Source organism: Xenopus tropicalis, chromosome 2 (genome assembly GCF_000004195.4).
Source record: "Xenopus tropicalis strain Nigerian chromosome 2, UCB_Xtro_10.0, whole genome shotgun sequence".
NCBI classification, from domain to species: Eukaryota; Metazoa; Chordata; class Amphibia; order Anura; family Pipidae; genus Xenopus; species Xenopus tropicalis.
In genome coordinates this window covers 139,587,029-139,875,386 of record NC_030678.2, presented here as the reverse complement: position 1 = coordinate 139,875,386, position 288,358 = coordinate 139,587,029, and the positions used below count along the sequence as shown (strand labels likewise).

Genomic DNA, 288,358 nt, shown 5'->3' with positions numbered 1-288,358 from the left:
GATTCCCCACTCCCAGCAGCAAAGGAACAAGTCTGGATAGAATGGAGAGACTCTTTAGGAGCATTGTCTAGCATTCAAATTCCAAGGCAATACACTTGTACTCCTGCTGCAGGAATAAAAGAAAGGAAGCTTTGTATATTTTCCGATGCTTCAACCAAAGCAATAGCTGCTGTTGCCTACCTTAAGACTGTAGATTGCAAAGGACAGTGCCACATTGGATTCATTATGGGTAAAGCAAAACTAACTCCACAACCTGAGCACACTATACCCAGATTAGAGCTATGTGCAGCTGTGTTAGCAGTGGAAATGGCTGAACTCATCACTTCAGAAATTGATCTTCAACTAAGTGAGGCTGAATTCTACACAGATAGCAAGGTAGTGTTGGGCTACATCTGCAATGAGACCAGACGATTCTATGTCTATGTAAGCAACAGAATTCTGCGCATACGGAGATCAACACACCTAAAACAATGGCACTATGTACCTTCTGAGAAAAATCCAGCAGATCATGCAACAAGAGCTGTACCCGCAGCTTGTTTAAAACAAACCTCCTGGTTTACAGGGCCTTCTTTCCTGTATTCATCTGAACAGAATGACCCTGCTGATGGGTATGAACTAATTGATACAACATCTGATCCAGAGATTCGTCCACAAGTATCTACACTCTGCACTGATACTTCAAGTATGCACCTTGGGTCTCATCGCTTCAAGAGGTTCTCCACTTGGAAGTCTCTAGTCAGATCTATTACCTGTCTGCTTCATATAGTGAAGTTCTTCAAGAAGGGTTTCCCTTCAACATCCAACTGCAAAGGCTGGCACTACTGTCAAAGGGCACATACCGTTGATGAACTTGAGCAAGCCAGAAACATCAGTCTTCTAAGTGTACAGCAGGAAACATATGCTAAAGAGCTTGAGTGTATCAAAAGCAAAAAGGCTATTTCCAAAGGACAGTGTGTTAAAGAAACTTGACCCATTTATTGATGAAAATGGCTTACTGAGAGTTGGTGGTCGCATCATGAAAGCTACACTTGAACAAGAAGAGAAAAACCCACTGATAATTCCCAGCAATCATCACATTGCATCTTTACTTGTTCTACATTATCACCAACAGACAAGACACCAAGGACGTCTGTTTACAGAAGGTGCCCTGCGTGCAGCAGGATTCTGGATAGTTGGAGCAAAGAAACTTGTAAGTAGTGTTATCTTCAAATGTGTCACTTGCAGGAAACTTCGTGGCATGTTTCAGACTCAGAAAATGGCTAATCTGCCAGCAGACAGACTTAGTACTGAACCTCCATTTACAAATGTTGGCCTTGATGTATTTGGCCCCTGGTCTGTGACTTCACGCCATACTAGAGGGGGTCACGCTAATAGCAAACGCTGGGCAGTAATGTTTACTTGTTTGAGTATCCGGGCAGTACACATAGAGGTTATTGAATCCATGGATACTTCCAGTTTTGTCAATGCTCTCAGGAGATTCATATCAATTCGAGGGCCAGTGAAAAACATTTACTCTGATAGAGGGACTAATTTTGTGGGAGCCTGTAAAGAGCTAAACATTCCTTCAAACATTGACAAAAATCTTGTTGAAAAATACTTGTCTGACCAAGGTTGTGCATGGGCATTCAACCCTCCTCATTCTTCCCACATGGGAGGTGCTTGGGAAAGGATGATAGGAATAGCACGCAGAATTCTTGATTCTATGTTCTTACAGGAAGGGTCAACAAGGCTTACTCATGAGACTCTCACTACTTTCATGGCAGAAGTAGCAGCCATTATGAATGCCAGACCTTTGTCCTCTGTATCCAATGACCCTGAGGATCCCTTCATACTTACTCCATCCACCTTGCTTACTCAAAAGGTCAGTACCATCAAAGCTCCTCCTGGTGAGTTTGATACCAAAGACTTATATAAGCGCCAGTGGAGACAAGTTCAAAGTCTTGCTAATACCTTTTGGGACAAATGGAAGAAGCAGTACATCTTCACCTTACAGTCTAGGAATAAGTGGCAGTCTGACAAACAGAACATTGAACCTGGCAACATTGTTCTCATGAAAGACTCTCAGATCAAGAGAAATGAGTGGCCTCTAGGACTTATCACCAGAGTTTTCCCAAGTGAGGATGGAAAAGTCCGGAAAGTGGAGGTCAAGGTTGTAAGGCAGAATGAGACTAAACTTTTCCTTAGACCTATATCTGAACTAATCCTATTGCTTTCTTCCACAGAACTTTCAAATGGGTGATATCTTACAGTATCAGACGGGGAGTGTTATGCCTCCAGCACTGTTTTATTGTTTTATTGCACCACTTTGTGGTTTCTTGAGGTATATGTTTTGATTGTTTAAAGAAATGTCCTTTTCAGCCTACCGTACTTTACCATGTGACCATGGGTAATACAGGAAAAGGTTCAGTATAGCTGCCATCTTAGCAGCATTAACAGTGCAATAGCAATCCTGCATAATCCTACCCAATCCAGCCCCGTGGAAGCATCGTTGGTAGGTATCATCCATCCCCAACCCCTAGGTTAATAATACAAACATATATCTTCCATGTTTATACCTTAATGTGGTTTATAATTGTTTATGTGCAGTCACTTCAGGGCACATCTGTTCTTACCCAGGTATCTAGGCCTTAACCCCCACTCAGATGCCTCTCATCTTTTATGTGTTTGTACATGTATAAACCATAATGTTTGTTTACTGTACTTATCATGCTGTATAGTAAATGCTGTCATATTTCTGTTTCCCCAGTTTCACACCTTCCCCTTTGTTAATAAAATGAAGCCTACCAACCTGTCTCATTGACTTGATGAAGGGAGGAGTTTAACTGTATGTCGAACTACACACTGCCCCAGGGTAATACGTAGGGAGGACAGAACACACGCGCTAATACTATGGTGAATCGTGCGCAAATTATTTTGCGTTTTTAATGCAAAAAAGCGTGCGATAATTTTTATCGCACTTTAGTGAATCAGGCCCTACTTGGATAAACTAAGAAAATCACATTCAGATAGAAAGTCATTCGAGATATGAATTGCTTGCTTGACAGCTAGAGCTCAACATTTATATTTTCACAAATTCCACAATAGAGCAATCAGTCACACAATTCCCTTAGACTTTAGGCATCTCCATAATGAACTGAAGTTCATTAAAATTGTCTGTAACTCATAGCCCACATACTGTAAATATTTCAGCAGCAAACTGAATGTAACACCCATGTTTCCTTATGTGCTATGCCATATTTTACTCAAGAACTAATGCCAGCATAAATATTGGCAAGTTAGCAGTTTGTTTTTTTTAAGATCGGCAGCAATTTAGGGCAACTCCTAGTGAGGAGTGAATCTGACCTGTTCATTTCACAGGAAATTCACAAAATGGCAACAAAAATCACCAATTGGGAATTGAGAATTTTGCCATGAAAAATGTTGCTCATCCAACTCCCATTTCTGCTATATATTTTTGCCAAAATGTAACTATTGCTGAAGACAATGCTAATGGATAGTTTATATTAATTGTTAATTGTATTAGTAAAGTAAATTAAATACTTCATCAGTTATGTTCATGTAACATTTATAATCAGCTAATTCATGGATAATTTATACGTACAGCTATAGGATCTATCTAGAATGCTTAGAACCTGCGGTTTTCCAGATAAGGGGTCTTTTCATCAAGTACAAGCTACTGGTTTAATACTGTTAAGTGAAACAGGGAATCATTTTTAAAAATTCAAATTATTTCCTTGTACAGTAATATGGGAGATGGGCTTCCTTAATCCTGAGCTTTCTGAATACTGAGTTTCAAGATTTTCCCAGCTATTTGTACTGGTCATGACATCATATTTTATTTACTAAACAAGTTTTCAGTGTTATTTTAATAAAAGTTGTCAATTATGGCATGGTTTAGTGACAATTTTGGGTTAGTCTTTGGGAAACCTTGCAACGCAGCTTACATAGTTTGGATTTGATAACATATGTTTGAACACAATGGTATTAATTATCTCATCATCAAAAACACCTTTTTTCCAGAGTCCTCATAATAAATTATATTTGCCTACTTGTTACATATAACAAAAGTTGAAGTGAAGAAGCTGCTTGGATGAGTAGTGAAAGTCAACAAGTCCAGTTGCTTTAGATTTATTTATACTAGATATACTAGATATACCATGACCTGGATGAATGAAAATCTTTATAGTCATATAACAACAGCTTTAAGCAAATCATAATGTTACCCATCACACTGGCTGCATTGCCCTGCTCCTGTTTAAGGCTAATGGCACGCATAACCCCTCTGCTGGCTGAAATATGCCCAGTACCCTTCTATGCCACCTGTTATTGGCTTGAATGGAAATTTTTGCTCCCAAAATGTACATTTAACTGTTTTTGGCCTGTCACCACCTGTCAGTGGCAGGTCTGCATGATAAGTGTGGGCTGTATCAGGTGTTCTTCCACCGGCTAAAATACAATGGCAGTGAAATAAAACCAAACTGCCTATTCCAAATACCAACATGGGGCTTACCTATCAAAAATGTTCCGGTTGCTGCTAAATTGTATAATGGCATACACAGTATTATGTATAATATTTTAAAGGCTCATCACCCCCCATATCTTCCTACTATATAAATACTAATGCATAACCAAGAGATTTTTCTTGCCATATCTCCTACCTGGCATTACCATTGCTTTACCTAACAAGATAAAAAATGTTGTCAGTGTAATTTTTACACAAATACAATCACAATACCTAGTTATGATTGATCCTGGAATTATATTGTTTGTGTTCCACATAACACATTAGGTTTTTGAAGAATTATGCATAGACAGTAAAACTGTAAGTAAGTGTTTATTTCATCCACTGTTTCAATGTGCAATACAAACAAATGAAGGGTAACCGGTTCTTTGCAGCCCCCCCACCCCGGCAGAGAAGGGATTAAGATGCAGTTAGAGCCTTGGCAATATCTGATTGACACCTGGCTGGAGGGTTAAAATCACATATGGCAAGTTTGCTCTGGGGGCCCCCTCAGCACTGTTTAAATAAGTATCATATCTGTGTTGGGGGCAAGCTATAATAAATCACCCTTTGGCATATATCTCTAAACAACTTTTTTAACCCTGAATGGGTTGTTGGAAATATAAAGCTGAAGCTGTTCTAAAACATTAATACGCACAGGCTTAATTAATAGCAAAATCAGATGATTCCAAAGGAGAAAACTATTGTCCGTCTATTGTTTTTCTTTCTGAATTGCACTTGTTTTAGGGATTTTTTTTCCTTTCTTTATGATCAAATATTTGGATGGGAAATATGGTCAAGGCCTTTAAGCTACAGACACTGGTTCCAGGAGTATCTAGAACAGGAAATGAGTATGCAACACAAATGTCAACCCCAGATTTGAGCCATATGTGACCACTATAAAGGATTTGTTTTTTTTTTAATTTAAAAGTAAAATGAATTTTGACTCTTATAATAAAAAAGACATCGCTGTTGTGTCAAGTCTTCATTTGCATTGGTATATGTGTGAAGTGGATTAAGGCATTGTCAAAAGGGTATGGACCCTGCTTACTGACTGGGGACAATGGGTCCTAATGTTCCTCTTTATTTTTGTCTTTCTACAGAGAGGGTGTGGAAAGGAAAGGCCAAGGCCAATTTGCAATTCTCATGGGGTTGAAAGCCACATAGTTAAGACTCTACAACCCAACCCACAACTGAAATGCATCACAAACAGCTACAGGTGAGACCCCGAAAGTCTTAGGGCTCTGGTACACGGGGAGATTAGTCGCCCGCGGCAAAACTCCCTGCTCGCGGGCGACTAATCTCCCCGAGTTGCCTTCCCTCTGCCATCCCACCGGCGAACATGTAAGTCGCCGGTGGGATGGCAGACGCGGCGGCGCGATTTCGGGAAATCGCCGAAAAAGACTCGCGAGTCTTTTTCGGCGATTTGCGCGAAATCGCGCCGCCGCGTCTGCCATCCCGCCGGCGACTTACATGTTCGCCGGTGGGATGGCAGAGGGAAGGCAACTCGGGGAGATTAGTCGCCCGCGAGCAGGGAGTTTTGCCGCGGGCGACTAATCTCCCCGTGTACCAGAGCCCTTAGCCTTGTATAGATGATGGCATGCCTTATCTCAAACTAAATGACACCCCTTTAATACCTTTGTGTACTCTGTGGTTACAACTGTGCAACAGCAAAGTGCATGTGTGGGCTTAGCTAGTCAGCACTATCATGTCAGGTCCTTGTGGTTTTGTAAGATGGCATATTGAACTTGTATTTTATACTTTACATATATAGCATATTTATATACTTTTACCTCCTACCTCATCTACCTTGGGTTGTCTTTATAGAGGGGACACTGAAGGATTAAATGTGTCCCTTTTAATGTGTCCAGGGTACAAGTGGATTGCCCGCTTGGTCAGGGAATCGGGGACTTTCTGCTGGGATTCTGAGGATACCTGACCCAATGCAGGCCTCTACCACATACATTTGCTTAATACTGAGATCACAAATGGTGTCGGGGGGTTACAGGGGCCGCTGCACAGTTGGGTGAAAGGTTCCAGAACTGGTGGTAGGGGACAGAAGAGGTACCTGCCTGGCGCACCCCCACCATTGCGCCCTAGGCAGGTGTCTCGTCTGCCTACCCCTAGTTCTGGCCCTGACTGTGATATGTACACTGGATGTTCTTGATTTAGCCCACCACATGTTGGTAACATTAGGTGAAGATCCTTTTGACAACCACACATTTAAGCCAATGTCTCCCAAAACAGCAATCCAAACCCAAAAAATGATTTGATGCAAACTTAATTACAAAGTGTTTTTGCAATTTACATTCATTTTCTATTATTTTGTTTTAGATATTAGCATTTCTAAACTGCCAATACCAGGCTTTTGGCTCAACTGGGAGTCAGCAACCTAAGGGATTTCAGAAAGTTCATGGGCAGTTAGGGTCACTGACACTCTGGGCCTTTAAAGAGAGCTGTTAAACCAAGCCTACTGTATATATACCTAGCAGTATAAAGCTGTCTAAAGCTTTTAATATCTTAGAAACCACTTCAAACCAGAAATGAATGTAAATTGCAAAATGCTCAGAAACGGCTCTGAATAGGTTTTTACCAATTCATTTTTAGGGTTTCATTCCCCCTTCAGACAGTTTATATAGCTCAACAAATACAATAAAAATAGAATAATATCGATTTTTTTTTTTTTATTGTTTCCTATTTATTGAGCAACGGTATATACGTGTATATAAGTGTATACTGGCAATTTAAGCACTTGTGTAATGTATGTAGAATACAATGATTTTAGTAGAAAGCTAAACAGGAGTCAAATGCCATTAAAGGCTCTCTGTAGAAGTACAGAATGAAAAGCTTGTACAAAATAGGACATCTGGTGCTAAGAAATAGTTTATTTGCATGGATTGGATAAACAGGTTTTCATTTTATAGTGTTACTGACTCTTTAAGCTGACTATTCATGCTAAGATCCACTCATTTTGCAAGGTTGCTAAATAAACAGACTTTTATCCAATTTGGCCACCAATGTCTTAGCCCAAATTGTGCTCATTGCTTGGCCATCGGGCCAGCAGTCATGTCACATCAGGAGTCAAAGCAGTTCCCTTGGTAGAGGAATAAACCCACAGACCCATGCAGTCTTTGCAGTCTATAGGGAACATCGGAAGTAAAGTCAGACAGGGACATTTGATATGTCTATTTTTATTGAGGAGTGAGACTTATACAAAGAAAACCACGAGGCTCAGTTTATCATATTAAATGTGCAAAATTAATACACAGCAGCACATCATAGATATCCGTGTTCTCTGAGAATTCCCCCTTCCTGCCCTTGATATTTGTCAGTTTGACAGGCTTGAATAATAACCCATTTAGTGATCCCTCCTTGCCACCCTTCCTCCCCAAGAGTGTACAGAATTCATCTTTATTCATTTCCTTCACTCCTGCTTTGACCTCTGTGTTCCTTCGAGCAACATATATTTCCCAGGAGGTAGAAAGGGGGCATTTAAAAATGGGAACAGCTCTCCCTCTTCATGGAATTGATTGGTACAATCAAATATAACAGACTCATTGTGAGACAGGATAATGAAGCATCACAACTGCATGTTACTTAACCCTGCAATGCATGTCTTCCATTGTATAATTACTGCAAGTTAAGGGGTGAGTGAACCTGTTCTATTACTTCCATAGGCACTAAACCAACTAGTGTCACACTCTTCCTTCATTCTGTGCAACAATGTCCAGGTTTCCTTTCTTTTATGCTCTTTTTATGGACTCCTCTAAGGTGTTACCTTACAAGTTTCAAACTTTTTCTCCTCTACTGAGGCCTCCCTGCAGCACATCTAGCCCTTCTTTTTAATATTGAGTCCAAGGAAAAAAAAACAATGGTTTCCCTTCTCTTTAATAATAATACATTTGTTGTTTCTGTTTAAGTACCACAGGTGCCCATTGATTCTAACATTTCTACTGGAATGGCACGTGAGACTGACAGATGAGCCACAATACCTTTTCCTCCATCACTCCTGTGAGGAGACCGATTGAGAAAAAGGATTTAGAAGTGTTTTACCTGGGATTTAAATAAATAAAAGCAAATCTGTTCCAAAAATGTTTTGACATGAGCAACTTTTTTTGCTTCAACCATGACTTATAGTTGTTTATAACATATGACATACCAGTGGATAATATAACAATTCTGTATATACAACTATATATATATATATATATATATATATATAAAATATATATACATTATACCAGTGATGCCCAACCAGTGGCTCGGGGGCAACATGTTGCTCACCAACCCCTTGGCTGTTGCTCTCAGTGCCCCCAAACCAGGGAGTTATTTTTTAATTCCTCACTTGGGGGCAAGTTTTGGTTAAATAAAAACAAGATTTACTACCAAATAAAGCCTCCTCTAAGCTGATAGTGTGCATAGAGGCTGCCTAATAGCCAATCTTAGCCTGTATTTGGCACCTCCATGAACTTTTATGATGCTTGTGTTGCTCCCCAAGTCTTTTTACATTTGATTGTGGCTCACGAGTAACAAAGGTTGGGGATCCCAGCATTATACTATGTTGAATAGGGACAGGAAACCTGTATCTGTCATGTTCTTGTCAATACTTGCCATACAAATAATGGCGAAAGGATACAGTACAATTTATTTCTGTTATAGCTCAGACAAGATAACAGATTTCACAATCCTTCTACCCCAACACTCTGAGCATCATTCGGACAGGGACATTTTTTACTTGTTCGTATCTTTGCCTTCTGACCATCGATTTTCTTATTCAGACGGATGAACGATAACCGCCATCAACACCAGATGAATAGTTACAAATAAAAACACATTACGGCTCTCTAGTTTTTTTTAAGTGCACCCATCATGATATAGACAGGTTCTGAGCAGTATATTGATGCTGTAAGGTACTAAGAAGTGATTAGCTAGAGCTGTGTATCAGATACTATCGGGTATTTTTTTATTTAATTTCAGAATATATTTTTCAACAATCTTTTATGCTGATATCAGGTCATATATATGTTAAAATGGCACTTAATTGTGGGTTATTTAGGTACAATTAAATAGTACAGGTTAGTCCAGGGCAACAAGGGTCCCTGGTCAATGGCAGGTGGAAAAGTAGAGCAGTTGGCATTTTGTTTTTACTTTATTTCAGAATATATTTTTCAACAATCTTTTATGCTGATATAAAATGATATGTTGTACCATTTACATTGGAAAAGATCTGCGAATAATGTTATTTGTGTATGTGTATGGTAATAATGCGTGTTATTGTAAAACTCTCCAGTGAGTTCCATGACTATATAAAGCATATTGCTGCATGTTGTTGAGCCTTTTGATACATATCATGAAACACCAAGATAACTTTATCATTATATCACTCTACTAATGGAAAAGGCATGCATTAAATACCCAAATGCTGAAACAAATATCTCTCTATGCCTCCAGTCTACATCTGACCTCTTTGCTTACTGATCTCTGAGCAAGGTGTCACCTACAATGGAATATCATATTCTATGCTTTTTGGGGTGGTCCTTAAGGTTCTGTCCTCTACTCTTCATTGTTCTCATTGTATAGTTTCTGCCTCGGCAGACTAGTTAGGTCACATGCACATTTTCTTCTAATTCTCAAATGTCTCTTTCCTCTTCTCTTAACCCAGGTCTACCTTGAATTAAATGTGGCTAAGACAGTTGTCTTCTAGAAATGTCTATTGACTATTGCAACACTCCCCTGCAGGCCACAATAAAAGCAGCTACCAGTCACACCTTATAAACTTTCATTCCCCGCCATGCTACTGAGAATCTCTACACTGGTTTCCACTATCATGCTAGTAAAACATATTAAAGGCAAAGGCATGCACGTATAAGAGTATCACTAGAGCTGCTACCCTGTAATGACCTTCCAAGCTCTTTTTTCTTTTAAAACACACATTTCCTTAGACATGCTTACCCCTGTCTAGATTAGCATACCTTCATGAGACACTATAATCCACTGCCATCTGTTAACTAATGATCTTGTCCAGTCCTACATAATAATTGTCCAGTCCCACAATTACATATAATAATAATAATAATAATAATAATAATAATAATAATAATAATAAGAAGAAGAAGAAGAAGAACAAGATTAAGAACAAGAAGAAGAAGAAGAAGAAGAATTACAAAGCACTACACACAAAATGTGGTTTATTTAGGCGCAAAGATTTTGCATCATTAAGCTATATATATGTTAAAATGGCTCTTAATTGTGGGTTATTTTTGAAGTACAATTAAATAGTACAGGTTAGTCCAGGGCAACAAGGGTTCCTGGTCAATGGCAGGTGGAAAGTAGAGCAGTCAGCATTCTGTACCTTGTATCTACTTTATCATTCCCATTAATATTCACAACTATCTTTAATAAGTATCCTTAATAGGTTTCCACACAATAGTAAGTAAAGAATAGTGTTATTCTTTCCCTTTTCTTTCTTTTTTGTGACCAATAGTTTTCCAAGTGATAGCACTAATGCTGTTAGTACATGATGGATGAACAAGGTTTCTGTTATTTTGACCACCCTTCTGGGACCTCAACTTCTGTCAGTTTTCTGTGCCACTATCCTTGTATTTCTAGTCAATACATCGTGCAAAGACTTTTACCTGCATTTGTTTTATGAGGCTGTCCTAACTAATCACCTCACCGGAGCAGAGTCAGGAGACCTCAGCCTGTTCTGAATACTCCCTTGCAGCCGATTTATCCAGCTGCTTAAGGCAAGAGGAGCTTGTATTTTCTTCTCCTATAAAAATGAAATACTTCTCTGAGACTCCTCTTTACAGCCAAGATCTCATGTTACTCGTATAAAGCAAATGTGCTTTTCTTTCATCTCTATCACACTCTGACAATTTTCCATCTCCTTTCTCCCCTCCCTTTAACACATTTTCCATCTTCTTTTTAATGCATTATACAGTGTAAGTCTTGTAGCCTCCCTATGGTTGCAATGAGGCTAACAGAGATCACTCTCAAAATGGACATGGAGAATTATTAGCTTGGGATGGGTACATTTTTTTTGCCTTTTCAAATTTTGTGGTTTTAAGAGTGGCAACATTTTTTGCTTTTTGTTTTGCAGGTAAACAAAAAATTATTGTTTATTTTTGGGGAAAAAATTGCCGTCAATGAACTTTGAGTGAGAAAATCCTAGAGAAAAAAAGTCTTTTGACATTTGCAGTGAGAGAAAAAACAGAACAGCCATTGATTCCAATGCATTTGGCAAGAAAAAAGACACCTATTGACTTGGTGAAAGAAAAAATAAGGCGAAAAAACCCATTCACTACAATGGTTTTGGTGAAATTATGCAATTTCGTAATTTTTTTTGACAAAGCAAAACACAGTTTCGCTCATAACTAGTATTAGTTAAGGTATGTGGTACATACAATTACAATATTTCCCTGTTCGAATGTATGGAATGATGCTTGCATTGTAGGCAGCAGTTTCATGAATATAATCTTTTCCATTTGTTTTTGGGGCTTTACAAGTTCAGCTATATGTCCAACGGCTTGGTTACAACAATAATAATACAACAATAAGCTAATTAGAACATTTATATCCCATATGAACTACGTAACACACCCGAAATTCTATTTCACCATGAGTAATGAACTTAGACTATTTTAGTTACTATACAAAGTTTTCATAGGTGTAATAAAGTTAACTGCACATCCTGGGGTCTTCTTCATGCCAGACAAGGTATTCTCAAGGTTGGGGAGAACATATTGTCCTTCACAATTAGAAAGGAGTATAGAACTGAAACATGGGAGAGAAAGGGAAGTAAAGGAATGACCCTCAAGGATGGCTTGAACCATGATACTAGGCATGAAGTACTATAACAATTAATACACAGTAAATTATTATATTATTATTAGATTATCATATTTTGTCTTATATAATGTAACAGACATTTTATGAATTATGATAAGATTTGCATCCTACCACAAGCACAGCCTAAGAGGTCCGCTAAATTCCTGTATGTTGTTCATAATACATCCTTACATAATCCATGGCTAACTTTAATTTCCACTACTTCTTTCCTTTATCCTCTCTATCCCTTTCTTATACTTGCCTTTCCAGTTACAGTGTTTAATTTGTATCTAAATATTGGCACTTCAGCTGGCATTTATATGCTGAGAGGTTAATCCTATTTTTCTATTAATATTACAAAGTAAATAAAACTTTTGAAAAAAGGTAAAGTGTAAATATCACATACATTGCATAGGTATAGGATATACTGTATTATGCAGAATGCTTAGTACCTGGTATTTTTCCAGATCACTATACCTTCTAAAAAAACATTTAAACTGTAAATAAGCCTAAAGGATTGTTTTTCCACCAATATGTATTCATGCAGCTTAGTACAAGGCACTGTTGTTTTATTAAAACAGAGAAAAGGGAAATCTTTTTTTGCTTAAATTGGAGATGGCCCTCCTGTAATTAAAAGCTTTCTGGATAAAAGGTTTTTAGATGAGAGATCCCATACACGTACTAAAGTATTGTATCAAAACATAATACAAAATTGCGATTAATAAATGTATTTTAAGGTTCACACACATTTCAAAATATCCATATTATCCATAAATAAAGACTTACAGAAGAAGATGCTATCGATAAAAGCATAATCAAAAAAAGTATACTGTTTCCAAATAGGAACTGTAATATTACATTAATACTTCATTAGATACTTTATACAGAGACTATTGATGTGAAATGGTTACATTCGATTTCTGCTATGTTCAAATGTTCAAGATTATTTTAGTTCAGTAATGTATGCCTATTCCATATTACTGCTATTGTGTAATTATAATAACTGAGATATGAATTTTAACTATCTGTATAAATATAACACTTGAGCTCTCGTTCTGGAAAATGCCTGGGGAAACTACATAAGTGATCTCCAAAGCTCACATTAAACTGTTACATTTGCATCACATATTCTCCTTATTATATAACTGTAAAATCTCCATTTTATCTGTGCAATATATTATATCTGCCTGTATAATGGCACATGTAGGAGAAACTTCAGTTATATAGTAAATACTGTAACCCCTATTGTAAATTATAAGGATATTATAAGTCACTTAAATCCCATAATGGCCTTGTGCATTTATACAGGTCATGGAACTCCAGGGTGGCTTTTAATATCCTCATGTGTTACAACAGGGGATACATTATTTATTATACTACACAAGTTTCAGTGAGTCATGTGACAAAAATAACATCAATGAGCACTGATTAGAACTAATGACATCACTAAGTTTATAATCTATATCACACAAGGAGTACAGATAAGGGAGGGATCTGTAAATCTTTCAATATAATATGAATAATTGGTGGCCATTAAAAAAACAGGCTGTGATGTCTTTGTTGTGTTATTGTGATGCCATGTCAATAGTTATAATAGTGTGAGGATCCTTTCATCACTCTAACAGAACTGTAAAATATTAATATCAAAAGCAATGAAAATAAAGTAAATATTTGTGGCCAGGAAAAAAAATCAAGAAATCCTATTACTGAATCTTCTTGACTCAGGATTAAAAGTAAATATAGAAAGCATCAAGGGCACTCTGTTATCAATAGCTGATAAGTAATTACACAGATAAAAAAATACATCTGGCAAATATAAAACCCTTTCCTGACGCTGCAGCATTACATAGCATGCACAGGCCCCTACCTACTGCTGGCCAGGCAAACCTAGGATCCCCTTGGCACTATCTACACCTAATGGGTATCATAAGGATATACCTCATAGATGCCCAGTAGGAATATTAAATATTAAAACATGTATACATAACAACACTTACCTTTATATTAGGAAAACATAGGCATCTAATAACCCAGAGCAATACCTCCCCTCAAGTTCCTTTCTTTTGAGGAATGAGGCAGCAGTGTCACTTTAGCAGGTACAGGTATAGGACCTGTTATCTGGAAATCGATTATCCTGAAAGTTCCGAATTACAGGAAGGCCATCTTCCATAGACTTATAATGATAAGCAAATAATTCCATCTTTTTATGTAGATCCAAATAATGGAAGGACCCCTTATCTGGAAAACCCCAGGTCCCGAGCATAGTGATGAGCGAATCTGTCCCATTTTGCTTTGCCGAAAAATTAGCCAATCTTTGACATGGGAGCCACCAGGCCCGGATTTGTGGCGAGGCCACAAAGGCCCGGGCCTAGGGCGGCATAAACATTGCGCCCCGCCGCATGCAAATTTTAAAATTTTGCTCCCATACGGAGCAATGGGGACCTCTCCCCACTGCTCCGTATGGGAGGTTTAACTTTGGCGCATGTGCATGCGCGTTAGCGCGGCAGCGGGGGGGGGAAGGAGGAGGAGGTGGATTGCGCATGCGCGCGCACACGGCGGGTAGGGTGGGTAGGGGGCGCCGAATGGGGGCGGCCTCGGGGCGCGTCATTTAGAAATCCGGCATTGGGAGCCACAGGGGCATTTACAAGGACTGAGGAGGAGGAAGTTGTCTGCTTCTTTTCAGTAATGGCGGAAACTTGTTTTTTAGAAGATAATAAAATGATTGATAAAACCTTTACAGGGTGTTTTTCACATTACATTATCAACATTTATTATTATTAACATTTATTTATAGAGCACCAACATATTCCGCAGCGCTGTACAATAAGAGGGTTACGTACATTGGACATACAGAGTAACATATAAAGCAATCAATAACCGATACAAGAGGTGAAGACAGCCCTGCCCAAAAGAGCTTACAATCTACAGGGACATGTAAATATACACTATAAAGTTTCTCGTTTTAAATGCAGTTCTTAACAGGGTAGTACAGGTATAGGACCCATTATCCAGAATACTCGGGACCAAGGGTATTCCGGATAAGGGGTCTTTCCATAATTTGGATCTCCATACCTTAAGTCTATTAAAAAATTAATAAAACATTAATTAAACCCAATAGGATTGTTTTGCATCCAATAAGGATTCTTTATATCTTAGTTGGAATCAATTACAAGGTTTTGTTTTATGTCTACATAAAAAAAGGAAATCAGTTTTAAAATTCTGAATTATTTGCTTTTAATGGAGTCTATGGGAGACGGGCTTTCTGTAATTCTGAGCTTTCTGGATAACGGGTTTCCGGATAAGGGGTCCGATACCTGTACCTTTGTTTATAAAAAAAAATGCTGTCCCTTTGATGGATTAGAAGATAAGAAAGCTTTATATATACTGTGTATATAGAGAGGGAAGAACATGTGGAATTGCAGTCCTACCGACTAGATATTGTCAGTGCTGCAGTAATTACAGAGGTATAATAGGGGCAAATCCATGTCTGGAGCAGAGCGTTCATGCTTATTCACATAGGGTTCACTGTGAATAAAGATGGATAGCTCATATTTATTACTGTTTAAGCCTTAAATGATATTCATTTGTAGTCCCCTTATCTTTGTCTTGTTCTAATCTTCTTTCCCTGGCCTTCCTTTTAACCTTTCACCCGTTCTCAGTGTTGCTGATTTTGGGTTGCTAAGCAACTCATTGCCTGCAAGAATTATATCTCCATGCCAACATATTAACTACAGTACTGATCAGTCGTGGCCATGGACTGCAGCGGGAGCATCCCAGGGGACTGAAGTACTTTTACCGAAATATTTACTTCTAAGCCTCATGTAAAGTATATCCCATTTATATAAAATATGTAGCTTTTGCTGAAAGTCCCATTCATGTAGCCGGATGCATTAGTATCAGTATAGTGTTGTCCATGGCAAAGCAAGTTCATAGGAGTGGATAATATTTTAGCAGGATAAAATAAAAAAGTTGAACACATTAAAACAAAGCTCCAAGCCACAAAGGCTTATCTCATAGATAGAATAGAAACATACTGTATATTGAAAACTCCCTTTCAGCCTTTTTTCTGACTACAAATAAAATGAAGAAGATCAAGATAAAAAACTAAAAGTCATCTTGATATTCAGGCCCAACCATGGAAGTTAAAATAGTAGAATGCTACAGTATATTGGCTAATTATCATAAACTAACATAACGTGTTACATTGTTAATTTCAGATATCTGTCCTTCTCAGGCTTTAAACTCAGAACCTTGTTGTGTTGTAGCTGTCAGACCTTACATTAACAGGGTTCTTCACCTTTATGTCAACTTTTAGTATGATGTAGATGGCGGCATTCTGAGATAATTTGCTATTGGTTTTCTTTTTTTTTTTTATTATTATTTAGCTTCTTGTTCAGCAGTTCTTCAGGATTCAATTTGCCCTAGCAACCAGGCAGTAGCTTGAATAAGAGGCAGGAATATGAATAAACAGAAAGAGTAGTAATAAATAGTAATAATAACAATAAAATTGTAGCCTCACAGAGGCTTCCAGGGTGAGTGACTCCCATTTGAGAGCTGGAAATAGGAAGAAGAAGGAGACAAATAATCCAGAACATGTAAAATATTGCATATGCATTTAAAGCCCTCAGAGCACAATCATATATATATACTACACTGAGCATTGTATATGTGCTAAAACTCATGAGTGAGCACAGTATACATAATAATCACCCCCAGTAAGCATAACAATGCAAAATACAAATAATAACAACACATAACATTGACACAACACTATACATTTAATACCCACACAGAGCATTTTGTATTCTCTAAGACATATTATTGAGCCTAATCAGGTATGGCACATATAATTAATGGTACAATGGTAAAATGCATTTATAGCATGAGACTTGTTACACAGTATATACAAATAAGTATACAGTACAATAACTTGTTGTTTCATATTTATATTTTTGCCCAAACCATTTTTTACGTTATATGTCTTCCAAAAAGTTCTTCTGTATGTTCTATCCCTAAAAGCCCCATGAGTTCACCTGGCCTCCTCTCAGGGTCGGACTGGGGGGTGCAGGGCCCACCGGGGCTCCCGCCCCACGGGCCCTGTAGGGCCCCCACCCGACGTCCTCCCTGAGCGCGTATAAATTAAACGCGTCATGGGAGGAACAGTCAGAAGGAGGAGCGCCGGCCAAGGTAGGACTGGGCCGCCAGGGCCCACTAGGATTTTTCCCGGTGTCCCAGTGGCCTAGTCCGACCCTGCCTCCTCTATTTCATACCTCCTTAAGCCCTTTTGCTTCTTTATGTTATCTCTGCATCTCCCTGTTACCTCCTGGTAGAGATTACAAAGTTGCAGCACAGGATTGTTAAAGGATTGTTAAACCCCCTGGTGACTCAGTGCCTGAGGAAACATTAAGCATCTTGTCATACTTAGTAGGTAGTCAGGGCTAGTGAGCAAGAGCAGTTCTTTGCTCCACCAAGGAGTAGTGTTGTTGTTTGTGATGCTACAGACCATAGTAGGGACTTCAGTGTTGTAGGACCAGGGTATAGTCCCATGGATTACCACTGAATATCTAGTACACTGTAGCTATACCTGTAGTGAGATTAACTATTGATGTCTGTTGTATGTGTATTGCTGATTTCAATTATCAAATATATAATGGAAGTACCCTTCTGTTTCATAAACTGCTGTTTTAAAAGAACCACTGACCATCAATCTTTACTGTGACAATATCTAGTTTGTAGGTTAACTACATCTCCCTTCCTTTGGACACTTCCAGCATAGGCACAACTTGAAGTAAGAGGGATAAAATACAACAATGCTGTACTGTCCAGCGGCTGTGGTTAAGAAGAGATTTCATGTGACCCCCCCCACCTGTTACAGAAGTGTCTCTGATTTTTTCAGTGATCTGGTAACCTTATTATTTAAGTAATAAAGTGAGCAAGAGGAATAGCAGCCATCATTCATTGCAGGTCTGAACAATTTTGATGTTGCTTGGGATTTTCCAGTATTTTATTTTATATACCTTTGATTTAGTTGGAGCAGAAAACAAGATGAAGTAACTGTACTGTACTTCAGCAGATGTTGTAGATTTCAATTTTGCTCAGGCTTTGGTGTGTAAATGAAGGACTATAAGATTAGGAGAAACACTTGGGATTGGATATAAAACTGATTGATGGATCAATTCCACAGAAAGATTGTTAATGGAAGGTACTTAGAGTATACAAGGGCTGAAAGTGGAGTGTCAGAGGATTTACTTCTGGTTCCAGTTATTTTAATGTGTTTATTAATGATATTGAACTTGAAAGTTAGAAAGAATAGCAACATGCCAGGTGCACAAAGTGGAGCTAGCACTTTCCATCTCTTTGCACTCTAATATAGTCCTATATTGTGAAACCATTATTTCTGCACTCTTCCTTGTGTAAATAGTGACCAGAAAAAAATGGCCTTGTGCTTATAAATAAAGCAAGACAATCTACAGTCTAGTGTACTGGTTATTAAACTCATTTAATTAAACCCCTTTGAACATCCAACTTTTGATCAGGCTCCTCCTTAAAGGTCCCACCTTTGGTCAGACTTCCCTTGAAGCTCCAACCTTTAGTTTAGGGCCCAATCATCTATAGTTGGGAACAACTAGTCTAGTGGTGAATGTGAACATTACAGCAATGGTAACAATAAAGTTTGAAATAAAATGGCTTGTAGCACTAAAACCAATTTTGGAGCTCTAAGGGTCACATTTATTTATGAACCGATTAATGTATTTAAATATAGAGCAAAAGAAGCATGTGATTCATTGTGAAGGAATATCTTCTGAAACAGAAGGACAGTATATTTATTGTGATTTATGAATCTTCTTTTCTTTCACAAGAAAATTGCAAAAGCAGCCAACAAACCTGCCCAGTTATTCCGCACAGTTGACAGGCTATGCAAGCCATCCTGCCTGAAACCCAACATCACATCCTCTAAGGACCTTTGTGAGAAATTTGCCCTCTTCTTCACAGACAAAGTCTCATCTATTCGGTCTGCTATCAAATCCACAACACCGAAAACCTATGCAGAGCCTCAAAATGGATGCCACAACAACCTACCATCATGGTCTGACTTTAAGGTAATTACCGAAGAAGTCATCTCACATATCCTTCTAAACCTTCGCCAGACTACCTGCGACCTGGACCCTGGCCCAACACAGTTCATGCTGAAATGCCCTAATCTGTTCAGGCCAGCATTTCACAAGATAGTCAACTATTCCTTGCAAGCAGGGAAGTTTCCTACCTGCCTGAAAGAAGCAATCATCAGGCCTTTACTCAAGAAACCATCCCTAGATCCAGATATTCTGAGCAACTACAGACCTGTCTCCAACCTCCCCTTTCTGGGAAAAGTTATCGAGAAGGCTGCATACCTCCAACTTGAAGCCAGGCTCTCAACGAACAACATCTTTGACCCCCTACAATCTGGCTTCAAGAAGTACCACAGCTGTGAAACAGCCCTTGTCCAGATTTGCAATGACCTGCTCATGGCCAAAGACAGGGGCGAGTGCTCCATCCTGATATTGCTTGATCTCTCAGCGGCTTTTGATACAGTCGACCATGAAATCTTGCTTAACAGACTGCAAGAGTACTGTGGCATCGATGACGTAGTCCTCCAATGGTTCTCTTCCTTCCTAGCTGGCAGAACACAACGGGTAGCCTTGGGGCCTTTCCAGTCCAACCCTGTACCACTAAAATATTGAGTGCCCCAGGGCTCAATACTATCCCCTTTGCTGTTTACCATATACATGCTGCCACTTGGGAATGTCATTCAAAAACACGGTCTGACATACCACTGCAATGCTGATGACACCCAGCTATATATGTCATTTAAACCCGACACGACAGATCCTATCCCAAAAATAAACACATGCCTAGCTGAACTTCAGGAGTGGATGAATGAAAACTGGCTCAAATTAAATGCTGACAAGACTGAAGTTCTTGTCATCGGTGGCCAGCGCCTAACAGCAAAGCAGCTCCAGACACAGTCAACGCCACTGAGGTTAGGGAACTCACATCTTGCTAGCTCCAACACTGTGCGCAGCTTGGGTTTACTAATTGATGGGGAATTAAACTTCAGGAGCCAAATTTCAGCTGTGGTGAAACATTCCTTCTTTCACCTAAGGAATATTGCAAAAATTAAACACCTCATTCCTTCTGAGGTTCTTCCAAACCTAGTTCACGTCTTCATCACATCACGACTGGACTATTGCAAACCCCGCCATTGCCACATAACACCAATCCTTTGCTCACTACACTGGCTACCTATAAAATGGAGAATCCTTTTCAAAATTGGCATGCTAACATTCAAATCCCTACATGGCCTAGGCCCCGGATACCTGAAGGACTTGTTGCAACTACGTCACACCTCCCACAATCTTAGATCAAATGCATCCAATAATCTGACCACCCCCAGAGTTCAACTTAAAACCTTTGGATCCAGAGCTTTCTGTCATGCTGCCCCTACTCTGTGGAATGCCTTGCCAAACGGGATCAAGACAGCTCCAACCCTGGATACGTTTAAATCAAAACTGAAAAGCCACCTGTTTAGTCTGGCATTTATGTCCACATAACTTTTCCTCTGCACACATAGATATGTACCGATCTGAGACAAGCTTATGCACTTTGGGTCCCACGGGAGAAAAGCGCTTTACAAATGTTTTGTTGTTGTTGTTGTTGTACTTTTGGGGGGTTGTTGCTAAGGTTATAATAGTTGACTGTTCAGCATATTAGGAGTCAGGAAGGGATGCTTTTTTCTACTGAAAGCAAAGCTGTATGTTTGCATATTTTCTATACCTATATTACTAGTAAGTTCAATATTGCTCTCTACATTTGGTAAACCAACATTATCATTATGGTCAGTCTTTTCCTCTACGTTAACATGAATTAATTTGACAGCTATTTATTTACTCAATATATTTAGTTATTCTCTTTATAATACTATAGTTTTGAGAGTTACTCTTTTGATCACACAATTGGTCATTGTCACACCATCTGCCTATGACTGGTCTTTAACTCAATTGCTGTTACTAATGTTCCATATAATACTAAACAGCTGGTTCAAGCCCAAGATAACTGAGCAGCTTTATAGGTCACTACTCATTAAACAAGATATTTGGCTGCTTAGGATGAGCTCTAGGCTAAAAGCTACCTTATGCAAAAATTACCCTGAAAATAAATATTTATTTTATGAAATATAGCTCTTCACAATGTAAATGAAATGTAAATTTGCTATAAATCTCAGCATAATTTGTAAAGCATGAGTAAACTCCCTACAATCCCATGTTGATTTGCATCTTGATTCATCCTGAACTGAATGAATATTTGCAATGTCTGGAGGTTAAGGGGTTAATGTCTGAACCATTACTAGGGTGATTTTCAAGGCTGGTATGTGTTCTATATCTCAAAAAGGGAATGCTGAACTGTTTACAATTGTAAGTAAGTAAGAACTTTGATATGGGATTATTTTCCTCTCTGAGCCAAAAGCTACATTTCACAACCAAATAGTGGTCTATAGCCTTAACTTCTTCTGTCAAGAAGCTAAAGAGGTTATGAAATAAAAGGCATGAAGTTTGCCCACTGTCACCCACATCAACCAATCAGAAGGTATCATTTACTGACATCTGATATATTGCTATGGATCACTGTACCTGTGCAAACCTTTATTACATATGGGGGTAAAGGTGTTACAGGTATGGTATCTGTTATCCGGAAACCCATTATCCTAAAAGCTCCTATTACAGGAAGAACATCTCCCATAGACTCCATTTTAATCAAATAATTCAGATTTTTAAAATTGACTCCCTTTTTTTCTGTAAAAATAAAACAGTACCTTGTACTTGATTCCAACTAAGATATAATTAATCCTTGTTGGAAGCTAAACAATTCTACTGGGTTTAATTAACATTTTAATGATTTTTTTAGACTTAAACCCATTATCTGGAAAACCCCAGGTCCTAAACATTCTGAATAATGGGCCTACACCAGTATTTACCTATCCAGCCATATGAGCCATAAAGGGCTTAATGTTTGTCTAAATAACATATTGAAAATACCAATGTAAGGAAAATATATAGTTACAGTTTTATATACATCTCTGGCACTAGTACCTTGCCTTTTGTAAATGAACTTTAAGTCTTGTAGTCCAGGGAAACAATATTCAGGGAAAACATGTAGCACCACCATATAGGACCCCTATGTATTATATAGTGATGGATATCCAATGCACCTATAAAAATATTTTTGTTTTTAAGATCCTATCTTTTTTTTATTGTTGTTATTTTTATGGGATTTCATGAAGTAGTAAGGTAGAATCTCATAAACCTTCTGAAACAAAATGTGTTCAAATGAGAACACAATCATAAAATATAGGCGCCAGGAGAAAAATCGCATGTATGTGCAGTCTATGGAATTATTTAATAACTTTGGCCCAGTGGATAGCTCTTTGACAAAATCATGGAGCTGCTATGTACTATGTCATAAACCAATACAATTACAAAGAAGCAGATCACATTTATGATGTAGACAATGTTATCCTAAAATTTAGCAATTTGTCATTATTTTTTATTCTTTGTAAAACAAGCCCTAGAACTCAGGAAGGGGTCTGAATAGAGGCTTCATAAAATACATAATTCTTGGCTGAATAAAACTTTGCCCTAACCAACATGGGGGAAATACCAATTGATTTCAGGGGTAGAAAAAGGCAGCAAGAACAATCTCCAACTGAACTGATGATCAATCCAGGCCCAAGTGGAGCCACCTTAAAGTGCACAGATTGCTAGGCAAGTCAATAAAAATGAAGATACCTGTATGTTAAGTAAAAATAAAATCTGGCGATAACAGTAGGTTGTATATCAAAGGAAAAATTTACATTTTTACGTGTATGGTCAGAAATTGATTATGGATTATGGAACAACCTTGATAAGTCTTTGAAACAAGACTATCACAAAACTCAAAACAATATGATGACCAAAGTCCTTTGGATAAGGGTTGCCAGACTTAAAAAGCCCTTCTCTGCTTCTTTTTTTTTTAGCATCACAAGAAGTAGATCCTTGATGGACAATGAAAACTCCATCTGCTGACTGGTACAAAAGGTAAAAAAAACTGGTAAATCAGTAGGAAAATGGGAAAATCTGGAAGCACACAGATAATAGGAAACTACTCGCGTTGCTTCTTTCAAAACTTTTCAGTGGATGCTATTTTGCTCTATGATAGGATCTGTGTTTGACCTAAATACGCAAAAGCTGTGAGGCAATTAAAAATAAGTTTCAGTAGCAATAGTGGCCAGTTATTTAACAGCAGCATTTAGATATATTGGCAGGCAAAATCCATTCTCTAAAATATAGGGCAGAGAGCACTCACTATCAACATAATATGGTATCTTGCTGTTCTTGTTTTGTACCACTTTGACTCGAGGCAATAATTGCTAGAGAGCTTTTACAATTTCATTACTGAAATAATCAGATCACTAATCTTGGTGCTGTCTCTTTATTTAATCTAATTCCCATTCTAATCTCTCTAAAACGAATGCAGTTAATATCAGTCACAAGTGATAGAAAAGTAAAAATAAATAAATAAATAAATATATATATATATAGAGAGAGAGAGAGTGCAAAAGTTTTATAACAAACAGGGGAAAATGAATAATTAAACAGTAGTATTTGCGGCCCCTTCAATAATATATGTTTGAATATTTTATATATGGTTTGAGGAAGGATATATAAGGACTCGTATACCGATGCTGTGGCCTCAAGTCCTGGCGTGCTATGGGGCACAAAATTGTATCTCCCTACAGAGTCCATATAGAGAGCACTTGCATCCGTGGCATCAGTTGATACTTACTGTACTCTGCACCTTGCATCGGCCTCAAAATCTGCCATATGTTTCAGAGCACTGGGCAGAAGGGTGGCCTGTACTGCCTACCATAGGCAAGTGTTAAATACAGGGTTCCGCAGTGCCTTGCCTAATAAATGCAGAGTGAGATGCAACACTTTGCACTTCATTGCAAACAACATAAGGGCTCATTTACATCTACAAGTGCAGTGAGAAAAGTTCAGTTTCGAAGAGAAGGGAACCTTGGATCTTTGGATGGTGAACCTTGGATGGTGGTGGTGGAAGCTCCGGGTTCCCTTGTGTTAATAGGAGCAGCAGTGCTCGATAAGGAACAGAGGGCAGGAAGGACTGAACGGCACTGAGTGTAACTACTGTATATGGAAGTGCAAGGAGCCCATTTTGAAGCAACTAACTTTAAAGGACATGTAAAGCCTACATTTGCCTACAATATATATCAGTTGGGCATGTCTCCCCCACCCAAATGGCATCATTTGTACTGCATATATCCCCTCTGCTTGCCAGCACCATCACATTTTCCTAAAGCAAATAGAAGCTTTATGTATCCTTTGATACATAATCAGATAATTTAAATTTACAAACAGCAAACACATACACAGACCCTTATTCAGCATACATTTCATCAAGAATACAGGCTCACACAGGCACAACTGTCTTTGATAAAAGTTCTGCTTTGTTTGAGCTGAGCTCAGGAGAGTTGGTTAGGAGAAAAAAAATTGAAGCAGAGAGCTAGAGATGAGTTTCTATGGGAACCAGCAATGCCATCTCTGGCTGTTAGACTGGGGGGCGTGTTTAGTAATCTGAGCTTAGAACAACGGAGCATGCCCACAAGCCAGAAGTCAAAGCCAATTCCTGAGGGAGGAGGCCGAGTGGGTTACAGGAGGAGAAGGAAATCTAAGTGATAAAGGGGATTTTGTACCCTTACTATTAACCTCTGGACAACCAGTGTGGCAGGTATTAAAATAATTCAAAGAGGCTGTTCACTCATTAAATTTTTGTGTGTGGGGTTTACACACAAATGAAAGTAGTTTTACAAACAATTAAGTGCAGACATACATGAGTTCTATAGTGTTGTAAACCATATTTTACACTGAGAATGACAACTGAGCCCTGAAATATGTCCAAAACATCAAGTTAATAAAACATTCCTGCATATTTATACAGTATATATATATATATATACAGGTATATGTTTGTGTGAGTACACCCATCTCTCTATATACATATTTATATCCATGAATGTGTATACATCATTCCAGCAAGTCACATGCCTATTTGAATTATTTTTGAGCTAAGACTGTGGTGTTCCCTGATGGTGAATGCTGGGGCGATGCTATGGTAAAACTGCTGCAGACATGTGGATTTGTACATGACAGAAAGCAGCACTGATGTTTTTTAAGTCTTTTTTTAAGTTTTTTAAGTTTTTTAAGTCTTTTTTAAAGAACAGTAACACCAAAAAATGAAAGAGCTTTAAAGTAATAAAAATATAATGCACTGTTGCCCTGCACTGGTAAAACTGGTGTGTTTGCTACAGTAACACTACTATAATTTATATAATAAGCTGCTGTGTAGCCACGGGGGCAGCCATTCAAGCTGGAAAAAAGGAGAAAGGGCACAGGTTACATAGCAGATAACAGATAAGTTCTGTAGAATACAATAGTATTTTATCTGTTATCTGCTATGTGCCTGTGCCTTTTCTCCTTTGAATGGCTGCCCCCATGGCTACATAGCAGCTTATTTATATAAATTATAGTAGACTTTCTAAAGTAAACACACAATTTTTACCAGTGCAGGGCAGCAGCACATTATATTTTAGTTACTTTTATACACTTTCATTTTTTGGTGTTACTGTTCCTTTAATACAAGCGGGGTTAGCCCCTGCGTGTTTATTCAAAAAATAGCAGCAACATTTTGGGGGCGTACCCCTTCGTCAGGCATACAAACCAGTGCAGCGAACATGATTAAATAGTCGCACACTTCATTTGCATATACAATTGTGCAATTAGCTATTTAACCGTTAAACAATCTGTAAAAACCATTTAAAAGTGTATAATTCATAATAACACTTCTCAATAAATCAGAGCAATGTCCATAAGTGAAACCTTCATGAAAAGACCATTCCAATAATATTAATCTATAAAAAAAAATATGTACATCCCAGTTACACAAACATTATCCCACCCAGAAATTCTCTGTGCACTTGCCACCTATTATTGTCCCTTAGTAAGTATTCAATATTGCCAATAATAGGAGTCACTAAAGTTTCAAGGTAACACAATGTTATCAATGAACTAACCCTGAAACAGGGGATAATTAACCCAGAAACAGGAAAATGACCTGTCCCTGAAGCACTGCATAATTCATCAGTCATATTTTATATCTGCAGAAAAAAATATATACTTATATACTATAATTAACCATTTTCATGATCCTACCATGCGATCATAAAAAGCATGACATAATACACTCTTCGTTTAGACACCCAGGGTGTTTAGTTTTTAAACCCAATAACAGTTTCTAGTTCTTGCCATTTATCAGTTTGTTATATGTCACTGACAGCTGGCTATGCCACTGAAGAGCCCACTTTGCAGCTATACTGTACTGGATCTATCTTCTCTAGGATAGGTACAAATAGGCTGAGACAAACTCTCATAATACTGTACCTTCAGGGTCGGACTGGGCCGCCGGGACACCGGGAAAAATCCCGGTGGGCCCCGGCCCTAGTGGGCCCCGGCGGCCCAGTCCGACCTTTGCCGGTGCTCCCCCTACTGACTGTTCCTCCCCTGACGTGTCCAATTTATACGCGCTCGGGGAGGACGTCGGGTGGGGGCCCTGCGGCGGGGTTAGGGGGGCCCCTGGGGGGGTAGGGGACACGGCTGGCTGGGGCACCTGCAGGGCCCCTGGGACGGGAGCCCCGGTGGGCCCTGCACCCCCCAGTCCGACCCTGTGTACCTTGCAACTATTTGTCTCTAGAATAAGGATCCTCCAAATTGGCACCTTGTTTTTACTTTTAATTATGTAACATCCTGTTTTCTTGGTCTAATCTTATTTATCACACATCCCCATATCCCAACTAACTATAGAGCTGCACACATCAGCACATTTTCTGTCAGAAAACAATCATTTTTCAGTTCTGCTATCTTTGTAGCTCCTGCCTCTGTGCAGTTTATTAGCCACTAGAGAAGCTTTCTCAGAATGACTGCCTTTGCCAGCAAGCTGTAACATGAGCAGCAAGAACACAAGGAGCAGGAAAATAAGTGAGGGAAGGTAAGCGCTATTACACGGGACACAGGTGACATCACATGTATTCAGTTTCCTATAGATGCAGGCACAGTGTCAAAGCAGTTTAATCCTGTTACCCATAGCTTGCCAGCCCTTATTAGTCAACAGACAAACAATAAAGGAACCCTGGGACAGAACACGTTTTTTTTTCATATATTAACCAATTCACTGCTAAGGGTTTTTACACCTGTGAAACTGCTAAAAAATGAATGAAATGCAAAAAATTTATGGAAAACACATTGAAGTCAATATGTGTTTTTTAATTGCAGCAATTTTTCTTACTCCAAATGAATTAAAGTCGATGGCCCTTTTTTTTGTGGCTACTTTTTTGTCTTAGCAATATTTTCGTGGCAAATGTTTCCCGCAGCTTTTCGACAAAAATTTGCTGATGGCAATATACGGAATTATTATCAAGTACAATGTACTGTGCTATTATTACAGAGAAAATAAATTTTTTTTAAAAAAAATTTGAATTACTTGATTATAATAGAGTATATGAGAGATAGCCATTTCATAATTCAAAGTTTTTTGAAAGATGGGTTTCCGAATAACAGATCCTATACCTGTACTTTCTTTAGCTGTCTGCTGTTTCTCTATGGCTGGCCTTAGGCCAGCTGAACCTCTAGGGTTGCTACCTCCAGATCTGAAAAATAAACAGTACCCACAAAAGATGTTGGAGGTGGGGGAGGAAGGCAGAATGTAAAGGACAGGGATCCCCAACCTTTTAGACCCATGAGCCACATTCAAATGGAAAAAGAGTTAGGGAGCAACACAAGCATGGAAAAGGTTCCTGGGGGTGCAAGTAAGCTATAATTGGCTATTTGGTAGCCCCTATGTGGACTGGCAGCCTATATAAGACTTGGTTTGGCTTTACACTGGCTTTGTATGCAACCAAAACTTGCCTCCTAACCAGAAATTCAAAAATAAGCACCTACTTTGAGGCCCCTGGGAGCAACATCCAAAGGGTTTGTGAGCAACATGTTGCTCATGAACCACTGGTTGGGGATCACTGGTATAGGACACAGAAATATAGCTATGTAAGCAGAATCAGTACTATGTGCCAACAAAAACAATGTAGGTTAAAGAGCACTGAGGGCATTGCGATGACAATATCAAAGATTGCCCCTTCCCAAAACCATTTGATGACCCACATAAGGTACCACAAGGACAAGGTGGCCCCAGCAAAATGGGCAAAATTGAACCCCACAGATGCTACTGCCAGCCCTGAGTATCTCAACTACTTTACTAGACAGAAATTCCTCAGATAAGAGCACATCGCAAATGACAGAAAAGAAATAGGCAGGGCTAAGGTAGCATTCTGAAATTTACAGAGATTTACAATATCATCATATAGAACTGTTAAAAATGTACATATATGTAAACCAATGTCCACAGACCAGTAATACCACTAGACCAAACAGAGAGAGCAGCAGTTTATATTGAATTTATCAGCACTAGTTTGTAAAAATCAGTATGCACAAACACATGCAATGCAGTACAGGTATAGGATCCCTTAGCCGGAAACCCATTATCCAGAAAGTTCCGAATTACAGAAAGGCCATCTCCCATAGACTCCATTTTAAGCAAATAATTCTAAAAATGATTTCCTTTTTCTCTGTAATAAAAAAACCGAACCTTGTTCTTGATCCCAAGATTCAGTTAATCCCTATTGAAGGCAAAACAGCCCTACTGGGTTTAAATGATGTTTAAATTATTTTTTAGTAGACTTAAGGTATAGAGATCCAAATTATGGAAAGATCCATTATCTGGAAAGCCCCAGGTCCAGAGCATTCTGGGTCCTATACCTGTACATTTATCCTACAGCAGCCAATGATATATTTTATATTGTTCTCCCACCTATTGTCCCTGCAAATCAATTATGTATGGCAGAAAGTTACTCCATTAGGTCTGTTCTTATGTAGATGCTCCCCTGAAATGTTCTTTAAATGCACTAATGCTTAAAATCCATCATTTAACAAGAAACAGTATTTATATAATTTAAAAAAATCTAATCTAAAAAAACTAACAATAAGACTGCAGACTCACAGGACAATAGTTTTTTGACTCCCGGGGTCAGTGACCCCCATTAGTTAGCTGGAAGAGTCAAAAGATGAAGGCAAATAATTCAGAAACTAGAAAAAATGAAGACCATTTAAAAAGTTAATAAAAACTGTCCATTCCATAAAATAAGTTATCCTAAAAGTGAACCACCCCTTGTCACAATGGCCATTTTCTAGTAAGAATTTGTTTTCCAAGAGACTGCGTTTCCCTACAATTTCTCATTTTTAAAGTGAAAAGGGGTTAATAGAAACCGCTCCATTATTTCCAGTCACATCTTTTTGCCAAAACGTTATATTTTCATCAAGTTATTTTTCATTTCTAGTGTAGCGAGCTTGCTCAGATCAGCATTTTAGTAACTAGATTACTGCCGTGTCTCCCTGGAGAAAACACAGTGCTTGTTCTGTATTGACCAGGGAATATTACTGCCGGCTCATTTCACAAACATTGTTTTCTGCTAATACCAATTACAGCAAAACTGATCAATATGATTTAAAAAACCCACAAATATATATTACACTTCTTGCATGTCCTAAAAGCCTCCCTTAAATATTAGGTGGGGGGTTCTATTGAGGCACACACATTATGGAAAGGGTTGAAAAACAGACCTTAAAGCCATGCCTGATGGTATAGCGGCTACATTTGTTTCTGTCTTTTCTTGGGTAAAGACATTATGCCCTTCCATAGGCATTACTTTACAATAAAAATATTGTAGCCTTGGTTTGGGTTAAATTCCTTCAAAAAGTTACTTCCAAAATATGGGTAATTTACAAACGTAAATGCGGTGTGCAAAGTGCGAATGAGGGACATAAATACCAATATTTTTTACCCATATAGAAGTGTGTTTCCCCATTATTCCAATGTAATGAAGGGCTCGCTCTGTCAATAAAGATGTAATTACTCTTATTTAGTAGATTTAAGTCAAAAACAACTGGACTTTTCTCAGAAAAGAAAAGTCCAGTTGTTTTTAGACTTAATTCTGCAAGATACTGTATATCATGACCTGGATGAATGAGAATCTTCATAGACGTAATTACTCATTTTGCATTTTGGTGCAAATTGGGTGCAACTAACATTTTCATAGTATAGGTTGCAAAACCAGAGTTTACATTCAAAACAGAGTTTGCATCTGATTCATTGGGTGCAAGTCTAGTATGTGTTGCTACAACACACTTTGGGAACATGGACCCCAGCATGAATAGGTGCACTTGCACAGCAGTTTCTAGAAAAGGTGACCACATTAGCAATCAAAGGCAAGAGTATGTTGGGCACAAAGACCATAATGAATTGCATCAGTATGCACTTTCCATTGCATCCATTTTAGAGCACCCACCTTTGTTGACCCCTTAGGCATGCACAATAAAGTTTTGTGAAAGCATTAACTTTTATTGCAGTGTAAACAGGTACAATATTTGTTCCAGATAAAGTAACCCAAACAGGCTACCCAATGTGAATAAAGGTTCATTTACCCAACTCTAACCACAAGTAATCATTACATTTTCAGACTTTTACATATCTCTTCCAAACACCAAAATAAAATGGCAGGGTGCAATTAGGATCATTTTTTTTTTAAGTTCTGTCTCAGCCAGGATTTGTGTAATACGGCAGAGATTAGTGCTACTATGGATGGTAGAGATGATAACTGATTGCACCACAGATATTGCTGAATCAAATTGGGTTTTTCAGAAGACATGGTGCCCATCAGACTTCATAAAATTATATATGGTGTGGGCAAAATAATGGAAGCACAATATAATGCTTTGTATCTAATAGGTTTATGACCACCCTTTGTCATAAGAACATCTTCAGCCCTTTTTGGAATGTTGTACAAGTTCTGGGATACTGAACCAGTTTGCAATTAGAATTATGGAAATCTTCTTTGCTATAGAACTTCAGTAATGGAAGGCCATATGCATTTTACTTCATCCTGGTGTTTATAAAAATCCCATTTGTTTGCCAGTGTGCATGGGACAATATAATATCTGAATATTGGAACATCATTGGAACATTATCTGGCAGACCATAGTAATTACTAATATGGATCAACTAACTTATCATTTTACAAGATATATTGTTAGTTGAAGGCACCCTTTGACTTTAGCCATACATTACGTATGACCTTATAATTTTGTTTCCCTTTCTAAAAGTTCTAGGTTAGCCTTTGATATCAGTGGTATAAAATGTAAATTCTAGCATTCTAAACTTCACAATGTCCAACTAAAGGTGCCCATACACCTTCAGATGCCGTCGCTTGGCGATGTCGCCAAGCGAGCGGATCTTCTCCCAATATCCCCACCTACTGGTGGCGATATCGGGAGAATCCAGGCTAATTTGATCAAATTATAACGTCACGTATAGGCAAAGTCGGTCCGGGGGCCGCATCAACGAGCCTATGCGGTCACCAATCCGACTAGATTTTTTAAGCTGCCCGATCGATATCTGCCTGATTTCAGGCCAGATATCGGTCGGGCAGGCCCGTCGGTAGTCCCCATACACGGGACGATTAGCTGCCGAATCAGTCTAAGGGACCGATATCGGCAGTTAGAATTGGCCCATGTATGGGGACCTTTAGGCTGAGACTGTGCCACAGAGGTAATAATTTACTTCTTTACTTCTTTGGTTTAGTTACTTCCCAACTAATCTTTCTTTCCATGTTGTGTTCCATTTATTTTAACCACCACATTTCTGCACTTAATACTTTTATTCTTGCCCTCAAGCATTGCTTTGTAGCACACCTATAATATTAATAGGGTCCACACGGAAAATTTTATTCTGCTCATTAAACTTTAGAAAAGCTGCATAATTCCAAGATCTGATTGGATTTGGTGGCTGGGGAATTTAAGTTTAAGGTGTGCCGGCTATAATGGCAGTTATTGATCTCAGGGTCCTTAGCATGTGCTGTGTGCCCTTTATCAGCATCTGACTAGTAGAGATCTCTTGTTCTTGTGAATAAATAGAGTGGAGATATTTTATTTATATATATATATATACACAAACACACACACAGTACAAGTGGCACATTCCAAGTGATTGACTGGGTGTTCAAACCAACACAAGACAACTACAAAATAATAATAAAAACACTTATTACAATAATAGGGTTATCTATCATCAATCTTACTATATATTTTGGCGCTAAAAATCATTAAAAAAATTGAAGGAAAAACTTTGGCATTTAAAAGCTTGGCAAGGCTAACTAATTAGTCAATTCGAGTTTTTCAAGTTTTTTGAATACGAATTTGAGGTTTTTGGATTTTTTTTTCATGGTTTTATTCAAACTCTTTTATTTTTTGGATTTTTAAATGAATATGGTAATATTTGCATTTTATTACATTTCGGGGTTATTTGAAGCAGAAAAATGACACAAATACAGATGTTGATAAAGAATCTCCTAGGTGCAGATTTAGTAACAGTCAGGATATCGAAACCACAACTAAACTCATTAGGGTTGATTCACTAAAGGTCGATAAGTTTTATTGCACACTTTTCTGCGCTAAAATTGACGCAAAAAAAACCGCACGATTCGCTAAAGTATAAGTCGCCTATCGCGTGCGTTAAATTTCGCGCTACCTGATGCGTTAATTTGCACGCCGAAATAATACTAACGCATGATTCACAAACACTTAGACGCGCTAAATATCACATTTGTCTGTGCGAAAATTAACCCCTACTTGGGGCAGGCGGTAATTATAGAAAAGTACAGTTAATGAGCTGTTGGCAACACAATATGGACTTTGCAGTGGGATTTATTCAAGTCTGTGTTGGCCCTAGAGTGATGCAGCCGCCAGTTTGCAGGGAAATGGTCATTTTCATAAAAGTAGTTTTACGAAAGTAATGCCATGTATGGCTAATATGGCGTGTGTTTTTTCGCACATGGCGACTATTTGTGCACAATGCGTTAATTAGCGCACGTTCGATCAAATACCGCACGAAAATAGTCTTCGCGACTTAGATAACGCAAACAGCATCGCGTCTAAATTAACGCAAATATACTTTTAGTAAATCGTGCGTTAAAACGCGAAAAATTAGACGTGATAAGAATTTTAACGCATGCTATAAATAGCGCACGTTTTAACGCACTTTAGTGAATCAACCCTATTTTCTCTAAAACTACGAATGCCAAGTGATTTATTAAAACAGCCTTTTAAAAAAAATCTGCTGTTTCTCTGGATTTAAATTTGTTTAAGGGAAATACAGGAGTTTGTTACTAGTAGTCATTTATTAACACTGGGCAAAGTTACCTGTGGGCAGTAAACCATGGCAACCAATCAGATTGAATCAGAATTAGCCACAATGTGTTTTCTATAGATTTTTTTGAAGACATACCTTTTCTGTAAGGCCACAACTTTCCTCTTGTAGGTTGCTTATAACCTACAAACAGATGCAACTCTTCCAGTAGGTACTAAGCTAAGCTCAGTAGGAAAATGTTGATATCATGTGACCCTTTGTAGAACATATAGGGGGTTATTTGTGAGCACTAGTGATGAGCGAATCTGTTCCGTTTCGCTTCGCCGAAAAATTCGCGAATCTTTCAAAAGATCCGCGAAACGGCAAAAAATTCGCGAAACGGCGAAAATGTCGTGCGACAAAAAAAATTGTCGCTCGCGGCTATTGTTTCGTCGCACGCGGCTATTGTTTTGTTGCACGGCTATTGTTTCGTTGCACGCGGCTATTGTTTTGTCGCACGGCTATTGTTTCGTCGCACGCGGCTATTGTTTCGTCGCCCGCGGCTATTGTTTTGTCGCGCGGCTATTGTTGCGTCGCACGCGGCTATTATTTTGTCGCGCGGCTATTGTTTCGTCGCCCGCGGCTATTATTTTGTCGCCCGCGACTATTCTTTTTTGACGCCGGCGAATTTTCCTGCGGCAAAATTTTTCATCCGCTTCGCGAATCAATCCGCCAATGGGGAAATGCGGAAATTCGCCGCGAATCCATGCCTGGCGAAACTTTTCGCCCATCACTAGTGAGCACCATAGCAATGTGCTAAGTGCACAAAAAAGGCTGCAAAAAGGCATTTATTTTGCACTTTGCAAACTACGGGGTATATTTTTCATGCTGTGTAAAAAATGGAGTAAAACATTACCAGTGATGTTGCTCATAGCAGCCAATCAGATGCAATTATTTGGTTTTCTAACTGTTGTAATCTAATTGCTGATTGGTTTCCCTGGGTAACATCACCGGTAATGCTTCGCTCCACTTTTTACACAGCATGATAAATAAGCCCCTATGGGTATATTTATCAAACTGTGTAAAAAGTGGAGTGAAGCATTAACGGGGCAACCAATCAGCAACTAGATTTGAGCAGTTAGAAAACCAAAGCAAAACATCTGATTGGCTACTACGAGTGATAATAAACACGAATAATGTTTCACTCCACTTTTTACACAGCATAATATATAAACCCCCATGAGTGTGTACAAATAGCCTTGTGGCCTCTGAACTCTGTTTCGGAATGCAAAGACCTGTGGTTCCCTTCACTAATACAGCACCGACTGCTTTAGGTAGCATTCCAGTAAGTCATTCAGACGCACAAGGTATGGAGTGGCAGAAGGCACTCTGTTCTTACTGCCTTCCCTAAGAGCAAGTACTCCTAGAATGAACACTATGGGATGCACGCTTGCACCCTGTGGTCAAGAATGACCCCTATACTCTTTATTACAGGATGATTATCAAGAATGACCCCCTATACTCTTTATTACAGGATGATTATCAAGAATGACCCCCTATACTCTTTATTACAGGATCATTATCAAGAATGACCCCTATACTCTTTATTACAGGATCATTATCAAGAATGACCCCTATACTCTTTATTACAGGATCATTTTCAAGAATGACCCCCTATACTCTTTATTACAGGATCATTATCAAGAATGACCCCTATACTCTTTATTACAGGATCATTATCAAGAATGACCCCTATACTCTTTATTACACAATCAATATTGAAACAATGGAACATAGTTTGACATCATCTTTCTTTAATAGAATTATTTCCTAAAAAAAGAGACTTTCCTCATCTTGATTTATAAACATGTTAAAAAGGAGATATAATTAAAGTATCCTAGCATTAAGAATATCATTTAACATATGAACAATATTACTTGCTGTCATATTTTTTTATTACAGCGATTTTTCGTACTCAGAGCTGCTTCTTAATGTACAACATTTCCTTTCTACCTGTTTAGGTAACTTCTTTCACAAATTTTTGATTTATATATCAAAAACTGTGATCATGCTGTGTTCACAATATATATATATATATCAATCCAAATGGTGTCCGCACTCCAAGGCTCAATGTTCTGCGGGGTGCTAGCCAAAATTATGTCTGTATAGAAAATAATATTTGTAAAGCGCTGTAGAAATATGTCAGTACTATATGAATAAAAAATAGAGGGTTTTTTAAATATTTACCTCAAAGGAATACTGTCATAGGAAAACGTTTGTTTTTTTTAACACATCAGTTTTTCCAGCAGAATCCTGCATTAACATCCCTTTTTCAAAAACTCAGAAAAAGTTTTAATTTTTAATTTTAGAATTTCACATGGGGCTAGCCATATTCTTTATTTCCCGGGGTGCTACAGCCATGTGACCTGTTCTTCAGCCACACTTTACTGCTGTGCTGCAAGTTGGAGTGATACTACCCCCCTCCCAAAATACTGATTTTGACAGAAATAACTATCTGACAGACAATCTTTTTAAAAGAATATTACATTTATACAAAAGATTGCAAAACCCCTTGGTGGTAGGTTAGCCTTAGGCATAAAGCTAATAAATATCATGCTTGCCAAAGGGCTTCACTGGCAGATGGAGATCATTTGTCCATGTCATGTGATACTATATGAAAGCATATTCCCATGACCTGAAGCGCTGTGCCTTGAGCAGACATAGGGATCTCAATCATCCATCCTATTATAGATATACCTCAAGGCATCCACCATCTGATGATTGCAGTGGGATAGTGGTTGTGGCCTAACTAAGGACTACGTGACAATTACAACTCACAGATGTTTGACATTTCTGTCATAGTGCTTTATCATTAAACTCTATGTGCATCATTTCCTCCAAAAAAATATGCCTTAATAAATATGGTCTTGACCATGTCACATACTCTATGTGGGAATTTCCACTGTTTTTCTAAACAGCTGCAGAGGATTCAAGAGAGCGACAGTCTGCCAAGACATCACAAACAAATTATAATGGAAAATTCATTATGGAAATATCATGTGCTTCTCCGGTACCTTTGCCCGATCTTGTCAAGTTATTGCACTCATCTAAGGTCAGTACATTTGTTTACAGACCCCATTATTCTTTAAAGGCAGACCATGAAATACTGCAATGTAACAGTGTTATTGAGGGTAGTTCTTTTATATTTATATTAGCCAAGACACCTCATGTTTCTTCATAAGAAATCCACACACTTTACAGCTGTATAAATCTATAAAAGTGAAGCATACATGTGACAGTGGTATAGCTTCCCAGCCTTACCCTAACTCAGATGGACAGTCGGACAGTCTGCCACTAAGAATCCACCACTAGGTGGCATTCTTGAAGCGCTTCCAACAAATGGGACCTACAGTATAAACACTACTTCCCATGACTGTGTATCTTAGATGCTTGGTGATTACCTGCACCTTATTGATCCAGCCCATCCTTGTATATGCTGCCTTTCTGCTACCTCATCCATCCGCCAGTCAGCAACTGCTTTGCTGCTGCTATTTCTGCTAAGGATTAAGAAAACCCAGTATATCTAAAAGCAAATGACACATAAGACAGTCCTCTTCAACATAAAGATAGTTAATATAATGGTACCTGGTAAGAATGAGCTGATAGTGGATCGAAATACAGTCTTTGAATGACAGACAATCATTCATTACTAACCCATTAGATCCCATTACTGTGGATACAACACTGTTTATCTCTTAATATGTCTATTTTCCCTCTCTCTTAGTACATTTACAAAGATAGGAATCAAAATACACTGTAACCTTTTTCTGCAATGTTCTTCTTATTATTATATGTAAAAAAAATAAAAGAAGACCCAGTATGTGTAAGTGAAGATGTACCTCCAGCTGGGGGAGGGTGGCTTTGTTTCTATTTTTTGGTGGAGGTTGCCAGTCTGTGCAAATCTGAGTACAGAGCTAATTAAAATGAGTATGGTGTTACACTAAGGACCCGGTGGTGCTGTGTTGCTGATGGCTGCTTATCGCCACATAAGATGACTTTTGCATTACACGTACACTGACAGTTGATAAAAAAGCCCTGAAGTGAATGGGCGTTTTTTACCATGTTTTGCATGAAGTCAGTAGGCATTTTTTCCAGTGTCAAGTGCAATACAGTCAATGGAACTGTTTTTTGCATCAAATGCATTAGAGTCAATAGTTTCTTTCTCACACCAATTGCATTAGAGTCAATATTTTTTTCTCACACCAATTGCATTAGAGTCAATAGGTTTTTTCATGTGCCAAATGCATTGGAGTCAATGTTTTTTTCTTTCTTCATTTTTTTTCCAGCAAAATACAATGCATGGTGAGATTCTAGCACAGATTCATGAAAACCTATGAGCAGAGATGCTATATTAGAAACATAGTATATAAGGGAATATACACTCACAGATGTGGAAGGGGTAATAAGGGATAGGGTACTTGAATACATTGCAGTTCACAATACTATTAGTTTGTGCCAGCATGGTTTTATGCGTAACAGATCTTGCCAGACTAATTTAGTCGCCTTTTATGAGGAGGTGAGCAGGAACCTCAATGCTGGAATGGCAGTTGATGTAATCTACTTGGACTTTGCTAAAGTGTTTGATACAGTACCTCACAGAAGGTTAATGATCAAATTAAGGAATATTGGCCTAGAACATAATATTTGTAATTGGATAGAGAACTGGCTGAAGGATAGAGTACAAAGAGTGGTTGTAAATGGAACATTTTCTAATTGGACCAGTGTGGTTAGTGGAGTACCGCAGGGGTCAGTCCTTGGGCCTTTGCTTTTTAACTTGTTTATTAATGACCTGGAGGTGGGCATAGACAGTACTGTTTCTATTTTTGCTGATGACACTAAATTGTGCAAAACTATAAGTTCCATGCAGGATGCTGCCGCTTTGCAGAGCGATTTGACAAAATTAGATAACTGGGCAGCAAACTGGAAAATGAGGTTCAATGTTGATAAGTGCAAAGTTATGCACTTTGGTAGAAATAATATAAACGCAAACTATCTACTGAATGGTAGTGTGTTGGGGGTTTCCTTAATGGAGAAGGATCTAGGGGTTTTTGTTGATAACAAGTTGTCTAATTCCAGGCAGTGTCATTCTGTGGCTACTAAAGCAAATAAAGTGCTGTCTTGTATAAAAAAGGGCATTGACTCAAGGGATGAGAACATAATTTTGCCCCTTTATAGGTCCCTGGTAAGGCCTCACCTTGAGTATGCGGTGCAGTTTTGGGCTCCAGTCCTTAAGAAGGATATTAATGAGCTGGAGAAAGTGCAAAGACGTGCAACTAAACTGGTTAAGGGGATGGAAGATTTAAGCTATGAGGTGAGACTGTCGAGGTTGGGGTTGTTTTCTCTGGAAAAGAGGCGCTTGCGAGGGGACATGATTACTCTGTACAAGTACATTAGAGGGGATTATAGGCAGTTGGGGGATGTTCTTTTTTCCCATAAAAACAATCAACGCACCAGAGGTCACCCCTTTAGATTAGAGGAAAGGAGCTTCCATTTGAAGCAGCGTAGGTGGTTTTTCACGGTGAGGGCAGTGAGGTTGGGGAATGCCCTTCCTAGTGATGTGGTAATGGCAGATTCTGTTAATGCCTTTAAGAGGGGCCTGGATGAGTTCTTGATCAATCAGAATATCCAAGGCTATTGTGATACTAATATCTACAGTTAGTATTAGTGGTTGTATTTATAGTTTATGTATGTGAGTGTATAGATTGGTAGGTGTGGGTTGTGGGTGCTGGGTTTACTTGGATGGGTTGAACTTGATGGACACTGGTCTTTTTTCAACCCTATGTAACTATGTAACTATGTAACTATGTAAATGCAGCCCTCCCACATGTCAATAATTTGGAATCATCTAGAAGTATCTCCAATGTTTCACATAAACATTTTTAGAATTTTCCTCATTTCCTCACTTAACCTAACTTAACCATTGGTGGGGTACCCAAATATATCATTAGTGATGACAGGGTTAAAGCAACAGCAATCTCCCCCAAATTTTCAAGTTGGACTAAGACCTCTACTCATTTTTACACAAGTACTAAAGGCATTTAATTTTTTCATATATTAAATTATCAAGCAATGTTGCTTGGCTTTTGAGCTGGCTTAATGTAGCCTTATATGACTGGTGTTGGCCTCTGTATTTGGGTTCAGCCAATTAAATTACCATTTTTTTGTTAGTTGAATCAATAATCCATTTTAAGCCTAATCTAAATCTTTTCTAAATTCAGTCATCGTCTCAGATCGTCTTTTTTTTAAACAACAACATTTCAATTCCTCTATGCGTTTACTTGCAATGTGACCATAATTTGAACTTCATTCTCATTCAGTCATTGGCCCAAGTCATAAGTAATGCTCAACTGCAAATAATAGCTCAGAGGGTAAAGAGGCTGGTGTTTGATTATTCTGGAGATTCAGGAGATGCCTACTGACATCAGAGAAGGTAGAGGGAAAACCTGGACTTTAGCTTCAAAGTATTACAGGACAGAAATACAATAAATAGTGCGTCATTTAATAATTTTATTTTCTGGTTCACTTACATGCATTGTCTGGTGAGGCTCTGTTTTGTTGGCTGTGACAGAAGTGATTAGTAATTCAAACCCTGTGCTTCAATGCCATAGCATAAAGAGCATATCAGTAGCAACACAAACAACCTCACAAGGTAGGGTTTACACTTGTAGCTCTATATTAAAACACTGCAATAATCAGAAAATTGATCTACGCACTTAAGTTCTGTTCATGCTTTCATAAACATCAGGCAACCCCCAACCTATCCTTTTGATAGGCCCAGAGATTTTCAGGCATTTTGTGTGCAAAACTCTTTTTGTCTCTTTGAGTCTCCACATCCACCACTTTGGAGGTATTTTGTTAGTTGAAGCTGTGCAATACAGCCCTTGAGCAATTGCTTTTAAACAGTTAAAGTCTAATGTAAAACAAATCCTAATATGAAACCTGTCTACAGAAGAGAAAATAATTGCAGTTTAGATAGGCGTGACATCTGTGTATATATAGGCCCTAAACAATACTAATTTCTATTTAGAATCTGAACAGCACTGGACCATCAGGCAATTTTGTCAGCCAATGATCACGTTAGCAAGTGTATGACATCACTGACCGATGGGATCCCACCAATCCCTTCATAATTTGACATGTGCCTAAAGACCAGATCTGGACCCTTGCTGGCCATTTTGGCATACAATGTGTGCTACCAGTCTGGCCCTGCTCCATTCATTATGGCATTGAGTAGAATACATGGATCTAACCATTTTTGTCTGGCTTAAAAATAAATATTTTTAGCAAGTGTGCTACTAGACTATGAGAAGAAGAGACAGAAGCTTTGTAATGCTGAGGGACTGAGGCAAACAGGAAATGCAGATAAAGAGCAGTTAAGACAAACATAACAAAACAAAGAACCCACAGTGCTTCACTATTGTTTGTTGTCTGATACTTAGCACTGGGCAGTGAAAGCTCCAGTCTCTCAAGGTTCCCACGCTGTTTTGAACTGTTGAACAGAAGTTAACCGAGAATGTCTGATACTGGCCTTACATGTTATTAGCCATGTTATAAAATATCATTTTCAATTAGTATTTTAACAGTACTCAAGGAGTATTTTAAATAGTAAATGTGTTGTCATGTATGTTTGTGTGTGTGTTTAAACTACACCAATGTCTGTAAAGGACCAGAACCAAGACAGTAATATACCGCTGAATCATAAAGGGTACGTTTATTAATTAAGGCAGTGCAAAAAAGCAATGCCTCCCAGTGTCCAACATAATATACAATAATTGTGTAAATTCTGGCATATTTTGGTACACTGGTACATATTGAATGTATATGCAGTACGTAGCTGTATTTTACATGCTGCAGTTTTATAAATATGCAAATTATTAAAAGCCATTTTTTAAAAATGTTTTTGGTATAAAATAATATAGATTTAAATATATAGCGGAAACACAACCATGCAGTGCCCATAGCAACAAATCCAATGTTTGCTTCTATTATTCTGCACTTGACAAATAAATGCTAACTGCCCGTTTGGTTACTTTGCCCCAGCGCCTATTCAGACCCCTTACAGGTGAATAACCTTCTTTTTGTTCTCTTTACCATACACGTGCGAGTGAAGGATTAAAACAGTTTTAAGTAACATAGAGGTTAAGCAAATATGTTCTCTCTTGGCTCTCCAAGCACTGGGAATACATAGGCAACAAAACCATATAACATGCAGAGAGTGTTTCACAGCTTGGGGAAGAAGGAATTCAGACATCTGGAGAGTGGAAGTGGCAGCTGGCAAGAGAGCGCTGTGTATGTGACCCCCAGTCGTCACTGAGAAATGATGTTCTCTATTTCTGACAGCAAGGATTTCTTTAGTTACATCACTGTGCAATCATCACAAATAAAAATAAATACTTTAAAATAAAGAAGGAAAAGGGAAACAGCTATGGTGCCACTAAATAGGTGTCATCAACTGAAATACAGAAACCATAAAAATCATCATGCGATAAGGGTTCATATACTGTATGTTTCAGGCAGTATATCTTAGCACAATCCCAAGGATATTTTTGCATTAATGTTACAAATTGTTGCACGTTGCACAGCCACTGTGTGATGAAAGCAGACTAAACTGCTCCTTTTTATAGAGAGAAATGTACAATTTGATGGAGGAGAAGGAAATATCTGAATAAATGAAACAAGGCACCACACTATATACATGCTGAAAGCAGGATGATGAGATAAAGGGTGAGAGTTCTGGTAAGTGTAAAGTGGAACTTATCCAACCACAATCTCATTGTATACTAGCTTGCTATTTGCTTTCTGGTTAAGAAACATAGATATTACTTTACAGTTTTGCTGATTTGGGCCCAGTTTGTCTTCCTATAATTTGATGTTCAGAAACCAATGGCATAGTGTGCTGTTCTGTATAGCATCTCATTTATGATATGGGGCAGTCTTTAAGGCAGTTGATGTGATAAAGTGCAGCTGTCCAGATAAAAGCCTCTGCAACTCAAGAACCTGCTGTGTGAGATAAAAGGCATTGGAAACATACAGATTATATATTGGAAAGTACAGGGCTGGCCAGGCTACTTGAGCACAGTTAAAAATATGTTAGGTTGTTGTGGGTTTGGCTTTGCTCCGTGAGGGACTGAATATGTTTCCTATTGTGTTGGTTCCAGATTGGGAAATGGAGCCATGGAGCCTTAACACCAAGCAACATTAGCTAGGATTAAGATTCTGTAGTGCATGGAGCCCTAACGCCAAGTGACCGTAGTCAAGTCCTTTCCCTCCAAGGATTACTAACAAAATAAGATTTGGTGCAATGACCAGCCCACCTTTGCAACTTCCCCTGCACATAGGACACATATATTTATAAAAACCTGGTAGGCTTTAGGGTTCAGGCCTGCACCAGCAGGAACCTCATTTTAAGAACAAAAACATTTTCTGGTCAATTGCAGAGCACACTACTTAACAGGCACCTATAATAACACTGGTATTTTGGGGAAAAAACCCTCTTTGCATTGTGGGTAAAATACTGTAATCCCCTTTTGGCTAGAATAGCATTTGTCCAGCTAGTAAGGATAAAGCATGGGGTACATTGGACTCTTTCAAGCAATGGGCAATATCAAAGTGGAACATCAAGCACTCCGGACTCAGAGAATCTGCTAAAAAACTTTCTTCATGTTAAAACCAAAAAATGCCTGACGCGTTTCATGCGTTCATGCACTTAATCATAGGCCTTCTTGATGTGGAAGAGTTTTGTATGGATGGTGTGTTGAACTACACCTTCCACTGTCAGATGTAAAATAGTGATGGAAAACAAGGATGCCAAGTGTTCTTTATTGTCCAAGATAATAGCAATGCAGAGTAATCAATACTTACTACACAGATAGAATGTTAGGTATGCAGATATACAAGAATACAGCAATATCCCTTTACTAAGGCAGCAGATCCTTTTAGGGGACTACTCAACGCTGTCTCTTCTGGTTGGAGCACAAAAGAGCTACTCTTACTATATAAAACTAACTTTCTCACTTTCCTAGAAAGTGCTATTAAAGAGTTAACCTGCTCTTACTATTCCTGATTCTCCTTCTCTAGAGATAAAGGTCCCTCTAGGGCAGAACATTTCTGGGCCTTGTTGATCCCAGGCTCTCTGTAGTATTTATGTGGTTCAACAGATATTAAACACTATATTAACATGTAGCAGGAAGTGTTCATAAGCCTTATTGGTCAATAACACATAATATGCTCATAACAAAATAGATACATGGACATCCGCCCAGTAACAATGGCAATAAGGAAGGTAGGGTTTAAAGCTATAGGGAATGTTAACCCAATAGGTCCTTACAATACCTTGAAATTTGCATGTGTTGTTTTCAATAAGTGTATTGTGTAATAGTTCTTTAATGAACCCTGTGACAGTATATGTGCAGGAGGAATATATTTTTTGCACTTCTTATTTTCTGCTCAAGAAGTCATAGCTCTAAGTTTTCATAAATATGGAAACTTTTATCATTAGTTTCTGTCATATGATACACGATACAAATAAAGAAATAGAGATGAAGAATTGATTAGAAGGAAGGCAGGCATGGGTTACAAACTAAATACAGTCTACATGTAATCGAATTAAGTCCCCTGCAGCCTTATTACACAAATGATGTTAATAGTTAAATGGAAAAGAGGTTTTTAAGGCTGGCTTAAATATGCTGTTTACACCCACCCCCTGCTCCCTTACCCCCTCCTCCTTGGGTCACTGGCTATTAAGTAGGAGCAAAAACAGAAACCTGTTGCATCCAGCAGAAAAGCCAACGGGACAGAAAGTCCTCAGGGAAAAGATGTGGTGGATACTGTCATCAATATCAAGGCAGGCAAAGAAACATCCTGGAGTAAGTACCACTTCTGTCATAACCCATCAATAATAGCAGGGAAGAAAATAGCTACTTTTAAGTTTCTCACACCAGCAGAATGTGTTTTTAATAGCAGCCTACTGTAGGAGGGAGAGTATCTGTCAAACTATGGATCAGCTCCACAGAGCAGGTAACATGGCATAGAAGCCTTCAGAACAAGGAACGGCAGCTGAAACTGTATATACAAGAGTGTGTCAGAACTGGCAGAACATCCCATTCAGAAGCTAATGAAATAAGCTGAATCTACTGTACATGCTATGTGCACTAACACATTTATTGATATAAAACATTACACAAGAAGACCCTGGTCAGCACAGCTAGCATATTTCTATAGAATGAATCCCCCCTAGATTCATACATCATATTACAAGATAACTACATTGAAGCTTTAATTTTACAAACCCTGATTTTTCCTTCATTTTTCACACTTTTCTTGTTGTCTTGCAAATTTATAATTCATATTGTATTTTCCTGATTTTACATTTTCATGGTGTTTACATCATTTGATCTGATCTGAAAAAAGTAGAATGCGGCTTTTAACATAAATATAACATAACATGTTGTGTTGATCTGGGGTAACAGAGTTACAGATAGTATATACAAGAAAAGTCTTTGCAGACAAGTATAAAATGAAATAAACTTTCTATGGACTGTATCAGTAACAAGCTCACTAGTAACATTTAGTATGGGGCTTCTTACAGTAAGTTGTGGCAGTAAGGGAATACAGATAGAATCCTAACTGATTGGCTGAGTAGGAAGAGTCTGTAGCTGGGTGAGAAATCTATCAGCAATTGTACATTTGAATGCAGTTTTATGAGCCACACATGTATTCCATCTAACAGTCCTTATTATAGAGTGTACGTCATTCAGCTCTTCTAACAATGACACTTTCTCCGCACACAAGGAGCCCTGTAGAGAGTAGAGCAACCGATATGTTTCACTTGCAGCTGTGCATCCCCGCTAAGGTACCATAGCCTTGCCTCAGCAACATCCTAGGTGCGATATAGAGAAAAATATTCTCTCAAGGATCTTGGAAAAACCTACTGAATGATGATGAAAAGCACATAATAACTCTCATGGTAGCAAATTAGCTAAAGCATGTTAAAGGGGAAGTTTCTTGCTCCATAATGAAAGAAAATATCATGCTGAGTAATGTTTCAATACACAGTAACTACATATTTTCAGCAATTTTAACATTATTTGTAAGTAGTAGTATTCATGCCTCTTCATTCATGCCTGAGTTGCTGTTTTTCAGTCTTAAATAATGTGGCAGAATTTAGCTTGCATGCAAGGGATCATGGGATTTAGAGTCCTGGCTAGATGAGCGTTGTACAATACTAGTTTGTATAATATTGCTGGTTGGGCCTGCGACCACCTGAATGAAGCCCAATTAGCTGACAAACAGGAGGTGCTAATGCAACTCCCCTCTGTACCTCTTGAATACAGTGCTGCCAAGCACAGGCAGCTCTGTATTCATCGGGGGCACACAGGTGCCCACAAATTTTGATAACTCTGAACCCTAAATTATAGAAATGATTCTATATACAGGGATTAGGTGCAGATTGCACCTGCTTTTTGCACTGTCCTGCACATAGTAAATGACCCCATTTAATTTTATAACATCGGTTACATGCTTGGTACTTTGTGTGAACAGAATAAAAACTTTATTATATTGCTTTCTGAGTACTTATTTAGTTTATACACTATAGTCCATAAAGTCCATAAGTAGCTGGACTCTTATTTATAAATAATGGCAGGGTGCAAGAAGCAAAAAATTGTAATTTATAACAAAAAAAAGCATTTACACACTGGTCTTATGTGAAAAGAAAAAACAAAGCTTTTCATTTACTAATGTTTTTCACAACAGACCAGTGAGCGCAGTGCTTTTTGTTTTTGGTATAAAACAATATATATAGTGTTTTTGTGTGTCAATGGATTTAACAGAAGAAATTATATATATATATATATATATATATATATATTATATATAATATTTTAAGCATTGCCCAAACCCTACTATTGGATTTCATGCCTCAGACTAGCCATTCTTTTGGGGGTCTCAGATACTGAATCTCTTTAAAACCTGGATAATGTTAAATATAAATGTTGATTGACTCAATCAAAGCAATAGGCTAATTTAATACATTCAATCAAAATTCCATTAAAGATGAAATGGCTATCAATTGCTGGATTCCATTCAATCTTTGATAAATCCAGCCACAACTGTTTGTAGCATCCCCCACTCTCTCCTTATGAATAGCACTTTGTATCAGTACTGACAATCCAATTTAAAAGGAATGGTCATTACACATTTGAAAAAAAAAATAATCTTATGCCTTGTTACTTTCAGTATAAATGCTTTCCCTAAATAATTCCTTTCTTCATTCCTTTCCTCCCTTCCCTGTAATAGATCCACTATTTGTGCTTCTACGTGCTGCTAAAGTATCATGATGTTTGTGTTGCTGTTATTGTTTTTTCGATACATATTTACATTATATCAGAACACCACAACTATGATGTTTTTCTAAATGAAAACAAGTTATTAATATGGAAATGTACTCTATAGCTGTATGCAAACATCTGGTTGCTTGCGCTGAGTTAGTGTAACATTTTATACCTGTGCAAACTGTGCAATGTTGCACCACTAGTGAGGGTTAAACACCTTAGAGACAAAGAGGCTTCCAAGGGGTTCCAAGGCAATTTCCTTCATATATTTTAAACAAGCCCTCCACTCTCCCTTCTATTCTGGTAATTTTTGAATAAAGTACCAAACAATCTTTGATCCACATGTTTCCTCCAGCTTGAGAATGCTTACGTCTAACGCCAAGGGTTCAAAGGTCTGAAATCTGGAGCCCATCCATTAGACAAAAAAAATCTATCTTCCCAGGCCCTTTCTCCCCACTGGACGTGTCCTTCTCTAGCTCTGCTGCGGTTTGTTTTCCACTGAGACCATTTAAATTCCCTGAACACATTGCACAGCAAACTTATTTGGCCTTTTTATTGAAACCCAATGGCCTTCTACTCAGCACAAAATATTTCATCTAAATGCACCATAAGAAGTACAAGTCAGCTGTGGCTGAAGCGTTTCAATACAAGTTTAGCTCCTTGAAGCAGTATGGCATTTTATTACTGTACAGCAGGGTCATTGTTTGCTTGATCCAGTGTCAGTGTTTCAGAAGTAAATGCTTTAATAGTAGTGGATGTATGGATAAAACAGACACAATTTAACTTTCATATTCACTATCATCCCAACTTTCCTATAAAGGATGCTCACACAAGTGAGTATGCTATCTTCTTACAATACACTTTCTGACTCTTTTAATCTAAATGACACATAAGAACAGTTTTTTTTCTTCACAGTATGTCTCCATAATGTCTCACATGCAAAATCAATATTCAGAAAGGCCAGAATAAACATTTATTATAGATACATAGCCTGCACAGCAACCAATACAGTCTGCAGCCTACATCTATATTACCATTCACCCAATCAGAATGTCCTGGTTTAAAGGGGGCATGTTGCAGAGCTACTTGCCAATTCTGTCTACACTTTTCTCTAGATTTCCCTAAAGGCTCCAGATTACTATTACAACCAGTTACTGAACTGTCCCTCTCTGCAGGTTCTGTGCATCTGTATGCTGCTGAAGCTGTGTACTTTTAAAAGTTGAACTTGGAAAATGACTTACAACTCCGCCAATTCGGAGCTCCCAAACACCCTGCCTATTTATTGTTATTATTTCCAGAGCGATTGTGAATGTGTGTGAGGGGGGCTTTACTGAGTGCAATTGGTCCATTATAAATGAGGCAATCAGTAGCCGTACAAAGTCTGCCAGGGACTTTAGCTTACTTAAGGTCAAGTGTTTGTGTACAATATCCGATTGAGGGCAAAGCTCTTTCCCCTGGGATAAGTCCAGGCAAAGCAGTTCTGGTGACAGCAACAAAAGCCATTATTCTGAGAGATGGGGAAACAAAACTCTTATTAGCAAGGAAAGAAAGCAGAAGGTTGACCCATTCAGTACTGGAATAGCCTGTGGTGCCACTGAGGTAGATTGGTAGATATTCAAAAAATGGAAATTTGTTATTTTTATTAGTTATTTACAATGAAAGGAAGCTTATATGTATATACAGTATATTTCATATACTCCATTCTGTTACATATAACACCTATAGTGATACTATAGGTTAACAAGGGAGGTCCTACATTTCCTGTTTGGTAACTCATGATTGGTGCAGCCTGTTTTCTGCCTCACGGAGAGGCACCTCTGTCCTCATGAATGATCATTAGCCTCATGATAAACCATTAGCCTCAGCTCAGCAGCACTGCTATTACCTATATGGAAGGCAAGCCAGATCAAAGCTTCAGGGGCTCAGTAACTAGATTAAGGAAGGCAGTCATTTTAAGAAGGGCAAGAACAAAAGCTGGCCCGCCCACCCTCCCCAATAATTATTCTGTCAGGGGACACAAGTGTGGCCTTTGGGGATCCAAGTTAGGTGACTATATAAGTAGCATTTGCAAGACTTGTCACAAAAAGGGGTGGCAAGTCCCTGGAAATAGACTTGAGGTGTTAAAGTTGTAAGACTGATAATTGTTGTTTTGGTAAGGCCAATGGGTACCTTTTGGTAAGACCTCTCTAAGGGGTAGGCAGTCCTTGGAAGGTAATTGCTCTCGATTTAATGAAAGCAGGCATCTCAGCAGATCCACCAAGCTGCATCATTGGGCAGTTGGTGGACCTGGCAAGGTTTTACAGCAATTTAGATTCCTTGTGGTTACTGCTAGTAACCAGATCTCTCTTACATATTCTATATTGTTACTTCTAAGTTATTGAATGCTATTAAAATGTATGTTGTAAACAAATCTGTGGCCAACAATCAGATATTGTGGTATGGTGAAAATTATAAGAGATAATAATAATACTAATAATAATAAAAGCATATTCACACATAGTTTTTCTTTAACATTTACTTTTAAAATCCCATATGTTTTTGTTTAGTCAGTGGATCTTAGTATATTATTCTGTAAATGTAGTAGGGTATGTTGAAGGGGGAATAGCACCAGAAGTATACAGCACATTCAGCTTTAACCTTGTTATGTCTGTCTATGAAGAATGCCTGTGCCAAGGCAAGCAACATGACATATACACACATATGCATATAAATGCAACTATGCCAAAAACAAATGTTCCATGTGTACAACAAGCCATGCATACCAATGAGAAATACAGTTCATTTAAGGGAAGAATAGTACAACTTAAATAGAGTACTCGTGCTTTAAGAGTAGTCAGCAGTTTTCATTGTGGCACCTGCAATAATAATACCCCAAAACACACAACAAGATAAATATGGTGCCAACTTCATACATTCCTGAATAAACAGCAGAATAAATACAGTGATAATTTAATGTATAATACCCAGAACACATGAAAGGATAAAGGCAATGCCAACTTCATGTACATTAAATCCATCTGGTTTGTTACAGGGAAATCAATGGTATTGGGTTGGAGAGGTTTGGCCTTTCCAAGCCTTCATTAAAATCCCCCCTGGCAGGCTGGGTAACAGACATGCATCTTTGTTAAATAAAAAAGATTGTATTGCACAAATGTGTGGATTTTGCACTACTATTAGAGGCGCATTACCTTAGGAAATGAATCCCAGCATAAGTAATACCATTCTGTTTTGATATTGTTCTACTTTAAATCAAGAAAAGCAATCAAGCTTTGTGTAACGGCCAGGCAAATCCTTTGAAGAGTATGGTATTGTAACATTTCATATAGCTTAAAAGAACACACAAGATAGGGACAATGGGATTACAGTATATAAAGAGAAATAATAAATTTGCAAATGGATAAGCAAAGCTTTGTTATTTGTGTGAAAAGAATTATGTTTAAGGGGTAGGAAAATGTGCAAGTCACTCAGTCACTAAATAAATACCCAGTAACAGAAAAACAGTGATGGAATAATGCACAAATATATACCATGCGTTTAGTTTTGCATCTGTGTTCTTAAAATCTACCTGCTATGTGTATGCCAAAATATGCCAGGTTTAATATCAGGGAAACATTATGAAAACAGAACAAGTTATTCCCTGCTGATGAACTGTTACAGCTTTCCTTGTACCATTAACACTGAGTCCTGTAGATAAGATGAAGGGAAATAGCCATGACAGTATAACCAGGCTGTAAAATGTGCATATTGCAGAACCATGTCAAGTATAAGCACCCTGGACAGCGCGAGTTTCAGTGGCACCATCCCAAAGCCCCAGCAGCCAGCTGTCATGTTAACCCATGGCTGCAATATCAGCACACATTACAGCAATGAATGAGCCATTCTGTGCACCGTGTCTATTATTCTACATCCCTGTCCTTCCCTATAGGACTCTGCATCTTCACAGATGTTTAGATATAGCAAGTAAATTACGTAGTAGATATCTATGTGATTTCTTCCACATAGAGTAAGCAATGCTTTTTATTATTTCCATAATCCCCTGTTTGCCTACTATTTCTTCTTTCAGTCCTTCAATCTACATCAATTTATTTTCCCATTCATTTCCCCTCAGGGTGAAATATATAATTATTTATACACACTCTCACAGTCAAAAATTTTCTTTATTGTTTATTTATAGCCAATATTTATATATGCATTAACTTCTGTATCTCTTTTCTCTAACCCTACTGCAGTTACTAATGTGCATTGCAGACAACCATGTTTTCCCATAATTCAGATTTATTCTCTATCCCAACATAAATGCACATTGTACCAGCACCAAAATGTCCTGCAGAAGGGACCTGGAGTAATTAATTGTGTGTCACCATCTGACAAACTGATGTTCTGGTCTTGGTTTGTCGGATGCCTGATGGTGCAATGCTGTTAACTTTGTAGCAGCCTGCCCCCCCTCAGGTTTTTATTTACACCTATAGAGAAAAATAATTGGATAATAAACACTCTTCCTGGGCCTTGCTGGGCCCCTTTCTCCCAGGGCTTCCTTGCAGTTGCAGGATATGCAATTAGCTTACATCTATCTACACTTCCCCATACGTGCAGTTTTATAAAAACAGAATATGTTTTATTCAAGAACAGAAAAGTGCAAATAAAAAAAGTTGAATGAAACTGTTTGTCCAATAGAGGTAGAAGAAGTCTGATGCCTTAGAGAGCAGAAAAAAAGCATTAAAAAATTTAGACCAATAGAAAACTTTATTTTTTATACTCCAGGATTTTCTATAACTGAATTTCTGAGGTGCTCCCACCCGATGGCAAGCAACAGGCTAATAATAATAGATCACAATCTATACACCTATAGCACCCTTTTTTGCAAGTTTATTTTGGCTAGTTTCTGTGAATTGCATTCTAATAGCTCATTCTGCAGGGGTGATCCCCAGATAAAGCTACAGGGCACCCTGGATACAGGAGGCAGAAACGAATCCAGCTTAGGAGAAATACCATACATATATTTGTCACTTGTTACTTTCAGATGAATGGATTCTGTCATACCGACTAGGTGATATGATGACAGAGAGACATGGCTATTTATTTACAGGTATTGCATTCCTGCCCTTGATATCGTGTACACCGTTCCTTTATTTAGAATATTCTCAGAAGTGAGACTTGTGTTTAGATGCCGGAGAGTTGCTTGGAAACTGTTGACATACGAGGATAGCAATGGAATATTTTTATTAAGAAAATATAATTTATTCCAACCTAAGCCAGGAAAATGCATAACATCTGGTTGTTGTTATACAAATTCTGTGCGAATATAAAAAGAAAGGAAAAAGTCAGAAAATAATAGTTGTCATCCTTTATTGCAAGCCACACATTTCTATAACTAGCTCTATGTGCATCCTATTGGACACAGCTTATTCTGCTACTTTTAGCTCTCTATTGCTAGCAATGAATACAGCAGGGGTAGATAAATGCAATGGCATGCCATGGACCCTCAGAAATGAGCATCTCCCCTTTTACAGTAAATCATAGGATTTTGCATCCTGATTTGTAGAATGAATAGCACAGACCTGCCCCTTCTCATGAATACAGATGCCTGCTTTTGGTAGTTTTGTACTCATTTAGCTGGCTGGGGGTGAGGCACCTCCTAGCTTCTGTAGTATTCAGACATGCAGTTTACAGAGTTGCCAGAGACCCACACGTACTGTCTGCTGTACAGGGCTGTTGTTTTTTTTTCCAATGCAAGAGAGCAGAGAGCAGACTGCAGAATCCATTGCCCCCAAGTGCAGCAGGTATGTGCTGTTCTGAGCCAAATAATAATAAGCCATAAAATGTATTCTTACAAAGAGTGCTTACTGATGTCATCAGGTATTATTGGAACTTGGTAATGTTACTTAGCAATGACTCATTTTTTATGCCAGGCATGGATTTGCAGCAAAATTCTAATTTTTATTTATTTTTTTGCCAAAAATATCCAACACAAAAAAATCACCAAAATAAAGTGTGAAGAACACTGCAACAAATGCCCATTCATTTCAATGCATCTGGAGTGAGAAAAAATGCTCACTGACTAATGTATTTGTAGTGAGAAAAAACTTGAGGAAAAAAAGATTAATGCAAAAAAAGATTAATGCAAAAAAAGTTGCACATGTTAAAAAAAAATTGTCGCTCAGCAGGAGTGAGAAAAAACGCCCACAGTCATTCGGAGTGAGAAAAAAATTTAAGAAAAAAGACTATTGACTTTAACACACTTTACAAATTATTCGCCATTTCACAAACTTTTCAGCCGTTTCACAATCTTTTCGGTGAAGCGAAATGGGCCAGATTTGCACATCACTAATGTCACTTGTATGACTTGACGCATTGAACTGCTTGTATTATACAATGTAATGTATCCACTGTGCCCTTTACATGGGCATGCCCTCTAAGATCCTTATAATATTGCAGCAGGGAACACTGTAGCAATCTCTCTTCATAAACGTTTCAGGCAATGATGATATAATAAGCACTTCCCAGTTTCCTATGTAGGAGCAGTTTTGGTTCATTTGGCACTGCACCATGGTCTGCCTACAAATGGGGCACCCCACTCCGCATTATCTATATGCCAAGGATATAAAGAGATTTTGTGCATTAAACTACCAAACTGAATGTGCTAATATCCTAATGAACGGGTTAATAGAAAGTGAACATTTTTAAATGGCAAGATCCAGTTTTCAGCCCAAAAGAGAACTGAATGTATATGAAATCTGCTCCTGATCCTGCTTTGTATTTCTGGGAGACATGCTTTTCTTTGGCATTCTTCAACTTTCTCCGTCTGCTCAAACAGGAGCCAGCCAGGGCTTCAACATAAAGGAATAAACTGTTTTACAAAGCTTTTTGTGAGGCTCACAAATGTCTCTTTCATTTAGGAGGAACTTCAGCTTTAATAGCGGTTCCATTTAAACTAAACTGAATTTTTAGTGGAACAGAATTTTTGAGTGCTTTTCCCTTCATCTGTATAAATCCTGCCCTGATAAGACTGAGAATATGAAGCATTAAATCCTTCCCAAAAGGATACAGACTGTACAGACTCCTGCATTATAGGAAAGCAAACCAGGGTGCCCACATACCCACTGCTTTTGTTTAACTGCTGCTGCTGCAACAGCCCCGAGCCAGTAAGTTTCACGATGGCACTGAGTTATGTAACTATAAAGTGAGGTCCTTTTGCCCACAGTGGCACTTCACTTGATACATGCTGCTCTCACATATTATTGTTGTTTAAATAGCATCTTTTATTTGCCTGAATCTAGCGACCAATCATACAGTGCTATTGTATCAGACCATTATTTATTTAGTCACTGAACACTAAGGTTATCTCTTCTTTGAATTATGGCTTTTAACATTCATAAGAAATTAACATTAACTAAGCCTACAGTGTTTTAAAGGCCGTGTTTTTAAGACTGGGTTTTGAGCTCCCCCCTTCACTTATGGGTTACGATATGGTCAGGGCTCCCCTTACCTTATATTATTGATTGCTGATATAGGAGAATATTGTTAAACCAGTCACCCAGTCTACCAAGAGACTTTAGGGAAAAGACTGAATTCCTCTAACTGATCTTCATGCTGGACTTCCAGAGAGCTCACACCAACAATAGAGTTTGCTCTATTTTCACCCTTAGAGAGCTTTATAACCTGTACAGGTATGGGACGTGCTATCCAGAATGCTTGGGACCTGGAGTTTTCTGTATAAGGAATCTTTCCGTAATTAGGATCTCTATACTAAAAAATAATCTAAACATTAATTAAACCCAATTTTTGCCACCAATAAGGATTAATTTTGTCTTATTTACAAGCCAAGTTCGAGTACAAGGCCTTGTTTTATTATTACAGAGAAAAGGGAAATCATTTTTAAAAATCAAAATTATTTGACTTTAATGGAGTCTATGGGAAATGGCCTTCCCCTAATTCAGAATTTTCTGGATAACAGGTTTCCCAGATAAGGGATCCCATACCTCTACAAATGAACAGAGAGCTATGGAATTTCCCTTCTGGTGAACTGTAGTGAGCTCTGTTTTCCTGTTTAGTGAGTAAACCCTTGAGTGAGTAGACCCTTGAAGTCTATATGGTATTATTTAAAAACAGGATCCACAAAACATTTACTGTTTATTTCCTTATATATTGTATTCAAATGACCTCTAGAACTCTTAGGGAGAAGACACACAGAGCTACTAGTAGCAGTTACTTGTCACGGCTAATAAATGCCAGAAAATACCCTGCCATAGACAATACTGAGAATTGCCTCTGCTTAAACACACAGAGACAATTATCAGTAAATGATCAGCATTGTCTATTTTAGTAGCCGTGACAAGTAGCTGCTACTAGTAGCTCTGTGTGTCTTTACCCTTACTCTATGCAGGCTCGGTTAGGTCATACTTAACAAAATTGAATGAAAATGCAAACTGTACTTTTCTAAATACAGGCTCACCTTAGGTAAAAGCAAACAATATATGTGATTTAGCACTGAAGCAATGTTAGGGTATGGAGACAATGTCATGTGTATGCACCACTTAAAGTATGTTTTAATCCACAATTACACCGATCATTGAAAATAAATTTTTAACTCTGCAGTTGATTCCATTAATTGGATTTACTGGACTGGGAATTACCAACGCAGCTCTCTACCTGGTAAAGCTTACCCTATTCAACCCAGATATAAGGTAAGAAAACACCTTTATTGTCCTTGCACTGAATACGTCGTGACCAGCAATACCAGGTTCCATTGTTTCCTATGAAACATATTGTACAACTTACTGTTGTCCATGTAGTTGTAGTTGAACCATATGAAACAATAGGAGCCATGTCCAGGAGGTATTTATAACTGGCCATTCCAGATTTAGCTATTTCTTATTGCTTTTCTTTCTGCTTTTTTCTCCAGTTGGGTGAAGAAGAAGGAACCAGAGCCTTGGTATAAATTAGATTGAGAGCTCTGGAGAGGAGGCAAAGGCCGTAAGATGTTTCAATAATGGAACAGGTAAAGCAACGTGAAATGTAAATGTTAATATCCGGATACACTGCAGGTATAGATTACTCCGCAGGTCACAGGAGGAATACAAGCTACCATTTTCACAGCTGAGCAGCTGCCAAATAGATTATGAAAGTTTTATATTTAGTACATGCTGACTCAGGCGAGCAACGAGAAAGGCTCAGTAATACAAACTGGCAGCTTGCACAAGTCTCAGGTCCGGACATCTGACTTCCAGGCAGAGGTCCCCAAACTGTGGGGTAACTAAATGAGGGCTAATTTGGGTGAAACCTGAGGAGAATGCCAATGGGCAGTATTTACTGATAGATTTCAGTTTATATTTTAGTCTCTTTTTGTTTATCATGTCCTTGCTCTATTAATTTCACTTTGTGTTCACCCAATCTAATTGGTAGAATCTTGCCATTGTGAAAAATGGTTTCAATTGTTTGCATTAACTATAAGGAATGAGGGGCAACCAAGACCTTGGATAGAAGTTTTGTGCATGTAGACAAGAGTGCTATTCCTTGCACTGATTTGCCTGTTCTTAGTAAATTCTTTGCACCAGGGTTATGCACCAATGATTTCTTTATAAATCACTGCAATCAAGCTGTGATGTTGGGAGTCCCTTGCATATTGTCTAAAGATGTATCTCAATTATTGTCTGTTTTTTCTTAGGATCTGAAACCACCCCTCTAGGAAGTCATTGGATCCTGCCTGACATAACTACAGGAACATATTACTTCATGTTACGCAAACATATTTGAAGATAAAGTTCCTGCCTTTTTAACACTCTTTTCTGCCATAGTGACAGTTTATTTAAATGACAGGAGGATGCTGGGAATTAGCTCTGTGGCAGCTTGAGCTCTATAGATTGCTTACCCTTGTATTAAACTACAATTGGCAGCATGCTATAGAATAAAGGTATTACTGAACTTTTGCTCTGAATGTACCCAGACACTCATTGTAAGCATTTTAAGCAGTTAGCAGGTTGTGTAGGAAAGTAAATGTTTAGCTTAACTATAGTGATTAGGTATTTTACAGATTCGTAGTAGAACAATTGATCAATGATGTAAAATAGCCAAGTGCCAAGTGTACCGCTCCAGATGTAGTTGTACTACCCCCTGCACATCCTTGGGATCTCAGTGTGGGTCACTGACATCTAGGGGCCACAGGATGATGTTCTAGATGTTAAGTGTGGTTTTGCATCTGGTTAATATAAAGGAAACATATGTTTTGAAGAAAATAATGTGTGCTGTGTAGGTACTGTATATAAATGAAAGGAAAAATATTACCAAAATATTAGGCTTAATGATGCTTATTATATCAACACTGAGTCAGCACTAACATGAGATGTTTGTTAGTTCACCTGGAAATAAAGGAATATATACCAAAGTACAGTATAAATCATAGATAAATAATAATTTACCCTCTAAAAAAGGTATTCTAAATATTTCTAGTCATAGCTAATTATATTCAAAGCTTAGACCTGAAGATGGCTAAAGCTGCCCATACACATAACAACAAAGTACAGGTATAGAACCTGTTATCCGCAAATGCATTATCCAGGAAGTTCAGAATTACGTGAAGGCCATCTCCTAATTCAAATGAAAAATGATTTCCTATTTTTCTGTAATAATAAAACAGTGCCTGGGACTTGATCCGAACCAAGCTATAAGTATTCATTATTAGAGGGAAAACAATCCTATTTGGTTTATTTAATGTTTAAATGATTTTTTCGTACTTAAGATCCAAATTACACAATTATCCTATATCCCTTAACCCCAGGCCCCCAAGCATTCTGGATAACAGGTCCCATACTTGTAATAGAAAACAAAGTTGTGCCAAAGATAATATTTGGTTGGTTAACTGGGCAGGTAAATCTGTCAGTTAACCATGTTGGCCAGTGTATGGTGTATCTCCAGATGAGGAGGTTAGATAGCGATAGCTCACCTGCTGTTCCTACCATTCAGACTGCTGGGAACAATTAACAAAACAATAGAAAAGTTGCCATATGGTATCCTTCCATTTGACCTTCAAGCTGATTGGTCTGATTCCATACAGGACCAGCCAGTGTATTGCTACTTAGTCTCACCCTCCTTTAAAACAAAATACCTACATAATGCTGAATGTAACCCCCCTAATCTGCTCTAAACACCACATTCACTTCTATAACTTTGTTAATGACACAGTTTTGCTGCACGGCACTAAACAAGCCTGTAATTAGCAGTAGCAAACAACACAATTTAACCAAAGAAAAAGCAACACACGCACCCACCCTATCCCCTGCCAAAGTGAGATTGCAACTGTTCGCATCAGAAAGAATGGTGAGAAGAAAAGCCAGATATTTAGGTAATTAAGCCTAACAGTTGTTCATTTTCCTTTTGTAGAGTATTTGAACTGATATTTTTAGCCACAATGTTCATGTTTAACTGAATATAATACTCGGCGGAGAAAAATAATAAATCATTTGTCTATGTGCTTAGTTTCTTGTGCTTGTTTTCCTTTATTCTCAACACCCAAGGCAAAATAATACAACATTCTCAGATCTTAGAGCTCAGAGGATTAATTTACAAATGGGCTGCACAGAGCGGAGGTTTTTCCATAACTCAGTTAATACCTTCCCACAGAGGTCATTTCTTCCCCCTTCCCATGAGCTGGAGACCCAACTTGGCCGCCACTTCAGAGCTGGAATGAACATGTTATGTCCCCTGCTTTGCCTGATAACATGTGAATATACTTTGTGGTTTTCTGTATCTGACCAACACAAAGAAGCCGTGCAGGATATCTGATCCGCTTCATAAGGGTTGCTGGGACATGTTTAGAAAACAAAGCTTTCAGGAAATACAAACATACTATGGATATAAGGGCGGCTCAAGGCAAGGAAGAAAATAATATGAAATCAAAGTGAGAGTTCTAATGAAAAGTATGGGAATCAAAAATATATATATATATACAGTAATATAAATAAAAGGAATAATGAAAATGTCCCTAAGCATATAATTTTTTTTTTTTTTAAAGACGATAGATAGATGATAGATAGATAGATAGATAGATGATAGATAGATAGATACATAGATAGATGATAGATGATAGATGATAGATAGATAGATAGATAGATGATAGATAGATAGATAGATAGATAGATGATAGATAGATAGATACATAGATAGATGATAGATGATAGATAGATAGATAGATAGATAGATAGATAGATAGATAGATAGATAGATAGATAGATAGATGAGGTACACTGACCCACCTAGAATGTTTAGTCAATTCTTGTTAAACATGAATACATTTCTGTGATTGGACTCTAGAATAAAGATTGTTAACACTTAAAACATACCCACTTGTTCAACATGAGTTCAGTGAATGTAGTTGGTGGGGAACATACTTTTTGCATATTGTTTCAATAAAAAAAATCATGTTTTTTGTTTTTTCAAGCTAAATGGAAATTAAAAGTACTCCAGATTTGGTTGTTGCAAGGTGAATAGTTACATAGTTACATAGTTACGTTGGGTTGAAAAAAGACCAAAGTCCATCAAGTTCAACCATTCCAAGCGAATCCCAGCACACACACAGACCCATAATGACCTATCTTTATACTCACATATACAAACTATATATTCCAACATCAATACTAATTGTAGGTTTCTATAAATAGATTACCAGTATACAACCCTTCCCCCTTTATTTTGTTAGCAGGAGCCCTTTATGCAAGGGGCAGGGCCATATATATATATATATATAGGTACCAAGGGACTGTGCCTAGGGCAGCAGCTATAGGGGGGTGGCCCTCGGGTACCTATATAACCAATAAAATTATAAAATAATAATAAAAAACCTCCCCAACTGCCACCAGATTATACCGGTGCAAAGAGCTGGGGGTGATGGTACAGAGGGTACTGGAGGGTGAACGTGATGTCACTTCCACAAACCGGGGGGGGGGGGGTCGAGTTTAGGTCTGGTGCCTAAACCCCTGGAACTAACTACAGCCCTGGCAAGCGGAATTATCTGTGCACTGGGAATCTAATTACCTATGGTGTGGGGACAGAACATGGAGTTAGTTCTACAATATTACACCATCATAGCTCTGCATCAAGCAAGACCACACAAGCAGGAGAATAGGATACAGATATTCCTTTAAAAAATGACAACTGCAAGAGCAGAGAAAATTCCACCAAAGCAGCCCAAGGACACTGACTGGGCCTGCTAAATGTATTAGTTCTTGGGATACTGTCAGCTGCTCCCACCAGTACCAGCAGCCCAATAATGCTTTCTGTTGCTTTGAAAAGATGCCTATTTTTACCCTGCTTTTTCTGCCTTTAGTGTTTAATCATAAGGTGGTTCTCCCTGCATTTAATTTTGTCTGCTCTGCTGTAGATAATGAGGTTTAGATTATGTTTTCCCTGAGAGTGTGTAAACTGGGAGGAATTATTCTCCTCGGCCATATTAGTGCAGCTAGTCTAAGGCAACTGGATGCTTTTTCCACTGGCGCCTTTCCACTTCCTATTGAATGTAATGTGAAACTGCTAGTACAGGTAAGGGATCCATTATCTAGAAACCTGTTATCCAGAAAGCTCCAAATTATGAGGCCATCTTCTGTAGACTTTAATGAAATCATTTTAATTTTTTAAATGATTTCCCCTTTTCTCTGTAATAATAAAACAGTACCTTGTACTTGATCCCAACTAAGATATAATTAATGCTTATTGGAGTCAGAGCATTCCAACTGGGTTTTTTTTAATGTTTACATGATTTTTTTTAGTAGACCAGATACGGAGATCCAAATGACAGAAAGATCCCTTATCTAGAAAATCCCAGGTCCCAAGAATTCTGGATAACAGGTCCCATACCTGTACAAGCATTTGTTAGCCTCCAGAAAACTCATTAATATGCATTTTTTAAACCAAAATTATTTTCATTAAAGTCAAAGGGAAGTGTTAAGATGGTTTTTAACCTTATAAAAGGAGCAACATCTTTGTCTCCCTACCATGAAGGACAGAGGGAGTAAATCAGAGACTCCAGAGAAGGGAGGCTTCAGTGGGGTCCAAGTCAGAATGCAAGATTCCATAACTAAGGAATTGTCAGAACGAGTGATATATTGTAAGGTGAGGTGCTGTAGCAGTACTGGTATGGAACCTGTTACCCAGAATGCTCAGGACCTGGGGGGATCTGGATAAGGGGTTTTTCTGTAATTTATATATCAATACCTTAAGTCTGGTAACAATCATTTAAACATTAAATAAACCCAATAGGATTGTTCTGCCTCCAATGAGGATCGATTATATCTTAGTTGGGATAAAGTACAAGGTACCGTTTTATAAATATAGAAACAGAATATGATTTTCAATAGTTTGAATTACTTAATTTTAATGGAGTCTATGGTAGATGGCCTTTCCGAAAAATCAGAACTTTCTGGATAACGGGTTTCTGGATAACAAATCCCATACCTTTTCTATAATGCTAAGCAGTCTAAGATATAATGGGCTTAGTACCTCAGTGTAAATCTGTTTTAATAGGATATGTTTTTAGTTTCTTTAAGAAATCATTGATGCTTTATGTTGCTTTACAGTGATTAAATGGGTTAGAGCAGCTTCCTTCATTTGGATATAAGTGCTGTCACTTACACATGTCTGCTGCTTCCCTAATATGCCAACATGGAGTCCCTGTGTGGGACAGGAGCAGTCAGCCTCAGGCAACATATGGCCATTACTATCTCAGCAGCAGGGTGTGCATACTGCATAAATACGCTTTACATACTAAGTGCCATAGTGCAGAACACACTCTATTCCTCTGTGATTAAAAAAGGAAACTGGAGCACAATCTGTACTTCCCAGGACAAATAAAAACAGTTTGCAGCCAATCAAGAAAGCAGATTGTTTATTTCATTTTTCTTTGGTTAATAAAAAAAAAAAAAAACATCACAGAAGCTCCCATTGAGCCTGGGAACCAGCATCTCCAGCACAAGTCGTCTTGTCTGTTACAAATCCCACAAGCAACGTGCAATTAATAAAAGGTACGGCGACCTTCCTCATAAATCACATTATGCTTGCATTCTATTAACAGCAATTTGACAGTTTTCTTTGATAACTTTTCCTCTGTCATTTATTATCTTCTGCCTGATGTCCAATTAGTATTATTAACATCTGAAGTTATAGTGGGGGCTCAAAGCCTTGGGTACAGTTGCGTACAGTCTAAACCACATTTCCTTCCAATAAGAAAGACCTGATATAGTTGTAAACAAACACTCAACAGATTTTAGAATCCCATTAAGAGACTTATTGAGAAGCTGAAGAAGGAGAGAAGAACAAAGGCATTTTATCTACGTGTGACTCACAAAAATAGATTGCAAGCTCTGTCAGACAAGAGCTGACTTGTGTGAGAACTAACCAAGCAGGCAGACAATGCACTTATAGGGCTAATTATATCCATAACAGATTGCATTAAGATTTAAAAATTGCTTTCTATCAGGAGTAACCTGAAAGACCTTTTGTTGAAGTCCCAGCATCTGCCAGTGTCAGAACACGGTGCTCAGGGCTGGAGGGTCTCTAGAAGCAGCACAAGAGGCTTGCCAGGGAGAGCAGATGGCGCAGATCCTTGAAACGTGACTTTCTGCTGACTAGCAGCTCAGTTGGAAGTGTCTCTGCACTCACCTGTACTGAACGGAACGCCTTAGTCCTTTCACACTCAAGATAAAGCATCAGTATCTCTTTCAGAAAGTTTATAGAAAAAAATGGAAAATGTTTTGTTCATGGTGCATGGCATGCGCACAGGCACATGGGGCATCGCACATTATTCACACTAGCAAATCAGAAGCAGTAGATTTAGTTTAGCCACTATCATCTTCAGAACCAATCGTACAAGGCCTACTCATCCTAATACCATGGGAAATTTGCACCTCCCTGTCCTTGAACCACTAAAATGGGGCATTGCCTGTCTTTGTGCCTCCTCTCCATGTGTTAATCATTAATATACAAGTCTTGTTGTGGTTCTCTGCATTGTAATGCTGTTACTGACATTTGACTTAGCTGCACATTTTGAACTTCAGCACCAGCCGGAGGCCATCAGTTCTCTAATAAATAATATTGTTTTAGAAATAAGGGTAAATGTAATGGTAAATATTTAGATATCTTTAGCAAAAAAGGGGAATTTGTGCTCAACACTAAGGGGCTGATTTACTAACCCACGAATTCGAATCCGAATTGGAAAAATTCCGATTGGAAAACAAACATTTTGCAACTTTTTCGTATTTTTTGCGATTTTTTCGGCGCCTTTACGACTTTTCGGAAATTATCGCGACTTTTTCGTTACCAATACGATTTGTGCGAAAAAAACGCGAGTTTTTCGTAGCCATTCCGAAAGTTGCGATTTTTTCGTAGCCTTACAACTTGCGCGAAAAGTTGCGCTTTTTTCGTAGCGTTAAAACTTAAAAGGCGCGACGTTTTGTGCAAGTTTTAACACTACGAAAAAATCGCAACTTTTTGCGCAAGTTTTAACGCTACGAAAAAAATCGCAATTTTCGGAATGGCAACGAAAAACTCTCGTTTTTCCGCAAAAATCGTATTGGTAACGAAAAAGTCGCGATAATTTTCCGAAAAAATCGCAAAATACCGATCATTACGAAAAAAACGCAATCGGACGCATTCGGCCCGTTCGTGAGTAAGTAAATGGGCCCCTTAGTTTTAAACCACTAGGCGGGGATGCAATGAGGCTGTGAACACAAAATTCATATGAACAACAAGAGATCCTCTGCACCCATTATCAATATATATAGATCATTAAGACATTCTTTGCACAAAGCTACTAAGAAATGCCCTCCCCTTTAAACAAAACAGGAATTCTTTGTCCATATATTGCAATATATTCAAGCTGGCCAACTATGTCAAAATAAAAATGCAAGACTTTGCATTATCTCGCGTTTTCATGCGTATATCGGCTACAAATATCTGCCCTACGCCTTGTCTGGCATTAGCCTTAAACCCACCAAATGGTTGCCCTTTTATTGGCTTCACTGGGATACAAGATCGTTCTAGCTTGACCTGAAGTGAAAAATGTGTTTATAAAAACCTACCTCTCAGACGCTACTTATTTCCCAATAACTGCACTTTAATGAGAGATCACTTGTTAGTCTTTAAATGGGAAAGAGACCTGAATACATTCTTCTGTTTTTAAATGGATTAGATCATTCAGCTATAGAATCCCATTCAAATATAAAATGCATTTAGAAAACCATGAAAAATGACTTTATGGCTAGTATATGCCCCAGACAGATTGTCCTGAATTTATTCCAGTCCATTGCTGGGGGACATGTAAAGTACTTCAATACTTACTGTATGGCTTCTACTTTATAACTGTGAATATACACCAAAAAATTCCCTTTTTTTCTCTCCCTCTCCCGTTTTTGTGAAATGTAAAGTACTAGCAACTCTAATGCATTTATGCTGGACATTTCCTAACAGCATGGCACTATAGAAGCAAAGCGTTTGGTTCATCTCTATGTTGACTGACAAGCCTATATCCCCACACCAGTACTCAATACCCAGCTACAAGTTCTACAACAAACCAGAAGCCATCATCGATGTATTGGATTTCAAAACAATAACATATAATTATATACAGTAACCTGTCATAACAGGATTCTGGGAAGAAATTCCTTAAGGCTCCTAGAAAAGTCCATTTACATGGGCTTTGTCCCATTTACATGGGTTTATCCTATAGGCTAAAGCTCACCCACTGGGTTTAAAGCAGAAGCCAGGATAATAGCTGATCAGATTCCCAACTACAGACCGGTTTCGCCCTTTTTGGGGCTCATCAGTGTAGCGCAGGGTTTTCTGATCAGCTTAGGTAGAGCCAGGACTGAAAGTCATCTCTCGCAAGGACGGTGAAATGTTTATATAATAAATCCCCTTTATTCCCCCACAGACTAGGGCAATAGTTACCTATTTGTGTGACCCCCTGGCTTGGGTGGGGGCAGTCTGAAAGCCAGTTAGAGTAAAAGTGTGGAACTTTTCACTGGTAAATGCCTCTTTGCTCTCCTAGATACTACTGGAAAGCCAACTTTGAGGTCAGTCGGTATACAATTTGGAGTACGTTTTGATCTATTGTCATTGATATGCCTAGGACTATGGCTGATAAAGCAATATTTTCATATAGATGTTAGTTGAGGGAACCCTGACCAAATGTTGAAACTCAAATAGGGACTTAAACTTAAAACCACTGCACTAAGGGCAATACTTACAGGGAAAATAAGATACGGTAAGATCCAGGGAGGTAACTGGTGAACTGCAACAAACTGACACATTTAAATTGAGAGACCATACATATCAAAGGACACGGCGACTGATAAAGAATGTGCCAAAATCCCTTGCCCCCACTAGAGAAAACCATGATATGAGCAAAAAAACATGCGCTTACACTAAGATTTTACATATTAAAGTCTTCCTTTAGAAATCCATTCCTCATCCACATGCTGCATGGCATTGCTTAATAGAAAACAGCATAAGCATATACTGCACTTGTTTGTATAAAGCCGTGCTGTGTGTATCTAAATGAATTACCAATCTGACAAGCCACTTGTTGCATGCCCGACTCTGAAGGAATGGACTGGCAAGTAGGTGCCACTATTTATATGCCGCAAATCACACATTCACTCTCTCTACCCCTTGCATAATCCTTTATTCCTGCCCATTTCTAATTACTTACTTTAATGGTGTTATTGAAATTGATAGAACGAGCTACAGATCAAAAGTGTTTGTCCCAAGGGAGATCAATACAAGGTAGGATATTGCTGGGATTAATCTTAGAAGGAGAGCGAGAGACAAGCAGCAATTACCTGATCAGATTAAATTAACTCTTTAGGTTTGCACTTGTTTTTCCTGACCTGAATATAAAAAGAGCAAAGCTGGCGCTTTCATTTTTCGTGACATACAAATGCTGAGAGACAGCTCACTGAAATAAAAATAGTGAAAATACTGGCATCATGTTTGTACTACAATGCAACATTCAACAGCATTGGTTTGAAAAGGACTAAAACAATAAAGGAGTAATAGGTAATAATTAAATATGTTGAGCGCTCGTGGGGCTATGTCACAAACAAACATATATGTTAGAGTGAGAAGGGCTAAAAGGACATGCACAGATGCACATAATATATACAGGTATGGGATCTGTTATCCATAAACTTGAAAGCTCTGAATTACAGAAAGGCCATCTCTCATAGACTGCATATATAATTTTTCTCTGTAATAACGAAATGGTATCCATACCTGTACTTGATCTCTACTAAGATATAATTAAGCCTTATTAGAGGCAAAACAGTACTAGTTCTCTCAATAGTGCCCTTAAGTCTCCCCATATTTCACCTGTTCAGATGATCAGAAGCCAAACAGGAAGAAAAAATGCTGAGCTGTGTAAAGAAAGTTCCCATAATGCCTTACATGCTCAGTTAGTAAGACTATGGGGGAGATTTACTAATCCACGAACGGTCCGAAGGTGTCCGAATGTGTTTTTTCGTAATGATCAGTATTTTTGCGACTTTTTTGTCGCTGTCACAGCTTTTTCGTATGTCCCGCTATCTTTTCGTCACCGTTGCGACTTTTTCGTATATTTTCCGCTACTTTTTTGTCGCCGTCGCGAAAAAATTGGATTGGTTTTTCCGCCGTTTACTATCGCTCAATATGAAAACAAGCGCGACAGCGTAGAAAAATTGCGACGCTGACGAAAAAGTCGCAAAATTTTCATTTCCAATATGATTTTTTCCCTTTCGGGATCGGGATTCGGATTCGTGGATTAGTAAATCTGCCCCTATGCGTCAGCTTCCTGCTGATTGACTCAAATCCACATTCCTAAGGGGGGGGGGTGAGTTCTTGGCATTCTTGAGGGAGGTGGGAGCTGCATGTCTCTGGCAGAGGAAAACAGACACAACAAATCTTTTGACAGAGAAGTCAGTGCAGCGGTTCTGTGAGTGTTTATGGCTGTATTTACATAGACCTTTCTGATAAAGCTTACTTAGTTTTTACCTTTCTTTCTCCTTTAATGTTCTAATTATTTTTTAGTAGACTTAAGGCATGGAGATCCAAATTATGGAAATACCCCTTATCCAACAACCCCAGGACCAAGCATTCTAGATAATAGATCCCATATTTGTATATTGAATAACTTACCCCCTATTGTAAAATATAAGGATATTATAAGTCATGAGGAATTCCATGACCATATAAAAGCACAAGGCATGGAGGGTGGGGAGGGGGAACTAGAATTTAGGATAGGGCTATAATTTCTCAGTCTGAAATCTTTTAGGTATAGCAGTAGAAACAAAACAGAAGCTTGCATCAGATTTGGGATTCACGCTTTTATGCACAACTGACGAGGGAGCTCTAAACCCTCACAGAAAAGAGAGTGATACCTGGATAAAGCAATACATAGCGCTGGCAGCCCGTGGATTATCTTCAAGGAGAAGAAACAAAAAGAAAAATAATTCCATTTCTATTTTGCTCATCTTCTCTATGCATTGGTATCTTTGTGTTGCTTTCATTCCAATATGCAATTTAATATAAATCTCATTCTGGTCCCCCAACCCAAGTGAATAATAGTATTGTAGGTCACAAAACTACTTAACATGCCCTCCCTGTATTGGCTATAACATGTTGCTTTGTTATTGCTTGTGTTCTGAAACTGTTAAATAAAGGTGTTATTTTTTTAAAGTCTCCCGTGCCCTGAGGTCTCTGAAGTTTTAGGATAGCTTCATTTTAAAACCATTTTTTGTTTAAAAAAAAAGCTACACATATACATACATACATACAAACATACATACATATTGCATTTATGTTATAGTTACAAATTTAATTACAATTATAACGATTAAATGAAAGATACTTTATATTATATGGTGGGTAGCCCAGTGCCACACACACACATGCTAGCAGCTGTAATGACTTCTATTACGGTTTAAATGAAGCCATCGAGGGACATCTGGGCTGCTGACTAAAAAGAAAAAAAGGGTTGCAAAAGCTTTTCAGGTGAAAAAGTAATTACTAACACATACTACTATACAGGAAGGCCTAACATGTTGGCACCCCCGAGTAATACCAGCTTGTAAGGGGGTGGAAAAGGGTGTTAGTTTAATTTTAGGGTAATTTCTAGCTGTGGCCACAAGGTAGAGCTAGTGGGTCATGTAAAAAGGTTCTAGTTGTAATTACAATATAGGGGGGAGTGGCAGAGCAAGGGGAATGCGTCATGGGAAACAGGCACATGCAGGAAGTCATCTGATCGGCAGAAGGGACTGAAACAGGAAGAGGTAGGCAAACTAGCTAGTGAGGCCTAGCTTGTGTTATAGCACACTGTAATGGTGTGAAGAAGCCCAGGTTAGTGAGAATGGGCAGTTAAAATGCCCCACCTAAGAGTGAGTGGGAGTAGCTTCCCAGCAGGTACCCCACCAGTCAGGGTTGAAGTGGATAGTGAGGGTGTAGGAAGGCCTTTTGGGATTCGGCAAGTAGTGGCGAACAGTGTTGGACTTCCACTGCAGAGCACCTGGCGAGGCTGGTGTTTTGGGCTAAGCCCTATAAAGGGGGGAGTGCTGACTGGACCCCTAGGAAGGCACTGGAGGCTGATGGTGAGAGTGGAAGGAAACACTGGAGGGAACAGGAAGTGAACTTGCCTGGGGAAAAGATTTTTCAACCTGACTTACACTAATCTGGCATGGGTAACTGTAAACTGTATCCTGTTGTGTTATGGTCTGTGTGCCTGTGGTTGAAGAACAAGGGCTCTATTGGTGTGAACTTTGGTGAAGAAAGAAATAAAGTGTTGATTGCCACAACTTCCAGCACTCCTAGTGTAGGTGAGACATGATTAAAGGTTATATAACTGCTTACAAGCTTTCCTTCTCCTTTAAAGGACAAGTCAACCCAGAATATAATTTTTTGCCTATTAAAAGAAAACAAAATTATAAGCAACTTTATAATTGTTTAAAAAGTAGGAGTTCAGCAAATGCTGCTTTCAATAGCAATTATGTTTACAAATAACATTTATAGCACTGAAAATTTTTAATAAATTTATATTGTTTTGGGGTTGATATGTCCTTTTTAAGTTTCCTTATAGTAAATGAGATACTATACTCAAAATACAAACCATTTTGGCTTGAAAACAATTTTTTGTTTGTGTGTTTGAAATAGGAATTATAAACAAATATGTCCCCAAGGAGGGGATTGTAATAAAAATCCCAAACGGTGCGTAAAATGGCATTTTTGCAAATGTCTACAGTATAATACTGTTTACTAAACATTTATTACATTGCGAATGTTTAATAACCGCTTGAAGATGGCGTAAATCTAAATGCAATAATAAGTTAAGAAGTTTTATTACATGCACTGCGCACTTGCACAAACATAAACATTAGCAATCTCAAACCTACTGTCACAAGGCATGCAAAGGGTTCGCAAACGGTATTTTTCAGTTGTGCAAAAATTGTTGCAAAACTAAAATTGTGCCCCATTGCGACAGTTTCCGATTTTTCTGTTAGCCCATAAGTGGCCTTTAGGCTGGGCTCCCTAACCAAGGCTCTGAGCCCCACTAGGCAAACAGTGGAAACAACCCATGCCACCTCCCATTGATTTGAATAAAACTACATAACACAGAAGGAATTTATGTCCTGAAAAGACCAAGCATGTCAGGCAAATACGCACCTGTACCCTGCTGTGCAATAGAGTGCTATAATACTTACAGGCAATTGTTGTACAATTATTTGCTGTGATGACAATATGCTTGGAAACCATCCTGTGTGTAGTTGACTTTAAGCAACTAAGTACAGCAATTTTATTTATATCCAGCAATTTATGTATATAACCCTATGTTATTCTTGCTAAAACCAACTATTTCAACCACTGAAAAGACAAGAAAAAAGAAAATGGATTTTTTTTTCTTGGAAAGGCAACCATTCCGTGAATTTTTACAATGGCAGAGTTTGCAGCAACCGTTAGAAGGCGGCTTTCTGTCCGATGCTTTTTCCCAAATAGATAGCCCACAGGGGCCTACAGAGCATTATATTCCTGGTCCCCCTTCAGCAAAAGGGGTTAATAACACAGAACTGTGTATGTCACCCCAGGCAGCAAGCAGATGGGAACATTAAGCCAATACACAGTCTCATTTCATTACATTTACTCCGTTTGTTTGTTAATCGATTTTAATTTGACCGCCGGGATCGTTTAAAAAACAAAAACGAGAGGAGTCTACTTCCCAAGCTGTTGCTTTCTCTTTCCACGGACGCAACACAGCCACAGCCTGGGGGCAAATACAATTTCATCTAACAAATTGAATTTGCTTGGCGATAATAGTGCTCTGGCTGTGATGGGAAGTTATGGCTGTAAGCCCTGCATGGGGGGGGGAGCAAAGTCACGTGAAGGGACACCAAGCAGGGTGGACGCTTGAATAAGGCAGTCTCACAGAGAGAAGAATCCCTCCAAGAAATCTTATAGCTGGGCAATATTTTCCATATAAGTAACTGATGGTAATTTAGTACTGGAGAAAAATGTATTAGAAAGTGCACAAGGGAGGCTGGGTGGCCACAGTGTGTTCACAGGAGTCATCTTATAGAAGAGACCCACTTGTGACCAATAACTTTTAGACCTTTCTAAAAATAAAGAGACAGATATCTCTGAAAACTAATGATAAAAAATCAACAGCAACTACTACATCAAACCACTTAGTGGCATTATCCAAAAGCAAGGTATTACTAGCCGATTCATCAGTGTATTCACCCACTCTGCATTTGTGCCACAAACCCTCCTCATACAGTTATTCATGATTCTGGTCTTGACTATATCTACCACATGGTTGTGTGTAATGTCTTTCTAATGTTATAAAATTAGTCTTTTTTTAAGTTTTCTTTTTTTAAAATATGTAATGTTTTATGTCTGAAATGCTATATTTTTTCTGCTGCCAAAAACTCCATTATGTGTGTCAGAAACCAATTTACCAGGTCTATTGGGCTAATCCCAGCATGACTGAGCTGTGTGCAGCAGGAAAAAAAGTTAGGTTAAAAGCACGAATGAACCATCGATACATAATAACAAGAAAAATAAAAATCCATTGACTTTGAAAGTTGCCCCTTTAAGTTAGGGGTGAATAAGACATTTATGTACTATATTTTATACAAATTCTATCCAGTTCCAAAAGCAATTCTTTTACATAGTTATCTAGCTTTATGTGGTTCATTGAAATCACGAGTAAAGTAAAAATATGAGGTAGGAGCCAAAAATGGGCTGCGCAAAATAAAAAATACTTCTACTTCTAGTTAGGCAAAAATGTAACTAGTCTGTGACTTTGGGGGGAGGAGCACATGGAACATAATTCCGTTATTTTGCTTTTTTTTTTTTTTACTTATTGGTCATCTGTCTTGTGATTGCCTTACTGATACACCACCCACTGCCACTTTCAGTTATTTGCAACTGTGGAGGACTGTATTAATGTTGAATGTTATATTCATGGCAAGAATAAAGATGGGGGGGGGGGGGGGGGGGCAAGCAGTAGCAAAGGACATTTTTTGGGGCAAGCCTTATTTTGGCATGGCTATGGCATTATTATTATTATTTGTTGCAGGAAAAGGCAGCATTTTTTAATTTAGCTGGCTTCTAAAAATGGACGATTTAATAGGCTGCACACTGTCAATGACAGCTGAATTTTAACTTTGCCCGTATCCGACACATCATGTGGGTGCAGACACATGGAGCGGATTTCAGCACAAAAATGCATACCCTAGTGATTTGGTGCCAGGTGTTTGCACCTGGGCCAACTTAGTGCCTCTGGGTACAGACACAGAAGAAAGCAGAAGGAGGAGCATGTTTCTTGCCCTTCACTAATATGCGAGTTGAGAAACAGTAGAAACAGTGTAGCATTAGCCTTTTAGCCATAGACAGAAAATATGCATATTGCAACTAGTATGTACTACTATACTGGCATGGGATCTGTTATGTAGAATGCTTAGGACCTGGGAATTTCCAGATAAGGGATCTTTTCATAATCTGAATTGCCATACTTAAACCATTTATTAACATTCTAATTTTTTTTTTTCAACAATTCAGAATTTTTAGAGCTAAAATTTGAAAAAGATGTGGGAAAAAAAATCACAACTTTTCCAAGAATTATGGACATAATTGGACATTATGACATAACTGCAACAATTCTGAATCCGAAAATACCATCTAAAAACTTGTTAGGACCACGTAGAAGTCAATGACAGATGTCCCTTTCCTTCCCTGGAAGATCTTTCTTTGCTTCGAATCTTTAGAGGTTTTAGATTTTTGACACTTTTGTGCAACAACACAAAAAAATTAGTTATCATTCAACAAGTTGACAAAGTTGCATTTTTTGCGACTTTTCCTTGCATCTGCTTTTTTAGTTTATATCTTTTTGATGCATTTCTGACATTCATGGAAATTAGATTATTCGTAGTTTAAAAAAAAAAAAGTCAGAAAAATTAGAGTTTTAGTAAATCTGCCTCCAAGTCTGCTAAAAATAATTTTAAACATTAAATAAACCCAATAGGATTGTTTTGCCTCCAATAAGGATTAATTATATCTTAGTTGGGATCAAGTACAAGGCACAGGTATGGGATCCATTATCCAGAAAGCTCCAAATTACAAGAAGGCAATCTCCCATAGACTCTATTTTAAACAAACTATTACAATTTAAAAAAAATATATATCATTTCCTTTTTCCTTGTAATGAAACAGTACCTTGTACATGATCCCAACTAAGATATAATTACCCCTTATTGGAGGCAAAACAATCCTATTGGGTTTATTTAATATTAAAATTATTTTTAGTAGACCTAAGGTATGGAGATCCAAAGGACTTATCTGGAAACCCCAAGCATTCTGAATAACAGGTCCCATACCTGTACTGTTTTATTATTAAAGAGAAAAAAAATATTTTACAAATTTGAAGTCTTTGATTAAAATGGTGTCTACGGGAAATGGCCTTCCCATAATTCCAGATAATGGATCCCATACCAGTATAATTTTCCATGTGCATGCAACCATTTTAAAACATATTGGCAATGTGACTAGAAATATTACTACACGCCAATCGTCATTTTTCCTTTGGTGCCCACCTGGTTACTAAGTAGTTCTAAAACAAAGCTTTGTGACATGTAGGATGGGTAGGCATGGTTTATGGAGCAACAAGGTGTAACAGATATCCCTCCATGCTTATTAAAAATACAGACGAAGAGAAGCAAGGATCACTGTACCATGATGTTTTTGTTTATTGCTCTAACAGTCTCTGGAGTCTACCTGAATATGCTCTGCTGCAGCATGAATCCCCTTACCCCACACTGAAATGTCAGATTTGGAGTTTTGAGATTTCATTATGGAAGTCCAATGCACCACGGAAATGACAATGAAACAAATCTAGCTGCCTAGTTCTTCATGCAGTGATGCTGCTGGAGAGAAGGTTTGCCAAGTAGAAAAGGGTCCTGGGTCACTCCGTTATAAGAAAAGATAAGAGACAACTAAATATATGATGCAGGAATAGAATGCAATAAGAAATTGGCTGGATTAACAGAAAATGCAATGAGGCAACAGGAAGCGCAGGAAGAAATAGGGTGGAATGGTTTGTTGTTCTTAACACCATCAATCATCTTTTTATTTTATTCAACGCTCATCAAATCCAGGCATGGGAAAAGAACGGGCAAACTGCTCCACTTGCTTACGCAGGTCTGCTATCCGATTAACTGTTTCGTGGTCCTCAAGAAGAAAGTTCTTAAAGTCTTGAAGTTTGTCTAAAAAGAACAAAAAATATGATGAGACTCATAGTACATACTACTGCAGATTATAGCTAAGGTGGAAATAAACATTTTTATGAACTAGATATTAAAAACACTTAGTAAACAAATGTCATGGAATTTTGGCTCATTTAAAATAAAACAAAAGAAATTGTTGAGTTCCATTCAGCTCTGAGCCTCTAGTGAAACAGACAGGAACATATATAGGAATAATGAGGGAACACAGAGCATTAACTGTAGAGACCTGCAAGGTGCAGCCCTCTCTGAACAGGAATTCACTTAATGGATAACATTAAAACTCAAGGCACATAGTCCTGTTATGCTTTTAGGGTGAAGACACACTGAGCTACTAGTAGCAGCTACTTTTTCACAGCTACTAAACGCCAGAAAATACCCTGCCATACTGAGAATTGCCTCTGCTAAAACACACGTAGAGACAATTATCAGTAAATGATCAGCATTGTCTATTTTAGCAGCCATGACAAGTAGCTGCTACTAGTAGCTCTGTGTGTCTTCACCCTGAGAGACCTGTGGTGATCAAAAAGCTGCAATGTAAACAAGGGGTTGCCACAGACCAGCTGACCACAAATATAAAATGCTTGGCACTACTGCCCACGACTGGTCCCGCCACACTGTGAAGAGTGCAGTCCTGGGTGTAAGGGAGCCTTATATAAAATGTGATGTGTTTTATTGAATGAGAAGTGCTAGCACTATTATGTCATTATGTCATCAAGAGAAGCAAAGGAAGAATGGCATATAGGCTGGGCCCCCTGAAAAGACAGAACCGTTTAAATAGACAAAGTCTAAGCAAATAACAGGTACAGTATGAGCAACAGGGAACAGTCAGACACAACTTACAGCATCTGTACCAACTATACACATCAATAAACTCACTTGTTTTGCGCTTAACATCAAGTCCGATGCGGATACCTTCATCAATGAAATGAACCACTTTTTCAAAGTCGGCTTCCTTGAAATTCCGAGATGTCAGCGCAGGGGCACCTGAGAGAGGCAAACCAGTTAGCACCAACAGCATATTATAATCCACCACAATGTCAAAAAGGTGATCACACCCGCGTCATTGGTTTTACATAACAGCCATTTAGCAGGAAACAATTACATTTCTAGAGATTCTTGATGGGTAACAGTTCTCCATGCCTTTGCCCTTAATATGCCTAATAATATGTAAGTGTAGAAGACACTATTTTTAAATTGCAGAAACACTGCAAGGTCTTCTTAGATAAGCTTAGTCTTTTTTAAGCTCAATATATTTAATTATGTAACATATCAACTACATAGGCTGTAAGAGAATAATTCAGGGCTAAGCAAATATTTGGCAGCTGAAGTGAGACAACATTCAGCTTGACAGATGGAAGGACATAGTTCTGTTCTTACCTAGCCGTAACCCTCCTGGGGTAAGTGCGCTCTTGTCCCCCGGGCATGTGTTCTTGTTTGCGGTTATTGACACAAGCTCCAGCACCCTCTCTGCTCTTGCGCCATCAATGCCCTTGGGTCTCAGGTCTACTAAAACCAGGTGATTATCTGTCCCTCCTGGAGAAAGAAAGTAACTTACTGATAACTGATGTTCTTAACATTAAAATGCAGGAGATCGGTTACAGTCACAAACATCTAGGCAGGTCTGAAAAACAGTTCCAGAACGTTAGAACTGAAAGTGCAATGCAACCTTTAAAAGATACAAACACTACATCAGTATGCATTGTCATCCAATTCCAGAAAAACAGCTAACAATTTGTTTTTGTAACTCCCAGCATCTTTACATATACTATTTCTGCACACTGTTATTTACTTGCATCCTGTTAGAGAAAATAACAAGTAACAAATATCAGCAAGCAGAATTGTATAGATAAGATGCAAAGAGTAAGGGCTCTGGCACACGGGGAGATTAGTCGCCCGCGAACAGGGAGTTTTGCTGCGGGCGACTAATCTCCCCGTGTGCCAGAGCCCTTACACAGAAAAAGTTGCAGCTGCTGTTCTGGAATTGGATAACGTCATAGGGATGTGCAGCAATGGTACATTATGAGATGCAGGAAGGTAAAGAGAAACCAAAGCAGCAGCTTTTATTCTGGAGCAGGCGGAGACACAGGCAGGAAGATGGGAGGGGTCAGTGCTATGACCACTTCCTGTGGGTGAATATAAAGACACTCTTGTCCCACATTTCATTCTAGCCTCTGAAGGGAAAGGATCTCTCTGCAGCTCGGATATTATCACTTTTGAAGGAGGTAAAATACATTCAAAACATTTTTTTTTTTTTTGCATCATTATATAGGGATAAATCATATAACTGAATTTAAATATTACAGAAAATGTCTCCTTTAATAATGCGGCAATTCAATACACAGCTGACAGTCTTGATTTCTGCATTATTAACCCTTATGGCTTCATTCGCTATCATAATTAAGACAGTTAGGGGTATATTTATCATGCTGTGTAAAAAGCGGAGTAAAACATTACTGGTGATGTTGATTATCGCAGCCAATCAGATGCTTTGGTTTTCTAATTGCTGATTGGTTGCCCTGGGCAACATCACCGGTAATGCTTTACTCCACTTTTTACACAGCATGATAAATATACCCCAAGTGTTGTTCTGTACAGTTTTTCAGTAGGTGTCCAGCACCCAGCCAGGTATGGCACATAATTGTGTTATGCTGGGTAATAACTCTTCACAATATACTTGACTAATGTTTTTCTTTCCACTGCAGTTAATGACAAGAGATAAAAAAAAAATGTGGCATTAAAGTTCTGTGCTACACGAATGGATAAGGAAATGGTGAGCAATAACTTCAGCATTCTACCTCGATCTTCTTGGAAATGTAGAAAATACTGTGGCTTTAATACATAGTGAGTTTCACTAGCACAAAAAGCTGACTTTTCTTTGGTTCCACATATATTCATAGATTTGAACCCTTGCATTGTTAAACTCACAGTAAAGTCTGATCCTTGAAAATAACATTCCTTTCTAAACATTTACAAATTGCAGGACAGCAGCCATAATGATGGTTTGAATTAGACATTGTTATCATTTTGCTTCTCACTGTAATCACCAGGTAACCGGTGCAACTACCTTATAACAAAAAAAAAAAAAATTAAAAAATAGATTACGATAAAAGCCAGTGTTTCTAGAAACCGAGCATTTCTTCTCTTGTTCTCTTATAGGGGGTTCGGCAACATGACTGTTAAACACAGAGAGTGTTATCCATCTCGACATAAACCAAAGAAATGGTTAATTCATTTGGGGAGAAGAATTTTAAAAACACAGGAGCTTATTTACTAATACTGGGCCTTGACAGTAACCCCTGACAACAAATCAGCGATTTTCCATTTTCACAATACACAATGCTATTGGTTACTGCTCAGATGCAAATTTTAGCGGTATTAATAAATGATATCCCGGTTACCTTATAATAAAAGCCCTAGTTCTGTTGATAGACACTTAACCCCTGATGATAGTTAAAACACAATTTGGTTTTTATGACTGATTTCCCTTATATAAAATCAGTACCTGACACCAGTGTGTAACCCTTGCTTAGCAGAGCGGCGGCCATGGATTTGGCGTTCTTCAGGACTTGCACTGCATATTCACGGAACATAGGAGAACTGGCCTGGAAACAAAATGCAAACAGTTAAAAGAGATGTACTTCAAAGCCCCCAGTCTCAGCACACTGCACATCAAATAAATAACTAAGTGTGCTAAAACCAAAATACCCTTCCATCTGTGGTTTATACACAATGCATGGCCTTTAATCTGTGTTGAATGCGCTGATCTTGTTAGGTGACCATATGGTAGCCAGACAGGATGCAGTGGCTCTGAAAATAAGGGAATTTATCAGGTGTGTGAAAAAAAATATTAAAAGAAAATAGGATTTTCCAGAAGCTTCATGTATCATTCTTTATTTGGAAGAGAAGGGAATATTAAGAATAAAAGAAGGTGATAGCAGTAGGAGCATACGTGGCATGTCAGGAAATTGCTTTTTATTCTTTTATTCTTATTTAGAGAATATTATGGAAAGTGACAAGCAAATCTTGCCCCGTGTGTGTGTGTAGGAGCTCTTGGGATTTCTAGATTTTGCACAGGAAAGGAAGAGCAAAGGACCACAGTGCTTTTCTTCTATGTCAGTCCATTACATATGATTTCGTACTGGAGTCATCCTGAATGTTGCTGTCAGCCAGCAGGTGTTTAACAAATAAAAATGGTAATCCAGTTTAACAACAATGAAGACTATAGAAGCACAACTCTGGCTACAATGCAAATCACCCCATGGGGTAATTGTGTGCCAGAAGACTTATATTACAAAATCAGTGTCAAATTAAAATACGCCTCTATCAAGTATGAAAAACCTGGGGACTCCCTGCACTCTGCATGTACCGTATTTATAATTTACTGCCTGCTGGGACCAGATCGCCAAGTCTGAACAGCAGGGATAAACAATGAAAGTCACTGACAACATAATGCTCAATGAAACACCGTTCTGAAATGCTGACGGTATTACCCATTTAAAATCATATGCACAGGCACAACATGGAGAATGTACTTGGACACACAGAAACAATGAGAAGCAAATAATATGTTCTACTGGGATTTAGATAATAGGTCTTGAGAGACTACAGGACCAGTGGACAAGTGGATTAAGTGCATACACTCTATAACAGGACTGAAGCTCAAACAGAGAGCATGATCTGTACATGCAAGACTAAGCCAAATCTACAGTTTGCCATTTATCAACCAAAATACACAACAGAGAAGCAATTGCAAGTATTCTGCTGCCTGCTACAACACCAGCAATGCCGTTAGTGATTTTCTTCCAGGTAGCTTGGGTATACAGAAGACAGGAAATAAATAAGTAAAAAAGCTCTCATAAAAACTCCTCACTTGTAGGGGAAACTAAATTTGGAGACCCCACATTGTTTAGCAACTTCACTGCAAGGAACATAGCATTTCAATGTGTTATGAACATTTCCAGTATTTGGTGAAGAGATGCTAAAAGGTGGTTGCTAATTGTAAACAATCAGTTCTTGCAGTAATATGATCAAACTGATAATGGGTTGCTATTTATCACCTATGCTATTGAATATTCCCAGTGCTGCGGTTTGTTTTAGGACTGGGAAGAAATCTTGGATAAAAAGTATAGTGTCCCTTTATGCTGGTTACCATTTCCCACAATGAGGCAGTAAATATGAATACCAAAGTGATGACCGCAGCCAAGCCTATTAAAGGACATGTAAACACTATTTTTCTACCAAGCTGGGCACATCTTCCCCACCCAAACTAAACCATTTGTATTGAATATATCCCCTCCATTCACTAGAACCATTACATAAACAAACAGCAGATTTCACTCTGTGGCTATTTCTCACACATCTTTAGTGACATTTAAATCTGCAAACAGAACAGCGCCGTAAAGTTCATACAAGAAGAATGCAGGCTTACACAGACAGAACTTATTTTGATAAAAAGTTCTGCTTGGATTGTGCCCTGTAATGGTTTAAGTGAGCTCAGGACAGGAGGTAAGAAAAAAAAACATGTTTCTCCAGCACAGTGCACAGCTAGAGGGGAGTTTTTATGGAAACCAGCAGCGCCATCTCTTGTTTGGCTGCTAGACTGGAGGGCGTGTTTGGTAACCTGCGCTGAAAAGAACTGAGCATGCATAGTTAGCCAAGAGCCAAAGTCAGTTCCTAAGGGAGGGGCAAGTGGGTTACAGGAAGAGAAGGAATCCCAAGTGATTAAGGGGATGCTGCAGCCTTACTATTAACCTTTAAACAACAGGAGTGGCAGGTATTTAAAGATTTCAAAGAGGCTGTTCGCAGATTTTTTGTGGGGGGGGGGGGGTTTAGGGGGTTTACACATCCTTTAAAGTAGATTTTAGGAGACTATATGAGTTTAAATGAATACAGAGGCAATATAGTATGGATTAAGGGCAAAAAACATTTTTATAAAGAAGAATTGCCATTTAACTATGCAGCTACATTATAAATAATCCTTTGTGCATATTCATAGGAAAATAAATAATTGTGCAACCCCACCCACCCATAATAATAATAATAATAGCGTTACCTGTTTTAAAGCCACGGCAACAGCTGCAATTGCATGATTGTGAGGCCCCCCTTGGATCGAAGGAAACACTGAAAAGTTGACTTTGTCTTCCAAGTTATAAAGTACATCTTTTCCAGTTTTCTTATCCACAGATTTTACACCTTTTCGGTAGAATATTAACCCAGACCTGAAAAAAAAAAAAATTAGTAAAAAAAAATTAGTAAAATAGGAGGTTATTATACTACCACCATCTGTCTGCAAAAATAATTATTAAACCACCCCATGATACCCCCAATATACCATAGCAGAATGTGGCAGTAAAACAGTAGCATGTTTAGCACAATCCTTGACCAATCAGAAATAAAAATACTTTTTTAAATATTAAAGTTTATTTATGGGCTTTCTTCATAAGGATCCTAAAGTGCTGCTTAGTTCAACTCAAATCATACATAAAACAGGTAAATATGTATAAAACAGGTAGCTCTTGGAGCCTAAATGTCTGCTATTTGCAGAACACTGCAGTAAAGCTCATTTTTCCTTCTGTAGGAATTTACATTTTCTGACAGCCTTCTGTACCAGAGGAGAGGTAAATGAAGCTCAGCGGGAGACCTGCAATGCCCTGCTGCTCAGATTCACACAGTTTCCCGCTTCGCTCCAGGGTGTGAAGTCGACGGAAGCACAAAAAGGTGCAAAAAAAAAAAAAAAAAAAAAGGAGATCAAGAAAAACCAGGGGAGGCGAGTGCACAGGCAAAGGGTGCTGAGGCCTGTTTGTTAATTGGTTTGATTGGATAGTGCTGAGTGTAGTGCAGAAATGCTGGCTGCGTTGTCACTGTACAGTAAATCACATGTACAGTATTTGTGGTTTGGATATCACACAGCTATGGGAAAATGCCTAGTATGCATTTAGAAATTCAGAATGGCTACTAATTTACTGCTGCTACCACTGAACAAAGATATGAGAACCACGCAGTGCTTGATTTAAAAGCATCAGTTCCAATTCCTCGTAGAAACCATAAGGATGCTGCAGGCGACCTAAGGTCCAAAGCACCCAAATTATATAGAAGCCTTGCCAAACCCCTGGCACTGAATACTCTTTAATAAGATAAGACTGACTACCAACCTATAAAATTAAAGTGATACTTACACGTTTCTAAAAAAAAAAAAAAAAAAAAAAAAATCCATAGGATTGTGTCAGTATTACTGGAGGAGTTAAGTGATCAACTTTTTTTCATTCACAAATGGCCCCAATCCTCGCCCTCAGGCGACACTCCAACACAGTTCAGGTTTCTATTCGGTCGCTGTGTCAAAGGTGGTGCGATCCTTTGATAGGCTCCCGCAGTGTTTTTATTTGTAATCAGCCTATGGAACATGCCGCCTACAGCCCAGCGTGTCTGAAGAAAATAGTGTGGCGTCTGCTCCTCTCTTTCCCATTAGCAAACTGCAGGTACCACTGGGCTGGCATGGGGGCATTTTTAAAGAGGAAAGAAGTCGATGCCTAAACTCCCCCAGTAATATGGACACACTCCTATGTATTAATGTAGGAACATGTAACTCTTTAAAGGAGAAGGAAAGGCTAATAAAGACTTAAGGGCACTATGGAGACAACTGAAGGTATGCCTGCAGCTTGAGATTAAGTCTCCCCATATTTCTCAGGTTAAGAAGATCAGAAGCCAAACAAGAAGAAAAAAACGCTGAGCTGTGTAAAAGTTCCCATAATGCCTTTCTCCTGCACAGACACCCAGACCAAGTGAACATGCTCAGTAAGTTAGACTTAGTCAGCTTCCTGCTGATTGGGTCAGATCCACATTCCTAAGGGGGGGTGAGTCCTTAACATTCTTGAGGGAGGGGGGAGCAGGAGAGAGCAGGAAGCAGAAAGCTGCGTGTCTCTGGCAGAGGAATTACAGACACAACAAATCTTTGACAGAGAAGTCAGTGCAGCATTTCTGTAAGTGCTTATGGCTGTATATACATAGACCTTTCTGATAAAGCTTACTTAGTTTTTACCTTTCTTTCGTCCCGGGCGAAGACACCCGGGATTAGTCGCCGCAATTTTTTTAAAAAGTTGCAGTGACTTATGGGTGTGCAGCAAATATTGTGCTATTAGTAGCAGACACTTTTGTTAATCTATTGAAGTTACTGTATATCGCCACAGTTAGTCGATGCGACGGAGTTATTTAAAACTCTTGATGACTAATCACCCCATGTGTCTTTGCCCTAATATGTTGATTAGTTTCTTCTATTAAAGGGTCTAATTGAATACGCTGGACTGTCTCAGACATCAAATCAGCGGTGAGCATACATGGCATCTAAGCATGACATCATACAAACAGATGGCATGTATACTCCATTCTGATTGGCTTTGGATATGCTGACTAGACAGAAGCTGCCTAGATTTGTTATGTAACATGGACTTGGCTGTGGAGTGAACCAGACTCTTTATAATGTTAAGAAAAAAAAGAATGTATATTAAAAAAGTGTAACATTTCTGAAACATATTAGGCTAGAAAATATAGGCATTAGTGTTTAAGGCTTCTCTACTAGCCTAATGTGACCACGGTCCTTTAGCAATAAAGCTGCCCCAGTAGCTCCCCATGTTTTTTTTCCACATGCTCTATGCTGCCGTCACTTTCCTAAGCTTAGGCACCCACTCACAATATACTGTATATATGCATATTTATCTCAGTATAACTAGTAATGCTTCAGATTCACATTATGTAACAGCATAGAAACCACCTCAATTCTGCTTGATGATATCCAAAACTGCACACTTAGGGGCACATTTATCAATGTATGAATTAGTACGATTACAAAAAAGTTTTAGAACTGTGCGTATTTTCTGCGTTTTTTTTGTTAATTTACGTAACTTTTCCATACTACTTTGAATGCCTACATAAACACTTAAAGTATATAAAATAAAGCATTTCTAGCCATGTTTGGTTAAATGATTGACTACAGTTGTGGCTGTTTGTGGAAGATATTGCTTTTATATGATGTGACAAATAATTTGGTGCTTTAAATACCCAATTGGAATTACAGCTTTACTATGTCCACTTGGCTTGCCCCAGTATTGAGCTTGCATGTTCAAGGTTCAAGGTACCCAAATGTTATGACTGGCAGCATGTATAAATAAATTATGTTTTGCTGTTTAGAATCAGGTGTAAGAGAGGATAACCCCTCAACAATATAATAGGTTTAAAAGTTGTTAAACAAATTAGACACAGTAAAGTAGAACTGCCCTATCTCAAAAAACAATTTTGCTACTTTCATATATAAACAAGGGCCTTAATTCTAATCAGTACCTGCCCTGTGCTGGTGCCACTGGCTATACATTGAAAATAATGGAGTCTTCTTTCATGTAAAACACAAATGGGAAATGTAATAAGGTGCAAAGTTCTCGACTGGTACACTCACCTGTAAGAACCAATAAGCAGGAAGCGTTTACTGATCAAACATCTTATTGGTTGCTATGGGTTACTACACATGGGCAAAATTAGTGCCTTTAAATTACATATGGGGGTAAATCTAACAAATATAATTTCAGTAATCATACAAATGGAGAAAACTCTCTAGAGATTTAGCTTAGATGCTTGCTCATCAGTTTTAAAGAGTAGTTTAGGTTGTACATTTTATATCCTGTCAAGTCACAATAAGACCTTTTTATTAATAGTTATATAGATATCTGCTCACAAACTTGGGTAACAATGGCATTGTTTCTCAAAAGCCAATGTATTTTAAACAAATGGAAATCTAAACTTTACTTTGTGTGTGGGTTTTCCTGCAGTTTACTAAAGTATTTTTTGAACTTTCCTCTGTTTTTTTTCCCTAGAAATTTTTGCTGCTATATCTGAGTGGACAAAGCATTATAATTTAAGGCAAAACTGCTGCAAGTCTGCCAGAACTCTACAAAAATATTGATTTCAATAAAATATTGATATCAATAAAACTGGATATTCAGAATTTGAATACTTGCAAATAGCCCCCTTTACAGTGCACATTTTGTGGCAAACTTCACAACAGACCCATCCATACACTGTGGCTCCTGCATTGCTCTGTGAATATCCACTAAAACAGGCATATTTCCAGCTTGCAGAATAATGGGAGCAATCCATAGAACGGGGGTAAGGATAATGGTTATCCATACAACAAATTTAGGTTTGGCTTATCCGAGAACCTAAGGCTTAGACAAAAAAATGATATTACCTTGCCCCTCGCAAAGTCTTGTGTGTTGTTGAGGTGACAATATCAGCATGTTCAAAGGGAGATGGGATCACGCCAGCTGCTACAAGTCCACTGATATGAGCCATATCAGCCAGAAGGTAGGCTTTCATTTCATCACATACCTAAATCAAGAACATCATAAGAGATCTGGGGTTGCCCTATAGCAAACATAAGCTATTAGTGGCAATATACAAACGTGCCATTGCTGCAATGCATGCTAACCTTCATAGTCTTAGGCTTATGGCACATGGATGTATTCACTGGGAATTCTTGTACAGTACCATATAGATTTGCAGAAAACAAACAGGTTACTACAAGACATACCTTTCTCATCCTGGCATAGTCAATTAGCCGTGCATAGGCACTGGTTCCAGCAATGATAAGCTTTGGTCGGAAGAGGCGAGCAGTCATCTCCAGCTGATCATAATCAATTAACCCTGTTGCTGGCTTTAACACATAAAAGGGCAGACATAAGTCCTTAGTCATTGTAATGAATTGCTTAACGATAGGTCTATATTATTATGTGTATGCACTGGGAGTTATTTTAAGGGGTTCATTTTAGCCTATTGTCTTTAACACAAATTAACTATGTAACTCGACACTCCTTTAACTGAATCATTGGGAATATGTAGTTCCAAATCTGGAGAGATAGAAATTGAACATTAATGTTCCAGATTGAACAACACACATAAAAGAAAAAGTCAACCAAATGAGCTAATGTTTACTAGCCCTAGTAAATTAACCAAGTACATGGAATGGAGAATTGAATAACAGTATCCGGAATAAAACAAGTTGCTACTAAATAACAAAAGAACAATAATAAATTGACTGCTTCTAAGTATTTGGTGTAAAACATGACCATATCACTGTTGAGGAAGGGAGAAACAAGGAGGGGATATGAATGCAGGGCAGGCAAGGCCACACTAGTTCCAAAGCATCATGGTGCAAACAGCAGGCTACTTATAAGTGGAGGACTATGCTCATTAAAGACCTTGAAGCTGGCATTAAAAGTGGTGCTTGTGTTTGCTGACAGAACAAAATGATGAGCTGCAATAATCTCAGAGCATGAACTTTTTACTCCACATTGGGACTGAGACAAAGTGGGGCTAACTGGCAGATGTTTAACAAGGTCACACATTGAACAATATAATAAAGCTACCTGGGACTAAGTTAGGAGAATCCGTAACATATTTGCAGCAGTGCTTAAGGTCGGCAATAATTCATATATAACTCTCTTAAAGGAGGAAAATGTAAAAACTAAGTAAGCTTTATTAGAGAGGTCTATGTAAATACAGCCATAAGCACTTACAGTAATGCTGCACTGAGTCATCTATCAAAAGAAACACAGGATATCTTGTCTCCTTTTTTCTAAACATGTTCTTAGAGTATCTGAGTATCTCAGTCCTTCATTCCCTGGGTCAGAGTCTGCATAACTCTTTCCCTCTCCTGCTCCCCCCTCCCATAAGAATCCCCACTCTTAGGAATGCGTAATCTTAGCTATAAAGGCTAGAGCTGCAGCAGGAAGCTACTTAAAATGGCAGCTGCTATATTAAACAAATGGAAATAGCTTCTAGGATGCTTTACTCGGGTATGATAATGATTTTTACAGAATATAGTGTTTTAAATTAGACTAATGAGGTTAATCTACTGGCAGTAAAATGCAAAAATGACTTTCCTTCTCCTTTAATATAAAACTCAGAAAATAAAGACAAAGAGAAAATGCAAAGATCTGTGAATAATCTTTATGGCTACATCCCAGATATGCAGTCAGTACCAATTTCAACTGTAGCACAAAATAAAAGGGAGCTGGCACCCAACAAAAATTGATATAGGGGATCTAAACTCAAGAAATGAATTGCTGTAAGTTTACTCAGTGTGCTTTTCAAAACACTTTAGCAATTTACATCCATTTTATATTTTTAGTGTTTTTTGTACTACAACCGGAAGTGCTTAAAGCCCAAAAGGCGCAGAATCATGTACGCAGCTCTACCAACTGTAACACTATATAAGAGTATTAATGTAGCAATATGTCAGCACTATGTCTATATAAAACTTTATTCAAAGCACAGCCTCAATCTTACTTGGCTAAAATGTAGTGCAATCTCTACTGTGTAGATGTCACACCTTGGAAAGGTTCCTGACCTGTAGATGGATGGCATAGCCATGACTATATAATTGAGAGCACCTATTTACTTTGTTTCTAACTTTCTTGCCTTGTGTCTGCAATGAAAATAATATTTTTTTTTCTATTCAGTTTTTATGACTCACCTTTGTTATTTACTTTACTGTTTCATCTATATACTTTATTGCTTACTCCTTGTTCCTACTATCCCTTCTCATCTCTCTACTTTGTCTTAATGCCATTTTTGTTATCCGGCAATACAATGTACCAAATAAAAAGCACTGACACAATCAAAGGAAAGTCCTAGTAAGAATAATTTTAAGCACAAAAAAAAGAAAGTTCAGGTGTTGTAGGTCTGTGTGGGTACGGATATGACAATAAGCAAAAAAAAAAAAAAAAAAAAAAGAGATGTTTCCGACAAGCTTGAGGTGGTAGTTCATATTAACATTTACTTTTAGTATGATATAGACAGTGATATTTCAACCCAGTTTGCAATTGGTTTTCAGGTTTCATTTTTTATGGTTCATATTATAGATAGCAGATATTTAGCAGATTCAGCAGCTATCAAGTTTGGAATTTCAACTATCTAGTTGTTAGGGTCCCATATAACCTAGCAACATGGCAGTGGTTTGCATGACAGACTGTAAGAATAGGAGAGGGCCTGAATAAATAAAACATTTCAACTTCCCTATGGACTGCAATAAGCCTTTTCAAAAGTCTTACCAATGCAAGGGATCACCCCTTTCTCAATCTTTCTAAGTGAGTCTTTTGCCAGACGACAGTGTGGGCACGGCTTGCGTCACATGTGATGTGCATGTCCCCATGCCTCGTCAGTCACATTTCTATTCACTGGGTTCCATCACCGCTTGAAGAAGGCCTTGCCCAAACTGTGTGCAAAAGATATGCCTAGGAAGATTGAGAAAGGGTGCCGTTGATCCCCTTCATCAGATGATCTTTGAAAGGGTTTATTCTGGGCCCATAGGGAAGTTGAAATGTTTTATTTATTCAGGCCCTCTCCTATTCTTACAGTCCATCATGCAAACCACTGCCATGTTGCTAGGTTAAATGGGAAGTTGATATCTCTCAAGCCATTTATTTTTGTTAATTCATATATATTGGAAACATGCTTGCTTAGTGGAGAGGAGAGAGCGATACAAGTTACAATTACAGTATACAAATTTTATTATGAAGCTGAACCACACCTTTAAGCTCATCATTCATAATATGCTAGAAAGGTATAATTATTAGGCTTACATTGAGTTTGTAAACACCCATTTTCCTGCTGTTGAAAACAACAGTTTTGGGAACAATAAAACATATACAACAGTGTGTCATTTGTAAAAAAAAACAAAAGTATAGAGCAAAACAGATGTATACTTTTTCTAAACGATTACTCAGAAAAGACCATCCATTTCATTGGAAGAGGCTTAATTACTGCACATACACTTTTAAGGCATAGAGCTGCTGTGTTACTTCCCAGAGCCAGCAGCCTTGTGCCAAATGAGACAGAACCCTCTAAACAGCTTAGCTTATCTTCTGGGTTTCAGAAGCATGGGACTCCCTCTCCAGGGTTGGACGCTTTAGTTCTTCTTTAACGCACATTTTATGTTCTGCATAGGACACCCCTAAGCAATATATATATAAAAAAATATATACTTCCCTGGAAAACTAGGGAAAGGCTTTCAGAAGCACAAACAAATGATTCTGAATTGTAAATGTACAGTATTGCCAGAGTGTCTGGGTTGTAATAAAGCAAACTGAAGCCAAACCAAGAATTTAACCAGTGAAAAATGCATAAACAGATTATTCCTATTCAATGCATGTAAGGGCAAAATGCTATTGTTGTATTGTATTGCTGTATTGTTAGGACAGAAAGCAGAGCCTTCTGGTTACCCAAATAAAGCCCTGCGTGGATCAATATATAGAAAAAGAGCTTTAGAAGCTGTACTTTGAATTTGGATATGCCAAAAAATAAAAAAGAGCTTAGAACCAGAATAATGCATTATGCTTGATATATTTCTATATCAGTGACAAAAAGTCTTAAAATAGCTTTTTTTTACCATAAACAATTCCAGCAGCAATAAACTCCAACTCCAAAAAGCTCCAGCACAGAAGTGCTAGGAGTTATGGCTCACAATAGCTGGGGGCTTCAATTATTAAGATCAGATTATTAATTATTAAGATTCAGACAACATTATAGTGCTTTTGGTTAGCATTCAGGGCACACTCTATTCAACATGTATGAGCCTTAAAGATATACACAACCATGTTTATCATACAATCCCGATTCCAAAACAGTTTGGACACAAGGTAAAATATAAGTAAATGAGAATGGGAATTTTTGCAAATCATTTAACTACAAATAGTACAAGAAAACATATCAACTGTTGCAATCAAAAAATTGTGTATTTACTAATTCTGAGCGGCCAAGGCTTGGCCCCCCTGGGAAAGAGACCCTTCAACGATGAAACAATGACTAATGTTTTTGATGCATTGCCGCTTGATCAGGATCAATATTTCTATAAACCTTGCATAATCAGATTTATCACTATTGTTAATACTGAATACATATGTATGTGCTGTTGTGGCCTGTTTAAACTTTATATACTAATAAAAACCAAAATTTAAAAAAAAAAAAAAAAAAATTGTGTATTTAAAAATCTTTTAAATCTAAAAAAATATAAGCTCATTTTGAATTAGATGCCAGTAACACGTTTAAAAAAAAATTGGAAAAGAAGCAACAAAACACTGGAAAAGTTGTGCATCTAGAGTTACTTGCATGATTAGAGGATGCAGTGATGAATGGTGTTCAGACAATGGCTTTGGAAGTATCCCTGAGCCCATGCAGCGATTTCCACTACAGAAATGGGACTGGTTTTAATTCCGTGCCATCTGAGGGCTCAAAGCTCACAGCCATTCAATATTGCTTTTGCCATGTCCGTCGTTCTTCAATGATATTCTATACTTCTGAAAGACCCTGCCTCTCTAGGATCTGCTCTTTTTAGCATTGTACATGATACAGAAACACCACCTCCTGCTCTGCCCAAACTCATTTAGGATGGACCAGGCAAAGTGAAAAACTGTTCCGTTGTCTGACAGGCCAAAATCTGATATTCTTTTGGAAAATTAAGGATGATGTCCGTGTTAAAGAGATAATACACCCCTTTTCAACACAAGCTCAGGGAACAGGGCTTGCGCTGAACACACTTCACTATTTTCTTTTTAAATTATGAAATTTCTATGGTTTCTGTTATTTCTGGCACTGAACAAGAATATGAAGCAATTTAATCTTAAGCACTTTCTTTCACTTCCTGATCCCTTAAAACCTTAAAGAAGCAGATTAAACTAATAACCTGTTCACTGAGAAGCCCCTGATAATAAGCTGTTCAAATGCTGCTATTTGAAGAAGGGGGGGGGGTTGTTTATTTAAAGGTAGATAGGGAGTTTTGAACAAATTGCCCTGTTTATATAGGAGAGGTTAACGTCAGTAAAAATATTATTTGTGTAAGGTGTATTAGTGCACATGGCAAGCAAAACCTGCACATCTGTGAAGGCACCATTAATGCTGAATGATATATACAGAGTTTGGAGCAACATATGCTGCCATCCAGATGATGCCTTTTTTAGGGAAGGCAAGACAATGCCAAACCACATTCTGCTTGTATTACAACATCATGGCACTATAAGTGAGAGAGCATGGGAGCTAAACTGATTCCCTGCAGCCCAAAACTGCCACCCATTGAAAACATATGGTGCATTATGAAAGAAAAAATACAAAGGAGACCCTGAGTGTTGACCATCTGAAATCCCATATCAGGCAAGAATGGGACAACGTTTCACTTTCAATACTACAGCAGTTGGTCTCCTCAGTTCCCAAATGGTTACACAGAGGGGCACATTTACTAATCCACGAATCCAAATGGAAAAAATTTGGATCGGAAACGAACATTTTGCGACTTTTTCGTTGCCGTTACGACTTATTCGTAAATTGTCGCGACTTTTTTGTAGCCGTTACGACTTGCGCGAATTGTCGCGACTTTTTCGTAGCCGTTACGATTTGCTCGTATATTGTCGCGACTTTTTCGTATTGAGCGCTCGTAAACGGCGGCCAAAACTTTCAGTCTTTGCATGATTTTGGAAGCCTCCCATAGGACTCAATGGCACTCTGCAGCTCCAACCTGGCCCAAGGAAAGTCACGATACTGAAGCTCGAATGAGTCCGAAACTTTCTTACTCGGCGCGATGGCTACCAAAAAATCGCGACAATTCGCGCAAGTAGTAACGCTATGAAAAAGTCGTAACGGCTACGAAAAAGTCGCAACAATTTACGAAAAAATCGCAAAATACCGATCATTACGAAAAAAACGCATTCAGACGTTCGTGGATTAGTAAATGTGCCCCAGAGTGTTGTTAAAAGAAGACGTGATGTAACACAGTGGGAAACATGCTCCTTTCCCAACTTTTTTGAAACATGCGGTCATGAAATTCAAAATGAGCATATACTCTTCAGAAAACAATTACATATCTGTTTCAACACTATTTGCAAGTTTAATTGATTTGCGAATCATCCCATTGTTTTTTTTATATATTTTACACAGTGTCCCAACTTATTTGGAAATGGGTTTGTGAGATATGCATATCTGCAGATGCTACCTAACTATACCCCTATGCATTAAATCACTGTCCACATACAATATGGTCACATGTACATCACTGTCCTCTGACCTCTGTCCTACAAGTTCTCCCCCCCCCATTGGTGCATTAATCTGCCTCTTCTGTGATTTTATCATTTAGCTGAATCTGTTGGCTGTCTAAGGCTGAAATCAGCCATTTAGAAAGTAACTCAAAAATGAAGGTCATAAGTAAATAAAGGCACAGCAAAAATTATAAGGTACAGTGGCTTGCAAAAGTATTCGGCCCCCTTGAACTTTTCCATATTTTGTCACATTACAGCCACAAACATGAATCAATTTTATTGGAATTCCACGTGAAAGACCAATACAAAGTGGTGTACACGTGAGAAGTGGAAGGAAAATCATACATGATTCCAAACATTTTTTACAAATAAATAACTGCAAAGTGGGGTGTGCGTAATTATTCAGCCCCCTTTGGTCTGAGTGCAGTCAGTTGCCCATAGACATTGCCTGATGAGTGCTAATGACTAAATAGAGTGCACCTGTGTGTAATCTAATGTCAGTACAAATACAGCTGCTCTGTGACGGCCTCAGAGGTTGTCTAAGAGAATATTGGGAGCAACAACACCATGAAGTCCAAAGAACACACCAGACAGGTCAGGGATAAAGTTATTGAGAAATTTAAAGCAGGCTTAGGCTACAAAAAGATTTCCAAAGCCTTGAACATCCCATAGAGCACTGTTCCACCGATCATTCAGAAATGGAAGGAGTATGGCACAACTGTAACCCTACCAAGACAAGGCCGTCCACCTAAACTCACAGGCCAAACAAGGAGAGCGCTGATCAGAAATGCAGCCAAGAGGCCCATGGTGACTCTGGACGAGCTGCAGAGATCTACAGCTCAGGTGGGGGAATCTGTCCATAGGACAACTATTAGTCGTGCACTGCACAAAGTTGGCCTTTATGGAAGAGTGGCAAGAAGAAAGCCATTGTTAACAGAAAACCATAAGAAGTCCCGTTTGCAGTTTGCCACAAGCCATGTGGGGGACACAGCAAACATGTGGAAGAAGGTGCTCTGGTCAGATGAGACCAAAATGGAACTTTTTGGCCAAAATGCAAAACGCTATGTGTGGCGGAAAACTAACACTGCACATCACTCTGAACACACCATCCCCACTGTCAAATATGGCGGTGGCAGCATCATGCTCTGGGGGTGCTTCTCTTCAGCAGGGACAGGGAAGCTGGTCAGAGTTGATGGGAAGATGGATGGAGCCAAATACAGGGGAATCTTGGAAGAAAACCTCTTGGAGTCTGCAAAAGACTTGAGACTGGGGCGAAGGTTCACCTTCCAGCAGGACAACGACCCTAAACATAAAGCCAGGGCAACAATGGAATGGTTCAAAACAAAACATATCCATGTGTTAGAATGGCCCAGTCACAGTCCAGATCTAAATCCAATCGAGAATCTGTGCAAGATCTGAAAACTGCTGTTCACAAACGCTGTCTATCTAATCTGACTGAGCTGGAGCTGTTTTGCAAAGAAGAATGGGCAAGGATTTCAGTCTGTAGATGTGCAAAGCTGGTAGAGACATACCCTAAAAGACTGGCAGCTGTAATTGCAGCAAAAGGGGGTTCTACAAAGTATTGACTCAGGGGGCTGAATAATTACGCACACCCCACTTTGCAGTTATTTATTTGTAAAAAATGTTTGGAATCATGTATGATTTTCCTTCCACTTCTCACGTGTACACCACTTTGTATTGGTCTTTCACGTGGAATTCCAATAAAATTGATTCATGTTTGTGGCTGTAATGTGACAAAATGCGGAAAAGTTCAAGGGGGCCGAATACTTTTGCAAGCCACTGTATATTCATCTTTCCCCCCCCTCCCAAAAAAAGTCCAGTTCTGGTACAAATAAATTATACTTACATTTAACTTATAAGGCATAGATTCAAAGTATATAGATGTAGCAGAAATGCGCTTCACATCAGACATGTACCCGTGGGTCAGACTGGGGAGAAGAAGAAAGAAAATAGAAATAGTGCATCATCAGTCACACCCTATAGTAGGGTATAACCCCAACGGGAAATCTACCGTATAACTAGAAACATCTCCAAGTGAAATGTTTTGGAATTTTTAGATATAGAGGTAACAGCAGCAGTCATTTAAGGGACACAAGATACCCTTGTTGGGCCTAACCACAAAGGATCGACAGTTTGAGGAATATTCTATTAGACTTGTAGCAGTTAGTGAACACAGCTCCAAACCTGAAGGGCAGTCAAAGTAGAGGCACCACTATGCACTTAAAAAGCTCATGTAGAGGTCAGAAAGAAAACACTTGCAGCTGCAAGGGCAGGTTTATTTTTACTGCAAGTGAAGATTAAGATCCTTGTAAGTAAAATTAAGAACTTGACTTAACAGCCCTTGAGCATCACCAGCTTTGCTCAATAACAGCTCTGAATTTAGAGCACATAAAACATACTTAAAGATGTGCCCATAAGGAAGCCTGCAATACAATTCTGGAGGCCCCCTTATTCAGGCCCAAACAGGTGCTGTGATAGGTGGTTGCTGTAACATAGTATAAGGAATGGGGGTGAGGGGGTCGGCTGATTGGCTGACTAACTACTATAGCATGTAAGTAGTTCATAACAAATTGAGGTTTTGGCCAGCTTCCTATAAAAAAAATTTGTACACTACACTCCCTGTCTGCCAATTCCTGCAATCTATGCTGCCTTTGCTTAGGGTATTTTTAGGTATTTATGTTCCTCTCTATGGATACAAGTCTCTTTTTGCACTGTTCACCTTTGTATCAATAACCCTACCAGATGCATAAGACAAAAAATGAATAGTTTCTACTACTTATATACTTACTGTCCTCCATCAGGAAGGTCTAGCCCCATGATGCGATCGTGTGGCTGTAGAACAGCTGTGTATGCTGCAAAGTTGGCTGGAGAGCCTGAATATGGCTGTACATTAACTCCCCATTTTTCTGGATTCAAGTCAAAGGCATCCAAAGCCCGCTGCTGGCACAGTAATTCAATCTTGTCCACAACCTCTGCACCCCCATAATATCTAAAATAAACCAATATAGATTCCATTGTAGTTTAATAACCTCGTTTTACAACATACAGTACTATGCTTTTTATGTAGTATGATCTGCGTCCATTAACTAAGTTTAATTTGCACCCAGCAAACAAAATCCAAACAGTCCAGCGAAAGACAGAAAGCAGCCTATAAAGCTGGCCATACATTTGGCGATCTGACGATGTTTGAAACATCGTCAGATCCGCCATACACCATTCAGGGCTGAATCGCAGGTAAGGAGGTAGAAACAATAGGATTTCTACCTCCTTCTGCCGATTCAGCGCTGAAGGGAGATTTTGGTCAGGCGCCTTCTATGGCGCCCGATCAATATTTTCAAACTGGTCCGATCGGCGAGTCGGCCGATATCAGCAGCTTCATGCGATATCGGTCGACTCGCCGACATACCATACACGCACTGAATATCGTACAAAACGAGGTTTCGTACATTATTATTGGTGTGTGTATGGCCACCTTTAGTCAGTTTAAAGGAGAAGGAAAGGTAAAAACTAATTAAGCTTTATCAGAAAGGTCTATGTAAACACAGCCATAAACACTCACAGACAAACTGCACTTGCAGGTTTATTTCTGCAGAATAAATAGATGTTTTAGGTGGCTCTAATGTGGGTAAACTATTAGCAGTAAAATGCCAAATGTTTTTGCCCTACAAAAACAGAAAGAAATATATGGGTGTGCCAAGTATCTCACCTCTTCCCTGGGTAGCCCTCAGAATACTTGTTGTTGAGGCAGGAACCAAGGGCTTCCAAGGCTGCCCGGCTACAGAAATTCTACCAGTTAAAAGAAGAAAAAAACAAAAGAACAATTGAATAATTCTATGAATGTAGAGACCATGCACTATAGGCAGAAATCAGATTTCATGTGATGGTAGAACTACTATAGTTAGAGACTCTCCAGCTTCCATTGAACTACAGATTGCTCTAATAGCATATTGGGATGTTTTGGTCACCACTATAGTAGCAGTAAACTAAATGCCTGTGGGCCACCATAGACAGCTTCCCACTGACTTCCATACAAAGGGCCATTAACCATGAGTTTCACTAACTAAAACCACACACTAGGACACTTAAGTGTTAACTGTGTCTTCAGGGTGAATCAGGCCACTTCTCATTGATGACTAAGTCCATTGCAGACTAAACGCGTTGTATAATTGTATAATGTGGCATAGTTTCCTAGGTCCTGGGATATTTCTCCCCACCTAAGAACAGTGATCCTGATTGGTGGAAGCATACATACCTCTGAGGCAATCATCTCCAGCCCTCGGCATTGCCTATCCTTCTCTTTCTGTACAAGGTCCCACATCTCAGGGTCACCCTCTGCCAGACTTTCCTGTCCAGTCCAGACTTGGTTTCCAGCCTGTGTCCAAGCTTGGCTGTGCTGACTGCGAACATGGCAGCAACTCCGCAGGGGCTAATAAAGAAATGATTGCACATTGTCACAGCATGTGGCAGTAAGGTAAAACCTTTCCAACAACAAGTCAGTCTGAAATGATTACAGGTCTAATGAAAGGTCTCTGGGCAATAGACAACAATGCAGCAAAGATCTTGGGTCAAATGAGATTCATGTCATTATTGTAATTTTGATATTTCGTAATCAATTTTTTCTTTATTTTTAGCATTTAAAGAAGTAATACACCTTTAAGATAAAACATTTAGTTAGGTTGTTAAAGATTCTGTTCTTAGCAACTCTTCAATTGGCCATCATCATTTTTATATAGTTTTGTGTTCCTCCTCCTTTCCAGCTTACAATTTAAAAAGGGAATTCACCTTAAAATAACTTGCAGCGTGACATTCAGAGACAATTTGCACTTGTGATGCTACAAATGTACTATTCCTTTTTATATCTTACTGTATATATCTCCTACTCATAATCCACTGTTATTTAAAAAAAAGCTAAACTGCAAGTTGTTTCACAATATACCTGATACATTATAAGTTATATACCCCTTTAAGAGGCTGTCTACATTCCAAATGTATGTACATATTATACATGTATGCACATAGTTCTATGTTTTGGCTAATGCTCAATGGGCATCCTCAATGTGTGACGACTCCAGGCATACCGCAGTTTTGCAAAAAGTACATTGGAAATACATCAGCTTGCACAGGACTTTTAGTACTGTATTAAATTGTATTTATTAGCAAAAGTGTGCACTGGAAATTTTCAGATTCTTGCAAAATCAATCATGTATTACTATTAAGGTGATTTTGACTACATAAGAAACACTTAAAAAGACCATTTATTACTAAAATGGAAAAAAGCTTAAATTGCAGTTTGCTGGATACTGATCGGTGACAGTGCTTCTAGCTGCACCATATAGCTATTAACCATCTCTCTCAGATACACATGGCCACAGAATCAAAGTTCACTAACCTTTATGACTTTCCCTTAGTCAGCTCAAATAATATATGAGTGTACAGTGAATTTTAGCCTCTGCTTATCTGTACTTTAGCTTCAGGCTACTGAAGTTGCTAAACTTATGCCAAATACATACTGTACAAACTCTCTGCAGGCTTCGCTCCGGTACAAAGCTTTCCCATGGTCAAATTATTTCGTTTTTCACAGGTTTATAACTTTTCAGTTTCCATTTTTGACAATTTGGTTGCGGTTTCATTTACAGGTTCGGGATCTATTATCCGGAAACCCACTATTAGAGAGCTCTGAACTACAGGAAGGCTACTTTCCATAAAATCCGCTTTAAACTAATTATTATAATAATAATAAATAGTACTGTGCCCTGTGTTTAATAGTAACTAAGCTGCATGAATCCATATTGGTGGAAAAACAACTCTTTTTTGTCAAATGTTTTTTGGTATTAGTCTTAAGGTTTAAAGTTATTATGAGGAAAATCACGGAAAGAACCCTAATCTGGAAAACCCCAGGTCCCAAGCAATCCCACACATGTAATAGGGACCATGATGGGCTGCACAAGAACTATCCAGGAAGCATAACTGGTGCACAGAAAGGGCATCAGATATGATTTACACAATCAAGCAAATTTAATGGAAATCTGATTAGAAAACTAGTAAATAATTACCAAGTACAGGTATGGGAGCTGTTATCCAGAATACTCAGGACCTGGGGTTTTCTGCAAAAGGGATCTTTCCTTAATTTGAATCTCTATACTTTAAGTCTACTAAAAAATAATTTCAACATTAAACAAACCCAATAGGATTGTATTATCTCCAATAAGGAATAATTATATCTAAGTTGGGACCAAGTACAAGATACCATTATAAATACAAAGAAAAAAGGTAACATTTTTTCATATTTTTAACTATTTGATTAAAATGAAGTTGATGGGAGATGACCTTTCCCTAATTCATCACTTTCTGGATAACAGATCCCATACCTGTACTGTAAGCTCATTTATCTATGATGTTTTAGATTTCAAATTATAGCTGCCCAATGCAGTCCTAAATAAAATCCTCAGCCACCCTTTGTAAGGATGAAATTTTAAGGGTCTGGTTATACTGCCATGCCCTAAGGCAGTGATCCCCAACCAGTGGCTTGCAGTCACCATGTTGGTCCCCAACCCCTTGGATGTTGCTCCCAGCGGCCTTAAAGCTCATGTTTAAATTCCTGGATTGGAGGCAAGTTTTGGTTGCATAAAAACCCAGAGTACTGCAAAACAGAACCACTTGTAGGCTGCCAGCCCACATAGAAGCTACCAAATAGCCAATCACAGCCCTTATTTGGCACCCCCATGAACATTTTCCATGCTTGTGTTGCTCCTCAACTCTTTTTATATTTGACTGTGGCTCACAGTTAAAAAGGTTGGGGATCCCTGCCCTAACATATGATGGCCTAAAAGTGCTTAGTAATGGTCATTCGGTCTTCAGCTTACATGGAAAATAAGGAAATATCCCCTTCATCAAAAGAGTGGGTGAATGTCAAATTTGCTTTCACTAGCATGGGATAGCCAATGATCCGCTGTTAGGGATTCCTCAGTACAGCACATGGATACAAAACATGAAATCATATGTGCTAGGAGTGACACACGTAAAGTACAAAAGTAAAGTCCATTCCAGGTATGGTTAGAAATGCCATCTAACACTCACCATTATGAATCAGTGAGAACACTTCGGGGGTTAAGGTGTTCTGCCAGGAGCAGTAACTCATAGCATCCAATCAGTAGAATTTATTGGGCACCTGTGTAAAACCAAACATCTTATTAGTTGCTATGGGTTACTGCTCCTGGGCAAACTTGGTGCCTTTTATTACATATGGGGGTTAAAGGAAAAATCTCCTTTTAAACTTGCACACATAGTTGAGACAAGCATGCCAACCTCTACTCAGAAACATGGATAGTGTGTACTGATCACTGTTTGCAACCTACTGTGAGTGAAAATCTGCCAAAAATGCCTTGCCCTGGCTAATATTAAAATCACTGCAAATAAAACATATTATTTGTGGTGATCATGGGAAATGTGAAGGGAGCCAATTTCCTGCAATTAAGCCAGATTTCTTTAAGTAATATGTTTTAACTGTGGTGATTGCAGTGTTAGGCAAGGCATTTTACAGAGACTTGTAGCGCAGATTTAACCACAGGCAGCAAATCTTACTGTGTGCCATTGCCCTAAATGTTAATTACAGCGATATGACTTAAAGACCCCTAATGAAGCAATTTTTTGCTGCATGCTATATACTTAATTTTTAACGTATTTTCATTGATATTTTTTTTCCAGATACAGAATAACTGAGAATTATTAGCTACATGATTGATGATTAAAAAAAAAGTTTTATTCAGAAGAGAAAGGCATACTTTTACTAAAGTCATATATAGGCTTCAAGAAAAAAAAAAACTCCACAGTGGTTTTACTGTAATGATTTCTGTAACTGCAATTTTTTTTTGGCACACATCTATGTTTTCACCTGTTCTCAGATCCTTCATACATAAGCTGTTTTGCTTGCTAAAGTTGAGTTCCAGTACAGATATCATCTAGCCATGCCAAAATATGACATTATTTCCCCCTCTAACTGGGAAACTGGTACTGTGTAATAACACCGCTAAACTGCATAGTGGGAGAGATGGTCATTTTTTTTTTTTTTAAACTAAACCAGTGTCAATAAGAGAGTCCAATTGGGAAAAGAATGATACAATGATAAAATTAAAATTTATAGCAGCAACTATAGCGCTGTGCTAACTGTACAACAAAAAACTCGCAAGTCTCCAGAAATAATGGTGAAATTAGCCGTTATGAATGCGTAAATACTGTAATGTCAGATATTGCAGTGCACAAAGTCTGCAGCATTAATATAATGGATGATAAGTTATAGAGTTTTAACAAACTTCAGTAACTGGACACAAACGTTAACCAAGTAGCTTTATTGTTTAGTGTAAATAATATGATGTAGGAAGTAGCTGAACGCTTATGTAAAAAGTAACAAATAGGCAATAGAACTGCTATTAGATTCACCTCTCTAGTTTTGGAAACACAGTAGGGTCATTATGCAGATTCAGCGATTCCTACAGCGGACGTTGTGGCAGAAGAAGCTACAGATCTGCTGAAACCTGCCCGCCTAGTTGCATCAGATCCCAGTAGCAATCTCTGCAGCACACATGGTTTCCCCATGTAATGTCTCTGCATACAGCTATGGTGTGATCAGGATGCCCAGATGTTTCTATTAGGAGATGAACCAAAGGAAAGCCAGTCTGAATAGCATGAAAATGTAAGGACAAGGGGGGCTAGAAAAACACACAGGCCAGGGCTGCAGGAAGTCAAAAGAAACAAGTCAGAATATAAAATAATTAAAAGTGAGACCTGGATGATCCAGGAATGGCCTTGGGATACAGAATCGTTCCTGCAGTTTCCAACCACTGCAGAAGCCAAAGGGGATAAGCCAGGTGAATAGCTATACCTGACAAGAGTAGAAAAGGGGATACAAGTGAAAGGGCAGTCACATGTGGTATACGGTTTGCTTCTCTCTGCATCTTGTAGCCAGGTAGAGAGAAGCAAATGCACCTCTATATGCTCCACTGACAGGCACATGGTACAGTAGGTATGAGTGCAGCAAGACAAAGCAGAGGTGGGCCTGAAAATATATAGTCAATATATATACCGAGCCCTGGTCCATGTAGCTGCACTCAGGCCGAAACTGTGGCTGGCAGTGAGGCAACATACAGGAGCGTATAGGATCAGATCCACTTCTCTACTCCTGCCTACAGGCAAAGAGAAATGGGTTGTATGCCATTTGTGACTGCGCAAACCAGGAAGACCAGAAGAAAGAAGGGAGAGCAGAAGTGAAAAGGGAAGGCTTTCAGAAGGGAGAAAGAAACAAATGGAAACATAAAAAATCTGTTTAGAGAATGATAGAAAGAACAACACTGCTTTCTGTCTAAACCAGTGGCTTAAATTGGGCTGATCATTTGCCTCCATAGGCCAGATGTGGGGAGTATTCACAGCCAGTGCATCTGCTGCCCAAACCCGCCGCATAATTCCACTAATGACGGAGCGGTGTTTGTTTATAAACTTTATAAAATTATATATTTGTAAAATAACAAATGGGCATTTTCCCAAAATGTGACTTTTTGCCACCTAGTCTGCCACCCCAGGAGGAGAACACACATGACTTGAGAACTGCTGCTTTAATCGTCTGACTACAAAGAAAGACGAAACCAATTTAGTATTCATTTGCTTTATTTAATTAATGTTGAGTAAGCGGATTGAGCCACATAGAGGGAATAAGATTTGTCACATTTCAGTGTAGGCATAGCCCTGGGGGCTTCAACGCAGCCCCTACGTATCCCCCATAGGGCAAGCACTGGCGGATTAATCAGTCCATCAGTCATTTTAACAGATGCACTGAAGCTCAAGCAGGGATATCAGTACCGGTGGCGCTTAGGGCTCACGATAAGGAAAATGCCCCGTGGGACTCGCTAGATCTACAACTGTATGTAATTGTGAGACACAACGAACACCCTCTCAGATTAATGTGTGTTATCAATCGCAACACGCTGCTGCCCTTCAGGGAGCAAAGCAATTTGTGGAAAGTTGGGCTACTATTTTGCATATTTATCAAGTCAAACTTTTTTTTTTATATCAGAAGTCTGAGCTCAGGCAAACTCCCAGCAACATGCTCTGTGCTGATTACACAAATAGCTGGCATGGGCAGGAAATTACCTGCGCAAAAACGTGTTTTCTGTTCAAGCCCACCCTGCCCAATTGCTATCTCCCTATGTATCAGCAGCAGTAATATTTCTCTAGCCTTTTTGATGGGTATTTATTGACAGAACTGTTCCAGGGAGTGAAAGAAAAAAAAAGGAAAGTTTACAGTCAACAAATCCTCTCAGTTGATCCGTAACAGGGTTCAAGTCCAAAGAACAATAGCAAAGCTTCTGTGGTTACTGCTTCAGCTCAGTGGGTTGGTGCAATATCTGCTTCTTTATCTCCCCCTCCCAACGCGACTTCGCAAACTTACAATCAAGGTCCAGTGCTTCAAGATAATAGGAAAAACACATGCAATCCAGTTACTCTGCGGCTACCCAGCTGTGGCCGCTGCAAAATGACATTTATGCAAGAGATGTGCAGACACATCCACAGCTGCAAGGTAGAAAGGCTACAAAATTGGGCTATAAAGCCAGCGGAGCGTGCCATGTCTCTGAAGAGATAATAATAGGCCTATTTCCAACTGCTTCCCTTCACACATAATGCTCCACTCATTCAGGTGGGGATGCCAGTCATGATGATTATTAACTCTTATGCGCCAGTAGAGTCCGTAGGCTGGATGCTAGGGCTGTGCCCTTACAAACTACTCTTGATAGCATTCTAAATTACATCCTTATCAGAGATCTTAAACCTGCAGCCCTCCAGCCGTTTTTAAATCACAGATCCCAGCATGCTCAGCGATAGCTTTGGGTTTAGAGCTGTATATAAACTGCCTAGTGTGCTGCCACTAATGTTTGGCTTATGGTTAGTCTCATATCAAGTAGGCACCGTCTGGCAAAACTTGGGAGCGACGGGGCAACAGACAATACCCTGTTTACTCATCAAGGTCAGAATGCTTCAATGCTACACATTGAGTTTTATATTTTTCAATATAATTCATAATGGGTCACATGGCAAAACTGCATCTCTTAGCCCTTTGGGGTGTAGTGCTGATCTTTATAGCTTGGCGGTAAACTTTGTTCTAGAGCCAGGTTTCAGACTCTATTCCATTGTATATTGAACAGACAGCTAACACACTAATTCATTTGTAACAACAATACATCTCGCATTTGTATCAGTTGAAATATTTGTAACGATTCTTGAACATGTCTCGATCAACGAGGAAGATACAGAAAAATAACTAAGTGTCATTTCAGGACATCTAGCAACATATGGAAGCCATGCCCTCAAAAACACTGGCTTTTCCAGTATTATGCTGGCCTGACCAATCACATTGCAGTTAATCTATAGCCTCCCTAAAATCCAATCTGTTCTTTGGGGATCACTCAGGGTCCATGCACACCAATCAGTGTTGCAGAGTTGTTCTACACAGCTACAGTCTGATCAGCCCTACAGTGAGTGTGTCTCCATGTGCACCCCAGTTAGAAAAGAGTTTGGGTGCATATTCAGAAAGTTTTAATTATTTATCTGTAACCACTTGATACAACTATCTATGCACCTGTATTTTTTAAATGAATATTACATTTACAACCACAAATGCAACGGTGAAGGTGCAACTTTGAGAACAGCCAGCATGTGTGTCCCCACTATGCAGTATTTTTTCTCCACCATCATGGCAGTCACAAAGGGGCATTGCGCCAGATGTAAATGCATTGAGTCTGTCACATCTGCATCTGATTCTCCAAAATTAAGGCAACAGTTCAGGAGTTATGTTGCAAATTAGACACAATTGTGCAGAAGTCCATCTGGTGTCATTTTCAGTGTTTACTGAGCCCCATAAATAGGCACAGAAACGCTTGTCTCGGAAGGCAGGAAGGACTGAGTGGCAGAGTGCAACCATACTTAAATGCAAGAGAGCACATTTTGATGCAAGTACCTTTACGGCAGTGGTCCACGGGGAGATTGGTTGCCCCGTGACAAAACTTCGTTGTTGCGACTAATCTCCCCGCAATGCCATCCCACCAGCTAGAATGTAAATTGCTGGTAGGATGGCATACGCGTCGCAGCGATGTCCCACAGTCGCCCAAAGTTTCCTCCAAAGACAACTTCAGGCGACTGTGGGACATCACAGTGACACATATGCCATCCCACCGGTGATTTACATTCTAGCCAGTGGGATGGCATTGTCGTGAGGCGACTAATCTCCCCGTGTACCACTGCCCTTCATGAATTAGGTTTAACGCACAACTCACTGCAGAGAAAAGTGGAGAAGTGCAACTGCACCTGAATCTGTAAATGACCTTTATAGTCTCCCAGTGGAGTCCAGTCGGTGGTGGACAAGAGAGCTTTTTACTGTGCCGTGGGTTCTTTACTTAGGGGTTATAGAAAACTGGCCATGCATAGTTATACAGCAGAAGATACACAGTAGGATTTTAACATACATGTCAGGATCTGTAGTTACATTCAAAGAGTAATGAGCATTCAGAAGGAATTCTGGGAACAGGCTGAACAGTTGAAGAACCAAAGATTTTATTACTAAGCTGCACCTACAGTTTGACTAGTTATTCGTCTACAATATAAACCCAAAGTGTTTTACATAACTGGAAGAACATGCATTTACATGTGCATATACCCAGGGGGAATAATGATCCCATTTTTTCTGAACCATTAGCAACTGAATGATAAAAGAAACCAATCACAAGTGAACTATCAGCTCTATTACTTTCCCCACGCAGTACAGCCACTACCATAGTGCTGAGAAACAAAAAGCTTTATCATACGCAGTTAGTTACAGGACTATTTCAATATATATATCCCTGCAATATTACTGTATAAGGAACATTATCTATTGAATCTTTCTCCCTTCAAAAGTTAAATAACATCTCCTGACAAAGGGAAGTTTACCAGCTGCATGATCATGCTTCCCTGTGGTTTGGAACGGTACCCCTGCCTGCCGCCTGACCTGGCACTAAATCGACTTTGTTAGTAAAATGATTGCATGACTGTACTTGCAGCAACTGCTGACATGCAACAAGTTGCACCAAACCACAAAGGCTATGTCCTGTGAGGATGTATTTTTCATCATACTGGAGAATGAACTGCACAAGCAAGTTCTATGCAAAAATTAACAGAGCAATAAAAGAGCAGTAAACAAGCTGGAATGTTCCATATGGCACAAACAGTCACAACTTATTATTAACAGCACAGCAGTAAATGAGAATGCTATATGGCTTAATAAAAGGTAATGCCAGGAAAATAAGCCAATGTAAAGGACTGGCATAGCCACTACTGGCAAGCATCAATCTACATAGAAATCTAAGTAAGCTCCTGTTAGGGGATAGCAGCAATTGAATGCCATTTCAAAGTAAATGCCACGTCAGTACTTATCCTTTACTGTTAAGCTGCACACAGACGTGCTAAAACTAGATACAGAGTACAAAAACAACTATTTAACTTTCATCTTTGCCAAAAGCCTTTTAGTGGTGTAATTAAGACCACAGCAGTTATGCCACTTAATTCCCAGCCTTCACCCCTCACATCATTGGCACTCTATCCATTCATATCCCTTACCATGTGCTTTAAATTGTGGATTATCCTCATAATACTGCATGTTTGTTAAACTTCTAAAGAGGAAAAGCAATTTTTGTGCCCATAGGCTCCCCAGTAGTCACATTCCCTGTAGTTATGCCCTGGGAGCCTTTATCTTTGAATAGAACTGCTGCTTTAGCAACTGCTGGAAGGTTAATGACTAGACAAAACCTAGATATCTAGGTGTTATACCCTGCACCAATCAGAAGCAACTCTTTTTTGGTACCTGAGCAATGACTTGGGGGTAAATGACATATACTATTGATTACACAAGGCAGCTTGGCAAGATATTGATTCAGGATGGACCAATCAACCCTGCCAAATGAGGTGATGCAAGCTGCCCTTGGTACAGTTAAGCTTTAGCTTCATCTGGGTTCAAAACGTAGCCTAGCAACCCCTGCTATGCTATACTATGCTATGCTAGGGATCCCTCACTTGTTGCTCCTCAGTTAAAACTCTCAGCAACTCAAGAACACATGTTGGAAGCTGTAGGAACATAGGGAAAAAAAGCTGAATTTCTAGGTAAGCTACTGACTAAGCAAGGGTTAAGTGTTGTACTTACAATGTATGCCTGAGGTCCCCTAGCCCATGCCAGGATAGCGCATCCCATATGAGTTATATTACATCACCCACATGACAGTTCAGGCTTACCCTAACCTGTGCAGCTCAGTACATGACAGTCACCAGGACAGCACTGTTCTAGCAGCCGGTGCCTGAGTTCTATGCCACGTACCTGTGCCAAGCGCCGTAAAGAAAACGTAAGCATGTCTACTAGTCCCCGGGCTAGCACTGCAGCCCCACTCCGGCCTCTTGCCCCTTATGGATCACTGAACACGTGTGATCATGCGCACTTACACCTGCCACGCTGCCGCATGGGGGCAGCACAAAAAACGCGCATGTATGGCATCACGATGGCATGCTGGGAATTGTAGTTTTTATGAGACGATATCCTCTGTGTCTCACGTTTATTGAAACTACAACTCCCGATTTTTCTGGGCGGCTTATATTTCACCAATAATTTGGCAAGCGTCGGTTTTCATCGGCGTCACATTCTGAGCATCTTTTGAGTGGACGTGCAGCTTATATTTTAAATGCGTTTAAATATGACCCTGTGTAAAATCTGTTATCCTGTATTAGCAGAAGAGGTGATGGTTTCGTGCTGTGTATATACCTTGCCTAGTGTTCACCACACTTTACAGCCTTCATGTTTAAAGAATGTTCTAGCAGTACTTTTTCAGTGGGGTAGAGCAGGATCCCCAACCACTAGCTCAGGGGCAACATGTTGCTCATCACCCCTGTTGATGTTGCTCCCACTGGCCTCAGAGGGTGCCCATATTTACATTTGTGGCTTGGCTGCAAGTTTTGAAAGCACAGAGACTACATTTTACTCCCAAGCAGAACCTCCTGCAGGCCAGCAACCCACATGGGGCTACCAAGTAGCCAATCACAGCCCTTACTTGGCATCACCCAAAGAACTTTTTTCATGCTTGTGTGGCTCCCCTACACTTCTAACATCTGAGTGTGGTTCACAAGTAAAACAGGTTGGGGATCCATTGCACAGAGTTATTATAATACAGCAGTGTCGGGGAGTGAAATATGCATTACTAAAGTATTTGGGGGCCCAATAATTGGGTTGTTGTGGAGCAAATTACATTTAGTTATGCCACTGCTTCCCGCTAAGCCATTTACCCACCCAGCATGACAGGCTGCCATATCCAACAATTTGTAGAAAATGCAGTGAATTTTACTGATGCAGACACACTCATCTCTGTGCACACAACTTTTTAAAAAAAAGCACTAAAGATCATTTTTACTTGTGTGAAATAAAATTGCACAAATATAGAGTGTGCTAAAGTGCACAGGTGGAGAAGGCTGGCCAGAGCTGTCACTTTTCCCTGACATACAAAAAGACTCATTCACAAGCACAGTGAGCAATAGGCAATTTTGAGCGCAGTCGCCATGTTTTTTATTCAACAATGTATTTTCCCAGAATTCCAGCATCATTGTATTCAAGGGGTCAATATGCTATGATGCAATTGTGTATGACTATTGCCTATTGACACAGGAACCGTGACACTACCACAACTTCCAGACCAGGTGGTAGCCCAACGATTTTGGTTGTGCTCAGAGTCAATAGGCGCATCACACTTGTGCCTAAAAAATATGGCACATAAGTCACTTGCACACTGAACAGCATAAACTGTGGCAGATGGACATGCACAAGATTGTGTCCACAATTGTCCATCTGCCGTAGTTTATGGTGTTTAGTGTGCAAGTAGCATTGTTCGTTTAGTCGGTCGGACATGTAAGAAACTTTAGGTCGGATAACGATAAAATCTGTGAATGTATTGTGTATCTGGCATTATCCTTGGGGGACCTGCAATGCATTTTGAGAAAGCCACTTTCGTACAAGTACGAAGTCTGAATGTTAGTTTTAGATTGTTGCATTTAAACATACGATCGATATCCAAACGTCGGAAGAAGACTAAGATCTAAATGTTTATGGCCACCTTTAAACTGAAACTATCTCAAAGAAATGAGATGGCATTAAAAGTAGCACCCTTTTAGGACCCTATGGTCAGGCTTCTGTTTTTTCTCATGATTCTGTTTCTCAGGAACAAACAGAATAACAACCATACCATGTGGGACCCTTTTTCCAGAGAAAACAACCCCAACCTCGACAGTCTAACCTCATAGTTTAAATCTTTCATCCCCTTTACCAGTTTAATTGCACGTCTCTGCACTCTCTCCTGCTCATTAATATAGTTTTTAAGGACTGAAGCCCAAACTGCACTGCATACTCAAGGTGAGGCCTATAAAGAGGCAAAATAATGTTTTCTTCCCTTGAATCAATGCATTTTTTTATGTAAGACGGCACTTTATTTGCTTTAGTAGCCACCAAATGACATTGCCTGGAATTGGACAACTTGTTATCTTCAAAAATCCCCAGATCCTTCTCAATTAAGGATACCCCCAACACACATTATTCTTTATTCATATAACACTGACATATTCCTTAGTTCTTTAAAGAGATTATACATCATTCACATCAGTCCCTGCCCCAGTGGAACTTACAAACTAAGTCCCTATTGACACAATGGTCAGTTTTATCAGGAGCCAATTAACCTACCTGTATGTTGTTGGAGTGTGGGAGGAAAGCAGATTACCCATGAGGAAACCGAAGCAAGCATGGGATGAATATACAAACGCCTTGAAGACAGAACTCTGGCTGGAATCGAATATAAAACTTTGGTGCTGCAAGGAAGAAATATACGAAAACCTAAGCTACCGTAGTTGTAACTTGCTAAACATTTACATAACAGATGAGCCCTGCAAAATACAATCATTTAGTTCTTACACAGAAAGATAAGCAGAGTTCACATGTAATTCATGTCTCTTTACAGAACTATAGAATAAAAATCTTTATCATATTAGATAGGATGTTTGTGCCAAGAAATAGTTTATTTGTAAGTGCTGGATCCAAGAATGCAACCTTCAATGTAAAATAAAATATTTTCACTTTATGATGTTATTGGTCCTTTATGTCTTTTTTGTCTAAATTCAAGGGAATTCACTAATTAGAAACCATTGCGCCCCTGTTATTGTTTTGTTTTTATTTTTCTCAGTCCCTCTCTCTACTAGTCCACTTTTGTCACAGATGCTATGCAGAGCTGTCTGTGATCTCTAGATAACCTAAGTGAGGAGTATATATTACTTATATTATCCATCTATTATGGCCCCCATAGTAACTGTTTTAACTCCTCTTTCCACCTTATTATTTGGTGAAAAATTTAAAACACCAAGGGGCAGATTTATGAAAATGTGAGTTTAGAGTTTAGTACATAAAAACTCATGTTCAGTTCATTCCTATGTGATTTTTAGAACTGTATTTATCAATTGGTGAAAGTTCATAAGAATGAACAGAACATGGGTAAGTTTTTATGTATTAAACTCTAAACTCACATTTTGATAAATCTGCCCCCAAGCCCAATATTAAAATCTTTAACACAGCTCTATTTCCAATCTGTGTTATTTTTAATTGATGTGGACCTCCTGTTTTCCCTTCTCAGAGCAATTTACTAACCTTTTCCTTTTTATAATGTCAATGTTATAAGACATCTGTGCTTTTCACTGCCATTATATGGTTCAAGTTATATTTTATTTTTACATCCATAGATTTAATCTCCAACCTGTAATCCAGAGGGATAAGGCACATTAGTTTGAATTGTGCTATTCATACTGATAAAGCATGCCAACATTTCACACTATGCCCAAGGTAAATCGTAGCAGTTGCAGATACAGTACACAAGTCATTATCAGTAGAAATGCGCCAAATCAACTATTTTGGGATTCGGCCGAACTCCAAATCCTTCCTGATGATTCGGCCAAATACTGAACCGAATCCAAATCTTAATTTGTATAAGCAAATTATGATAAGAAAGGGTTAAAGAGAACCACACGCACTTCTGAGCTTATGTGACAAAAAGTCACATGATTTTAAGGACTCAGATTCGGTTCGGCTAGAGGCATAGATTTGCAGAATCCCGCTGAAAAAGGCAGAATCCCAAACCAAATTCGGTGCAGTTTTGTTGATAGTCCTGAAAAGGGCACTAGACAGCAAACATACAGTACATGATTATTTTACAATAAGCAGAGGTTAAGTTGCATGGGTAAAAGCCCTGCCAATTGTTTTAATATAATAGAATCTCAAATTGAGGCATGAAGAGCCTTAAGTGTTAAAAGAAGGTTATGATCAAGGAAGAACTTGCTGTAGGGTGGCAGCGAAATACATGGCTGGCATTACTCTTTGAAAGTGAAATTGCAGGAAAATGACTGGGTAATTCAAGTCATTTCCCTGGCAGCTATGTGCAGAGGTTTATAGCTGACACAGTGAGATTACATATGCACAAGAATGCATGGCAGCTGTGATTTTGTTCATTTATCAACGCATTTTCCGTCTCCTCACACTAACATTGCACCAGAAAGCATTTGCCAGGTAAAACAAATTAAATTGTTTTCTATGGCAGAAATGTATCAGGGATCCTATTAGTAATATGGTGAAAAAACAAACATGATTATAGGTATGGAATATATCAGTGCATTGATTACTTCCTTTGGCATCCTAACAGGTATAGTGATTTGGCGTTAACATATGGGAATTGGCAACAACTCACATATGGCCTAATAGCATCAGTTATGCACGCATGATTGAGCATGGTGACGCCTGCGCACAGTCTTTAGTGCTCCAACTGGAGAATATTAAAATAGAGTCCAAACAAGAGAAATAAGCTGGTAAATGGTTTGGAAGGTCTCAGTTATGAAGAAAGATTTACCAGGTTGGGGTTGTTTATGCAACAGACAAAAGGGCATCCATTCAGATTCGAAGTAAGGAAGTTCCATCTAAACATTCGGAAAATGGTTTTTTTTTTACAGTGAGAGGTGTGAAGTTGTGGAATTCTCTCCCTGAATCAGTCGTACTGGCAGATCCATTGGATAGCTTTAATAAGGGGTTGGATGGCTTTTCAGCAAGTGATAAAATACCTTTTAGTACAAGTTGATCCAGGGACTGGTCCGATTGCCATCTTTGAGTCAGAATGGATTATTTCACGCTTTCTTCTGGATCAGCTAGCAGTTGGGCAGGTTTCATATAGACATAAAAATTTGAACTTGATGGACATGTGTCTCTTTTTAAACTAACTTACGATGTTACTATGAACGTGCCACAATATACCCAGCACGGTACGGAGGAACTGTGCAATTCTAGATGCATTGTGCAGTTGCGGCCTGTGTACTTCGCTGGTATCCCAGTTGTGGAATTCTCTCCCTGAATCAGTCGTACTGGCAGATACATTAGATAGCTTTAATAAGGGGTTGGATGGCTTTTCAGCAAGTGATAAAATACCTTTTAGTACAAGTTGATCCAGGGACTGGCCCGATTGCCATCTTTGAGTCAGGATGGATTATTTCACGCTTTCTTCTGGATCAGCTAGCAGTTGGGCAGGTTTCATATATACATAAAAATTTGAACTTGATGGACATGTGTCTCTTTTTAACCTAACTTACGATGTTACTATGAACGTGCCACAATATACCCAGCACGGCACAGAGGAACTGTACAATTCTAGGTGCATTGTGCAGTTGCGGCCTGTGTACTTCACTGGTATCCCAGGGCTATGTTGAAGGCAATAAATATTTTGAGAAAAGTATTTGAAAACATCATGTTTTAGGGTTTTTTCTTTTTTCCTTTTTTAATACACTTTGCTTGATAGAGCACATAGATGAAAAATTGCTTTTTCCTGGAATGAGACAATGATGGAAATCAACGAGTCATACAAGCATGCCAAATATAGAGCAGTGACTGTAAGTGGAAGTTATAGTGCCTTTCTCATCAATGGATTGATGGCCTGATTGTGCTTCAAAGGAGCTGATTGAATTTGGAGAATCAATTTGTCAATACCCTGCCTGGTTTAAGTCTCTAGATGGATGGTATAAGTTTCAGGCGTCTGATCAAAAGCTGTTTCATTTATGTGGACAGGAGGGAATGGGAAACATGACTTCCAGGGTTTGTACTGCAGAAATCCACTAGCAACAGCATGTGGCTGCAGGGCTTAGCTGCTTTGATTTCACTAATCTCTTATGACATACATTGTTTTTCTGCTGAACTCATAATAACAGCAAGAAAGAATCATTACCTGTAGAACTGGTACATTTTACCTCAAAATTAACATTTATTTGACAGACTGAGATTTCTAGGAGGCTATTTATCTAGTTTAGAGTCTTTGGAATCAGTAACAAAAACAGCACCAGGGACACAGTTGAGGAGGTGCCTTACCTCAAACTATTTTCTTAAATATAATGCTCATAAAGAGCTGTTGCTTCACTTTAAGTTAAAGAAATATTATACCCATAACACCTCACAGGTGTATACTCTGGATGTTGGCTTGTCATAAATATCCATATGCACCATACATTTACACTTGTTTTAGCAATGCTCCTTATACAAACACTGCAGGCCACTTGTACATAATTCTCATTATCAGCATTGTCATTTCTTCTCCTATTGGCTTTTAAAGACATAAAGCTTTAAGATTTCAAGCATTTAAGACTGCAAGTAAAATGTTCAAATTGTACAAATCAATACAAAATTGTGCTTGCAACGATATTATTCATAAATGTTCGTGCATAAATATCAACATGTGGTGAGCACCAGTGCGCCCCTTCAGGCACTGTAATGAAGTGCACACACTGATGTAAGGGAACTCTGCAACTGCTACTGTCAGCTGGAACCTCCAAGATTTCCCTTCACTGGCTGCACCAGTAGCCGCTACTGATACCCTGTCAGGTGAATCAGACTATATTTCTTTATTAATGAGTTATCCTAGAGTTATCCTTGTATTGCAAGCAAGTTGTGGTGGATGTGACTTGCCATGTTCTGACAATTATCTGAGGATAAATGCTGAAATTTACGTAATAAAACATGTCAATTTGCATCCAAAATTTACACTTTGCACTGTGTTTGTAATTGGGGCTTTTAGCACAATCGCTACAAGTATTCAGCACCTACAGATCAATAGGATTTTGTGTATACTTTAACCGCTGAATGATTAATAATCCAAGGGATCTGTCATCTAACAAAAAATTACACGGGCCTGTCATTATATAACATGGTGAATGGAGAAGTGGTGCAGTTTGATCCTTGCTGATACACAGGGCAAGGGCTTAGTGCCCTGTAGCTAATAGTATACAGAATAACAATGCAAATTGATCTTCAATATGAGAATAGCAGTGGTTTGGTTCATTTTAATGGTATTTTAGTTTTTATTCTTAAAGGAATGATATATTGTACTGGTGATGTGCTTTTTACTGCATTAGCATGGAGCTGAAATGTATTATGATTCTGTGTTTTTAAGGCCTTTTATTATCTTATTTTTAGAAAATAAGAATGTCTATTTTCTTCTACCACCTCAAAATGCCACAATTATTCAGAATTTTAATCACCACACTCCCATCAACTATGTTTTTGGTTAAAGTTTGTAAATAAGGTTTATCATTGTTTTCCTGATCTTTTGTATTTGACTTTTTTTATTGGTCTACTGCTTGCCTAAAACTGGCTATAAACAAGCCATTACTGACATTGACTTTGCCTTTCCAGACCATCAGTAACCTATTGGTTATTGTCCAGTGCTTAGAGCAAGTCAGAAAAATATCTATTAGCTAGGTTTAAAAACCCCATTGGATAAGGACTGTATTGGCATGTTGATGCAGTCTTCTCCCAATGGACTGCATAGATCCCTGTTGTTATCCAATCATTGGCCCAAGGATCAAATAATTCAATTTGGCCAACCAAATGTGCTGCACTTGTCATTCGGTTTAGTATTTTTGTATGCAAATACCAAGCTCATGACAACTTTTTTATCATGCTTTGATGCAACTACAGCTACTTGATCTCTTTTTACAATAGTATTGATATGATATAATTACATAATAATAATTACAGTAGTACTCATAGTAATAATATGCACCCATCTGGTGCAGGTGCAAAAGAAACATCAAATAAACATTGTCACAATGTAATGCGTGTAATAACCTGTACAATATAACTGTCTTGTTAAACAGAAAGATAAAGTTAGGAAAGAAAAGTAGGGCACAAAAATACAGGAGAGAGAAGAAAGAATTGGGTAAAGATGGTCTCCTAAGAGCTTTCTGGACTAAAGGATATTTGGCCATTTTTAGCTTTTCTTTTGACTATTCCAAAAAATATTTTCCATTGGTCTCTATACAACACCTCCCCTCTGAAAAGTTTAATCATGAACTATGATTGCTGTAAACCAGTGGGAGATGACAACAGGTCGACCAAGAGAACCTAAAAATTGGAAACAAATTATAATTAGGGGTGCACCAAATCCAGGATTCAGTTTGGGATTTGGCCAAGATTCTGCCTTTTTAAATAAATAGACTGCACAAAATAAAAATATATTTGCAATATAGTTAGGCAAAAATGTAATCTATAAAGGCTGGAATGGGCAGATGTCTAACCTAATAGACACTTCTTCCTGCTTTCAGCTCTCTAACCTCTTTGTTAGTCAGTGACTTTAGGGGGGCAGGGCACATGGGACATAACTGTTCAGTTAGTTTGTGAGCACACAGGTCAGATTCAAATGCAAACTAACTGAACAACAATGTCCCATATGCCCCCCCCCCTCAAGTCACTGATTGGTTAACATCTTAGAGAGCTGTAAAGGAAGAATTAGTGTTCTGGCTATTATGTTAGACATCTGCCCACTCCAGCCCTTATAGATTACATTTTTGGCTAGCTAACTATATTGAAAATATTTTTTATTTTGCGCAGTCTATCTATTTTACCCAGTTTAAATTTTACACTGAATTGGTCCTTTAAAATCACGTGACTTCTTGTCACATAAATACGGAAGTTGACATGTTTTTACTGAGCACTGTGAGCGTGGTTCTCTTTAACCCTTCCTTATCCGATTTGGTTAGCTATTCGACCGAATATTTCACAAAGGATTCGGGGGTTCAGCCAAATCCCAAAATAGTGGATTCATTGCATTCCTAATTATTATGTTAAAGGTATTGTGCACATAAGTTTAGCTGGTATCAGAAGCAGTTCTTCTGCCATCTTTTGATACGACAGTTATGAAATACTCAAACCTAACATGAATCCTTGCCAAAGAGCAAGCAGCATCAGGGAGATCCATTGCTCTTCCCCAACTGCTATCTCGTTGTCACTATGATTTATTTTTGGCTGGCAGAAAATATTTTTTTTTCAGAACCAGGAATGAGCCTAATGATTCGTAAATACTGAAGTTGTAAAGCAGCGTGACTGAGCGTGAAGGACAGTAGTCCAATTTCTGACATTGTGAGAACACCATCTCAGTCCTTGTCAAAGCATCTTGTCTAACACATAAAGATAATGTTTTGGGATTCTGGCCAGAAACTATGACAATTATAACTAGAGATAAGCAACTGCAAGTAAAAAAGAACTGACTTTTTCATAATAGACTAGAATACAAACTAAATTAAAGCTAAAAATGTATTCATTTCTAGACTAGCCCCTCCCCCACCTTTTTGCCCAGTTGGCAATTTCAATATATGCATAAATATGCCAAAATAATTTGTTTTTTTATTGTAAGTGCCTATATAGGAATAATACAATACACAATTCTGACAACAAAAACATGTTCATTGCATTGTTTCAGTATTCTCTTTGTATTTTAATTTCAATTCTCCTCAATAAACTCTGTAAATTTTTATGATTACAACTGAAATAATAATCTACCAAGCAATAATTCTACCAAGTATTCACCCTTTTTGCCATGAATAGCCTTTGAGTTTATGTCAAAAATCAGTAACTCGGTGGCTTATGAATGCACCACTTCAGCTAAATGCATTGGTGTCATCTGTCCTTTTGATAAAATATCCTATTCAATGGTAAATGTCCTTCTTGTTCTCTCTACACTTCCATCTTCACTTCCATCCAAGTCCAGAAATCAAAAAATGTGTGAGTTCTGATTCTTTATACATCTCATGTGTGTCAACCTTATGCTTTAGCAAAGGAATGAAAATATAATTACAAAATACAATAAAATATAAGTTGGAAATTCAATTTATAAACAGATTTATTAACATTTGGAAAAAATACCTTAATCTTTTTCATTTGTACTTGTCAGGAGTACAATAGTGCATATTCACTATTAGAGGTAAGAAGTTTTTCCCTAAGTGAAATGGTATAAAATCTTCTAAAGTGAGAAAAACTTTTCCATAGATGTTCTTTATAAAAAAAAATCAGCAGTTGTGGGAAACATATTAGCAATCTTTACAATAAAGATAGTGATAGAATTCTAGAAAGCAAAATGTTGGCCTATGGCTAAAAATGCTTTTTCGCCTCCCCAGAACAGAAAACAGAAAAGCATGAAAAATATGTATATTTTCAAAAACTGAGTGGGAAAAATGGAAATAAATTTGAATTAAACTAGATTTTCATAAATAGGAAAAAGTATTTGCCCGTAGGGAAAAGCGCCATTTATGCACAGCAGGTAAAATTTAACCTTTAGTAAATCTGTCCATAGTTCTTTGAAGGAAGATGTGATGTTTGCAGAGTCAAAGTACAACTGACTGAAAAAGGTCATCGAAAAACAGCAACAAACAGAAATAAATAGCAAAAGAAACAGATACAAGAGAGAACACTGAATTACATTATTTAATCCTACTATACAATATTCAGCATTAATTATTATTGCCATTAAAATGATAGGGCTCAAATTATAACTTGTTGAAAGTTTAGCAACCCATAGCAACCAATAATAAACTTTTGTTCACCAGTGACAATAGGGAATCTACATTTCTACATGCTCACACAAGCTTTTAGGCATTGAAGTTTTACATTTGAGCTTTTCAATCTTTTTGTGCTTAATAATTATCAAACGTTCAAGTTTAGAAACCATAATTCGAATCTGGAAGTTTTTGGTGCAAAAAGTTTAAATCGTGGAAAGAATTTTAATTTGAATGTTGATAAATCAGCCCCTCACTGTATGAATCATAGGAAAACATTGACCACTATAAATTGCAAGACAGTCAAAGTTTCTGACTAATATTCATGATAATCTTACCTTGTGCTGAACTTTGGGTTTAATATCCATGAGATTTTAGATGGCATAGATGTTCCTTCTCTACAATTTCTTTAGTATGATTAATACCCTGGTTTTCTGGTATCTTATGCACGCTTACGTGTTGCAACTCTTAGCACTTGAAATATTGTTTGTATCTTTATTGCTTTTGTGTGGCGCTATTTACTTGATTTACTATTCATTTTTTGGGGGGAGAAAATAATGAATTCACATAAGAATTGATACTGTCTTGCGAAGATTGTGTTAATGCAGCAGCTCGGTGAATAATTCTATTCAAAATGTACTCTCGGCTGCTACCGAAATGATGAAATATTATGTTTGCGCTTCTCAGAACCTTGTACAATCAAGGAAATATCAGCAAGAAGGTTGATAAATGTTGAAAATCATCAAAATAATAAATTCTGTTGAAAGTTTTTTTGCTAATAAAGGGTTGAAATGCTACTGATTGTTACACAGCAATACTGAGTTTGGCGTATAATTTATGAAGCTGGCCAATGAACCACTTCAGGGAGAGTGGGACACTGAGAACACTGCTCAGCCTGTTTATTATTAAATATAAATTTTAGATATATCTATACTCATACACACCAACACATCAAATATAAATCAAAACCAAACCCAAAGATTACTGCAACAAATCAACTAATAGATTAAAGCCAAAGTTAAAGAAGAGCACAGGTAGATATTCTTCATTTTTGGAGAAATCCACAGTACAAAGAGGAAAAATTGCTTACATTGTTAAATTAATTTTAACCATTAAACTTTTATAACAGATTGGCTTTCTGTATGTATTTAATATATACTGTATAGCTAAATTGTCCCTATAGTCTCCAGAGGGACTACAGAGAATGCCCAACATGATCCTCAATATTTCCCCTAGGCAAATACTAATGGAGATCTGTCCAGGGTTAGGGATTAATGTAACCTAGCTTCTTTTATATTTAATACATTTAGTTCAATTGTTTTAACATTATATAAATTCACTTACACTCATATCATTTCATTATATCATTCTTGCTTGGATTATTTTTGCATTTTTTGTCTCCCAGTCAATAAAACTCCGCTGCCTTTAGCCTGCTTTGTTCTGAAAAGTCTTGCATACCACCCTGGAGATTATGATGGAGAGGCATGTTCAAAATAAAAAATGTAATAACTTTTGAAAAAAAAACACATACCATTTGAAAAAGAGCATTTAGAAAAGCAGTATGTAGGCAAAATACTTTATATGGATTCATAAAATACCTTTTTTAAAGTTTTGCTTTGACATTAGATTGTTGACCTTTTGACTCTTTTCAGTTCCAAGTAGATATTGGGTGATTCCTACTGCTTATATGCCTGCATCCATGTTGGTTTCAGTATGCAAGACTAAACTGATCCACTTGTGTTACCTGATTTGGTAGCTTAGAGTCTTCAAAAACTCAGGCACCATTTCATTGTCCACTAGATGTGCCAATGTACTACATGCATATATATAGGGCAACATTTATAAAAAATTGGACAGAGTACAACAACTGCACACAAAGCACCATGCTTTTTGCAATTTTCCTCATTCAGATTTGCTGCTTGAGGCACTACACTTTGCACTGTTAGAACAGAATGCAGAGTTGTCCCTTAATTCTAGGTTCAGCAGTGCTGTAGCATTGGTAGTTTAGAAAGTTGGGTCTCAAAGGCACAGAACTTATTGTACAGCGCTGCGGAATATGTTGGCGCTTTATAAAAAAATGTTAATAATAATAATAATAAAAAACTTACTGCCATATAATGTGCTGTTATAGTACTTAAAGACAGTTATTTAAGCCAGAGGTGCTACAAGAAGCATGGATTCTAAGTAGAAGGTCCTCTTAAGGGAGAAGGAAAGACATTTTGGCATTTTACTGCCAATAGATTAGTGCCACCTAGAACTCTATACTTATTCTGCAGATAGCTTTACCATACCTGAGAAAACAGCCCTCCCTCTGTTTGTTTAAGGTAGCAGCTGCCATTTTAGGTTGGTCTTAGTAGCTTTCATGCTGCAGCTCTGGCTGCTGGTAGCTCAGATCAAACATTCTGATGGGAGGGGGAGTGAGTTCTTATGAATTCTTATGGGAGGGTAGAGGGAGAAAAAGGAGAGAGCTGCGCAGACACGTGCCCCAAACCTGAAGAAGCCCTAAAGGAGAGGAAGTCTGATACCTAAGAACATGTTTACACAAAACAAGACAAGAAATCCTGTGTTTCTTTTGATAGAGAACTCAGTGCAGCTTTTTTGTGAGTGCTTGTGGCTGTATTTACATAGACCTTTCTGATAAAGCTTACTTCGTATTTACTGTACCTTTCCTTCTCCTTTAACAAGACTTAAAGGGCTAAAACAATGTTGCTGTCTGGCCTTTTTAGTTCTAAAGAAAAAATTGGAAAATGTATAAACTATATCTTAGTATACTGCAATCTGTGAATTTGGTCTAGTAATTTGTAAATATAAACTTGCTCTATTAAAAATGAGTTATTATAAATCAAGGGCTACTTTCTTCTTGGTATAATTAAGTTTGTACACACTTGACACACTTGACTCTACTGTTCATCTTATATAAATTATAAATATATTGCACACACTACTATACCAAAAGGAGGCTCCCAACCTTAGGTTAAAACAGCCTATATATATGGAGACAAGCTCACCAGATTAAATAGAGGGCTCTGGTGCCCATGCCCCAAGCCTTTCACTAGAAATGTTTACTCTTCAATTAGCCATATAACTCAGAAAACCTTTAAAAATGTTTTTAAAAGAGTTAGGTCACTCACTGCTCCTTATTGGTGGTCCGGGTGCAATGCCCCAGACCCGCAGCACAGGGAGAAACACCGAATCAAAGCACCATTTGGCACGCACTCAATCGGACACCAGGGCAGCAGTGAAGGTTAAACAGCTTTATTCATAAATATAACTATGAATAAAGCTGTTTAACCTTCACTGCTGCCCTGGTGTCCAATTGAGTGTGTGCCACATGGTGCTTTGATTCGGTATAAATATATTGCCCCAACTTTCAGAGCACAGAATGCACACATGGCAGCACATAAATATGGACAAACCATTGTTTTACAACACATAACAATGTTATGGCATATTTGTTTCTCCCACATAGGGGATCTGATTTATTGTAAGGCATGCAATTGGGTTGCAGTATAATTGTAAGAGGATTGCAGGAATTCCAGACATTTTTTTTATAACTAAGCTTTATCCAAATACCAAATATATTGGCAAAGATCAAAATAGCCATGTGAGCCATTGCCTTAACTAGCAGAATTAATACATCAATCTGTTTATTTTGGAGTATCTTACAAGTATTTTGTGCTATTGAGGACTGAATTGCACAAGACCAGTCAGATAGAATTGCAATGCAACACCACAAGAGATGCCAACAATTAGCCATTCTATAACATACCGAAAGTTAACTTAAAGGAGAACTGAACCCACCCACCCAAAGTACAAAAGCCCCCTTAACTGCCCTCCATCGACCCCCCCTCACCTCTGCCTTCTCACATAGCCTATTACACTGATAAGTGGCCCTATTTAAAAACCTGACCTAAAAAAGCAGAGCAGCACAACAGAGTACCTAGGTGCCATCTTCTGTCCATTAGAAAATGCTTTGGGTCTCACCTCCGACACGGACCCTGCGCGAGCATGCGCAGTTGAAGCTGATTCTCGATTAAGGGGGGGGGGGGTTAGTTCTCTTTAAAAGTGAACTACCCCTTTCTTGTAAACTCAAAATCAAACTCAACTTGAAAGTCTATCCTATTTCATTTTGTATGAATATGCAGCATGCAACTTTGCCTTCAAGCAGTTGTGTTGTTTGTAGTTAAACTTCTGGGGACGGTATATTCTAAATCATTTTCTAAAGGGGTTGATTTTATCACTGTGCTGGAATGCATTTCCCTGGGGTTATGAGTTTCTGATACTGCAATTGCTCCCTTAGTTGACATTCTTGAAGAGCTAAAGATGTTGTCCAGAATGCTAAATAACCTGTGGTATTTAAATTGGTTTAGAGTTTAATAGGTCCCAGCAACAGTTGAATATAAAGCAGTGGTGTACCTGTAGTTAGGGTGACAGATGGCAGAAAGTCTATACTGAGTGAACTGTAAATCTGCTTTTGGGTGTTAATGCAATATGAACTTTTCTTTTTTGGATGAACCTTTCTTAAAGGAAAACGATACCCCCCAAACAATGTGGGTCTCTATAAAAATATGTTGTATAAACAAGCTCATATGTAAAACCCTGCTTCATCTAAATAAACCATTTTTATGAAAATACACTTTTTTAGTAGTATGTGCTGTTGGTAACTAGAAAAGTGCCATTTTAAGAATTAAGGGCCACCTTAATTCTACATGCTAGGCCCCATCAGCCAATTAATGGACAGAGTTCTGCCTTTTGCTCCCATACTACTTCCTGTTACAGTTAGAGCTGCATTATTTCCTGTCAGGTGATCTCTGAGGGAGCACACAGCCCATCACTAAATGGTGGCTCAAGGGAAAGGATGTAATAGGGCAATATTTACTGATATATATATTCCAGTTTGGAGAGATTCTTTAATAGATCACTTAACATAATTTAAACTATCTGTTGGTTAAGTATTCACTCTGGGGGTGTAGTTTTCCTTTAACATCTTCTCCACTCGTAAAAGGAAATTACATCCCTGTACATTGCAGGTCTTACAAAAATATATCTTGTGAGGCCATATGTAAAACACACTTTCATTTAAGAAAATACTTTATGAAATCACCTTGCCTATTAGTATGTGTCATTAGATAATCCTATATTGAACACTTACCTTTTAAGTACTTACGGTAAATCCCCCCTATGGCTAGTATGAGGCACTGTGCATACACACGACCAAGGGCACACACATGCTCATGCTAAGTTACATCAGCCAATGAAAATGCTGAACTGTGTTTTTTTCCCCACACTTCTTCCTGTTACAGGTAGAGCTGCATTATTTTCCTGTCATCTCTGATGGAGCCACTGACCATCACTAAATGGTGGCTCAAGGTCAAAAATATATCAGAGCAATATTTATAGATATATATGCCAATATGATAAGTGAACTGCTGGTTAAGTATTTATTCTGAAGATATGATTTTTTCTTTTCTAAACAAGGTCATATATGTTTCTGTTGATTGATTGTATGTTCTTCAACAGGTGAGCTGGATTCTTGTAGCTCATTAAGGAGCAGCCCAGGAACAGGACTTATTGTGAGACATCTGTATTTGCAGAAGAACAGTACTTATTACCATGTTAACTGCAAGGACTCTATGAGAGACTCAGAGAACATAGCTATAGCGTGAAAATTATTGCTAAGATTTTTTGGGGATTTCACATCTTATACAGGATGAAGTGCTCTATGAGACAAAGACATGAATAAAAGACCACTGTTTAAGAACTTTGAACCACCTGGAATAGGGTTTGACAGGCAACACAACACACGACATATGTTGGTACAGTCAACTTTTTGTCCATTGCAAACTTTGCCAAATGTTGGGTGTTACAAATGCCCTACTTGCATGACCTGTCACAGTATGCTTATGGGTCCCTCATTCCCATCTCTGCACAAGGCAACAGATATAATAACAATACATGACATCTCTTGACTTTTGCTATAGGTTTTATTTAATTTATTGTATGTCTATTTGGCCTTTATTATGTTTGCAAGACCACTACCTCATTTAGATAATAAATGGCTGATCACCGTAGCTCTCAGGGCAAGGGTGACACCTAGAAAAAAGAGATTGGATAAACCTGCCTTTTGGACACTCTCTCTCTTATCTCTCAGTTGTGCGAATATTGATCATTGCTGATTTTTACTTGTAGTACAAATAGGGCAAAACTTCTACTACAGAGCGAATTCAGATGGATCTTTAGATTGTACAGTATTAAGGGGGCCATACACTTAGCAATATCGATCTTTCATGCGACCATTGGTCCTAGGAAAGATCGTTCCCACCCTCCATTGGCATTCGGGCTGAATCGTCAGATATGGAGGTAGAAACAATAGAAATTCTACCTTCACCTGCCGATTCAGCCCTAAATGTAGATTTTGCACCAAAATCTTTTAAACTGACGATCAATGAAACAACCAATATCTGCAGACTTTTGATATCAGTTGTCTCATCAAGCCACCATACACGTGTCTGGCCAGATTTAGTCCCAGTGGAGTGAAATAAACTACCGCTGCTTTTTTTTTTAGAAAGCAATGTCTTTGATACTACATTGTTAGTTGTGTAGCTGCTTGTATAATATATATATCATTTTGTATTACTTCATATTCTATACATGACCTATCTATTGTGTGTCATTTAAAATGTGTTATTGTATTTTCATGGTCAGTTGTTGTGTTAACTGTTCTTCTTTTACTTTCCTATTGTTTCTGTTTTTAGTCTCCTTTTTTCTCCCATCTATACCCATTATGCCTGTTTATTGATGACACCTCATTCCTCTATCTGGGATTACCCTATTTGCCTGCATTGCATCTAAATGCATGACTGACTATACCATGAGCTAATGTACCTCATGACTACTGTTGATATGTGCAGCTATAACTCTCTGCCTTCATTTTAGTACATCTATGGATCCACTGGGAACATATTGTGGACTAGCTTTTGAGTTAATGCATTGCTCTGTTACTCATTACCGGACATTGGTGTAGGAACAGCTTGTGTGCTTGCCCCTGCAATGTTCCAGCAAGGTCCCTGGGGTATGATCTGTGTATGATGCTGGGGCTCAGCATCTGTCTGAACCAGGAGCAACTTATTTAATATACAAGTGCCGTATGTGTTACTCCTCCTTCTGCCGCATTAGGGAGATGTGACTTGATGGCACTATATTATATTTATTTATGTACAGCTAATCCCAATGCCTTACTTCAGCTTCTTTGTTTTTTACTTTACTGCACTAACGGTGCTAACGGTGTGCTAACGGTGTAAAGAAAGAAGGAGGAGGATCACTCGCTTGAATGTACCCCAGCCTGGTGCAGTTTTCTGCTAAAAGGAGCACCACCCGGGGTAAGTGATTACAATCACTGGGGGGGGGGGGGGTTTGGGCTTGCCTAACATTTGGCACAAACCAGGGATTGTACCTTTCCTTTTCCTTTAAATATTGCTATATGTTACTATACAGCAATATGCCTTAGAAGAAACACTGCTGTCTCAAATAATAAATTTGGGGGGGGGGGAGAAAGTAATATATCTAATACCTAAGGACATCCTAATTCTAGCAATTCAATTTATAGAACTTACTTCAAATGTTTTCATAGTCTGGAAAGTGTTTGACAAATACACATATATGTGTGCTCTTCTGCTTCAAGCTGTTTAGCAATTCTTTTCCAGTGCAAAAGCCAGGGTGCTTTTATGCAGGTTATGGTGACTTCAAATATCCTTATTATATATATATGTATATATTTATTTACAGCAAGGTACATTTCTTATTATAACACCAATGTTCCTGTGAGTCATGTGACAAATAAAATCACTAAGCACCGACTGTAGCTGATGATAAGCATGGTATATTTTACAGGATATTCATGGCTTTTGTTAATTATATGGTATCTTCCCTTTGACATGGGTTTCCTTCAGGTATTCTGGTTTATTCACACAATCTAAAAACATACAGGACTGGGTCCTGATAATAATGGCAATACTGTGTTTGAATATGAATATGATAGGGACCTTAGATTCTAAACTCCCCTGGGGCAGGGACTGAATAATGACGAATAATCTCTGAAAAGCTCTAAAGTAAAGTGTCAGCACTATATAAGTACCAGGAAATACAATAAATGAAAAACGTATCATAATTAGGTTCTGGAAAGATCAGTCTTTTAAAAGACACTCTACTACAGCTTATTCCTTAAGCGATTTACTTGTACAGGGATGGATATAGTTGCTGTTTCAACTCATAAGCAGCATTTTTATTTTTGCATTTGGACATGATGCCGTACCACAGATTTCTTATAGCCTGAATTGTAAATTACCAATGATTGTTTGCTGTATACTGTTAACTGAGTCTGAGTTGGCACCAGCTGGATATATTACAGGAATAATGGATAAGGGTGACCTTATATTGCTGAGATATATAACGGCATGCACTGTGTTGCTATTGCTCTGTATCTGGTTATGTGCATATGGAAATCTGAGGGGCCCATTCACTAAAGCACAAATTTTGATTTTGAGAAAAAAAATCAAATTTTTTCAAATTTATAGAGCTTCTCATAATGACCACAATAATATTGTTAAAATTGCACAACTTTTTCGTGGTTTTCGTTAACGTCCAAGAAAAGTCGACTTTTTTGCAAAGACTATGACCATTTCGGAATTCATTCTAGAGATCCAAGTTGGATCTCTAGAGTGCCATTGAGTCCTATGGAAGGCTTCCAAAATCATACATTGAAGTTTCAAAGCCAGAAAGGTTTGTGCGGCATTTACGATTGCTCAGGTCCGAAAATTTTGTGACTTTTGGATCGCAGCCACGATATTTTCGTACGACCGAGAAAAGAATTTCCGTGACATTTTCACATATCAGCATATCGTGGTTCATCCAAATTTTTTCCAATTGTGCTTTTAACCACACAAAATCCGTGCTTTCATGAATGGGCCCCTAAGTGTTGTTCTTTGGCAAATATAAATCTTCTCGCCCAGGGACTGGGGTGTTACTGCTAAATTTACTAAAGACAATAAGGCTCATTTATGCAAGCAAGTGCAAAATAAGAAGGGAATGTCATGTTTTTAAACACACAATGCTTGGTGTTAAGGAGCATATATATGCACAAGTTAACACTTAGGGGCACATTTACTAATCCATGAATCCAAATCCCGAATGGGAAAAAATTGGATTGGAAACGGAAATTTTGCGACTTTTTTTTTGCTGTCGCGTTTTTTTCGTATTTTGCGCAATTTTTTCGTCGCTGTCTCGACTTTATCGTATTTTGCGCGACTTTTTCGTTGCTGTCGTCATTTTTTCATATTGAGCAATTGTAAACGGCGGAAAAACCAATCCGATTTTTTCGCGGCGGCGCCGAAAAAGTCGCAGAAAATATACTATAAAGTCGTAACGGCGACGAAAAAATCCCGGGACATACGAAAAAGTCGCGACGGCGACAAACAAGTTGCAAAAATACCGATCATTACGAAAAACCGCGTTCGGACGCTTTCGGTCCGTTCGTGCATTAGTAAATCTGCCCCTTAGCATTTGTGTTTGTGTGCCATAATGAGCCTTAATGTCTTTTAGTACATGCATGGCTAATGTAAAACTCTTTTGTTTCAGACTGATAAAATGGTGTGCTGACATGTCAGGATCAGGCTGTAAATAAACCACTCTCTGATTAACTCAGTGTATCATCTGTGAAGAAATATACAGAAGGCAATTAGCCTCATAAGAAGTACATCATAAATGTAGATGTCAGCGCAATGATGGAATCACAATTGCCTACACAGATTGTTATATATGTATATATATTACACAGAAGAAGACAGACAGGAGAGTCAATTAAACTTCTGTTATTTTATTATATTTGGCTTCTCATAAAAAAATAGGACAAGGTGTATAACACAGTCTGTACAAGGAGGAACAGACAAACTATACAGCTTTATTATTATCAGTATTGATTTGACTCACTTAAATAGTACACAAGATTTTGAACCAAGTGCTGGCAAAGTCTTACTCCTTACACTTTTTTTCTAGTCACATTCTGTAATAAAGGGAACTGGGCAAAAGAGGAAAATTGCTCAGTTCATTTTTTATTTATTCGTTTAGGCAAACATTTTTTAAAAGCATGCAGTACTTACCAAAAACATATAGAAAACATGTATTTTTGAGTCATGTTCCAGTGTATTTTCTCTGAAATTGTAGCATTACAAATAGATCTAACCTGTTGCACACAACTCATTTATTAACACTGGGCAAATGTGTATTAGTGCAGTAACCCATAGCAACCATTCAAATTTTGCTTTAATTTCTGCAGCTGACTGAAAAAGCTTAATATTGGTTAATATGCTTTACTACAAATTTTACCAGTGTTAGTAAATTGACCCATTATTTCTCACTCCCTTTTCACATTTCAAAGATACTAGTAGACCTACCTTGTATGGGCAACAGGCAAGTTTATTTTATAGTCTTCATTGAAAGAGTATAAATATATATAGGCAAGTGTAAAGAGAAATTGTCCATGCCCAGCTAAGAAATAGATCACTTAATTTCAGCTCAGTATTTGTCTTGGACAGATTCATTTCCCCTTATGATGATTGAAAAAAATATACACTTGATTTGGTATGATATATTTAATGGTTATGCTTCTCCTTAAAAGACTCATAGGGGTAAATGTATATAAAGGTGCAAAATTTGCTCCAGGCCTTTTAATCAACAACCTATCAGTTGTTTGCTTTCAGACAGGTGACCAGCAAATGCTAACTGATGTTTGTTAAATCTACAAGAACTGCTGCACGCTTTGCTCCTGCTGTTATATAATCTGTTATTATTGTTATAAAGACACTGTAAGAATGAATATGAATTATATTATTTTGTGATTTGGGGGAGATTTTGTGCTCTGTTGTGCTCTGTTTAGAAGTACTAGTTTTTCTACTGGAGGCCACTGAAAGTCCGTCAACTAAATTTTGCCTTTACAAAGACATTATATTACCCAGAGAATTAAGTTTAACAAAAAATAACTGAAAAAGTGATTTGACCCCTTCAGTTACCAGTTCTGTTAATCCTTTGCAACAAAGGAAAGTGAAATATATATATATATATCTTTATTATTAAATGTTGCTATTGTTCCAAAACTAAAAAAGTTAAATACTAGAAAGAAATTCCCATTGAGAATAAAATGTTTTATGCGTTTAACAAGTCTCTTGTGATGTGTATTTGGTAATTACAAATTCTTATTATTTGTATAGGTATCTTAAAATCTTAAATCAAGCCTGAGGTTTTCCAGAACAAGGTATTTCTGTAGATGGAAGCAACATGCCTTAAGGCTGCTAAAAACCTTTTAAAATACAAATTAATAAACTGTTTCACCATCAACATGGATTTATACTAATTTAGCTAGAGTCAAGGGCAAAGTATTGTTTCGTTATTTGAGAGAAAACATATTTTGTCAAAACTGAAGAATAAATATTACCTTATGAGAAATGCATTGCCATACTTCAGGGCATTCTAGTTAAAGGGTTTCTGGATAGTAGGACCCATACCAGTAGTACTGCCATGATTACCTTTGTCAACTAATGGTCTAGGAAAAAAATATATTTGTGAATCTTTGCTAAAACATTTACTCTCTTGCTCCCAGGAATGTGTATTTTTCTGTTAAAATAACACATTAGAAAATGCATTGATTGAAATATACAACTTTTTCACATTTTAGATTTCTTAGTTAAATATGCACCACCTTGAGTTTAATATGAGAGTCGCGGACTTGTGGAGGTAGATAACCAAAACAGCAATTGCTCGAAGTTGCTTTAGAAAGCTGAGTATGATCTGCATGGTGACAACTTCATTTTCATTTTGTTTTCCGTTAGAAATGATTTTTAAATACAAAACATGATAGGTTAATAATCCCATGAAGTGTTACCATATAGACAATCGCTTTTATGTTTCCTAAAAACAAAGAAATTTCTCCCAGGTTTTCATCCAGCGCTGATGTTGTTCATTATCTTTGTACCACTCAGTAAGTGTAAAGCTATTATTATGTATTTTGGGTTAACTGAAGTTCCAGTTTGCTAAAACATATGTAAGAGTTTCGAGACTCGGATTTCCTATTAGATGGGGAGTAAGGGTAAATCTGGAAAAATGATCACTTTATAGTAGTAAGACCTTTGTGCCTAATAGATAAAATCCTCCAATCCACTTCTGTACAAAGCTGCTTGCTGACCTCCTTGTCAGTTTGTGAATCAACCAAAGTAGGGATTCTCATTCTGGAAGTTGTAATCCGGGCACACCTTCTGCACCAGCTTGTAGTCAATGCTGTAGAAGGAGATAAAGATGCAGATAACCTTGAAGGGTTTGGCACACAGCCAAGCAGCATGACTTTGAGTGTGTTCCATATAGCAGGATTTTGCAGGGTCATAAAGGCATGGTTTGTTCTTCAAGGCTCTGTTGGTTTTTTCATATTCCACCCTACAATTGAAAGTCTTGGTTTCTCTGGTATCTAAGGTAGATTGTTGAAGAAGGTCAAACTCTACCACCTTTGTAGGAGGTACAATGCTTACAGACACATTGCCAAGGCTAGAGGAATTATGACGGAAGTAAACACTAAACGTCCCATTAATGTGGTCCACAATCTTCCCTGTCACAAGCAGACTAAACTTGACAGTCTTTATATTAAAATAGAAGTCCCCCCAGCCAAATATCTTCTTGGTCCTTCCGGTCTTCAGTGAAGGCTTACGTTTAGCTCTCTGGCCCATTCCCCCACTCAAAAGTGTTTGGTTCTTATTCCATTCCCATGGATTAACAGGAGACTGGATGGGAGGCTTTGCTTTGAATGGGTCTGTAGAAAAGACTCTGGATGGGTAAAGGGAATGAGGCTTGGTTGTTCCATATGGCCCATTCTTCACCATTCCCGTTGCCCCGAAATCAAGATATCCCAAGGTTTTTGACATGTGACCTTCTAAGCATAGTGCCTACAAAGAAAATAAAAATTGTTAACTATATTTCAGTTAAACATATATATAGTAATCAAAAAATACACACAACACACTACTGTACAACTATAAAACATTTTTGCATTTCGCCTTACTTTAAGATGTACAGAATTGGGAATTCACTTGACAAACAGAAGATGTAATATAGGTATTAGCAATATAACAAGAAATGAAAGGAAACCCCTTTAAGAAGCTCTCTATTCAGATTTTAGAACATATAAGAGATTTTTAATCAAGGTGAAAAGAGGTGTATGTATGTATGTATAACTTTATTTTTTAAAGCGCCACAAGGGTACGCAGCGCTGTACAATCTTACAAAATACAAAATTACACACAGGGAGGACAAGTGTTATAATAAATAAATAAAATAAATATATATAAATGCACAGGGAATAAGTGCCATGTGGTATGAGACACAGTAGGAAGGAGGTCCCTGCCCCGTAGAGCTTATAGTCTAGGTGTGTGGCAAAACACCTCAAACTGTATCATGGTAGCTCAGTCATACATTTAAGTCTATAAGGTATACAAAAAGTGTTGTTAGGCCTAAAAGAAGTTGATTTATAAAGACTATGGTTGATGCATGAGCTATGTTACCAGTGCACATAAGCAGGGGGCCATAATGCAGTGAGATTATCTCTGAACTGCCTCACAAAGACCAAGTTACTTAGCTTTAATTTCTCTGTTGTTCCTCTTAACTCGAATAATAAAAAAAAAATACATTTTTCAACAATAGACAAAAAGTGCATTCAGTACAAGGCTTATTCTTGAACTTATTAAACAAGAGGTTATACTGCCTCTACTCCCCCTTTAATAATAAGATAATGTAAAGTCATGTGGAGACCATTAAATGAAGTGAGCCCAGAAGAGAGCACTGGCTCTTGTCTTGCCAACTCATTAAGATTACTGTATGAACACATATGATTTGTAGATTGTAAGCTCTTTTGGGCAGGGCCCTCTTCACCCCTTGTATCGGTTATTGGTTGCTTTATATGTTACTCTGTATGTCCAATGTATGCAACCCACTTATTGCACAGCGCTGCGGAATATGTTGGCGCTTTATAAATAAATGTTAATGTAATGTAAAGTGATAGCTAGTGATGGGGGAAGTCTGTAAGATATCACATTTTGGGACATTGTTGGATAAGCAGTAGTTGGTGTGCATGGCTTCTGTATACACCCCAAGAACGCCTTAGATGGAACACCTTACTACAATTGCCTGGAGAACTTGTGAGTAAAACATAACACCAAATTCCAAGTCTATGGTAGGGTGGTAAGGAAATGTGCCATTACAAGCAGAAGATACTCAGATATATATTATTATATCACAGCCACCTCTTAGACTTTCCTCATAGTCTTTAATTCTCTGGACACTTTGGAACTCTATCACCATTTAGACATTAGCAAATGCTTCTGGCAAATGTTGTTGCATGTGACAAAATACAAGTACCATTGTTGCAGCTGGTGCCAAATGCACTTCAATGGGCCTTATTTTCTCGCTTTTTTCCCAGCATGAAAATAGACAATTTTGTTTCTGGCTAAACACAGTGTATGCTGAATCTCAAACATAAGTGAGCCAACCAGGATTATGGGATATATTTGACATAGGTATTTCCAGAGAGCAGAAATCTGCAAACATACTTAGTCCCATCAAAGACTGTTCCAGCAAATAGTGTTTCACACATATGTTCTAAGGTGCAAATCATCTGCAGTAATATATTTTTATTTCTAAAGATCCACTGAAAATGTTGAAACTGAATTTCATCCTGTATAATGGATGAAATATGGCATATTTCTTCAGAAGGATGAAATGCTATTGTCTATAAAAAAAACTTTTATATGGAAAGAACTACATGATTCAGTATGTGAACTGGGTGCCGAAATTGACTGCTGTGCACAGCATTTTTATTTTTTTTAAATACCATAACACAGCATGGTGACAGGTCCCTTAATTTAGAATAATAGTCTTTCTGATTTCTCATCTCTAGCTGTGCTTTAAGCAAATTCCCATATGTCTTCACCAAAACTGAAAGTGCCTCATTCACATAATTAAGGTTACTTGTCACCGCCAACTGGGAAAATGACAGAAAAGAAATGTTATTTGTCCTTTGTAATCATACCACATATTGTTATATTCAAGGATGTAAAAAAAACACACCCACAACCAGCACTGAATTTCCTGAGGAAAATTAAAAATATGTACTTATATACTGCCGGTAGTATATTAGATTATAATATATGGGATTCTATTCTTTCCATTATTTTGGGGTAATGTTATTATTATTATAATCAGAATGTCACAAATATAGAAATATTCTCGTATGGATAATGTAAATATCAGAGCTTTGAAACTTGCTGTACTATAATTTCCTTCTGACAGCTGAATTCATGGCTGTGGCTCCATGTATGAGACAAAATAATTTTCCTCTCAACTAAAAAGTTTAAGAACATTTAACCAGGACAATAAGTCCTAGCAATGGTGGCGGTCAGAGTAACTGTCAACACTGATTTATTTTGATTATATTTTCCTTTTACATTGCCTGAAACCTTTACTCCTGAAAATGACAAACATTACAGAGGTCCACGCAAAGTTTTATGGCCTTAGTCTCATGCCATAATACAGTCAAAGAAGTTTGATTACCCTTATAATTTACAGACTTAAGATGGGTATACGCTGAAAGAACCAGTCGTTGATTGATCCAATCATTTGGCCAAAGTGCCAAATGACCAAATCACATTTGACGAGATGTAGGCTGTCAGGATGAGGACTGCATCAAGAAGCCAATGTGCACGTCGGCCTGATGGGCTTTTTAAACCTGCACAATTGATGATTTACAGCCATATATTGGTTGTGTAGGTCCATCTGAAAGCCCCATAATGGGCTGATAAGCTGCTGACTTGACTAGTAAACTATAGAGTAATGCTGTAGATTGCTTTGCAGATACAGGGCCAGAGGGCCAAAAATATTATCAATAAGGTTTATCACGAGACAGTCTAATTAAGGTGTGGAAATTTTGATTTAATTCAAATCTGGACCATAGTTGGGCAAAATATGGGTTTCACAACCATTGGCCCTTCCATTGTTACCAGAATACAACTCTGTAGCCAGTCTGTTAGTGGTATAGGATTATATTATATTATTATATTGTTAAAGTACAGTGTAAGAGCCACAGCTTGAACAGTAATGCTTTATATATGTAATGGGGCTATCGAAATTGGGTCAGGAATTTTTTTTATTGGTTTGTAATAATTGTAAACTGCATGACATGGCCCTGTAGCTACTTAACAAAATAAATAATTGGCCAATATATTTTACAAGCATGTTTTATAGAACTGAGAATTCACGTTCACCCTCTTGTCCATGAGACAATATCAGTTTTTGCCCTTTGAGAATTTTGCGTCATAATTTGTTTACCAGTTATTCAAATTTTGGGCTGAAAGATACAATTACAATGACACAATGACAAATAGCATTGAATGTGTAGCGTATGGAGCTTTCCACAGGCATAAGCGAGAGTGAGAACAATAATTATTCTCACCCAATGCTCTTATAAAAATGCCTGGAGAATGTTCCTAACAGTAGTCATATTAAATAAACTCAGAAATTCTGCGTTTGAAAGAGGCAGCATCTGGGGATTTGGGAGAAAGTTTAAATATACAAACAACGTGAATGCATTATAAAGGTTTTATTGATTTTTTCTGGAAATCTGCATTAAACCCCAGACTTTATCTTCCAGCATAAAAACTTTCCTAGTTGGCACAAAGGTATGTCCCAGATATCTAAAGTAGGAAAAATAAGAAAACTTTACAGTGCATTAACACACATTTATATAAAGGAGCTTTAAAGCCATACCTTTGTATTATTTGCTTCATGGGGTGTCTGTGCCTCTATTCTTTTACCACAGTAGTTAGTTGGCTGGCCATACCCAAGCCAATAAAAGCTGATGACTTGGCCCCTGCCTACTGCCGATAAGTCTGTCCAACAAATATCTGGCCTAATATGAGCCAGATAGCTATTGGACAAGTTTAAATTTTTGTTCAAGTCAGGACTACAATGGCACATATTGGCAATCCTCTCCCGATGAGTTTCAATAATACTGAGGGCCAAATAACCAAATTTGACCCACCACATGGGTCACCAGATTATGCAAAGCTTCAGCAAGGCTTGCATGTAAATATGGTCCTCTTGGGATGGATTTCCCCCCCACATGATCCAATCATGGCCCAGGGTCCGAACAGTTTTATCAGCCCAATTTGATCCACCACGTGAATGGAAAATATCTGCTCATTTGGCAGCATGCTGGCTTTCCAAGAATACAAGAGTATTTTGGCTTTCCAAGGCCAGAATACACTTGTGGAATGATGACCCACACCTGAATGGCCTCCACTCTTCCTATGGTCCAGAGGTTTTACCCATACTATGATGTCATAGCACATGATCTGAGAACACACATGCTCAAAGCATGCACACTGGTCACCAAAGTCAGATCTACATGCACTGAGATCTAGCATGCAAGAGCTCACTGCTAACAATTATACTATATATGTTCTAGGGTACACATTCAGAGGCGCTGATATTATATTTCATAGGGCTGCTGTGCTTCTGTGGTACCACAGCCCTAGCCCTGGGGTCTTTTGATCAATCCAGAGCAGACATTGGATATTATAGAAACAAAGATGTGCAGACAGATGTGATAGGCATGTAGAGAGATGGATTGTTTTATGTATTTGTAAATTGATGGGTAATGGATGCATAGATAGATGGGTGGACCAATGTTCAGATTAAGGCTTGATGGATGCAAGAATGCATGGGTAGATAAATGTCTGTGTAAATGGATTAATGAATATGTGGCCATTTAAAACTGTATAAAACCTTTGCTTAGGGCATTATATATAAAATTTTCTATTTTATAGCTCTCAAAAATAGGACTAAAAATAAAACTGTAGGAAAATGTAAGTGCCATTAACTCTGCTTAGCCTGTAATAATAACCAAGTCCATAGAAAATATAAAGGCCACAAGGTATTCTTGCCCACCCTTTCCAAAAAGACACTAAATCATTTGTATCAATGTCCCTTAGCAATGGGTGCTTGCACTTTTCTTTTGTTCCTTTAAAGTACTATAAGTTAGTATAAGTAGCCTGCAATATTCCACTGACAAAACAAATGGTAAAAAGGTAGAAAGGGAATTATTGTGAGATGATTAAATGGTCTTGCAAATCCAAGGTGCATTGCAGATTGAATCCACACCTTTAAATACCAAATCAGCTTCTTTCTTCTCTGCTTGTGCCTCTGATCATCTCCCTCACACACACTGCCAGCACTGCGAAATCGAAATGACAAGGAAGAGAAATAGACGACAAAAGGAAAAAGGTTACAGGCTTGCCTGTCTGATCTGCCTGGGAGACGGCGGGATGTAACGAGGAGACCTGAACGATGGGTCAGCCGCTCATGAATTTCATGATTCTTGCGCATGGCTCATTATGAGGGATTGATCTAAAACCTCTTAAACAGTCTCCAGAGAACATTAATGCAACTTGGCTCAGGCTTTCGCTAACCCGTTCTCTGCTGGGAGGGGATTTGACTGCCAGTGTGCATTCCCCATGTGTTGGAAGCAACTCAGTCGCTGATTATTTCTGTCTGTCAAGCCCTCTCCTGTCCTAGCCAAGGCCTTTCCATATTTATCATTCTCCTTGATTAGAATTTCATCAATTAAAACAAAACCTCGTTACCTTTTAAACAGCTTTTTAAACCAACATTCCTCATTAAGGTTTAATATCTGCACAATGGGAAAACGCTCTCTCTCTCTGTATGGAGGATACAGCCCTGTCTCTAGGCTAGTTCTGGGATTTTACATAGTAATGTTTAGCTTACTGTTCTCTTATTCTGCACATGTATCAGGGCTGGAACTAGGGATAGGCAGAAGAGGCACCTACCTAGGGTGCAACGATTGGGGGGCACCAGACAGGAGCTTCTCCTGCCTACCCCTAGTCTGTGCGATGCGCAGGTGCAGGGACAAGGTGGCCGACTCGGCCCGCCCCTGACATGTATCCTTGATAGAAACCCAGAAATCTGGGGGGCTTGCCAAATGGGCTACTGAGGACACCTGCCTTCATGAGCCAGTGTAACAGACACTTATGAACTTAAACAACTTTCCTCAGAGCAACTCACTTGCAGCATTCATCTATAGGCCTACTGTCCTTGCACAACACAGTTGTAACTAATAATTTACTAACACTGGCCAAATTTGCACCTATGAAATAACTCCAGTGACTGATTACTGATAATAACCAGTGACAGATTAGCTTTGATAAGCCATGAAGGGGTGAAACAGTGATAGTAAAATTGCTATTGTTTGTCTTAGGTTACTGTCAAGGTACCAATTTGCCTAGTATTGGGAATCAGCCCAGGTGAGGCTTATTTACTAGCAATGGGTAATTCCACACCAATACAAAACCCCAGCAACTATTCAGTAATAATCTTTAATCACTCTACTGGCAGGTACAATCAAGCAAGCAAGTGTTTTAATTGGTTGCTATGTTTTAGCAAAAGTAAAAAGATCATAACTTATTGCTTTGGAAGAAACTGGCGAGCAATGCTTTTCCCATGTACAAACTGATTTACCAGGGCAGGGACTGCCTCACCAAATTAAATAAAATCTGGGTTATATGGACTTCTTGCCAGAAAACCACTACTGATTAGGAACCACCACTCAACATGGACTTTAACACGCTACCGAGTTCATAACTGGTAGCTTACCCCCTATACCCCAGTCCCCACCCCTGATTTCTTCTTGTTTTATTACTTTTTGAAAATGCAAAAATAAACCCTTCAAAAAATTTTGATTAGCAGCTTGATGTCATTTGTCATAGCTAATAGCCAAAGGAGAAGGAAAGGCAAAATCACTTGGGGGTGCCAAAATGTTAGGCACCCCCCAAGTGACTTTAATTGCCTAACTTGTACCCCGGGCTGGTGCCCCTGTTAGGAGAAAACTGCACCAGCCCAGGGTAGCTGTAGCGAACGCTTCCTCCTTCTTTTTCCGGCAAATGCCAGCGGTTGGCGCATGCGCAGTAGAGTGAAAAGCAGACTTTTCTGTTAGAGTTCGGCTTTTCACTCTACTGTGCGCGCGAGCGAAGCAGGAAGAAGGAAGCGCTCGATACAGGTACCCTGGGCTGGTGCGGTTTTCTCCTAACAGGGGCACCAGCCCGGGGTAAAGGTAGGCGATTTTAGTCACTTGGGCACTTGTCATTTTTGCACCCCCAAGTAACTTTGTCTTTCCTTCTCCTTTAATACCATGGGTAATGTAATTTTATGCTGGGTGTTGTAATAACGTCTGAAAAACAGACAATGTTGATCATTTGTTCCCAAAACAAAAGTGTTAGATTTTGTCAACACAAACATGATATGTTCACACCCACAGCATAAAATACTTTTTTTGGTGGTTCTGCATAAAGTTTGATTAAGGGAAAAAATCCTTATACTGTACTAATATGTCTGCCTCATTAGCACAGGGCTTAGGCAGCTTTAACTGTCCAGGTATCTTGTAGGACAAAACTTGATCCTTGCTTGGGATACATCCACAAGTCTTGTAGCACATTCAACTCCCACAGTTGCCATTTTAGTGATCAACTTAATATTTTCCTGTAATTTGGCAAATACTGAAATAATCTATTGCAACCTAAGTTTCTAACTGTCCAGTCATACATTGTTGTGCTTGAATGTGTCACACTATCTGACTAGATTAGTACTGTGCTTTTCCAACACGGCACCCTGAAGCAGAACATTTTAAAGGTGTATAGGTCTCTTGTTACTAATTGTTGCCTCTTTTTATTCTCTGTGTACTGTATTTCCCACCTACACATTTCCTATCTTCTTCTGCTTAAGTTCTTAAAGGGATACTGTCATGATTTTTATGGTATACTTTTTATTTCACTGTTTACATAGCAAATAATTCACTCTACCATTTAAAATTGTATTCTTCAACCAACAAATATATTTTTTAGCTGTAATATTGGTGTGTAGGCGCCATCTCAGTGGACTTTGCCTTGAGTTTGAGCTTTCAGAAGGAGCCAGCTCTACACATATCTATAGTAACCTTTAGTTTTTCCAGGTCGGACTTGGATTTCTTACTATTGAGTGCTATTCTGATACCTACTGGGAGCTGCTATCTTGCTACCTTCTCATTGTTCTGCTGATCGGCTGCTGGGAGAGGGGGGATATCACTCCAACTTGCAGCTCAGCAGTAAAGTGTGACCGAAGTTTATCAGACCACAGGTCACATGGCTGTGGCACCCTGGGAAATGAAGAATATTGGTAGCCCCATGTGAAATTTCAAAATTAAATATAAAAAAAAATCTGTGTTTTTGAAAAAGGGATTTCAATGCAGGATTCTGCTGGAGAAGCTCTGTTAACTGATGTGTTTTGGAATCAGCTAGCTGCTAGCATATAACTCATTATCATTTGTAGCAGAGAACTTTATCCAAAGTGCAAGTGCAAAATTTAATGAACCTGGCTTTAATAGGGTTTATCAGATGTTTGTAATTGTTGGAGTACTATAAACTTTTCAGTTGTGTAGATTGCATATCTGATGCTACACTAAAGAATTGTAACCGAAGTCCAGTGTAGTAAAATGTAAGTACACCTCAGGGAATGCTATGATGTTCCATAAGGAAGTTTTCTCAGTACAGATTTACAGTGCGCTGTGATTCCATAACTAATTATTTCTTTGGGCTTGTGTTGAACTAAATCCCAAGCTGGCGACCTTTTCCAGAAACCATTCATCACTGTAACGACTTCACTTTTCATCAATAATTCTAACAGATTATAGGGTATCAGAATCACCAACCATGCAGCTCGAATAGTATATAAAGGTGTAGCATGTTAAAGCAAGTTATACCGGTATGTTTGTATTGTTTTATTATTATTTACATGTATTTAAAAGGCTCTAACATATTCTGAAGCTAAGTACCATAGAAACATGAAACACACCAATAACATAAAAAGGTACAATTATTAACTAGTACAAGGTAAAGAGCCCTAATCAACTGAGAATAATAAGTTTACTATATTTCACATTTTCTTTATAAAGAGATTGTTCTATAAACTGCTACCCCACAAGAATGTGAGTTTGATTTTTTTTGCCCTAATACAAGAAAGTCACAGAAAAAATGCAATAGCACTTATCAACTGCAAATTTTCTAAATTTATGTGTTTGAGAAATATGGAAAATAAAAATCCCAGCTGCCTAAGTTGATCATTTTTAAATCCAGATCATGGAAAGAATTTGATTTGTAATTAACCCATTCAGGAACACAAACCCATTTGTGAAAAATGGAAAACACAATCGCAGTAAAGGGTGCAATCATGTTTTGTCATGATTATGCAAGTTTTTTCCTCCAAAAATGTGAGTTTTTAATATATGTGCCCATGCTTGTCATAGCAAACAGTTACATTAGTAGTACAGGTATGGGATCCCTTATCTGGAAACCAATTATCCAGAAAGCCCGTCTCCCATAGACTCCATTTTAATCAAATAATACTGAATTTTAAAACTGATTTCCTTTTTCTCTGTAGTAATAAAACTAAGATTTATATCTTAGTTGATCCCAACTAAGATATAAATAATCCTTATTGGATGCAAAACAATCCTATTGGGTTTAGTTAATGTTTCATTGATTTTTTTGTAGACTTAAGGTATGGATATCCAAATTACAGAAAGACCCCTTATCCGGAATACCCTTGGTCCCGAGCATTCTGGATAACAGGTCCTATACCTGTATACATTAATCTTAGGCTTGAACTCAATCAAGAACTGATTTCTGATTCAGACAAATACCAATATCCTTAGCCAAGTAAAATCCAACCCCTAAAAGTGAGTTTTGTTCAGAAAAAAGTTTTATTCAGTTGGGTATTCAGCAGAATCTTTGATTTTTAGTTGAATGCAAAAATGATGTGTTTGGTGCATCTAAACATGCTGAGGCTTGACTTTTCATTTCCTTTCTTATATATTAAACTGCACCTTAATCTTGCTTTGTTTTCACTTATTGTTTAACAATGAGCATCAAAAATAGCTGTATCCACAAGTAAAGTGCACTCTTGAGCACAATGGCTTTTCCCAATGCAGCTTTTTCCCCTTTGGTTGGGGGCACATTTGAAAGGACTAAGTGAAAATAAGAACTGAGTGGTGCTGAGTGCGACTATAGAGAAGTGCAAGGAGCGCATTGAATGAAAGTGGTTTTACAGGCAACTGATTGAAGAAAATGCAGGGACCACAACTGCACTTGCGGACGTACATGAGTCCTTTTATATTTAATCTAAGGATGCCGACCTCACCTCTGATCTACTAGCCAAAGCTAATACACTACACAAGTTTATATATATTAAATTAAAGTGTACATCTAGTTCCTCAAGGATTCTTTGTGTAAAATCAATCACGCTGTGCAAACACAAATTTATCAGTGTTAATCAGAAAGTTATTCTCATCAGAAAGTAATTTTTCTGTATTTCAAAGTAATATTTCATTTCCTTCATTGTACGGGAATATAACTATTTCTCATATAATGATGCTCCTAGTCAACAAATTCTTTCTTTGATTTACTGTATGTAATTAAAAATCAACAAAATGCTATGTTTTGTCACTGCAAAAAAAAAAAAAACAATGATACATATCTGCCTGTGCCGCTCTGCTGTGTCTTCTTACTAAACGAAAATGTTGCATCCAAAAATAATTCCGCAGAACTTTTCCAGAATTGTTAGAAGTTGTGTTGTGCTTTCATCAAAGCAAAAGTGACAAAGATTTCTAGCTGATTAAAAAGGTCCCTTTGTGATGAAATCCAGCATCAACAGATAGTGACTTCTGTTTTCCAGCACACGCTTGTCTACTTGTTTCTTTCTAAAAGTACAGCAGGGAATGTTGATGGATAACTGTTGTTGAGCAGTTTGGCAGTCTCCCCTGTCCATTCATTTTCTGCCTACTTTTAGGGTTTTGTATGCAATGGTGCTAGTGCTGACTTTGCCACGGAGGCAGAGACCCAGATACTTCATCAATCAAAGCTTTAGCCAACCCTAGTTCCAACTGGAGCTTTATGTGCATATTTGAATGTTTGAAAAATATAATGCCGTGGGGCCCATTAATTTTCAGTTATAAGCAGCTGTCAGCTATTTTAGACCTTAATACAAGCCCTTTCCTTTCCATGATTCATGTTAACTCTCTGTGCAGCGTCTATAGGCAGTATTACTATTTATTTTTTAATTTTTTTGTCTGTATTTTTTTTGTCTAATCTAAGCTTAATGGGTTTAATAATTATTTTAAAACATCTTAAAACACTTGTTGTTCTGAAATCACATATCGCCCTGATTTGGCATTTGCAATTAAATGTCAGAGTGTCCATATCTCAGTTCAAATGATGATTTATGTTTTCAGCAGGATTTTGTTCTCCTCAGCATTATTGCAGCAGATTTTGGAACTGGAGCCAAGAAGCAAGAGCATTACAGAATATTTTAGCTTTTCTCTACCCTCGTAATAAAAACAGCAGTTGCAATTCAGCTTTCTGAAGGGTAACAGAAAATATATCTGTGAATGTTGCAAAGCACATTTTCTGGTATCAAAAGCTAATTTTAGCACTTGAGGTAAGGGTTACCCAAAGTGACATTGGGAAGTCACCCAGCATGTTATGAAGTGTGTGCAAATCACAATTCTTATGAACAAAGCTAAACAGAGATACCCAATCTTTGGTATTTAGAATGCTTCAAAAGTAAAGGTTTGGGGAATGGTTACAATTGTAATTTAGCAGTATATGGATTAAAGAAGGAAAGGTAAAAGTAAGCTTTATCAGAAAGGTCTAAGTAAAAACAGCCATAAACACTTACAATACTGCTGCTCTGAGTCCTTAGTGAAAAGAAACACCACTTTTCTTTCCTTTTATTTTGTATACATGATTTTCTGTGTCAGACTTCCAGCTCTCAGAAAAATCCTTCAGGGCATGGCACAAGTCTGCTCAGTTTGCTCCTCTCTCCCCCTCCCTTGTCCTCCCCCCTTTCCATCTCCCCTCTACCCCACACCCCTCTCTGCTGTGTAATCTGAGCTTAGCACTGTTCCAGGAGCAGTGTGCAGGCAGACACATGAAGTCAGACCAAGCTAAAATGGCAGCTGCTATCTCTAACAAACAGAGGGAGCTTCTATGGCTGTTTAGCAATCTGCAGAATAAATACAGCATTCTAGCTTGCACTATTGTAACTAATCTATTGGCAATAAAATGCTAAAATGCCTTTCCTGCTCCATTTAGAAAGGATATGAGCTAACTATACATACCATGAAATTATATTTCAGAACTGATTTTATGAACATTTTTTACCGATTTTTAGAACCACATTGATTATTGGGAAGAAGATTATTTATACTGTTACAGTGAGTCTTTCTAGATCAGCCAGGTCTGCATGCTCATTATTACTGGCTGTCTGTGCCTGAATATGATGACAATTTTAACATGTCAGCAGCTGAGATGCCCTGAGTGACAGACTATAATCTACTTGTACTGCACACTTTATTTTTGCTTACAAGATTATTTCTTATTCTGGGTAGAATAAAAAATGTATTGTTCAGTAAGTCATGATGCTAGTATTGACTTGAGCTCCAAAAAACATCACTGACACTGGGGTACGTACTCTACCAATTTAGAAGCACTAAAATGACTTGATTTTTGGAAGAAGTCTGCTGCCTTACAGTCCACAGTTTTTATATCTTTATTTGCTTGTAAAGTTGGTACCCAGGGCTTTCATGTTGTCAACTGGATGCCAAGGTAGATCTTTACTGTGAGAGGTAGTCATGACTCAAATGCTTTGTTGAACCACACCAGATAAAAGTTACATAATTGTCTCAGCTAGGAATATTCTTTCTCTCACACAGTCTTCCTCTCTTGAAGCCTCCAGGACCCCTATCATGTAGGGATGCACACGCAGAGTGCTATTAGCTATTCCAGGGGGCTCTCTACTCTATAAATCTCCACCCCCTTTCTCTCCGGTGTCCTCATATACCAGTGCCCAAGTTTCACCCCTATGCTCCCAACTCACCTACACCTGAAAGCTGTCAGATTCCTACCTGGGGCACACTTGCCATGGGGCTCTACCACAAACTCTTACTTCTCTCTGGAACTTAGGCTGTCCTTGCTGTCCACCTTAACTATCACTCCTAGGGTGAGCTGTTAACATGTATCTCCCCTGTCTAGTAATCCTGACAAGGCCCTCCTCCCTGCTGGTCTGGCTCAGTATGTCTGGGCTCACTGTAGATGGTAATAGGCCAAGGAGGAGGTGCTCTGTTGGTAGACCTCCTTAAACAGGCTTCTGAAGGGGACTCCCCCTACAGCAGGGGTCCCCAATCACTGGGCCGTGGGCTGTGCTGAACCGGGCCCCCTCTGGTTCCAATTACCTGTGATCCAAACTCCCTGATGTATTACACAGCCATGACAACAGCTATGGGAAGGGCATGAAGCTTTCTACTGATTGCGACAAGTACTTAAAGCTCTATACTAAGCAGCAAGGGATGTCACTACTTAGTTGGGAGTAAGAAGAACAAGGGGGCTGGGCGTGTCTAGTTGCAGGGAAACAAGCTCAGGGCTCCTACTGATTTTGTATTATGATGAGCTGTATCATATCTTACAATGTAATAATAATACAAATAAAGTGCATAATATAAAATGTAATAATTACATTTACATTATATATATAATAATTAAATTATATACTATGTGCTATTTGCGCCACCCCTGGTCCTTGGAAAAATTGTCTTGCTTGAAACCGGTCCGTGGTGCAAAAAAGTTTAGGGACCACTGCCCTACAGGCCAAACCTAGTGGTTAGTGGCATCTAGTGGACAGCCCTGGTAATGCTTAACTACATACATACTAAAACGGATTGTATTTCACCTCCTTACATGCTCTTTGAGAAGTCCACCTGAGCCCATAAAATGTACCATTACCTATTTTAACACTGTTATCCAGAGCAAGTAAAGCTAGCTATCCACTACATTTTTGTAGCTCCCAGTCCAGGGCTCATTCTTTTCCTTGAACAATTCTGCCACCTCAGAAGCCCTTCTTGTGGCAAAAGGGCAAAAAAAAATATTCCAGTTATTTTTTAAAGGGGCAGTAAATGTTCCTTTTCAACATCAGTTCAGTGCATGGGGCTTCTGCTGACCACAGCTTTTGTTTATTGTTTTAATGAAGAAATATCTATGGTTTCTTGCACTAAACAGGTCAAAATCTGAAAATAAGTACAGCCAAGACAAACCACAAGCCCTCTGTATACACAACCCCTCTCTTCCCCAGCTGCATACTGCATGCCCTAAGTATATCAAATATAGCTAAACCTGATCCAAGCTGTGATATTAAGCACCGCAAAACTGAGATCATTGAAAGGAAGAGAAGGACTTAGGCCTGTGGGTGGCTTATTACACCGTTGAAGCCTATTAGGGCAAATTGTCCCTGATAGCATTTGTACTGTGTTGATCTTTTCAAAGCTTTATGTGTATAACCATGCTAATGCCTGGATCCAAATAAAAGAAGAGCAACATTAAAAAAACAAATGCCATGCTGGTTTGTAATTAATTCAACCAAAAATGATATGTCTTTGCAGAATCCAACTCAGTTCACAGCACCTGTGTTTTACTAAAGTTTTCTTTACAGGGACATGGGGTGATACCTGCAACCCCCAAAAAGTAGATAATGAAGGAAATCTATTCTTCACATGCATTAATGTATATAAAGGAAAAAAGTGGCACATTTTGTCATGACAATTGAATAAAGAAGGCGTGGGCACCACTTTTTCCTCCCTAAGAGAGAAGCTGCATTCCTCCTATTATACGTATTATACGCCCTGGCTAACATATCATCTTTTTTTCTGCAGTTTAGAGATATTATACTTTCTGTTCTATTACCTGTACAACCCACAGTCAGACATAATATGTGCTGTCCTAGATACATCAAGCACTGCCAATGATTACTACTTACGAGTGGCATGTGTCATAAAAATAGCAATCTTCAATAACTTATGTATTCAGACTGTGCCTTTTTATTGCAGAAAGCTACCAACTATGAATTTAATGTGCCTCAAATACTACATTGCCCCTGAAACTGGAATGTACTGAGGTTCTGTACATGCCACATTGGCAGGGGTACATTTAATATCAGGTGCAGAACTGTCTGTTAAGCCTACTCTCCTAGGAGATTATTCTATTACAGTATACAACACTACAATGGATCAGTGCTCTCTCTGGATTATTTCTCCAACACTCTGATTGAAACTCTTTACCCATGAACAATTGTAGACCCAACACATAGAAACTTATTTTGTAGGATAGTAGAAATAACAAAATCCTTTCATTAACCTAAGCAAAAGAAATACAATCTATGGTATCTACCACTTACTATGCTATACCAGTTGCTTCTATCCCAGCCGCTAGGTAGTGTGAATATTGACAATAAATCTAACCAGCCTTTGTATGGCGTTTCAATTCACCAGCTAAAAAAATCAAATACAAAGACTTTAGCATCTAAATTTTTTTCAAAGTCATGTAAAAGTCAATGGGAGCTGTCGTAGGCAAAATTTTAACTATTTAGTCAACTTGAGCTTTTTGATTTTTTTTTTTGAGCTTGTCGACTCCTTAAAGATGATGAGTAAACCACAAGTTCAAGGTATTTGAGTTCTTCAAGGAAGGAAAGCAACAGAAGGGAAGCACAAAGTAGTTTCTGCTCGCTTTCCTTCTTTAGTAAGAGTGTTCTTGTGTTTCCCATTTAATCCCAATGATGGCACTTTCTATATCCCAGTGTTACTGTATGGAACGCATCTCCTTCACTCCCTTATATAGCAAGCACCTGAACTATCATATGCATGGGCAAATATGTAGTCATATCTGTCTGCTGCTGAGACATATTATGATTCCTGTTCTATTACCTGTAAAATCCACAGTCAATCATAATATGCACTGAACTAGATACATCCGAATCTGCAAATGAATACTTTGTACTGAGTGGCATGTGTCATGGAAATAGCAATTTCTGTTATTCTGAAACCTGCCAACGTATTAATTATATCGTGCCTCAAAAAATATATTGCCCATCAATGGATGCATTTCATGTTCCACTTGGGAACAAGAATTCTCCCCTCAAATATTCGCTTAAGGCTTATTTACTAAGGGAGGGTTTGCCTTGGGATATTTCCAGGAGATAATTCTATCCTAAAATGTAACACATCAGCCTGTTAATAGTCTCAGTACATTGTTTCATCGGGTTACGCCGGTGACAGAGAAAATCGCTGAGTAAATCGTTTCTGTTCATCTTGACTGGCCATGAAGCACCCAGTGAAATGGGGAATGCACACAGGTGCAGGGTCCCTTCATAAATATGCTGAAAAGATATTATGATATTCGCTAAAAAAGAATATCATGTACTGTAAGTGGTGTGGAGGCTATTTACAGAGAACATATGGATATTTATACAGAATAAGTATTTGCAATAAAGTGCTTCTTGCCTTTGGCAAAACAAACTGTGGCTAAATCAAAAATTAAGCAAAGTTGCTTTTCCTCCTTTTACAAAAATACAGTCATTCTATTTTTGGTAGTGAATGTGAGGACCTGGTTGTCCCTTACATGTATTATCACAAATGATCATTCATTTTTTTTCCAACGAGAGCTTCCTCATATTTAAATACAAAAAAAGAAAAGAAAAGAAAAATTAGATTATGAGCCAGACATTAAAATGTATGAGGAAGGTTGCATAATCTCTTATTCCTGTGGCAGGAGGGAGGACTTTATGAGCAAGCACCAGCCTGCTGGTAGGGACTAATTGTATTCTACTGCTGGTGAGCGCCAGATGAGAAGCGAGAGGAAAGGCTGATGCTGAGAGAGAGAGCTTGTTCCAGGCAGAATGGCAGAACCACCCTTTTATTGCTAGGTTTAACCCTTAATCTGTACTCTAATCCCTACTGAGATCCTTGTGTATAGATATACAATCAGTACACAGACACACATGTATACAGGTATCAGACCCCTTATTTGGAAACCCATTATCCAGAAAATTCAGAATTACGGAAAGGCCATCTCCCATAGATTCCATTTTAATCAAATAATTCACATTTTTTAAAATGGTTTTCTTTTTCTCTGTAATAATAAAACGGTACCTCATACTTGATCCCAACTAAGATATAATCAGTCCTTATTGGAGCCAAAACAACCCTATTGGGTTTAAAAACTCTTTAAATCATTTTTTTGGCAGACTTAAGGTAGGAGATCTGAATTATGGAAGGACCCCTTATCCGGAAAACCCCAGGTCCCGAGCATTCTGGAAAATGGGTCCCATACCTATATATATATTATCATTAGGAGGGAGATACTCATCCTCAAACACGTGTCCACTTATGTTTTATTCTGCTATAATATCTGCCTTTTTTTCACGATGCAATAATCAGAAATTCTCACACCATTCTCAGTTAATATTACGTATGGTTTACTTCCCCTAAATGTCCACATAGTCCCAGTTTAACCAGACTTTATGGAAATTCCCTATAGTATCATGCTTAAGAGCAGTAAGGGAATCCATTCTACTTATATATCTAATGCTGTGCAGAAAGTCTAATTCTGTAGGGAGTGTATTGCTCTTGCTATTGCCCCTCTAGCTGGATAGGATACTATTTATTAAGCACTAGGTCACGTCATGCACATTGGGTACTTCATCTCCCAGTATGCAGATAAGTGGGCCCCAAAGAACATCTATAAAGGTTACTCTTCTCAACCAATTATGAACTGTGTCCCAGAATTGAGTCAATATAATATGCCGGCTCTTTATAAATATAATAAAAATATGATGTAACCTTATGTTAAACTGCCTTGGACATTTACAAATGACTAAATCGAAGGTAAATACATTATTTATAAATCAGTGAAAGCCCCCCCCCCTGTTGTATATGGCACAGAAACACTTGCCTTTATGTATTCTTCTGTTCGTGTGGCCTTCCCTATTCATTTTCTTTAATTCCAGTGGGGGATGCTAATCCTGGGCCACAATCTCAGATAAATGTGTTGTGAGGCGTTAGCCAATGTCATGGGACACAGGGCCTGTTTGTTAAACAGTGGTAATGCTGTCTGGTTTGATGTATGAGCAACTCACTAGATACTTCTACTCACGGAGTCTGCCAATAAATCAGGCATAATGCCTTTGCGCTGCATCCCTCTTTCTTAGTAATCTCATCTTCCCCATCTGGTTTATATCTTACTTCCATTTAGTGCCATTGCTAGATCTTCTTAAAAATATCCTCATCTTGCCGGCTCACAATTAGGCACATAAAGTAGTTTGGTTCAAAATGTTAACATTAAACAAATGTGTACATTCTATTCATATTCACAGCGTAGCATTTTAGTACCTGGTGCCAGTTGAATAACGAATATTTAGCGGGATCTTTTAAACTCAACAAAAGTAGCACTATTAACACATCCTGAAGGCTCATTTACTTATACATGGATTACATTTTACCCAGTGCACCCCTTGCAACCAATTAGATATTTTCTTTAGTGCTTTAAGTTTTAGCAAAAGAATTAAAGCTTATTGCTAATTGGGTGCAAAGGGTTACTGCATTTTAGGCATTTTAGCACTTGTGTTAGTTACTGTCCTCATTGTACAACAAATTCATTGTTCTAATATTCACTCTTTAACATTATGGCCAAAAAGGCATTGAATCCGGTGTTCTGAAACCCTTATGTACAGTACTTGCATTTTATCACTACATTTACCCTCCAGATTCCAGATACCCCACAATTCTTTGGATTAGCCATGTTTCCTTATTGCTTTCTACACACCGTGACTGCTCCATTCTTTCTTTCATCTGTAAAACGCCTTATGTATTATTTCTAATGATTTCCCAAGCTTAACTCTACTGCCACCTTTCTTTCTTTCTTTTTTGTGCAAACATATTTTTCCTCTTCAATTGTCATTTATTAATGCTGATATTTCTCTACTCTGGGTGATAGGCACTGCTCTTCAGTGTTGCACTCTGATTCCAATTCCTTTTGGTCTCTATTTCCTATATCATTTCTTTTGTCAAAGAGCACATTATGTCCAGTCATTTGCCCCTATCTTATCCAAGGAGATAATTTGTTGGGTTGAGATATTTATGACCTGGGACAGAGGGGAAGCTGGAGGGAGAGAAAAAAGAGTTGAAGGCTACCAAGGGCTCCATGCGTTTGATCTACAGTAAGCATCTTAGGAATCCTGACAGTCAGACATGTAAGAAAGCCAAATACATATACTTAACTATTTGTATACTGGAGAGTGTACTTAACCAAGTATAAATTGATTTCACGTCAGTGCTTTTTAGACAGACCCAAGTTGCTTCTGTGATAATACAGGTATGGGATCCCAAAACCCAGTATGCATAGAGTTAATAATTTTAAAAGTGATTTACTTTTTCTCTGTAATAATAAAACAGTACCTTGTACTTGATCCCAACTAAGCAGCATGAATCCATGTTGGTGGAAAAACAATCCTATTGGGTTTCCTTAATGTTTAAATAATTTTTAGCAGACTAAAGGTATGGTGATCTATATTACAGAAAGACCCCTTATCAGGAAAACTTCAGGTCTTGAGCACTCTCGAAAATAGATCCTATATCTGTAGCTCCAAATTGGGAATCTTTTTGTTTCTATGGGTTACGTTACTTGGATTGAGGGTTCCTGAGCTTGTATTAATCTATGCTTTGTTTAAATATTCTCCACCTGGGGGTAATATGGTTTAGAGCAGTGCTGTCCAACTTCTACGGTGCCGAGGGCCGGAATTTCTCTAGCATACATGGTGGAGGGCCGCTAATGGAAGCCAGTTTTGACCACTACCCTTTTTGAAACCACACCCACTTCAAACCACACCTATTTTATCACAATGGTGGTAGCACAGCAAAATCCCAAATGCTTGGTCCTTACTGTGGGGATATCAACCATCATTCATATGTGAAAGAATTATGTCAAGATATACCCTTAAATTCCATATGCCTCCTCCTCCCCTGTGGATAGCAGAGCAACCCCCAGTACATAATTACACACCTTAGGGACCATTTAATGGCTATTTCCAACTGCTAACAAACTCCCACAACAAACCCCTGCCAGGTTCACCCCACACAAGCAGCATAGGGCAAGCAGAGTATGGCACACACAGGCAGCACTCTGCCTGTCCTATGCTGTCTGTGTGTGCCATACTCTGCCTGTCCTACCCTGCCTGTGTGTGCCATAATCTGCCTTACCTATGCTGCCTCTGTGTGCCATACTCTGCCTGCACTACCCTGCCTGTGTGTGCCATACTCTGCCTGCCCTACCCTGACTGTGTGTGCCATACTCTGCCTGCCCTACCCTTCCTGTGTGTGCCATACCCTCCCTGACCTATGCTGCCTGTGTGTGCCATACTCTACCTGCCCTATGCTGGCTGTATGTACCATACTCTGCCTACAGTACCTATGTCTGAGGTGTGAAGAAGTGAACAATGGGAGTGATTACAGTCTGAGCCTGAGGTGTGAACACTGCAGGGGGTGAACAATGCAGGTATTAAAAGGTGTGAAAAATACAGGGGATTACATTTTTAAACAATACAGGGGGATTACAGCCTGAATCTGAGGTGAGAACCATGCAGGGGGGCAGTTAATCTCAGTACTGATACCATTTAATGCTTACTCAAAGGTAAACCATCAAAGCAGCCAGACAGGTGGGGGGCCACACAGAGGGGGGCCCGCGGGCCGCCAGTTGGACAGCACTGGTTTAGAGTAATCTAAAAGTAAGAACCCATGGAGCAAGTTAGTCGCCCGCAATCTCTGCTATCGTGGGTGACTTAACCTCTCAGAAAAGGCTTTTGACTGGCAACAATAGAAGCCGCAGGTGTAATGCCCTTCACATCGATACGTTAATCTGAAGTTGTGCAAAGTTCACTACTGCAGGCAACTTTGCGCGACATCGGAAAACAGAGCAATGTGAAGGGCTTTCCAAGGGCGACTCCTTTTGTTGCCAGAGAAAAGCCTTTTCGGAGAGGTTAGTCGCCTGCAATAGCAGAGATCTATCATATGCGTTTTTTCCATAATGTTCGGTATTTTGGCGACTTTTTCGTTACCGGCGCGACTTTTTCGTATATTTTCCGTGACTTTCTCGTCGCCGTCTCGAAAAAATCGGATTGGTTTTTCCGCCGTTTACAACCACTCAATACGAAAAAATTCCGACAGCGATTAAATAGCCACGCTAAATACGATAAAGTTGCGACGGGGACGAAAAAGTCGAGACAAATACGAAAAATCATGACGGCGACGAAAAAGTTGCAAAATTTTCGTTTCAAATAGGATTTTTTCCCTTTCGGGATTCGGATTCGTGGATTAGTAAATCTCCCCCTAAGGCTGTTCATTTTATTTCAACCACATCAAAACAACAGGACAGTGTTCATGAATAGGTTGAAGTATTTGCAAACAATTAAATTCATAATGATAAAGAGTGGGCCTCCCCGTGCATTATTTTTCTGTTTTACATTCTTTTTCCCATTTTTATAATCTTTCCTGTGTGGCAAGAAGAGGTCATATATATGATGAGCAATAGTTTGGTTGTGGGGCTTCACAAACAAAAAGCACCAGGCTTTTGAAATCTTAATGGGCGAGCACACAAAAAGTTGCTTTGAATGATAATGTAGCAATAAGGCATAAAAAGGTTCCAAGTTCTGACATTTCACTATGCTTTATCAGCGGGGTAAAACTTTGGTTCAGAAAAGTAATTCCCTGCTGATAAAGCAGATTGGAATATGCACAAAACATGTCCAAAGCTTGGAACCGTTTTATTTATTTATGCATAATAGCACACACTGGACATTAGAATTTAACGAACTGCATCACAAACATAACAGGCAGTGTAACATCTCAAAGGAGAACTAAACTCTAAAAGTGCATATGGCAAAAAATGCCATTTTTCATGTACCGAACTTACTTCACCAGCCTAAAGATTCAGCATTTCTATAGTAGTAATGATCCAGGCCTTAAAATTTGTCACAGGAGCTCCCATCTTGGATATTGTTAGAAGTGTCTGTGACACTGCACATGCTCAGTGGACTCTGGGCAACTGTTCAGCAGCCAAGCTTAGGGGTTGTCATAAATTATCAAGCAGAAAATGAGACTGGCCTGATTATTAAATTCTGATACTAACTGCACTGGTTTCAGAGTTTTCATTTATTAATCAGCCTTATATTGTGACATTTATGTTCTATATATACAGTATATTGTGTGACGGTCATTAAGCTCAGTAAGTGCAGTGAATCAGCAGAAAAGAAGATGGGTATTTACTGGGCTAGAGCTACTAAAGGGCTGGGGCAGCCTTAGGTTGGTGTAGAACCCCAATACATAGGGACACATTTGCTAAAGTTGTATAAACTACATGGTATAAATTGGTATTAAACTCGATCATTGAATCCTATTTATTTTTCCCAAACAGGAATTGCTCCAGCAGCCATTTTAGGAGCATTGGCATTCTAGGAAAACAATAATGTGTTTAAGTTTCACTTGAAACTGGGTGAAACTGAAAACAATGATGGGATTAATGATGGTCTTAAATTCCCCTTCAAAATGTGTGAAATAGAAAACAATGAGGGTGTTAAATTCCCTTTGAAACTGGGTGAAACTGAAAAAATAAGGGGGATTAAGTTCCCCTTGAAGCTGGGTGAAACGGAAAACAATGAGGGGATTAATTTCAGACTCTAAGGGGCACATTTACTAACCCACGAACGGGCCGAATGCGTCCGACTGCGTTTTTTTCGTAATGATCGGTAATTTTGCGATTTTTTCGACGTCTTTACGATTTTTGCGTAAAAACGCGAGTTTTTCGGCGTCTTTACGATTTTTGCGTAAAAACGCGAGTTTTTCGTAGCCATTACGAAAGTTGCGCAAAGTCGCGATTTTTTCGTAGCGTTAAAACTTGCGCGAAACGTCGCACCTTTTAAGTTTTAACGCTACGAAAAAGGCGCGACTTTGCGCGGCAGTGTTAACGCTACGAAAAAATCGCGACTTTGCGCAACTTTCGTAATGGCTAAGAAAAACTCGCGTTTTTACGCAAAAATCGTAAAGACGCCGAAAAACTCGCGTTTTTACGCAAAAATCGTAAAGACGCCGAAAAAATCGCAAAAAATACGAAAAAATCGCAAAATGTTCGTTTCCAATCGGAATTTTTCCAATTCGGATTTGAAATCGTGTCTTAGTAAATCAGCCCCTAAGACTCAATGGTACTCGATGGATCAAACCTGGCAAATTTTTTTCTTACAGAAAAGTTAACTAAACATTAATAAATCACAAATTATGGGAGTTAATAACGAAAAACTCGAATACTATTGGGAATAACAACAAAAAAATCATGTTCTGGTGAAGACCCATTTGTAAATATCAATTTTATCTGACTTTATCTCATAATTGCTTTGTAAATGTGCCCCCTGGTGGTTAAACATTTCTGCTCTACTTCTTTAGTTAAACTTTAGTTCTCCCTTAAGCTGGAATATATGGGCCATAAATTGCTGCTGATTTGCTCCTTCCAGACTGAACATTGGTCAGATATTTATCAGCCAAATAAAAAAAATCCATTGTGTAAGGATCACATTAGCCAATTGACATGGTCCTCTCCTAAAAGGATCTGCATAGGCCCATGTTATCATCCTATTTGCTTGCCCAGCTTTCAGATAACCAGATCATCCCAATATGGCTCACAACATGGGTTTTGCCAAGCGAAACTATTTGTGTATGACCAGCATTTAAGCTTTTAGCACCACCAGTGTTTGCCACTGCAGTGCCATTTTTGTCCTGTACATATCTTCTTTGTCAGTAGCTGTTATGATACCTTTACTTGTTTATTGTGGGTAAAAAACATGGCTATTTGCATCCAAATACTTGTGAGTGTCATATTTAGGGCAGTGTGGCAATCACCATTTCAAAATATATACAGTGGCTTGCAAAAGTATTCGGCCCCCTTGAACTTTTCCACATTTTGTCACATTACAGCCACAAACATGAATCAATTTTATTGGAATTCCACGTGAAAGACCAATACAAAGTGGTGCACACGTGAGAAGTGGAACGAAAATCATACATGATTCCAAACATTTTTTACAAATAAATAACTGCAAAGTGGGGTGTGCATAATTATTCAGCCCCCTTTGGTCTGAGTGCAGTCAGTTACCCATAGACATTGCCTGATGAGTGCTAATGACTAAATAGAGTGCACCTGTGTGTAATCTAATGTCTTAAGAGAATATTTTGTTCCACTTCTCACGTGTACACCACTTTGTATTGGTCTTTCACGTGGAATTCCAATAAAACTGATTCATGTTTGTGGCTGTAATGTGACAAAATGTGGAAAAGTGCAAGGGGGCCAAATACAGTGCAAGCCACTGTACATGGCACACAAGCTAAAAGCAAGACCTTTCTTTATATGCGTGTATATATTCCTATTTGTATAAAAGGGATTCTCACCAGCACTTCTCCTTCTTCAGTTCTCATGTTCCCTGGATGTTTGGCTTAACGTCACCTTGGCTTGAAATAAAGGGGAAGGAGCCTAAAAGTTATATGTGAGTGCCATCCTATTTTTTCATGTTCATATATTCCTAACTGTCTCATTACTATGTATGGATTTATAATTATATGTATCTAAACATAAGTAGTCTGCTAATTAGCCATCTGCCTTATAGCAGGTGGCATACATTAGGAAGTCAGTAACAGAAGAGTCAGAAGGAGGCAATCAGAAATGGATGGGGATTTTAAGCCAACTCATAATAATACTCTCCACTACCCCATTCAAACACCATCCTGGGTAACAACATTCAGTCCCCTTTCAGAAAAAAATTCCATTGCCCACCATTCAATGAAAAACAAGAACCATAATTTATACGTCAGACTGCGTGAGTAACAGTGCTCATATTTCCCCATGTTTCTGCATGTTCTATAGTTTCTTATAAAGTATGGATGCAGCCCTGAAGTCATCTTGCTTGCAAATGCTGACATTTCCTACTGGGTACTGAGTAATAAAGAGGCAGTTAGTTAGAAGGCTAGAGTGCCAGAGCAGTTCCTCATCTCTTTCTAGTAGGGCTCTTAATCTAAAGACCAATGTTACAGCCTACACAATATTACTTTAAAATAACCTTTCTCTTTGTATCTTTAAACTGAATATAGTCTTGCTGTGGGTAAAGCAATGGATTGGCTTATGATTATTGTCCTGTTTGTGGGTTTTCACTTGCAGAATTGCCTTGCACAAAAACCATTGCTTTGCCATATTCACTAATAAATCTCACATTCTCCCATAGTGCTCTGGTCTATAGGAGCATGTCTTTATGAACCCCGGGCAGTGCAGTTAATGGTTTGGGGCATCACTCAGCTAGCAAGTTCAGGCCTAATGTCAAAGGAGGATAGAAGAATTAATGCAAACAAAAATGGCAATAAACAGGCATGAAAAATACCTCAATCCCTTTAGGTTTGCATCTTCTACATACAGGGATGCACAAGAAGAAACTATACTGTTATGTATAAAGCAAAATACAAGTGCTTTCCTTAGTCCCAGTACTTTGCTAAGGTTTTAACTGCACATATTATTTTTTATACAGTAACCTTAGTCTGAATTTTTGGGAGAACATCACCCGAAGCACTTTCTGATCCAGTCCCAAGTAACTCTTAGCTACTCAATTATCCTGTGCAGCAAGCAGCACCTAATCTGCTCCACATCTATTTCACTCTGTTTTACCTGTCACATTTTCTTTACCCTATGCCAAACCATCTGCCCTCTAGTTCTACAATCCTCTGTAGACCACTGGCTACTCAAGAGCTAAGCCTGCCAGAATTTCATTCTGTTCTGCTCTTTTTAATGGGGGAAAAGCCAGCAGGGCAGCGCAAGACCAGATGTCTATGTACACAGCTTGTAATTTACTGAGTGCTACATGCTAGGGACAAAAGTAGTCTAAATGGGTTAAAACAAACTGGCTCCCTGCTGAAAGGCAAAGGCTACAGGGGGAGGGCAAAAGGAATTGCTCTCCACCACAACCCACACACTCAAGTGTCCCTGGGACAGGACAGTCTAAAAGGAGTATGGCTAGAAATGCCATATTTTATATATTGTACGTATTGCACCAGCCTAAGGGTTCAGCATCTCTATAGTGGTACTGTACTGTCACAGGAGCTCCCCATCTTGAATTTTGTTAAGAGTGCCACTGACACTGCACATGCTCATGTGAGCTAAGCTTAGGGGTTGTCGCAAATTGTCACACAGAAACTGAGGTTTGCCTGTAATATAAACTGATGCCACAGGGCTGATATTCATTTCTGATGCTAATTGCATTGGTTTCAGAACTATTATGCACTAATAAGAGTTTTCATTTATTAATCAGCCTTATATTGTTACATTTACATTCTATACAGTATATACAGTATATTGTGAGTGTATCCCTAAACTCAGAAAGTGACAGCAGCACAGATCATGTGCAGGGAAGATGGGGGTTACTGATGGCATCTTTGGAGGCACAGATCTTCCCTGCTAAAGGGCTGTAGTTGCTAGGGGCTGGTACAGAAGCACAAACAACATTTTTGTCCTACTTTTTTTATTTAAGATTTAGTTCCCCTTTAAATATTATGAAAGTTGCTAGTGTCCATAAACAGATTATATTTTCTCTGCGTTCTTTGGTAATGAGTGGATATTAATATTAGTGAGCAAATTAAACATTAAGTTAACATTGAAATAATCAACCGCAAACTTTCCATTCTCATTCATCACTGCATATAGACACAGACTGCAGCATGCATCTTAATTAGGACCATATACCATGGAAGATTAATAGAGGAATATGTAATCAAAGTCTAAACATTTGCACCAGGTATAAATCTAGTATCCCAACCCAACCAATCAGATGTTTGGTTTCAAACGCAGTGGCATAACTATAAAGGAGGGCATAGGAGCACAGGGGGGCCCAGACTCTATAGCTGCTCTTCTTGCTGAAGTTATGCACGCATACAAGAGCAGGCAGGGAGGGGGTACCTGGGGCTAGGTAGCTGTGCACACCAGGTCCCTCCAAAGACTTGTTTGCTGGGGGGCCCGGCGCATTCTCAGTATGCCGCAGTTTAAACAGGTAACCAGTAAATGCTACCTGCAGCCAGTTTTACAGAGGCAACTTCTAATCTCTGGTCTTAAAATTCTAATGTATAGCACAGCAGGATGGGCATAGACCTTTTCCTAATGACTGGCCAGAGTGTTGCCTTCATCACTTTGGCGATGTTAAAAAGAGCTGAGTTGGATACAGGGGGTTGATTAACTCAATAGGTTGACTGAAATCTATAGCAAAATAACGTGATTTGTACATGTTGCTAACTTAACACTTTGCTTTAATATGAAGGAATTCCTCTTTAACAATGTTTCTCTCTCTTTGCCATAAGGTAAATATTTTAAATAAATAAATACATTAGAATTTTATCTAGTAAGTAGCAGAGGTAGCAAGCTGTAGCATAGAAGGTATTGTGCAGCAGCACAGGTAAAGGTTCTTCATAGTGAGGGCAGTGATGTGATGGCAGATTCTATTAATGGAGAGGCTCAGATGAACAAGCATCATATCTAAGGCTATTCTTAAGATCAACAGTTAGTTAGTACAGGTAAAGAATTTATTATACGAAATGCTTGGGATCTGAGCTTTACAGAGAAGGGATCTTTCTTTAATTTAAAACCCATACCTCTGGGTATTATGTAAACATTAAATAAACATTATATAGGGTTAAATAGGATTGTTTTGCCCCTAGTATGGATTAATGCAGCTTAGTTACCATCAAGTACAAGTGAATGATGTTTTTATTACATTTTTAAATTAGAATTGTTTGCTTCAAATGTAGTCTATGGGAGATAGCCTTCCTGTGATTCGAAGCTTTTTGTATAATGGATCCCATACCTGTATAGGTACTGGAATTTATAGTTTATACATATGAGAATATAGATAGGTCAGTATGAGTTTGTGTATATATGTGCACTGGGGTACATTTGGAGGGGTTGAATTTGATGGAATTTGGTCTTTTTTCAACCCAAATAAAAAAGAAACTAAAAATGAATTAATAAACTATGTATTTTGACTAGTGCAGTAGTTTCTGATCAGATACAATACAGACAAGAGGGCCTATGTACAATCCCTTTAGAAAGGCTTTCTGTGCTGAAACATTGGGGTAATTCTCATTGTTGGCAAGTGTATCTGCTTACCTGTGTGTCTCTTTTTGCCTGTCTATTTTTGTGGTAAGTAATATTTTACAATATCGCGTGTTATTGACTGTATTTTTGTTAAACCTTCTGCATACTATATAAAGGATAACTACTTTTTAACTACCACTATGCCTGTGATTATTTGTATGCAAGCCCTTACTTTATTAAAATTTACTATATGGGGGTACAATTTTCAGGGTTTTTTTGCACCAAATTCCAATATTGTATTTTTTGTGATTGTGAAGTGAGTGCCCTCCATTTATCTATATTTATCATGAGGTTAAATGTTTTACCATTCTTACCAAGTTTCTGATGGATCCCAAGGATGGTAAAAATAAACCTTTCCAATCTTATTTTCAAAATGGCCTTTTCCTGGATCACCATTTGTATACAAGCAAAATAAGTAAAAATACAAGTAATAAATATAAATGTGTTAAATTGGTCAGGATAATCCACAGTAAGGATAAAAGCATGATCCCCTTTCTGTTGCTTACAATATATATTTGATTCATGAAACATATGCAGATACTCAACCGCGTTTCATTCAAAAAGCTTTATAAAAACAGAGGGTTTTGTCTTAAACCAAAAGAAGTTAATGGAGAATTGACAAGACTTGCTATAAATCTAGTTTGGAGACTAAGCCCTGCAAGACACTGAAAGGTATACTTCTGTGGCAGCCTTGGGAGCTGAAAGTTTGCATGGGTATTTTATGATCTCATAAACTTCAATGTGGTTTTTTCAGCTCTGTAAGGATTACAGAAATAAAAATAACAATGGTGGTAAAGAAAATAAAAAGTTGGGGCTACTCTGGAACTTTCTATTCTAGCACTGCCAAGGGGGCTTCATAGACATTGTTATGCAGAGCTGTACATAGAGATGGCGGTTGTCTGGACACAGAGACAGACACATCCTTTCATTGCCTATATGGTACCAAAGAAACAACAAAAACAGTAAATGCCCTTCTCTACTGCAGACAAAATGTCTCCATTACATAGCACATGGACTTTTAGGCACCACAAGCATTTTATCTGGTTGGTAGGGAACTTTCTCCTCATTTACAACATTTATAAACACAAAAGGAAAAGTAGAAGGAAAAGTAGACAAGACACATTCCATTAGAATATTCAGACTTCAAGTGTATATTTCACATTCATTTTACAGTGTTTACACCAACATAATTGGCATCATTTATTGTGGATTTATGGCTTTTATTTGATGTTGCAACTGAAGAGTTCACATTATCCATTAAAGACAAATATAATATGGTAAGAGGTATTGAGAACCCCTTGTCTGTGTGGATTTTGTGGTCACAGCCTCATTGCACCCCCGCCTAATGGTTTAAAATTTAGTGGTGAGCACAACTGCCTTTTTTTGCTATAGTTTAAACAGGAGTAGTGACCAGCAGCTTGATGTAGCTCCCCCAACTATGGTCAGGTGGCCAATAAAATGGGCAACCATTTGGGAGTTTTATCCTTAGACAGCAAGTTGCAGGTGAAACCTAAGGGGGCCATACACAGGTTGATAAAAGCTGCCTCCAAACTGAGTTGGTGGGCCTACCAGACTGATACCTGACCAAAAATCAGCCAGATGTCAGACAGGTTTAAAAATTTTGGAGAGGAGCATGTCGGCTTACCCCCCGGCTCACATCCTTTCAACGTAATATAATTGTTTGGCCCTCGTTTGCTCTTTAGTCCTTGTGAAAAATGTGTAATGAAGGAGTAGAATTCCTAATGAATCAAATAAAAATGAGAGTAGGACTGGCCAGGCCGGGGATGGATTTGAGGTAGTTGGCCAGGTTGGATATACTTCAGTATATGGACAAACAATCCCAGTTTTGTTTAAAGGGGAGGACATTTATTAGTAGCTTAATGCACAAACCCCCATATGTAATAAAAGGTGCTAAGTAACCCATAGCAACCAATACGATATTTGGTTTTAGCAAATTTTACCTGCTTATTGGTTGCTATGGGTTACTCCTGGACAAACTCAGTGCCTTTTATTAGATATGTCTTAATGTGTGAATGTGGAGGACCCCTTTGTCTGTATGAATTTTGTGGTCACAGCCTCCTTGCACCCCTGACTAATGGTTTAAAATTTAGTGTTGAGCACAACTTTCCTTTTTTGCTATAGAATATGCTAAATATGTGACCTTACTGTCAGACATGACTTGTTCAGCCAGATATTCATTTGTTTTTAGATTTGGATAATACAAGTTATTTTTTTGGGGTCCTCCAACTATTTCTGAACTGCAGCCATCAAACACTTGCCTCTCTGCCATTTGTACAATATGTATAAATTTGGTTTGTACGTTAGCGTTCTCATCAAAATATGAAAAGAATGTATAAATCAATATTGTTGCAGAAACAGTTTTAGGTTCCATCTTTGTGCCTTCTATCAACCTTGGTCATGCATTATAGTTACCTGAAAAGAGGGCATGCAACCAGGGCCTGGCTTCATGATATTACGGTAATGGTCAATTCAGCACACAATAACCAATACTGACCTATCTATATTCTCACATACATAAACTATATATAGAAACATAAATACTAACTGTAGATATTAGAATCACAATAGCCTTGGATATTCTGCTTGTTCAAGAACTCATCCAGGCCCCTCTTAAAGGCATTAACAGAATCTGCCATTACCACATCACTAGGAAGGGCATTCCCCAACCTCACTGCCCTCACCATGAAAACCCACCTACGCTGCTTCAAATTGAAGCTCCTTTCCTCTAATCTAAAGGGGTGCGCTGATTGATTTAATGGGAACAAAAGCACCCGTATCTGCCTATAAAGCAGTACTGTATAAAATGCTTTAGCAAAGTCCAAGTAGATGACATCCACTGCCATTCCAGCATCGAGGTTCCTGCTCACCACCTCATAAAAGGCAATTAAACTAGTCTGGCAAGATCTGTTATGCATAAAACCATGCTGGCACAAACTTCTAAAAAGCTTTACTACCACTGATGTCAGTTCATCATCTAAAATAAACCTGCAGAAATATCAAGATGCCGTTGAGCTGTGAAAGAACTTAGAGGAAAATATACTTTAGTAAAGTTATTCTGCTGGAAACAGCTTGAAAACCTGTTGCCTGGGGTTTTTGATTTAACAATTTCCTGTGCTGGGAAAATGGCAAAGCTGTTCTGATCCACCACCCTATAGATCAGAAAGGCTCAAAGCAGTCGAACACATTCTGATGAACTGACAGGTATCAGTTTTGATAAATGTTCCTGACAGTCATGAAAATTTTAATACATGGGGAAAATATCAAACTGCTTGGAATCCTTTAGGACTGGATGGGATAAATCAATCCCAGCATCTCGATCTCACTTGCATTCTTTTCAATACCCATCACTCTGTTCTTTTTATTCTCTATAATATCTATAACATAACATTTAACTCATTTTGGCACCCCTGGCCTGACTTACACAACCCCTAACACTTCTCCTTATTCCTTATTTTCACATTATTTCTTACTTTCTAAGTGCATTCAATGCATTCCTACAATTCTCTCCCCTGCTATTTAACCACACCTCCAGCATCACCTCATCATTAAATGGGTTGTTCACCTTTGCGTTAACTTTTAATATGATGTAGAGAGTAACAATATAAGACAGTTGGTCTTCATTTTTTAATATTTGTAGTTTTTAATTATTTCACTTTTTGTTAATCAATGCTTTAGTTTGGAATTTCAGCAATCTGGTTGTTAGGGTTCAAATTACCTTAGCAACTGGGGAGTGGTTTGAATGAGAGACTGGCATATAAATAGCAGAGGACCTGAATAAAAAAAAATAAGTAATAAAAAGTAGCAATAACAATAAAACTGTAGTTTCACAAAGCAATAGTTTTTTGGCTGCTGGGGTCAGTGATCCCCATTTTAAAGTTGGAAAGAGTCAGAAGAAGAAGGCAAATACTTAAAAAACTATAAAAAATATCTAACAACGACCAACTGAAAAGCTCTGTAGAACTGGGCATGCGATAACATACTGAAAGTTAATGTAAAGGTGGACCTCCCCTTTAAATCTTTCACGTTAACAGAAAAGAGCACATTGGTTCCAGTATAGGCTCATTCTGCACTGAAGGAGGATTTTTTTTTGTTTAATAAATGAAGGATTGTGACAATTATCTCATTGACTTTGCCCAGCAATGTGTCATCCCAACGCCACATACAGCACCTGCAGGAAAAGGTCATCCTGTCATCTTGGTTGATATATGGGCAGAGAATAATGCCTTCACCTCTTGTGCACACTTACTGCAGGCCTTTATTAAAAGCACCACAATCCACTGTTAAATATGAAGTTACTGCTGAATAAAGAAGAGAAAATACCTGCATTGCAAACTCTTCCATCCCCAGATGCTTCATGCCGTACAAAACATTCAATGAGTTCACTGCCAGAAATAGAAATGTCATGTTCTTCCTCTGCTGCATCACCCTCATCTGTTAAGAATTTAAATATCTGCATTTTTGTCCAGTTTCCATGCATCTGTGCTGGGAGACTAAGATGGGGCAGTAGCGGATGGACATGACATTTAGTAGCTGACACATTTAGCTTAATAATAACCAGCGCTGGAGGAAAGGATTCAGTGCCTGGAACATTACTGTGCAATCATCCTGCTCTTGGCATCTATGCAACATTTCAAATAAAAGCTAATACACCGTTCTTTTGGATCATTAACCTTTCTTTTGCCAGAATAACCATGCATTATAAGCACCTCAGCTGACCAAGGGTTGATCTTCTTTAAAATATTTAGCACCATCCTTGCTGTAGATTACATATTCCATATGCCCTAAATCTAAACATAAAGGGGATATTTACTTAAAGTGGAAAGACCTCATTTGTGGTGAATGCCAAAATAAAATCTAAAGGACAGATTTATCAAAATGTGAGTTTAGAGCATAATACATAACAACTCACCCATGTTCTGTTCATTCCTATGGGATTTTAAGAAGCATATTTATCGATTATCACTTTAGAGTGATAAATACACTTTTTTCACAAAAATCCCATAGGAATGAATAGAACGTGGGTGAGTTTTTGGGTATTAAGCTCTAAACTCACATTTTGATAAATCTGCCCCCAAGCCTAAAAAAGTTAAATAAATTATTTCATTAAAATGTAATCAATGTGGGGTGGCCTACTGGCCTTCCTAAAACTCTGAGCTTTCTGGATATAACAGGTTTCTGGCTAACGGATCTCAAACCTGTACCAGGAACTCCAGGATAAAACATTTACATATAATGTTCAGATTTATGGAGTGGTCAAACTTTCCCACTCAGGGAAAAATACTTCATCTTTTTCCCCAAAACCCTGTGTGAGTTCCTTAACTCGAGTTCCTTAATAGGTTTTCAGATAAGGGATCCCATACCTGTACTTAGAAAAACCTAAATAAAGTTATCTTCAAAAATCAACAAAACAGAACAAAAAAGATTTGCTGCCAGAAAGTATTTTATCCTGCACCCTGGTGTCATTTTTGCTATTCTGCTCCTGATTCTTTAGGTGCCAGAGAACTGTGTCTATCTATGATGGGCATGAAGAAAAACCTGGAGCTACCACTTGGTCAGGCGTTGGCGGTAGCACCAGGATTTCCTTACAAAAGGGGGGGGCAGCGCTATATTTACATCTTTTTGCCAAATTTTGTGCATCAGATTCATCCATCACTGATTATATGTGTAACTGATTGGGGATCAACAGCTACAATTGTAGTTATAAATAACCCTCTTAAGTTCCAGTATTAACATTGAAGTCCAACTTTTTCTTTTTTGATATAGTACGTTGTTACCTAAACAGGATCCGACTGTGCCCCCACTGACTCAGGCCTGATGGGGCTCTTGTGCGCCCTGCCAACACAATCTTGCTCCCCAATCTATCCCCACCTCCAATCGCAGTAGCAAGAAAGATGTAAAAGGTACGTTGAGGGGGAGAGGTGTTGTAGGCTGGTGGTGGGTTTGACACATAGAGGTAGGAGTTTGCAACTGGGCTGGGGGGCCCTTGAAATGACAGCCCCAGTGAGCCCCAGGACAAATACTGTAAGTACTGTAAGTTTATCAAATGTTATGATTACTAAAGTCTCTATAAAAGTTTCAATAATACAAAATAACCTTAGTGGCAAACTTGGGCAAACAAAAAAAATTAAAATAATATGAAGGGAAAGAATCAGTTAAAAAAAATGAAGCAAGTGAATAAATCCTCTGATTAATTTCCATCTCCTCTTTCGTCTCTCTTTTAACCTCTGCAGCCTCCAGAGAGGTGCTAATTAACTTCCCACAGTACAAATGCGCTTGGGCTGCCCACTGCAGTGGTAACACGGACCTGATGTGCCTGTGCAATTAGATTTTCTCATAGTGACCTGGAACATTTCTGCACAAGACAACCAGTTCCAGACTTCCCCGAGTCACCGCCACCGCTACTCTGATTTTCTGCTATTTCTTGCAGTGCAAAGCTCAGTGCCGCATCCCGCTCAGAATGCGATTGTGGATTTTGTTATTGCTATGGCAGTATATTAAAATAGACGTTTGTTACAATGAATATTCTTACAGCATGTTGCAGGGGCAAAAATACATTTCTGTTAAATGTCACTTTTCCTTTGTAACATTAGAAATGAACATAGCTGCAGGTATATGATCAGTTATGTGGACACCCGTTATCCAGAAAGCTTAGAGTTATGGGAAAGCCATTTCCCATAAACTCTATTATAATTGAATAATTGAAATTTTTTTAAAAATATTTCCCTTTTCTCTGTAACAGTACTTTGTACTTGATCCCACAACTAAGAAATTAATCCTTATTGGAGGCAAAACAATCCTAATTGGGTTTAGTTAATATTTCAATGATTTTTTAGTAGACTAGGTATGGAGATCTCTTATCCAGAAAGCCCCAGGTCCTGAGTGTTCTGGATACTAGATCCCATACCTGTACTTAAGGCTCTTTTATGACCTCAAGTGCAGTGTGCAAAATGCAATTTTGATCCCAAGTCAACATGTTTTTTAGACACTATGCACAGTTTTCTCTCATAATTCCAGTGGTTGCCAGCTGGAGATATTCCTGAAGCAAATACAGCTGATGTGTTAAAACCTAGAGCTACTGCCATGTTCAGAGGTAACGGTTGTACTCAGTTTGGTACTGGAGATGGGACGGATACAGCGTAACTGTAAAGGAGTGCAAAGAATGCCTCTTGACGCAAGTAATGTTTATCAATGGAATCTTTTTTTGCGTGATTTAGGGCAAATGTGCATGTCTGCAAATGAACTTGTGACTGTAATTGCCCCCCCTGCATGTATTAGTTTGCACTGTGAAATGCAATAAGCACATTTTACTGCAACAAAATGAACAGAACCAATTATTTTGGAAGCCAGCAGAACAGCAGGGATGTGCAATACAGGTACAGGACCTTTTATCCAGAATGCTCGGGACCTGGGGGTTTTTGGATAAGGTCTTTCTGTAATTTTTATCTCCATATCTATGAAAAAATAATTTAAACATAAATAATAGGATTGTTTTGCCCCCATTAAGAATCAATTATAGTTAGTTGGGAACAAATACAAGGTACTGTTTTATTTAAATAGTGTGATTAAAATGGAGTCTATGGATAACGGATCCAATACCTGTATTTCATAAGAGCTTATTTACTAAAATAAAGACACAAATAGCCATGCAATTTTTTTGGTGAGTTTTTTTTTGCCCCAAATGCAACATTATTTTACTTGACATCAATTTACTCCCAAAACCTGGCAAAGACCCCAGCCCTATTTCACTTCTCACGGCATATGTGAAAATAAATGCTAAAGTATTTACCAGGAGGTTGAGTGTTATCTACCAAAGAGTCAACCCAGATCAAATAGAATTTATATATATATATATATATATTAAAATCTGTCCATCACATATCACTACAATGGAGATAGGGCCATAGCAGCCTTGGGCATTGCCAAGACCAACGCATTTAAATGGCCCTAACTGTGGCAGGTTTTGACTACCTTTGGTTTTTGCCTGAATTTTATACAAAGGGCAACGCTGTTAATTAATTTTTTTAACACCTCAAGCTTTCAGTTGTCAAGAGGCACAAGACATGGGTGCCCCCTCTCCCCACTACTCTTTGCTTTGGTGATTAAGCCCTTTGCCAGGCAGTGCGGCCCACCCAAAAATCAGATTGTTTAAGATAGCAGGCCTTTCTGAAAAAATGCAATTATACGCTGAGGACACCCTAGTACATATGAGGGACAGGGGCCCTTCATTGGCAGCACTCACACAGGACTTTTTGGTAGATGAGCTACAGGGGGAAAACTTAACAACATGCCTCCTCCAAATAACCAATGTGTTTACTTGCCTGGGTATTAAAATTCAGTGCCCATAATGTAGACGCACAAATTCAATGGACACAGAACAAATTTAAGGCAAGGGAGACACCAGAAACTGCTTACTAACAATCAACTTATATGACTCTGTAGACCCGTATAACAAACAATTCATTGCTAAAGCCCAATTTCAAGCCAGAAGGCTGCTTACATTACACTGGATGGATATAACAACCCCAACATGGCACAAAGCCATGGACAACTTGGCAGTTCAGGAAAGGATTATACTCGACAAAGAAGAAAAATGCAGATCTGGCATCATTGGACAGATGGTCTCAATACAGCTACCTGTGCCCCCCTGGATAGTACATAGGTGCATAAAGTCATACATTTGTACAGGTATGATCTGAGTCTTGTGGAAGATAGTAAAGTACAAGGGCCCCTTGCTATGCTTCATCTCGCTAAATCTGGCACCAACTATAAGTTCCTATGATATTGTATGATACATTCAGAGCCTAAAATTTAAAATGCAAAGTTTGAGAAGTATGATCGTTCCCCTGTACTATGAACACTGCTTAATATTCTGTGGTTTTTGTTCTTTTGTTGTGAATAAAGCTTCTTATTGAGCAAAAAAAAAAAAATTAGTGAGGTGACAGTGACTTTAACCATCCTGCTGCACACACAATTGTGGCTTTTTGCCACTCCCTTATAAACCACATTAGAAAGTACATATAATGTAGAAAACAAACTCTTACCTAGCGCATACCAAACATTTGTGAAAGGTTATTAGGCCCGTATGGCATTTCAGAGTAATGGGCAAAGTACATTTCCCAGATGCCTTTTAGTTAGATCTCCAGTCTGCTATTCTCCAGCTGAAAGCCAAGAGCCCCGAGTAGTTCTTCATTCCAAAGTATTTGCCTTAACGTTGGAAACTCTTATAATATAAGAGTATCATATACTTAATGCAGGGCTTTGTGTAAATCTCTGACAGCTTTGCAAACAAAATTTGAAATGTTAGATTCTTTTCATTAGAGCCTGAGTTTTCTGAAAGGCTTTCATTTTGCATATTAGTTAATATCTCTTTATGAAACAGAAAGCTATATTTATAAAGAGTCTAAGGAAAGCCTGGACTGGCATTCTGTAGGTTGTGGCGGATGCCAGAGGGGCTGCTGTAAGATGCCATAGACAGTCACTATTTATTTGGCCTGTGAGGGGCTGTTTGGGCCTCTGTGTACTTGAAATCCAAGTCCAGACCTAGGTAATACATATGCCATTTGTACTGCCATTGAGGTAGGATGGTCATATAATCTCTGTGTATTAAATGTATTAGAAGGTTATATTTCGCTGACAAAACGGGTAAGCTGGAGTAAATGAACATTTTACATGTATATGATGAGGGAATTTGTCCCGTTTCGCCTTGCCAGAAAATTCACAAAGCAACAAGAAAATTCGCAAAACATCTTAAAATCTGCAAAACGCATTTGTCTCGCAACTTTTTGTCGCCCGTGCCCGATTTTGACACAACCTCCCTTTTTTGATGCGGCCGCACCCGATTTAGCGTGACCGTGCCCATTTTCACGCGACTGCGTCCGATATTGCAATGGCCAATTTCACGAGGCGGCAACTTTTTTTGACGCGTAACGAATTTTTCCGCGGCAAATTTTTATGGAAGTTTCGCTAAACAATTCGCCAATGGCAAAACACAGAAATTTGCTGCGAATCCATGCCTGGCGAAAAAATTTGTTAATCACGATATATATATATATATATATTCTAACATATCAGTACATTATAGAACCCCTGTAACACTACTGAGACTAACTAAGAGCACCATTTGGGACTGCTTCAGTCATGTTATTGCCTCTTGTTGGTTGGCTTAGTTTGCTTGTAGCGACCTGCTGTAGGTGTAGAGGCACCTTTATCAAAGTCCAAATTTCTAAGTACAATTGGCAAAAATTTAATAACGATAATTTCTGATGTGCGTTAATTTCAAAAAAATTATTGTGGTTGTAAAATATCATGGTACGATACGAAAGTTACAAAATTTTCGTATCCGAACGATCGTAAACGGTGCGAAAAACTTTCTGACTTTAAACCTTCAGTGCATAATTTTGGAAGCCTCCCATAGGACTCACTGGCACTCTGCAGCTCCAACCTGGCCCAAGGAAAGTCTCCCATAGGGCTCAATGGCACTCTGCAGCTCCAACCCGGCCCAAGGAAAGTCTCCCATAGGGCTCAATGGCACTCTGCAGCCCCAACCCGGCCCAAGGAAAGCCTCCCATAGGACTCAATGGCACTCTGCAGCTCCAACCCGGCCCAAGGAAAGTCTCCCATAGGGCTCAATGGCACTCTGCAGCTCCAACCCGGCCCAAGGAAAGTCTCCCATAGGACTCAATGGCACTCTGCAGCTCCAACCTGGCCCAAGGAAAGTCTCCCATAGGGCTCAATGGCACTCTGCAGCTCCAACCTGGCCCAAGGAAAGTCTCCCATAGGGCTCAATGGCACTCTGCAGCTCCAACCCGGCCCAAGGAAAGTCTCCCATAGGGCTCAATGGCACTCTGCAGCTCCAACCCGGCCCAAGGAAAGTCACGATACCGAAGCTTGAATGAATCTGAAACTTTCAGAGTCATTGCGACAAATATATATGGGCTGACATTCCTCTCTCTAGATATGCAGTTGTTGGATCTCACCTATGTTAGTTAGTACTTAATACTACAGTTCTGGGCTGCCTGGCAAAAAAAAGAAATTGTCACAATTAATCATTTTTTTAACCAACAATGCTATATGATGCTACTCTAATAGGTACTCTGAAAGGGAGCCCTGAACTTTCTGGCCAAGGTGACTGCCAGATAAAAGGCTTTTTTACTCTAGACCCTTTACACTATACCTTGACTTGCAGCAAAGTAGTTATAGCCAACAATTTGTCAGTATTAGTAGAGGAACACAAGAAATAGATCCAAGTGCTTTGTGAATGGCACTTTAATAGATGCAATTCTGCATCCATTTTTACAAGCATGCTCCAATCCTGCTTCAATTGACATAAAAGAGTGAATTATCTATGGTCATTAGTGATGAGCGAATCTGTCCTGTTTTGCTTTGTCCAAAAATTTGCGAAACTTCGGAAAAATTTGCGAAATGCGGCTAATGCACAACTTTTGACACACTTTTTTTTTTACGCTACCACAACTTTATTGATGCAACCCTTATTTGACTTTTTTCATGTGACCACAACTTTTTCCTCACTCTCTAAATTGTAGTCGCGGGAACTGGAAAAAAATTCAACAATGCCGAAATGCGGAATTTTGCTGCGAATCCAAGCCTGGTGAAAAAATTTGCTCATCATGTTCATATTTTATAGACGTGATTATGTGTGTATTGATCCTGGTTGAGGGCCAATTTCGCAGTTCTCCTGGGAAGCTAGCAATGCCTTTGGGTGACAAATCTCTACTGTGGGAGAATGCCGATATTATTTTATGTAAAAAACTGAGAAATATTTTACGGGATAGAAAGGCCCGGAAGAAAAAATACAATATTTGCTAATGTTCTATGTGTGAGAAGAAACAAAAGGGATTTGTTTACACCTAAAACAATCTGTACTAGTGGTTACTAGTATACAGATGCAGCCAGCAAATTTCCACATTTTGTCTCACCGTGTCCTGATACCTTTTTTTGAGTGTTAAACCCTGCCTCTAGATGGAGCTAGAGCACAAAGACTTGCCAGAAAAACACAATAGAAACCGCCATAGCGCTATCTGGTGGCACATTTTGCTATTTTTTTTCCCTGTGTTAACTGGAAGAGACTGCAAAAATATGGTAAAGGAAATTGGCTGCATCTGTAGATTCATGAAAAATAATAATACAAAAAACTTTTAAATGCCATAACAACCAATCAGCAGGAAGCATTTTCTTGTCACATGCTTGAACACATATTTTTAACTGGTAGCTATTGGCTACTAAACCTGTTGCAAAGAACATTTTATTACAGGACCTCCATAGCTTGTAGCTCAGGGGTGGCAAAGCCGTGGATTGTGGTCAACTAGTCGATCCCCCGAGGATTTCTGGTGGACCGCGACAAAGGCGGGGGATGCGGAGGAGGGGGGAGGAGTCATCGGCCGATCACCGATGGAAAAAGTCTGGCCACCCCTTTTGTAGCTGCTTGGGTGCCTGTTTTTTTTAAATAGAATACCACATGTATATCAGAAACGAGGGGGTTCTTGGAAAAAATAATTACTGTATTTAAATGTATTAATATATACAGTATTATAAAGCACATACATATGGATACAGTATAGGAGCAAAACCTTAGCTACAAACCTAATCAGCACTGGGCAAAATTGTGACAAAACAGAAATGATTTCACATAAAAAGATAAAATAAAGAAGATAAAGAGAAAATACAGATTTACATTTAAGCTGACACAAGAGCTTATAGAAGGTTTATTGGTACATAACCAATAGAAATGTAGTTTTAAAACATGGCACTAAATCCCATCTGTTGAAATAGTCATTTTTTTGTTTGTTTTTTTAGAAGCGTGTTTGCCAATTACTGCAGCCAGTCAAGTGTACTATGTCTCCATCTGTGTACAGCCTACTAAATGCATCTAACAACACCCAGAGTAATGTGATTGCGCTGTAGGAAAGGTCAGCACTTCAGTAAGTAGGTGACCCCTTTTTATTTGAACAAGCAACTTGTTTTTATAGGACAATCTTTCGAGATTTTAACTTTCTTCCTCGGGTCAAGAAGGTTTCTGAGCGGAATACAGATGTTTGAGCCAAGATAGCAAAAAGAAAGGTTGGAAGGGGACATATAAACATTACAGATGCTCCAGAATTTATGGTCAACTTGACTCGGGAACATTATCTCTAACTAGAGTGCAGTATATTTCTTGTTTATGCTGTATTATTATATATCTGGGCTGGTCTGGCATTTTGGCTGCTTTTGATGAGGTAGCATTTTTTCCTCCGGTTTCTCTTTTGAATCATAAAATGCAGCAATATTCATGCTACGGATTCCATGTGAACTGTCAAGATAGCAACTGGATTTTCTTGCATCTTTTTTTTAATAGAAAACATTATAATGAAAAGTATATTTTAAATACATTGCAGAACAGGAGGCAGGACATTCAATGGCTGCGCCTATTTTCCTGCATCCACAACTATGGTGGTCATTAATGCACCCTTATATATTTTACTTTAAGTCTCAAAAGGTTATTATTTCACCTACACCTACTTTCACCTACTGTTCAGAAAAGTAATTCTATATAAGATATTGTACCAAGCTGCATTTTTTAGTTTACAGAGACTTCCAATGTCCATACCAAAGATTGTCAACTTATGCTTTACCAGTTGTACTCCTAGCCTCACCTAGATTGGGGTAGGATCTTTGGACATACGTCTGCCCCATTGCCCTGGTATAGGGCAGTGGTTTGCAAACCGTGTGGCTGTTAGGGTTAAATGGCCAGGGAGAAAGTCCATTTGCTAACTAGATACCCTTAAAAGTTAGCTAGGATGGAATTTTGGGGTAAATATGTATTTGCTGTGTGAGATTCTTCTTGGAACTAAAGGGGCCTTGAACTAAGGTTGAACCTTTAAGTGTGACTTAAACAAAAAAGCATTGACAACTGCTGGTGTTGGGTAACTTATATAGCCTAAGGCTATGTGATATAGCCCAATTCTCTATTAAGAATTGTTGACCATAATACGTTGTTTGGAAATAGAAGAGTGAATACCAGTGACTGGTTCTGTCAATAGAAAATGAAGTTTCTCTCCATTGTACTGTATTTACCCCCCTGTTTTTGAACTACCAGTAATTCTAAAGTTCTAAAAGTTATGGCCCCCAATTAGGTTTGCCTTGACATGGTATGGTGCCTTGGGAATTTTATGATCACAACTTTGTTGCTAAAAACGCCTGTTTTCAAGCTGCTGTTGGCAGTGTATGTTCTGAAAATATGTGCACTCGCACAGACTAAATTAACAGGGAGCCAGGAATTGGGCATTGATCATACCGTCTCTTTCGTATCCCTTAAATTGGTACAATAGGAACCTCTTGGGATGGAAGGCAGAGCATCATCATCACTCTCTAGAGCAGAGAGTTCTGGCTTCCTTCCCTTGTGCTGCCAATGATCCGGGGCTATCCAACCTGCTGTCCTCCAGCTGCTGTTGGCAGTGCATGTACTTTGGCAGAACTATGTGTGCCAGCATACACAAGGTAATAATTCTAATAAATGGGAACTATATTAAAAATATATACATAGAAAACACACAATAAAAAAAATCAAGATGGAAGCCTTTCTCTACCTCTCCTGGGTCAGTGGTGTTAGTATATAAAATCTGTTTGCAAGTACACAAAGTATACATCAATATAATATATCACTGGGGCTGCATACTGTCCCTCAGTTACTAATACCTTACAAAACAGTGTATCAGTACAATCTAAAATATGTACATAAATTGCATTAGTTGCTTCCATTTTGGTTACTAGCAGATCTTGATTACAAACTATATGATAACTATATGTGAGGGAAAGGAAAACACATATCTGCTCCATTTTCAGCCATAACTCCAGTCTAGATATTTGCCCAAGGTTTCTTTACATTACTCAGATGTACATATTGCAGTCTACTGATTCTGCCCTTTCTTTTGGATACTGCAATGTGCAAATATACAGCTCACCTCCTCCCCCAGAATCTCCATGATTCCTCTCCACCTACTGCAGTTCTCTTTCAAATAGCCACTGACCATGCACCGATGTGCTCCATGGTCAGTCATTTTAATTGGAGTGGATGGAAAGGTCTCATGGAAATTCAATGCTGCCTATTCTCCCACTGCAGTATCCAAAAGAGCGAACTTACTGTAAGAGAGAATTAGCATACAGCAATCTCCACATCTGAGCACTGTGATATAGATCATGTTTAAAAAATGGTATAATAACATTGTCACTTTTATATCAAAAATGAAAACCATTCCCCTCCTTTTGTGAGTCCCTCTATAGTTTCCGTTCACCCCTTCCTTCCCCCCCCCCCACTTCCCATCCAGTATGGCCCCCTCCGCTCTTGCTTATGCATGCAGCACGGAGAGATGAAACAGAATAAGAAAGTACTGGCAGCACTCGTAGCAAAGAAGCCATTATCGATCTTAAAAGTATATATATTTTTTGCTCTCTTTTCAAGCAGATGCCATCAAGTTGAATGGCTTGAAGTGAATGATGGAAATAGGATTGAGAAAGGTGAAAAATTGATAAAGTGAAACAAAAATACAGACTGAAAGACTGGGGGAAGAAAGTGCTGTTTGGGGGAAGTTTAAACGGCATAAAGAAATAGAGAGAAAGCTATAGAGGCGTATGATAAGCTCTGATGATAACTATTGTGAAATTCTCTTGCTGTATCCGTTGGTTGGACAAGGATGTTTAACCTAAAGCCGAAATGCTATATTATAATATATACTTGCCGCTCTGCTTGTAGCTTCCACACTTGATTCTCTGGCTGAGGAATGCGGGAGCTTGACCTGGGCAGCCATTGTCAGTACATATTTCTTACTTATCTCTGGATTAAACAGCAGTGTCAGGGGGCACTACAGTCCTTTACTCCCCTCCAGTAAAAATATTTTTATTGAAATCAGACCAGCACCGCAAACACAGAAGATCATTTGGTATAGAGATAACACATGCAGTTTAAGTTAAAGGACAGGTCGACCCAAAAATAATTATTTTTGCATAGTAAAAAAACTATAATTCTCAGCAACTTTGCAATATCCTTTAAAGGGGAAGTGTTGTCATATTAAAAATTTGGTAACATTTTTTAAACATTCAAGTATCATTTTGATTGTAAGCTCTATGGGGCAGGGACCTCCATCCTCTTGTCTTTTTGACTCAACATATTGCAACTGTATCTTGTATTTATTTGTATTTACTGTTATACTTTGTATTTATCTATAATTATTTTAATAACTCTCTGTTTGTATTAATCTATTCTACTGTCCAGCGCTGAGTACATAAGTAGCACTTTATAAGTAAAGATATACATACATACAAGTAACTCTTTAATATTTTCCTCTCAGCATCTGTCTTTTTCATTCTATATTCATGCAGGAGTCTGTTCTCAGTCTGATCTTAGGGGCGGGCCAAGCTGACCGGGCGCCCTAGGCAACCCGGTCAACCACCCCACCCCCCCCCCCGTGCTTAAGCGTGCATGCGCAGTTCAATGGGGGGGGGGGTGCGATGGGTCATTGCCCCTGCTGCTAATGACAAGCGGTGGTGGCAATGACAAAGAAGGAGGACTAGGGGTAAGCAGGAGAGGCTCCTGCCTGGCGCCCCCTAATCGTTGCTGCCACTTCTGCTTACCCCTAGTTCTGGCCCTGTCTGATCTTAACTGACAGTTAAGTCTAATACAGCCTTGGAATGGTGCTTCCTTTGCCTAGAAGATGTATTAGAGCTCACTCTTAAAATCATCAGAAATCATTTTTCTCTACATGCAGGATTTGTGCCGGAGTCAGTTATTTTGTTAGAGTTTGTTTGGAAACAGTTATTTGAGTAAGTTCGATATATTGGATCTGTCAATCAAAATCTGACACCTGACTTCTGAGAGCTTAGATGATTCCCCTTTGATGAACTATTGAGATAAAGATACAATAGTTCTGCATCTGATGTGTGGATGACAAGTGCTGTGACTATGCCTGTGTTTAGGGCACAAATTAAACATGCAATAGTCTTGGGTTTAAAGCCCACTTCACTGGAATACAGGGGATTCATTTGCTTTGCATTTTAACTTATTCCATTTTTGCTGTCATGTACTGCCATAAATGGGTAGGGTCTGCTTATGTAATACAATACATGGGTTCATTACTGATAATACACTTTTGAAACATATTTTGAAGCATGTGAGTATTACTTTAAACCTATTCTTTTGTAAGTATGTGAAGCTACACTGCCTGTTCATTAACCCATATTTTGTGCTAGCATATTTACTATACAGGGTTTTACTGCCTTGTGAAGCACAAAGAATTCAGTCTCAGCGTGTTCTTCTGCCTATAACAGTCACCTTTGGCCTTTAGTCTGGCCCTTTGATACTCAGGTACCACCGGCTCTTATACACAAGATTCCCAGGGTTTTGGTTGGGGACAAGATAAAACAGATGAGCGATGTGAAGAAGGCACCAAACATAGCCCAGCACCAGAGCATGACACAAAGCATAGTCAAGCTTACAGGAATGGTAGGAGGTCATTCAAACAGAAGCAATCAGGCAGGTGGTCTTTATTAGCAATTCAAAACAAGGGAAAAGGAATAGGACTAGAATATAAATGAGGAAGGTAGGTGGAAAATGTAACTGGATATGGGAAGTAGGAGCAGGAATGAGGACAAGAATGCTGGACACTAGGACAAAGATTATCCAGGTACAAAGATAACTTTTGCATTTCAAATTTTGTTATGCAAAGAAAAATTGACCTACAATGGGTAGTAAACAGGGGCCTGTCCAGGACTTAAAGAGCAAAAAAATGCCAAAAGAAAGCATTACAGTGTAACTTTTCAGCTTCCTGCCAGTTCCTGCAAAAAAAGAGCCATGGGTTTGTATATAGGCAAGCTAGATGGTAGCATTACCTGGAAGCAAGCACAAGATGCTGTAATTATGTGACAACCATTGCATCTAAAGGATGATGTCACGTACGCTTTATCCAGAGTTGCACTGACCCATCATTGTGAAAGTTTTACTTTACCTTTTAAGTTACTTTTTGTTTGTTTTAGAATGTTGTATTCTTAAAAACCTCAGAAATGTCCAACATGTGACATCCACCTTTGGTTAGAATAAATGATACATGTAAAGATATGTGATTTGATATAGAATGTGTGGAATTGGTTTTTGATGTGCATCTTCACGCTGGTTATATTACTTTCAAAACCCATAAATTGATTTATGAAAGGAGGCTCATGTTAGGGTAAAGAAGTTGAAGTGGAGAGTTTATCTGGCCCAAGAAGAGCAAAAGTGGGTGTATTAGTTCAAGGGGTTACAAATCAACATGCAGTGTGTGGCACAGGCCTATTAATCTTGATGTGACGCTTCAGCCTCTATGGGAAAGGAATGGCAATGGAAAGAATTAGAACATGTTCTAGTCTGGGACAGCCCAAGGATTATTGCCAGTCCTGCTGTTAATTATTTGTTTGTGTCTGCTGTCCTTGTGTTCTAAGAAAGAGACACCACATAGGGAGGCATAATAGAATTGTTGCATCCATTACTTTGACAGTGAACGATTTACAAAGGAGTTTCAAGGAGAGACAAGTGAAAGCTTCACACTCCAGTACAAATTACCGAATTTTGCTCTTCGGTGGCATCATTTCTTTTCCACAAAAGCAGTCCAAATAAACCTTTTGATGACCTTAACAACACAATAATTGATGGGGCCAATTTATCAACTATCAGTAACTCTTTAGGGACATAAACAATGTTTACAGCTCCGAGTTAACAATGATTCAGCCAATTATTTTCCCACACTGGAACAATTTCATAAACTATTTCTATTTATTTTTTTTAGAAAGTGGTACATGTCATATATTTACATGGGATTTGGAGAGCAAATAGTTTTCATCCACTGATGCTTTGTGCATGGGTCAATGGCGGCTGTAAAGAACAGGGCTCCATTGCGCCTAATAACTCACTCACTTAATAAGTACAAGAACACTGATGCCAGCCCCCAAAAATAAGACGCAACCTCTTTATAAAAGGTACTTAAACAGGTACAGGTACAAATCTGCAGGTATTTTTGGGTAACTAGATGCTGTGTCAGTAATGAAAAAATGGTATCTCTAAATAGTGTCAAAATGAATATTGTGCTTTTTTTTCATTTTGCGTGCTCACCCATATATAATAAATTAATTTTAAAAAATGACTATCGATTCACAATAAGTTAAAACAGTGCTGTCCAACAGGTGGCCCGTAGGCCACATATGGTCCATGGGAATGTCTTGTGTGGCCCGACCTCTCTCCCTCAACCACTGTGCAGCCCCTCCCACCCTCTGTGCTCCTGGCCAAGGAAAGTGCTTAACCTGGCCTATATACAGTGTTATTGATGACTTCATTCAACAAGCATCACGCTGACTTCTTCAAAAGTCTTAAAACTTCCCATGGCACTCCTCCTCGCATCTGTAAAAACTTTCTGTGCACTCCTGTGAAACCCTGTATTGCACTTTATTAATTACGTCTGACATCAGACATAATCAGTGGAGCAAGGAGATGCACAGAGGAGCACATTCTTATCAGATGCAAGAAGATGTTTTAGTCTTTTAAAGAGGTCAGTGTGCCACTGGTGGCATTACAATATAAATATCCCTGTCTTTTGGGGGAGGGGGGGTTGCACAGTGGGAGAGGGTAAAGAATTTAAGGTGTTCAAGTACATGCTGGAAGCTATTTTTGGGGTTCACTGATGCTGACCATTTCATGCTGGATGCTATTATGCATTTAAATGTTGGGCAGTCAGTGCCATATACTGAAGGACATTACTGTGCCATTTAATGTTGGGCAGACAGATTGTTGTAGTTTGACCTTAAAGCTGGATGTGGTACAATGGGCATGGCTTTAAGTGGGTGTGGTTTAAAAACTGGGCATGGACAACACTTTCATTATCGGCCCTCCAACACATAGGTCAGAAAAAGTGGTACCACAGAAGTTAAGTAGCACTGAGTAAAAACACTTCATTAAACTACTGTGCATGTGTTACACAAACCTTTCTTGTTGTTGAACTTCAGGTGTGCATACATGAAAAGGGCATCTAGGGCACAAGTGTTGGTAGAGATGTGGGTATGAAATCAGCCTTGTGACAGGATGGACCACAAGGAGAAAGAGCCTGGGAGTTTACAAGGACAAAGAGGAATGAAGGTAGGGGCGTAATGGTATAATAACTACTCAGGGACTATAAGGGCTCTGGTACACGGGGAGATTAGTCGCCCGCGGCAAAACTCCCTGCTCGCGGGCGACTAATCTCCCCGAGTTGCCTTCCCCCTGCCATCCCACCGGCGAACATGTAAGTCGCCGGCAGGATGGCACACGCGGCGGCGAGATTTCGCGCAAATCGCCGGAAAAGACTCGCGAGGCTTTTTCGGCGATTTCCCGAAATCGCCCCGCCGCGTCTGGGAGATTAGGGAGTTTTGCCGCGGGCGACTAATCTCCCCGTGTACCAGAGCCCTAAAGAATTAATTAGGGGGCTTGTATGACAATATAACCTATTTTACACTGAAACTTGTAAACTCTATGTGCTGCATAGCTGTTAGAAGCTACATTTGATTTAGGGATTTAAGTAAAATACAGTTAAATGACAATGTAATTGCTAACCAGTCTGTCAGCTGCTAAGGGTGTTTTTAGCTTTATTTCAGTGAATAAGTAATTCAGTAAATTCAGCCAGGTGCATCACACAGAATGCCCATGTATAGGTTCCATCTTTACCCAGATGGGCTGCTTGTTGCTGAGGTGCAAAATAATGCATCCTGTGCTCTGTTTGTGCCATGTCCTAGCAACAATAGGGCTAAAACAATATACTTTTTATCCCTCAGACTGTCCCCTAGGCTAGGGGCCTGACACACACATGTATCATTATCATAGCTTTTTTTTAATTTGTTTTCAGTCATTACTGGAGTTGCCTTTTGTTGATACATACAGTATACGCTGGCTGTGTATAGTACAGTACAGTAAAGCTGGCTTTTCTATCCGCAATAATGGAGTTTGCTTTGTCTCTGTCTTGGCACCGCGGTGCCCTCTAATTCTGTCCCAGCGCTCTGTTCGTGTTCATCTGGGAGCGGTGTATGATTCATCCAGACAAGATCCTGAGCATTCCTCACTGACCTTAATCAGTTCACTCAGCTTCCAAATTGCTGTGCCTTCAACAGTGATCCTACGGAGAGATTGTGCCCACTCGCACATACTCACTGTGTTTGTGTAATGAAAGCCACGGGCACCTCAACTCATTTACTTAACTGTGTGATTGCTGGACTAACAGAAGCCCAGAACAACACATGTTGGGGAATCCAGATACTTTTCAATGAATATTATTGCCGAGGGAAATCTTTTAAAAACAATTTTTAAATAAAAGATAATATGACCTAACTAAATATTTAATCACGGCATGCCCTGGAGTTGGAGTAAAAAATAAATTGATATCAAGGTTCAGCAAGTTGGCAGTGAAGCAACCAATGGCAAGATGGAGGAAGTGTTAAGGATTTAAATGAAGCTTCTGCATTCCTTAACTCCAGCTTCTGAACCAAAATTTGTTAAAGAGCCCCACACAGCGCAGAAACCCCTAATATACCTATCAATGTAATCTGTTCCTTCAAAAAGTATCAATAAATACAATTGTTATATGTTGAAATACATTTGATTTCCATTTGAAATCCTAGCAGGGGAGTAGGGACTAAAACATTGATGTTGCAAATTGTAACAACTTCTCCCCTGCTTACAAATAACATGCAGGAACTACATAACCCACAACGCATTGCACTGTGATGTTCTGGCGGGCTGAGAACAGTTGACATTTTTTTTTTGAGTCTCGAAGTAGTCAGCCAGATTAGCAGGAGAACAGGGGACCAGGCTTGGGTAACTGTTCCAAACCATATTATTACATTAACGGGGTACTAAGCCCTGCTGTACTGTACTGTTCAACCAAATTTTACTCAGTTGTTGCTGGACTACAAATCCCAGAACAATTTAACATATAATGAAGGTTGAGGCATGCTGGGAGCTGTAATCCAGCAACATCAAGGTTGTATTCTTCAAGCAATATTGCACAATAAAACTTTTGCAAAACTTTCCCCAAAATCTCAAGGGCCAATGGCTGCATTAAAATAAAAGAAATCCTCCAATGAGTATCCCAGCTGATCAACTGGAGTTGGGAGCAATAAGCACAGTTTCCCAGCACTGAACATGTCTCTCCTTTATCCCCACATCTGATTCCAGTGTCATATAATGAAGGGAAAAAAGACATAATTACCTCTATATATAAGATAACAGCAAGATGCCTGACACAGTGCTGGGAATCAGTGTTCTCACTGGTCACTGGAATTTCCTTGCATATATACTTACATTTTTCAGCAACTTCTATAGCAGAAATAGGGGGCACCGTGGGGCAGTGTTATGATTAGATTTACAACCCCTCCAAAAATCATGAAAAGGCTGCATATTTTTTAATTGATGTATATTGCAAAGTTGCTTTAAATTATGTTTACTTTGCAAAAAGCTTGTGTTTGAGTGGAGTTCCCCTTTAAGACACTGAGTTTTGCCACCTGCATTATCACTACTGATGTTGAACTGAGGGACTATCAGAAATTGTAGGCCACTCAATTTAATTAATTGCAAAACGTTCTTAAAAAAAAAAAGTTAGTATCTTTTTATAGGTAGATGTAAATTCTTGGCACTTCAGTCTCTTTTTTTTATATATACTAATATTTATTGTATATATTAGACACGAGTGAATTAAAGGAAACCTATGCTTTTAAGTATTCATTCTCATTAATTCCCTGGGCTGACACTCCCTTCTAAAGCAGAGCTGCGCCCAATTTTACCTTTACTATCCAAGGTATCTTATGCATCAAACTTGAAAAAAACGTGAAAATTTACCAGACTCGAATGTGCACTTATTTATTAAAAATAGTTGAATCGAAAACTTTTCAAAAACTGAAAAACTCAAAAATTGAAAAAATTGCTTGAATTCTGCTTGGACAACTCCCATTGACTTCTACATGCCAGCTTCTAAATGCCAAATTTTTACATTCGAGTTACTTGCGCTTTATACATTTTGAACATTTGAGCTTCAGAAACTCTAATTCGACTTCTTGAGTTATAGCATAAAAAACTCAAATTTAAATGTTAATAAATTGCCCCCTTGAACTTCCACACGAGACTAAATGCTGGGAAGGTTTGTATTTTGGTATAGTTTACTGGGCATGCACAGGTCTCCATCTACAGTATTTCTAGGGATATACATTTAGCAATTGGATTCTTTGGGGGGGGGATCACTAAGATATTGGCACCTTCATTTTTACTTGTGGATTTTGTTCAGTTTTAGCTGAATCAAACCACAGAATTATGGAGGTGAAAACACCCTACTCCCTTTTGCAGGCCTTGTGGTTCATTCCTGTAGGCCCAGTCCACAGTGCTTAACAATAGTGGATGTTTTACATGTAGTCCAAACTGAGATACAATAATAGTGGGTCATGTATTACAGCAGCCTTAAATAAACGGATTTCCTCTCAAGTTTTCAGTCTAAAAGGTCACCTGTTTTAAAGCAAACATCTTATTGGTTGCTATGGGTTACTGCCCCAGGCAAACTTAGCATCTTTTATAACATATGGAGCTAAGGCTATATTGACATGGCCAGGATGGTCCTACAAATAGTTTATACTACACCTGGTTTAGGTTTTAAATTCCATAAACTTTTAGTGAGCCATGGAAAGAAGAAGAAGGCTAGCCAGGACAGGCCAACCATATTTTTTGTTATAACGGTGCCCCCAGGAGGGGCGTGGGTCTTTTGACCAGGAGGTATGGGGGTATTACAGCATTATACAAGGTTTAGGCACTGTCATGGTTAAAGTGGTAGGTCTGTTGTTTTTTTTCAGTTTAAACTAGTAAAATGAGTGGATGCAGAAGACACTAACACTAATTTACATTATAGACATCCCAGCATAGTCAGCATAACTTCTGTAGAGTGCTCAAGCCCTTTAAACTACAGATGTGCCCTATTGGTCTGCATTTAGCAAAACGTCTATATCATTTCACACATTATTGAAATCTAAATTTGGAAATCTAAACACAATCTTCCCATGGTTTGCTGCACTCATTGTATTGAATTTAAACAAGCCGACAGAGACAATTTGCAAAGATGGCAATTCACGGGGTCAGTGTTGGCCATTTAATTCTATTTATTTCAATTCAGCAGACTTTGGGGATGATCTGTCAGGTTCCAGTCTGCTTGCTGCAGGTGGAGGCGGCTACATATTTGTTGCCTGTGGGAAAGCCCTGCAGTTAATGTTCCAGCTATTCCCAATGGAATTCTTAGTCACTGTATCTTTTACATTAGCAGGAGTAGAAGTCAGAGTCGTGAAAATAAAAAACAGAATGGTACATTAATAACATGCTGTATATTTTTGCTATGTAGAAAATGTAAAGTCAATGATACATTTCCTAAACATTGTATAGTCTATCAATGCTGTGCTGTAAAACAGTGATTCATTTTCTTTCTGTTGTTACTTATGGTGCCATATATATTCCTGAATGTTATCTGTTAACAAACCTTAAACTAACTTATTTACTACAGAAGTTAAACGTACATGCCATTTGTATTAAAAGGCACGAGGTTTGGCCAGATCTAGTCACCAATCAGATGTTTGTTTTTAAACAGCTGATCAATAACAGCTACCTGCTGATTGGTTGCCATGGGTGACTAAACCAGTAGAAAATGTTACACCTTTTATTACATTACCATCTATAGCTTCCAGGTTGAGATTATAAACCTTTTTTGATTACTGAATTTACATCAGCTTCCCTTTATTCATTTGTATTGCACCAGACTTAAACTTAACTAAGCATTGGGTATAAGCATGGTTATATTCCATTAAGCCCCAGGCTTAAACAGAACTAAGCCTGGGGTTGTAATCATGGGTTTATTTTATAATACCCCAGGCTTAAATTTAACTAAGCTTTGGGTGTAACTATGGGTGTATTCCATAATGGCCCAGGCTTAAACTTAATTAAGCTGTAGGTGTAACCATGGGTGTATTCCATAATGCCCCAGGCTTAAACTTAATTTAGCCTTAAGTGTAATCAAGGGTGTGTTGAATAATCGCCCAAGCTTAAACTCAACTAAGCCTTGGGTGTAAACATGGGTGTATTCCATAATGGCCCAGGCTTAACCTTAACTAAGCTGTGGGTATAGCCATGGGTGTATCCCATAATGGCCCAGGCTTAAACTCAACTAAGCCTTGGGCGTAATCAAGGATGTTTTGCATAATGCCCCAGGCTTAAACTTAACTTAGCCTTGAGTGTAATCAAGGGTGTATTGAATAATCGCCCAAGCTTAAACTCAACTAAGCCTTGGGTGTAAACATGGGTGTATTCCATAATGGCCCAGGCTTAACCTTAACTAAGCTGTGGGTATAGCCATGGGTGTATCCCATAATGGCCCAGGCTTAAACTCAACTAAGCCTTGGGTGTAATCAAGGATGTTTTGCATAATGACCCAGGCTTAAACATAACGAAGCTTTGCGTGGAATCATGGGTGTATCCCATAATGGTCCAGGCTTAAACTTAACTAAGCCTTGATTGTAATCTTGGGTGTATTCCATAATGCCACAGGTTTAAACTCAGCTAAGCCTTGGGTGTAATAAAGGCTGTATTGCATAATAGCCTAGGTCTAATCTTAACTAAGCTTTGGGTGTATTCATGGGTATATTCCATAATGCACCAGAGCCTTGTTTACATAACATCATGTATTATCCACTGTCAATGTGCTTATAATAAGCCATCTGTACTACTATAATATAAGCCCAGAGACACTACTTTCTCTACAAATTAAAAGAAATAACTATGTACATTTACCTATTCATTATCTATTGCTACCAACATATTTACCCTTTATATAGACCTTTAGAAGACTCATCATGCTGACGATGCAGATTCTTGTTTTACACATTTGTGTTAAAATGTGTAAATACTCTGGTAACTTGGTACTCTGAGTGACAGCAATTGAATATATTTGCAGTCTCTAAATACTTATTACCATCAATAAGCCAAGAGGGCCACACATTTCTTACTCAAGTGGCCTTTTCAACATTTCCTCCTTCCCATCCAAAATGCCTAGCAATATTAGAATGGGAAAGGATCTCTTGCTATACCATTTGTATGCAGGCAGACAGCACAGACCAGATGTTTCCCTAGGTATTTGTCTGCTAATACCCAGTAAATGGATTTTCAAGAGCATGCATATTGATACTCTGTGCAACTAATCCATTTTACTAAAAACACGCATGAAAAAACATTTACTGTAATTTCTAAAACTTGATTTAAAAAAAAAGAACTGTGGTACCGAGTTAGCCAGTGGCAAAAATAATAAAATAATAACAAATACAAAAGTATTGACGTCATACCTATATTGGCTAACAATACATTGTAAGTTTTCGGAGTAGACAGAGATAACTTGGAGAAATAATAAAAGTTCTTACTGTTTATTAAGGTGGGTTGTAAATAGTCCAGGGGTCTGGATTTGGTCAGGTCACGTTGAACCCCACCCTAAATGAAGGCCTTTTCTTAATGTGTTCAATAACTCTATACATTTAAATTCATAAGTTATTTATATTTCCCTTAGTCTGGTATCTGTATGGAGCAGGGGTTGCAGGTCTCTGGATGTTTCTCTAATAATGTTCAGTTGTGGGTTGTAGGTAACTACAATAGCTACATTGTTGTTTTCTGTATTTTGTTTCTATTCCAAGAGTGTGTCTCTGGGTATTTGGATTGCTCTGTGAATTTGATCATCAATAACCTGCGGATGGTAGCCCTGATTAACAAACGTTTTCCGTAAGGAATGAAGATGTTTTTATCTGTCTTCAAGGTTTTCGCAAATCTGGTTATATCTCAGAGCCTGGCTAAACACAATTGATTTTTTAATGTGATGTGGATGAAATCTGTCCCACCTAAGATATGAAGGATGATCTGTTGGTTTTTGGTATAGGGATGTTTGTATCATTTATAATGTTGATTCAATGATTTATGATGATCATTTTTGATGTAGATGTTGGTATTCAGGAAATTGATGTGTGAATGGGAATGGTTAAGGGTAAGGTTGATAGTGGGTTGAAATTGGTTAAATCATTGGTGGAATGCCAATAGCTCTTTATCTGATGCTGTCGATATGATAAATATGTCATTTATATACCGTAAATAGCGTAAATCAAAAATGAGCATTCTGAGGTGCCATTTTGCTTCCCATAGAACTTCCCATCAGTTGGAGGTGTAAGGCATTTCTTAATGAGTAGTTGTGTGTTAGTACAAATCTGATCAGTTGTAGAGTTGACACTGTGGGCATATTTAACACATTAAGACTGGGCCTTTATTTAGGGTCGGGTTTCATATTATACTATGTGACCCCTGGACTATTTACAGCTCACCCTAATAAACAGTAATTACTTTTATTATCTCTGCTCGTTATCTCTATCTATCTGTCATTATTTATAGGCATCAGAAGGGCCGCCTCAGGACGGTCTTGGGCACCGAATCGCCCCTGTATGCTGTGCTATTCCAGGTTTCATTTGTATCTTGCTTAAGGAATGGGCCTTGGAGCTCTAAAAACTTGTAGTGTATTGTTATTGTTAGCCAATATAGGTATAACTTCTACAATACTTTATAACATAAATAGTATATTAGCAATATAATAGTAATAGTATATTACTACTGTGACTTTATTTAGCCGATTTCTGAATTTCACGTTAGGTTTTGAAGCTTTAATTACAACTGCCCAGAAAGTTCAGTGTGGGGATTAAGGGGTTAAGTACTCCCTCAGAGCACCAAGTCACCCTCTGTGAAAATGTTCCAGGGCAAATATAAATACTTCCATTCCACAGGTACATCAGGTCCTCATTAAGAGCTGTGGAGGAGAACCCAGCGGGAAAGGGCTAGGGAAAGTTAATTATCACCTCTAAGAAGTGCTTCGCTAACCCTCCCTTCCCAGCTCCTCCATTCTTCTTTCTTTCCTCTCATCTCTCTAATTTTTATATCTATCTCCATGCTCACATGCACCTCACACCTGATTCCAAATGGCTTTCTAAATAACACATCATTTACTCCCATCCCTTCCATCAAATTTCCCTTTCTTAATACATTTTACTTCTGTTAAATCACAATGTATATTTTTTGTGCATCCCCCTGCATTGCACCCACCACATATCTATTATGCGGGCCCCAATAAAATACAAAGGCTTGAGGCGATATAGTCTCTGCATATAGCCTCTTCTTTGATGCAAACATTTCATTATTGCATTCATTTAATTCATTAGTAATTAGTAGTGTGTCTGCCATATAATGCCCGCTACAATAAACCTTGTAATTAATTGTAGTACTTCTCTTTACTAGGCTCTTTCTGTTCCTCACAGGGCCTGGATTTAAAGATGAGGGTTTTCCTGGCAATGCAGTAAGACAAGGGCCCTTCATCAGGGATGCCCAACCCATTAAGCTGGCCATACACGCACCGATAGTATCATATGAAACCTAGTTTAGTACGATATTTGGTGTGTATGGCGAATCGACGAGAAGATCGATATCACAAGCTTCGGATACCGATTCTCGCCGATTGGGCGGTTCATTATCTTGCCATTATCTGTAAGTGACTCTTCTTTCATTTGTCTGTTTTTTGTCTTCTCCCTTTATACTCCTATTGCACCTTGCATAACAGCCCTCTTTAATGCGAATATTTTAATGACGCATTTTCACAGTGTCCCACAGAGGACAATATACACATTTCACTTGGCATCATGGGGAATCCTTTTCTCTTTTAATTGGTGTTCGATCATCTCTGCTGGAAACATAGACCCCCCCTGCACCTGATATTGAGTGCAATTAAAGTTTTCAAGGCCTGATATTACCTATACCCAACAACAAATACAGCACTGCAGTTAAATAACGCCTCAAACTAAATACAATCCTTATAGTTAGCCATACTCACAGAGAACTTTACTTTCAAAGGTCTAACAACAGAAAGATTGCCACCTTGCCCAACTATATAAAGTGTATTGGTAGTGGATTCAGTTTGTATCATCACAGGAACAATGGGACTGAATCGTACAACAGTAGACATCAGAAACTAATTTAATGCATGAGGCACCGGGATTTTTCAATTTATTTCATCCTATTATTTTCTCCACTGTATCGATGTCAGATGATGTCTGAATTTGCCTGAATATCTCTGCAGCACAGATTTAAATCAGAAATAGGAAACTTGATAAACATTCAGGTCCCAAGTGATGCGGATGCCATAGAAGAGACAAGTAAATCATATTCAAGGAATGCAGGGAGCGGAGAGTTTTTAAAATGCAGATGTTGCAAGATTTATTGCTTATCCTCACAAATCCCACATTTTAAAGGGGACTGATAATCCTGTGCAGCAGAGGTAGCACGGCGACCCATAAATGCTTTTTCATTAAATCGGGGGGAATGAGAAAGTCCCAGATGTAAGTTACAGGGGAAAGCAGAGAATTAGAAAATGCTTTAAATCTGTCATGGGCAAGTGGAGGCTGCTGGGAGTTTTTCTCTACATTGTACCCTAAACTTTGAGAAAGATAACTTGAAATCAGTTAGAAACCACCCCCCCCCCCACTCACCTTCTAGGCGAAACTGGTAATGAATGAAACTATTTGTACCTGTTTTTGCCAACCATGGAAAGAGATAATACACTGAGACTCTCGTGTGCTACTGCCGCATCCCTTGCATTTGATTGAGATCACTTTGACCCATTTTTATGGCTTTCGATTTCTCTCTGGTATTTAATTTATTCTCAGGGTAGCCCAGAGGCACTTCTGTAATGAGGCGCTTTGTGGCTGTTGCCTTGGGCCATAGTATTAGAGGGTGGAAGGCACCATACATTAATGGAACAGTTAAATTATGGGTGATTGTTGCCTTTTGCACAGTAAAGGCCCAAGCAGCCTCTAAGCTTTGCACACTCATTGTGACCTCCATAGCAATAACCAACTTCATTTAAAATACGTGTGCACGTAAGCAACTGCTCCCACTGCTAGCAAGCTCAAGGCAAGGGGCAGCAGGAACAGAGGCTAATGGAGCTGATTTCCAGAGCTCAGTTCTGAGCTAAATGGCCCAACACAACTTATCCAAATAAGCTTAAATATCTGAATAACATGGTGCATACTGGGAGTTGTCATAGATCCCTGAACCGTGTCTGAGTGATTAAAGAATAGCACGTAGGTTATTGCTAAATTATATTCATTAAATTATAACTAAGGGGCTGATTTACTAATCCACGAATCCAGAATGGGAAAAAATCGGATTGAAAACAAACATTTTGCGACTTTTTGCGATTTTTTCGTCACCGTCGCAACTTTTTCATAGCCGTTACGACTTGCGCGAATTGTCGCGACTTTTTCATAGCCATTACAAATTTCGTGAATTGTCACGACTTTTTCATAGCCATTACAAATTTCGTGAATTGTTGCGGCTTTTTCATAGCCATTACGACTTTCACGAATTGTCGCGACTTTTTCGTATTGAGCTCGAAAAAGTCGCGAAAAAGTCGCAAAATACCGATAATTACGAAAAAAACGCATTTGGACGCTTTTTGGACGTTCGTGGATTAGTAAATGTGCCCCTATGTGTCTGTGAGCAGAGTCTGTGCTTATCCATCACTTGCTCAACAGCAATAAAGGGTTGAAAATCCAGAATTCAGGGAGTTCAGAGTGTAGAGCTGGCCATAGGGCAGGTTTTAAAGGGGCAGTTTGCATTTAAATTAACATAGACAATGATAGTCTGAGACAAACTGAAATTTCTGCAGCTATCTGGGTGCTAGAGTCATCTTTACCTTTGCAACCAGGCAGTGGTTTGAATGAGAGACTGGAATATGAATATGAAAGGGACTGAATTGAGAAATAAGAAATAAAAAGTGACAACAATAAAATGATATGCTCACAGAGCAACAATTTTTTTGGTGCCTGGGGTCGTTGTCTCCCATTTGAAAGCTGGAAAGATGTAGAAGAGGAAGGCAAATAATTAAAAAAACTATTAACATAAACTATTAATATAAAAAAGAGGCAGGGCTTAGACATATTCCTGCAACATCATTGCTGTATTGGTATAATGGTTCTGTTATGTGTGTAGGTTTAGAACTGTCCGTACTGTATGTCACTGGTGCCTAAATGCCACATGGAAGTCTCTTGTCCACCTTGGCCTAAAGGTGTCCTTAAATAGCTTGGGACTGGAGAGAAAACAAACACCACATTTCTTTTATGTATGTAATTTCACAACCTATACTGGTATGGGATCCATTATCCAGACACCCATTATACAGAAAGTTCTGAATTACATAAAGGCTCTCTCCAATAGACTCCATTTTAAGCAATTAAATTTTTTTTACATTGTTTCCTTTTTTTTGTAATAAACACACTGGGCCTTGTACTTGATCCCAAGGCAAAATAATCCTATTGGGTTTAATTAATGTTTACATTTTTCAGTAGACTTACCCGAAAGACCCCAGGTCCCAAGCATTCTGGATAATGGGTCCCATACCTGTATAACACAGGATGAAATTGTACAGTAGTTTGGCATGAGAAGTTTGTATTTCCCATTTACGGGATACTGTAACCTTCAGTGAAATGACTGTGACACTTTGTTTATGTATTTACCCAACTAACTGCCACCAAAGGACTATTTCCTTGTTACAAGTCAGTATGTGCCTTGCAGGCTTCTGTCCTTGTACATGATAAGCAGACTCCTGCAGTGCTTTGTGCTCTCACGTAACTAACAGACACATCCAAATACTCATTAGAGAACATAAAGCAGCGGAGTACCTGATGGGGCTCATTAGCTTGAGGTAACCAAACTCCTGCAGGTGCCTGTGTAACATTACCAGCACAGAATGCCTCAGAGCTCATTAACACTCACGGTGCAGTCAGTGTGCCTCCATTATATAAGCATTTGCACGTAGTGAAGACTTGTTAATGTAATTAAGCTTCTCACTACTGACTCTAGATGCATTTTTCCTGAGGACTGGATAACGAAAAGAACCGGCACATTTTCACTGGCCAATCCTCTGCTAATCACGGTGAGAGGGGAAGGGAAGCATTGTCGGAAATCTGTGATCAATATTTGAACAAAGACACATCAGACGGTGGTTTTTCTGGCTCTGTGCATCTATTTTAGTCTCATTAGAGCTTCTCATGCCATTCAGCGTAGCGGTCCCTTGAGCGGCATGCTGGTCACCCCGAGAGACAATGGACTCCAGCGCTTGCTTGGGCACAGTAAATATTCCCATGGGGGATCCTGTAACTAAACTACCTGCACTGTATAATTTAAAGATATAAAAAAAGGATTGTAATTAGCTATACATCTACATTTTTATTTAAAACCTGTGACTGTCATTATAAAGGACTCAATAATTCAATAATTCTCAATAATAGATAAAAACCTACAGAACCTTAGTGTTCATTATATTAAACTTTATACAGCTCAAGTGCAAAGTTAATGCTAAAACTTGTATGTGGATAAAGCTATTGCCAAAGGTACTCATATACAGTATGCTCCTTACAGTTAAGTGCAAAGTGCAGGGTATACTGAATGCAAGGGAACCGTGGACGTAATACATGTCTGGTGAATCACATGGTAATGTTGTTATTAATGTTGGAACTGACACCATCCTTACACAGAAACAAAGACAAACTTGCACCACAACACCACGGGATTTACTAAAGCATAATTTGCGTCCACATTGGTCAAAGACAGAACTAAACACCCACCAGCCTGGGTGCGAAATTTGCAATAAGGCCCCCTCTGCAAAGCACCACCCATCAAAGCTTTGGTAAACGACCACCTTTTATCTCAGAACTATAATCTATGATTTTATTTGTACGTATAATTTATACAAGGATTTTTTGAATTATTTTGGCTCTATTAAGTCTGACACAGGCAAACCTTATATCCTCTAAATCCAGATTTCTAATGCCATATTTTCCCAGTTTGCTTATTACTTTTGTACATTCTGATTGGTGTAGTCCTTATTCTTTATATTAGTACTTATTTACATCCACAAGTGCAGTGAGCAAGATGCAATTTTGAGTGCAGTCACTGTTTTTTTCCCACAATGTAGCATTTTTCCCCAGAATTCCAGTGTCATTGCTCTTGCAAGGGGAGACACGCCTGGCGATTCGCCAAAATTTTCAGCATGTGAGTGATGTTTACGCCCAGTTGCACATGTTGACGCTGGGGGGTGAAGGGAACTATGAAGCTGGTTAAGAGGTGGTGGGAGTGCAGCTATACAAAAGTGCAAAGAGCGCATTTCGATGCAAGTACCTTTAGGGGCATATTTAATATGCTGTGTAAAAAACGGTGAGAAAATTCGCTTTGCTGTGTAAAAAAATGGCGTCATTTTTTTAGGCGTTTTTTCTTCTGCCAGAACTTATGTAAAATAACGGCGTAAAATCTGGCGTTCAGAAGGCAATCTTCTCCGTTTATTTTACACAGCTTTTTACGCCGTTTTTTTTTTTCCGGCGAATTCGTTTTACACAGGATAATAAATATGCCCCTTAATGAAAGTAGTTTAATCCACTTAACTCACTGTGGGGAAAAGTGTGGGAGAGCAACTGCATTTGTGGACATAAATGAGCAATATGTTTGCAGTGCTGCAAATGAACACAGAACCTTTACCAAACAAAGCCTTCTTATTCTTTGCAACATATATTTTTTTATAGCTCGTGAAAATTGTGCACAAAAAATCTGACCAAAATATAAATGATGCCTATCCATTATCCAGATGCACAGACATATGTTTTACATGATATGAGAACACATAATTACAAAATAAATTATTAACAGGAACTAATCAGCGCTCTCTACTCCAGGAATTTCTAATATCATTAACGCTTACAGAGAATGAAAGGAAGCTATGTTGGGGGAAATGAGCTGAGAGTGCCAGCAAATCATGCATAAGATTGGTATTCAGGCAAAGCTAGTAGCATGGGGGTTAATATGATCACATGGCTGTGTATAGCCATAGGACACATAGGACTCATATGGATATGGTGAAGAGGGCAAAAATAACTTGGAAGAAACCTTTGAGACTGTGGGGGTTTTTGTAAAACAAAGGGAGAAAGTAGTGTAGCAAATCTCTGGCAGACAGTGTATGCCTTTATTTATTTGTTTTTTTTTATATGTTTATATTCTGTAAGTTGTAGTTTAACAAGTCTGTAGGACTTGGGGTACCACTTATGTTATATGTCATTAAGAATAACTGGAGAAATGTATCAAGGTTTTGGAGTCTGTAGAAATTCTGCACTAAGTATGTTAGTTTAGATTCCATAGGAACAGTCTTTGAAACCTCTTAAAGAGAGCAATCAGAATATTCAGAATGCTGAGAAGCTGAACCATCACTGGTCACAGGGGTTGCTGGCTCGGGTGAAGTTGCAAGTTATAGTGGAAAGAAAACATGCCCATTTGTGTTTGCACTGTGCCCAATGTGCTGTATCCATCTTTCCCATCAGTCCCTGCCCCAAGAGCTTACAAGAAGAGCTTAGATCACATTTACTATTTATTCAAATATTTTTTTCTTCCCATTTTGTCATTGATGAGAATTTTATGGACTCTTGAAATACAGGACCTGCATTACAGGTATGGGACCTGTTATCCAGAATGCTTGGGACCTGGGGCTTTCTGTATAAGGGGTCTTTTCATAACTTGGATCTACATACCTTAAGTTTATGGAATAATAATTTCAACATTAATTAAACCCAATAGGATTGTTTTGCCTCCAATAAGGATTAATTATATCTTAGCTGGGATCAAGTACAGGTATGGGATCCCTTATCCGGAAACCCATTATCCAGAAAGCTCCGAATTACGGAAAGCCCATCTGCCATATACTCCATTTTAATCAAATAATTTAGAATTTTAAAACTTATTTACTTTTTCCCTGTAATAAAAAAAAACAGTACCTTGTAATTGATTCCAACTAAGATATAAATAATCCTTATTGGATGCAAAACAATCCTATTTGGTTTAATTAATGTTTTATTGATTTTTTTACTCAACTTAAGGTATGGAAATCCAAATTACAGAAAGACCCCTTATCCGGAATTCCCTTGTCCCGAGCATTCTGGATAATGGGTTCTATACCTGTACAAGGTACTGTTTTATTATTTTATTTTGGTTGAGTCTATGGGAGATGGCCTTTCTATAATTCAAAACTATCTGGATAACGGGTTTCCGAATAACAGGTCATGTACCGGTATAAGATTACATGCCTGCTCTCTGTATATTTAAGCTCTGGAAGCCAGGTATTCAGTGTCATAAACTGTGCAATAAAAACACAACTATTTGGTTTTTCCATGAAAGACCTGTTTTTGTATTCGTCTCCCGCTTTCCTCACTTTCAGATTTATTATTACTCCAGCCTATTGACAGCCATAGCCCAGTAAAATATAAATCAGACATAATATGGAAAAGCACTGGGTTTCAGTTCTCCATAGGAAGTAGGGGGTTAAACTTCTGCCCGGATGGAAATGGCATCTTGCATGTAGCTTTAATCACTGAAAACAAACATCTCCTCATCCAAATAAATACCTCTCCTCTCAGAATTAATAAATATGCAAATGCGGTTGTTTTTTTTTTTGTTTTTTTTATTAACAACTTGGCAGCTGCAGACTAATAAATATTTTAGCTATCCTTCAGCAGTCTGTCCTCCGCTCTGTGTAAAATGGAGAGTCAGATACTGTTAGGGGTTTTGTGCTGTTTGGGAGAAATAGTTTCATTCTGAAAGAAGAGACGCAATTGTTATCACTGCCAGATGTGTGAGCTTGGTGCAGATTGTCCGCAGCTAACGAGAAAGCTAATAAGGAAGAAAAAGCAGTCATAAAAGTAGACACTGGCCTACTGGGAACTCATAGAGCAGTGATCATTGCAAGGCTGGCTGTGAGTGATCGATGCATACATAGCTGGCTGTAACTTGTAAAGAAAAATGTATGGAGTCTTGCACCCCCCTCTCTTAAGGATAAGTCTAGAAATACTGTTCATAGGGGCTTGAGCTTAATGGACTCTGAAATACAAGGATCAATGGAGCATGTATGGATGCCTTGATTGCTAGCAGTGACATAACTAGATGCTACTGGGCCCACAGCAAATTATATTTGGGGCCCCAAAACAATTAGGACCTTACTGGGCTCCTCTGCAACCACAGGGTCTGATTCCTCTGTAGTTACACTCCTGTTAATAAGCTAGTGAAAGGCTGCCTTCTGTTTGTGTTATGTAATAGACTAGAGAAATAGAAGAAACCGTCATACAAGGGTTTAAATATTGGGCAGCATATGCTAAGGTGGAAAGATACACACTGACTGCCAGCTGCATGCTTTACCAGGGTCACTGGCAGCTAAACTAAAGAATAAGCAGTCAAAATAATCATACAATGAGGCATACAAGACAAGGATGACCACAGAGCTACATGGTTCTGTATTCTTCTCCCTCTTGGATGACATAGACTGACTAAAAATGGTTTTAAAATGATGGCCTTGAGGAATACATATGTACATATATACTTTGTGGCTGTGCCTAAAATACATCATGAATCTATGCTGTACATAATAAATGTAGAAAGTCTATTGATCTTTGTAATGCTGTGCATACTTTATAGAGGTGTTTCAGATGTGCGGGGCTGTTTGTGAGAGTAACTGTATTCTGTTGTGTAAAAATGTAAATATTTTCTGAAATTTGCAAAGAAAGTAGTTGGTTGGAATAATTTATTTTGCTGCTTTGACCCTTCCCGGAGCTGGAAGGTTTATATAGAACTCCTGCTATAAGTACATTAACATACTGCTTTACCTTCCATAACTTCCTATTGCAATTGTTTCTCTTGTCTCACCTCGGTCTCCAGTCTTTAATGGAAGGTAAGGGTGAAGACACATGGAGCTACTAGTAGCAGCTACTTGTCGTGGCTACTAAAACAGACAATGCTGATCATTTACTGATAACTGTCTTTACGTGTGTCTTAGCAGAGGCATTTCTCAGTATTGTCTATGGCAGGGTTTTTTCTGGCATTTAGTAGCCGTGAAAAAGCGGCTGCTACTAGTAGCTTGGGGTTCTTCACCCTAAGGGCAGGGGCACATGGGGAGATTAGTCGCCCCGTGACAAATCTTCATTACCGCGTGCGACTAATCTCCCCGCAATGGCAACCCACCGGCAAGAATGTAAATCGCCGGTGGGATGACATACGCATTGCTTAGTTTTTCCGAAGTCCCCCAAAGTTTCCTTGAGAATTCCATTGCTCTAATGTGTAGAACAGGGGTGGGCAAACTTTTTGGCTCAGGGGCCACATTAACTAACAGATGGGCCAGACCGGGCCGGGACAGCGTTATGCCCGGGGCTGCCATCAAAAATTATGGGGCCTCTCAGCTCCCCCCCAGCGACCCGCTGCTTCCTCCGTCCTGTCCTTCTGTTCCCCGGCTCCCCAGTGCATTCTTTTATATGTTTGCGCCCCGTGCGTGCTGACGCTGTGCGCACGCACGGGGCGCAACCAATCAGGGCCTGTCATTCTTTTAAGGGGGCTGGAGACGGCGGGCCGGATTGAAAGGGCTGACGGGCTGGATGTGGCCCGCGGGCCGTAGTTTGCCCACCCCTGGTGTAGAAGGATAAGAAAGGTGCGCAGTTTATCTTCAGCTTGGACTCCAGACCTTACCTATGACCACTTAACTCACTGCGACAGAAGCTGTTTATTTAAAGGCCAAATATACTATCCTTTTTGCTTTTCCCTAAGTTCTGGCTGTACCCTCAGTTTAAGGGTTCTGCAAGCTTTTGTTGTTTACTTACTCCTATACCGTCCCCCTCACCATTGTGGCCTGAGCAGCCAGCCACTAAATCCTGGCAAAGGCATAACTGCAACAGGAACACTATGTTTGCCCATATCCTGTAATAGAACAAATTTGGCAAAGTACCGAACATAATGTAGCAAAACACTTGATTGTAATGTTCCTTTAAGGCTGTTAAGACACATGCCTTACCACAATTGACACTGCCTGTGGGCAATGTGATGTTCTGCTGACAGCTGTGGAAACTGTGTAAGGTATTGTAGGTTCTATGCCACCAGTACCTTATGGTAGGCTTTAGCCACTGTAATTCATACATATTTTCCTTTCTCTGCCTCAGGCAAAGCACTTAAAGCTTCTGTACGTATGTGCATGCATATGTATTCTCTTTTATCTGTTTAAATGCTATGATGACCACCTAGACTAAAGCAGAAAAAAAGCAGAATAAGCACTCAATGTTTTTGTTTTCTCCTCTGCTGTAGATTAGTTTATAGCACTCTTCTACTATTTCCATATGGCTGTAGCAACCTCCCTCCAGTTATTATATAAATACTGTTAGAATATAAAAGTAGCTACTTCTGCCCCACTAGTATTACTTTAATGAACTCCTCAATGCCAATCACTAGTAGTGCCAATACCAATCACCCTCACAATTACTTTACTGATTATTGACCAGTGATCCCCCCAAGTGCAACGCACTTAGCACTTGTTTATACTCTTCAGTTTAATGAAGGAACACTCTTGCACTCACTCCTTCATCTTGAACCCATGAAATTACATGCAAGTATAGGACACACATGTTGACATCCACAGGCTGTCCATGAGGTTTCCCTTTCCTTGCAAAGGCAAGATGTCTGCCTGGGAATTCTCAAACATCCGGCCTGGCTCATGTCAGGTGTGCATGTCTCTCTTGGTGTCCTACTGTGCAGTCCCATGATTTTTCTCTAAACACTCTATTAATACCTGTTGTCCTCCATAATCATTACCAAAGTTGTAGAATGTTTTGCTGCAGAATCTGCTAGCACCATTGCCATTGGCTGTCTGGTTGACCTATTGCCTGTTTCAGTGGTACCTGCCTATACTGTCCTGTGGCTTGTATACAAACTCTGTTTACTGCTGTCTATGGCCTGGATACCTGTGAAGACTTTCATCTGGAACTGCTTGGTTCCTTGCTGGTCACCACTCTCCCAATCTCCTGGGCCTTCCCTGTCTTGCTCGTCTGGTTTTTATCAGAGAACACTATAGGCTTTGCTGCAGTCCAGGGCTTTGAGGGTAACGAAGACAAGCAACTGTGACAGCAGATGTAGCCTCTATCATAAAATCTATCCAATGCATTACAAAAGTGGTACAAATATGCTCTCTGCAGGGCCTTTTCATTAAATCAGCTAAAACCATTGTTAGATTTGAAGAGAATAAGAACTGATGAAAATACATTAGACAAAGTAGTATCTAGAAATATATTAGAGAAATGCATGCAACAATGCTTCTCTTTCAAGGGTCAGGAATCTGGATTAGAACTCTCTCTAAGCCCAGTGCATCCCCAATGTCTTTTTTATACTCTAAAAGCATTTCAGTTTATTATATCATCTGCTGATATATAGCTGTCTGAAACCTTCCCGCCAGAGAAAATCACTTTTATAGCGCTCTGTATGGAAATGTAATTTTCTGGGAGCATGGAGGTGCTTATGAAATCGTAGCATCAGGATCAGGAACAGCACACACGCCCAATCTTAAATTCTCATTACTGTTTTGTGGAGTCCCTAGCCAGAGCTCAGCAAATGTAATGATGTCTATGGTACTTCTATCGCCACTCTCTGTAAACATGGTAGGGTTACTCAAGCTGAAGGCCAGCTCTCTTGTACTATGGACAACTGCAGCACATTGTGGAATTGGCTTTATGAATGTTATCTAAATATTTGTTGAATTCTAGTTCAACAGTAGCTGGACCTGTTATAGGACAGCAGGACAATCCAGAGTCTGAAATTAAATTAATATCAAAGTGCTTTTGGGGCTAGTTAAGCAGCTTTTTACTCTCCCCCAATCTTCGGAAAGTGACAAAGGTGCTGGTTCTGCATGAACAGTGTAAGAACTTGATTTAATTCATTCATTAAAAAAGTTATAGCTGAAAAAACCTACTTCTACTGCTTATCTTCCAACAGGTTATTGTTGCAAAGACAGCAAACAAAAGGCTGCAGAAAGGTTTCTTTGGTTATAAAATGCATTAATGATTTTACCCTGTAAAAAATGTCAGTTGTGTGTCCCATTTTGTCAGTACTCTCATAAAGGCTTTAAAGTTGCAGACTTTTGCATTTGATTCCCTTGTACTCCCTAAGCACCATTTGTGTAATAGATTGTAAGGCTCATGTACTTCCACTCAGTTAGTTGCTGCTCAGGCCTTTCTGTCTTCTGTTCCAAATTGAGTGCCAATGTGCCGTTTGATGCAGGGGAACCTTGGAGCTACCACCCGCGTTACCTTTGCACTACAAGCTTCACTTTGCATCCATTGTCAATAGGCACAGCCATTTTGCATCTAAAGAATCAGGTGCAGACACTTGCACACCAGAAATTACCCCAGAAAATTTTGGCAAATCAGACACAATGGCAATAGGCGCAGTGCAATTGCAACAAGTGCATCACCCGCTTAAAACCGAAACAAAGCATGAAATCTGGGGGAAAGTACTGCATTGTGTTAAAAAACATGGCAGTGGTGCTCAAAATTGCACTTTGCCCCTCTGCACTTGGACATACATGCACCCTTGTATCTTCTTTCAACACATGAAAATGATAAAACAACAGGAGGGTACGTTCTATTCACACTTTTGTAGCCACAAAACTTAACACTTACTAAAATGTTTGCAATCCTATGGATGTGTAGTTTTCAGTAACACAGAAGAGATGATTCTCATAACATGTTTTGTTCTCTCTGCATTGGGCATTCTTTATTCCTTATAGAGAAATAACAATAATAATGCCAGACAATTCAGCTCAATTGCACTCCATTTTGATGAAAAGCATGACCCATTTTGGTGGATTGGACACAATTGCTGTAGGTGCAGTGTAATTGTGATGCTGGAATCCTGGGAAAAAACACCGCATTATGGGAAAAAATAGCCATTGCACTTGAAACTGCACTTACTGCACTTACTGCACTTACGGACGTTAACAAACCACCTTAATGTCTTTTCAAGCAGTGCTGTTCAACTTCTGTGGTACCGAGGGTTAAATTGCAGTCTGTCTGAGGTGAGAACCGGTGAACAATGCAGGCGCTTCCAGTCTGAGTCTGAGGCTTAAGCTGGCCATACATGCACTGATATAAACGTATGATATTTACTGCACGTATGGCAGAAGACCCATATCGACAAAGGCCTTAGATATCTGTCATCTCATGATCATGAGCAAAGGCAAGCGTTTAGCGCTGAATCATCACATGGGGGTAGAATTAATTTGTTTCGACCATCATGACGTTTCAGCTTTGGTACTCTCTAGTGGAGGGTATGAACAATGTTTCCTGCCACCAATGGTCGCACGAAAGATCATTATTTTAATGTGTATGGCCACCATTACAGACCGAATCTGAGGTGCAACGAATGTAGGGGCCAGTTGATCTCAGTATTGATACCATTTAAAGCAGTCACAGCAGCCAGACAGATGGCCACACAAGGGGGGCACATGTGCTGCCCGCTGGACAGCTATGTTTTAAAGGATTAAATAAATGCAGATCATTCAGTGTCTATTAATCACCCAATTTTGTGACTTAGACACATTATTATATACTATAAACTGCCAACCCGCTCTTACACTCCCCAGCTTATAAAATCAGTTGTGAGTTTGTCAAACTAAATGAAGACACCATGTCGGTGGGGGATACATTTGAAGCAAACTATACTACGATATATGTAATGGACACAAATTAGGGGAAAATCAGTAAATTGGTGTCAGGGATATTTTTGTGTACTAAAAGGACCCCCTCCCCCACACTCAAATCGCCAGGCCTATAATTCAATATATGATTTTGCAAACGTTGCCCATTATTTTAAGCCTGGCTTTTTGCTGACATTTTCTGTTTAATTCCATTTCTGTTTTGTAGCTTTTGTAAGTCAGCGGTGTGCCGCGTGGACATAGAATACAACTGATTTGCCTCAAGGAGTCTAAATGTTAAACAGTTTTATTTGGGAATAGTTTGGTGCATATGCATCATTTTTAGTAGCTAAGTTAGTAAAATTGATGCATGGACCATAAAACCTACCTGAAGTTAGTAAAAAGCTGTATATCAATTTTATTTGCTCTGTGTCTGTTAGAGTGCATATATCCTGGTTTGTATGTCGTGCTGCAAGCACACCGTGCCGCTCCTCTCTCGCCATATCATTAAAATGATTCATCAGACATTCAGGCATTTTTAGCATTCTTGATGCACACCTTTGAATTAAATTCCCACCCGCACGTTGTACTGCTCTAATTACCGGCACACGCTGCAAAAAGTAAAGCACGGCCCAAGCAGACACATTGCCAAGCTCTATTAAACTGCCACGCTGGTTGATCAGTAGCAGTGTGCCGATACCTTGCTCCCAGCCCCACATACACAGCATAGAACAGCAAATACACAACGACAGCATCCCTACAACTGATGACTGACATATTGTACAGCATGCAAATGTCTCCCTCATTACTGTGTGCAAACAGGTGTCTTGCTTTCAGCCCAAACATTAAAACTGCATTTCTAAAATGGTGAACTCTAACCATCACCCACTGATAAATATGCTTTTAAAAATCCTATAGGAATGAATAGAGAGTGAGTGAGTTTTTCGTGTAGTTATCTCGTACTTTGGGGAAACTGCCCCTTTATATTCCTATATATGTAAGAATTCTGAGTGAGTATGTCACTTTACATCTGGTCCAAAATATGATTTTTATGTGAATGAACAAGACTTTTTTCTATACCTTAATACAGGGATCCCCAACCTTTTATACCCATGAGCCACATTCAAATGGAAAAAGTGTTGGGGAGCAACACAAGCATGGAAAAGGTTCCTGGAGGTGCCAATTAGAGCTATAATTGGCTATTTACTAGCCACTATGTGGACTGGCAGCCTATAAAAGGCTCTGTTTGGCATTATACTTGGTTTCTATGTAACTAAAATTTGCCTCCAAGCCAGAAATTCAAAAATGAACACCTGCTTTGAGGCCCCTGGGAGCAACATCCAAGGGGTTGGGGAGCAACATGTTAATCACCAGCCAATGGTTGGGGAACAATGCCTTAATACCTATGCTTCTTTTATCTAGTCATGCATCCTATGGAAAGATCTATTGTAAATAAATGAAATGAATGGAATTCTTTCTATTAATAACTTAGCTGCAAAAGATTTAGGGGCACATTATTAGGATCCTTGTTAAATGCAGAACAACCCTATTGGGATCATTAACGTTTAAATTGTTTTTTAGAAGACTTAAGGTACAGAGGTCCCAGGTCTCAAGCATTTTGGATAACAGGTAATTATGTTGGGTTGAAAACCCCAACATACTGTTCTTCGACTTTAGCTTATTCTTCCGCTTCTTCTTCTTCTTCTTCTTATTCTTAGCGCCCCCCATTTTCTAAACGCTACTCCTCCTACAGTTTTGGGGGTACAGCACCCAAACTCCCCACACTTCTTCACCCTATAGCGGAGCAGGTTGCTTGTGCTTTTCTAAGCAATCTGGCCCCCCCGTCTTTTTGTGGCGCCGCTCCGAACCCCCCAATTTTCCCATTGACTTTGACAGGGAAGATTTTCAAACTGCTGCCACACTTACAGCTTTGAAGCTACACCCCCCAAACTTGAATAACATAATCATGGGCTCACCCCGAATGAAACAGCAACATTTGTTGGATAACCCCCAAAGTGGGAGGGGCCAACAACAGCCAATCAAATTTTAATCATTGACTTTAATGGGGAAATTGAAACTGCTGCCAATCTTACAGCTTTGAGGCTTCACTCCCCAAACTTGAATCACACAGTCATGGGCTCAGCCTGAATGAAAATAGGATGATTATTGGATGCCCAAAAGTGGGCGGAGCTGTGAAGCGCCAATCAGATTTTACCTATTGATTTGGCGGAAATTCAACCTGCTGCCAGTCTCACAGAATTAACACCAGGGTCCCCAAACTTTTTACACTTGGTCACTAGGGGACCACAGGTTAAGTTTTGAAAAGTGGGCGGAGCCACCAACAGCCAATCAAATTTCACCTATTGATTTTTATTGGTTTGATGCCAGATTTTCCCAACTTTGCACAGTCAGTCACTGGGTGACTATGCATTCAGGTTTTTGTTTTTTAAAAACCCACAAAGTGGGAGGGGCCAACAGCAGCCAATCATATTGTACCCATTGACTTTAATGGGGAAATTGAAACTGCTGCCAACCTTACAGCTTTGAGGCTTCACTCCCCAAACTTGAATCACACAGTCATGGGCTCAGCCTGAATGAAAATAGGATGATTGTTGGATGCCCAAAAGTGGGCGGAGATGTGAACAGCCAATTAGATTTTACCAATTGACTTGGCAGAAATCCAACCTGCTGCCAGTCTCACAGTAATAACACCAGGGTCCCCAAACTTTGCAGAGTTAGGCACCAGGTAACTGTGGTTCAAGGTAAGAAAAAGTGGGCGGAGCCACCAACAGCCAATCAGAGTTTACCTATTGACTTTCAATGGGGAAATCCAACCTGCTGCCATTCTCACAGAATTAACATCAGGGTCTCCAAACTTTTCACAGTTGGTCACTAGGGGACTGCAATTTTAGTTTTGAAAAGTGGGCGGAGCCACCAACAACCAATCAGATTTCACCTATTGATTTTTATTGGTTTGTTGCCAGGCTTCCCAAACTTTGCATAGTCAGACACTGGGTGACTACGCATTTAACATTTTTTTTTATTTTTTTGTAAGTGGGTGGAGCCACCAACAGCTAATCATATTTCTTTCATTGTTTTCAGTGGGAAAATTTTAACTGCTGCCATTCTCACATGTTTAATATCAGGGTCCCCAAACTTTGCACAGTTTGTCACTAGGTGACTATGTTCCAAGTTTAGAAAAGTGGGTGGGGCCAACAACAACCAATTAGATTTCACCTATTGATTTTTATTGGTTTGATGCCAGATTTTCCAAACTTTGCACAGTCAGTCACTGAGTGACTACACATTCAAAGTAAGAAAAAGTGGGCGGAGCCACCAACAGCCAATCAGAGTTTACCTATTGACTTTCAATGGGGAAATTCCACCTGCTGCCATTCTCACAGAATTAACACCAGGGTCCCCAAACTTTTCACAATTGGTCACTAGGGGACTGCAATTTTATCTTTGAAAAGTGGGCGGAGCCACCAACAGCCAATCAAATTTCACCTATTAATTTTTATTGGTTTGATGCCAGATTTTCCAAACTTTGCACAGTCAGTCACTGGGTGACTACGCATTCAAGGTAAGAAAAAGTGGGCGGAGCCACCAACAGCCAATCAGAGTTTACCTATTAACTTTCAATGGGGAATTTCAACCTGCTGCCAGTCTCACAGAATTAACACCAGGGTCCCCAAACTTTTCACAGTTGGTCACTAGGGGACTGCAATGTTAGTTTTGAAAAGTGGGCGGAGCCACCAATAACCAATCAGATTTCACCTATTGATTTTTATTGGTTTGTTGCCAGGCTTCCCAAACTTTGCAAAGTCAGACACTGGGTGACTACGTACTTAAGGATAGAAAAAGTGGGTGGAGCCACCAACAGCCAATCATATTTCTTTTATTGTTTTCAGTGGAAAAATTTTAACTGCTGCCATTCTCACATGTTTAATGTCAGGGTCCCCAAACTTTCCACAGTTTGTCACTAGGTGACTATGTTCCAAGTTTAGAAAAGTGGGTGGGGCCAACAACAACCAATTAGATTTCACCTATTGATTTTTATTGGTTTGATGCCAGATTTTCCAAACTTTGCACAGTCAGTCACTGAGTGACTACGCATTCAAGGTAAGAAAAAGTGGGCGGAGCCACCAACAGCCAATCAGAGTTTACCTATTGACTCTAAATGGGGAAATTCAACCTGCTGCCATTCTGACAGTATTAACACCAGGGTCCCCAAACTTTTCACAGTTGGTCACTAGGGGACTACAATTTTAGTTTTGAAAAGTGGGCGGAGCCACCAACAACCAATCAGATTTCACCAATCAATTTTTATTGGTTTGTTGCCAGGCTTCCCAAACTTTGCATAGTCAGTCACTGGGTGACTACGCATTTAAGGTTTTTTTTATTTTTGTAAGTGGGTGGAGCCACCAACAGCCAATCAGATTTTACCTATTGACTCTAAATGGGGAAATTCAACCTGCTGCCATTCTGACAGTATTAACACCAGGGTCCCCAAACTTTTCACAGTTGGTCACTAGAGGACTACAGTTTTAGTTTTGAAAAAGTGGGCGGGCCACCAACAGCCAATCAGATTTCACCTATTGAATTTTATTGGTTTGATGCCAGAGTTCGCAAACTTTGCACAGTCAATCACTGCATGACTTTGTACCCAAGGTTAGAAAAAATGGGTGGGGCCACCAAAAGCCAATCACATTTCTTTCATTGTTTTCAGTGGGAAAATTTTAACTGCTGCCATTCTCACATGTTTAATATCAGGGTCCCCAAACTTTGCACAGTTTGTCACTAGGTGACTATGTTCCAAGTTTAGAAAAGTGGGTGGGGCCAACAACAACCAATTAGATTTCACCTATAGACTTCATATGTTTAAATTTAAACTGCGGCCATTCCTTACATATTAATACTAAGGTCTCCAAACTTTGCAGAGCTAGTCACCTGGTAACTGCAGTTCAGAGTTAGAAAAAGTGGGTGGAGCCAACAACAGCCAATCAGATTTTACCTATTGATTTTCAATGGGAAATTCAACCTGCTGCCATTCTCACAGTATTAACACCAGGGTCACTAGGGAACTGCATTTTTAGGTTTTAAAAAGTGGGTGGAGCCACCAACAGCCAATCAGACTTCACCTATTGAATTTTTTTGGTTTATATTTAAAATGTTGCTTTGCTCACACTATTTATGTCAGGGTTCCCAAACAAGTGGGAGGAGCCACCAACAGCCAATCCAGTTCCACCCATTAGATTTCCTTGGTTCATATTTAAACTGATGCCATTATTTAAATATTAATTCCAGGGTTGTTAAAGTTTCCAGAGTCAGTCACTGGGTATTTGCCATTCAAAGTTAGAAAAAAGTGGGCGGAGCCACCAACAGCCAATAACATTTCACCTATTTACTTTCAATGGTGAAGTGTAAAATGCTGTCAGCTTCACAATGAATGCCTGAGTCCCCAAAATTTGCAAAGTTGGTCACTGGGGGACTGCAGTTCAAAATAGGAAAAGTAGGTTGGGCCACTAACAGCCAATCAGATTTCATCCATTGAATTTTATTGGTTTAAATTTAACTATTTATGCCAGGGTGCCCACTGTTTGTCACTGGGTGACTTCGACTCAAGGTTAGAAAAAGTGGGCGGAACCACCAATCACAATTCACCTATTGACTTTTATTATCCTAGGGTCCCTAAACTTCGCAGAGTTAGTCACTGGGTAACTGCAGTTCCAGGTTAGGAAAAGGGGGTGGAGCCACCAACCGCCAATCAGATGTCATTGACTTTCAGTGGGGAGATTTAAGTTGCTGCCATGCAGACACTATTAAAACCAGGGCCCCCAAACTTTGCACAGTGGTTTTTACTGTATAAATGTGGTCCAAGGTCAGAGAAAGTGGGCGGAGCCCATTCAGTGACTTCATGTTTTTCAACCCAACATGAAGTTTGTTCTCAAACTTCCCTTTCTAGTTATAGCCTATTGTTGCATTGCACCTCCCTGCATTCCTTTAGCTGTACCTCAACATTACCATTTAAGGGCACCTATCACCCCCATATTGTTTCCCCCACCAGAGGTGCAGGCTGATACCATTGTTTCCCCCAACCAGACTGCGGGCTCTATTAGCCCACACCTCTGGTGGGGGAAGCAATATGGGGGTGATAGGTGCACTTTAAGGTTGGTGTGTTTTTTAAGGGACACATGGGTCCCTCTCTATGTTTTAATCTACTTTCCTCTGCTACATCTTGTATTACCACCTTTATAAAGAACTATAGTACAGGTTTAGAATCTGTTATTTGGAATGCTTGGGTCCCAGTGCTTTTCCGTAATTTGGATCAACATGGCCTGATCAGTCTAATAAAAAACATTCAACATGAAATAAACCCAATAGGAGACTTGCCACCAATATGGATTTGTGCAGCTTAGTTACCATCAAGTACAAGGCACTGTTTTATTATGTCAGATAAAATAAAAATAAAAAAATAGAATTATTTGATTAAAATGGAGAAATGCCCTTCCTGTAATTCTGAGCTTTCTGGAATATGGATTTCTGGATGAGGGATACCATACCTATATGCTGAAAAGGGTGCCATTTAATCTTAGTCTTAATAAAACGCTTAGTAAATGTAACAAATACACATTTTTCATGTCTGTATCTCTTTTATTGATAGAAAACTCTTGGGTTTTAAACACTATTTTACTCAAACAGAATCATTAATTCTCCTCTTAAGGGTTTAGGGAAGAAAGTGATCTTCCAATGAAATCCTTCCAAACCTGCAATCTGTCTTGTCCATTGAAATGGATTTCTTTGTATAAAAGCTGGAAAACTCAATATCAGAAAAATGTGAATTGCCGGATAAACTTCCAACAGTATCTATCATCTGTAGGGAGAGAAGATCAGCAGAGGTCACTCATTCCTTTGAATTGTACTAAGAAGAATATTATTTTAATAAAGGGGAACATGGAACCGTATTACAGCTGAAAGCTAATGTAACATTTAAAGCCAAGGAACAGAATGCTTATCTCTTATTACCTTGATTTTGTATTAAATGACTTAAGGCTACTATGAAACCTTCTGAGAAGTATTTGGCTTTTCATTAGAAAAATTAAATCCCCCACCATTTATTGTGCATTAAGACTGGACTTAAGGCTTCCTTAGCAAAGGAATAATGATTCAATGCATATAAAATGAGGGAGTAGAGAAAGTGTAAATAAACTAAATAGTAAAGCATGCTTTTGTACCTGACTCCCTCTAGTGGTGAAAGTAGGATTAAAGTGTAGAATTTGACAATTTTGTTACTAAGGTCATGTAAAAAATGTTTTAAACTTGTAGAGCATCCCTGATTCACCCATGGGTGGTGCTTGCAGGGGCACTGAGAGTATCAGGTAATGTTATTTTTGGAATCAGACCTGAGAAAGGGCAAGACAGTGCATAAAATGTTTTCTTGACCTATTAAAACACTTGTTTCTAATGTTATTTACTAATAGAGGGGCAACATCCGAAATAGCACATATCTCATCACAAACTGGAAAGATTCCCTCATTTTTGCACTTTGCGTGTAGCCCCTGTTCTAGAATACAATGCAAAGAACTGCACTTCTCTCTGAATGCAGCACCGACTACATTTGCAGCAATGCAGATGGGTGGTGCATGGACATCCCAAGGAACCCCCCTTAAACATATTGTGCTGGAATTTTAATGTGCCACATGCAGGCCCAGACTGGCAATCTGGGGGTTCTGGCAAATGCCAGAGGGACTGCTGTAAGATGCCATAGACAGTCACTATTTATTGTCTGGTGGGGGGCTGTTTGGGCCTCTGTGTACTTGGAATAGGCTTTCAAACTATACCTGGCCTGGCCACAAGGCACAGCCTAAATCATAAATCCTATCCTTACCCTTTAGGCCTCCAGCATTCATAGGATTCATAAATGAGGCCATGTGTCTACCCCCCTGCCTGACTTTAGCCAACAGTATTGACATGTCCCCTCCCTGCCAGTGACTGAATTTCTTGACCACATATAGAAAAAAGCAACATTTTCTAAAAGTTATACTGTATTTGACATGTTAAGGCTCATGCATTAATTCATTTGCAGATATGCGTATGGACAAATACTTTGATGATAATAATAAAGTGGTTACAGTACATATAGTATATATATATATATATATATATATATATATATACGCAAAGGATGGCACACCTCTACATAACATACCTCGGGTGCTCGGTAAAGGGTTCCAATAGTATAAAAAAGACCAGCAACTCCGGGATTTCTTGTGAAAAATCAAAACATATATTCAAAGTAGCATAAACAACCAACGTAACGTTTCGTTCCCCATCGGGACCTGAGAAAGGTCCCGATGGGGACCGAAATGTTACGTCGGCTGTTTATGCTACTTTGAATATATGTTTTGATTTTTCACAAGAAATCCCGGAGTTGCTGGTCTTTTTTATACTATATATATATAGATAGATAGATAGATAGATAGATAGATAGATAGAAACACAGAAAGGGGTTGTGGGAGCATTCCAAGGCTAAATAGAGTATACAAATACAATGGAAGTGCGACTGATCTGGCCAAATTAACTACAAGCATACAAAAAGAGAGGGGGATTGATCAATGCACATTCCCTGGTCTCCTGTTTCATAAGTAAATTATCTATGCTAGTGCATATGTATATATATACATACTTCCTGGGTGCCAGTGCAAAATATAGCTTCATAGGGGAAACAGATGATGGGGCTCACAGAATTTTTCACAAAATATGCTGAAATAGGGTTTTAAAAAAAACGCATACTTAACTCTTTCATGATGAACACTTTGAGTGCTGTTTTATATATATATATATATATATATATATATATAAATATATATATATATATATATATATATATATATATAAATATATATATATATATATATATATATATATATATATATATATATATATATATATATATATATATATATATATATATATATATATACCTTTGCTCTGGCACCCAGGTATTGTAAAGAACTGTTTTGGTGTGCTCCCCACTCTGCACTTTGTTTATATATATATTACACAAGTTATGTTACACAAGTGCCTTATAAACTGGGCTTAGTAATGTCATTTCTGTCTGAGACCCTTAAATTACATACTTGCCTGTATTCATGTTAAATTGATATATACATAGTAAGAAGTTGCTTGCCTGCCAATATATGTTTTCTCATCTGGCTCACATGGCTCACATTCAGTAGTATAATGTTTGAGGCAGTGTGTTGTCCTCAATCGGAATAAATTGTGCTTCATTCAGAAACCTAATCTCAGTCCAGGTTATTCAGACAGCAAAAAGAAAAGTAGTAAAATTAGTTCTGACTGATTCTGTCTACAGATTCTGCTGACATTCCACAAAATGTACATTATTAAAATCAAATAAACATCTCACAGTAGAAACAAACTCACTGCCTTATTTTAAATGTGCATGTGCTTTATGGCAAAAAATATATGAAAGAACAGAAGAAAAGAGAATCCAGCAGGGTAATCACACCCTATTAGGTTATGGGAAATGGAAAGGGTGTTCAGTTACTAAAGGGCGAATACATCAGTCACCTACAAGCTGTAATGCATTGATTGTTTGGATCAAGATAGACCAAACAAAGGCCCCATCCCAGGGACAACAATTAGCCATACAAACTGCATTCAAAATCAAATATATTGGCTTTCTGACACCAGTGATCTTTCTGAACTAAAATACAAAGATATACTGTGATCTTCCATCAAGAATAGGCAGAAAGCAGTACTGGCATTGGCAATAGTAAGCGGTTTTGAGTTTATAAATTGTAGATTGAGGGGCAGGAATTAGTCCCAGACTGGGATTCAAAATGTGCCTTCTCATTTCAAGTACACAGAGGCCCAAACAGCCCCCCACCAGCCCAATAAATAGTGACTGTCTATGGCATCTTACAGCAGCCCCCCTGGCATTTGCCAGAATCCAGATTGCCAGTCCGGTCTGACAGGAATCATACAAAGGGGATAGGGTGAAATTTAATAGATGCTATGAGTTGTGTTTTTGTACAGGATAATAATAAGGAAACCAGGACCATCAACCAGCACATTCCACTGCCCCCCGTAACATTGGAGGAAGCAAAAAACACTACAAGGGGCCAAAGATGGAGCCTGCTTATTGCTATCCAGTCATAGATTGAACTGGCAGTCTTGATCTTAGCAAAGGGGGAGAAAATAAAATTAATAAATTATTCATTTTGTCAGAAAATATTTTTAAATGCATTTAAGTGCATTTATTTATATCTTTAGCGCTAGTGTGTCAGATTCCAGTTTTAGACTTAATAAACTAATCCTTTAAAACTGTATGTCTATTTTAGGTAATCTAGCAAAATGAAATAGATGGATTCTTCTGCCAAGAGTTTCATCAAAAACAGAAACAGAATACTAGCACAGCAAACATTTCAAGAGGTTAACTGCAAAGCAGACTCCTTCTCTGCCTGTTGCACCGTTTTGCATGTTAGGTTGCACGGCGAGCTCCATCTTCCCCCGTGGAACATCCACATTGGTGCCCACTGACAGAACACTCACTCTTCACTCTTCTTTTTTTTCCATACATGAAAAACTCCTGGAATAAGTTATGCAGTTAAATAAGAAGTGAGCTTCATGCAGCAGAGGTAGATAGCTGGGAGATGGCAGCGGGTACATATTGGTGGTTGGTTTCAAAGATGCCACTAATATTTTGGGAACTCAGAAGGGAATGCATTATAGTATTACTAAGGCTGAGTCTGAGAGAACACAAAGAAGAACCTGAGGAATTGTAATAGAGACCCTTTGATCTTCACTTGAGCTTTTATGCAGTAAACCTTAGCATCTTTATGTTGTATATTCAAATATGACTTGTGTTTTGCTTGGAGTGTTGCCATAACAGATTATAGCACAGAGGTCACTAACACACTGCCAAATGCTGTTTACCCCCTGCATAACGCTGAATTTGCATTGGGCCAAGGTCAATGCACATTTTAAAGAAGACCGTGTCAGTACTGCATAGAATACTTTATTTAATTCATATTCTGATACAATTTGCAACTGGTCTTAATTTTTTATGATTTGTGCCTTTTAATGAATTACATTCAGTTTTAAATTTTACTAGCTATCTTGTTGCTAGGGTCCAAATTACCCTAGCAACCAGGTAGTGGTTTCGCTGAGAGTCTGAAAAATAAATAGGAGAGGGCCTGAATAGGTTACAAAGTAACCATAACAATAAAATTTTACCCTCGCAGAGGAATGGTTTTTTGGCTGCTGGGGTCAGCGATCCCCAGTCAGAATATGGAGACAAATAAATAAAAAACAATAAAAGATAAAAATAGAAGACCAATTGAAACATTGCTTACAACTGGCGATTCAAATATACTTAAGGTTAATCTAAATGTGAACTACTCTTTCAAGCTGAAGCTACTCTCCTCTGTGTTCTACAAAGTGTCAAGACACCCTTCTTTCTTTTTCACCCTGGAAAGCAGTTATAGAGATGGAAGCCCTACCCCAGTACCCCACCCCAGGACCCCACCCCAGGACCCCTACCCAGGACCCCACCCCAGGGCCCCACCCCAGGACCCCTCCCCAGGACCCCTCCCCAGGACCCCACCCCAGGACCCCACCCCAGGACACTCTGCAGAACATCTGTGAAGAGCTGGAAAAATGCTGCCAATTGTTTGTGTGTCTGTATCAGTTGAATTGCAAATACATTGAATATCAAGTTTTATATTGAGGCTACATAATCTAGGGCAAAGGCATGAAAGCTTTTAAATATTTATCAATAATACAAAAGTTCTCCAGCCAGGGACTGTACATACAGCACCGTTTGCCTTTAAAAGTAAACTCTGCTTATTGTTAGCTCAAAAAATCATTTCTGCGGTAGATAAAAATATATATTCTCTTAAAAAGACCCACAAATGTGCATTGTAATTTGTGTGTTTTGTACAGTGATAGAGCATGCTTTCCAATAAAAAAAGAGTTTAATAACATTCACTAATCTCACATTAGACCAATGGATTATTCCGTTTAGGCAAAAGGAGTTAATCAAATCCAGCAAGCCTGTGATAAGATCAGAAAGCCAGCGCACTGGCAGCCTGGACCGATGTTCACGCATTTTACTCGTGCGTCCGTTTTAAGAACCCAATTGCTTCTAAAGTCTGCTTGTTAATACCGGCTTTATGATTCCCCCTGGGTTAAGCATCAGATGGGCTGGACAGATTTAACTTGGATTACAACTGGCCTGAAAACACTGCAGGGAAATCCCAAACTCCATATCATTAGTAGAGCCTGACAGACAGACAAGGCCAGAGGGAAAGCAGGAGAAGGAAGAGGTAGCAGTCCAAAATCAAAGAATTTTTTTTTTTTTTTTTAAAAGCCTAAGATTGTTCTTTTGGTTTAGCCACTCATAAAGATATGTTCTGTTAATAGAGAAACAGGGGACAACAACATTATAAAAAGTCTTGACCTTGGATTCCAGATCTAAAATGCTACAAGCGGTAGCCTAAATAGATGTTAGTAGACCCAATAGCAACAGGCCCCACCAGGCCCTGTAATTTTAACTAATGTGGGGCTGGGTTGCCAAAGGCCCATAAGAAAACCTTAGACCAAAGGCCCACTGTCAGAATGATTTTTACTCTTCTCCTTACTCAGTCTCTATATTCTCATAGTCTGTATTTGTACATCCTATAAGCCAGGGGTCCCCAACCTTTCTTACTCGTTAGCCACAGTCAAATGTAAAAAGACTTGGAGAGCAACACAAGCACCATAAAAGTTCATGGAGGAGCCAAATAAGGGCTAAGATTGGCTATTAGGCAGCCTCTATGCACACTATCAGCTTACAGGAGGCTTTATTTGGTAGTAAATCTCAAGGTGAACATGTTGCTCATGAGCCACTGGTTGGGGATCATTGCTATAAGCTATACTATTTCTCCTTTTGTTTGCAGTAGGACTCACTGAGAACTGGGCCCACCAGGAGCTTTTCAGTAGACTGGTGGGCCAGTCCAACACAACACAAGCACCAGCATCTTCAGGGTCTGCTATGTCTTGGCAAGCTCTTGACTATAAGACCCAGTTTACATATGGAACAACAGATGCTATAACAATAACATATTCAACCTAAAGCATTTTGATTGCCACTGACATTATTAGGAAGTGTGATAATCGAGGTGGGAGCAACTGAAAGTGAATGAAGGCAGGCAATGATCCCTAATCTAAACCAGGAGCAAAGGAAAGGTTATCATGCCTCTTATGCCCATCATCTATAAAAGGAAAAGGCTGCATATACATGGAAATAGTATGTGCTGCCACCTTGCATTTGTTTATGTTGATGTATGTATGTCCATAGCATGCATATGAGTGTGTATGAGGAGATATATGTATATGTAGTCATACATCAGGGATAGTTTGCAATAAAAAAGGTTTCTCTATAATTTTTTTCTTTTGGAGCTGTGTCTTATAGCTTGGAAAATATCATAGCAAAGTACAGGTCTCCCTGCGGCATTATATATACTAGAAACTGCATTAGTCCCACTCAGGTTAACCTCCCCAATAATTATGAGTTTAGTTCTCTCAGCAGATGGTTTATCAGTCAAATCTGTTGCTGAACCTTCACCCAACTAGGAGAGTAGATAATCACACCATAAAATAGAGATGGGTCAAAAACATAAATGAAGCCTGTGCAGGGAATGATTTAGAAAAAGACTATGAACTCCAGCATGGGGAATATGAAAATAGCCAATGTAAGCAGCAAAGATCAGAACAAGAGGCATGCAGTCAATAGGATGTTGGTGGAATCCACAGATCTCCAGCTACTCTCTTTGATAGAAAGATCAAAGGCCTAATGTAAGTCTTACAGACAAAGCAGCACTAAGTCTCAAAACAGTTATTGCCTGCCCTTAGATACCACTACAAAACATCACAGACAGTGTGTCTCACAGATAGGGGGAAACCAGTGTACAGCTGTGAGAATAGGGGAACACAAAACCTGCATCTTTCCCCAGACATGCAAAGAAAATAGCACATACCATGTTTTATTGATGCCGGGTGATCAGGAAATGTGAGATTGCGTATTTTCTTTTTACTTTTCATTTTTTTCTCCAAACTGTATTTGTGTGCAAATGTTATATGGTTAGACCAATTTACTCATTTTCAAATTCTAGTTTTCAGGGCCAGAACTAGGGGTAGGCAGAAGAGGCACATGCCTAGGGCACAACGATAGGGGGTACTAGGCACTTTCTGCCTACTTCTAGTCTGCCTACCCCTCTGTCTTGACTGGGATTCAATATAGGCCCTGGCATTTCAATCACAAGCAGCCCCCACAGGTTTAATAATTAGTCACTGTCTATGGCATCTTACAGCAGCAACTATGGCATTTTCCAGAATCTACAGATTGCCAGTCCACCCAGTCGGCTTGGCCTAGTCCTGACACAATTACAAAAAAATATTGATTATAATAATTTGCAAAAATAAACTTGGTTGCCACAAAAATCATGTTATACCTTTCATTTTCACAAATTCAAAACAATGGGACACCTCCCATAGACCTTTATAGGTATTAGCTGCCAATTCTTTTTTAATATATTTCATACTATAACTGAAAGCATTTAACTCATCTTCTGGTTGGCGCTGTGACAGATAAAATTCTGCTTGAAGGACATTCTTGAAGTTTGTCCAACACAACAGAGTTTCACTGTATCACTGCTAGACTCTTTCTGCCTCTTCAGTGGGCCCCTAGCAGGATAATGTTCCTCCTGCTTGGCACAATCTCAGGATCCCATATGTTGCAGGTGTTGTGAGGATTTCTACCTCTGACCCCAGTCTGCTGTAAACAGTCTTAGGTGGAGCTGGTCTTTTGAAGCTTTAATCAGATCCAGCTGATGATCTGATAGGATTCTGATGGACCATCAACCTTGATTTGGGGCTTCCCACAACTCAGCGATACCCAAACTGTGGGGATGGCCTCTCTAGAGACCAACCGGAGTTGTTGGGGAGACTTACCCTTTAGGGTGAAGACACACAGAGCTACTAGTAGCAGTTACTTGTCACGGCTACTAAACTCCAGAAAATCCCCTGCCATAGACAATACTGAGAATCGCCTCTGCTAAAACACACATAGAGACAGTTATCAGTAAATGATCAGCATTGTGTATATTAGTTGCCGCGACACATAGCTGCTTCTAGTAGCTCCATGTGTCTTCACCCTTACACCAGTTGGAGTGAGATTTGAAGATAATGCCTGTCTGATTTCTTATATACTTTTTAAAATCCAGCTAGATGGTCATCGACATAGAGTGAGATTTGGGGTGACCACCTATTTACTTCAACGCTGGAATGATGGTTGATACGCCAATGCTTACTTTTATTGGTAACCTTGTTATAACAGAAGGGTGCTGGTGAACAAAGCTATCCAAGGGCAGCTTAAACCAAAAAAGTCAAAAAACCACAGACAGAATTTCACATGATTACCTTCCCATCTGGAGTACAGGTTGTACAGGTTGGAGAGGGTTTTTTTTTATAGTAATTTGTCTACTTGACATGCATTGTGTACAAGAAGTTCAATGGGTAGAAGCCGACCAATGACTTTGGTATGCAATATTAATTTGAGTTAAGTAAGGAGATTCACAATCCATAAAAAAAATCTGCTAAAGCAACACCTATATCCATATGCACCTGGCGCATGTATTTGACCAATATAATATGCATTCAAAATAGTAATATGTGGCCAATAGTTGCTATGCATTCAGAATAATACTATGAATATAAACTGTAAAGTAGATGAGCCATGTGTTCTTCCTGAGCAGTGTTACTGAATAGAAAGCATTTCATCTCAATCTATTCAGATGCTTTTTCAGCAGCAAAAGTATTAAAATATACCCAGTCAGCCTTTGTTTGAATTAGAGAGGCTGCCCACGTGAGATAGCAGACAATTCTATGATATATTATGATATCTGTCATTGTGTTTTCCCCAACACAACATTCTTCATCATTTGCACACAGTGGTGCTGAGTGTGCAGTCACTGGCTTTAAAGCTTTGAAGCAACCTCAGTGCGGCAGAGACAAAAATGAGCATCATTGCCAAATGCAAGCGAAAAATATTCAGTGCCACAGAAGGCTTTGCATGGCCTTAAAGCCTGACCCCTATAAGGCTGACACAACACAGTCAGGTCAGTTTTTTCAGAAGCAAATGAACCTGATTGTACGTATTTAAAACAAAACGTTTCCCCACCACCCCATCACTTCATCATGTGACATCAATTCCAGGGAAAAATGCCTGCCGACCCCCCACCCCCCAGCTACAACGCTGGATTTCCTTGGTAATCAATCAATTATATAAGCACCCAAGGGCCTACCTAGTAAGGCTGCCGCCCTGAGCACAGGCTCTCTGTGCCTATATATAAATATGGCCCTGGATCCTTGATAAATCCGAAGATCCCAAGAAAATAAAAATTGTCTTTAGCTGAGAATACATAATGCCATGAATACAGTAGGTAGAGCAGGAGAATACAGGGGTCATTTACAAATACAGGCCAAAGGACCATCTTGGATGCAATTCGCTGTGTTTTTTACCCTTATTGCAGCGTAATTGTGGCTGCACACAATTTGGTCCAATGTATGATAATGCAGATTTTGACACAACTGTGCTCAAAATTGAGTGGGGAGGCATAATTTCTGGAGTTCAGCATTAAGATGATATTTGAGTTTGATCGTTTGGATGCAAGTAGTAGTAGTAAGTGCACTTACAATTCATCAGACTAAGCAGGTACAATGGTGTTTGGAATTCTGGGCAAATATGCAAAAGTACAAGGACTGTGTTGGGACACGAGTACCTTTTATGAATAGCATCTATAAAAATTGTGTCCATTTTAGGGCAACAACAATAGCAAACATGGTTATTAAAGCTCAAATACCACCCATGCTTAGTTAAAAAATAGTATACATTTATTTCAGTCCATTAAAAAACAGCAAAAGACCCCTTACAGGGGGGGTTTCATGCTTACCCATCACTTAATAATATGCTCCAAGGTGGGAACACACACAAAAGGTATATATAAAGTGATCAAACCCCTCCCACCCTTAATTAAAAACAATCATGTCATGATAAACCCTAATACTGTGACCCACAGATCCCAAGTTCAATCCAATTAACATATAAGATAGTAACATGACATAAAACATACATGTTATGGGGTCACATTATACTCTTATAACACAAAAAGGACAATTTTAAATACAGCAAGTGCCTACTATCATATCGAACATAACAAGTCACATCAAAAGTAAAATTCATGGCCAAAGGTGTGCGTGTTTGTAAATGAAAGATCCAAAAAAACTCTCGTTAATGTAAAGCATTGAGAATATCTCCACCTCTCTTTCCTACTTGAACCTGTTCAATTGCCTGTATTGAGAAATATTTTATATTACTATTACAACACTATGCAAAATGTCTTGTAACGTTAGTTTTGTTAAAGTGTTTAATGTTCATGATCTGATGTACAACACAAGTGGGTGCAATCATAAATTGAAACCCTGTCACTCTTCACTGAACTCAACTGATTTAATGACTAGCAAGTATTAGGCAGGGCTATAAGTAGCCTTTTCTTGCTTCTGGTTAGCAATTTGCTGTGAATACTCTCTCTAGTGTCCCCGACACAGGTTTTAGCTACTACAGTCCCATGAAGCTCTCATAGAAATGCAGCCAAAGAAAATAGAAAAAATAATGAGAACATATGAGGGTTTTGAATATAATCAATGACCTTTAGAAACTTTATAAACATGAGTATTATAGCAATATAATACACAAAGGCCATGAATATCCTGTAAATTATATACTTATAATGGTGCTTAGTGATGTCATTTTTGTCACCTGATTCGCTGAACCTTGTTAATAAAATAATGTAAATAATGTAAATCAAGGTCAGAGTCAGATTTCTGCAGCTACAAATCTGCTCTGCTCTCCTACAACACCACCCTCTGCCAAGCTAAACAAACCTACTTCACTGCACTTATTAACTCCCTCTCTAAAAAACCTGCACAACTCTTCTCTACCTTTAACTCTCTGCTGTCCCCTCCTCCGCCCCCTCCGTGTGCTTCAGTCACTGCTCAAGCTATTGCTGAGCACTTTAAAAATAAAATTGACACCATCCGAAGTGACATTGCACAACTAAATCCCCATAACCATTCCCCTCCCTCCCTACATGCTCCCCAGTCTCTTCTTGGCTCCTTCTCCCCTGTGACTGAAGAGGAAGTCTCAAAACTGCTGTCTTCCTCCCACCTTACTACCTGCCCGCTTGATCCCATTCCTACCAAACTTCTACGTAATGCCAACCCCTATCTTATCAAAGCCTTAACTCATCTATTCAATCTCTCGCTCTCTACTGGAATCTTTCCCTCCCAACTGAAACATGCACTTGTAACCCCTATTCTGAAAAAACCCTCCCTTGATCCTTCCAATCCTACTAACCTCCGACCTATCTCTCTGCTCCCATTCATTTCCAAACTGCTTGAGCGCCTAGTATACAACCGACTGACGCTATTCCTCTCTGACAATAACCTCCTGGATCCCCTACAATCTGGTTTTAGACAACAACACTCCACCGAAACTGCTCTAACCCGACTAACAAATGACCTCCTTTCGGCTAAAGCCAAAAAATACTACTCGCTACTAATACTTCTCGATCTCTCTGCTGCTTTTGACACTGTGGATCACCCTCTTCTCCTCCAGACTCTCCGCTCTCTTGGCCTTCGTGACACTGCCTTATCCTGGTTTTCATCTTATCTCTCAGATCGATCCTTCAGTGTCTCTTACAATGGGGAATCATCTTCTCTCTTGCCTCTTTCTGTCGGGGTTCCTCAAGGCTCTGTCCTGGGCCCCTTACTATTTTCTCTCTATACCTCCTCACTTGGCAAATTAATCAGTTCTTTTGGCTTTCAGTACCACCTCTATGCTGACGATACTCAGATCTATCTTTCCTCTCCTGATCTCAACCCAGAGCTTCTAACTCGCGTCTCTTCCTGCCTGTCCGCTATCTCCACTTGGATGTCCCAACGTTACCTCAAATTAAACCTCTCTAAAACTGAACTGGTTCTCTTTCCCCCATCCAACTCCCACATTGTTCCCGAGGTATCTATAATGGTTAACAATTCTACCATCACCCCATCTTCCCAGGCCCGGTGCCTTGGGGTTATCCTTGATTCTGCCCTGTCCTTCACCCCTCATATCCAATCACTTATCAAATCATGTCGCTTTCACCTAAGAAATATTTCCAAAATCCGATCATTTATCACCCAAGATGCTGCCAAAATTCTTATTCACTCTCTTATAATATCTCGCCTGGACTACTGTAACTCCCTATTAATTGGCCTTCCCCTCCAAAGACTGTCCCCTCTCCAGTCCATAATGAATACTGCTGCCAGGCTCATACACCTCTCCAACCGCTCCTCCTCTGCCGTGCCACTCTGCCAATCCCTGCACTGGCTTCCCCTACCATCCAGGATAAAATTCAAGCTATTGACCCTCACATTTAAAGCAGTCCATAACTCTGCCCCACCCTACATCTCTGAACTCATCTCTAGGTACCATCCAACCCGCTTGTTACGCTCCTCTACTGACCTGCTCCTCAACTCCTCTCTCATTCTCTCCTCACACACTCGCATTCAAGACTTTGCAAGGGCTGCCCCCCTTCTCTGGAATTCGCTCCCACAAACTGTCAGACTTTCTCCCAATCTCTCTGCCTTCAAGAAATCTCTAACAACACATTTATTTAGAGAGGCTTACCCTAATCTAGTTTAGCAATACCCTGTGCCCCACCTCTCACAACTCTGGTCATGCCCATTCCCACACCTTGTGTCTCAACCCTTTCTCCTTGTAGATTGTAAGCTCTTTTGGGCAGGTCTCTCTTCACTTCTTGTATCGGTTATTGATTGCTTTATATGTTACTCTGTATGTCCAATGTATGTAACCCACTTATTGTACAGCGCTGCGGAATATGTTGGCGCTTTATAAATAAATGTTAATGTAATGTAAATAAATAATGTACCCCCTGTTGTAAAATATTAATATCTAATAGGATATTAGAAGGCACCTCTGACTTTAATGACGGCCTTGAGCTTTTATATGGTCATGAAACTCCTCAGTGATAATATCCCTATATTTTACAACAGGGGGTTCATTATTTACTATATAAATGTATTTAGTATATTTCTAACTAGCTTTTCACATATTTTACAGTTAATGTGCATTTTTTGTGTTTTAAAATTCTAGCCACCTGTGTCATGTAGCTTGAGCTATAATCACACAAGTATTTTATATGCCATCATGTATGTTCAGTTCAGTTCTTTTATTGTCATCTCAACTGCATAAGAAACTTACACAGTGAGACAAAATTAGGGATGCACCGAATCCATTCTTTTGGATTCCACCGAACCCCCGAATTTTTTGAAGGGTTACCAATCGTTACAATTTTCAACTTCCGTGTTTATGTGAGAAAAAGTCACATGATTTCTTGGCACAATCTTGGCTGAATACCGAACAAAATCCTGGATTCGGTGCATCCCTAAATAAAATAGTAAACTTGGGAAAATATAACTTGGGAAGTCAAGTATAGAAGAAGTTCATCCTATTTCACACATAGAAACGAAGAAAGCAACATTTAACACAAGACCAATCATATATATGTGTTTGCTCTGCTTTTATGTTGCGACTGCCTACATTATTTCAGAGACAGAAATGGAATAAAGATGGCTTGATATGACCCTTAATACATGATTTACTTTTCGCTGTGGCAAATCTATAGATATACAGAGTCGGCTGCATGCATTCATGGTACAAAGCTACTCTGGGGGTTGCAAATAAATGGACATATTGTTTAACAACAATACAGCTAGGGATGGAAAGGCAACCATTTATTGCTGTTAAATGGCTAAATAATGCACTTGGGGTGTAGGAAACCCAACACATTTTATGGAATTAGTGGCATACGGCTTCCTTTAACAACAAAGAAGAAGGGTTTAGGGGTGGTTATCTCTGATGGCTTAAAAGCAAATAAATAGTGTGGGCAGGAATTGTCAGAGTATTGCAGGATACTTGAGTACATAGGCAGAGCGATGAGCATTAGATTAGGTGACAGGTCTCTCAGTAATTCCCATTTAGCAGATACTTTATGAAAAAGAACTGTGAAAACTAATACACAAACTATATACAGAATATGGATATACAAAAACAGATATAAAAAAAATTATTCTTATAAACAATGCTTAGGGGCACATTTACTAACCCACGAATCCGAATCCCGAATGGGAAAAAATCAGATTGGAAACGAACATTTTGCGATTTTTTCGTCGCCGTCAAGACTTTTCCGCAAATTGTCGTGACTTTTTCATCGCCGTTACCACTTTTTCATATTGAGCGCTCGTAAACGGCGGGCAAACTTTTGCGACTTTGCATGATTTTGGAAGAGTCCCATAGGACTCAATGGCACTCTGCAGCTCCAACCCGGCCCAAGGAAAGCCTCCCATAGGGCTCAATGGCACTCTGCAGCTCCAACCCGGCCCAAGGAAAGTCTCCCATAGGGCTCAATGGCACTCTGCAGCTCCAACCCGGCCCAAGGAAAGTCTCCCATAGGGCTCAATGGCACTCTGCAGCTCCAACCCGGCCCAAGGAAAGTCTCCCATAGGGCTCAATGGCACTCTGCAGCTCCAACCTGGCCCAAGGAAAGTCTCCCATAGGGCTCAATGGCACTCTGCAGCTCCAACCTGGCCCAAGGAAAGCCTCCCATAGGGCTCAATGGCACTCTGCAGCTCCAACCTGGCCCAAGGAAAGTCTCCCATAGGGCTCAATGGCACTCTGCAGCTCCAACCTGGCCCAAGGAAAGTCTCCCATAGGGCTCAATGGCACTCTGCAGCTCCAACCTGGCCCAAGGAAAGTCTCCCATAGGGCTCAATGGCACTCTGCAGCTCCAACCTGGCCCAAGGAAAGTCTCCCATAGGGCTCAATGGCACTCTGCAGCTCCAACCTGGCCCAAGGAAAGTCTCCCATAGGGCTCAATGGCACTCTGCAGCTCCAACCCGGCCCAAGGAAAGTCTCCCATAGGGCTCAATGGCACTCTGCAGCTCCAACCCGGCCCAAGGAAAGTCTCCCATAGGGCTCAATGGCACTCTGCAGCTCCAACCTGGCCCAAGGAAAGTCTCCCATAGGAATCAATGGCACTCTGCAGCTCCAACCTGGCCCAAGGAAAGTCTCCCATAGGGCTCAATGGCACTCTGCAGCTCCAACCTGGCCCAAGGAAAGTCTCCCATAGGAATCAATGGCACTCTGCAGCTCCAACCTGGCCCAAGGAAAGTCTCCCATAGGGCTCAATGGCACTCTGCAGCTCCAACCTGGCCCAAGGAAAGTCACGATACTGAAGCTTGAATGAATCCGAAACTTTCATACTCGGCGCGACTGTACGATTATTTCGTGACGGCGATGAAAAAAATCACAAAAATACCGTTCATAATGAAAAAAACGCATTCAGACGCTTTTCGGACGTTCGTGGATTAGTAAATGTGCCCCTTAATGATGTCATCAATTACAAACAGTGCTTAGAGGTTAGGAGGGACAACTTGCCCACATCTACATTACTTTTACCAATATATGAATTCTCTATTAATTATATAAAAATGAAAATTCCATGCTTCCAGTCCTCTAGCGTTAAGGCTCTTGCCTGGTTTGGCAATACTCCTATCTTTTAATGTCACCCCTGTAATGCAATGCCAGTGTCCATGCTTAGGCACTGTAATTCATGAGCCAGTTATCTTTGTTGATGTCAGTTCTTTCCAAGTGTCTAGCTGTGAGAAGCATATGCTAAATGAGTGTCTTTTGTAATCCCTTTCATCACTATCACTGCTCAAGTAGCAATTACAAGAATCACTAGAAGGCAGTAGTCACACAGAGGCATTGGAATTAACATTGAAGGTGTGTGCATCCAATTTATCCTCTCCCCACCTTGAATGTGGGTGTCATTGCAAAAAATGACTGTGCTAAGTATAGATATATTTAGCACATAATGGGAATGCTAACATTTTACTGGTTTTTTTTTCATTAAAATGTAAGTACAATTGTGTGTTCCCCAAGTGAGATTATTTTTCCAGTTAAAGATGAATTCGGGCAAATATATTTTTTCTTGCCTTTGTTTTGCCTGGACATATCTTTTTCCACTTATGATGCAGTATGGGAAGGTGGGAAGATAATAGAAAAAGAGCCTCATTCCACATAATCTGTGTTGCAATGGATATTTATTTATTTTATTTATAGTATAAACAGCGGTCAATACAATAATAAATATAAATAAATAGAAAATACACTTACATTCATGATTAACAGTGAAGTGTCAGAGACAAGAGAAAGGAGATCCCTGCCCTATAGAGCTTACAATCTATTTTCAGGTCCTCTGAATTTCTCTGGCATGTGGGATAGCTAAGTAAAATTCTATATAGTGCACTGGAAACTCTCTTTTGAAATAACACCAAACATACTGTATGTTGTGCCATTTGCCCAACAGTTATTAATGCATTCCCTAACTAAAGGTGTGTGTTGATTTGTAAACATCAAATTGCTGTCTATAAGATTAGTTTAGCCTAATGCCCCATTTTATGTGTGAATGCTTCTGTTTGTTCTTGCAGACATAATATGGTTAATGCTGGATTTACTCATTACAGAAGCGGGAGGAAAAAAAGGAGACTTAGATCTTAATAAACCTTTTTAACATTCCAAGGTGCTATTATTGCAGTCTGTAGCATGGGACAGATCCTCTTGTTATTACATTCACAGAGTCATATATCAATGCCAAAGCAACAAAAACACCCTTTCGAGAACAATATCAAGTCTGAGTAGTCCTGCAAATAACCATTTAGAGGGGGATAGAGCATATATTTGATGGGTTCTTCAGAAAGAAGGTTAGCCATTACAATGCAACATGAATTCCTTCTTCTCATGGAAGGGGCCAACGTTATTCCCATGGGTAGCCCTGTTGTTGTGCCCATTCCCAAATGATTTTTGCTCAGCACATCCAGCTGAGTTGTGCACATAATATGCTATGTCTTGTTTATTCACATTACCTATTTTTTATTGCTTTTGAGTAACAAAGACTAACACCAATTTATGATCAGTTGATCGTGGCGAAAAGGGGGCCCCAAGAAAATCTTTTTTTTTGGCATGTTTTCAAACTAGGATTAAATTGGCAAAACTTTATTTTTTTTCTCACATTGATAAAACTGTGTGAATTGGGCATATCAGTCTGGGGTGACTTAATCTTCATGTGCTAAATTATGCATACAACCGGGAGGTGTATTACTCAGAGTGTATCTTGGCTATAAAGAATATACATCTTTTTCATAATTTAAATGTGCAGAATGCATAATGTACTCCCTGCAGGCATAAGGTAGCTAATGTCATGCATTTACCCACAACTGGGACCCACCAGTTGTTTCCTTCCGACCTAAGCAGAATGCTCCTATTGCATTATATGAGATACTAACAATTTGCAGAGTCAAAGTACAGTTTTAGTCAAAGTACAGTGTTCAAGAATTGAGGCCTTTGCCTTTATTCCATAAAATTCATCCCTTTATATAGTAATATATAACTGACCATTGCTGTGTAGGAGTACCAACAATAGGAACATTTTACCCCATGCAGTATCACTAGCAACCAATCAGATATTTGCTTTAATAATTCTGTCTAGACTGAACAAACATAATTTCTGATAGATTGGCTATAAGTTAAAGCAAAAGTACAAATTTAATTTATTAAGTGAAACCAAACACGGCCTTGGCACCAAAATGATGGACTGTCCCAATCTGGCTTAGGATCCCTTAAAAATACCTAGTGGTGTCAGCATTCCTTATTCCTATTAATATAAACCTGCGCTGGATGCATGGAAAGATATTAAGCATTGTAATACATATTGTAGGTACTGCTAGTTTTAGTCTTATGTGTCATTACAAGCAGGGTAAAACAGAATAAGAAAGCATTCTATGGGGAAGGAGCATAAATGTTTCTGCTTTAATCAGAAAAGCAATTTCAGAAACCAAAAAAAAAAAAAAACAACACATTTACTGCCAGTGATAGCAACTGCATAAAATGTCAGCTATATGCACTCAATTTCCTTTTATATGTATCTATAGAAAAAATCCCTATAGAGTACATATTAATGTGTATATTTGCTAAAGAAGCTCTCCTGAAAACACAACAGATTACAAAAAGCAACTACTGATGCAGCCTCCAATGCTCTGTGAAAGGGACCAATGTACTGTATGTACTGTATATATATATATATATATAGTGTGTGTGTATGAAGTGTTCTGTCACTTTACCATTACTGCTTATTATAAGGGAACTGTCATTCCCTAGATGTAGATGTAGAACATCATATGTGCTGGCAGCCTTATGAAACCACAAGAACAACTAAAAGGTGTCAGAAGATGGAGATACAACGCATATATAAGAAATCCCTCAATGGATTCAGTCAAATATCAAACCGAATGTAATAATAGCCTATTGAAAGTGTTAAAACTAGCATTCTTTGTACTCCAGACTATACATAAGGCTAGCTTAAAACCCAGGATTCGGCAAATCTCCAAACTGCAAAAAAATCCATGGCTGAATCCTCCATAATCAAATTCTAGGATTTTGCGCATCCCTATTAGAAACTAACCTTAGCAGCTCTGCCTTAGATACTGGCTAGTTTAAAAGCAACAGCGACACGTGAAAGTGGGTACACATGCATAAACATTTCAAAATGGGGCTTAACTCTGTCGGCCGGGCTTTGCTTCAGGTGATGGTGCCTGCTGCCAATTTCTGCTGTTAAAGTCAAGTTATTTTACAAATGAAATTATTCACTTTTCATTTCATTCCATTTTTTTTTCTGGTCTTGTTGCTTATTTCCATTTTCCTCCTTTCTTTTCAACTTTTCACTACCCCCTAACTTTTATTCTTCCACCTGCACCTTTTTTTTTTTTTCTGCTCTGCTTCTGTTAATATCTCCTTCAATTTCTCTTCTGCTTTCCATTTGTGCCATTCCATCTATCCACTGTCATTTGATCTATGTGTGCATTTTCTTCCCTCTCCTTTGATCTTTCTCTTTTTTCTCTCCCATTGTTCTTTCCATCCAAATACACTTTTCCTCTACTCACCATGTGCCAGTCTATTCTGTTCCCTTTGCCATTGTGCTTTCCCTCACACATACCCAACTGGGATTCTTTGCAGAAGACAAAAGCAAGTGGTCTAACAATGAAATGTTCACTAACTGTCACCCTGTCCTTCTTCCCATGCCACCACGTGTAGATGTAAGTGGAGGTGGGTTAGTGATGGTGGTCCCGGGATATACAGAACAGCCATGGAAGGTGCTACTGACACAGGAACTGCACGCGTATAATCCCTTAACATATATTTATGCACAATGCTCACTATACTTTTGAAGACTGGATTCATAATAATAATCATATTATTCTCTAGAACTTTCAGAACTATGTAATAAAGAGAATTATCTAAACCTCCATTGAACACAAGAGACCATTTAAGGCTTTGTATAGACAACAGATGTCTGCAGACACCAGATAGCAGAATGTTACTGGAAAAAGGTCTTCTGCTGCAGGACATTTTCAATATGCTGTCCCTTTAAACAGCAGATATTTTTTTATTGAAGAGAAATTGCTTACAAAACTTTGCAAATATCATTAGGATAATTTCACTGAAAAAAAAAAATTAGTCCCTAATAGTGAAATGTAATAACTGCTGTGAGTAATGTTTTCTTGAGGGCTCTGGAAGCAAACTTATTATTATTTTCCCTTTCAAGAATTTGTTATTATCTCGAAGATTCTGGTGTCTGTCAAATATGAATTGCATTATTTCAGTGATATGTTTGCATAGCTGTCAGGAAAGGCAGCCTTAAAATTCAAAAGATAAAAAGTAATGGAATAGTCTCACTGGGGTCACAAAGGTCTTTTTGCTGACAAAATGTGATAATGTGATAATGAGTGCCACCGGGGAATATTCTATACTGTTGCCCATTTAGTTATCTTTTTCGTGACCCTAATTATAAAGCTTTACAGTGGTATTACTATGTTTTCCTTCTGGAAGCAAAGCCTTCTCTTTTGTGCTTGCATTTGGGATATACAATTTATATGGTTTATTTATCTCACGTAGTGTTTATTCTTTCCATTTAGGTAATACATACAAAACCATTGTTTTTAGAAGTTTTGGTTTCAGTGACACTCATATTTTTGTATCTCAAGTGTGTATACTCACCTCCCCACTTGTTCCCCACACTGAGGGCTACAGCAGCTATAATGGGAGGTGCATTTACATTTGGTCCACTCTCTCCCTCAAATCAAAGGTAAAGGTGAAAAGCCACAATTTTAGCTATTTTTCTATATATGTTCAGTGTTTACTGCTTTTGGATGACACTTGAATCTATAATATATTGAACATTGCTTGGTTAAAAAGATAGGTTTCCTGTTTTGGGGGTGATCAGTTAGTGTGATTTGCCATGATGGCTGATTTAGTTACCAAATTGTATCAAGTCACTATAGCAACCAGGCAACCAATATGTTTTTCAAAAACACAAACAGATCTTTTTATATTTCATTTTGAAATGTCACATGGGTCTGGCCATATTCTTCATTTCCCAAGATGCCACAGCCATGTGACCTGTGCTCTGATAAACAGTCACTCCTTAATGCTGTGCTGCAAGTTGGAGTGATATCACTTTCTCCCTTTCGGCTGATGCCACACGTGGCATAGGGCTGATTTTTTCGGCAAGCTGATAAACGCTTGCCGAAAATTCAGCCCTACGCCTCCTATTTGTGCCTGCACCCGAATGAATGGGATACGCTCGGGTGCAGGCACATGTAGCCGATATACGCATGAAAACGCAAGACTTTGCATTCTCTCGCGTTTTCATGCGTATATCGGCTACATGTGCCTGCACCCGAGCGTATCTCATTCATTCAGGTGCAGGCACAAGTAGGAGGCGTAGGGCTGATTTTTCGGCAAGCGTTTTTCCGCTTGCCGAAAAAATCAGCCCTACGCCGCGTGTGGCATCAGCCTTCCCCCCCAGCAGCCATTCAGCAGAACAATGGGAAGGGAGCAAGATAGCAGCTCCCAGTAAATATCAGAATACAACTCAATAGTAAAAAATCCAAGTCCGGATTTGGACTCCTCCAGTTACATGGGAGTAGGAGAAACAATAGGTTACCTGAAAGCAGTTCTAATGTGTAGCGCTGGCTCCTTCTGAAAGCTCAGACTCAGGCACAATGCACTGAGATGGCTCCTACACACCAATATTACAACTAAAAAATAAATTTGTTGGTTCAAGAATAGAATTTTAAATGGTAGAGTGAATTATTTGCTATGTAAACAGTGTAATTTAGAAATAAAGAGTACACCGTAAAATCAAGACAGAATCCCTTAAAAATCAAGTAATTTTGAGCGGGTTTATGCGTGTGGTCAAAAAATAGGCATGGCATGAAACTTTGATCTGCCCGATATCCACTGTCCCCTTACTGTCCCCGCATTTTATTTTAGTAATTTGGTAACCTTACAATAATGAGTTTATTCAGTGGCCCACTGGTTGCAAGTTCCCATGAATTTAAATGTGCAGACTGGTTTCAAGGAGGTTATCCAAACCCAGAAATAAATGACAGAGTCTCTTGATGTACATGTAATTGCTTTTAAAGCTCTAGACAATCGCAAAAAGAGTTCCTTTATCTTTTTTCTTTGAAGCAGCATTTGCAAACAGGCGGAAAGCAAACAGTGGCTGTCATCAAACATTTCATTCCATCCAGAGCATATGGCACAGAAGGCAATTTCCCCAGTGTTTTCATTGGCACGGCTCTTCTGGGGATGTCTTGGCAAAGAGACATGAGGGTTTTGCCATAGATCACTTCTTGTTGTCGGAATGTGAAGTGACACAAGAGTGGCACACGGGAAAGGTTATCACCTGGAAACATTCTCATCTGTTTTACTGAGTGATAACTGAATGCATGTTCTTGTTCTAACACTTTCCTTTGTTTGTAATTAAGCTACGAGCAGTAATTCTGTGCGTATTGTCACTGCCATAAGTCTAGGGTACTTATGATAGATGGGCACCCTTAGATTTGTCTCCCAGTAAAGTCTATGAGAAGAGTACAGGTATGGAATCCATTATCTGGAAACCCATTATCTAAAAAGTTCCATATTACAGGAAGGACATCTCCCATAGACTATATTACAAGCAAATAATTCTAATTTTTAACAATGAGTTCCAGACCCAATCCGTGGGCAGGTGGGTGGAGGTGGGTGGGACACTGCTCCAGATCATGCGATATGGTACTGAGCTTAATATGGTACTAAGCCCAATATGGTACTGAGCCCAATATGGTACTGAGCCCAATATGATGCAGAGCCCCTCTCCCTGTCTTCCTAGCTCCTTTTGCCCCACCTTCTCAGACTCTGTGACACTTCCTACACCCTTACTAGCCCTGTCACTATCCTCCTTTCACTAAGCTTCGTCCTGAGTCCCTAATCTATTTAGGATGGACCGAACATTGGACAGCTCTGCATTATTTGATGGTGTCAACTCTAGAGATTACAATCTAAGGTCCTTTTCAATAAACACAGGTGCACACAGACACCCGGATAAGGGATATTTTTGTTATTTGAATCTCCATACTTTGTCTTAGTGTAAAAGATAATTATACATAAAATGAACCCAATAGGATTGTTTTGAAACCAATAAGGACTAACTGTATGTTTGTTTGGATGAAGTACAAGCTACTGTTTTATTATTACAGAGACAAAAAGGAAATCAATTTTGAAAAACTGAATTAAATTGGATTAAAATGGAGTTTATGGGACATGGCCTTCCTGTAATTCAGTGCTTATTGGATAGCAGGTATCCAGATAAAGGATCCATACCTCTTTAAGCTACTGTACCAACAAGTAAAAGAGGGCCTCAATAGTGAAATGTAGTGATGAGCGAATATGTCCCTTTTTGCGTCACCGGAAAATTTGCGAAGCGGTGAAAAATTTGCGAAATATGGGTGTCACACTACTTTTTTGAAGTGTGCAACTTTTTTAACGAAACTGTGCCTATTTTGACGTGACCGTGCCTATTTTGATGAGACTGTGCCTATTTTGACGAGACCATGCCTATTTTGACATGACCGTGCCTATTTTGATGAGACTGTGCCTATTTTGATGAGACTGTGCCTATTTTGACGAGACCATGCCTATTTTGACATGACCGTGCCTATTTTGATGAGACTGTGCCTATTTTGACGAGACCATGCCTATTTTGATGAGACTGTGCCTATTTTGATGAGACTGTGCCTATTTTGATGAGACAGTGCCTATTTTGATGAGACAGTGCCTATTTTGATGAGACCGTGCCTATTTTGATGAGACTGTGCCTATTTTGACGAGACCGTGTCTATTTTGACGAGACCGTGCCTATTTTGATGAGACAGTGCCTATTTTGACGAGACCGTGCCTATTTTGACGAGACTGTGCCTATTTTGACGAGACCGTGGCTATTTTGACGAGACAGTGCCTATTTTGATGAGACTGTGCCTATTTTGACGAGACCGTGCCTATTTTGAAGAGACTGTGCCTATTTTGACTAGACCGTGCCTATTTTGACGAGACTGTGCCTATTTTGATGAGACCGTGCCTATTTTGACGAGACCATGCCTATTTTGACGAGACAGTGCTTTTTTTTTGATGAGACTGTGCCTATTTTGACGAGACTGTGCCTATTTTGACGAGACCATGCCTATTTTGACGAGACTGTGCCTATTTTGACGAGACCGTGCCTATTTTGACGAGACCATGCCTATTTTGACGAGACCATGCCTATTTTGATGAGACAGTGCCTATTTTGACGAGACCGTGCCTATTTTGACGAGACTGTGCCTATTTTGACGAGACCGTGGCTATTTTGACGAGACAGTGCCTATTTTTGATGAGACTGTGCCTATTTTGACGAGACCGTGCCTATTTTGAAGAGACTTGCCTATTTTGACTAGACCGTGCCTATTTTGACGAGACTGTGCTATTTTGATGAGACCGTGCCTATTTTGACGAGACCATGCCTATTTTGACGAGACAGTGCTTTTTTTTTGATGAGACTGTGCCTATTTTGACGAGACTGTGCCTATTTTGACGAGACCATGCCTATTTTGACGAGACTGTGCCTATTTTGACGAGACCGTGCCTATTTTGACTAGACTGTGCCTATTTTGACGAGACTGTGCCTATTTTGATGGGACTGTGCCTATTTTGACGAGACCATGCCTATTTTGACGAGACAGTGCTTTTTTTTTGATGAGACTGTGCCTATTTTGACGAGACTGTGCCTATTTTGACGAGACCATGCCTATTTTGACGAGACTGTGCCTATTTTGACGAGACCGTGCCTATTTTGACTAGACTGTGCCTATTTTGACGAGACTGTGCCTATTTTGATGGGACTGTGCCCATTTTGACGAGACCATGCCTATTTTGCAGTGACTGCACTCAATTTGACGCAACAACTTTTTTTTGTGGTGAATTTTTGCTAAAATTTCGTAAAACAATTTGCCAATAACTACCTGCTGAAAAAATTTGCTCATCACTAGTGAAATGATAATTGCTAATTCTAAACCAGACTACAATATAGTTCCTTATATTCTATTTCTGGATCTGACTTTAGTTTGCTTGTAATACTGTTAGCGAATAAATGATTTATGTCGCTCATGTATGGGCTAGCGCGGTATTTCAGTTATTTATTTATTACAATTATGTGCAATGGTTCCAATAAATGACTTTTTAAAGAAATTTTACAAAGTATATATAATATTTTTTAAATGCCAAGCTATTACTTATGTTTTCTGATTTAACAAGTCCTGATGGAAAGCTAATGCACCAGGAAAAAAAAAGAGAGATTTTTAATTCTGACATTTTTATGAGATGGCTCTGAGCGTTGTGCAGACTAAGGCCAGTGTACAGCTGCACAGGAATTAATGAATCCATACAGATCCAGAGCCACCTTTGGTTTCTGTGCAATTTCTGGGACTGGATAACTGGGAGTAAAATAATATCTTGCCATCTGTTTATGCAATATTAGCATTGTGCTGGCCAAAATGTAATTAGTCTTCTTGCATCAGCCCACCCTGCCTGTAAGGTGACTTTTTTCATTTTTTTTTCAGCTCTGTACTGCTGCCGATGCTAAATACACGGACGGCGGAAAGAAATCAGACAGTTTGTGTAGGTGTACTTTTTATGGCACCTTGACTTTCTCTTTATTAAACTGTAGGCCACAGCAATAATATTTTAATTTAGCGAGTTGGTTTCAATTTGAACATATGCTATTCATATAGCACCCGGTGCAAGGTTTATCAAACCTGTAAGAATTCAACTTTTTTTAAAGTAATTCTCCTACAATGGCTAAGAATGATGGTTGTTGTTCATAGAACAAGTATAGGATCCGTTATCCGGAAACCCATTATACAGGAATCTCCAAATTATGGGAAGGCCATCTCCCATAGATTCCATTTAAATCAAATAATTAATTTTTTTAAAAATGATTCATTTTTTTCTGTAATAATAAAACAGTACCTTGTACTTGATCTCAAATAAGATATAATTAATCTTGTAGCAAAACAATATATATATATATAATAGAAAGAGTGCCGCACACACAGGGACTTGATACAAAAGAAAAAGTGGTTTTATTGAAAAAAATCCAACGTTCCAAGCACAATCTGTGCTCTTCCTCAGGTTTGTCCCTGAGGAAGAGCACAGATTGTGCTTGGAACGTTGGATTTTTTTCAATAAAACCACTTTTTCTTTTGTATCAAGTCCCTGTGTGTGCGGCACTCTTTCTATTATATTTTAGTTTTTTGACCTGCACCAAGGGCATTTGGACTTGTATAGGGTGTGCTCCTCCCTGTATACTATATATATATATATATATATATATATATAGTGGATGTGTAGAAAGCACTCACAGCATATAAAAGTAAAACAAAAGTTTGTTTGTTTATTAGCTCATCGCATCTACGCGTTTCGATCCTAATAGGATCGTCATCCTGATGACGATCCTATTAGGATCGAAACGCGTAGATGCGATGAGCTAATAAACAAACTTTTGTTTTACTTTTATATGCTGTGAGTGCTTTCTACACATCCACTGTTTACTTTTTTGGTTAGCACCCGGCGTGTGTTCGTGAAACGGTGAGTGCCGATTTTTCTTTGATTATATATATATATATATATAGAAACGAGTTGCTGGAAAGCTGCACACCATAAGAGCAAGATAATACCTGGGTGCCAGTGCTGAAAGCGTAGATACACAGGGTTGGAATGACAGCACACGCAGGATGTTTTTCAAGAAGAATCACAGAGGTTTAGATAAATAAATGTGAGGCTTTATTCAGTCCGACGTTTCAGTTCCTATCTGGAACTTTCATCAGGGACAGTAACATCACAGTGCAGTACAAACGTTTTTAAGCACAAAAGGGCGCCAAGCCTGTTGCTAGGCAACCATAAACAAACAAAAAAAAAAAAAAAAAAAAAACTTTTTTTATTTTTTTACAAAACAAAATGAAAACAACAAAAGACAGTGGAAAACCATTGCCAAAATTGCATATAGGTGTAGACATATAAGGATAATAAGTCCAGAGCTATTGGGTACAAGAAAAGAAGACCTCAGGGAGTGACAACATCAGGCCATTTTGTCTCTTTTAAAAGTTGCAAGAGCATGAAAAGCCCCACCCCCTCTTGCCTCCACTAGTGCTGGGAAGGAGCCACCTGTACAAAAAACCAACCCCACGGTACGGAACCTTGAGCACACTCGCAAACTAGTACCGTCGCCGTTGCTAGGCAACCAACCCCTGGTCGTGAGCGGGCATCGAAAGGCACATGCAAAATTGGCCAAACTTATGCACCCAAAAGGGCAGGGCCATATTACATATTAGGGACAAGCAAATAGACAGCAGACACTTAGGTCACCGCATAGGTGAACCTGGTATCGCTGTGATTGTCCACAAACATAAGGGAGCGCGCCGGACTCGGGGTACCGCCAGGGCTGCGCATTGTGCCTATGAATAGTGCCCATGAGACACAGAGTACCTTCTGTATAGCTCACATAAGGGGATAGCAACAGCAGTCACTGGGTGCCAAAAGCCCTCCGCAGGGCATATACTCGTACCTGGGGAAGGGGGGAACCAACGCCTACAGGCCCCCCAATGTACAGCGCACCAACACCAAACACGGGGAGTAGGTGTACCCCACGCGGGGCAATATACATTGGTTCAGGGAAGGGGCATGGGTACGCCTGCTACCCACATATAGCACCATTATAGGGAGAGTCGCCATAACCACAGTTACCACAAGAGGTCATATGCATACCGAACGTAGTACCCTAGCCCAACAGGAGAGGTTGCAACTATGTTGCTAAGGAAGTGGTGCATAGTTACAGAACCATGTACCTGGTGGAAATGTTACCAAAAAACAAATGGTGAAAAACATAGGTAAGAAGAAGTGTATTGCAGAGCTATATTAACGGACACGTTTCAGAGTCCATTCTGAGGAAAGGAACAATACAAAATATTAGATAAAACAACCTAAGGGCAAGATTTCATTGAGACCACGTGGAGCGACACAGTCCAGTTTGTATATCCAGCGAGATTCCCTTCTGAGTAAGGCCAAGTCCCGGTTGCCCCCTCTTGTTAGGGGAGGTTGGTGATCGATGGCCATACATTTAAATGTGGGCAAGGGGTGTCGCATGTTAACAAAGTGTCTAGCGACCGGCTGGATGGACTCACCCTCTTTCAACGCTCTGCTAATAGCAGAGCGGTGGTTCCCAATGCGTTCTCTCAAAGTAGTCACCGTTTTACCCACGTAGTATAAACCACACGGGCAGGTGATAATATATACTACAAAGGTGGAGAGACAGCCAAGTCTATGGAGGATTTTGTACCTTTTGCCCGTATGTGGGTGTGGAAAGTCCGGGCCACATAGTAGGCACCTGCAAGTGACGCAGTCCGGGCACTTATAGCACCCGAGTTTCTTATATGAAGAAAGCCAGTCTTTCTGTTTACCATCATAGTTTTTAAAGTCAGTTGTGACTAGCAGGTCTCTTAGGCTGTTACCTCTTTTGTAGCCAATAACAGGCTTGCTGACATGATAGAGAGATAGTGATTCATCCTGATTGACCATAGGCCAATTTTTGGTGATGCTTTCTGAGAGAGCACGGGAAGTGGATGAGAAGGTGGTTGTGAAAATTAGTGGTGCTGGTTGTGCGTCCCGTGTGCAGTCTTTGTTAAGCAAAGTGTCTTGGGTATGGGTGAGAGCCCTTTGAAGTTGTGTGAGTAGTAGTTGTTCCTTATAGCCACGTTCCAGAAATCTGTCAAACATGTCTTGGAGTTGTATTCTGGCTGTGTCAGGTGAACTGTTGTTCCTGATGACCCTAAGGAATTGGGAATACGGGATGCCCTTGATTGTAGCAGGAGGGTGGTAGCTAGAGGCGTGCAGGATGGAGTTCCGATCTGTTGGTTTGCGGAAGAGTCTGGTCCCCACTCCACCATCTGTTTTAAAAATATTGAGATCTAAGAAGTCAATATTGTCTCTGTGGTGATTAAGAGTCAGTTTGATGGGACAATCGAGATTGTTGAGATATTGGTGGAAGGAGAGCAGAGATTCCTCACCTTCAGTCCAGATTAGGAACAGGTCATCGATGTACCGAAAATATACAGAGATGGACTTATGGAGTAATGGGAGTAGATGTGTTGATTCGAAGTCAGCCATGTAAAGGTTAGCGTAGGATGGTGCCAGGGCACTGCCCATGGCGGTGCCCGACAATTGCAGGAAAAAATCTTTCTCAAAACGAAAAAAATTCCTAGTCAATGTGAGTTCTAATAAATGCAGAAGGAACTCAGTGGGTACATTCTTGCCCTCACTAGTGGCCAATGCCCTCCTTACTGAGGAAATACCCTGGTCGTGTGGGATCACCGTGTACAGACTAGTAACATCCATGGTAACCAAAATATGACTGTCCGAGATGTCGCCCAATTCTTTTAGCTTTCTAATAACATGTGTGGAGTCCTGAGTATACGAAGTCATGGTTTTAACCAGAGGTTGGAGGAATGAGTCAATATATGTTGAGATTGGCTGGTAGAGAGAGCCAACCGCAGAGATGATCGGTCTGCCAGGTGGTGCTGATAAGGATTTATGAATTTTTGGTAATGTATATATGATGGGTGTACGGGGGAATTCAGTAAGTAAAAAGTTGTATGTGTCCTGGGTAATCCAGCCAGCGTTCAGAGCCTGGAAAAGGTAATGGTCCAGCTCATTTTTAAATTTAATAGTAGGATCACCATTTAGTGCCCTGTACGTGTTCAGGTCAGAGAGTTGTCTCCGTATCTCTTCCCTGTAGTATGCATAGTCTAGTAGTACTATGGACCCACCCTTATCAGCTGGCCTGATGACCAGGTTCCGGTCATTCTGGAGAGAACGGATTGCTTGTCGTTCAGCAGGGGATAAGTTGGGGTGCATGCTACTGGTTTTACCCGTCTGTTTGGCTTCAAGAGAGAGTACTTTACCAAAAGTACGCACTGTGGGTGGTGTGTTTGGGGGTTCAAACTGGCTTTTACCCTTGAATTGGGGGTTGCACTGTAGGGGAGGAGTTTCTGAAATGCTCTTTAAGTTTTTAATTTTCTCTGAAATTTGTATATATCAACCAGTGTGTTAAAAGTATCTGGTTGAGAGCTGGGTACAAAGGAAAGCCCTCTAGAAAGCAAGGAAATCTCACCCTCAGTCATAATATGTTGACTTAGGTTGAAGATAATATTTTCTTTGGTCTTGGGGGTTTGCTTTTTATGTTTCCACCCCCCTCGTCTGGTGTACCGTCGCTTTCTTTGTCCCTTCTGGACCGGGTAGTCACCCCTAAAAAAAGGTTTGGTAGCAGAACAACTGTCAGAGTCAGTGGACTGATCTGAGCTGTCCAGTGTCAGAAGAGGCTTAGGTAACCTTTTCTTTCTCAATGGTCTGAAATTACGGTTATCTGTCTTGATACCAAGTAACCACCCGTAAACCCGTGTTTACGGGTGGTTACTTGGTATCAAGACAGATAACCGTAATTTCAGACCATTGAGAAAGAAAAGGTTACCTAAGCCTCTTCTGACACTGGACAGCTCAGATCAGTCCACTGACTCTGACAGTTGTTCTGCTACCAAACCTTTTTTAGGGGTGACTACCCGGTCCAGAAGGGACAAAGAAAGCGACGGTACACCAGACGAGGGGGGTGGAAACATAAAAAGCAAACCCCCAAGACCAAAGAAAATATTATCTTCAACCTAAGTCAACATATTATGACTGAGGGTGAGATTTCCTTGCTTTCTAGAGGGCTTTCCTTTGTACCCAGCTCTCAACCAGATACTTTTAACACACTGGTTGATATATACAAATTTCAGAGAAAATTAAAACTTAAAGAGCATTTCAGAAACTCCTCCCCTACAGTGCAACCCCAATTCAAGGGTAAAAGCCAGTTTGAACCCCCAAACACACCACCCACAGTGCGTACTTTTGGTAAAGTACTCTCTCTTGAAGCCAAACAGACGGGTAAAACCAGTAGCATGCACCCCAACTTATCCCCTGCTGAACGACAAGCAATCCGTTCTCTCCAGAATGACCGGAACCTGGTCATCAGGCCAGCTGATAAGGGTGGGTCCATAGTACTACTAGACTATGCATACTACAGGGAAGAGATACGGAGACAACTCTCTGACCTGAACACGTACAGGGCACTAAATGGTGATCCTACTATTAAATTTAAAAATGAGCTGGACCATTACCTTTTCCAGGCTCTGAACGCTGGCTGGATTACCCAGGACACATACAACTTTTTACTTACTGAATTCCCCCGTACACCCATCATATATACATTACCAAAAATTCATAAATCCTTATCAGCACCACCTGGCAGACCGATCATCTCTGCGGTTGGCTCTCTCTACCAGCCAATCTCAACATATATTGACTCATTCCTCCAACCTCTGGTTAAAACCATGACTTCGTATACTCAGGACTCCACACATGTTATTAGAAAGCTAAAAGAATTGGGCGACATCTCGGACAGTCATATTTTGGTTACCATGGATGTTACTAGTCTGTACACGGTGATCCCACACGACCAGGGTATTTCCTCAGTAAGGAGGGCATTGGCCACTAGTGAGGGCAAGAATGTACCCACTGAGTTCCTTCTGCATTTATTAGAACTCACATTGACTAGGAATTTTTTTCGTTTTGAGAAAGATTTTTTCCTGCAATTGTCGGGCACCGCCATGGGCAGTGCCCTGGCACCATCCTACGCTAACCTTTACATGGCTGACTTCGAATCAACACATCTACTCCCATTACTCCATAAGTCCATCTCTGTATATTTTCGGTACATCGATGACCTGTTCCTAATCTGGACTGAAGGTGAGGAATCTCTGCTCTCCTTCCACCAATATCTCAACAATCTCGATTGTCCCATCAAACTGACTCTTAATCACCACAGAGACAATATTGACTTCTTAGATCTCAATATTTTTAAAACAGATGGTGGAGTGGGGACCAGACTCTTCCGCAAACCAACAGATCGGAACTCCATCCTGCACGCCTCTAGCTACCACCCTCCTGCTACAATCAAGGGCATCCCGTATTCCCAATTCCTTAGGGTCATCAGGAACAACAGTTCACCTGACACAGCCAGAATACAACTCCAAGACATGTTTGACAGATTTCTGGAACGTGGCTATAAGGAACAACTACTACTCACACAACTTCAAAGGGCTCTCACCCATACCCAAGACACTTTGCTTAACAAAGACTGCACACGGGACGCACAACCAGCACCACTAATTTTCACAACCACCTTCTCATCCACTTCCCGTGCTCTCTCAGAAAGCATCACCAAAAATTGGCCTATGGTCAATCAGGATGAATCACTATCTCTCTATCATGTCAGCAAGCCTGTTATTGGCTACAAAAGAGGTAACAGCCTAAGAGACCTGCTAGTCACAACTGACTTTAAAAACTATGATGGTAAACAGAAAGACTGGCTTTCTTCATATAAGAAACTCGGGTGCTATAAGTGCCCGGACTGCGTCACTTGCAGGTGCCTACTATGTGGCCCGGACTTTCCACACCCACATACGGGCAAAAGGTACAAAATCCTCCATAGACTTGGCTGTCTCTCCACCTTTGTAGTATATATTATCACCTGCCCGTGTGGTTTATACTACGTGGGTAAAACGGTGACTACTTTGAGAGAACGCATTGGGAACCACCGCTCTGCTATTAGCAGAGCGTTGAAAGAGGGTGAGTCCATCCAGCCGGTCGCTAGACACTTTGTTAACATGCGACACCCCTTGCCCACATTTAAATGTATGGCCATCGATCACCAACCTCCCCTAACAAGAGGGGGCAACCGGGACTTGGCCTTACTCAGAAGGGAATCTCGCTGGATATACAAACTGGACTGTGTCGCTCCACGTGGTCTCAATGAAATCTTGCCCTTAGGTTGTTTTATCTAATATTTTGTATTGTTCCTTTCCTCAGAATGGACTCTGAAACGTGTCCGTTAATATAGCTCTGCAATACACTTCTTCTTACCTATGTTTTTCACCATTTGTTTTTTGGTAACATTTCCACCAGGTACATGGTTCTGTAACTATGCACCACTTCCTTAGCAACATAGTTGCAACCTCTCCTGTTGGGCTAGGGTACTACGTTCGGTATGCATATGACCTCTTGTGGTAACTGTGGTTATGGCGACTCTCCCTATAATGGTGCTATATGTGGGTAGCAGGCGTACCCATGCCCCTTCCCTGAACCAATGTATATTGCCCCGCGTGGGGTACACCTACTCCCCGTGTTTGGTGTTGGTGCGCTGTACATTGGGGGCCTGTAGGCGTTGGTTCCCCCCTTCCCCAGGTACGAGTATATGCCCTGCGGAGGGCTTTTGGCACCCAGTGACTGCTGTTGCTATCCCCTTATGTGAGCTATACAGAAGGTACTCTGTGTCTCATGGGCACTATTCATAGGCACAATGCGCAGCCCTGGCGGTACCCCGAGTCCGGCGCGCTCCCTTATGTTTGTGGACAATCACAGCGATACCAGGTTCACCTATGCGGTGACCTAAGTGTCTGCTGTCTATTTGCTTGTCCCTAATATGTAATATGGCCCTGCCCTTTTGGGTGCATAAGTTTGGCCAATTTTGCATGTGCCTTTCGATGCCCGCTCACGACCAGGGGTTGGTTGCCTAGCAACGGCGACGGTACTAGTTTGCGAGTGTGCTCAAGGTTCCGTACCGTGGGGTTGGTTTTTTGTACAGGTGGCTCCTTCCCAGCACTAGTGGAGGCAAGAGGGGGTGGGGCTTTTCATGCTCTTGCAACTTTTAAAAGAGACAAAATGGCCTGATGTTGTCACTCCCTGAGGTCTTCTTTTCTTGTACCCAATAGCTCTGGACTTATTATCCTTATATGTCTACACCTATATGCAATTTTGGCAATGGTTTTCCACTGTCTTTTGTTGTTTTCATTTTGTTTTGTAAAAAAAATAAAAAAAGTTTTTTTTTTTTTTTTTTTTTTGTTTGTTTATGGTTGCCTAGCAACAGGCTTGGCGCCCTTTTGTGCTTAAAAACGTTTGTACTGCACTGTGATGTTACTGTCCCTGATGAAAGTTCCAGATAGGAACTGAAACGTCGGACTGAATAAAGCCTCACATTTATTTATCTAAACCTCTGTGATTCTTCTTGAAAAACATCCTGCGTGTGCTGTCATTCCAACCCTGTGTATATATATATATATATATACTGCATAGTCGAAAGGGGCGGAGTCCTGTGGTTTCTACCATAATCGCACAGATAGGGCTGCACCATACTGATATAACTCAAAGATTTGTACAGGATGGTCTCATATGCTGGCCTTCTGTAATGATTTTTATAGTATACTTTTCATTTCTAAATTACACTGTTTACATAGCAAATAATTCACTCTACCATTTAAAATTGTATTCTTGAACCAACAAATGTATATTTTTTAGCTTTGATATTGGTGTGTAGGCGCCATCTCAGTGCATTGTGCCTGAGTCTGAGCTTTCAGAGGAAGCCAGCGCTACACATTAGAACTGCTTTCAGGTAACCTATTGTTTCTCCTACTCCCATGTAACTTGAGGAGTCCCAAGCCGGACTTGGATTTCTTCTCTACATCATCGGGCTGAAACTGTGGCATCCAATGCAGAGGCTAAGGAGAAAGAATATAAATATCTAAAAGGAGCTCTGAAAACTTGTGGGTACCCAGACTGGGCCTTCATCAAAAACAAATCAAAGACCAACAGAAAGACCAGACCTACAAACAGCAGGCGAAACAACATAGTCATCCCATATGTTGCTGGAACATCAGAAAAACTTAGGAGAATTTTCAACAAACATTGCATTCCTGTATTTTTCAAACCCAGCAACACCCTGAGACAAAAGCTGGTGCACCCGAAAGACCCTACACCCAAGCACATGAAAAGTAATGTGGTCTATGCTGTCCAGTGTAGTGAAGAGTGCTCAGACTTATACATTGGGGAGACAAAACAACCTCTCTGTAAGAGAATGGCCCAACATAGGCGGGCAAACTCCTCAGGACAAGACTCAGCGGTCTATCTACACCTCAAAGAAAAAGGTCACTCTTTTGAGGACAGTAACGTGCATATTTTGGACCGAGAGGACAGATGGTTTGAAAGAGGTGTGAAAGAGGCCATTTATGCCAGCCTGGAAAAACCATCCCTGAACAGAGGAGGGGGCCTGAGACACCGCTTGTCACCAACATACAATGGCGCGTTGACATCCTTAACCCGGCAGTTTCACAACAGTTCACACTTCCAGTCATGTACTTTGAAGGATTAACACCTTCATCAATGAGAATCTTGGTACCATTGTGATTGGATCATACCTTCTTACACCTGTCAGTTTCAGCTAACACCTAACTGAACAAGTTCAATGGAACCATTGTGATTGGATGTCTGTGACTCTACTACCATCAAGAGTTTAAATACCGGGGAATTCCCTACCAGTCATTTGAACTGAAGAAGCCACTCGGATGAGTGGTGAAAGGTTTTCAAGAAAAAACTCAGAAAAGTCCAGTTGTTTTAGACTTAATTCTACTAGATACTAACTGATGTGTTTTGAAAAAATCATGTTTTCCCAAGACAGTATTCCTTTAAGAGAATGGAAAATATGTGATCATTTTGTTAAAAATAAAACTTAATATTGTTACAGCAGAATGCTGTGTTTTAGCTCACATTACTTACAGCAATCTGCCTATCATTGCTTAAGGGCTTTCATTCTCATGGCTGCTTTGTTATGCTTTAGGATGGCTGTAGGAAACCCACACTAGAGCCAGTAATAGATGCTACCAGGCACCGTAGAAAATCTTTTTAGGGCAGATGGCCCATCTTGCAAACAAATAATGGAATTTAATCTGGGCCCCGTGGGTCTCAATTTACTGTGAGCCCCTTCATTTGCCACAGTGTCTGCCTCCCTTTACGCCCTTGAATTCCCATGGTCACTTTTTTTAACTCAACACAAAATGTAGTGGCAAAATGGCTGCAGCCATGGGCAGTCAAAGGGTTAATGGCCAGCATCGGCAAACTCTGTAACATATCACCTTCTTTTAGAAAGAATAATATTGTACCACAAACACAAAGTGCCTTATTTCATCACCGGCTCTACAAGATTATGGGATGTTCAGACCCAGCACCTAACGCCCTCAGCATACCAAGTATATTGTACCCAGGGCTGAAATCCACGCTCCTGCCCCACACCACAAATCTCGATATTTCCCACATCGTGGTTTTCAGATACAAGCGACAATTCTGCTTTTAACATTAGCACAAGAGATGTGTCCACCTTCCCTTATAGTTTGCAATGCACTGTGGTGAGCGTGACAGCAAATCAGAACAAAATCACTATAGAGGGTGAAATATTAACCTTTAAGTGCCTGAGAACCAGAGATCACATACATATGTGCTTGCTCCTTACACGTTAATGAGTATTGACGACTTTTTTTGAACCTTCGTTAAGCAGCTCTGATTAATTGGCCTGACATCCTCTCATTTACATTAAGGCAAGGGGAATATAAAGCAGATGATCAGTCCCACCTTTTGTCTTTTTATGTGGTTGGCTGAAAGTAAGCACCTACGTTCTCACGTTTACGTGACACAATCATTGCATGACTGCATGGGCTGCCAGTATTGTGCATGCCACTTATTAACACAGAAACCTGTTAATGTTCTGTACATACTTTGTACTCAACATATATATATAAATGGGTTCACATCTAATTTCATTCTTACAACTCATCAGAGATAAACCCATGCCCAAACTGTTATCTTGGACCACAAATTGAAAACAATGATACCTGTGGCTGAACCAGAGAACCAATGACACACATCACTTTTTATTTCCCAGCAACAGGTACAACAACTGTCTACACAACCCTGTTTGCAGAAATGATATCACTATCAACTTAACATCTATATGTCTGTGTTTTTTGCCAATAATCTTGCTAGTGTAACATAAACATCACAGTTCCCACTGACAATAATGAGAAACAAATCACAGCAATTGTTGGGTTTGTATTGCGGTAATAATGTGCTATGAGTGCCTTAGCCCTAACCACACATGATTAAAAGGATTTGGACAGGCCCGGATTTGTGGTGAGGACGGCATGGCACTCAGCCGCACATAAAATTTGCTCACATACGGAGCACTGGGGGTGGGAAAACTTCAGCGTGTCCTTATGTGAGGGGGAGGGGGCGGCTATTGTTGGCATTGTCCCATAGCCCTTAGAAGAGTTATGGGCAACCTGTGGCTTTTCAGATGTTGCAACTATGCATTCCAGCATAATGTTAGCTTGTCTGCTAATCAGGTTAGTTGCAATATAAACTTCCTCCTCTATGTAATAAAGGGCACTAAGTTTGCCCAGGAGCAGTAACCCATAGCAACCAATAAGATGTTTGCTGGTAAACATGTGACCAGTAAATTCTACAAACTGATTGGTAACTTTGGGTTACTGCACCTGGGAAAACTTTGTGCCTTTTTTTACCGAACCCCCCTATGTGTGCAATGCAAACAATGTATCCATTTGTGCAAACAATATTTCCTTTTGAACCTAATATAGCATTTGCAAATTCATGCAGTTACAATTCACAATCTGTTCTTATTACATTTCCCCAAAACGAACTAATAAAATTCCCCTGACCAATGAAATGGGCCAGTTGCCTGCAATGCATTCCTGTGCTATATACACATATAATACCCACTCATCTATTACTGTATTTGCGGCACCTTTCATCACCAGAGAAAAATAATCACTAAACTTTTTGGAGACAATTTTCATTCATCATCTATCATGTATTCCACTATTGTTGGTGACAAGCGTGCAGAAAATAAAAAATAAAATTATTTTCAAGCACGCAGGGCTTAGCACCTTTTTCAGCAAAATGAACGGCTGGAATTCTGAGCAACTTTGCAACTTAATCGACTCAAATTTCGAGACAGGTGAAAAATTGCATTTTTAAGAGAATCTGCAAGGGATAAAAGAGATAAATCTGCTGCAATGTTGCTGTCGCTGCATGATCATCTGACCATTTGAAGATTATAATGCCATCTATAGGGCTCATTTATCATGGCAAGGCACGGTGCCAGGTGTGTGCACATTTTTTGCACAACCATTAATTTTATGTTTCTCAAAGAACTTACTAATCTGAAATTATTTTGACAAACCTAGTGGTTTGCTGTACATATTCACTATGGCAGCGCCTGGGATGTTTACTGCATTAACTCTTTCCATGCCAAGAAGTGTGCCAACCTGTTGCGGTGCCCTGCAGATTAGAGATCCCTGTGTTTGGGAAATGTGTGCCATAAATCTTCCTGCTAAGGAGAAGCAAAAGAATGAAGGTAGAAACAAAGAAACATTCCCTGGGTTACAATGGGAATAGGAAATATGTGCAGCGTATGAAGAAACCTGTTAATTTATCATTTATGTTAGCTGCAAACTTAAATGATTTTTGCAATGTTTGTATGGGCAGGGAACATAATCCGGGGGATAAATGAGCACAGAAACAATGTAGGCAATGTGCTTCTTCCAGAAATCCAAATTCCTATTTGTCCTATTCTTTGGCAGCCATGTACCAAATGACTGGGTGCAGACGGCAGATTGCAGACAATGTTGAGACCAGAAATGTTTTCGGTCGTGCTTTGCAGCTCGCATTTTACTTTAATTGCCGATTTATGCATTTTTTTATCTTTGCGTGGAATTCTTTTAGTCAAAACAGATCAGACATAGCCAGATACATAAGCTTTAATCAGACGGTCCTGCTGTTTTAGATTCTATCGCCTGTGTTAAGATTAACATTGCATTTTCAAAATGTCCCTTTCCAGCTGGTTAGTTGTTTACATGCATTTCACCCTGTTAGCCAGACAGTTCAACTTTATTGTATGATATGATTTAAGTGGGTGACATGCATATTCCACCTTACAATGAGATACTGCTGCCACTTCCTTAAGGTTTGAACATTATGCCTGGGTGACTTTTTTCAACCTAACCTACTGTATAACTATGTGCAAACAGATACAGGAAATCCATGTTTGTTATTATACCCTCAACAATAAGTTGTACCATAAAAAGAGGTGTATATAATATTTAAAACAATTTACACCCAGTATTCTTTGTATCTGGACATTAGACTTATTCTTATTGAGGTAGAACTTGTCCAACCACCCTAATTTCTGGCAGAGAATAATGGAAGTAAGGTGAAACCTAGTTGTGGATCGGCCATTTAGAGATGCTGGCACAGACATTCCAGCCATCACACTCGTCATGGCCTGTCTTAGGCAAAGACATAGCTTCATAGTGGTGATGTCCAGTCTTTCTACATAGCAGCTGCTATGCTTTGAAACATTATTAACTCTACCAGGAAAGGAGAAAGGCTAGGAGAGGAAAGGCCATCCGGTTGTTACCAGACTACATCTTCAATCATCTTCATCATCTAACAGGCTTACATTATTAATAGGAAGACTAATTAAAAATGCCTACACATGTAATAAAACTGAATTTGCACTTTCACCAAGCACATTTTGTGTTGAGGGTGTCCCTGTAGGACTAGTGGATGATGCTAGCGCCTGCCTGCCCAAGGAGCCCTGTTTATTTTTACAAAACCATTTTATATCCATGAGCCAGAAGACTTACTTTGGAAATAGGTGTTTGCCTATTTGACTCTGATCCTGAACAAAGCCTGCCAAACAACTCATCTGATCGTGCCAAATAAGCTTATCTCATCCCTCTGAGCTCACTGTATTTAATCTTAGAGAGAGAAACAGCAGCCTACACACAAGGAGCTTCCAAGCAGGAGACTCGGATCTGCCACCCACTGCTTCCCCGCGTCTGCAGTTGTCTTCTGGACAAGTTTTGTGCTCGGATTTGATTTTTAGTAGGAATAAAATTGTCCCCATCTGATCAAGGCTTAGAAAATCTATAGCAGTGTTTTAGCAAAATAAGAAAGGGGGTCAAATTATTCACAGATAAAAATATAAATGGGATCAGGGTGAGCATATAGAACACAAGGTTCTCCATTTGCTCTGGAAATATAAAAATATTTTTTTGGAAAGTATCCGGAACAAGTTCTAAGACCCATTGCCACCCGCAGTCCCTCCAGTGGTGGTAAAGAGACCCCCTCCCTCTGTCATTTGCTATTCCTCCAATCCCCATCTCTCCAGCCCAGGCTGCCTTTCCCTTCCATCCCTCCCTTTCCATTTAATACTGTGTCCTCTGCGCTGTTTGAATGGTGCGCGTTGTATTTCTGCACAGCCGGTGCCTTTATCGGCAGCCCCAGATAAATGTAGACTTATTTCTGCAGCAGGTTAGCTGTGGGAAAGATAAGTATTCCTTGGAACTTGCAGTGTTTATCTTAGCACAAGTAATAGAGTCCAGCCCTAACTGGGGAGTTACAGTTTAGACATCACAGTGTATCTGAGTATTTGGTTTTGTTATGATCTGATTTGATTCTGGATCTAAAACATTTCATAATGAGTAATACTGAATACAATGCTCTAATTAAGGCAAATAGGAGCAGAAAGAGAAGATAGATATAGATATATTCCAGGTTTCCAAACTGTCTGCAATTTGCCAGCACTGCCAGTCACTTGGTGCATGACTGCCAAGAAGAAGAAAATGATATACAGAAACCCTGAATCTGTGCTCATTTGTCCCTCAGATCATGTACATTGTCTATACACCCATTTCAAAAAATCAATTACATTCAAATTCTAAATGGGAACAGGATTTCTCATACACTGCACATAACTTCTTCCCATTCTAACATGGAGCATAGGTCACTCCTTTTGCTCTTCTGTTTTGCCAGAAAGGCAGGATGATTTATGGCACACATTTCCCAGAGACCTCTAATCTGCAGTGCACTTCAACAGGTTGGCACACTTCCTGGCACGCCAAGAGTTAACCCAGTGCAACTGCAGAGGATACATCTACCAACCCATCGTTTTCCAAAATAATTTCCCAAGGATAACTACTTTTGGTGTCTTATGGATAAAATAAGTGATGTACCCTGCCTTAAAAAACGTCTGTGCCCATAACGAACGCTGTATTAAAAGTAAATATTTTATCTGGAACCTATATGCATATACACCAATGTAGACTGTATGCATATTTGAAAATGCACTGATACTTGCATGTAGTTGGATTACATTGTCTGCATTCTCCCATTCTTGAAACCATACAGACTATGATACGCACTGATACATACAGTTATTACTGCAGCCAGTAAATTAATCTGAGGGTTTAGTGCTGCACACTATAATCATGCAGTGCTCAGAGGAGCATGCAACACATTGCTTAACTCAAGGTGAGGGAATACTCACCCACGCGTTAGCAAGACCTGCACTCAGCCTTATTGTACAAGCTCTGCATTGTGGGTTTAGGCAAAGTTCCCTTGCTCTTACATAACAGATTGCAGAGGGATGTACTGTTAGTACACTCCATATATCCCATTTCCTAACCAGCACTTCTGCAATGGAATAGGGGAACATGTGGGATGTCACACCATGCATGGGTGAGGTCTAATTTGCATTATGTGTATGTTGGTAGTTTGTAATAAGGATTTACAAAAATGTCATTTAATTACATTCATCTAGGGAAAACCCTTTGTAGCTTTGGGGTCTGAGACATCATATTAAAAGCAGCAAGGGCAGCCACACACATTATAATGCTGTTCAGTAATTCCCTACCAGTAGGATCCCACATAGCCTGAACCAAGGTATGAGATCCCGGTGGATATTCGAGTAAACCATGCAAAGTTACCTTATTGGGGGTATTTTGGAACTGTAGATAGAAAAGGCAAACACAAAAAACAAAGTCTGTGTGAAATGCCATCTTTAGTGGTCTGAGCTAGAAAAGCTGTACAGTGTTCCCAACTTTATAAATCGTGAATGCAGAACATCACATAACAGGGAATCGGTGTATATTTAGGGCAATGAGTATTGAAACAGAAATCAAAAATATAAAACACCAGGGTGCTCTTTCCAACATTGGTACCCGTGCCTAATGATTGTGCTTTAATAGCACGGAAACACATAGGTAATCATGGGCACGGAGACACATAGGTAATCATGGGCACGGAAACACATAGGTAATCATGGGCACGGAGACACATAGGTAATCATGGGCACGGAAACACATAGGTAATCATGGGCACGGAAACACATAGGTAATCATGGGCACGGAGACACATAGGTAATCATGGGCACGGAAACACATAGGTAATCATGGGCACGGAAACACATAGGTATTCATGGGCACGGAAACACATAGGTAATAATGGACACGGAGACACATATGTAATAATGGGCACGGAAACACTTAGGTAATCATGTTGGGGAGCATAGGCAAAATATCCTGTATTGTTAATCCAACTGCCCTATGTGATCATCAACTACAACTGCCAGCATCTGCTAAAATGACCGTTACACATCCCTGTGTGGTCAAGTTTTCAAATAAGGCTTTAATGGTTCAAAAAGATTTCATCCAGTCGTCCAGACAATATCATAGAAAAGGAAAAGCCTCTTGAGAGTATATGCACCCATAGAGCAAGTCACTATACATTCTGCCTGTATTGATGATGATATCCTTAAACCTACAAAAGGAGAAAGGACAGACTAGTGACAGTGACAGTCTCACTACAGCAAGTTAAATATATTAAAAAGGAGCATACAAAACAGACAACAGATTACACCTTGGATCACTGTATCCTGTAGATATTGCTTGTTGGGGGTGATGTCTCCCATGCTTCTCTCCTAACTTCTTTTTAACTACCCCTTAGTTGGGGAGGGGGGTCCCACATAGGCTCCCTTACCTTTTGCAGGATCCACTCACAGAAAATGAGAAATGCCCAGCAGAAGAGAACCATTGTCCTTGGGGTAGCTGGTCTTCTCCTGATGCAAGAAGCGGACGCAGCAGTTGGGATGTACCCCTCTAGCTCAGGGAATAGTGCTCTGTCCAGAGAGTTGGGCTGTTTGGGCTTAGAACAGGAATAAAACCTTCCCCCATTGATCAAGGTTTAGAAAGTCTGAGCCACTGTTTATAGCAGGGACAGAATTGTTCACAGATAAAAAAAAATGTAAGAGGGATAGGCAAAATAACAGAGAAGATAAAGAAATTCAAAGTAGGTTTGCTGGTATAAGGTTCTCCACTTGCTATGGGGATACTGAAGTAGGATCTGTTACAGGAGAAAGTACCAAGAAGGAGTTTCAAGAACCATTGCCACCCCCAGTCCCTCCAGTGGTGGGGAAGAGAGACCCCCTCCCTCTGTCATTTCCTATTCCTCCAATCCCCATCTCTCCAGCCCAGGCTGCCTTAGCCCTTCCATCCCTCCCTTTCCATTTGATGCTGTGTTCTCGGCGCTGTTTGAATGGTGCACGTTGGATTTCTGCACAGCCGGTGCCTTTATCGGCAGCCCCAGACAGAAGTAGACTTATTTCTGCAGCAGGTTACCTGTATGAAGGATAAGTATTCCTGTGATTCTTGGCTGAAGCTTGCAGCAGGGGAAATCATCATTAGCAGGCAGAGCATCTGACAATAGCAGCAGTCAGCCTGATCCTAGATCTTTATTACATAGGAGCAGGATTGCGGAGCAAGCTGGTGTCTGGCAGAAGCACACTGGTGTGTATATGAGCACATTGGGGTGTGTGTCTGTTTCCACTACACAGGGGCTGCCTCCTCATTCACGTATCTTGCCCTCCTGTGTTATAGAGTTGTAGATTGTACAAGTCACTGCTCTGAGCCTATTATACTGATCTAAGAGATTGTTGTCCTATTGTGCCTATAACTAGTGTGCAGTGCTCAGAAACAGCAATACATTACACTGGTATAGTAACTGACTTATCAGTTCTACATCTTTATCCTGATTTAGAAGGGCAGTCCCTGCCCTGAATACACTGCATACCTTCCCTACTCTCCCATTGCCTGTTGCTGTTCTCTCTGGGTGCACCGAACTCTGAAAATACATCAGTGTTTAGAGGAGTGCAAAGGACAGGACTGTTGCTGAACTACATTATCCATCATCCCTGGACATCTTCCAGCTGCCAGGGTATGCTGGGAGTTATCATATAATAACGCCCAGAGAACTGCACATTATAGATAATAGGGTCCCGTGAAGGTAAATTGGCCCCAGGCTTTGCCACTACTATGGACGGGCTAGCATGTAGAAGAAGAGCAATTGAGTTTTGCTTAGGGCAGATGGAGTATTGATCTTCTTATATTAGATACAAGGCAATGATGACATTTATTCTGCATCAGTGCATATGTGGGGCCATCTGAAGTCTAGCCTTGAGTGACTCTGTTTAATAGAGTCCACTCTGTATCGCCGGCCATCCAGAAGTCAGAGAGCGTGCTGTACATACCCTCAGGCACCCATACCTTATTGCCAAATTGTCTTCTCAGGGAATTCATACCCAACACTATCTCTCTTCAGACACAGCATCCAGTGACAAATAATACTTATAGGAAATGCAGTGCCTGGCTAGAACAGCTGCATCTTCTTTCCTTGTCCTTTAAATACCAGATCATCTAAATATAATTAAATTGAGTGTATTCCTGTACATATTGTCTAGGCCCCACCCAAAGACAGAGATTATTTGGGTGTCTGAGACATAAAAAGAATCAGTGAGATAGTGGCAATATCGGTACCCGCAGTAAAATTTGACCAAATTGCAAAAGAAGTCCCCCTCCCTTGTAGTCACTGTGGGCAGCGAGAATACATTAATGGGACTTGCCTCAGCCTCTCCACATAGACCAATTAAATTGCTCTGCACCTTATGAATAATAAACCCACAATAGCACAATGTTCATTTTATTACCCAGAAAAGAGACTTTTCTTTGCTGAGAACGTTTATAGCCCTTCAGATGAATACACATTTAAAGTAATTATGAAGGCAAATGAGTCAATTCCACCTCCTATAAAAGAGTCAGAGTGATTACAGCATCAGAATCGAGAGTGAAAGCCAAGGGAACAGTGTTGTATCCATTTTATTCTTGTTATTGCGGTGATCAAATTGTCATTGATTTAAAGGCTTTTTTCCCTGCCAAGCACGATGTTAATGGGGACAAAATGAAAATATCCCAGGCTGTTTATATGGTACAATTTCCAGTCTTCTGCAGTATACGGTACCATAACCCAGCTGCTTTATATCGCAGGTCTCCAGTGGTGTTGAACTACACCTCCCAAGTCGGTCAGGAAGCACTTTAGGTTTTGGATCATAAAAAAGGTGTCCCTTTGCTGCAATGATTAGACACCGGTACCAAGGCAGGAAAAAAATCCTGCTGTATTAGGTGTTCAACTTTTATTTCTTCATTCATTGCCTTAAATACACACTGGGTATCTGTTCGCTGATGATGTGTATTCATTATTTATAATGTCAGGAATATTTTAAAGCTTCTCTGGCTCCTCTCACTAAAGAGGGCATCTCACATGTATTTTATTTTATTTTTCTCTTTAATCTAAACTTTTTAAAATGAACCCATTGAATCATCACAAGATCACCTGGGGGCTCTACCTTATTGTTAAATATTTGTCAAATATGCTCCTCGCATAAGCGCATATTTACACCAACACCATTACACCTGCCAAGTCCGTCTGATCAGTTGCAGTGAAATGCACCTAATGGCCCAGAGGAACACCCGAGCTACCACCACAATTCCATGGCCAGCCCGACAGTGGGCTACATCGAGAGGTGAAGCAGCTTTGCTTCCAGGGTTGGATTGGGCCAGCCAGACACTGGGGAAAAAAACAGTGGGCCCTGGCCCTTGTGGGTGACACTGACCCAGGCCCGCCCTCTGATGGACTTTGGGTGCTGCATTGACCTCCTAATCCTGGTCAATGTAAATGGAACATGAGACGATGAAGGTACACGTGCCGGGTGTAGGCTGGCAGACATTGTGATTTGGATGGGGGCACCTGAGCTGGCAGCCCCAGACACCCCAGTCCAACACAGCTTATTTCTACAGAATATTCATGTCCAGACATAATTTTAACACCCAGCAATGGAAATGTCACAGTTTTGAGTGCAACTGCATCTGATTCATAAAAACAAGCCTGTACAACTGAGTCTTTAAACCCATCAAATGTGTGCCCAATTTAGCTGGAACTGTAGGGGAAAAAGCTGCAAAAAAGCTTAGGGATAAGAAACATGGCGAATTGTGTCCAAAACTGTACTGTGCACCCAGCAGCTGCATTCATAAATGATCTGTAGTGTCTTCTCCACAAATAGTATTTCATGTATTTAGGAACAATGACAATGTGGTAATATAAAACATATTTAGGCATATTTAAGGCTTTTAGATTGTGAGCTCTTTTATGCAGGGCCCTCTTTAACTCTTGTATAGGCTATTGTTTTTTGTCTGAAAATCTGTATGTTCATTGTATGCACCCATTTATTGTACAGAGCTGCAGAATATGTTGGCACTTTATTAATGCATGTCAGTATCATACCTGTAATAGCTTAGACTAAAACTGAAAAGCAGTTTAGTAAGTGGTTGCTTAACTGTTAAATATTGTTTATTATTATTTAAAGGAATTTTACTTTATTTGCATTAATACAGAAACTTTAGTGGCTCATGTCCACTAAAGCTGAGCCAGAGGTGCCTTGGCTGCATTTGAGCGTATTCACTTCAATTCCAGTGCTACTGTATGGCATACATCACTTGATCCTTGCCCTGCGTGTGTGTTAGGGTGTTAGTACAATTACCAGCCCAGGAGAAAGACAGGAGAGCTGACAAACCCCTAGCTGTGTGGCTAGTGCTGCCCCTAGTGGCTGATTCAGCACCATGGACAGGGACTCCAGAATTCTTCAGCATTATTTATTTTCTGCTTCCCACACTCATTAAAGGGGTTGTCCTCCTTTTCTTACTGCTAGCCAAAAATGATGATAATATGCTCCATGCAAAGACTGTGTATCTATGTGCCTGAATACGCTGTTTAATATTTACTGTAATAGCTGCAGTTCACACCAAGAAATCAGGGAGGAGGAGAGTTACATGGGAGCTCCCCCCTCCCTCCCTGAACGGGCTACTGCCAGTACTCAGTGTTACTTCCACACGCTGACACAGGCTTGTGCAGAAAGGGGTCAGCGACCCCCTCCCCTGGTGCCTCCACTGACTCCTGCCCTATACAGAAACGCTATCTACAGAAGTCATTTTCTCTAAAACAGTAGACATTACATATTTTATTAAAATGACCTAGTCTGCTAAAATAGCTTCATTTATGTGAAGGTGAACCACCCCTTTAAGAGATTATTTCATTATGGTCTGGCAATGATAGTGATATAATAGAGCTAAAGGGGGTAAAGAAGTAACGGACTAAACAATTATAGGCAGAGATGTGTGCAACATTGTGGCAAAATTTCAATTTTTGTACATTTCCCCTACCTATTGTCAGTTGCCTATTGACAGTGTGTATATATTTTCATGCCAAAAGACTGATACTGACTGAACTTAAACTGGTGAGTATGGCTCGTAAGTGCTCATTTCCTATCAGGTAGGGACACTGGTTTACTTTGGGCACCATACACTTAGGGGCAGATTTAGCAACATTCTGATTTTTGTGGTTTTTGAGGTTTTTGAAACCAACAAATAAACTAATTTCCAATAAAACCACAAATGTCTAGTGATTAATTAAAATATCTGAATTGAAAAACTAATTAAAATGCGGAACGAACATGGAAAGAACAGGAAAACCACAATTTTTATGTGTTTTCACATGAAGCTTCGTGGACTTACAAATTAATAGAAAAGAAAACGAAAAACTGTAAAACCACATATTAAATAAAGATTGTTACTGTTTGCCTGGGACAGCTCCCATTGACTTCTACATGACCTTGACAGCAGTGATGAGTGAATTTTTTTGCCAGGCCATTGGCGAATTGTTTAGCGAAACTTCCATGAAAATTCGCTGCAGAAACATTCCTTGCGCATCAAAAAAAGCTGTGGCCCTGTCAAAATTAGCGTTATTGCATCAAAGAAAGACGCAGGCGGCAAAATGCGTGACAAACGCATTTCGCAGATTTTTTTGCTGTTTCGCAAATTTTTCGATAAAGTGACACGGGACAGATTCGCTCATTGCTACTTGACAACAATTTCCCCACTTAGCACTTATGTCTGCTGTTGGTGTAGTACAACATGTGCTCTGTGCCTGGCACCAGTTGTGCATTTCCTTCATTTCTTTATTTCTTCAAGGTTAGTAAGCAGCGCAGGGCGGGAGTGGCCCTTGAGTTGCATACCCGGTGGGCCCCGCATACCCCAGTCTGACTCTGGTTGTATATAAAATTGTCCCTCACTACCCAATTTTTAGCAGAGAAAGTAAGGGCCCCTGTGGCATGCATAGAGTGCTGCTCAGATCATACTAAATACAGTATGTGCATTAACAGTGTCTTAACTACCATACAGAAGACTCCGACACAGGGTGGGGGCCTGGGGTACAAGGGGGGCAGATTGTGGGGACTGCCATATGGTATTTCCCCCTCCCTAGTCACTTTTGCCTTCAAATTTGCCATCCACTTGTTCTATCACTGCAGGAGGCGGGTGGCCCCCACCGCTATCATTCGCCACCCATAGCCTGCAGTGAAAAAGCAAGTGAATGGCAAATTTAAGGTCTAAAGTGACTGGGGAGGGGGAACTAACATAGGAAAGATTAAATATACTCGCATTAAATGTGCATTAAATATACTCAGTGAAAAGCTGTTGTTGATACGGAAGCACAAAATTATACATTAGAAATTCCTAAAATGTTAGTGCATTGCTGCCAGAAATATTTGAATTCACTAATAAACATAAAGATTTTGTTGCCTCTTTTTGATTACGAAAACAATCAGTATGTAGGGATTTGTCAAATGGTCTCACTGGTGTGCCATTCTGCAATGACTGCCTGGGTCCAAATGGTTTATGGCATTGGCTCCCAAACTGCAGGGGAGGTCTGGGGCGATGGGGGGCAATGTAGGAACAGCATGAAGGCCTTTAAAGGTGATAACTTAAATACATGTAATGACTTCTTCTAGATTTACCTCACACTCAACTGATGGTCAGTATAGGTGGACAATAAGTAGTTATAACCCTGAGCAGAGACAAGGGAAAGTGTGGTTAAATGGATCTTCTGGTTTATTTGATATACTGAAATAGCCATCGGTTTCAATTTATTTCCTAATAAATACTCTCCAAAATGTTTCTTTCCTTTGCCCTTGTGCTGCAGGGGGTGGAATGTCTCCAGTATAATACAAGAACTGATACATTTTCAGTCTCCACTTAAAATTGCATTTCTTTCTTCTCCTGTAATAATTCAGTGATTTCACAGGTTTTATTTGGAAAACAGAAAAACAGGTATTTTGCCAGGTTAATTAGAAAAGCACCAGCAAAGGAAATTTAGTAAAACAAAAACTTTCAGAACAAATTTTGGCAGAACACATTTATTCTAAAATCTCCATGTTTCCTTTGTGACTAAAATCACATTCATGTAGCCTACCTGGTGGTGCCCTGAAGTAAAAGCAGAGAAAAGTTCTATATGTGGCTTTACATTGATGACTAAAACGTGTATCGTTGGAGAGGCTTACTTCATAAACCAATCAAATGTATTTGTATTTAATATAAGAAACCATATGACAGCTCCCACTCATACTAAAAGTACAGATACATAAGACTTTCTGTGCACAATAACCACTCTAGTGTATGTGCGTTTCCATAGAAGGCAGATACAAGATAGTAATATTCCTGCTCCTAAAATTGCTTCCCTCGCAGGGGCAGCCTGGGTCTGTGGGAAGGTGTATTTATGAGGAACCTGTCCTAAGAAGATTTATATGAAATGTAGAATTTTCTACAGAGCATGCAGACAGATGAATAACAAATACAAAATTACAGTTCCTGGCAGCCAACGGTGAAAGCTAAGGATTCAATGAGTCTTTATCATTCAGACAAGGTCAGCCCAGGCTATCAGTCTTTTGAAGGGGTGACTTGGGCTTTCTGGGAATTTCTGTTTGGCTCCATTTCTTGGGCTTGTTGCTGTACAATGAAAGCTATGTAGTATATTAACTACTGTCAGGTGCTGATAACAAAGTTGAGAAAGAAATATAAAGAGGACTCTTCTGTTGCTCACCTTAAGCAGCAAGTGCGGATGATTAGTGTTTTTTAACCTTACTAGTTAGATCACTGGCCGATAAAAGCACTTATGCATATTACTACTCATGGAACCAACTTTTTGAGTTCTTGTATAGCAGTTGTTTTTCTGATGATGGTCCAACTGTTTCTGGGAAGAAGAAGGATAGCTAGAAGGCTAAAGAAGATTTTAACTAGACATGGGAGTGGGCGCAACATACTTACCGTTTAAAGATGGCTCCTTTAAAGTATGAATATATTTTGGCTATAAGAGACTAATAAGAGGCTAATCTAGCTGTAGTATAACTACTGGATAGTGATGGGCGAAATGTTTCGGCAGGAATGGATTCGCTACGAATTTCTGCGTTTCGCCATTGGTGGATTGTTTTGCGAAACGGATGAAAAAATTCACTGCGGAAAAATTTGCAGCACGTCCAAAAATTGTCGCAACAAAAGAATAGCCGCGTGACAAAGGAATAGCCGCGGGCGACAATTTCTTTTGACACGCAACATTTTCACCGTTTCACAATCTTTTGAAAGATTCTCGAATTTTTCAGCGAAGCCCTAAGCAGGCTTGGTAAATTACACATATTGCATAAAATGTTGTTTTGCTTACTTATCAGCATTTTGGCTATTCTCTGTTTGGAAGCTAGTTTCCTGTAAATATGAAATGCTGGAGTTAAGAAAAAGAACCGTTGCAAGATAGTGGCCAGTACCACCGACATGTCTGCAGCAACATCTGCATGTCAGGATTCGGTCTAAGCTTTTCCTTTGACATTAAAAATGTGCACAGTTATTTCTTCGCCCTCTAAGTACATCAGAAAGCTATTTTACTAATGTAAGTACATGTGCACAAAATAACAAGCATTTTAACTCTATTGGCAAAGATATCTGTGCCACTGCACTCTCACTGCTGCTAGATCTGGTTTAGCAATCTTTAAAGCAATGCCCCCATACATATGTGCAATCTGTCCAAGTGTAGCAACTATTCACACAACTGAATTGCACTTAATAAATCCAACACTAACTTTGTTTGCTGACATGCATCACAGACCAAAAATGATGCAGTTTGCACATTGACTAAGCTCAGTTTTGTTCACATTGGTGAATCATGTACAAGTTTTTCCACCCCTTACATGCTTTGTGCTAACATTTTAGGGAGGACTGCTGCATTCTGGGTAAAAAGGTACATACTTTTTATACTTTGCATTTTGTGTGTGTTTATATATAAGTGTCAAAGTACAGCCCCCAGTCACAACCCTGCCTGCCTCTTTATGGACACAATCAGGGATGGAGGTGGGAGCACCCAGTCAGCAGGACCCACCAGGTTTTTTTCCCGGTGTCCCACCGGCCCAGTCTGACCCTGTGTGTCAAAAGCTGGTCAAGCTTTAGGTACAAACTCCAAAGGAATTCTTGCTTTTTCTTAGTGCATTAGCAGGGAAAACAGCTAGAGCTGCCAGTCTAATGTCACTACATTTTCCTTAAAATGTATGATGTTGCACTGCCATAAATGAAATTTGCACATCATTGTTACTTCAGCGGTTGGTTGTACTGTCTTCATAAATTATGAGATCTGAGATGCCGTATTGGTCTATATTCAGTTTTTCATCCTGAATTGTCTTTGCTCTCCTTATAGTACCGGCAAGGGAGAGTTTCTGTTGGTTTTGCAAGAGATCATCTATCTTTCTTTCCTCCAGTGACACAAAGTAGGAAATTATGCAGGAAATTTCATTGTAGCCTTTTTTTTTGCTGCTTACACCAAGAACATATATTATATTCCAGTGTGGTGACAGCTGATAGATTGACAGCAACGCAGACTGAAACCTTGTGCTGTAGGAAATAGCAGGCATGTGAGAGGCTCCCATCCCGGGCACTAACACTTTCTTTTGTATAGAACATCAGCATGGGATGCACTGCCTGAATTAGATGCCACATTCTGACCTCCAATAGGATTTATGTGTCACTTGGAATCTTTGATAGCTGTGCTCTCTGTTCAGCATTCAGAGCAATCCACTATTTCTTCTAAGCAGTTACTGAGGATTTCTAGTTTTAATAACTTCAAGGCGGACAGAATAGTTTTTTCTTGTCTTGAGGGATCAAGGTAACAGAGTAGGAGCCAAGCTGGAAAGTCGACACACATCCATCTTCAGATAAGCCCTACCTAATGTCTTAGGGGCTGATTCACAAAAGGTCCTTAACACTTATAGAAGTGTATTTATCAAATGGCGCACTCTAATTTTTTACCCATACACTTCTAAAAATCCTATTGGAATGAATAGAACGTGAGTGAGTTTTTATGTGTTAAGCTCTAAACTCACATTTTGATAAATCTGCCCCTTAATGTTTTATGCGTTGAAAAGTGTTCTTTAATTAAGTAACGATCCATCAGTCATTTCGCATGCGTTACTAGTCATGTCCATCACATTGCGATAATTATCTAATAGAAATTATACTAATGCATAATTCACAGACATATTTTAAGCATTAAAAGCATAATGTTGGAAATGTTGTGATAATTACTGTGAAACTGAACACCTCCCGGGAGTGGGCGTTACTAAACAAACATCGCGGTTTGTGAGCGTTTGTGAAGACAAGATGGAGTTTGCAGTTGGATTTTTGTTGGAAGAGGATCAAGTCTGTGTTGGCCCTAGAGTGATGCATTCTCCAGTTTTCAGGAAACCTGTAATTTTCAGAACAGTAGTTTTGAGAAAGTAATGGTTACATGTGTAATAGCGTGCGATAATATCGCGTGCTACGAAATAATGCATAAATACTGTATATTGCATGGTTTAAAATATTGCTTAAAATATGTCATCGCAAGATAAATAACGACAATAAAATCGCTTCTTAATTCAGACAAGTGTCTTTTTGTGATTCGATCGTTAATTCTCAAAATATATAAAAGTGATAATATTTTGAACCCATGCTATAAATATCACTCATTTTTGTGACCTTTTGTGAATTGGCCCCATAGTGTTTAAGAGAAAGGTGAAACAACCCTGTTTGGACTAGGAGTAAAAAGTCCTTCCTGACTCTAGAAAGGAAATCAGCCCCAACCCTGCATCTACATTGCATCCTGCGCTTAAGGGCAAATGCCCATACCTGGTGCACTCTTACCTTCCAGTTTGTGCCTGTATGTTACCCAACCACTCAGATTGTAAGCTCTACGGGGCAGGGACCTCCTTCCTACTGTGTCTCATACCACATGGCACTTATTCCCTGTGCATTTATATATATATATATATAAAGATATACTGGTCAGAAGGGATGACTTTGACGCAGTTGGCCAGCTTGAAGTATATTGCAATATATGGAAAAACATTCCCTGTTTTGCTTAAAGGGAAGGGCATTTCTTAGTAGCTTAATGCACAGAATGTCTTAATGTCCTATATATATTGATAATGGGTTAGTGCAGAGGATCTCTTGTTGTTGTTTCTATATATATATATATATATATATATATATATATATTTATTGTATTTATTTATTATATCACTTGTCCTCCCTGTGTGTAATTTTGTATTCTGTAAGATTGTACAGTACTGTGTACCCTTGCGGCGCTTTATAAATAAAGTTATATATACATACATTATAACTACCAGAAGCTTTGTATTTTCCCGTGTGCAAGAAAGGCTTTCACTGTAAAAAAAAAAACCCATTTGACACAGTAAACCTTTAAATGAATGTTAAATTACTCAGGGCACTTATCTAAGCACTTTTTTCATTTATATTTTTTACTGTTTAAAACCTTTTTTGCTGTTTATTAAATGCTAATATAATGAATTTTGTAGCAACAGCGCCACCTGCTGGTCAGTTTGCAGTAAATTTCCATGCTGCAAACTTGTCCATGGTTACGCAAATCATTCAATGAAGCAGGACTGACTTGCTTGTCATTACTGTTCTGATGTTGATGTGCTCAGAAAAGACATGAGAACGTTCTGAGGTTTCCTCAACAGATCACCCTCAGAACAGTTTTCTCTTTTCCTTCTGGAAGTACATCTCTGTGACCATTCAGTCAGATTAACTGACCAGCAGGTGGCGCTGTTGCTACAAAATGTAAATTGAAAAAGTGCTTAGAAAAGCACTTAAGGTTTACATATCCCGTAAGATAAAATATTTCTTTTAATCTCAAGGGTTGCCCAATTATATTCTGTAATGGCTTACTGGCGAATACATCTCCAGAGAGTTAATTGTACAATCCCTTATGTATTTATACATAGTGATCATATCCTCTCCTTTTCTCCACTTAGGTTAGTTATTCCTCCCTACACTCCCTACTCATTTCAGTACCTTTTGTTAACTGAAGATTAAATATAAAAAGGATAAAATAGAAAAGAGGAGCAACCCTTTCTGTTGCTGACAGTTTGACATTGCTTGCTACAGTTAAACTTATTATGAACAAGTGCCCAAGTAGTGAAAATGTTTTTGGCAGGCATGGATTCACAGCGAATTTCCACATTTCGCCATTTGTTTTGCGAAGCTTCTGTGAAAAATTCTCTGTGGAAAAATGGGTGGGGTCGTGTCAAAATAGGCAGGGTCGCATCAAAAATATATCCGAGCGACAAAAATGACATGTGGGCGACAAAAAAAACATGCAGGCGAAAAAAAAAAAGACGTGGATGGCAAAAAAACTCATGTGAGAAATGCGTTTCGCTGATTTTTTTTCCGTTTTGCGAATTTTCTTGTCGTTTACCTGTTATAGTCCAATTAAGGGGGGCATATAGGGTAATGTAAAATTGCTGAGAGTGCTACAAGCACTTGACAAATAGTTTCTTTTTGGATTTCAGTATACTGTACTAGCAGTTGTTACACTGCTAATATTCCCTGACCTCCCTGCTGCTCCGCCCAGACAATGGTCAGCTCAACAAAAAAATATAATTTCCCAGATGCAACAAGACTCTCTTTACGCATATTGTGATTGGGTCTAGTGCTCAATGTGACAGCAACTTTAGACAAATCCTGGCTGACTTATGCCCAGGCTGAACATCAGGGGGCACTTAGGATACATTTCATGTTAAATAAAAAAAAATATATATAATAGCTAATAGGAGCAGTTTTTATACTCTGTATACTTTATACTCTGTATGAAAGGCATAGGTAGTCTGCATATTTTTAAATCCAGGAGGAATAGACATACATTAAATCTAATATTTCCGTTTATATGCGCAATGTGGCCCTGTATTAGGTGCTTTGGTAAAACCCAAGTAGACTACATTTACCAGCGATGGGTATTTTGGAAGATGAACCATGGAGCAATCCACTTCCAGCTTTTTGTGCTTCCCCGGGGCCGGCACATGCACAGTAAAGTGACAAGCTGAACTTAAACAAATATTTGGCAGAAAGAACAGGATTGCTCCATGGTGCTCACTGGAAGTAACGCTTGTTCTCCATTAATTTGCCATTTACTGCATAACATGGATCAGAGACTACTGGGAACCATTTAAGAAACCAGTATGCATTTTTTTTTGTTTATTATTTAGTTTTTTTTATTATTTTGCATAAAGCTAATAAGTAAAAAATGCATTGATCTGTTCTGTGTGTATCTTGTGAGTTTCTTGTTTCAAAGTTCATGATGTTTGTTTTTATATTATATTTGTGGAACTTTTTTATGGTTTAGGAACATATTACTTTAATACTAACAGGAGAAAAAGGTAATAGGAGTCATTTACAAATCCTCTGCGCTCTGATTGCTACTGTTTTTTTAAGCAAATTACAGCCCTGGTCAAAAACTACAATGTGCCCTTGGCCTAATACTTTAATTAGGCCAACAAACTGACTGCCCTGGATTTTACACTTATAAATAGGATGTCAATATGCTGAATGCATTTTACTGTTAAGTAAAGTTATATAGTTTATGTGCTGTAACAGTCAATGAGCAGTAGATCCAGTTGATGGGTTATAGTATTAGCATTGCCTTGGAGTAGTTATAGTTTGTAGAATGATTGGGGCTGTTGAGTTTAGTTCAGGGGTCCCCAACCTTTTTAACCTATGAGCAACATATATTAAATTATATTAAATATAAAAAAAAAAGTTAGGGAGCAACATAAGCAAGTGTTTGTTGCTTAGGTCTTTCTACACAACATCTAAATTCCAGGACAGAGCTACATCCTGAGCATATAGATCACTGGATATAGATGCCACCGTGCCTTGCCTGCCGCCAGCCCTGCTGTCAGCTGATTCATTACTCTATGCACATTCTTTATGTAAATGGATTTTTTGGCCTATTGTTATACATCTTTAAAGCAAGGTCATACTGACCAACCATTTTGCACCCACACACTCATCGTACTCTGACACTCTCAGCGCCAAGTAAGAATCAATCTAATCTGCAAACAGAATATTGAATAGTCCTCAACAAATGACCTCACGAAACCTTGAATGTTACTTCTTGTTTGGCCATTTAATGCCATTTCTATAGGGAAATTTTCTATTACATTGGTGGTATCACATCTAGCGTTATTAAAATATATGAATAGTGAAGCCAGACAGCAAATTCTTAACCCTCAGGAGTAAACAAAATATCAGCTTGGGCGGGAAAATAAGCACATCTCATAACAGGGACATCACACAGGTACAACCAAAGCAGCGTCTTGATTCTGCTGGTTTTATTACAATACATATCTGTGGATCTAAGCTAAAGGATTAAAGCTTTCCTTCTCTGGCAGAAGAAAATGTTTTTGCTTTGATGTTATAATTACGCGTTGAACTGATTTGGTTGGTATCCAAGGCTCCAGATCAGTTTTTTAATTTCTCTATAAAAATAAATGATATAAAAACAGAGGCTGGGACCTGTATCAATTATCATGTACGGCATCATTTTATGTAGAATTGTTGACAAAGACTGTGTGAACTCAACAAACAATGTGTATAGCTCCGCTTTATATTTTGTCTTTGGGTATTGCCAATATCAACATTTTTTGTTTGTTTGTTTAAAAGTGTCTGATTTGAAGGCTCTCTTCAATTTCCCTAATGTCAGGCAACATGCTATCTTGATCTACGTGAAAGACAGCCTTGGGCTTTGATGCGCGGGGAGCTTCAGCCAACACTAGCAGCATTGTTTAATATGATTCTCTTCTTTGCTGCAGTGAGGCCCGGAGTTCTTTTCAAGGCTTTCACTCTGGGAGGATGAGAAACACCATTAAATAACATGTCTTTTAAACAGATGGGCAGGCACCATCACTGTATTTAAAAAAATAATTATAAGCTCCAGAAGCAAAAAGTTATTTTATTTATTGCTTGTGTATAAAGCAATAATGATTTGTTAACTACAACATACTGAGCAGAAGTGTTTTTGGCCCCCACTCATGGAAGGAGGGAATTCCTGGGCTCTAACTTTAAAGGCTCTAACAATGCATTTGCTATAAACTGATTTGTGTTATTTTGTGTCTGGTTCCACTGCTGGTATATTGTTGTATTTAGGGTCGGTGGCCTGGTGGACTGACTCAGACCCGATCCTTGCTGGCGCTTCCCTGTTGATCTCTCTCCCCTGATCGCACTGAGGATAAGTATAATGTACGCACACTCAGGAGAAAGTGGGTTGGGTGCACAGCAGTGGCCCTGGGGGTTATGGGGTAGTTTGCTCCTGTAACTGGTAATAGTACACGGGAGCACTCACCGCTCAATCAGTGTGCTACACGCGGACCCACTCCCAGATGGATCCTGGATACGATATACTAGAAAAATAAGTAGCGGAGCACCACCAGGATAAAAAACACAGTCTTTTTATTCCATCTTTAGTAAAAGGCACAAGTACATCCCCAGAGGACCCAACGCTTAACGCATTTCGTTAAGCGCTAGGTCCTCTGGGCATGTACTTGTGCCTTTTACTAAAGATGGAATAAAAAGACTGTGTTTTTTATCCTGGTGGTGCTCCGCTACTTATTTTTCTGGTCCTGTAACTGGGACAGAAATGCTCACTCAGTAAGGGACTCTAGTGCAGATTTACTTACTGTAAGATATAGCAGCTTCTTTTGCCAACCCTCCTGGTTTTGAACCTGGTTTTCTGTAGCCACCTACCACAATCTTTATGGTTCCAGGATTTATGAGGCATATTAGCAGTATTACCAATATCATATTAATCACCCAGTCCCCCAGAGTAAAATTCTGCCAATGTCTATTTATTTCTATATTATTTTTAGGAAAATTGAACCCTTGTCTGTTTGGAGGTCAATCTAACTTGGATCCTTTGACCCAAGTAAGGTGATTCTGACTTACTTTGTATCCAATAACAACTGACTAGGGAACGCTGCATAAATGGCAGTGGCTCCACTGGGATCTTTTTAGAGCTTAGGTGATTTCTTGAAAGAGAAAACACACCCAATTCCACAGACTGAAAGGGAACCATTACCTACACCTGCTTTGTATCCTGAGCCTTGTATCTTGTGTCCTGATCTCCTGAATTCTGATCCTTGCTCTGACTCCTAGTTTGCCGAAGTTCTGTCCTGGCACCCTGCTCCTAGTCAGTACCTGCTATCTTGGTCTACCTTGGATATAATAGTGTAAGATATAGAATGTATCAATGATAGAAACATGATCTATTGTAATTGCTTTGTTTAGTTATAGACAGCTACCTCTTATTCCTATCTTCATTTGCCTTTCATTTTTCTTTTGTTTTCTGTGTTTTTTTATCAATTGTATACTGGCAAAATTTAATAAAATATTTTTAAATAAAAATAATTGCTGATTGATTTCTTGGTTAAAGAGTTAATGGACTGCACCAGTTGATTGAATAATGTTTTAAAGGTTTCCTGTATCAACTGGACATGTAGGACTGCACATTTAATACTCACAGCTGAAGTTGTGCAAGTCAGTAGGTGCAAGTGCTGGGCTCATCTGATAATTTCCTACCAATTTATAAAACCTGCAGTCAGCACAGATGGGTCAGAGCGCAGTCAGGCTGTAAATGAGGCCTAAACCATTAAATATTTTATCTTTTGCCCTGTGCTCCCACCCAGTCAGACTTTAAGCAGAGTTGTCATTGGCGGGGTGCAAATGGGCAAAGCTGCTTTTTTCCCCCAAGTAGTGCATGTATAAGTGTAAGAGTAAAGCTGGCCATACATGCACCGATAATATCGTGCGAAACCTCGTATCGCAGGAGGCTGCTGATATCGGTCGACTCGCCGATCGGGCGGGTTAAAAGATTTTGATCGTAGAAGGCGCCGGAGCAAAATCTTCCATCAGAGCTGAATCGGCCGAAGGAGGTAGAAATCCTATTGTTTCTACCTCCTTATCTGCCATTTCAGCCCTGAGCGGTTAGTGGCGGATTTAACGATCTTTTGTGGTCGCACAAAAGATTGCAAATCGCCATGTGTGTGGCCACCTTTAAGTCTTTAATTTGTGCAGAACACTTTTGACTGTGCAAGCAGCACTAGAAGCAGCAGTAGAAGAAGAGAAGTCCCCTGACCTAAAGGTCTACAGATTGCCCACGCTCAAGAAATGTGAGACACAGGAGTCATTTATAAAGAATGGCAAATTTGCACCTGGGCAATAACCTATAGCAACCAATTGTTTTCATCCAGCTGCAGGTTAAGCAGGGAAAGCATATACTTGATTGGTTGCCATGGGTTACTGCCCAGGTGCAAATTTGCCCAGTCTAAAATGATACCCGAGCCTTTAAATGTGTCACCTGCAGCAGCGATGGTAACTCCACCCTGGTATTAAAATTCTTCCAGCTGCATTTTATGCCCTGAACTAGTGGAGAATTTACCACTGAATATCTCTGCTGATTGCAAATGTGCCCCTACAGGCTACTTAATAACAACTATTTACATTTCAGCCTGCTGTGTTTAGCAGTAACATTGCATAGTCAAGCAGAGGCTGCTAATATATCTCCAGTAGCTACTTAAGGTAATTTAATCATGAGTTTCCTAGAACCATGTGGGGAATCATTCTAATCAATCTTTTATGATGCAATTATATAGATTAGATGTAGGCAATTGTATGAACCTGAAATATTAATTACTTGATCTGAGAGCTTTTTTTTTCTGAACCCCAGACAAATGTCCCAGAGATTTCATTACCCAAGGAACAACACAACATTGAAAAAGCGGTGACACCAGCAAATCAAATACTAAAAAATGCTTCTGAATGACTTTGTATCTGGGTCCCAAAGAGTCGCAGCTGTAGGGATGTTTCATTGTGCATTGCAGGCAGCAGTGGTGTCAACGTTAGAAAATGAAGGGGGGTATTTTTGCATTTATTTTTATTAGAAATTGCTCTTTTTGCTTTCTCTCTGCTGTGTTTTCCCTTCTGATAGAATTATTCAAGGACTGGCTAGCTACTATAGCACAGATCTTCTTACCAACACAGTCTTCTTAAACAGTCTCTTCATTAAAGGAACAAAATGATAGTCCTGAATAAAGTCCTTTCCCAAGAGCTCATAGAGAGCCCAGCAACAACATCCTCAAAAATAGATTGATGCAAAACAGCTGCTCCAAAATAGCTGCATCTCCACTGGTTACCCAGCCAGTACGCCAGTTTCCTTCCAATAGTGACGTACTCATTGGTGTTCTCATAGAGGACATCTTAGTAAAGATTACAGGTTGCTCCATAGTGCTGTACTCTCAATGGCTGGTTGGTCACCTCCTGAGCATCTTGTAGCTGATTCATCCCACCACATGGGGTTGGAGTTCCACGCCTTTCCTCTTGGCCATGCTTAGCAGTAGTTCCTTTATCTTTGCTTCCATGGATAATCTTTCTATACCAGGACTGTAGGGGACCTTCTATGGTGGTGCCTCCTGCAATGGGTTCCTCAACCAGGCTCCTCCCAGGCAAAACCTCCATCTGTGGTCCTGCCCCTGATCATTGGTGGGCAGAGACACTAAGAAGGTGCACCCAGAAGGTGTTTGCAGAACAGCAAAATACCCATAGTGCACCTACATCTACAAAAAATAGCAAAGTTCTTTAAAAAAAAAAAAAAAAGGTATTTTTCAGAAAAACCTTTTAAACCCATAATTAAATCTAAAATAACACTCACAAGGGAAAAATGCTGCCTTCCATTTATATCAGTTAATGCTTTTCTATCAAATCTGTCTAAACTGCTGCTGCAGCAGGCTGCTGGGAGTTGCAGTTTTACAGTAGCTGGATGGACACAGCTTAGATAACTTTATTTTTTATAAAATAAGAGGACAAGTACACAAGCTGTATTGTCCCAGGACCCACAACTGCTAACAACAGGCCATGGTTATGCCAGTATCACAACAGGGTGCTCGTTTATTAAAAAGTAGCTTTACTGGGTTTCTAATGCAAAGAACAGATATAATGAACTAAGGTTATACTGTGAATACGTAAAATGAAAAATGCATCTTTGTAACAAAACTTGCCTCCGATGGGTGAAAGTGATTTTAATTTCACTCTTAGCGCTTCTGTTAACCTTGAGCAAGTCAATTTATCTTCCTGCGCTTCAGGCACCAAAAATTAGATTGTAAGGATTCATTGTGCCTGAAAACATAATCTGAGGAATATAAGAAATAATATTATCATTAAATGGCGAAGAAATAAATGGCTGTGTAAAGATCATGAAGTCGGTGGTTAGATTGGTTAACCTTTTGCTGCCTCATGTTTGTCATACTTTGCTGAAGCCTTCAGTATCAAATAATGAATGGAGTGTATGGAGCAAGCTTCTGCTCTACAGCTCAGCACTAGGGTGTTTGCAGCAATACCTACAGTAAAGTGAGTTATTGTGTATTACTATGTACAACAACATTTAACTATCCAGGGTCGGCTCTGGATTATGTAGGTGAAATAAAGGTTATAGCTATAAACAGGTCTGGACTGACAATCTGTGGATTCGGGCAAATGCCAGAGGGGCCGCTGTAAGATGCAATAAACATACACTATGTATTGGGCCTGGGGGGGTCTGTTTGGGCTTCTGTGTACTTGAAACACCAGGGCTTTGAAGTCCAGTCCAAGCTTGGCTATAAAGGCTATATCTGACTGGTTTATGTAAAGGGACTCATAAGCAGTAAAGTACTGATTTAGATATACAGATGCAGCCAGTAAGTTTTCACATTTTGTCTCATCATGTCCAGACACCATTTTTTTTAATTGTTAAAACCTGATGGTTCATGTGTGTAATCTACCTTACGAAATATAGTATAGAGTACATTATTACATATAGGCGAGTTCAAGTATTTTCTGAGCTTATTTGAGAGTCATTTCTTTCTGTTCTGTTAAGCCAAGTACAATTTCTATATAAGCAATGCTTGGATGATATATGGTTCTTTTCAGACAAGGCAGATATGGAATTGCGTGAAACAAGGGAAAGCATAATGATAAGACAATTACAAATAAGCTCTGTTATGTTTTAACAGCAAAAGATTGTGCCGATAATAACGTTCTTTTTTGCAGATACATTTTCCTTTAACACTTGCAATCACAGAGACACTTATTTACCCACAATACCTTCTGAATTTTAACCTTGGTTTCATGCACCTCTGTGCTGCCAGCTCTTATTATGTGTCACTACGTAATCATGTTCCAGCCAATCATATCAGGGCACAGTACAAGCCTGCTCAGTTTGCTCCTCTCTCACCCTCCCTTCTCCTCCTCCCCCCTCCCCACTCTGCTGTAATCTGAGCCCAAGCGCACAGAGATGCAGGCATGGAAGTGACATCAGACCATGCTAAAATGGCAGCTATCTTAAACAAATAGAGCTGTTTACTCAAGTATGGTAAAGCATTCTACAGAATAAATATAGCGTTTTAGCTTGCACTATTGTGACTAATTTATTGGCAATAAAATGCCTTTACAGTTCCTGAAAATATTTATTGCATCTAAATAAATGATATGCAGTAACATGAATTAACACTTTATACAGGGGTCACGCCACATCCAAACCCAGAGAGAACAAAGCCACAAACAAACCCACAAATAAAGGCTTTTTTTAATGATACAAGAAATAGTGGCTGTGTTTTTTTTTAACTCCCTCTGGTGGTTAAAATCCCTGTCTCAGAAATCCAATCATTTCTAATACTCATTCACTTGTGTGCTTGCTGAGAGCAATCTGATGCACTTCCTTTCCATGGAATATACCCAGACTGTTTTCAAAAGTGGTAAAAGTCTGCTCTGTGAAATCCTAATATGCTGCTCCGAGTTAGAAAGCTGGCAAAACAAAGCCTGGTAGTTCTGAATGCCTGGGCAGTAAATCTACAGATAATTTTACTGTTCAAAGCAAGGATGCTGTGATCATTGATTTCAAATAAAAATCTGAGATACACATAAGAAAATATCTTACTTTGAATTTAATGCAGTAGTAAAAACATGTTTCCTGTCAATAATTGCTACACTTCAACTTTACACAAAATAATAAATATTAATAATACATTTTATTTCCCTATGTCGGGATTGTATATTGTACTAGGCAGAGGGTCAGTTAATGGCACAGTACTAGTGTTTCTAGATCCATATTGCAGATGTACCAACAGAAGTATAACTCCTGGGTAGTTAGCTGTACCCCACACCATAACTTGCTCTCACCTCTCCTGAACAAATATTTAGTTACCAATAAATTCAATGCACTCAAAAAAACAACATTTCAAAAAAAAGCACCAGAGGTGCACACAAACAAGGACAAGGACAGAGGACAATGAACTTAGAGATTTCGTCAAACAATAACGCTGATGGGTATTAACTGTACAAGCTAGCAGTGGGTAGGGGGTGGCCGAGATGGTGCCTACTTGCCTCCACAACCCCTGCCCCCCATCTCTTTTGGATCCCACGCTGAAGAATACAGTCAGCATTGGATCCCAGGTCCCTCTTCTCTGAAATGGAGTAAAGAGGCATGCCAAAAATGGCGGATTTTGGACTTTTTTTTGCACTTTCCATGCTGCTTTGACTGAGGCCTAGCTCAGTGCTTTTCAACAATGAATAAGGTCTTCATCGGAGCAAAACAAAAAGTGTCAGGGTGCAAAAATATATATGCTTGCTTGGGACACACCTCAGTCACCCCACACACAAGTGACGTGGGGCCTTGAGGCACTAGCATATGATGCCACTCATAGGCGGAGGGTGACTTTTTTGTTTGGGGAGGCTAAAGATGGCCCATACACAGACTGACCTACAGCTAATGTGACACTTAGTGGATTCGCTGCTGGTGTAAAAAATTAACCTCCCAACTACCTCTTGCCGTTCCCACTGACTCCCAGGGATACTGCGCAAAAGTGCGGGTGGGGGTGCTTTTAACCCTAAAATGCTTAGAATGTAAAAGTATTCATATGTGCTCTTCTGTTGGGGGTTCTCTATACATTTGTGTTTGTGATCAGTTAGCTTCAAGGGGTAGTTCACCTTTAAATTAACTTTAACATGATCTAGACATTGATATTCTGAGACAATTTGCAATTGGTCATCTTTTATTTTTAATAGTTTTTCGGTTATTTAGCTTATTGTTCAGCAGCTCTCCATTTGGTATTTCAGCAGCTATCTGGTTGCTAGGGTCTTATTTACCAGGTAGTGGTTTAAACAAGAGATGGGAATATGAATAGTTAAGGGGCCTGCATGGAAAAATAAAACTGTAGCTTCACAGAACAATACTTTTTGGTCAGTGACCCTCATTTGAAAGCTGGAAAGAGGCAGAAGCGAAAGGCAAATTATTCAAAAACTATAAAAAATTAACTAGGAAGACCAATTGCAAAGTTGCTAGAAATAGGCCATTCTATAACATACTACAAATTAACTTAAAAGTGAACCTCCCCATTAGATGTGTTTAAGTTAGCTTTATAGAGAGAGAGGCAGCAGGTACTGACATCCCATGCACGTTATATACAGCGAGACACAGTCTTTATATACAAAACCAGCACATTATATGCCATGAGGAGCAGTGGGTACTGATGGCAGATATTCAGGCCCTGGCACTATAACACTGGCACTGATACACAGCATTGGCTCCACTGTAACTAACTAGGAATGAAAAAAACAATGACAAAAGTAAAAGAAAAATAGAAAGTGCAAAAAACCATAACAAATATATAAAAGCACAATGAGCTTTGTCAGGGGGGAAAGTTAACTTACCCTCCATCTGTTAGGGTAGGGGATAGGGATATTATAGATGTCAGGTGACAAAAAACAATTTAATTTCAGCTAGTGGGTCAGTCTTTAGAACATATACAGTATAGTTACTTGTGTATAGTACCTGTGGGATGAAAACTGCAGCAAAAGTTCAAAGTTGTGCACTGGCTCCAGTTTGCAAAATCTCCTGATCCCTGTCTGCATCTGCGCCTTGATTGGTCAATTTTACTGCCTGTCAAGAAAGCTGTGCTCTGATTGGATCTTTCTTCTTGTGGATTCTCTAATCAGAGCACAGCTTTCTTGACAGGCAGTAAAATTGACCAATCAAGGGATCGGGAGATTTTGCACAGCTGATTTCTGCAGAACCCCGAGAAGATTTGCAGGGCAGTGCAGAAACGGAGCCAGGTTTTAAGGTGCCAAATCAGGTTTGGGGAGGCTTAGCCTCCCCAAGCCTTATTGAAAATCCGCCTATGATGCCACTAATAGAAGAAAAAATATCTATAATAAAGGAAAACATATACATTAGACAAATGACTGAGGTGACACTGGGGGCCCAGCTCAGTCCCTCTCAGATTGAGACGTGAAGATTTATTTCTCTCTTTAATTCTTGTTATACAATCTCCTTTATAAGTTGTGGACCCAGTGTGGGACAGTATAATACAGTTGTGTTGCACATATCAAACAGTCAAATATGATTATGCCAATACAATCTGAAGTGAGTGTTTTCATATCACTATGAGGTTAATTTACAACACTGCATCTATTTGGCACTAGGTTTGTATATCATTGCATAATGCAACATTTTGGACAACACCGCATTAAAAGAAATTAGATAAAATCTCACCCTATTCTCCCTAATGAATATTTTATGTTTGTTGCTGGATATTTAGACGTTTTTCAAGACCACAGAAACTGTAATTGTTTTGGCCAGTTTGTGTAGCCGGTAGGTAAACACATTTGGCCTGAAAATACATTGGCTGTTGTAACTTCATTTAATCGATGAACTTTGTCTTGCAGGAATTATTGTGATTACAAACAGGCTGGTGTAATGCTGGTGTAATAATAAAACAGAATGCAATGCATAATTGTCATCCCAGCTGTCTTATTCAGTCCCCTGCAGCACAGAGGAAACTACTTCCAAACACTTGACTGAGCAAGGTCTAAATACATTTTGCTCTCTCTTTAATGAACTGCAAACTTCAGAAGTTCATTTCATTACAGGGACAGCATGACAATTTTAATACCTTTAAACCAGTATGAAGCTCAGGATGCATATTGGCCCCTTCCATCATATACAAATGTAACCCTATCATAGATAAAAAGGCCTTTTCAAGCTAGTGATGGTAGAACATGGGTCATATGGGGCTCTCTTACCCAGACTAGAGGAGGAAGGGAGCTGGTGATGTGAAACGACAACTCTCTGCTGCTGCAAAGAAATGGGATGCCAGAAGTTCTTGCAAACAGAACAAGAAGGTTTTATTGTCAAAGTGCCACAGGGTTAATGCTCTCAGATCACTGAGGTAGTTTTGTTGTGAAATCAGATACAGACACATATAGAGCCAGCAATTGTGACTCCAATTGTCTCACAGTGTTTCTTTCACAAAGCCTCCAGTGCCACTGTCATATGGAAAGGCACTAGCAAAGTGGTGTTAGCGTAGAGGAGCCTACTCTCCTTATAACACTTATTTCCCCTCTCCTCTGCGGTGTCCATATTCAGAAGCACAAGCTTCTCCTGGCTGTCTTACTACTGCCCATAGGTTTCCTACTAATCTTCACCTGAATGCTTAAATCCCTTACTGGCGCACAATCACCCAGGGTGATAACCCCAATCGCTACCTCCTCGCTGGGGCCAAAGACTTCCCTTGCTATTCTAATGGCTACCTCTTAAGCGAAACTGCACACCAGGCTTCTACTGCCCTCTGTCCTAGCATAGTGCAGCACTCTTTGCAGTCTGGCTCCATTGCTTGTCTTGCCATCAGTTGTTCCTAGGCCAAAGAGGAAGTCCCAACCTTAAGGGTTGACGCCACCTGCTGGCTGAATTTAAACACTGTCCAATTATTTATGTTATCAAAGTAAAATTGCTTATTCCAGTATAGTCTGTCAATTGCTTTGCCACAAAGCTTTTGGAACCCAGCTCTGTTGTTATCTACATTTGTACTCTACAGAGGAGATCCATGCAAAGAAACAATTAACAGGTTCCATGTATGCACTGCTAGCAGAAGGGATATAGGACCTCAAAAAACCAATGACTCCAGTAAATATTCAATAAACCTTTCATTCCCCTGACTGATTTGCTTCAGTCACAGTGGCACTCTCTTTGATTCTTGCTGATATATGGATAACCAGTCATTTTGAAACCAGGTATCAGTTCAGATTTTCTCAATTTCTTTTGTAATTGCTCTGCATTTTCTAAAGACTCAAAGCCATGTAATATGCAGGACAGGAACTTACTGCTACATCTATTGAAAGTCTACATATTGCCTGGATATTCTCCAATCCTTTCACATATTAATATTAAATCATATCTTATTGTACTGTCCTGAACTTTATTAAACTCCTTCAATATTTAAATATTCCTATTATATTACTTTTTTCTCCTTTTTCCTTTAAGCTATGCATCTTAAGCACTCTTAGCTAAATATTTAGTAACCCCATATACACTTAGTAACCCCATATACACTTAGTAACCCCATATACATTTAGTAACCCCATATACATTTAGTAACCCCATATACATTTAGTAACCCCATATACATTTAGTAACCCCATATACATTTAGTAACCCCATATACATTTAGTAACCCCATATACACTTAGTAACCCCATATACATTTAGTAACCCCATATACACTTAGTAACCCCATATACACTTAGTAACCCCATATACATTTAGTAACCCCATATACACTTAGTAACCCCATATACACTTAGTAACCCCATATACATTTAGTAACCCCATATACACTTAGTAACCCCATATACACTTAGTAACCCCATATACACTTAGTAACCCCATATACACTTAGTAACCCCATATACATTTAGTAACCCCATATACACTTAGTAACCCCATATACATTAGTAACCCCATATACATTTAGTAACCCCATATACATTTAGTAACCCCATATACATTTAGTAACCCCATATACATTTAGTAACCCCATATACATTTAGTAACCCCATATACATTTAGTAACCCCATATACATTTAGTAACCCCATATACATTTAGTAACCCCATATACATTTAGTAACCCCAAATACATTTTACATAGGCTAACACAAAGATGTTGTTTATAAGCTGTTGATGATATAAAGTAGCAAGGATTCAGTTTGGGACTAAATCAAATCCAAGCACTTTTTGTTAGCTTCAGATTTAATTCAGCTGAATATTAAAGGGGTCATTTATGACCCTGGGTAGGCAAGTACAAGAGCCTGCTACTTAGTGCTCTTTTTGGAAGGCACCTATGTGTGTTGTGCTCTGCACTGAGCAGCGTAGCGTAAGGACACACTGCTATCACTGTCCTTGCAGCCTGCCTTAGCGCAGGGGGTACCGTTCCTACCTTGTGCTTTAGATTGGTGCTTGTATTTACTTGTATTGGATTCATTTGCCAAAGTGTGCCTGGGGAGCCTTTGAAGGGGCCAGACTCATTGTAAGCAAGGCTGCTAATTGTTTGCCTTACTGAGGAATCAGACGTATGAAATTGTATTTATTCTGTCTTAGCAAAACAGGGAAGCACTCACCAGATGGGTTGAACTGCAACTAGGTACTCTGTGCTACACTGATAATTTCTGTTTATCAATGATACGTATTTAATATACTTGGGATTTTGGACTTATTGTTACAGTAAGCTTTGAAGGGGTCGTTGCACTTTTGGTGTCACAGTTTGGTGATTTATACAAAGCCTTCAGCTGATGACTGGCCTCACAGCACGATACTCCTGGTTCTCACTTGTTCCATTCGTGCCTGTAAACATGCTTGGCAGTAAGAATAATGTGCGTGGTTCCTAAAGTGTTTATATAAAGCTGCGGCCAATTCCTTTCCCACATATTGTTGTCTTAGTCTTGTGGCCACATATTGGCTCTTTATTCCTCAGAAGCCAACAAACATTTTCACAAAACAACTTACCCAACAACACTTGTGTGGCCTGGAATGAACGTAGGGCAGCTCTCAGTATTGGTTAGTTGTATTATTATAATAGTGTTAACTACATTCATTTAGTAACGTTGTCAGAATTCAGTAATAACTAGAGCTCATACTAGATAGCAAATGCCACACTGTTGCACTATAAAGTCTGCTTGTTGGAAAGCCCAGTATAAAAACCGTTAAACAAAAACACCAATAGAAAATGATGTTTAAAGTAGAAAATGTCCCAATAAACTGGATAGATTACGAAATACCAGACTTCTGTGTGCCACTTGCTTCCACACTAGACACATTTGCAGCCCTGCACCTCCAGATGTGGAGTACATCCCTACGTCTATACAACCACATGCTAGGTGATGAGGAAGACAAAATGATATAAAGTAAGCACATACACTCAGAATTAAGAAGAATCATTTTTCACTTGTAAGAGGGTGAAAAGGCTTAAAGCTTAAAGGGGAACTCGGCTTCCAAATCAAAATTTGTTGAAGAGCCCCACACAGCACAGAAACCCCTAATGTACCCATCACTGTAATCTGTTACTTCAAGAAGTATGAATAAATACAATTTTTATATGCTGAAATCAAGCAGCAAAACAGTTTTTCTGTTTCTGCGTCATTAGAAATCCTGGCAGGGGAGCCTAAAACATTGATGTTACAAATTGTAACAACTTCTCCACATCTTATAGACCGCATGCAAGAACTACATAACCCACAATTCATTGCACTGTGATGTTTTCCTTATTGACATCACAATTTTGGGATTGGGAGGATGCAGGCTGAAGGCAGACTGGGGAGAGTCCACTACTGTTACATTTTATTTGAGTCTCAAAGTAGCCAGCCAGATCAGCAAGAGAACAGGGGGCGAGGCTTAGGGAACTGTTCCAAGCCATATTATTATTACATTAAAATCATGAAAAGGCTGCATATTGTTTAACTGATGTATATTGCAAAGTTGCTTGAAATGATGGTTTACTTTTCAAAAAACATAAGTTGTGTTTGGGTGGAGTTCCCCATTAAGTAGATATTGGTTGTAATTTTTGTGTTCGCTATTTTAGTGGTCACTAGAGGGCAGTACAGGGAAAGGGAAAACTCCCAAAAAGTTTTAGAAGAGTGTGGCTAGAAGGGAATAAAAGTAGACAGGACACGAGGGGTGTGTGGGTCATGGGAGGAACGGCTACCACAGACCCACCTGTAAAGAAGAACTACACCAAGCAACAAAGTGATTGAGGGAAGGTTTAGCCAGCATAGGAAACTTGTGTTATAGCGCACACTGTAGTATTGGAAAATTTCAGGCTTGTTAGTATAGGCAGCTAAAAGCCCCACCCAGATATGAGGGGGAGTAGCTTCCCTGCCAGGTAGCTTTACTGTGCGAAGGAACAGGGCAGTGTAGGCGCAGGGATATTTGGAGGAGACCCAGTGCCTGGCAGCCATGGTGTTGTGGGCTCAGCCCTATAAAGGGAAAAGTATTGAGGGTTCCCCGGCGGGGCACTGGAGGCCGGTGTCAAGGATGGGAGAGAGAACACATCAAATGGGTTGAGAGTAACAAAGTCAAATTGTGTAGTAACACTGAAGCACCTTGTAAATGGCTGACTGTCTAGATCTGTGTATGGAAAAAGTAATAGCTGGTGTGTGTGACTCTATTAACATCTTTATCTCCTTTTGGAATAAAAAATATTGTTATTTGACAGATTCCAGTGCCTCCTTATACTTTCTGGGTTTGTGTGGGTTCTGGTGATGGCATTACTCCCTACATACGTGTAAAAAATACTGAAAGATCCTATAACAGTACTTTGGGAGTTACAGGATAACAATGTTCAGGGTCCGTATTAAGAATCTAAATGATCAAAATGCAGCCCTGCCTCTTATAATTCATACCTATATTATATTACATACATACCTAATGTCTGCCTATTCCTGCCTGATCCATTTAGCTGCACCATCCCTAGTGCATAGAATACTGTCTGGCCTCTATACAGGGTCAGACTTATCTTATGGTGTATATTACTAGAGAATTAAACCCTAAAAATGAATAGATGGAGGAGATGGGGGGCTACTGGGGCATCTTTGGGGGCACAGATCTTCCCTGCTAAAGGGCTGGGGTTGCCTTGGGCTGGTACAGAAGCCCAAAACATAATGTACAACATTTCTGCACTACTTCTTTAATTAAGCTTTAGTTCTCCTTTAAATGTTGTGTTCCTAAAAATCTATGTGGTGCTGTTTGTCCCAAGTACATTTTGTGTATATAAACACATTCTGTACTGTAATGTTGTAAATCACTATCATATGCCAAGTTACATTTTAAAGTGATACTGACCTATAGGTCACGTTGATGGTTTTTTGCTGATAGGATTGCTTTTGTAAGTGTTTCGTAAAGTTCTTGGTCCTAACTGGTTTGCCAAATGACTGTCCCTTCTCAACCTGTCAACTGTAGCTTCTAATGCTAACAGGCTACTGGAGCACAAATATGGCAGCCCCTCATAGAGGAACATGGGGGATCACATAGTTAATATAATAGCATTGGGCAAATACTTGTAAGGCAAAATTATAAATAGCATTGAAGAGATACTGGTGTCAGTATCTCCTCAATGACAAAATAGATGCTTATGACAGAAGGTACAGTATTCATTCTATCAACAAAACAAACAGTTCCACAAAACTGACAAAGTATCAATTCTGTGAAATTACAATGTCAGTCAAATCACTGAACCAATAAGAAGCAAGCATAGTCATTAGAAGGATTTGATTGTAGGATTTATTTAACAGAATGAAAAGCTGCCAGCTCTGCTCCACATGGCTGCTCCATCCCTAGTGCATAGGATACTATCTGCCCGGCTATATAGGGTGCCCTCTAATGTCCACAGTTCTACAGTTCTACAGTTCTACAGTTCTACAGTTCTACAGTTCTAATAACATGAACATAGGACAGATATTTTCTGAAAGGGTTGCTGTTAAACATTACAGGCTCTTAACTGGAAGCTCTTACAAATGGATAGGGAATATAATGCTATACCGTTGCTGCAGCACAAAACTGATATAATGATGTTTCTAGGGATTTTGTAGCTGAAAATGAATTTTAAAGTAAAGCATGCAACCATAAATGTGATAACCTGAGGTGCTATGGCTATTCCAATTAATCTCCAACCTAACCCATTATTATATTAGGCCTAATATTCCCTTATTAACATCCAACAAGCTCACATGGGTGAGGTGCCCCTTGGTATAGTACAAAATACCAAACAGATATTTATCCCTGCTATGGTAACTTAGTATATGTGAGATACCTATAAATACACAAGTACAGTACAGTACATACCCATGCAACATAAACCCCTCCCTCCCAGTATATCATCTGACCCTATAAGATTTGTAAATTATTGTTAGGCTCCATTGCTCATTCTCCTGTTATTGCCTACCTTAGGGCAGGGGGTAAGGGCAGGGCCCAGATGTAGCCTCGCATCCTGCCGCTTCGTACTTTGTACGTCTTAATGACACACAAGGGGCGGGAAGGGAGATACATATGTGCCTCCCCAACCCACCTCATTTGAAGTGAGCACAGTACACTGATGTCCATTTTGGAGCACAGAGGAATGCAGCTATCTGCACAATACCCCATGCAGTGGGCAAAGTGCAAAATTAAAAAAAATAAATTAATAAAAAAAGGCCGATGTTGCTTTTTTTTGCACAAACTGCCTGGGATATCTGAAATGAGGCCTGTTGTGTTTAAGAGCAGCCCTTATAGGAACTGTTTGTGTGTTTGTTCTTTGTTCATGTTTATTGCTATGCAGAACCATTAGAACATTAGAGGGCACCCTATATAGCAGGCCAGAATGTATCCTATGCACTAGGGATGGTGCAGCTATGTGGAGCAGAGCTGGTAGCTTTTCCTATTGTTAAATAAATCCTACAATCAAATTCTTCTGTGTGTGTGTGTGTGTGTGTGTGGAGGTCAAGACTTTATAGAACCAATTAAAACACTTGAAAGAAAAAACAGTAAAAGGACTCCACTTAAAACCGGTTTGTTATTGGGTAATGGGCATGGTTGCTTCTTATTGGTTCAGTAAGTTGACTGGCAAGTATGGTTTCACAGAATCAAATTTGTCAGTTTTGTGAAACTGAGGGGTACATTTAAGGTTGCTTAAGCCTTTCAGCTGGAACAATCATAAAGGAAACTGTCAGAAAGAGGCTGGTAAGACTTGTAATGAAGGAGCCAATGTACTGTATAACCACTTCCATGCTTGACACGCACTGCATGTTTCAACAAAAAGTTTAATAACAAAAAACAGAAACACAAATGGAGCTCTGAAGAAGTGAAAATATGGAGCAAACAAAAGCAGTTCCAAATAGGCAAAGGGTCGGGGCAGGCTGAAATCAACAGAGTCCTTAAGATGGGCCAAAAGTCAAGGGTGGAAAGCAGACAAACAGGGATCAACGTCAAGGCCAAGGTCACAACCTGGAAGTTAGATCAGAGGGATGAAGGACAGGGCACGGAATAGACTTACAGGATGCAAACAAGAACTAAAGTTGGCCATACACCATACACAGTCCTTTAGACTGATTCGGCAGCTTATCTGTCGGTGTATGGGCACCAACAACAGGCCTCTCCGACCAACATCTGAAATCATGCGGATCACGATCGGGCAGGTTTGATTTTTCTGTTGGATCAGGGACTACATTGGCTTGTTGATGCGGCCCCCGAACTGACAGTGCCTATGCCCAGGGCCGCCATCAGAAATCACGGGGCCCCTCACAACAAAATTTTCTGGGCCCCACCCTCCCACTGGCCCTCCCATCAATACAAGGGATACACAAGCACTACCAGGGCCCCCTAAAACATTGGTAGCCAGGGCCCCCCTAAAACATTTGTGGCCAAGGGTTACGTTTTGCATTAGTGCCAGGGCAGGGACCCACTAAAACATTGCTAGCCAGCCCAGGGCCCCCTAAAACATTGTGGTCCTCCCCCAGTGTTCCCATACAATTGCCTGCTCCCGGCTGCTCCTTGACGCTCCCCCCCCCCCCCCCCCCAGAATCCTCCTGCTTCTTTCAGGGCCCCCTAAACATCCTTCAGCTCCCCCCACCCAACATCCTGCTGCTTCTTCCAAGCCCCCCCCAAGCATCCTCCACCTTCCCCCAGGGCCCCCCCAAGCATCCTCCACCTTCCCCAGGGCCCCCCCAAGCATCCTCTTCCTTCCCCCAGAGCCCCCCCAAGCATCCTCCACCTTCCCCCAGGGTCCCCCCAAGCATCCCCCACCTTCCCCCAGGGCCCCCCCAAGCATCCTCCACCTTCCCCCAGGGTCCCCCCAAGCATCCCCCACCTTCCCCAGAGCCCCCCCAAGTATCCTCCAGTCCTCTACTGCCGCCGCTGCCAGCATCCTTCTGCTTCCTCCGGCTCCTCACCTGTGTCAACTCCGGCTTCATTTGTATCTTCCACTACGTCCCGAGCTCACATGTAGCGGGGAGCTCGGGACATAACCGCGGATGCCGGCAATGGAAGTAACAGGGCCCGGAGTTGAGTGAAGGGGGCCCGAGGTAAAAAAACGCCTTTAAACGCCCGGGCCCGGGACAACTGTCCCCCCTGTGCCCCCCTGATGGCGGCCCTGCCTATGCCTGCCGTTTTAATTCAATCGTTTGACCCTAGTACACAGAGGCCCAAACAGGTTCCCACAGGCCCAATAAACTGAGCGTCTATGGCATCTTATAGCAGCCCCTCTAGCATTTGCCAGTATCCACACATTGCTAGTCCAGGCCTGCTCCTCAGTATGTTTTTTTGCTCCTAACCATCAAGCCTTGGCTGAAAGATGTGGTTGTTGTGCACTATGTTTCTTGATCTGTTGGTGTTTTAGAGGGTCAGTATGGCTCAGCCTCTTGATACTTGTTAGAATTACCACTGAGATACTGTTGGTGAGGAATGGTGTCTCCTCCATGTGTTCCCTTAATGTAACCAGTCTTTCGTTTTGCTCATTCATACCAGCCCTTTGAACTGACAATGCAATTTAATCATATTTACATATTTTTCCTGCTGTTCAATCCACAACAAACCTCTATAGCCAAAACTGTACTGCTGAGGTGCATCTGCCAGCCACATACCATTGCAGCTATATTAATTCAAGTGTTCAGTCAGTGGGGCCAGGAAACTGACTTGCTATAAGCAGTCATCAGTTAAATGCCCATCAGAAGACTTGCTGAGGATGGCTAAAGAAAACCACAGTTAACACAACAAAATGTTAAAGCTAATTAGAAGCAGAATATGGAGTCTGTGACAGGAAGCATTAATGCAACACCACCAAAATGAGGGCAAGAAAAATCAGATTATAGAACCCGGTAATTCCCCTATAAATATAGAGCAAAATTGAGCTAGACATGTTCTACCTGCACCACGCCATAAAGCAAACTAACAAGTCATCTCTGCAAACAAATGCCATGTAATAGTTAACCTTGCTGCATATTTAGTTCCTTTCAATTCCCCCCGATTGTGATGATCCCTGTCACCAACCGAATCTAAAATTCCTCACAATTATGCAGACAATTGCTAAATCCATACAACATTGAGTAAGCTTTCCCTACTGCTATTTTGAATTTCTAAGCATTCTTGGCTCCGGGGTATAGAGCGTGATTGAAGCAAATATCTTCTCGGTAAATGTTTATGATCACAAGACACAGAGGAAGGAGGTGTGCATGTATTGTGTAAGTACCACGAGTACATTATTCTAACAGGACTCATTTGTGCTGTTCAGCAGAATGTAATAAAGGTGGGCTGGCAATCTCCAAGGGGTACGGGGGAAGATAGGGGTCTTTTGTATAAGCAAGGGTAAGAGCAGAAATGTTACCTACGATTCTGAGAGACTGAAACATTCAATCTTCAGACTGCTGAGATATAAAATAAGTCTGTGAAACACAGAACATTTGTCACAGCTGGTGGCCAGAATGTGATGTTGCTTAATGGTAATAAGTACCATTATCATTAAGTTTGAGAAGTCCAAACTCTCTGTTCTTTTTCTACATAAAATCCATTTAGTCCACACAGAATAAATGAAGTATAGTCTTTCCAACAATAGCGCATAAAGAGCTTCGGTTCTTACCTGAAAGGATTACACTCTCTGCAATCAAGGAGAAAAAAAAGTCTACTAATTGTAATGGAAATTCAAGTGCTAGGCGAATGTTATAGTGCTTTATTTTGCTAATTTCGGCATGACAGCTGAATGCACCTATAACCCGCCTGGCTATTAGATATGCACAGCCAGCTCTCAGTCAAATTCAAATCTGGTTAAAGTTCTAACTCCATGTGATGTGAAGCGTTGATTGAGTCTGCATAAAAGATAATCTGATTGGGTTTTGTGGATATTGAATTTGGAATAATACCGGTGGCTTGTACAGAGGGAATAATGCCGTCCAGTGTGCTTGGAATTGTTAAATAAGATACAGAACCTATCCGTAATTGAAGTTCATCTTTGAATTAACTTTTTGTATCACGTAGACGGTGATATCCTAGAAGAAAACGCTGGGCGTCTTTTGTGGTTTCTGAGTTGTCAGTCTATGTTATGTTAGGCACGAAATGCGTTAGGCTCTTTAGATTTTTAAATGAATTCGCTACTGCACTACTTTTGATGTCATACTTTAGGGGGTGATTTATGAATGTTTTGAGTTCAAATTATGTTTTCTTAAGTGCAAATACCTGAAAGCTCGAATGTAAAAAATTGGCCACCTAGAAGCTTGCAAGTTTGTATAGAAGTCAATGGGAGTTGACCTAGGCAAAGACAAGCCACATTTACAAACTTGAACTTGTAAACTTGAAAATGTAAGGTATTTGAGTTTTTTTTATTCAAATGAGTTTAGGAAAACCCTATTGTGAGAGGAGTAGGGACTCCAGCATGATACAGTTCATAACCAGAATTCTGCCTACCCAACACTGGCATTTACTCTAAAAACTGTCTAGACACTGCCAGGGCAACCAAGGGCATCAATTTGCCCCAGTAAACCACTCATCTTATCATTTGGTAGCACCTAATGTATCTACCAATGAGATAGAGATGTGCTGATTAATAAATCGGAAAGGTAGCAGAATGCAATGGAATCGGCATGTAGCAGAATGGTACTGTGCATAAAATGTCTTAATGTCCTATATATATTCATAATAGGTGAGTGCAGAGGATCTCTTGTTGTTGTCTATATGTATTATGTGGTCACACAAAAAATTTAGTGCTTATCTGTTTCTTCTACGACATGAGTGTTAACATTCTGTATACGTATGTACTGTATATATATATATATATATATATATATATAGCACATCATGATAAATACTAAACTCTTTGGACTGCACAAGATACACAAGAAATAGGAAATGAAGGGCAGGGAAGACTGATCCAAATCGTTTGGATTTTTCCTGGGTTCACTCCTGACTCTTATGCATTCTTTTACTTATGACCTAGATACTTTCTCTTCTCGGCTGGACAGCTCAGCACTAATCAGCTAAAGCACAGATATTTTACTTCATACAGAACACATGGAGTTAATATAAGCCATGTGTCCCAGAGTGATGGTTTTAACTCTTGTGCTGCTAAAGGCACAGTAAAGCAATGGCAGAATGTTGTGTCCCCGGCTTTCCCGGCACTGGAAGGTTTAAAGCAACCTATTTAGGTCATTTCATGTGGATTACAAAGCCATACAGAGAGCAGAGACGCCTCATAAATCAGATTTTAGCCAGGCAAACAGGATAATTTGAGGTTTGTTTGTATGTCTTTTTTTCCCTTAAACCAATTTCCTTTCGAGATGTTTAGATGTAATTTGATTTGAGTTTTATTGTCAGGAGTTAAGTGGTTTATTCTCTCTGCGGCTGTTAGGGAGGGAAAATACTTATCACACGCCATGCAAGGCTTTGCTTCTTCTTCTTTATACCCATAGCTGCGTAGTTAGTGTAACACCTTCAGAGAGGAGCAAGGCACTTGATGAGCCTTAAGTGAACGGCATCCAGGAGCTGTTTAGCATGTGTTAGCAAATACTCATCAGTGCCAATATAGCACAGAATAATTTAGCCAACAAGTCAGATAACCCAAATAAACAAGCACATGATCAATAAAAGTCACTAAGCTGGAGACAGAAAAGGAGAAGAGAGGGTTTTATTTGTCTGATGAAGTCAACAAAAAGATTTTCGGATCTTTGTACAGATGTAGCAGGAATTATTGCAACATTTGGCCAAGCCCAACTTAAGACATTAGGGCTCTTTTATGCTCCGTAGGTGCAAAACTATATGAAAAAGGAGTGGCTAGCTTTGTGCCCAATAAAATGCCATACACTTATGGCTCTGGTACACGGGGAGATTAGTCGCCCGCTACAGAACTCCCTTGTTGCAGGCGACTAATCTCCCCGATATGACATCCCACCGGCAAAAATGTAAATTGCCGGTGGGATGGCATACGCGGCAGCGTGATCAGCGAAGTTGCAAATTTCACCGCCGCGTTTGCCATCCCACTGGCAATTTACATTTTTGCCGGTGGGATGTCACATTTTTGCCAGTGGGATGTCAAAGCACGTGTAGGGAAAGTCGTTCAAAAGTCGAAAAAACCACAACTTTGTCGGCTTGTTGCACAAAAACCAGCGTCAAAACTAAACAATGATCCTCCAAAGAAGGGAAAGAACTTCTGCCACTGACTTCTACATGATTTTGGCAAATTGGTAGTTTCAATTTTGTAGTTATTTTGATGCGAAAAAGTCGCAACCTTTTTTTCTGCGACTTTTTGGGTTTTTGGCAACAATAAATCCAAGCCAAAAAAGTCACTGTTTAGTAAATGCCCCTTTAATGCTTGCACCTATTGTTCTGTGTTCTAATGTGCCAGTTGCATATTCTTTGGTGCAGAAGATGCCACTGTACCAGACAGTAGATACAGGGCCCCCATTGCTTACTGTGCAGTTGATTTACAAACTATTGAAAATTGAGTAAGTGCACATCCAAGTTGTTGCAACTATTCTGTATAACACTCTAATATCTACCAGAGTTCCTTGGTATGAGATTCGTGCTCAGAGTGGTGTAGTTCCACACAATCCTTTGCTGTTAATACCTTTATTTAGGAGAGATGCATATCAGCAATGTTAATCAGTAAAACACAGGAACATGCAGCTACAGAGAGAGCTCTCACACAGGAACAGGAACAGGAACTAAAGATCAAGATCATACCACCCCCAGAACCATTTAGTTGCATTCTGGGAACTATAGTATTCTGTATAACATAACTAACTAACAGATCTGTAATAAAGATTCAACACAAGTGCTATTTACATGGCGCCATTCCCCACACAGGTAAAAGCTGAGGCAATTTGCAATTGGTAATTTACAACCTCAAATCTTTGCACCACCGGAATCTGGCCTAAATGAGGCTGGGTACAATTACATTATGGTATGCTCCAGTCCATTAATTATTCATATTGATAGTCACATTGATAGTCTCATTCAAACCACTGCCTGGTTGTTATGGTAAATAAGACATTAGTAACTAGGTAGCTGCTAAAATACTTAAGTGGAAAGCTGCTAAACAGAAAGTGAAATAACTGAAAAAATTCAAAAAATAAAAAATGAAAATTAATTGCAAATTGTACCAGAATAATAAAGTCTACATCAACCTAAGACTTAATTTTAAGGTGAATGATATCTTTACCTTTAAATATACCACAATATGCTGGTTACCAGTGGTTCTGCATCTCACTAACAGATCAGTACTCACAAACAGTCCAACTGCATGTTCTGTTTTGATTATGTTTAACATAATAATGGAGAATTTTCTGTGGACCAAAAAGAAACCTAGAAAATATATGGCCCATTCCCCTATCGTAGGACAGGAACTGGTAAAATATCCCTTCTATAGAATGAAGAATGATCTAGGGCAGCCATTACTGTTCATTCTAAATGCTCTTGGTAAGGACATATGACCCTGTCTGTCACTAGAGGGCCTACCATAAGTCCTTGTGTAGTGACTGCATGGCCTTCCGTCCAGGAGGTTCATTCTAGTAAGAGCACCCAGGTAACAGTTATGTGGGACCCTACTATCAGCAAGGTTTGGAAAAAAAACCTCAAAAAAATACAGTTCTTTCCAAACAGGAAGTCAGCCAGCTGATTTTACTCTGATTCTAGAGGTGCACAATGACTAAGGGGAGAGGTTACCTGAACATGCCCTTGATATGTTCTACTGAGAACCTGTAATACTCTCTGCTATTGCTTGAGTTTGCTACAGAAACCCTTATATGTAATAAAAGGCACAAGGTTTGCTTTTAAACAGGTGACCAGTAAACCTGCTGATTGGTTGCTATGCATTACTGCTCCTAGGCAAACTTAGTGCCTTTTACTACATAACCCCCCCTATAGACTAGTTATACCTAGGCAGAAATGCCAGAGGATAATAGGAAATGTTGGTTACATTGGTCCTTCTAAATAAGTGCCAGAGCCGTGAGAATCTGATAGAAATGGTCTTCTTGGACCTCTGCTTATTTCAATAGACCTATGAGGCTGATACATCATTAATCAATCAGTAAGGAAAACTGCCATACAGGGACAAATCTTCCCATAGATTTAATAATCTGTGATCTTAATCCTCCCGAATCTTCTCAGTCTTGTCTCAAGCAGCTTAACATTAAGAAGAGATGATCATAATATTAACGTATTTCTTTATAATCCTATTTAGATTAAATGCAGATTAAATCAAACTGTTGTGTACTTTTCTGTTTCATAACTATACTTTTCTCATACATAACTGTTCCAGTTTGCTTAATATTTTGTTTTGAAGTGTTCCCTTTTCTTAAGTGTTGGAAAGTGATAAGTGAATTAATGATGAGAAAAAAGGAAAAGAAAAATCCTGTTTATGTGCTTTATGATTATGAGGATTTCCACCCCCAGCCTGTGTATGTACAGGTATAGGCTCGATTATCTGGAATGGAACAGTTCAGTGTAAAAATGAAACTGGTTAAATAGATAAACTGTGCAAAATAATAACTGTTTTAAATATATTTAGCTAGCCAAATATATCATCTATAAGGGCTGGAGTGAGCATCTGTCAAACATAATGGCCAGAACACTACTTCCTCCTTTACAGCTTTCTAAGCTGTTAAGTCAGTAACCAATTAGTGACTTGAGGAGGGGCCATATGGGACATAACCGTTTGCTTCTGAATCTGATCTCTGTGCTAAGAATCAAAAGCAAACAAAGTGAACAGTTATGTCCCATGTGGCCCCCCTTACGTCACTAACTAAGAAGTTAGAAAATGGAGGAGGAAGCAGGAAGTTGTGTTCTGGCTATTATGTTATGCTCACAGCCTTTATAGATTTTTGGCTAACTACCATATTATATATAACTATATATTTAGCATTGCTATAAAAACCCAGTTTTATTTTCTGTTTCCGTTTCTGTCTGTTGAAATGTTCATATTGAACCATAAAGTTTAGAGATACCACCGGGATGTGGGCCATAGATCAGAAGTGGTAAGAATATTATATTTTGAAGAAAGTGATTCCATGAATGAGCAGCCCTTAATATCTACTAATACTTGTTTCAAAAAGATAGAACTTTAAATTGATTCCATCTATTTCTAGGGCCACTAATAATAAGCTAGTTCTTAATTTAGTACTGGAGGCACATAGGGAATGTAACCTCTCTGTCCTGCCATTAAACTGGCACTGAAGAGAGTGACAAGATAAACAGATACCAGCAGTAAAGCTGATGCCACACGTGGCGTTTTTACTCTATGTATTTTCTCCGCCTAAAAAACGCCGCACAAGCCACACAGCCCCTGACCATGGCGTTTTTCAGCCTAGTACTGGTGACGTAGCAAATCCCGTTTCAATGGTGCTAATAGTGCGAAATAGTAAAAAACGCTGCGTATTTCAGCTAAGTCTGGCAGCTGCCTTTGTGTATACATAGGAATAGCTTGCTGTGCAAATACTGGCGTATTTCGGCAAACGCTTGAAAAATCCGTGGTGGGCATTGTGTGGTTTGCTTCGAGTCTTTTCAAGTTATTTCTATGGATGATTATATCAGGCGTTTTTCAGCCGCCGAGAGAATTAGAAAATACGCAGCGTAAAAACGCCACGTGTGGCATCAGCCTAAGGCCCATAGGCTGTGTACTAGTGTCATTAACACATTTAAATAAAATCCTCTCTTTGCAAAGGAACACATGATTATAAAGGGCCTATTTACTGACATTGGACTTTGTTGACCTCTTTCCAGTACAGGTATGGGATTTCTTATCTGGAAACCCATTATCCAGAAAGTTCCGAATTACAGAAAGGCCATCTCCCATAGACTCCATTATAAGCAAATAATTCTAATTTTTAAAAACAACTTCTTTTTTCTCTGTAATAATAAAACAGTGCTTTGTACTTGATCTCAACTAAGATATAATACTATTGGGTTTATTTAATATTTAAATGATTTTTACTAGACTAAAGTTATGGAGATCCAAATTACAGAAAGATCCCTTATCCAGAAAATCCCAGGTGCCGAGCATTCTGGATAACAGATCTCATACCTGTACTGTAAAATGAATATGTACTTTATTAAATCCTGATACCATTGGCCTGAATTGGAGATATGTGCCATTTTTTTGTCATTTCAGAAGACTTTCCGGCACAGGGCTGTAACTCACAACTCAGCATGGA

General features: G+C 39.3%; 2 protein-coding genes, 1 long non-coding RNA gene and 1 pseudogene across 4 annotated transcripts; 2 read left to right on the top strand and 2 right to left on the bottom strand.

Moving 5' to 3' along the window:
- Positions 1–19,167: 19,167 nt before the first annotated feature.
- LOC116408601 lies at positions 19,168–20,892 on the top strand (annotated as a pseudogene).
- A 23,636-nt stretch (positions 20,893–44,528) lies between these two features.
- On the top strand, positions 44,529–57,655 carry LOC100493721. Its single transcript, XR_209194.4, has 4 exons — positions 44,529–44,631; positions 55,693–55,781; positions 56,000–56,095; positions 56,762–57,655. It is a non-coding gene; the product is annotated as an uncharacterized LOC100493721 (long non-coding RNA).
- Positions 57,656–73,322: 15,667 nt separating this feature from the next.
- Positions 73,323–105,470, bottom strand: shmt2 (serine hydroxymethyltransferase 2 (mitochondrial)). 2 transcript variants are annotated; one of them, XM_012954056.3, is made up of 13 exons: positions 105,357–105,445; positions 98,048–98,138; positions 95,223–95,396; positions 94,677–94,756; positions 93,759–93,959; positions 92,817–92,898; positions 84,457–84,579; positions 84,115–84,254; positions 79,936–80,101; positions 77,386–77,485; positions 75,261–75,416; positions 74,760–74,867; positions 73,323–73,862 (listed from the first exon to the last, which is right to left on the bottom strand). In XM_012954056.3, exons 2-13 carry the CDS (start codon positions 98,048–98,050, stop codon positions 73,735–73,737), a joined length of 1,461 nt encoding a protein of 486 aa, XP_012809510.1. In that variant the 5' UTR covers positions 98,051–98,138; positions 105,357–105,445; the 3' UTR covers positions 73,323–73,734.
- A 20,293-nt stretch (positions 105,471–125,763) lies between these two features.
- Positions 125,764–248,643, bottom strand: nxph4 (neurexophilin 4). Its single transcript, XM_018091705.2, has 2 exons — positions 248,293–248,643; positions 125,764–128,892 (listed from the first exon to the last, which is right to left on the bottom strand). Exons 1-2 carry the CDS (start codon positions 248,344–248,346, stop codon positions 128,164–128,166), a joined length of 783 nt encoding a protein of 260 aa, XP_017947194.1. The 5' UTR covers positions 248,347–248,643; the 3' UTR covers positions 125,764–128,163.
- Between the last annotated feature and the right edge of the window lie 39,715 nt (positions 248,644–288,358).

Coding starts and splice junctions, on each gene's coding strand:
- nxph4 (XM_018091705.2), bottom strand. CDS start 248,346: ATGGTTCTCTTCTGCTGGGCATTTCTCATTTTCTGTGAGTGGATCCTG. Junction 128,893..248,292: donor GTGAGTGGATCCTGCAAAAG/GTAAGGGAGCCT, acceptor TTTTCTTTGTAG/GCACTATGCTTAGAAGGTCA.
- shmt2 (XM_012954056.3), bottom strand. Junction 84,255..84,456: donor ACTATGCCAGGATGAGAAAG/GTATGTCTTGTA, acceptor TTCTTGATTTAG/GTATGTGATGAAATGAAAGC. Junction 74,868..75,260: donor CCCAGGAGGGTTACGGCTAG/GTAAGAACAGAA, acceptor TGCCTCTCTCAG/GTGCCCCTGCGCTGACATCT.